Source organism: Vigna unguiculata, chromosome 5 (assembly GCF_004118075.2).
Source record: "Vigna unguiculata cultivar IT97K-499-35 chromosome 5, ASM411807v1, whole genome shotgun sequence".
Classification (NCBI taxonomy): domain Eukaryota; kingdom Viridiplantae; phylum Streptophyta; class Magnoliopsida; order Fabales; family Fabaceae; genus Vigna; species Vigna unguiculata.
Window position 1 is genome coordinate 5,392,268 of NC_040283.1, and position 288,358 is coordinate 5,680,625.

At 31.7% G+C, this 288,358-nt stretch overlaps 27 protein-coding genes, 2 long non-coding RNA genes and 1 other non-coding gene across 61 annotated transcripts; 14 read left to right on the forward strand and 16 right to left on the reverse strand.

The window, feature by feature from the left end:
* Positions 1-5,183: 5,183 nt before the first annotated feature.
* On the forward strand, positions 5,184-5,969 carry LOC114185278 (E3 ubiquitin-protein ligase RHA1B-like). Its single transcript, XM_028072915.1, has one exon. The coding sequence runs from the start codon at positions 5,296-5,298 to the stop codon at positions 5,809-5,811; it is 516 nt and encodes a 171-aa protein (XP_027928716.1). The 5' UTR covers positions 5,184-5,295; the 3' UTR covers positions 5,812-5,969.
* Positions 5,970-9,546: 3,577 nt separating this feature from the next.
* LOC114185279 lies at positions 9,547-11,297 on the reverse strand. The gene is made up of 2 exons (XR_003604778.1): positions 11,052-11,297; positions 9,547-10,425 (listed from the first exon to the last, which is right to left on the reverse strand). It is a non-coding gene; the product is annotated as an uncharacterized LOC114185279 (long non-coding RNA).
* A 783-nt stretch (positions 11,298-12,080) lies between these two features.
* LOC114185276 (sushi, nidogen and EGF-like domain-containing protein 1) lies at positions 12,081-13,953 on the forward strand. The gene is made up of 4 exons (XM_028072910.1): positions 12,081-12,316; positions 12,655-12,932; positions 13,290-13,354; positions 13,466-13,953. Exons 1-4 carry the CDS (start codon positions 12,132-12,134, stop codon positions 13,679-13,681), a joined length of 744 nt encoding a protein of 247 aa, XP_027928711.1. The 5' UTR covers positions 12,081-12,131; the 3' UTR covers positions 13,682-13,953.
* A 4,997-nt stretch (positions 13,954-18,950) lies between these two features.
* Positions 18,951-19,427, reverse strand: LOC114182981. The gene is made up of 2 exons (XM_028069791.1): positions 19,251-19,427; positions 18,951-19,172 (listed from the first exon to the last, which is right to left on the reverse strand). The coding sequence occupies exons 1-2, from the start codon at positions 19,425-19,427 to the stop codon at positions 18,951-18,953; spliced, it is 399 nt and encodes a 132-aa protein (XP_027925592.1).
* Positions 19,428-20,805: 1,378 nt separating this feature from the next.
* On the forward strand, positions 20,806-28,308 carry LOC114185274. 3 transcript variants are annotated; one of them, XM_028072905.1, is made up of 15 exons: positions 20,806-21,267; positions 22,080-22,138; positions 22,372-22,489; positions 23,148-23,221; positions 23,550-23,618; positions 23,913-24,485; positions 25,105-25,637; positions 25,865-25,929; positions 26,017-26,096; positions 26,216-26,320; positions 26,485-26,624; positions 26,720-26,848; positions 27,359-27,511; positions 27,709-27,866; positions 28,074-28,308. In XM_028072905.1, exons 1-14 carry the CDS (start codon positions 21,078-21,080, stop codon positions 27,845-27,847), a joined length of 2,427 nt encoding a protein of 808 aa, XP_027928706.1. In that variant the 5' UTR covers positions 20,806-21,077; the 3' UTR covers positions 27,848-27,866; positions 28,074-28,308. The 3 variants fall into 3 exon arrangements, with proteins under 3 accessions (XP_027928706.1, XP_027928705.1, XP_027928707.1); XM_028072904.1 differs by having other exon boundaries at positions 27,709-28,308; XM_028072906.1 differs by lacking the exon at positions 23,550-23,618 and having other exon boundaries at positions 27,709-28,308.
* A 4,484-nt stretch (positions 28,309-32,792) lies between these two features.
* Positions 32,793-36,696, forward strand: LOC114185277 (probable E3 ubiquitin-protein ligase RHB1A). 3 transcript variants are annotated; one of them, XM_028072911.1, is made up of 5 exons: positions 32,793-32,938; positions 33,830-34,008; positions 35,088-35,457; positions 35,598-35,707; positions 36,227-36,696. In XM_028072911.1, exons 2-5 carry the CDS (start codon positions 33,946-33,948, stop codon positions 36,239-36,241), a joined length of 558 nt encoding a protein of 185 aa, XP_027928712.1. In that variant the 5' UTR covers positions 32,793-32,938; positions 33,830-33,945; the 3' UTR covers positions 36,242-36,696. The 3 variants fall into 3 exon arrangements, with proteins under 3 accessions (XP_027928712.1, XP_027928714.1, XP_027928715.1); XM_028072913.1 differs by lacking the exon at positions 32,793-32,938 and adding an exon at positions 32,964-33,243; XM_028072914.1 differs by lacking the exon at positions 32,793-32,938 and adding an exon at positions 32,978-33,156.
* A 6,708-nt stretch (positions 36,697-43,404) lies between these two features.
* Positions 43,405-47,129, forward strand: LOC114185275 (protein DETOXIFICATION 34). Of its 2 annotated transcripts, none has more exons than XM_028072908.1 (8): positions 43,405-43,844; positions 44,246-44,871; positions 45,472-45,528; positions 45,634-45,872; positions 46,094-46,212; positions 46,584-46,670; positions 46,787-46,845; positions 46,960-47,129. In XM_028072908.1, the coding sequence occupies exons 1-8, from the start codon at positions 43,572-43,574 to the stop codon at positions 47,018-47,020; spliced, it is 1,521 nt and encodes a 506-aa protein (XP_027928709.1). In that variant the 5' UTR covers positions 43,405-43,571; the 3' UTR covers positions 47,021-47,129. The 2 variants fall into 2 exon arrangements, with proteins under 2 accessions (XP_027928709.1, XP_027928710.1); XM_028072909.1 differs by having other exon boundaries at positions 46,949-47,072.
* A 12,894-nt stretch (positions 47,130-60,023) lies between these two features.
* On the forward strand, positions 60,024-64,798 carry LOC114182925 (AT-rich interactive domain-containing protein 1). Of its 5 annotated transcripts, XM_028069731.1 has the most exons (4): positions 60,321-60,669; positions 60,882-61,605; positions 61,708-62,036; positions 63,490-64,798. In XM_028069731.1, exons 1-4 carry the CDS (start codon positions 60,664-60,666, stop codon positions 64,348-64,350), a joined length of 1,920 nt encoding a protein of 639 aa, XP_027925532.1. In that variant the 5' UTR covers positions 60,321-60,663; the 3' UTR covers positions 64,351-64,798. The 5 variants fall into 5 exon arrangements, with proteins under 5 accessions (XP_027925530.1, XP_027925532.1, XP_027925528.1 ...); XM_028069729.1 differs by lacking the exon at positions 60,321-60,669 and adding an exon at positions 60,024-60,247 and having other exon boundaries at positions 60,882-62,036; XM_028069727.1 differs by having other exon boundaries at positions 60,323-60,669; positions 60,882-62,036.
* Positions 64,799-83,826: 19,028 nt separating this feature from the next.
* LOC114186329 (ubiquitin-conjugating enzyme E2-23 kDa) lies at positions 83,827-86,549 on the forward strand. The gene is made up of 6 exons (XM_028074394.1): positions 83,827-84,001; positions 84,102-84,181; positions 84,699-84,813; positions 84,926-84,978; positions 85,091-85,219; positions 86,244-86,549. The coding sequence occupies exons 1-6, from the start codon at positions 83,958-83,960 to the stop codon at positions 86,372-86,374; spliced, it is 552 nt and encodes a 183-aa protein (XP_027930195.1). The 5' UTR covers positions 83,827-83,957; the 3' UTR covers positions 86,375-86,549.
* Positions 86,550-89,288: 2,739 nt separating this feature from the next.
* LOC114185192 (ATP-dependent helicase BRM) lies at positions 89,289-101,721 on the reverse strand. Of its 3 annotated transcripts, none has more exons than XM_028072770.1 (15): positions 101,379-101,721; positions 101,087-101,274; positions 97,597-98,889; positions 96,127-97,446; positions 95,813-95,925; positions 95,527-95,614; positions 95,352-95,438; positions 95,059-95,151; positions 94,888-94,971; positions 94,609-94,812; positions 93,245-93,487; positions 91,634-93,169; positions 91,002-91,538; positions 90,415-90,666; positions 89,595-90,206 (listed from the first exon to the last, which is right to left on the reverse strand). In XM_028072770.1, exons 2-15 carry the CDS (start codon positions 101,249-101,251, stop codon positions 89,595-89,597), a joined length of 6,627 nt encoding a protein of 2,208 aa, XP_027928571.1. In that variant the 5' UTR covers positions 101,252-101,274; positions 101,379-101,721. The 3 variants fall into 3 exon arrangements, with proteins under 3 accessions (XP_027928572.1, XP_027928571.1, XP_027928570.1); XM_028072769.1 differs by having other exon boundaries at positions 101,363-101,721; XM_028072771.1 differs by lacking the exon at positions 101,379-101,721 and having other exon boundaries at positions 89,289-90,206; positions 101,087-101,251.
* Positions 101,722-110,866: 9,145 nt separating this feature from the next.
* On the reverse strand, positions 110,867-114,865 carry LOC114186237 (bifunctional L-3-cyanoalanine synthase/cysteine synthase 1, mitochondrial). Of its 2 annotated transcripts, XM_028074281.1 has the most exons (11): positions 114,730-114,865; positions 114,199-114,421; positions 113,407-113,516; positions 113,220-113,277; positions 112,872-113,135; positions 112,557-112,694; positions 112,410-112,461; positions 112,061-112,140; positions 111,928-111,987; positions 111,697-111,777; positions 110,867-111,254 (listed from the first exon to the last, which is right to left on the reverse strand). In XM_028074281.1, exons 2-11 carry the CDS (start codon positions 114,382-114,384, stop codon positions 111,156-111,158), a joined length of 1,128 nt encoding a protein of 375 aa, XP_027930082.1. In that variant the 5' UTR covers positions 114,385-114,421; positions 114,730-114,865; the 3' UTR covers positions 110,867-111,155. The 2 variants fall into 2 exon arrangements, with proteins under 2 accessions (XP_027930082.1, XP_027930081.1); XM_028074280.1 differs by lacking the exon at positions 114,730-114,865 and having other exon boundaries at positions 114,199-114,487.
* Positions 114,866-131,224: 16,359 nt separating this feature from the next.
* LOC114182991 (probable disease resistance protein At5g47260) lies at positions 131,225-132,976 on the forward strand. The gene has a single exon (XM_028069805.1). It carries the CDS (start codon positions 131,225-131,227, stop codon positions 132,974-132,976), a length of 1,752 nt encoding a protein of 583 aa, XP_027925606.1.
* A 544-nt stretch (positions 132,977-133,520) lies between these two features.
* On the reverse strand, positions 133,521-138,709 carry LOC114185790 (translation factor GUF1 homolog, mitochondrial). 2 transcript variants are annotated; one of them, XM_028073705.1, is made up of 12 exons: positions 138,310-138,709; positions 137,029-137,782; positions 136,508-136,664; positions 136,346-136,400; positions 136,062-136,129; positions 135,886-135,990; positions 135,730-135,801; positions 135,383-135,496; positions 134,911-135,051; positions 134,768-134,827; positions 134,311-134,519; positions 133,521-133,790 (listed from the first exon to the last, which is right to left on the reverse strand). In XM_028073705.1, exons 1-11 carry the CDS (start codon positions 138,649-138,651, stop codon positions 134,354-134,356), a joined length of 2,034 nt encoding a protein of 677 aa, XP_027929506.1. In that variant the 5' UTR covers positions 138,652-138,709; the 3' UTR covers positions 133,521-133,790; positions 134,311-134,353. The 2 variants fall into 2 exon arrangements, with proteins under 2 accessions (XP_027929506.1, XP_027929507.1); XM_028073706.1 differs by having other exon boundaries at positions 137,029-137,797; positions 138,310-138,554.
* A 1,323-nt stretch (positions 138,710-140,032) lies between these two features.
* LOC114182995 (probable disease resistance protein At5g63020) lies at positions 140,033-142,723 on the reverse strand. Its single transcript, XM_028069811.1, has one exon. The coding sequence runs from the start codon at positions 142,721-142,723 to the stop codon at positions 140,033-140,035; it is 2,691 nt and encodes an 896-aa protein (XP_027925612.1).
* Positions 142,724-143,875: 1,152 nt separating this feature from the next.
* On the forward strand, positions 143,876-146,328 carry LOC114184032. Its single transcript, XM_028071265.1, has 3 exons — positions 143,876-144,303; positions 145,667-145,795; positions 145,974-146,328. Exons 1-3 carry the CDS (start codon positions 144,010-144,012, stop codon positions 146,151-146,153), a joined length of 603 nt encoding a protein of 200 aa, XP_027927066.1. The 5' UTR covers positions 143,876-144,009; the 3' UTR covers positions 146,154-146,328.
* Positions 146,329-147,817: 1,489 nt separating this feature from the next.
* On the reverse strand, positions 147,818-150,891 carry LOC114183719. Its single transcript, XM_028070835.1, has 9 exons — positions 150,651-150,891; positions 150,382-150,462; positions 149,456-149,545; positions 149,046-149,212; positions 148,848-148,917; positions 148,596-148,675; positions 148,411-148,473; positions 148,209-148,285; positions 147,818-148,094 (listed from the first exon to the last, which is right to left on the reverse strand). Exons 1-9 carry the CDS (start codon positions 150,726-150,728, stop codon positions 147,994-147,996), a joined length of 807 nt encoding a protein of 268 aa, XP_027926636.1. The 5' UTR covers positions 150,729-150,891; the 3' UTR covers positions 147,818-147,993.
* Positions 150,892-158,734: 7,843 nt separating this feature from the next.
* Positions 158,735-161,017, forward strand: LOC114183713 (ATG8-interacting protein 1). The gene is made up of 2 exons (XM_028070829.1): positions 158,735-159,571; positions 160,601-161,017. Exons 1-2 carry the CDS (start codon positions 158,735-158,737, stop codon positions 160,703-160,705), a joined length of 942 nt encoding a protein of 313 aa, XP_027926630.1. The 3' UTR covers positions 160,706-161,017.
* Positions 161,018-165,829: 4,812 nt separating this feature from the next.
* On the forward strand, positions 165,830-171,298 carry LOC114183101 (origin of replication complex subunit 5). 5 transcript variants are annotated; one of them, XM_028069969.1, is made up of 6 exons: positions 166,133-166,882; positions 168,095-168,252; positions 168,919-169,782; positions 169,868-170,293; positions 170,443-170,749; positions 170,860-171,298. In XM_028069969.1, exons 3-6 carry the CDS (start codon positions 168,947-168,949, stop codon positions 170,911-170,913), a joined length of 1,623 nt encoding a protein of 540 aa, XP_027925770.1. In that variant the 5' UTR covers positions 166,133-166,882; positions 168,095-168,252; positions 168,919-168,946; the 3' UTR covers positions 170,914-171,298. The 5 variants fall into 5 exon arrangements, with proteins under 5 accessions (XP_027925769.1, XP_027925770.1, XP_027925766.1 ...); XM_028069968.1 differs by lacking the exons at positions 166,133-166,882; positions 168,095-168,252 and adding an exon at positions 165,830-165,921; XM_028069965.1 differs by lacking the exon at positions 168,095-168,252 and having other exon boundaries at positions 166,134-166,882.
* Positions 171,299-172,011: 713 nt separating this feature from the next.
* Positions 172,012-178,039, reverse strand: LOC114183542 (ascorbate transporter, chloroplastic-like). The gene is made up of 11 exons (XM_028070597.1): positions 177,720-178,039; positions 176,280-176,839; positions 175,726-175,833; positions 175,356-175,511; positions 174,089-174,304; positions 173,791-174,000; positions 173,522-173,659; positions 173,198-173,299; positions 173,028-173,093; positions 172,703-172,787; positions 172,012-172,617 (listed from the first exon to the last, which is right to left on the reverse strand). Exons 1-11 carry the CDS (start codon positions 177,772-177,774, stop codon positions 172,520-172,522), a joined length of 1,794 nt encoding a protein of 597 aa, XP_027926398.1. The 5' UTR covers positions 177,775-178,039; the 3' UTR covers positions 172,012-172,519.
* A 15,146-nt stretch (positions 178,040-193,185) lies between these two features.
* LOC114185799 (SKP1-like protein 21) lies at positions 193,186-200,790 on the forward strand. Of its 6 annotated transcripts, none has more exons than XR_003604899.1 (11): positions 193,204-193,368; positions 194,484-194,777; positions 195,708-195,944; positions 196,075-196,266; positions 196,353-196,463; positions 196,657-196,735; positions 197,163-197,269; positions 197,364-197,521; positions 199,828-199,961; positions 200,278-200,345; positions 200,532-200,790. XR_003604899.1 is itself a non-coding variant. In XM_028073718.1 (10 exons), coding segments are annotated over exons 2-10 (1,056 nt in total). In that variant the 5' UTR covers positions 193,204-193,368; positions 194,484-194,741; the 3' UTR covers positions 200,534-200,790. The 6 variants fall into 6 exon arrangements, 1 of the variants encoding a protein (XP_027929519.1); XR_003604901.1 differs by having other exon boundaries at positions 193,213-193,368; positions 194,701-194,777; XR_003604900.1 differs by lacking the exon at positions 193,204-193,368 and adding an exon at positions 193,375-193,533.
* A 220-nt stretch (positions 200,791-201,010) lies between these two features.
* LOC114185798 (signal peptide peptidase-like 4) lies at positions 201,011-207,817 on the reverse strand. The gene is made up of 14 exons (XM_028073717.1): positions 207,518-207,817; positions 206,262-206,420; positions 206,015-206,126; positions 205,663-205,782; positions 205,375-205,526; positions 204,881-205,063; positions 203,767-203,801; positions 203,222-203,384; positions 202,715-202,768; positions 202,482-202,574; positions 202,221-202,363; positions 202,024-202,094; positions 201,824-201,907; positions 201,011-201,640 (listed from the first exon to the last, which is right to left on the reverse strand). Exons 1-14 carry the CDS (start codon positions 207,653-207,655, stop codon positions 201,528-201,530), a joined length of 1,620 nt encoding a protein of 539 aa, XP_027929518.1. The 5' UTR covers positions 207,656-207,817; the 3' UTR covers positions 201,011-201,527.
* A 16,068-nt stretch (positions 207,818-223,885) lies between these two features.
* LOC114184359 (U-box domain-containing protein 33) lies at positions 223,886-230,092 on the reverse strand. Of its 2 annotated transcripts, none has more exons than XM_028071672.1 (9): positions 229,079-230,092; positions 228,772-228,893; positions 228,576-228,697; positions 227,809-227,913; positions 226,724-227,168; positions 226,400-226,537; positions 225,421-225,948; positions 224,422-225,186; positions 223,886-224,294 (listed from the first exon to the last, which is right to left on the reverse strand). In XM_028071672.1, exons 1-9 carry the CDS (start codon positions 229,320-229,322, stop codon positions 224,112-224,114), a joined length of 2,652 nt encoding a protein of 883 aa, XP_027927473.1. In that variant the 5' UTR covers positions 229,323-230,092; the 3' UTR covers positions 223,886-224,111. The 2 variants fall into 2 exon arrangements, with proteins under 2 accessions (XP_027927473.1, XP_027927472.1); XM_028071671.1 differs by having other exon boundaries at positions 226,400-226,540.
* Positions 230,093-233,916: 3,824 nt separating this feature from the next.
* On the forward strand, positions 233,917-235,782 carry LOC114183370. The gene is made up of 3 exons (XR_003604348.1): positions 233,917-234,016; positions 234,124-234,195; positions 235,557-235,782. It is a non-coding gene; the product is annotated as an uncharacterized LOC114183370 (long non-coding RNA).
* Positions 235,783-249,199: 13,417 nt separating this feature from the next.
* LOC114185418 lies at positions 249,200-255,507 on the forward strand. Of its 2 annotated transcripts, XM_028073132.1 has the most exons (8): positions 249,200-250,288; positions 250,381-250,458; positions 250,538-250,839; positions 251,157-251,227; positions 251,417-253,049; positions 253,166-253,296; positions 253,432-253,612; positions 254,291-255,507. In XM_028073132.1, the coding sequence occupies exons 3-8, from the start codon at positions 250,689-250,691 to the stop codon at positions 254,887-254,889; spliced, it is 2,766 nt and encodes a 921-aa protein (XP_027928933.1). In that variant the 5' UTR covers positions 249,200-250,288; positions 250,381-250,458; positions 250,538-250,688; the 3' UTR covers positions 254,890-255,507. The 2 variants fall into 2 exon arrangements, with proteins under 2 accessions (XP_027928933.1, XP_027928932.1); XM_028073131.1 differs by lacking the exon at positions 250,381-250,458.
* A 415-nt stretch (positions 255,508-255,922) lies between these two features.
* LOC114184071 lies at positions 255,923-257,998 on the reverse strand. The gene is made up of 4 exons (XM_028071309.1): positions 257,677-257,998; positions 256,879-256,966; positions 256,519-256,598; positions 255,923-256,426 (listed from the first exon to the last, which is right to left on the reverse strand). The coding sequence occupies exons 2-4, from the start codon at positions 256,948-256,950 to the stop codon at positions 256,165-256,167; spliced, it is 414 nt and encodes a 137-aa protein (XP_027927110.1). The 5' UTR covers positions 256,951-256,966; positions 257,677-257,998; the 3' UTR covers positions 255,923-256,164.
* Positions 257,810-257,912, reverse strand: LOC114186419. Its single transcript, XR_003605076.1, has one exon. It is a non-coding gene; the product is annotated as a U6 spliceosomal RNA (small nuclear RNA).
* Positions 257,999-259,023: 1,025 nt separating the features above from the next.
* On the reverse strand, positions 259,024-262,157 carry LOC114184029 (rop guanine nucleotide exchange factor 3-like). 6 transcript variants are annotated; one of them, XM_028071261.1, is made up of 10 exons: positions 261,895-262,156; positions 261,739-261,810; positions 261,507-261,622; positions 261,287-261,406; positions 260,982-261,136; positions 260,826-260,900; positions 260,449-260,739; positions 260,009-260,164; positions 259,483-259,827; positions 259,024-259,245 (listed from the first exon to the last, which is right to left on the reverse strand). In XM_028071261.1, the coding sequence occupies exons 2-10, from the start codon at positions 261,750-261,752 to the stop codon at positions 259,123-259,125; spliced, it is 1,395 nt and encodes a 464-aa protein (XP_027927062.1). In that variant the 5' UTR covers positions 261,753-261,810; positions 261,895-262,156; the 3' UTR covers positions 259,024-259,122. The 6 variants fall into 6 exon arrangements, with proteins under 6 accessions (XP_027927062.1, XP_027927061.1, XP_027927059.1 ...); XM_028071260.1 differs by having other exon boundaries at positions 261,507-261,625; XM_028071258.1 differs by having other exon boundaries at positions 261,507-261,810; positions 261,895-262,157.
* Positions 262,158-270,020: 7,863 nt separating this feature from the next.
* Positions 270,021-271,761, reverse strand: LOC114183982 (gibberellin 20-oxidase-like protein). Of its 2 annotated transcripts, none has more exons than XM_028071204.1 (2): positions 271,364-271,761; positions 270,021-270,744 (listed from the first exon to the last, which is right to left on the reverse strand). In XM_028071204.1, the coding sequence occupies exons 1-2, from the start codon at positions 271,717-271,719 to the stop codon at positions 270,144-270,146; spliced, it is 957 nt and encodes a 318-aa protein (XP_027927005.1). In that variant the 5' UTR covers positions 271,720-271,761; the 3' UTR covers positions 270,021-270,143. The 2 variants fall into 2 exon arrangements, with proteins under 2 accessions (XP_027927005.1, XP_027927003.1); XM_028071202.1 differs by having other exon boundaries at positions 270,021-270,747.
* A 3,960-nt stretch (positions 271,762-275,721) lies between these two features.
* LOC114183934 (transcription initiation factor TFIID subunit 10-like) lies at positions 275,722-279,336 on the reverse strand. Of its 2 annotated transcripts, none has more exons than XM_028071131.1 (7): positions 279,209-279,336; positions 278,298-278,426; positions 278,152-278,216; positions 276,811-276,873; positions 276,376-276,433; positions 276,247-276,297; positions 275,722-276,087 (listed from the first exon to the last, which is right to left on the reverse strand). In XM_028071131.1, the coding sequence occupies exons 2-7, from the start codon at positions 278,388-278,390 to the stop codon at positions 276,007-276,009; spliced, it is 411 nt and encodes a 136-aa protein (XP_027926932.1). In that variant the 5' UTR covers positions 278,391-278,426; positions 279,209-279,336; the 3' UTR covers positions 275,722-276,006. The 2 variants fall into 2 exon arrangements, with proteins under 2 accessions (XP_027926932.1, XP_027926933.1); XM_028071132.1 differs by having other exon boundaries at positions 279,204-279,336.
* A 2,732-nt stretch (positions 279,337-282,068) lies between these two features.
* On the reverse strand, positions 282,069-282,527 carry LOC114183008 (S-protein homolog 20-like). The gene has a single exon (XM_028069835.1). It carries the CDS (start codon positions 282,525-282,527, stop codon positions 282,069-282,071), a length of 459 nt encoding a protein of 152 aa, XP_027925636.1.
* Positions 282,528-288,358: the final 5,831 nt, after the last annotated feature.

Sequence of the window (288,358 nt, forward strand, 5' to 3'; positions counted from 1 at the left end):
TTTTATGTGAATTTTACCTTCAATTTTCAATTTTATCACGTAAAATTAAAAATTAAATTTAGTTAGACAAAATTTACCATGAATTTCAATTCACAAATTTTATTGGTGAGATTTCAATTTCGCTGTATAATCAATAATATTGTCGTTCTTTGAATAGAGTAATGTTGTACCTTCACTGACCAAATTAGTATTTAAGTATAACTTATATATACATACTAAAATAATTTTTCTAAATTTATACATCAAATCATTCGACCTAAATATTATAATTAATTTTATTTTTTAATTTAAATTTAAAAATACCTATTTTAAACATATAATATTTTAAAATATTAAAAATACAAATATAAGGTGACACTTGTGAAATTTATTTAATAGTTTTTTTAAAGAAAAAAAAATACAAATTGTATTACAAAAATTTATAAAATAGTAACATAAATTATTAGGTGTATGAAACTTTTACATATAAAGAATAAATTTGTCGTATATTATATATAATGTTATAACCTAAAATAACTAAAATATTTATCTCAATTTATTTTTTAAATTTTCATTTACATTTATAAAAACATATTGTTACATTAATGTTTAGTGCAAAAAAATAACATTACTAATGATAATGATTCGTCGGTAATAGCAAAAATTTGTCACAGTTGTGCTTACTAATGAACCTGTATCTTCTGGTAAATTATGCATTTGTGGTGACCTCTACAAGGTCATTGTTAATAAATTTCACCATACTATGCACAAGGTTATTCTCTTTCCGTCTTAGGCAAAGGTAAAACTCATAAACTAGGATCTCACCATATACTCCATCCTCCTCTACATGAATCTAGATGATTATTAGTGTGTTAGGATAACCTCAATACTAAATCCTTACATTAATGCATACACTAATTAAAGAATACTTATTTAATCCACCTTGGATGTGAGCAAATCACCTTTGAACAATTTCATATACCAAGATAAAATAAAATAGTACATTTGACTATCATCAAAACCATCAAATAAACACATAATCTCATGAAATTGAAAAAAAAAAATACAATGAAACTTTACTAGTCTTGCTCAACGAAAGCCTCCAGTCACCCAACAAGTAGTACCTGAAGGCCCCCTCGCTCAACAACCAAAGGTCTTGCCCAACAACTCTACTACTTGAACAAATTTCAATAAATCGCCCAACGAGCCCAACACGCGCCCAACGAGAATACTACTGGAGCTCCTAGGAATTTATGTGCCAAAATTCTCCTAGCGAGAACTCATTCACCTAGCTACTAAAACTCTCTAAAATTTAATTTTATTTTCACCTAGTGGAGTACTTTTACTCATTCAGCGAGTTTAGTGGCCTAATACTACTTTTAGCAGTCTCGTCCATCGACCAAATCTCGTCCAATGACTAAAAGCCTAAGAAAAATGAATTATACAAATTCGTCCAACGAGCATACTTCTTACCCAATGAGTCTTTATAGTTTTAGGAAAACAAAATTTGCAATTCAAGACAATTTGACATCACAAAAAGCCCAATTCAAACTTTCATACAGGTATAAGTATGTCAAATAGGAATTGAAGATTAATTACAACATTAAACATAATTCATCATACCACAATTGTCATAGAACATTAAACCACCATATGTCATACATGTACTTGCAAGATAATCACTCTACATTTCACTTTGCAATTCAATATAGCTACAAATTCACATTTTTGCAAAAACTCTATGATCCAATACACCATAAATTAACTACACATTTCAACTCAAACAAGTTTAATTAGCTCCCCTTACCTCTGAAACAACTCAACTGATCTAGGGATGCCCAACCCATCTTCACAATCATAGGATGTTCTATTTATGCTTAGGAACAACACAAAAACGATCAAGTCATACCAAAAGAACAACCAATCAATAGAGACTCCTAAAAAATGCTTAAAGAACACATGCAAATAAAAAAGATAGTGCATGCAAGAGGAAGTCAGATATGACTATGAAAGAATAGAAGAACAACTTACTCCATTGAAGAAATCAATTGGTTGGATTAAAAGATTTCGCCGAGTGAATCATTCCAATTGTCTTTGATCGTCAAAGAGGTAAACACAGAGTGAGATAACTTAAACAAAAGTGAGAGAGCTATAAAAAAAATAGTTTCTAGAGATAATAGATGTTAAAGTAATAAAACTTGTTTATTATTTTTTTTATACATCAATGTTTTAATATTAAAATAACAAATTTTACTATTTTAAAAATAATATTGATTATAAAATATCATTTTCTAAGTCCTTACATTTTATTTATTATTTAAAGACAATTTTAAAAATTATATATATATATATATATATATATATATATATATATATATATATATATATATTCATTTCACCCTACAATTAATATGGTTTGATGTGGAAGTATAAATTATTCTATCACTTCTCGGATATTCAACTTCCATACTACGTTAAAAATTAAAGTTAGATAGGATTTTTAATAATATAACTAAGAAAGTTAAAATATTAAATAGGTTTTCTAAAATAAAATATAAATAATTTTTAAAGAAAATTTAAGATTTAAAATTTAGACGTTGCATCGTTACTTCTAATCAATTCAATATAAATATCTCCACTTTCATCTTTTAGTCATACCATCACATATTCACTTTTTTTTATCTAGTCACATCCTTAATAGATTGATATCTAAATGACATAAAAATAAAATATCCGTCATTTTGAATAAAACTCATAGAATTGAAATTAAAATTTTGATAGTGAAATTTATAAAAGTTTAAAAGTTCAATAACATAATTTTAAAGATAACACATGAAATATATAATGTAAAAGTTCTTCATATATTAATTATATAATTTTACTAATAATTTACCACCCAAATGAAGAAAGTAAAATATTTATAGTATTGAAATTTAGATCACAAAATCATGAAATTAGAAGTTCAATAATAAATTCCACAAAAGTAAAAGTTTAAAAGTAAAACTTCTAAATAAATAAAAATAAATATATTAGTTTCCTTCGGTGTGAAGCTATCTGGAGAAGAAAAAAAAGAAATCAATCAGAATCTTCTTGATTACATGAAGAGAGTGTCAATTTCCAATTCTGGGTGGTCCACCATCTTTCTTTAACAATTTTTCCATTGCCAAAAGCAGTGAAAGATTTTGGAACCATTACCCAAAATTTCTTCACTCATCAAGTAGAAAATTGCAAACTTCTAGAAGCAGAAAAAATGAAAAAATAAGATTAAAAAAAATAAGATCTCATTAGAAATAATTAATTAATTAATCACAGTGTTTGATAAAAATTATTAATCAATAATATTTTAACAATTCTAGGGTTAGTCTCGAACGTTTCTTAAAGTTTCAACCAACGTGTATTATTTTCTCTGCTTTCTGCCACCATTGGTCCAATGCTCTTAGTTTTTCTTTCCCTTCACTCATCTTTTGATTTGTTATTATCAACATTTTCAAGACATTTATAATGAGTTTCGTACTCAACCCCACCACCAATCAAGGTAGAAGAATTGACAAGTGGAAGACATAAAATAAAAGTTTCCATAATTAATAATAACAATATATTAATATTTTTACATCAAATAAATTATCACAATATTCGTACTCTAAAATCATCACTTTTTACGAACTCATGTATATATCAACCTCACCGAGTAAACTTGTTTGACCAAGTTTGAACGTTTGACGCGTAATTCATTTCACACTCTATACGCAAATTTCCTTTGAACACTTTTGACCTAGATTTCACCAAATCGGTGTTCAACTAAATAACCCACTAAATATTTTTTCTATTTAACTTATTTTATTTTATCTCATAAAAAAAAGGATCTCTACTAGCTAGTAGTTTATACGAAGCATTTTTATTTTTATTTTTAATTTAGGCTTACATATTTTAAGAAAGTGATGCGGGAATTATTAAATATATTTATATTTGAGACAAGACATGGATTGTTCATGTTCTTCACAATCATGTCATGGTTCGTGCTCTTTACACGTATGGTGTGATTCTATGACTGTTGAGAAGATATTATTTTTTTAATGTGAGAAGAAGAAGAAGACGATGATGATTCGTTGGCTTATAGTTCCACACTCTTTGGTTCACTATTGAAGCATGTGAGAGTTGTGCAATATTCTAGAAACGCACAGCTTCTACGAAACAAACCACTTTAATTTATTAAGATAAAACAAAAACTAACCTACCAAATTCCATTCTCATCCATACCTATAATCACGAAATTTGGAAACATATTAGTGTTATTTAAAATTGGATCTTCTTCTTAAATCATAACAAAACATAATTTTCTTACTCGGAAATATATCAATTCCAATAATTTTCTCTAATTATTAAAATTATTATATATACTTTTTTTAAAGTTGAAGGATTCTTAGTACAAAAATGTTTGGCTGGTGATTGTATGATATAAAATTTATTGGATAAAAACAGTACTATTGTCCAATTATTATTAAAACATTATTTGTGATAATAATAATAATAATAGTAGTAGTAATGTAAACGTGACAAAATTCTTCTCGTACCCACTTTGACACGTTATGAGATTATTATTATTATTATTATTATTAATTATGGTATGATCTGTTGTCTAGTTGAAATAATAATTTCTTTTAATTAAGCCAAAATTTTCGAAGTTTTTGTTGGAAAGTATGAACCTGACCAATTAAGAAAAGTAGATCGTTCTACATAACCGTCCAATTATTAATGATTCAAATATTAATTAAAATACAAAATAAGCTGAGTTGAAAAGGAGTTTACATTATATGCATTTAAAGGTTCTATCTGTCTTGTCATTATTTGTATGATTAATAATTTAAATTACTGTAATTATATATATTTATGTAAGTATATTTTAATATTGAAAATTTTAAATTTGAGTATCTTAGAAGTATGGTAATTGTTGAAGGTGAAATTGGTGAGAAAAAAATGTGTTATGATGAAGTTAAAATAATAATGGTTAAAGAAATAAAAAAGTGTATTAGAATAAGATTCATTTACCAAACAAGGAGCGTACTAGATTTCCCATATTCGCAAGTACGCATCATTCACCAACCAGCCTCTAACCTACGCCATCTCCCATTCGTCTTTCTCCTTTCTCTAGGTCACGGCCAGTGATTATATCACCTCTCATAACCCCCAATATATAAGCCCCCACCCCTCACTCACTTACTCGCATTTCCTCGACACCTTCCCACTTTCTCTCTCTAACCCTGACAAACTCATCCACTTTCTCTCTCTAGACGAGGAGCGCTTATCTCTCACGCGCCGATGGGATTTCCGGTAGGGTATCCGGAGGTGCTGGTTCCGAAGCTCTTCCTCCACGCGCTCTCGCTCCTCGCGTGGCTCCGCTCGCTCGTCGCAGCGCTCTTCCGCCTCCTCCATCTCTCCGACCTTCTCGACACCGACGCTTCCGCCCTCGCTTGGCCGCCGGAGTCCCAGCCGCCGCGCGCTCCGACTCTCTCCGCGCTCCTCATCCGCGAGTTTCTTCCCGTGACTGCGTTCCGTGACCTCGACGACGCCGGCGAGTCCCCTCCGTCGCCGACGGGATGCGCGGTGTGCCTGAGCGAGTTCTGCGCGGAGGAGGAGATCAGGTGCATGGCAAACTGCAAACACATGTTCCACCGCGCGTGCGTGGACCGATGGATCGATCACGATCAGAAGACGTGTCCTCTGTGTAGGACACCATTCGTGCCGGAGCACAAGGTGGAGGAGTATAACCAGCGACTATGGGCAGCTTCTGGTGTTTCGCAGTTTTATCAAGACGATTATACTCCTTCTCTCTGATTTCTTCCTTTCTCTTTACCTTTTTTCTTTTATTTATATATTTATCATCACATCTTTTTTCTCACTGGATATTATGAGGATTAATGTATTGAAATGTACATACCTAATTAAACACCAAGAACATGTATTAATAAAAATTTAGTAATTTTTGGACTCAATTTTGCATTTTTCCAACTCTTGAATATCCCATTGTTCTTTATCATTGTATTTCTATTGTCTTATATTTTTTACTTAGATTGAAATTTATTAAAATTATTAATTTTGTTGATATTCGAAAAATATTAAATTTAACTTAACAAAGTCAATAATAGAAACTGCCTCGGTACATGTTAACTAATTTTGTTGATATTCGAAAAATATCCCATTGCTTTCTTATATTAATTATAACACTTCTAATATTTATTATCTGGATATTCGAATTATAATTAATATATTATAGATGTTAAATTTTAGTCAAAATTAACATCGATTACTTGATAACAAAAAAGATAACGAAAAAAAGTTCATATTACTATATGTCTTAGATTAAAATTAAATCATTTTAGATTAATAATATATAAAGTAAATATAATATAAGTGATATAAGATTCTTATATTATAAAAAATTGTTGAATGGATCATGATTAATGTCATATGCTGACGTTATTTTGTTATTTATTTATTTCAATTTTATTTTCTATTTCATATTTTTAGTTACAAAAATTGGAGCGTACTTTCAATTTCACACAACACAAGAAAAAAATAGAAATAAAATGAAGTTCATTAATTTTTGCATTGAAAATTATTAATTGAAGACCCTAGTTACCTTGACTATGTTATTTGTTTGTTAGACAGTACGATCCACAAACCTAATTTTGCCCGTGTCTAAAAATAAATTCAAAAGGCTTTAATTTTTTAGACACCAAGATGTCATAACTTTTAAGATTTATTAATAAGATTAAATTATAATAAATGATTGTAAGGCTAATTTTATAATTTTCAAAGTGGTCTTTAAGGTGATTAATAAATATATTAGTGATTACATATTATAATTTATGGTTGAAGAATTAATTGTTCTTTGTTTTTTCAAAGGTTAAGATCCAGTATATTCAAAATTTTATTTGTGTCCAAACGTGACGTGACGCGGTGGATTTTACTGACAAAAGCTTCTACACCGTTGAAATAAATTTTACAACGGATCGGATTATTTTAGTATTTTCGTATTAGAAATTTAAATATTCTGTGTGTGAAAAGGAAAAGATTTGTAAATATTATTTTATGGTAAGTTGAAAAAAGAAAATGGTAGTTAATTGTTGACTTAATTGTCTTGTCAATTATGGTTGCAATGGTTTTGTTTATGAACATGGGAGCAAGCTGGTTCTGGGGGACCACATTTTCTTGTATTGTAGTTCAATATTAGATAATATGTGATTTTACAGTGATAATAAAAAAAACACATTAAAGTGTGTATATTAATCATTTTTCTATAACCATGTATTGTTAGCATAAAAATAATACAAGAACAAATTGTTTGTAAGGACGATAATGCATATATTTGCATCATTTATAGAAAAATAAATAAAATAAAGGAAAGAAGTAGAATATAAATAGTTATATAATTAACAATATCCTTGTTAACAACTTAAAATTTGTCGTATGCGGAGTTGTAAATTTATAATAGGAATGAATGAGTGGTGCCCCAAACAGAAACTAATGATTGGTCTTCCAAACACTGCTCCAACCACTAAAGCCATTTTTACTATTTACGCTAACTCATCATCACAATCCACAGTTAATACTTTTTCAGATTCACTTCCAACGTCTTAAATTAATTCCAAATCATAATAATTGAATTAATGCCCAATTAAAATTTATAAAGTTAGAAATTATTTTCAATGTTTTTTTTTTCATGATTAATATTAAAAATTATATTAAATGGAATTAATAAAAATATACATTTGTTTTAAAACTTTGTTGATGCAAAATTAAAAAGTATTTCATGTATTAAAGATTATCTTTAGGTATTATTATTATTTAGTTTATCATTTTTAGTATATTACAATATTAGTGCTAACATTATTTTTTATGATAAATAATTGAGACAAAATTATTATGCCATAATGGGCAGTAACTCAGAAATATAGGACTCAGTTAATCTTTTATTTTATTTTGTCCAAACATAAATTTCTTTATTTCATTGTATTTTATTGTGTATAAGGGTTACTTTGAACTTTAAAAAGTTTCCGTGGCTTGGTTGGGAGTGATAATGATTCGTTAATCAAGATCTAATCGGTTTTGTAAAGCAAGGGTACATTAAGGTTTGAAAAGTTTTATTGATACACAAAATTGGAAATATATTTATATATTTATTTAACATAAATATATTAGAAGAAAAGAAGGAGAAAGTACGAGAAATAAAAAATAACATGGTATAATTCATTTTACGGATTTATTTTAGGAACAGTGATTAACAAAGGTTTATAAAAATATATTTATATTGAAGTCTCATTCGTCTTGTTCAGCCACAGCACTAAAAAAGCAAACTCGCCACATATTCCCCCATCGCTATTTATACCTAACTTTATCTGAAAAAAATATCTATATTCCATGAAAAAACAAATGCATAACATCTGTGTAATGCTTGACAAAGAAATCTTAATGTACCAAAAAAGAAAACAGATCTTAAATTTGTACATTTATAGCTTATTCACATATATTAGTAATTTAACATATCGATACCAGATTTTTTTACTTGTAAAACATCTGATAAATCTATTAGAACAAGTCCATTAGCAGAGAATTTGAACCATATGTATGAGATTGAGGTTGCAGTATCTAATTTGTGTCCTCACTAAAAGTATTTGAAATAGAATTTATGACTTAGTGAAAGGAGTATGTCCTATTTCATTTTTCTTTCTGTGTGAACAAGATCTACAGAAGTTCAGTTAAGTAATCAAGTCTCAACAAAAACCACACAAAATGGAAACCCCAACACAAATATTGCAAAGAAATTTGCAAAAATATGAAAGAGGCACCATTATAGTAAGTAGTAGAACTGAGAGCAATTCACCAACAAACCAACTACCCTACTTAATTTGCTTCTTCACCATATGCCTAAAAAAACAAAAAGATCAATACCTTTCGTCAAAGTTTGTTGACTATGAAGACGTGCATCATCATCTTGAATCACCAACCGTTATTAGATCATAAGTTGCCCAATAAAAGTTAGGTCACCGAATAACTAGGGCACCCTATTGTCATGATTTCATATTTCAATTTTATTTGACGTTTCTTTTCTTTCGAGAGTCAATCTCCGGCCATTGTTGCATTAATTCTATATACCTCTCTTTATGATATTTACTATTGAACCTTTTCCTTTCCTTATATTTCAGTAATTCACACCTTCATTAAAGTGAATGTAGACCTCTAGGGATTTCAGGCATTATTTTGGTAGAGCCTTCAGCTAGTATGGTCTTTTTTCCAATTTTAATATATATCTAACAAACACTATTTTCCTCACAGATGTGTATGTATGAAACGTACAGTGCAACCCCCCAAATATACCAAATGATTAATATTTCAAGAACATAACCAGATCATCATATGTTTGGGTTTATTTTTAACTTAAATTTTTGTAAATATATTTTATTTTATTTTTTAGTATCATAAGACTTTTACTTTGTCTAGAAAAGATAATTATTCTAAATCTTAATTTAAAACTAATTTAATGGTAGAATCAAGGCAAACAAAACAAAATTACCAACCTTTTGATCCAGCTGCCACTGAAAGAACAACAACGTTTTATATATATACTATTATTTGCTCTTACCATTATACATGTCATAACCGTTGCTTTATGTCCTTAACACATTTATACACTCCAAGAAATAAAAAAAGATAATTAGGCACTAATTTATACATTCTAATTAGAAATGTACCTTGATAGTGAATGAGTTTAGCATGGTATCATCAACAACACAATAAATGTTAACATGGGAATTTCAACCATGAGATCTTCAAGTGCTGTGACTATCTTCAAAACCTTCCCAGAATTGGTTCAGACACGGTTTTGAGAAGAGCGTGGGGGCCTGAAACTATATTCTTTCAGACACAGTCATGGAGGATTTGGCAGATATGGAGTTAGAAACAATATTCTCACTCAAATAATTCAATAGTTGCTTTCCTTGATGCTTTCTAGAAGAGGTTGCATGTTAAAAAACAAAGCATATTTAGCTGTTAATGTAACACAATCAAAGATACAACAGTGAAAAGTCAACACAGAAGGAAACATTTGGAAAACATTGAATTTCCATTTGACTTTATTGAACAACACATAATGAAATTCAAGCAATAACGACATTTTCCTAATGATAGATTATTGAGGTAAGAAAGATTCCTAACATCACCTGATTGTAACACAATATTTCACTGGGTAGCACAACAAAACCAATTCACATAATAAATTCCAAATAACATAAAACTAAATATTTAAAAAAGGTATATATTTTTTGTGCTATGAACAATTTAGGCCACGTGGAGAATATAAATTTCTCATCCATGATTTTCACCTTATAGTTTGACCGAGAGACCAATATCAACGTTTATAGTAGATTCAGCAAGTGATATGTAACTAGACTGCCAAAAAATCATCGAATTCATTAGTTGGTCTGGAGAAGAAACAGAGACGGTAATTCAAATGAAGTTAGACACTTCAATCCAAAATAAAATATAATATGCATTTCCATTTAGGAATTGAGAAATGTTTATCCTATTTTATTAAGGACCTCATGTACTGGATCTCCATGTCTACAATGATTATGATTGCATTCAAGAACCTATCATAAATTGCAATCTTTTATGACCACGATAGGTCTCTGTCACTTTTAAATTGACATGTATGCATCTTTCTTCATCACCCGGGCAAAGTTCAAGAAACAGTGAAAACATGCCCGAAATCATGAAAAGGGTCGCAATAATTTGCACTACAAAAGATGAAATCTGAGAGACACCTACAAACAACGGTCGAGAGAGAAGGCAGGCAAGGACGCAAACTTATCATGAGAATGGACTCAAAAGGCAGAAAAGGCACATGCTCAATTGCAGACACAGAGTGAATAAAAGTTCAAGAGTGACATAGGCTTGTGGAAGAAAGATACTTCCACAGTAACAAAAATATTCTTGAGCACTTTTGGAGAAATTGGAAACGAAGAGAAAAATTAGGGTGGAAATGGAAACCCTAATCGAAAAAGGGAAACTCTTACCTGTATAGGAGCACCTTAGTTAAAACAAAGGCCTAGTAGCGTGGAAGCCGTGACCGGCGAACGGTGACCCAAAGGCTTAGAAATGGTGAAATAAAAGGCCTTTGACGGCGACGCGCGGTGGCCCGCGGTAGCCTGCGGTGGCCTGTGAGCAAGCACACGGTGGCTTCCGTCGCAGAACCCCGTGGCTTGCAAGTATGGAGAATGTTCAATCTTCTTGCAAACATGAATGTGACAGATTAGGGCGCATCTTTGTTAAAAGAGGAAAAAAAACAAAATATAATTACAACATAATTTAAGAAATAGTTAAATATTAGCAACAATATTTTTCCCCTTAGTTTTTTTTTATTAAACAAAACAATAATATTATAAGTAATTATAAAATTGGCCTCTATAATTGTATTTCTATTATTTAATAAAAATATTTTTGTTAGATAAAATGATTGCTAATATAGACAAATTAAAATTAAAATTTGTAGAGTGATATTTTTTCAAAAATACTAAAAAAAATTAATTACAACAGCAACCTTTTTTCAGTCAGTAATTATAAATTATAACAAAATTAAAATTTAAGAAACAAAAACATTTATCTCAGTCTCATGACAGATCTGACGACTGAATAATATTTTATAAACAATTTTAAAAATTCAATCACTCTATTTTAATCACTTAATCACTATATGCCATTCTTAAGTCATTTTTTCAGCAGTGAACATCATTTTTTTTCTACTATATGACATGATAAAGTTGACTAAAATGGTTCAATTGCTTCATCTGTACCTTTTTAAACTCTCACAGTTTCCAATGTCAAAAATGTCATTTTCAACCTCAAAAATTCCATGTTCTAACAAATAGTCTTCAAGAATTAAGAATTATGTTATGAAACCCAATATCGGTAACTAAACTTAAAATATCCTCTCTTTCGCAGCTTTAACTTAATTTTCAAGTTTGAGCTCATAAAAAACTTTCTAACCTTTGCTTGAATCTTAAGTAACTATCTCACTGATCTAAACCATTGTATCAACGAAAAAGATATATAAAGTGAAGGAAAAGCCTCACACACAAAACAAGTAAATATCCAAAATGTCAATCACGACAAGAATATATCAAGTAGTTGCTGTTTCATTTCTTTTGGAGTCACTGAATGTGTATTCCTTTGAATGTGAAGATGATCGCTGTAAAACTGGTTTCTGCAACAGCTCTGGTGCCTGCATTTGCAACCTTCCAGATCCTTCCACCATCTTAAACGGAAATAGAACTTTCCTCGGGTAAAAAACCACTTCAAATCTCAAAAAACTTGATTTCAACCACTCTTTTTTCAAATCACTCATACTAGGTTTTTATCAGTTTCTTGAAGCAGAACTGTTATTTCTCATCATTATCAGCATTAAAAGAATAAAGGGGTGGGGATAAGAAGTAAAAGGGTCTTGCTTTTTGAAAGAAAAGAATTCCTATATATTTCTTTCCATGATCATTTTTGAATCAAACTCTTAAATTATAGAACTTTGTTTTTCTTTTTTTAATATCATATTATGAATACTGATAGTCTTAATATTGCTTGTTAAAATTTCTGAATGAGATTATGTGCTGGGGGTTGAGGCTGCAGGGGTAAGTTTTGTGATGAAGAAATGAGTATGTGTGATGGGACAAACTCTTTCTGGTGTGAACATGGAGGAAGTTGTGAAGAAATTGTTCAAGGAGAGAAGTACTCATGCAATTGTCCCGATGGATTTGGTGGGGAACATTGTGAGCATTCTGGAGCACCCTGTGGTGAGAGTTTTTGTTTCCATAATGCAGAATGCTTGGCTGAAGCAGGTGATGTTTGCCAGTGTCCATCTGAATGGAGAGGCAGTGCTGATTGCTCTCTTCTAACCAAACCAACAGGTTCAAAACCTAATTTTGATGCTGTTGAAATGAAGACTTACACTGTGTATGATATATGCTTGTCTTGCCACAAACATGTTCAACCATTTGAAATAACTTGAATAATAACTTTGAAGCTAGAAGTTTTGTGCCTGCATAAACATGCTGTTCTTTTTTTGGATTCTGTGATTAACTTTGTTTATAGACTCATCCAAACATGCCAGAATTGTTCACTTATGCTTATGCCATTAAATAGAAATACCCTTGGTTTTGATCAATCTCAACATGGCACACTCAAATGCATTCTAAAGTGAATGAGTTACTAATGAGTTAGAATGCTTAATATATAAGACTTACCTAATGGATTTTCCACCACAGATTTTAACTCAAATTCAACTGAGACAAAATTGTCTAAGGTCAGCAGCAGCAGCAGTGACTCCAATGTGAGTGTGACAGAAAATCTTCTTAGATCAATTACTAATCATCATGATCATCATCATTTTATTATTATCTGATTTTACAATTGGATAACCATGTGTTATGTCCAAGTGCAGAAGACACTGGCTGTTTTGGCTTTATCTTCGGTGGGAGCAGCTGTTGCTGGTGCCATTTATGGAAAGAAAGTATTCAGCAAGAAAAAAAGAGAGGCAGTTAAGTTCCAACAATTATCTGAAATTCAGGCAAGTGGGATATTCGATGATGATGATGATGATGATGAAGATCAGCGTAGGGTACCCCAGAGGATTCATGCTGATATCTCACACATTTAGTGGGCACTTCCTTTCCCAGCATATATATATATAACAACATTTTGGGACTCTTAGCTAGTACTGTTTATATCTTTTAGTTCTCATAATTTGCAGTAGTGTTTTATTTTGTAATCTTGAGGACTAATATTTATATGATTCTGCTTAATAAAAAATGGTATAAAAATATATTACCCTTACCATGGATCTTCGACCTGAAAGTGAAGGGCTTATGTTGTTTTGTTTCTTTCTTTTGCAACTACAGAGGACCATGAGGGTTGAGTTGCAAAGGTGAAAGATTCATGGGTTTTTTTCAAGTACATAAATCAACTAGTTAACTATGTAAGATATTAGATGCTACCTCCAACACAATTTTATGAATCTTTCTTTTTATATATTATTTATCTCACCGATTTCAAGCTAATGTTTCTCAATTTCAATTCTTCACTAAAATAATAACAGAAAAAAGTTAAAAATTGACAATTAATCTGCTAGAGAGGTCCAACTGAATAATGGCTAAATATGTTCTCTTGTATCATTTAAATTATTTGATTCTTAGTTGATGAGATAGAAGACTCAAAGAGTTAAAAGAATAAATAATAGATATTATTATTTATAACCATGATAAAATAAAAAGGATTCAAATCAAATGTTCTTAAAATTGTCCAGAATTTTTTGTATAGATTGCACATAGGACATCATAATAAACATTTGTATAAGGTTAAAATACCTTTTTGATCTCAATTTTCGTCAACTTTTTTGAATTAGGTCCCAATTTTCGCGGGGTGCTCAAATAGGTCCTAAATTTGGTCAATTTGATTCAATTAGGTCCTAATTGGGTAACGCCGTTTAAATTGATAATGTTTCATTGTACAATTGGCTTTTCCTTGCTATGTGTCGAAATACTAATCCTACGTGTCAGTTTTTGCTTTATAATGAGATGGTTAATTAGGGGATTAATGACATTAAGTGTTTAATTAAGAGGAAAAAAAAAGAAAGTAAAATAAAACATAAATTGCAGCGCGATAAATGCAAGTAGAAGGGGTTAACCCATCTTAAGGTTTGCTGAGGGAATTGGCGGTTTAGGTTACTGCGCTGGAATTTGGGGAAAAGATTCAACAGGAATTTTAATCGCAATTGGTACGGGGTCATCGTGAATTCATCGCACATATCGGTACCAGGTTAGGTTTTCTATTGCGTTAGCGGTTTCGATTTTGTTTTTGGTTTTTGGTTTTTGGTGGTTTGCGATTTTGTTTTTGGTCGTTTTTGATTGGTTTGGTGTTGGTTTCGAAAGCGGTTTTGTTTGTTTTATTGTGCTATTGTGTTGTCATTGTCTGCTATTGTATGGCATTCTAATTTTCGTTGTAGTGTCCCACTCGTTTGTCCTGAACATGTTTGTCAGTGGATTGGGGTTGTGTGCGTGCTTTGTCGGTGTCGGTGCGGTTTGTTTGAAAGTTGTGGTCCCTTTTTTGTTCGTGGACCTTGTGTGTGTTGTTTCAAATGTTTTATGCGATATTAAATGTGTTTGTGGACCCTGCTTACAAATGTTTTTTATATCTGCCAGATATCACTTGTTTGAAAAAGTGGTTTGTAATGTGTGATGAGACTTTCGAAGTTGTGGTCCACCATGGTGGAATTTTTAAACAGTTTGGTCCTATTAATTACATAGGTGGGGAAACCACTGTTTGGGGTTGTGACCCAGACCCGTGGAGTTATTTTGAGGTGGTAGGAGAAATCAGGGAAATGGGGTATGTTAATATTAAGGAGTTATGGTATGCAATAGAGAATGCCATGTATAAGTTGGAGGATGACAAAAGTGCAATAAATATGATGCACATTGCGAAACACTATGGCCAGGTTCATATGTTTGTTGTCCATGGTATATTTGAAGCAGAAGTTGTGGAAAACGACTTAGAGGATGAACAGGGTTTGCTTTGTGGGGCTGAGTTAGAGAGTGGGGAGGGCAGTCACATAAATGCGGAGGTACATGAGGTTGAGAAGGAGGTACAGCAGGTTGAGGAGGAGGTCCAAAAGGAGGTTGAAAAGGAGGTTGAAAATGAGGTTGAGGAGGAGGTTAATGAGGAGGTTCATGAGGAGGTTCGTGAGGAGGTTCGTAAAGAGGTTCATCAGGAAGTTCATAAGAAGGTTAATATGGAGGTTGAGGAGGAGGTTCATGAGGTTCAGGTTGAAGTGCAGATGGGGGGTGATGGTTTAAGTGATTGTGAGGTGCAATCTCACATCAGGGGTGAGGAATGAGTTCAAGAAGAGGATGAGGGACTTGTTGATGTCCAGATCAGTTTGGACCATGGTGATCATAATTTGTATGAAGGGAGTGTGGAGGTGAATAATGAGCAAGAGTCTGACCAGGTGGAAGATATTGAAAAAGAGAATGAAAGTGAAGAAGAGGAATACAGTGACAGTGAGGAAGATGGTAGTTATGTAATTTCGGATAGAGAAACAACAGGAGATGAATGGCAATCAAATGACCTCCTTAGTCTTAATGAAAGTGATGATGAAGGATGTGCTGATGAAAGTTCAGGTGATGAAGGGGGGAGCTGTGGTCCTTTTGGCACATTTGTCATGCCAAATTCGATGGCTGACTATAGGTGGGATGTGGGAACAAATTTCATAGATAAGGAACATTTCCAACAAGCAATAATAACTTATACAGTTCATTCTGGTAGAAACATAAGATGGGTTAAAAATGATAAACAAAGAGTGAGGGTGAAATGTATGGGGGCACAAGGAAAATGTGAATGGTCCGCATATGCTGCATATATTCCATTACGCAAGACATGGCAACTAAGAAAAGTGGTTGATAGGCATAACTGTTCTAGGGAGTTTAAACTTAAGATTATGAGTGCAAAATGGCTGAGCAAGAAGGTAGAGAAGTCTTTGATTGAAAATCCGAAATTCAAGATTAAGGATGTGAGAGAAAAAGGGTTGAGGAAGTGGAATACAAGTATTTCAGTGGCCATGGCTCGTAGGGCAAAATCCTTAGCTTCAGACCAAGTGGAAGGGTCATTCAAAGAACAGTTTCGAAGAATACATGATTATGCTTATGAAATTCTGAGATGCAATCCAGGGAGCACAGTCAAAGTTAAAGTGGATGAAATGCAAGGTGAGTATGTTTTTGGTAGGTTTTACACATGTTTCAAAGCATGCAAAGATGCTTTTGTGCTTTGTCGCCCCTTTATTGGGTTGGATGGTTGCTTCCTCAAAGGGAAATATGGGGGCGAGTTGCTAACTGCAGTGGCCAGGGATGCTAACGACCAGATGCTTCCTCTAGCATACACAATTGTGGAGGTAGAGAACAAAGAGACTTGGAAATGGTTTTTGGAAATCCTAGTGGATGATCTAGGAGGACCTGAAGTCTGTGGGGCATGTACATTTATGTCATATCAACAAAAGGTTTGTATCTGTTCATGCAAATATTTTTATTCACATTATAGCCATGAACTGTATTAATTTTAATGCATATAATTGTTGTGAAACAGGGTCTGTTGCTTGCAATTCAGGAGTTATTACCTGGTGCAGAGCAACGATTTTGTATGAGGCATTTGTACTCTAATTTCAGAAAACGGTTTGGTGGCCAGAAGTTGAAAAACCTAATGTGGAAGGCAGCAACTGTGACACACCCTGTGGCCTGGGAAAGGGTAATCAGAGATATTAAAAAGGAGAATGAGGATGCTTTCAAGTACCTCATTGCTATACCACCTAGGTATGTGTTGAAATCTCATTTATTTTATAGTATTTAATATCAACACTGACTTATCATAATTAATGTTTGTTTCTACACAGGTTTTGGTCCAGATCAAGATTCACTAGGAATGCTGTCACTGACACAGTAGTAAATAACATGACAGAGGCATTTAACAGTGTGCTTGTTGATGCTAGATGCAAGCCTGTTATCTCAATGTTGGAAGACATACGAATATACATGATGAAGAGGTGGCAATCTAAAAGACAAAAGCTGGAAAAAATGGAAGGGCAAATCTGTCCTAAAATAAACAGCAGACTACAAGAAGAATCCAAAAAAAGTAGATACTGGATCCCAAGGTATGATTTATTTAAGTGTTGATCATGTATAACCTCATATGTGTTGATGATTTCTGCTGTAGAATCTGATATGTCTATATGAATTGTAATGTAGTTGTGCTGGGGGGAAAGTATTTGAAGTTGCACACCTATTAGTGCTAGGTGAAAAGTATGTTGTCAACCTAGACACCCAAGATTGCAGCTGCAGGAAGTGGATGATAACTGGCATCCCATGCTGCCATGCACTTGCTGCCATCAGGTTCTTGAACTTGAATGCAGCAGATTATATCCCCCTATGTTTCAGAAAATCAACTTTTGAAGAGATGTACAACTCCATTATCTACCCTATCAATGGACAAAACATTTGGCCCACCACTGATTTCCCATATGTCATGCCTCCACATAAAAGGATTATGCCTGGGCGACCCAAGAAAAAGAGAAGGCTGGAACAATGGGAGTTGAGGAAAGATGACACCCAATTACGAAAAGGTGGCCATAGAAAAAGATGCAGAGTTTGTCGTGAACTGGGACACAATAGAACAAATTGCCCACAACTGCCTACACAAGGACAGTCCTCACAGCCAACTGATGCTCCTCCACAACCAACCCAGTCATCTCAAGAGCCAATTTCTGCTACTCCACAACCAACCCAGCCATCTCAGGAGCCAATTTCTGCTACTCCACAACCAAACCAGCCATCTCAGGACCCAACTTCTGCTCCTCCACAACCAACCCTGCCAGTCTGATTCACTTGTTTAAGCGAACTTTTAATGTATATGTAATAAGGTCTTTAAGTTTGAATTTTGATGGCTGTTATTTTGTAAAATTCATTAGCCATTTTTGGATCAATTGGATCACAAATTTTTTCATTTTGTAAGTTGGTTAATTCAGGATTATGGTGGACAACAACTTGTTTAATCTCAATTATGAGGATTTTGGTTATTTATGAATTATAATTTTATTAGTACTGACATTCTTATACGACTTACAATGCAATTAATTGTATTCAGAACATTATTAAACAGGAAAAGTTTATCCAGTACACAATCTAATTAAACAATTTTTTTAAATTTTGGGACCTATTTGAACATCAGTTACAAAAGTAGGGACCTATTTGAACATCAATTACAAAAGTAGGGACCTATTTGAACAAAACTAACACAATTGAGGACCTGATTGAACATAAATAACTTAATTCATTCATAATTTTGGAAACTTCATACATCAGAACCTTCACAATTACAACCCTTTTTTGTCAATCTTTCAGCATCAACGCCAACATCACAACGTTTATCAACCCAACGATACTAACCACTACGGCTAATACATTAAAGCATTTTTTCAGATCCCTAACTACATTCTCGAGATCTTCTATCTTCATGTTTTGGTTCACAATAATAACTTCTTTTTCTTCATCAACATCTTCATACCACCATTTAAAAAAATTGCAGCAAACACCACCACCTTCACTCTGCCGCTGTTGATGAATAGAAAATACATAAAAGATTCATTAAATCAGACATACCCAGAACAATAGCAATTAAATCAATCTTACCTTGTAGTTAGCACAACCCCATAATTTTCTACCCACATTTCTCGGAGTTCTTGTTGTCCTCAGAACTGCAGCTTGCCCACAATCACAAATAGGTCTTAAAGCTTGGGTGCGAGAAGCGGGAACACTACGCTGCATGCAGTTATTACAGTATGAAGAAGATGATTGGGTCTGAGACATAGCTGCAACAAAGCTTCAACCATGAGCAAGGTCACACACGAGATGGCTTCTTCGACTTTTTATAAATCCTAACACTTTATTTTTTAATTTTCATTACTTGCATTTAATTAAAAACTTAATGTGCTTAACCCACTAATTAACCACCTCATTGTAAAGAAACACGGACACGTAGGATTAGTATTTCGACACGTAGCAAGGAAAAGCCAATTATACAGTGAAACGTTATCAATTTAAATGGCATTACTCAATTAGGACCTAATTGAATCAAATTGATCAAATTTAGGACCTATTTGAGCACCCCGCAAAAATTAGGACCTAATTCAAAAAAGTTGACGAAAATTGGGACCAAAAAGGTATTTTAACCTTTGTATAATTATAAAAAACAAAGCCAGCTTTATATTTTTATTTTAAATTTTTTAAATATATATATATATATAGAGAGAGAGAGGATGTTATAAATGTAATGTATTGTAATAATGTTAAAGCAATAATTTCAAATTGTTCAAACTAAAATTATTAAAAATAATTCTTAACTTATTTCATTAAGAAATATAAATTGGATATTAGTTGTCATTATTTATTTCAATGCTAATAGTATATATATATATATATATATATATATATATATATATATATATTAATGAAATATAAATTGGATATTAGTTGTCATTATTTATTTCAATGCTAATAGTATATATATATATATATATATATATATATATATATATATATATGTGTGTGTGTGTGTTTATATTAAATTCTAAAATCAAATAAAAAAGTTTGATTCAATCTAATAAAAAATTTAATTTTATTAATTTTAGTTTACTTGATTTTTTATTTATTCAATCTTACATTTTTTAAGTGATTTTTTTTTCAATTTTTGTTGATTAAATCTGTTCACAACACGTTAAATAGAAGGAACGGAAATGGAAAATTGAAATTAAAGCACCATTCTCTACGCGATTATTTAAAATAACGTGCCTTGGTTGCGAATTTGGTTACTTTCGCTGAAATAAGAATTAAGATACTCATTAATGATTTATCTATAATAATATATAATCATCGCTGTATGTTTTTGTCATTACTATATTTCAAATATTTACATATTTTCATAGATCAACAATTATATATATTATATTAAATATTCCTATACATTTTACATTAAAACTAATTTAGAAATATATTAAAAATAACAATGATACAAAAAACTATACATTACAAGCATAATGTAGAATTAAGTATTTTTTTAATAATTTTTTTTTTGAAAAAACAAAAAACAAAAAGTTAGCGTTAATTATATTCTCCCTGTCTTCTTTTTCTGTTATTTTTATATGTTCTGAACATTCTAAACATCACAGGTGGTAGAGTAATCGAGGTCTAACACCTTCAACTCAAGTCAACCCAACAAGACTTAACTAAGCAAAGAGCATCATCGTATCATAGATTTTGTGTCAATTATGTGATTATTTTTAGTACAGCATAGCCCCTGACTCATAATTCACACCCTCTAGTTGTCTTTACCACATTCCCACTGACAAAGATTTCTCATTATTATTTAATTAATCAACTAACACCCTTTTGCATCACTCACTTTCTGGCGACTCCATGATCTCATAATAGCCTCAAAATCACACCAACAGTGATAGAGAGATGGGTTTCAATTTGATTCTATGGTATCATCCCAATCTGGTTCTCGCTGTTCTGCTGCTCTTTTCCTGTTCCTTTGGCCTTTTCTCTGCAAATGATGAAGTGGGCACGGCTCAAGGTGAAACCTTTACTGTTTCGAGCTTCAGTTACCCTGAGACTAGGCTCAGGCCCTTTGATTTGCGCTACATCAGAGGTGTGTGAGCCCATTGGCACTGACCCTTTCTTCACACTGATAATTATGTGCTTTGTTCTTGTGTCTGGATGTTCATGAAGCACTATCTTGTGTAAATTTTAATGGGTTGCAATTGGATTTCAATGTAAAGGTGAATTTATTGGAGAACAACACTCTCTCTCTCCATGCTTTCCTTTGATCTTACTTCGGCTGCTTAATTTCTAAGAATTATACTGTTGGCATGATTTTGAATAGAAGAGGGCTAAGGTATGAATTAAGAATTAAGCCTAAGGAAATTTAGGAGCCTGGCAATAATGTAAACGATGTATATGTTATAAAGGAGTTGATTTTATTCAATTACGAGTCTCATGCTTTTCTGTTAGTCATTCTGATAGAAATTTCAGAGTATGGCAATATTCTGCTTTTCTATCAGAAAATGCATTTGTATATGGCAATATTTGATCACTGCAAACATATTACACAATCTTGTTTATTGGGCTGTTTGTCATTTGTTCTCTAATTTGTGATTCATTGAATTTGTAACATTTAAGTAGTACCAATAGAATACGTATATGAGCAAGAAATAGATAAGAATCAGCCTCGTGTCATTCACTTTCGTTATGCTTCGTATGAAAACAGAGGTGAGATAGGATTACTGATGAAGCTCATTTTTCCTTTGCTTATGTTTTGGTGATTCAGTTAGTTATATGGTTTGTGAATTCTTCATTTTTTTACAAACTATTAAATATTAAAAATAACTCATTTCTGATATATAAGGAATTGATGACTTATGGATGATCTTACTTGTCTCTTAATGTTTCCCATTGCTGCAGTTGACTTGCCGCCATGGTTTTCTGCACTGTCTATAGCATTGAAGTCAGATGTAGATATTGTAAGTATATTCATACCTCTTTGTACATAGGATCATTTTAGAATAATAGTGACAGAGGCTTTTAATAGTGCCACAGAAAAAGTCTGAGGAGTGTCCTGCATCTTTTTTTTTTTATCGACAATATTAGTTGTTAATATTTGGTAGTGTCCTTCTGCATTTGTCTTTCCTTTTAATTGTCTCTGGTTTATTTACTTCCTTCGTTTGTTCAGACTTCATATGCGCATTGTTTTCAGGATATCTCAAGAATTGAAAGGGTTCCCATACGCACATTGCCAATAATATGCTTTAGAGATGGAAGTCCTCCACTACCAGATGCCTTAAACACATCTCTGAAAGATTCAGCCACTTCTGGTAGGGGATCCACCTGACTACTTTCGACTAAAGTTAATATACTTTCTTTTTTCCTAATTGAAGTTCAAGAACATAATTTGTCTTAAATTTCTTTTCAAGAAATATTTTTGAGCTCATTTTGAAGGGCTTAGAAATTGCATTTTAGTATGCCTTATATATACATTCATATGATTAAAGTGTTCCAAGTTCCCACCATTCATTAAACTAGTGTCATAATTTCTAAACCAGCAGGCACATGTCTTGACTCGACAGTGCATGTTTACTTTTTCCACCTCTTTCATTAATTTACATTATCTACTATGATGATTTCTTTGGTAACGGATGGTGCTGAACTCATGAATGAGTAATGTTTCTTCGTTATCACTTGTGATTTGTTTTGAATCACTTTGACATTACTAATTCGAGATTCAAGTCTTTTATTTCCTCTCCTTTTCTGCCCCTTACTTCCCTTTGAATGTTGATGACTCATTAAAATGTCATTGTTCATTTGGAGGAACAGAAAAAGGGAGACAACAGATTTCAGTTCTCCCCTTTCACTTGCTCTTTGTCTCTCGTTGTCGATCTCCTTTTTTGACAACAAAAAAGAGACAATATCATTTTAGAACTTTCTAGTGCCATCTCCCTAATATAAATACTTTGTGTTCCCCATTTTCTTTAGGAATAAATGGTCTAGATGTGGAGCAGTGCTTTCCCATGCAGAAAAATATCACTATGAAACTGACAAACAATCAGGTATTGTTGTATAGGCCCTTTTAACTTGAAGTAAGTTTTTTGATTGCTCAGTGTCTCCCTTTGCTTTTATTAACATAGGTATATCTTCCTTAAAATTGTAATTCCTATTGTCAAGGAACATCTGTCTTAAAAGTTTAAGCTGTTTGTTAACATATATTGGCTTTATATGTTCAACATATCCCCTCTAATGCCCGCTAGGGCTTGAAATGTAGACTATGTACTTGTCCACTCTACCTTGCACCACACATGATTAATTTTATATCATTAGTGAACTTTGTTTTGTTGTTTTATAATATTTACAGAGTAAGCATAACAAATTCTTATTCAGATATCTCCAGGTGTTTGGTACATTGGTCTTTTCAATGGAATTGGACCTACAAGGACACAATCAAAGATGGTAAAGTTTATCATGATATGTAACTTCTATCCAAAAAGAAATTTTAAATTATGTTTCATTACTATGAAAAGTTTGTTATCCTTGACATGCAGTCTTTTAAATACATTTGCAGACTACAAAGGTTGATATAATGTTGGCAAAGTTACCAGCTTTTCACAATACTGCGCATGACTAACGAAAATTGTGCTTTTTGTTTTTTAATCACAATTTAGTTGACGTATCTATATCCCTTAACAAAGTTCTTGATGCATTGACCACATGTGGATGGATAAACAATTACTCCTCTTTCTGCAGATTATCCGCGGTCCATCATATTCCTTTATTGCCAATATAAGTGTGGAAGCATGCACAAATTCAATGATGAGGGGAGATTTCTGTAACAGTACAGTTTATCCACTTTCGTGCAAATCATCTGATCTCTCTAATGCTTTGGAAACTAAAGTGAACAAGTCATTGTTGGAAAATTTGGTGACCTGCAAAAGTAATTCTGAAGCATTTTGTGTTCATGAAGGTGTGCCAAACTTCTTCTCCCTGGACATAATGAATGTGGCAGAAGAAATTATCATTACGGCAACAAATATCAGATTCAATGTTACTTCATTGAATGATGTTAGTTTAATGTGTTTTGTCCGCCATGGTGCTATGCCTTCGGTGACTTCAAATGATTATTCCATTGATATAGCTAAAAGTCCCCTGGTTATTCATTCACCATTGATTGGCCGTTGGTATATTAGTATAGTGCCAGTCAATCTTACAAAAACTCAGGTTAGCAATGTAAGAGTTTGCTATTCGGTGGAATCGCAAGTGCTTCAATGTCCACTTGGAAAAGCTGGACCAAATTGTATAATGGATAGCTACTTGCTTCAGGTAGTAATCGAATTCTTTGCATGATGCTGTCACCTCTGGTTCTTCCTTTATATCAAGATCAAATTGTGTTTGTGGGATATTCCTTGGAACTGCAAACTGCATTTTAGGCCTAGAAATTTAATAGGTAGAATCAGGATATGATCAAATATAGCTATATCCTGTAATCCAGAAATTGAAAAGAACATTAAAGTATAAATATTAACTTTCTGTTAGCAAATTATACACTCTGGTAAGTAACATGTGATGTGTGAACTAATAGAGATGAATGTATCATGCAGAAATTGGAATGTCTTCTCACTATCACATTGAAAACATCAGTATACATGTTGTGCTTGTCAATTTGGAGTTCACTTATTGGCTTCTTTACTCAGATAAAAACTTCTGCTTTAGACTTTTAAGACTTAAACTATTCTATGCCTGTAGAAAGGGGTTTTAAACCTATAAATATTTTGGTCTGTTGGTCCTTTTCTTTAAGTTTCAACCAACAGGATACTGAAATGGTTTCTTTTCTTGGTTGGTTTACTACTATTACGTAAAGATGTGTACTATGTTGTGATATTTGAAAATACTATTATGCACTGGAATAAATTATTGACAAGAAGAGAATGGTTGTCTGCAGACATTTCTAAGGAGAGGTTCAACCCCTTTTGAATCCTATTATTTACCAGTTGGTGGAGCACCTTATGATTCTGCCAATTTCCCTCTTGAGCCACTTTTAAAAAACTCATCATACATTGGAGAATCTGATAGCATTTGGACTTACTTTCTTTTGGACATTCCTCGCGGTGCTGCTGGAGGAAATATTCACATACAGCTATCCTCAAATACAAAGATTGGTTATGAAGTGTATGCTAGATTTGGTGGATTACCATCTCTAGATAGCTGGGACTATTATTATGCTAACAAGACCAGGAGAAGTGACCCATCTATGTTTTTCACGCTGTATGACTCAAGTGATACCAAAGTTAACTTTTATATTATGTATGCTAGAGAAGGAACTTGGGGCTTTGGTCTAAGACATCTTAGTAGCAACAATGACTCCATAAAAGGGCTAAATATCATGTCCATTTCACTTGAGCGATGCCCAAAGCGATGTTCCTCTCATGGAGACTGTAAATTTTCGTTTGACGCTAGTGGACTAACATCTTACAGGTTTTTCTTAAGCCCTCTTAGCTTGTTAATTTATCAGTTGTGTTTACATTCCATTTGTTTTCCTAAGTTGCTAAAACAAGGACCATGAAAGTCCTTGGTAGTGACTGAGACACATGTAAAAAGAAAAAGTCAATGTCATATGGTGGAGTTTCCATATTTCATATTTGCATCTGATCACCAAACCATTAAGGAATTTACCTGTTTGAACATTTACTTGTTTGCATCAGCTTCTGCTCTTGTGATCGAAACCATGGAGGCTTTGACTGCAGCATTGAGATTGTAACACATCAAGGTGATTGCTCATTTTTTATACTCATAAAATTGGCTCATTAATATGGTGAACAGATTCCTTATTCCAGTTTTTTTTTTTAAATTGTAGGGCATGTACGACAATCAATTTTTCTCATTGTATCAAATGCTGCAGCCATACTTCCTGCCTATTGGGCCCTTCGGAAGAAGGTGGTTCTTTCCCTTCACTATTGCTACTACTGATAACTCTTTATATCACTATATAAATGTTTTTGCTTTTACATACCCTATTTAGTTTATGAAACCTGTAAATAATTTCTTTAATACAGGCATTAGCAGAATGGGTTTTATACACATCCAGTGGGATTTCAAGTGGACTATATCATGCGTGTGATGTTGGCACTTGGTGTGCATTGAGCTATAATGTCTTACAGGTTAGAGCTTCATCTCACTCTTTCTGAAAATATATAAAGCGAAAACAAGAAGAAGAAAATTAGATTTTGTATTATGACCGATGACCTTAAATACAATGTCATCCAAAAATGGCTATATTTATGTTTCTGAGAGTTTACTAAGGCTTTACATATCAATGTTTCAGTTCATGGACTTCTGGCTCTCATTCATGGCTGTGATTAGCACTTTTCTTTATCTAACTACCATTGATGAAGTATTTAAGAGGGCAATCCACACAGCTGTTGCTATCCTTACTGCCCTAATGGCTGCAACAAAAGCAACCAGGTACATGAACTAGTAGAAGGATAATTTAGACCCACCCTCTGAATCATTAAAGGTGTTAAGGTCCTTTTCATATTTTTCTATGCTGAATTGTGCAGGTCTTCCAATGTTATGCTTGTGATTGTGATTGGTGCTCTTGGTTTGTTTGTTGGATGGTTGATAGAAATCTCAACAAAGTATAGGTCCCTTTCCTTTCCAACTGGAATCTCATTCAACTTCTCTCACTGGTATGTTCTCTATACCAAGATATAAATATATTTCAATAATATATACAATATTAGATTGATATATTAGCAACAATTTTCATTGCATCTACTGTCTATTCATGGTTAGCTATTGTTGTGAACCCCCAGCCTCATTGTTGTGCTAATTGTAGCATAACCTGGCTATATGCTACTGTTCAGAGTGTGTTCCATAAATCACTAGTTAGTATCCAGCAAATATTTACAAAGACTGTGTGATTTAGTAAAGTCTGAGAGTGTCAAATTATATGAATATAGGATGATTCATTTGTGGAAATGATGGCAAACAAGGTAATTCATTTAGCAGATATTAATCAGATTTCATTGTTTTCCTTGGTGCTTTGCTAGTTTCCTTAGATAGCTCATTGTAGTGACTAAAGGTTGATTATGTAATTCATGTATATAAACATTCTACAGTATTTGATAGCAATGTAAACATAACACAATTATCTATTCTCTCAAATATTAAGTGATAGTGATGAACTTCCACTGCAGTTTCCAAACTATAAAGCGATGGCTCTATAATCTTGTCAAGACACTTTTGAGACGGTACCACTTGGCTTTTGCCTTTGCTGGTTTTACTGCATTGGCCATGGCAGCAATAAGCTGGACACTTGAAACCAGTGAATCCTACTGGTTTTGGCACAGGTACTACAGGGAGGACGGATTCAGTGACTTTTTTCCACTTTGCTCAATTTTTAACTGGTCATTCAACACATGAAAATTAAGCGAAGTTACAGGAAAAAGTCATTGAATCCGTCCCCATTACATAGTTACATTACATCTATCCTCTCTTTCACTCTTTCTTCCCTTCCTCATGTTACTCCCTTTTGAAATGTTTACAGCATTTGGCATATTACAATATACACTTCTTCTTTCTTCTTCCTTTGTTCAAAAGCAAATATTGAGGACAGTGAGACAACGCATCCTGCAGATGGAAACTATGAACTGACTCATCAGGATTCACTTCCAAGAAGTGGTTAGAATAAAGTCAGAGGAAAAGGTTAGTGTAGAAAGGGGAGAGAGGTTGATCAGAGATTAATATTTGAGCAAGGGTATATGGACACTTGCATAATGTATACACCCAATTGATAACTTTCATTTATCTCTATCTCTCTTCTGATATCTTTCTTTGGGTGTATATTGAGCTTAAGTGTCCATAAATCATTTTTGTTAACATATTTAGTGTTTGTGGTGAGTTTATGTGAAGGTGGCACAAGAATGTGTGGCTGCCAACAGTGGATTTTGATGCAACAAACAATGATCAAGCAAAGAAGTGTCTTGTAAATTCTTGTTAGCACAAGGTTTGTTTCTGCAATTCTTTATCAATTTTGGCATGATTGTGTCTAGGATAAAGAATCAAACTATGGCTACATTTTTGTCATAGGATAAAGGAGCTTTGTTTATGTTATTACTTATGATTTAGAACATAACTTGCGTTTGAACTGTATCATATTTAGAGACCTTTCTCGTAAAAAAAAAATAAAACAATCCAACATGACGAATCTAATTTACTGCAGCAATTTGTTGTAACTTGCTCCTGTTTTCTGATTTATGAAAATTAAAATGTGGAGAATCTTACAAGACGATTTGGATTTTTTTACTTAGATTTTAATATTGTACTTCTGATGAGTCTTTAAAATATACTGACGTTGATATATTAAAATATATATATATATATATATATATATATATATATATATATATATATATATTTTAACACATTAAAATAAGTGTATATCAATATATTTTTAAAACTAAACAAAGAAACAATACCAAAAAATACTAGTGGAGAAGTTTAACTTGTTGCATGACACCCATGTAATATAAGATTTACAATATTTAGAATAGTTGTGGCAATGACAAAGACTTCGACTACCAAAGTTAAAATTAAATTATTTTTATTACTAATGTCATATCTCTATTATCACTAATAAGTGTGATCATCATGGTAACAATATCATAGTAATTATAGTAACAATTCATTTCTCACTTAAATCATAATAAACGATTAAACTTAATTAAAATTATCCTTAAAATATGTGATGCTAGATTTTCTTTTAGAACAATATAATTATTAAAAAGTTAATATTTATGTCTATATGTGAGAATTAAGTTGTATGCATGAGTGTGTAACATGTGATAGTCAAAAGTAAAAGATAATTTTTTTACCTTTTCAATAATTATGATGTCAGTTATTTTCAATTTAACCTTAGACTTAATCATTTATCATCATTTCAATCACTAAAGGTACTTTCAAATTTCAATTAATTCCTACAATATACATAAATTATTAGTCAATATATTATTTTCTGCCATTTCATTTCTTATTTCTCATCTTTTATACCTTGAATGTTGATTTTTGTCTCATCAAATTTTATATAAGTTTACCATTACCGTACTTTGTTAAATTAAAATTCAAAATTTTAGCACATCTTAACTTGTATGTTCTTTATGGAATTAAAAGTTTTGCATGATATGTATTTTATCATAAAACTATTAAGTCATAATTTATGAACGATTATATTGGTAGTTATTTACTAAATAAAAAAAAAAAGATTACTAATTAGATTATGTGTAAGATTTCGTACCAAATCTTTTACCGAAAACAAATTATTCCCTTATATATTATTAATGTGCATAGACATCTTAGGTCCTACTTTTAAGTTCTTTTGACATTTAAAAACATACTTTAAAGCTTACGTATGACATTTATGAGTATTTATATTTAAAGGAAAATTTGGAGTGAAAATGGATGAGTTTAAATATAAAAAAAATCTGAAAAGAGAAATATTAAGAATTGATGTGGTAATAACAAAGATTTTAACTACCAAAGTTAAATTAAATTATTTTTATTACTAATTTCATCTCTATTATCATTAATAAGTATGATCATTATGGTATAACAATTCATTTCTCACTTAAATCATAATAAACTTAATTAAAATTATCCTTAAAACATGTGATATTATTATTATCATTGCTTTTAGAACAATATAATTATTGAAAAGTTAATATTTATGTCTATATGTTACATAGTTTATAATTTGAGTTTATATTGCTGTCTTTTCCTAATTTATTATTTCTTAAGTATGAAAGAAAGTCCAAAGGAATCTTGTACCCATCATTACCAAGTTGTTTTCTCATTTCTTTAATACCCTCGTAGTCTTAAAATATATGTGAATCCAATTTTGTTGTTATCCAAATGTGTTATTAGTTATATAAAATTCTTTCAATTCTACCAACAACATAAAAAATTTGTCCTTGTTAAAAATAATAATAAAATCAATAAACCATTATGCAAACAAACGGCTAAACCTAGATCAAATGTTCTTTTTGTTGATGAAGCAAGCCGGGTCTTTAAAATTTTTGGAAGTTTTATTTTCCAAGGGTTAAATATGATTTGGTACTTCAATTTTTAGTGAAAATTGTAATTAGTCTGTTTTGAAAATCTTTAACCAATTTAGTCTTTTATCTTTAGAAATACATGAGTCCTTTAAATCAAATTTGTTTAAGTTTATTTGAAGTTTAAAACGCGTTTTTAAGCTAATATCAAAACGAACATATGGTATAAACAAACTAAAATACTATAATGAAATGTATTTGAAATATCAAATAAACTTAATAAAATTTAGTTAAAAGGACTAAATTCACATATTTACATAGTTAAATGACTAAATTTGTTCAAAATTTCTAAAATGAAACTAATTTTAATTTTCACTTAAAGTTAATGGACAAAAACATAGTGCTATTTTTAGTTATAAAAAATAAGTTTTTCGCGTTAAGAAATAAAATAAAGGTATAAATTTGAGAACTTTTAAAATCTGAAAACCAAAGGCTTCTAATTCTTTTTATTATCCTTATAATTATTATGTCTTTTTTGGTAAAACTAAAATTATTATGTCCGAATTATTATATTTTATTTCACATCACCAAATTTTGATAATGTTGTTTGTGGACTCAAGTTCTACATTTCATGCAACACACCTTAAAGTGGTAGCCGATGAATTATTTTAAATAATTTATAATCCAGAAAGAATTAAGCTCAAGACAAAACTGTACTTGAATAATCAATTGCTATTATCTTATTATTAAGCTAATTAATGATGATTTCGTCACCTTCATTTGTTTTTTAATCTCGTGACTAATCAAGAAAATTCGTTACCGACATAGTCTCTTGTCTTTGTAGTTAGAAAATGAAACAACCGAAACCTAATACAACATGAGTTGATCAACTTATATTAACCCACAAACCTAATTATGTCACTGTATAAAATATTTTTAATAAATTATCATTCTAGTAAATTATGGAAACTAAAATCGTTAAATAAATAGTTAAGATATAATTCATAAATCACTTTAATAGAACATTCATAATTAATCACTTTGCACCTATGTTATTATAAAAAATATTGTTGACAAATTGTTAATAAAAATGGTATGGCATGATTTAAAAATAGAATTTGTCCTACGTTGACCATTGATAATTGATAATATATTTATTATTATAGGGTAATTTACTCGATTGAGTAATATGAATCGGTGGAAATATGGTTATCATTTTTCAATTTCAATTATTTCATTTTTCTGCATAATAATTCATGAAAATAAATGCTTATATAATACACAATGTTAGTTGTTTTTTTTTTATTTGACATCATTTTATACCATTTAACAACTCTTCATAGAGGTAAAATAATCTTAATAAAAGTAATATTTTGAATTTTTGAAAAAAAAAATAGCATCAAATGAGAATAGAAATGTTTTTAGTGTCAAAATACCATTATTTTTTTTAGCATAATAAAATCGTTGAAATTAAGAGTTATTCTATTTGTTTGAATTCAACATTCACTTATTAGTCTTTATCATGTTCAGCAGCCCTAACCCAAAGCCTAAGCTAGAAACAATTTGAGTTGACTTTTTCTAATATAAAAGTCATGATGGGATTGAAATCATAATAAACAAAATTAAAAATAATAAAAGATGATTACTATAATTAATGTACTTGGTAAATAGGAAAAAAATAGTCATCACAGAAGCCTAACTGGGCCAGGATACACTATTAAATATTTATTAATGATTTTTTAGGATCCTCTTATAATAATTTAACACATTGTATTGAACTAACTATATATACACTAAAACATTGCCTAATAAGAAAATGATTTTCAATATATATGGTTTATTTTTTTTCCAGAATATTCTCACAAACTAATAATATAAATTTTATCGTAATGAATTAATTCAAGCTAAAAAGAACAAAAACAATGCAAACTGTAAAAGTGAATATAGCATTGTATATAAATGAGTTCAACTATGCAAAAAACATTTGAATTTAACTAACGAGTTTATTTATGTGCTTTAGTGGAACAATTAAGTTAAAGTTTTGTTATCAACCTAATTATTTAAATAAGAACTTGGCATTAATAATTTTGTAAGTAACTGGTACAAGTGTGTATGGAATAAAGAGTTGTAATTTTATTTATAAATGTGCTTACATAATAAACTCTAATTTTTAAATCAAATATTTGAGTAAATAACCATTAACCTTCTTTACAAATTTACCATAAAAAAATTATTGTTTTAATTTTAAGTAATAAATATTACAAAATGATCGGTAGCTATATTTCTAGTTTATTTTTAGTAAGATGTTTGAGAAATTTTAATTAATAGTTTAAAAATAAATATCACAGGAAAATTAATAGAAAATTGAAATTATGAAGGAATTAATCAAACTAATTTAAATTTCGAAATTTAAAATAGGACAATTTCAAACTTTGAAATTAATTCAATTAACAAAAACAAATTAAATTTTAGCAACTACGAATTTTTTCCACAAATCAACAGTAAAGTCAAATTTTTAATTTTCAATGACACTGAAATTGTACGAAGTATTTTGTTAGAAATAATAGTCTCCATACAAATATTGTACTGTGTTCTGTCGACGAGGAAAAAACAAACCAAAATCAAACAAAGATACACAGAACCATAACCAAAGTCATACTCACCTTCCTGAAACAAACCCAATTCCTCAACAGTTTCTCACCCTTCTCTTCATCTACTCTTTCCGAAAAGGTAAGTTTTTTGCTTCTACCCTTCACTTTCTCAGCTCTTATGGAGTGTATTGGTCATCTACTTGAGTTTTATCCACCCTTTTTGCCTTCTAAATAGGGTTTCATGCTTTGAATTTGACTGTGACGCTTTTCATTTCCTTCCTTTTCTTGTTCTCTCAAAAGGGTTGCTGTTTTCGGCTGTTTTGGTTTTCTGGGTCAAGGCGTTTCCTCTGTTATGATGTGTGTGGTTGTGATTTTTTTTGGAGGGTGCCCCTCTTCTTCTCTCTATAGTATTGACTATTTGGATTTTTGATGGTTTTTCTTCTTGTAAGTGTTTTTTATTTTATTTTTTTAGGAAATTATATGCTAGCTCAAGTAATCTGTAACCGGGTTTTGGTGGTTTTGGTTAAAATATATTCATGATAGACAAGGAGATTGATGTTCTATGTCAAGATATTTGCGGTATACTCTATTGCAACCATTATAATCTAGGACACAGCTTAAAGGGAGTTCCTTTGTTGCTTTTGGTTTGGTGTTGTTTTCCAACAGAATTGGAATTTCACCCCCAATAATCTATGCTTCCTTTTAATGTTTTTTTATCATGGAGATTATTGAGGTAAAACCCTAATTCTAATTGGAGGTCAATTAAAAAATCATCTAAGAAACTCTGAGTTTTATCCTGTAATATATAGTTCTATGGCCTTATTATGTGCAATAATATCAATGGAAATCTAAAGAATTCTAGAATCGTTTCTCAAAATGTAGGCCTTTGCTTCCTATAACGTCTAATTTATCACTTTGTGTTTGCTTCAGTAATTTGAAGTTTCTATTGATGTAATTGTGGCTTTATGGAATTGGTTTTGTTTATTATGTGGATTAATCCTTGATATTTTTTGTTGGCTTGTGAAAGCAGAATAGATGCACAAAGTTTGGTGGCCTCTGATCTGATCCCAGCTTCATTTCAAACAACAGAAGAGAATGAAACTGTCAATGAGTGTTTTGATTAAATAACAAAATAATTAGTAGAAAATGGGAGGTTGCTGTTGTTCTGCCAGAAAACCTAATCTGCAAGGGGCACCAGTGTATTACTATGTTAGTAGTTTTCTATCCTTTCTTACCTAATTTGTAACTTAGGCCGTATGGTAGCCGATAAGAATTTTTCTATTAATCTCACTCCAGCATTTTTATTTACTACATCTCACCCGTGTAATCTTTTAATCATTAGCATTAGCAATGATGGGGCGAAGAACTATGTGAAGGAAAATTAAAACTATTTCATAATTATCCTGCTCTAAAAGCATCATAAGATACTATTTCTGCTTTATTTTGTTAACTAGATTGCAACTTTTTTGGATGAAATGTTCACTTAATTGAAAGATCAAACAGTGTCCTATGTAATAATTTAGCAACATGGGTTTACTGCTGCTTTTTGAACTTCAGCACAATGTTGTCACATAATATCAGATGTTTTGCAAAAAGGAGTGCTAGTGAATATTACTTTCACTGTTGAACCAAGTTAGGCATCTGCCAGCAATCACATTCATGACACTCAGTGATTTTGAATAGCTGCTAATTGAATGAGATGTTGGGGAAGATGTGTGATCAGATGCTAAATAATGGAATATTGTTAAAGTTAAAAAGGAATCATTTTTCTCTTCTTTTTTGTTAAAATGATTTTCTCTTAGATTATTTATTTTTGTTACCACTTAGTTTTGGTGGATAAATGATGAGGAAGTCAAATAAACACCTGTAATTACCTTCGCAATTAAATTGATATTTGCTATGCTTGGACGTGGCTTTTATATTACTAAAGAGAATGAGTGTATCATTATCATCTTAGAATTTCAATGTCATATTGCAATTTACAAAAATTTCTTAGGAGCTTGAACAAAATTGTTATGGATACTATGCAATATATTTCGCTCTTCGTAAAAGACCTATGGTTTTTGCTTTTTCTTTCTTTAAGATGAATGCATGATCCTCTAATGGAGGTCAAATGGGAATACTGCCTGAATTGTAGTGAAAAATGGATTGTTTTCATTGTTCTTCTTGATTTTGAGTACTTCCACAATAGTAATCTGATCTTGATATTAGTTTGTTGTTTTAGATTATGGTTTATAAGTTAAGAACTTATGATTCCAACCCCCAAAAAAAAAAAATCATGTTTGCAGTGCCCGCCGACTTTTGAAGAGCGCGAGTCTTTAACCTCTAATGATGGCACAAATGCTTCACTCAATGCTGGATTTCTGGTTGGTTTGAACCTGGAAGCATCTGTGCCTGATACTTTCCAGCCCCCTCCTGTGCCTCTTCCTTATGACACGGTTTTGGGAGGTTCTGCATCAACAACATATTCTGAATCTGGCAGGGAAACAGTTAGTAGTTTTGAAGCTTTAATTACACGTGAAGATGTTGAAGAATCAAATTGTAAAGCTCAAACCAACTCCAGTCCAACATCTCCAAGGAAGCAAGAACTATCAAAACCAAATGAAAGTAAAGTATTATTGGTAGAAGAAGAGGATGTCTGTCCAATTTGTCTTGAAGGTACAGTTGCTTGTGTAATTAAAAGTAAATGTCAGTTAGATTTTCCATGTTTCAGGCGTGCAAATCAAGAGGAATGAATCCTCTCTCACACACACAGATGACAAAAGTAATAATTTTATATCTTTCAATTTCTAATGCAGAATATGATGTTGAAAATCCTAGAGATTTGACAAAATGTGAACACCATTTTCACCTATCCTGCATTCTTGAGTGGATGGAAAGAAGTGACTCCTGTCCTATATGTGATCAGGTATGGCTTTTGCATTAATTCTCTGTTACATGAAAAACCTCATCTTAGACTTGTTTTCATAATCTTTGCTTGGAAATGCATAAGTTTGGAAAGATAATTGCTTATTTTGCATAGTTATCTCTGGAAACTGGTAAAAATAAATGATTGTTTCTTCAAAATGAGTTGATTCAAACATGCCCTAAGTGTCATAATAATATATTAGAGTTCTACATTGAGTAGAATGATGTTCTTGATCTGGTACTTATGCTTGAGGTTCTCTCACCTAATGAATTAGTCTTTCTAATTGGATTCTCTTGTGTTTAAGTCTAACAATTGATGCTCTAGTTGAAAGTTGTCCTCCTTTTAAAGGGGTCCCATGTTAGGACTCTCACACTAAGTAGAATGAACTACTTGATTGATGTTTATGATATTTTGGTTGTGATATTTTTACGTAGCAAATCAATTATGATATTTTGGTTATGGAGATGATGAATACTGTTTTTGGTTGTTGACAATACTGTTCTTCCTTTGGTGTTACAGGAGATGATATTTTGACCAGACAATGAATTAGTTCGTTTGTTTTAAAATCAATGCCTTTAAATGGATGGATGATAGATGAAGTTCATTGGATGATGCTTGGTTAGATGATGGTAGCTACAGATTCATTTTCAATTCATGGTGCAAAGACGAAGTCATTAATTTAGAAGGTTCAGCCATGGGGTATCTGTGAGAAGAAAAATGAGGTTTTGACAGAAAGATACACCATATATCATGTCTCTTCAAATGCAATTTCTTTGGTCAGATTTACCTATTTCTAGATCCCAGCATTCATGTTCACAGATCTTTTTCTTGTGTTGATTTACTGCTTTCCTTTTCTTGTAAAAATTTCTCACTATTTGTTTGTGTATATATATATCAGAGTGGATTCTGGGGTTCTGTATTTTTGCTGTATTTGCAACCAGTAACTATAAAGTATACAATAAGATCCTTTTTCTATTTAGTTTTCTTCACTTCTTTATTTTCCATTATTAGGGGTGTTTATTTGTTCTTGTTCAACATGATAATTCAAACTCAATCAGTTATATGCTACAATTATGTATTTGTCTTATAATTTTTGTTATTGTTTAGTTTAGAGAAAATAGTTTTAACGAATTATGTTGTTTACATTTTTAATTACAAAATTATGTTAAAGATTTGGATTTTTCTCCTTTTTTCTCAAAATAATGTTGATGACATAATAAGAGATCTAATTGACGTGAACGGAATCATCTCCTTTCTTATTAAGTTGGTTAGTTTTAAATTGTGCTGTTTTTTTTTTTTGTAGAAAATCCAGAAGTAATTAACAATATATAAAAATATATAAAGAGGATTACTTTTTTTTATGTTCACATCTTATAATATCAATTATATTCTTTATAATATAATTATTTTTTTCTATTCATTAATAATTATTTTCTTTATTCATTTCATTTTATTTTTAATAAAATTTTACCCGAAATCTTAACTAAAATTAAACGGTTATTTCTTCAAGCATCTATACAATTACTAACTGCATTCCAATAGTAGGAAAAAACTCTTCATCATTGCACCATATCATTATTGCCGTTGTCACTGCCTTTTCAGATTTTATATATATATTTTTTTCAAAATGCATTATGTTTCGGAAAAATTTGTTCTGAAAGTTATTATATACGTTTTGGACTTTTCGAAACAAGATTTCCATAACATTTTTTTAAACGATACTCTTAGAACGGAATTTTCAAAACATGATAAAATGGTGACTTTAAAGATTTGAAGTAGTGCACAAATAAGTTATGGGGTGCCAGGAGTAAAAGCCTAACTAATACTGTGAATACTGTTACCGAAGGCGCATGACTCATCACTCTCATATTGATGCATTTCTAACCTTTTACAAATCTGAATTGGCCATGCACCTCCATCCATAAATTTAACATTTTAACATGCACCTTTATAATTTTTTTTTATATTTTAAAAAAATGTAATTTGAAATAATTTTCTTTTATTTGAAATTTTACATTCAAAAATACAAAATAAAATTTTATTCAAAAATATTAACAACTGTATTTTAAATTATATATTTCGGAATAAAAAAAAGTTGAACTTCAAATTATATATTTTAAAATAAAGAAGTATTATAAATTATATATTTTAAAGTATGAAATTTACGTTCCAAATACATAATTTAAATGTAAAAAATTACTGAGATAAATTTTTTATGAAAGAATAAGAGACTGCCGTCTGAATTTGGGAAAGTACGATTTATATTCTTTTTGTCATGAGATTAACATGATATCATTTTACCTTTATTAAAGATTTAAATATGGTTTTAGCTTATACGAATATCATTTTGTCTACTTTAAATCCTTTAAAAACTATTTGCAAGTGTATAATAGTTCTTTCTTAATTATTATACTTAATTAGGATTATTTTAAGATTAAAAATAAAAATATTAATTAATACTAATGGAAACACATGTTTTACGCCTATGTGTATCTCTTTTTAATTGTAGATAATTCATTTGATATTTAAACCCTTATATGCCCTTAAAATAACTTAACTTTTATAACTAAATTTTTATATTTGTTATATTAAATTAATTATAATTAATAATAAGGAATACAAACACTACTGACCAAATGTAAAATATTTAAAAGTGGAAAAAAATTACAAAGACTAAATAATAACAAAAAATGTTGGGAAGATCTAAAACATAATTCTATTTTTTATTTTAATTTTAAATTATTTAAGGATAATAAGAAAATACTTATTATTTATTTATTTTTAATAACTTTTTTAATATAATTCTTTTTTTCAAAATAAAATTTCTGTTTATGATATAATAAAAACATTTTATAATGGTTTAATATTATAATATCAAAATTAATATATACAAAATAAGTTAAGTTTTAAGTAAAATAAAAATATTTAACTAAAAACATAATATCAAAAGTAAATTATCGAACGAAAAAGTACAAACAACATATGCAATTATGTTATTTATATTAATAGTAAATATAAAAATTTTAACTAAAAAATAATATCAAAAGTAAATTATTAAACGAAAAAGTACAAACAACATATGTTATTGAAATATTTTTGTATTAACTATACTTATTAATATTCTCCATTTTTAGTATTGAGGTAACTCTAATATGAAATAGTAGGGGTCATATAATTACAATATTAACTATCATCAGTGGCGGAGCTATTTGGAGGCAGGGAGGAGCCCTGGTCCCCCCAAGATTTTTATTTTTTATTTTTTTTACATATATATATATATATATATATATATATATATATATATAATTTAAAAATATATTTAAAATTTATTAATTTTTTTAAATTATAGATAATATATATTAAAAATTAATAAAAATTAAATTTTTTATTTTTTATTTCTTTTATTTAAACATAACATTTAATATAAAACATAAAAAAACATAAAATTAAATATAATAAAAAATAAAAATATTTAGGTTTAATTATTCTTTTGACCCCTGATTTTATTTAAAAATTAATAATAGGATTAGGTTAATTTTACCAACAAAGCAAATCATCCATATTAACCGTTTCAATTTTAATGGAAAGATCATTGATATGTTTCGAGAAATTTAACAAAATTTATCATACAAGACGATCAATTTCTCAAAAATTGGAACCAAATTGAGACTAAAAAAAAAATTGGAGGACCAACTTAACATTTTTAAAGGAAAGCATGAATCAAAAGAATAATTAAACCAAATATTTATTAACCTAATTTTTATTTTCCTTTTCATTGTCTTTTTAGTGTTTCACAAATTGTAATAATTTCCCACTCTCATGTGTCTTCTTTTTGTTTTTAAAGAAGAAAAAAGTTAGACATAAACCCATTATATTTCTCATTTGTCCTCTTCCTTTCATGTCTTTTTGTCTTATTTGATAATGAAAACATTATTTTTTTTATCTAATGAGCTTTTTGTATTTTTTTTTATGAATGTAGAAAAAATAATAGTGTATTATGTATTAAGAATAATGAATATGTTTTTCTTTTAATAATTACATATCTCAATTTTTTATTAGATTATGATTAATTATTTTTTAGTATTATTTTAAAAATAGTATGTTGATAAAGAATGAAAGAATAAATTAATCCTTTAAGAGTGACGAAAAGAAAATTATTAACTAAAACAATATAGATTCTACCTCTTCACATATTTTAAAGCATTATACTAATGATAAAAAATGTTCAGTTAGAGAAGTCATTTTTTGAAGCATTATACTAATGATTGAATTTAATAATCTCAAAATTATATTACTTTGGCCCCTCCGACACTTTTAGTCAAGATCCGCCACTGACTATCATGAGGAGAAACTTGTTATCGAATGTTATTCATATAAGTAAGTTGAAATATTTTCTTTATTTATCATCAAATCAGTTAAATCAAGCAAAATGTGTGTTATTCACCTTTGGTAGCATCTTACACAATGATCAATGGACAATCACGTGTGAAAGAATTGGAAATTATTGTCAAATGACTTTACATTGTCTCTTTTAAGAATAAAGTCACTAAATTATTCATCCAATAATTTTCTCTTTACAAATGCGGATTTAAATGAGATGCGAATTAAATGAGTGCAGACTCAGATGTTTACTGTACAGTTAATAAATAAGACTAACCGATGTTTTTGCAAAAATATTAAAAATAAACCAAGTCATATGCGTAGAATTTAAAACGTATTTAAATATTTATTAAATCATTTAATGCACTAATAAATTAAATATTTTAGTAAAAATAACGTATTGCTCTATTACTCTTTAGAAAATCATATAAACATTAAATTTTCCAATTAAAAAAACTTAATAATTTCTTAGAATCGTAATTTTAAAGATTTCAAAAGAATTATGATTTCCAGGCATGAAAAAAATATATGGTGAATGAAATTAATTTTTTTATCCAATATTGAGAGGGACTCGTCACAAAAAATAGTAATTACAATTAAGCATTACATATTCTTTTATTCCCAATTAAGAAAATAATAAACTGTTATTCAATTCGTCATTCTCAATAATATAAATTCAAATTTAAATGATAATGAAAAAAAACACAACCGAAATTCAATAAAGGAGAAGAAAGATGAAGTGAAAAAAAGAAGTAAAAGCTTTGAGTTAATTTAAGAATCATACTAAAGTTTCTCAAGTTAAGTTAAGGTTTCTCCACTTTTTGTGTTGAGTTTATAATGGATCAGGCTATTCCGATCAACGCCACAAATTGTTGAAAGGACTATCATTTTTTGACAAAGTATTCTTTGTCAAATTTTAACAAAATTCATGTGAGTGGTATGATTTAATGACTGCGATTCATTTAATGATTATGGTATTGCCACATTAACTTTGTTGACAAAATTTTTGTCAACAAAACATTTTCGTTATTGAAATCTTTTAAATTTTGGACATTTTTTGTTCATTTTTATATTTTCTTACCAATGAAATGACATTTAAAATTTTTATATATTTTGTAAAATATTTTGTAGGGTATATTAAAAAAATGTACATTACCCAATCAAGAAATATTTTAAAAAAATATTTTTCAAAAATTAATTATGAAAAGTATTGTAAATTGTATAATTTATAATTAATTGTCGGTAACATCCAAAAGAATATTTTCTGCATATCAATAAATATTTGCTTAAATCCGCATTTTCATCTTCAAAGTTTAATACAGACTGAATTGGGATGCTGACTTATGAAATTTTAAGAGTTATAATCATATTACAATATAGAAGATTAGAGGTCATATAATTACACTATGAAATATTATTAGCCTTAAGAATTTCGAAGGATTGTAAAAATATGACATGATATATGGTAGATATGAAAGATAGGTTACAAGATAAACTTGTTTCTCTCTCTCATATATATATATATATATATATATATATATATATATATATATATATATATATATATATATATATATAACAACAAAAAATTATTGATTCAAAAAATTTTCAAATAGACGAGATGCGAACTTAAATGAGTGTGGACTTAAACGAATGTTTATTGTATTTCTAAAATTATTTAAAATAAATTAGATATAGAGTAGATTCAACATAATAATAATTTATTTTCAGTACAATAGAAAGTAAAACATTAGCCTTAATACAAAAATAAATTTTAGTTTTATTAATTTTATTAATGATTAAGATAACAAAACAAATGTTTAGTATTTAGCAATGGGTAGAAAAAATAATACTACTATGCAATTAATTTTATAATTTTTCAAACTTGACTCATATTTTAGATTCACTTAAGAGTTTTCACTAAAATTTAATTGCATATTAATACAATTTTTTTTCTTTGTTTGATAAATGTGACAATTATAAACAATCATACTTAATTATTTCAACTATTAGTAAAATTAAAAAAAGAATTAACAAAAATATTTTTTAAACTAAAATTATTATTTTTATTATGCTAAAAATAAAATATATTATATTAAACGGACTATTTACCTAAATATATATCATAATATTTATTCAGAAATAAAACTTTTAAAATATTTAAGCAAGTCCTTTTTAAAGAGACTTTTGGCCAATTTCCTACTAAATTAACAAAACTTCAATTTTTTATGAGAAGATAGAGTCAATTTTCATAATCACATTATTCCTTTAATTTTCATCATCAATTTCATTTCAAAACTTTCAATAGATTTTTGGTAATTAGGAGACTAAATAAAAGACATAAACATTGTTTACTTTTAAGTCCACGGGTGTAAGTAAAAATAGACTGCCTAACCAACTTTATTTTTATATTTGATTGAGACAAGAAGTTTTATAATTTTCAAACTATTTTTAATTCTTTAATATTTTAAACAATTTATTTGATTTTTTTCGATTTTATTTTTAGTATAATATTTTAATTATCATTAAATATAAAAATATTATGTATAAAAATGATGACCTGTGAAGTACCGAATTAATCTCAAATTCATTAATAATATCAAAGTTGGTGATTTATTTTGATGACTAACTTAGATAGGAACAATCATATTCTATTATGATAAAATTCAACTGACATGTGTATATTGAAATGCGTACGTTTTGTTGGTTTTGCATTTAAACGGGGTTTATATGTTCAAATTAAGTAATACTAATTATTACATGCAAACTATGTATTATTTGATGCCTTTTCTTAAAATGAATGATTTGGGTTATTTATTGTTAATATAAATTATTTGACAAAAATATTACAATAAACTATTATTAATTCTTACATTTCCAGAAGGCGAACTTTTAAGCTAATATATTGATAATTAATTCCAATCAATAATAAATAAAGATGGTAGAGTTGCAACAAGATAATATTTTTTTCTTTTTTGTACCTGTTCTAACATTGTCTGGCATGAAATTAAATGCGAAACAGTAAAAATATAGTAACTTAAAGAATTAAGATAACCTAAACAATTTAAATAACTTAAGAAAAGAAAATATAACTGGCCAATGTTGAAAGAAGCTAAATCAAGAAAAGAAACAGTGATTGTGGTCTACATGATTTCAATTCAAGGCAAGCCTAAATTATAGCCAAAAAAATCTTGTGTTGTGTTCACACAAAGATAGCAAGAAAATAGAAAGAAACAAAAGCCATTGAGAAGACCACTTTTCTTCTTGTTTTCTCTGCACTTGTCTTGCATGAGTTAAGTTTCTGCATGCAACAATCACCTGAGAAACAAAAAGGGTTGAATAAAAATCTGACAAAATAGGTAAAGAAGACAAAAGGGAAAATGGAGGAGGGAGCAATAGCTCACCCTCCTCTCCTGAAAACTCTCCCAAGAAAACACCAAAGTCGTCAGGAGGAGAGACGCCATTGTTCAACACTGTGAATTCCATGGAGAACACAGAGCTCCACCATGCTCCTGATAGTTTAGTTGACACAAACGCTGACTACACTAAAATGAGTTCCTTTGCAGATATTAGAACTGTCTTCTGTGTGGAATCCATAAAGCTTTGGGCAATTGCTGGCCCTATTGCTTTCAGCATACTGTGCAATTATGGTGTCAATTCCTTCACAAGCATCTTCGTTGGCCATCTTGGAGATTTGGAACTCTCTGCAGTCTCGATCTCTCTTTCTGTCATTTCAAATTTCTCCTTTGGTTTCTTGGTTAGCTTCTAACGTTTATAATCTCTTGGATTCTTTATCCGTGTTATTTTTAAGGTTAAATATGTTTTTAAGATCGAACTTTGACGTCAAATAGAATTTGACGTCAAATAGAATTTCGTATCTGTTTTAAACTTTGATACATTTTAGTCTCTAAACTTAAAAAATGAATAAATATAACTTTTTTAACCCAACTTTAAACTTGTTTGACACTTTTCGGCTTCTGTGTCAATTAAGAATGTGGTCCCAAATTAATTAATGTGATTAGTTCAAAATAAGGATATTCGTTTATCTTTAAAGTTTAAAGATGAAAATGTGTAAGAAAGTTTCGATTTTGCGTCAAAGTTTTGAACAGTTACTGGCAACAAATTGTGTAGTTGTTTCTAACAAAATGCTACTTGCAGCTTGGTATGGCAAGTGCATTGGAGACTCTATGTGGACAAGCATTTGGTGCTGGACAAGTAGAAATGCTAGGGGTTTACATGCAACGTTCTTGGATAATCTTATTGGGTGGGTGCATATGCCTCTTGCCAATTTACATCTACGCTGAGCCAATTCTTATACTCCTTGGGCAAGAACGTGATATTGCAGAGTTAGCTGGAGTATTCACCATTCAATCCATCCCTCAGATGTTTTCTCTGGCAATCAATTTCCCTACCCAAAAGTTCTTGCAGGCACAGACCAAAGTGGGGTTCCTTGCATGGCTGGGTTTTGTAGCCCTTATTTTACATGTCTTCATTCTGATTCTTTTCATGAAGGTGCTTGCTTGGGGCACTGGTGGTGCTGCTGCAGCCTATTGCACTACAGCTTGGATCATTGCTTTGGCTCAAGCTGCATATGTTATTGGTTGGTGCAAGGATGGGTGGAGAGGCTTCTCTTGGTTAGCCTTCAAGGATCTTTGGGCCTTTATCAAATTGTCTGTTGCTTCAGCCATCATGCTTTGCCTTGAGGTTTGGTATTTTATGATCTTGATTGTGCTCACTGGACACCTTGACAATCCAATTATTGCTGTTGGTTCTCTTTCTATATGGTAAGTTATATCCAAGTTCGAGTCTAGATTCTTTACTGATTTTTTTTTATATTATTTTTTCGCTAAACATCAAGAATGCATTGATGTTAGGATATTAAAATTCTGGTTTTTTTCGAATATGTGCGACTCATGACCCAAAATTACAAAATAAGATTGGTTAAAGAAAAAATTATAGATCTGGGTCAAATTGTGTTGATCCAGACCGATTTCTAAATATAAGTCGTCACATATTTGAACAATTTTCATGCGAATTTTAAATAAGACAAAGTCGTTGTTGTATATCCCGACGACTTTTGTACGAAGATGAACATAAGTCGTTAGAGCTCATAATGACTTCCATTTAATAGTATTCATCAATGAATACAAAACAGAGAAACAACACAGACAAAATAAGCAGAGAATTCAAAAGATAAATTCAACGGAGAATCCAAATTTCATTTCTTCCACGATCCATAAATGATCCTTGAATTGAAACGTGTTATCTAAATAGAACAAACCCAGTCGTGGAACATATTGATAATGTTTTTTTTCTATAAGGTTGTTGTCTAAAATAGCCTTAGAGCTTGGTGTTTGATGCGTGTTCTGCTTTTCCTCTCTCAGCATGAATATAAATGGATGGGAAGGAATGTTGTTTATAGGGATCAATGCAGCAATTAGGTAAATTCTTCATCCATGGCTTTTTTCTTTTTTTTTCATGTTACTGTTAGGTGATTTTATACAACTTCAAATGAATGATTTCAATTTTCCTTTTCATTTTCTCAGTGTGAGGGTTTCAAATGAGCTCGGATTAGGGCGGCCAGTAGCAGCAAAATATTCAGTGATTGTAACAATTGTTGAGTCCCTCATCATTGGGTTGCTTTTCGCAGCCATTATTTTAATCACAAAAGACCATTTTGCTGTGATTTTCACTGCAAGTAAAGAAATGATTAAAGCAGTTTCTAAATTAGCAAACCTTCTTGGCATAACCATGATTCTGAACAGTGTTCAACCAGTTATATCAGGTAAGAGGATCCAAATAATTTGAATCGTATAACTTACTTTTAATTTATCAATTCGATCACTCTTAAATTATTATATCACATCATATCATTAAAAAAATTAAAATAAATAATTAAAAAATGATTGAAGTAATATATTAAAAAGTGAGTAAAAATAATAATTCAAAATATTATCATCTATACAGTATTAGGGAAATCATGAAATGCTTCTACTATTGTTTCAGGTGTTGCTGTTGGAGGGGGTTGGCAGTATTTGGTAGCCTACATCAACCTGTTTTGTTATTATATCCTGGGACTCCCTCTTGGCTTCTTTTTTGGCTACAAGTTGGGTTATAGAGTGGAGGTAAATTATACACCATTTTCACTCTCTTAGGTTTACAAGTGTATAACTGGAGGGAACAAACACTAATGAGATCTGAGTCCAACTAATATAAAATATTGACACTACTCTCAACCCAAAACCTGATTTTTCGTAACACACTCAGATAAAAAATCATCCAATTTCATCATCAAATGAGGCAAAACATAGCAATTTTCTTATGATCTCCCTTGATGACAACAAAAAGAAAATATCAATGAAACTCTCAAATTAGAATAATACAGATAACAACAACAGATCGTGTCGGACACAGATAGGGTTTATCTGCTATAACAGAAAATTCGGTTTGTTACCTCTTGTCGAACTAAATTGACATGGAAAGTGTTGTTTCGCAGGGTATTTGGATTGGGATGATCTGCGGGACAGCTTTGCAAACATTCATCTTGTTGGTCATTGTCTATAGAACCAACTGGAACAAGGAGGTTAGAATCAGTGTTTTCTGGGCAACTATGAAACTAAAATTCATAACTTAATCGATTGACTAAGATGAACAAACACATTTTTATGTTTTTCGTTGCTAATTAAGCTAAAATTTCAGGTTGAGCAAGCATCAGAACGAATGCGGCAATGGACCGGACAAGAAATGGATAATACAACGTAAAATCAAAAAAAATTCAAACCCTTTGTTTATACTTTTATTATGTGATGTGACTAAGATGTTTGCATATGTAATCATGTTTCTGTTGGGTTTTAAATCTAGGGCTTCTCCAGGCGCGGCGAAGAGTTAGTCTCTCTCAAATCCAGTACCGGCTACATAGAGATGAATGAATAGACTTTTCTTCTTTTCATGAAGATTTTATCAGTTACATAGTCACTGATCAACATGTCCAAGAAAAATGTAATCATTTGCAAATTTTGTTAAATATTTTTTATGTTCTTGTGTGATAAAGTACAGTTTTTGTATTTGTAAATATAGGTTTGTTTGATATCAGTTCTGTCATATCAATGATATAAATAAATAAATAAATGTCAAACCTTTAATTGTTTCTTTATTTGCTTTTCAGTTTAGAGTTTTATCTTTTTCCTGAATCACTATTTATTCATTTATAATATCTAAAGTAAATTATACTCATCACTGAGAAAAGTAAGTTTAAAGTTACTATACAATTTATAATTCATTTTACTTAATCCTGATAAAATAGATATATGTAAATTCTACCTTCTCTTCTAAGCCAAAATGTTAATTGTTTTTCATTTGGTTAACAAAGTTTTTGATTGACATCTTGAAAATGAAAACTCGTTTGAAAACTACTGTGAAGAGATTTTGACTTTGTGTTTAAGAATTGTGTAACTAAATCTCTGGAAATAGATTACAAGTAACTCATTACATTTTTTTCATTCTTATTTCAGAATTCAAGGACAAGTTTGATAATTCAAGTAATTTATTACAATTTTTTCGAAAAAACTTGAAGAAAATCGACAGTTTTTGGAACAATCGGTTAGAGGGTTTGATAATGAATGAAAATATTTATAATTTTAAACCCAGAGTGTATTATGAACATGTACAAAATTTATAATTTGTTATGGTTGATTTTCCTAATGATTGGTGTGTCATTGGCGATTTTAATGCAGTTCTTGACACTTCTGAATGCAGAGGACGTAATACGAACATATCTGAGGTTTAACATAAGCAGAAAAATGATTCCGTTTTCCTTATTCAACCTATTGAAAATAATATAAATCATAATCAAAATTTGGATCGAATATAAGCCGAAGATAATCAAAACTATATACAAATATCCTTTTCGACCGATATATTTTATTTAATTCATTACTAAAAAAAATGCAATTTAAATATCGATATTAGTCACTTAAATAATTTAGTCGCAAATTATTATTGAAATAGTCACTGATTCATCGTAGTCGCAAATAGCCACCGATTTAACAACTAAATAAATGTACAATAATATTCATTATTATAGCGACTGAAATAGCCACCGAAAACTTTTAGTCTCGAAATATTATGTTTTAGCCACCAATTTAGTGACCAAAATAAATCTTATTTTGCAAAATATATTTAATATGGTAATTAGTCACCGAATATTTTCGGTCGCTAAACATTATTTAATATGTAATGTTTTAGCCATCGATCTAACGACCGAAATAAATTTTATTTTGTAAAATATATTTAATATGGTAATTAGTCACCGAATATTTTCGGACGCTAAAATATTATTTAATATCTTATATTTTAGCTACCGATTTAGCTTCCAAAATAAATTTTATTTTTGTAAAATATATTTAACAGGATAATTAGCCATCGAATATTTTTGATCGCTAAAACAATATTTAATATGTAATATTTTAGTCATCGATTTAGCGATCGAAAGAAATATTATTTTATAAAATATGTTAAATATATTAGTTAATCACCGAATATTTTTCGCTCACTAAAACGTTATCCAATATCTAATACTTTAGGCACCAAATAAAATATTATATTATAAAATATATTTAATATATTAAGTAGTCACTTAATATTTTCAATAGCTAAAATATTATTTATTTAATATAAGTTATAATTAATTAAATTATGTATTTTTACATTTTGTGGACACTTAAAGAAAAATAATATCCTACTTTAAAAAATACTCCACTACCATTAGAACCACTATCACCACCAACATTAGCACCACCACCACCACTATCACTACCACCACGACCACCACCTTCACCACCACATCCACATTTCTTTACATTTGAAATATCTAAATTAATTTTATAAAAGTTGGCTACGATAAAGAATTATCATGTGGTCAACAAAATCTTCAATGTTATACATCCAACTACATTGTTATTAAATTTATGTTTATTATAGATGTTATTATTCTCCAATAATACTTTAGATTATTCTTATCATATTTATTTGTCATGAGAAAAATATATTGAAATAAAAAAATATAAATAAATAAAGATAATCAATACATAGAACTAGAAAATAATGAAAGATAAATATAAATAGTTCAATAAAAAATACTTATATATAATTGAAAATATTATAGATGTTATTATTCTCCAATAATACTTTAGATTATTCTTATCATATTTATTTGTCATAATAAAAATATATTGAAATAAAAAATATAAATAAATAAAGAGAATCAATACATAATTAGATAATAGAACCGGAAAATAATGAAAGATAAATATAAATAGTTCAATAAAAAATAGTTATATATAATTGAAAATAAATATAAATAATCAAATAAATAAGACAAATGTGTAATTGGTAGGGATGACAAGGTGTGCGAAAAGGACGAGTTTCGTTATCCTATACTAAAAAAAATCATCTCATCTTCTTACCTAAATACAATAGGGGTGAAATTTTTGTCACATCCTCGTCCCCACAGGATAACGATTATACATTGGTACTCATGCCCGTGTCTGTACCTGTATCCATATTTATATATGTTTCTTTAGTGTTTGAGTATCAATTAATTATTGTTCACAAAATAATAAAAGTTCTTGCAAAGAACCTATAATATTATCAAATATTTAATATCAAAATGATGTATTTTCGTTTCTTCAATATCAAATATTTAGAAATAAATTATAATGGTATATATTTTAGAGTACAAAATAAAATTTCATAAGACCAAAATATTTATTAAATTTGCAAATTTAATGAAACAAAGTTGATAAAATTAAAAAAAAAATAAAAATTAAAAAAGAAAACATAAAATCCAATTTAAAAATATTTTAAATGTCTCTTTATTCCCATACTTTAAATTCTAATGAAATATTGTTCTTACGAGGTCGATTTATATCCTGTAAAGTCTCATAAGCAACTCCAACGATCCGTAAACTCGTCTTCAAAGGGAACTCGTGAACTCGTCTCCTGGTCACGAACGAAAGAGGGAAAGGTGCCTGCAAAAGACACTTTGATGCCAAAGTCGGTTTGAGATATGCCTTTATACTAAGGTCATGGGCTTTACCTGGTTGGGCTTTGGTTTAGTTGACCTAATCACCTGTTAATCAGAATGAGTTTATTAACCTCAAATTTATCTTCTTTAAGTGGTGGTTATACTAATTTGGCTAATCGTCGTGGTCCAAGTACATGTCATCCCACAGGACCGACATGTGCCCCCAGTTGTGTATGCTAAAGGGTTTTCTAGTCGTATAGTCTCACTAGCCCCTCAGGTTGTGTCCCCTAGGGGGCATCCCGTCAGCACAAAAATTATTTTTATACACCAATACAAATTATAATATACCATTTGGATGAAATCACACAAAGAACAAAAATTAAACTAATAATAATTGAAATTTAGCATAAGTCTATCATTTTTTAAACTTCAATATATGTTAGATGATGATAAATAAGATTCATGACAATAACATTAAATTATTATATTATAGTAAATGAGTTTTTTTATACAATTGTAGTGATAGAATTACATTTATGATGATGAGTTACAAAATAAAAATAATTATATAAAAAAGTATTTTACATATGATAAAAATAAACAACAAATAAAAATGTTAAAAAGAAGTCAAATGTGTGTCTTAAAGTTAATTTGATACACCACTGAATGACATCGCGCAAAGAAAAACAAATGTATTATTAAGGATATGATAAAAATAAGGTCAAATTATATCTTTGGTCTCCATTTTCGTATCAAAATATCAATTTGGTCTCTCTATTTTTTTTATCTCAATTTGATCCCTGTTTTGGGAAATTTGATGCAATCAAGTCTTTTCCGTTAGTTAGTTGTGTAGTAACGGTGTTAAATTAGATGCCATGTGTCAGTTCCTAAATCTTTTTGAATTTTTTATTATTTTTAAAATAATAATAAAAATTTTGCCACGTGTCAAGCTGACATCGTGTCACGTGGCAGTGACAGTGCCACGTGTCACTTTTATGTCAAGTGTCATTTTCTCATTCTCAATTTGATCCCTGTATTTTAATTTTTATCTCAATTTAGTTCTAATTTTTGAAAAAATAGTGCAATTTCGTCCATCTCCAAATTAAAACAAAAATTAATTTTCATATAAATTTTATACAAATATTTATTTTAAATTTGACTTTTTTATTCAAATTGATTTTTTTATTATATATTTTCAACAAAACTAAGTTTATTTAAATTTGTTTCACATTCAATTTTACTTCAAATTATTTTCAAATTTTAAATTTATTTGTTTTTCATTGTTACATAAACTAGTTACTTTTTTTTAAAATTTATATAATTGTTATGTTTACACCAACTAAAACATTTGTATAGAAATTATTGAATTTTACACATTTTAAAAATATGCAATTATTTAAAATATAAATTCAAATAAAAACAATATTAGAGTATGATGTAATAAAAATATCAATATAATTTATGATTTTTTTTGTTATTAGCATTATTTTCTATCAACAACTTTAAAACAATTTTAAATAAAGTTCAATGTAAAATATAAATTTAAATAAACTTAATCTTGTTCAAAATATTTACTTCAAATATTAATTTTGATAGAAATATTTGTGTACATTTGTATGAAAATTAAATTTAGTTTCAATTTGGAAAATGGCAAAATTGCTCAATTTTTACAAAAATTGAGACTAAATTGAGATAAAAATTAAAATATTAGGACCAAATTGAGAATAGGAAAATGACACCTGACATAATAGTAGCATGTGGCACTGTCACTGCCACGTGGCATTATGTCAGATTAACATGTGGTAAATTTTTAATTTTTTTTAATTTAAAAAAAATAAAAAAAATCCAAGAACTAACACATGACATCCCATTTAACGTCGTTACTACATCATTAACAAAGGGACTTGATTGCATCAAATTTTTCAAAATAGGGACCAAGTTGAGATAAAAAAAATAGAGGGTCCAAATTGATATTTTGCTACGAAAATGGGGACCAAAGATATAATTTAACCTAAAGATAAAAAATACCTTAAAGATCTAAGAAAACTTTTCAAAAATCAAACTAATTGAACCACTTAGAGGTAATAAAAATTGTTTTACCAAAAACAAAAATAGATTTTCGAAAGAAAAAATTATTAAGAATAAGAGAACAAAGAAGATGAATATTTTATATTATCTAATAAATGAAGAGTTTATGTTATTGAAGACTTAAATTTTGAGAATTAAGCATTGTCATTTGAAATAAATAAAAATATTAAAAAGGAATAAAATATTCAAATATAAGATATAAAAACTATCTAATTTATATACATCATTCATTTGAACACGAATGCACAAAGGTTTTAATAAGAGAGAAAATATCTTACACATGTGAATTAATTTTAGGGTAAGCCAACCAATTAGAAAAGAGAAAAAATAGAAGTGAGGCTAAAAGAAAAATAAAGATTACAAAACTAACACCTAAGAATAACATATATATATATATATATATATATATATATATATATATATATATTAATATTAGATTATCCAATAAACTATGAATATTTTAGTAGTTTGAGATGGATACGTAAATGAGATGAGAGTAATGATGAATATTAGGGTGGGGACGGGATAGGATACGTAGATATCCACTATTAAAAAAACTTAATATTTCTTGTCAATTTTTTTTTTAATTTTTTAAAAATACTTATAAATTTTGTTATGAAAAAAATTGTAGGAAATTGCTGTCAATTCTTTTGCAAAATGTTTTGTATAATAAATTTTATAGGAAATACTGACGAATTTTATAATTTTGTAGGAAATAATTACTCACAGAGGAATTATCTGCCAATTAATTATCTGCCAATTAATACTCTTAGAAAAAATAGTAGAAAAAAAGTATTTTCTTGCAAATTTTTTTAACAAATTTACAAGAAAAATCTCATGTAATATGAAAAATTTTAGTAGTGATTCATCCTTATTCTCATATCTAATTGAAAAAATTGACTATTATTCATATACATACCTAATCAATACAAGATTTTTCGTTAAAACGGAACTAAGTTGGAACAATAGACAAATTTATTTACCATATATTAATAAATAGAATGAGGTTCAACACATGTCTCATTAAATTATTACAATTATAAAATAAAATAAAAAGGATAAATAATGTTTTTTCCATACCTTAATAAAGAGTTAACGAAGAAAAAATATATTCTAAATTTTTTTTCTCTTACTTCTTCACCATTATTTCTCTTTCTTCTTTTTCTTTTTCTTTTCCACTTTGGTCTATTTCTTTCTTTCCTCTTCCTCATCTCTTATTCTCTCTCTTCTTTCTCACCTTCTCGTAATTCTCCCACATGCGGTCATTAAATTTTTATTTAAATTTATTTTATTGTAAGCATTAATTGTTTGCTAACATATCTTTTAACCTATGATGCATAGATACGATACGTGTATTGGATACGACACGTATTACATAAGATGATACATTTATTTTGAAAATAATAAGATACGATATATGATAGATATATGAGATACATGATATATAAATATTGAAAAGTATACAATAATTCTTAAAAACTTATATAATTGTTAGTAGCTAATGTTAGTGAGCAATTTAGAAACCAATTATTTTGGTAGTCAAAACATTGATAGCTAATGTTAGTAACTAATTTAGAAACCAATTCATAATAAAAACTATTTTAATTAACAATTTAGAGATCAATTATAATTGTTTAGAACTATTTTAGTTGTCAATAATTTTTAGTTTTTAAATTGGTACCTCAATTGATCCCTATATAATGATTCAGTATTTGTTGTCACTAAACTTAGTCATTATTCAACAAATTTCTTTTAGTGTACGACGACTTTATAAATTAGATACTTCATTAATAAGTATCGATAAAGTATCGAATACGAATACGTGTCGGATACAGATACATAACCCAAGTGGAAGTATCAGTGCATCATAGCTTTTAACTAATGCTTATATGTTCGATATAGATACGTTACATTAAAAAAAAACTAATAATTTGATTTTAGTGAATTTTTTAATTAAAATTAGTCCATTTTTTAAAATTTTTATCTAATTTAGTTTTTCAACTTTAAAATTACATAGATTTAATCATTTTAACTAAATTTTGTTAAGTTTATTTAACATTTCAAACGTGATTTACGATAATATTTGAATTGTTTATATTGTTTGATACATTCTCGCTTCAATATTAATTGAGAAACGCGTATAAAACATAAAGTAAACTTAACAAAATTTAGTTAAAAAAAAATAAATTTAATAAATTCACGAATTTCTAAAGATGAGTGACTAAATTGGTCTAAAATTTTGAAAAAAAAAACTTATTTCAATTTTAATGAAAAATTAAAAGATCAAAAATATATTTAACCTTATAAATAAATAAATAAATATAATATTTAAATTAAGCAAAAATAATATATTATATTCAAAATATATTTTGTTATAAATTTTAAGACGTTACGTCATGAAAATAATTACCAAGTATACTAAAGTCACAAATAAAATAATTTCATCTAATTATAGTTTTCTTTCTACATCCTCGGGACATCTTTTTGTGTTCTCCTAATATATAAAATGACTAAAATGCGTATTTTGGTCCTTATTTTTAAGGTTTTGATTACTTTTTTCTTCTATATTCTTTTACTCTATTGACTTATTATATTTTAAAAATAGAGTCAATGGTGTATTTGTCGTTCAATTCGTGTTAATATTGTTTGGAATGTGATCACGTGTTAGTTCAAACTCTTTTTTCTCTAAAAAATAAATAAAAAATAATATTCTACATGATAAAAATAAACAACAAATAAAAATATTAAAAAAATTATCAAATGAGTATTTTAAAAACAATTATAGAAACTATCGAATGAAATCGCACAAAGAAAAATAAATATATAATTAAGGGTATGATAAAATGAAAAATACCTTAGAGATTTAAGAAAACTTTTCAAATATCAGCATAATCAATGGTTGAGAAATAACGATTTTTTTTTCGCAAAACAAAAGAGTTTTTCAAATGAAACAAAAATTATTAATAATAGAGTAAAAAAGATAAATTTTTTATATTACCTCGGAAATAAAAGTTTTATGTCATTAGAAAAGAATAAAAATATTCAAATGTGAGACATCAAAAATATTTAATTGATATACATCAATTGAACATAATTGCATAAATGTTATGATATGATGAATTTTTTTTGGAGATGCAAATGAATTTCATGAAAAAACAAATAATGAGAAGAAATTAAAAATAATATATATATATATATATATATATATATATATAAGGTTACTTGATTGATTATGAATATTTTAGTAATGTAATTAGGACAGAGATATGGCGGAAACGAGTATTATGACGGGAACGAATATGTACATCCCGATACCTAATGGAAAAAGCCGGTGAATCCTCATACCCATACCCAGGAGAATTCCTGTCAAAATGGAAACATATTCAAACAATATTTATATAAACGAGTTTATTTGTTATCCCTAACTTCATAATTCAGTTACACTTGAAAAGAACTCACATTTGATAAAAATAATTAAAGTGTAAGTAATCTTTAAGATTGTTACAATTTAAGCAAACAAACCACAAACACTCCATTTAAAAATATAGAGAAACAAATAAATCACACTTAAATATTAGGATCAAAATATTAAGTCTATTTCAATATATATATATATATATATATATATATATATATATATATATAATATAACATTTTAAAAATTATATAGAATGAATAAAAATTATATAATATTTGAAAAATATTATTTTAATCAGAATATATTTTAAATTATGTAATTTTGAATAGATATATTTTGAATTATATAATTTAGAGTTATGAAATTTTGTTCTGCATAATATAAAATATTGTTTTAAACTATCTAATTTAAAATTACATTTTAAACAAAATAATCATATTTTGAATTACATTATCTAGAATACATAATTTGGATATATTATTATAAGAACATCTTCATTACTTTACATATATGAAGATGAGAAAATAACTAAGATGAATAAGAAAAACTCTTATTCAATTAGGTATTGGATAACCAAATGATTTTGTAGGATATGGTTCTGTCCAATAATAAATATGGCATCACGAATATTTGAATCTATGACAAAAACATTTGTGTAAATCCTCATTGGAATTTTAAAATTTTATTTAATTTGGCAAAGGTATTTTGGCATAGATCGCATGTATTCTCTAATAGAAGCAAAACTTTAACCTTTTTTTAAATTTATTGACTTACCAATTACTAGAATGACAAATATAATTTCCTAAATGTATTTTTGTTTTAAATACATTATTTATAATGCATTTTGAATTCTTTCACTAATTGACGTTTTTTTTATAAATAAACAAGTATTGTTAAAATAATTAATGTTTTTAAAGTAAGATTTTTTTTTAAATAAGTCAAACTATCAAATTAATGAATAATTGGTAGTTTAAATGAATTTTCAATTATATCCATAATTAATGATTTTAAATTTTAAAATAAATAAAAGTACTGTTAAAATAATAAATGTTTGCTTTGAGTATAGAACAAGTGGCAAATACAAACTGAATAAAGTCACAAATAAATTATGTGTTTGAGTTCATTTTTAAAGAAAAAAAAAAGTATACGTTTACTATCAATTGTAAGTTTTAATTTTAAATTAAATATTTAATTTAATTATTAATTATAATTTAAGTCATGATAAATGTGGTCATTCTTAATTAAATTTTTATTAATTGTTTTTGGTTTATTGAGTAATAAGTATTAATTTTTTTATAAGTTTATATGATTGTTATTTTGTGTTGTTAGCTTATTTATTTGTTTTAATGTATTTAAAATGTTTAACTACTCTTTTGATATTTTTTTGTTCAAAAGTGTCAGATTGGTCCTCCACTATTTTTTAAGGCTCAATTTGTTTTTTATTTTTTTAAAATTGATGCAATGTGGTCGTTTTTGTTAAACTTATTGAAACGAAACAAAAATTTTTCATCAAGACTGAAGTGGTTAATAATAATGATTTACTTTATTGATGTAACTAACATAATCATAATGCCAATTTTGATAAAAAAAAATCATTGATTTGCTTGAGAAATTTGACAAAAAGGATCAAATTTGATTAATTTTTAAAAAATTATGACCAAAATTGAAACTTATAAAGATTAGAGGACTAATTTGACATTTTTGAACAAAAACAGAAACCAAAAGAGTAATTAAACCTATTAAAAATATGGAACTATGTTATTAATATAAAATTATATTATAAAACAAGTCACATTTGTTATTTTTGACAAAATTGATCTTATTAGAAAAATAAAATTATGAGATTACATTGTTCATAAAAACATTTAATTTGTTTTAATATTTTATCACATAAAATTCACAACAAAATATTCATTACAACAATAAGAAACAAATATTTTTTAGGTAAAAGTCCAATTACTTCATTCTCATGTCATCAACTATAAAAAACTTCAAGGAGATAAAAGACTTGCTTTAAGTCTATAAAAAGCACTTCAAATTTTTTTATACTAATATTTCTCTATTAAATTGATTATAAAATTATGTTTAAGAAAAAAAATTATACTGAGATATCTTTATTAAATTAATTATAAAATAATATTTAAAAAAAAGCCTAAAAAAGTTTTGTAGTACTAATATACGTCTGATAATTTAATTATTCTTTATGTTTAAGAATATAATTTAATTAAATTATCATAAATGTTTGTTAATTTTTATTGGTATTAATAATAATATTTAATGAGTTAAAACTTTTTTCAATAAATTATAATTTTGTTTTGGAAAAAGAATGATTATTTATCTTTATTCTCATATAATTAATTTATATTTTCTTCGTTTAACTTGTGACTTGTGACTTTTCATGTACTGATTTCTCTTTTTGCTTTCTTCTATTCGAAAGTTTTTATTTTTTATTTTATTTTTGAGGAGAGTATTTTTTTTTGGCAGATTCCATACCTTTTGAATATCATGATGTTTGTGTGTATCAATTTTTTTATCCTCATTTTTTATTATTGTTTTTTTATTTGTGTTGCTAATGTTTTTAGTTAATTTTTGAATTTATATTAGTATTAGAAATATATTTCTTTTGCTCAGTTTTATTTTTCAGTATTTTTTTATTTATGAGTTTTGAGAGTTTTTCTGCATCTATAATAATATATAAACAAAATATTTCCTCTTTTGTGTCCATATTTCATAATATCAATTTTACCTTTTACAATATAATAATTTATTCAATTTTTTAAAATTAACGGTTATTTTTACCTATTTTTTATAAAACTGTTTTTCTTTTTTTATTGTTGATCAACAATTAATTTCTTTATTTATTTCACTTTATTTTTAATAAATATAAATATATTTTATATATTAACTTAATAACATTACACTATTATCACTTATTAACATACCATACTATCATTCATATTTAAAAAATGTGTACACACAAGCGCTATACAGACACGATAGTGTCTGTGTGTACGCTAGTATATTTTATCGAGAAATTGAAATTTGTACTTAAATTGAATTACATAACTATTAACTAAGTTAAATTAAGCCTTTTGTGGATAATGAAAATGAAATTTCTAATGAAATAAGAACATGAATTGAAATTAAATAATAATATCAAAATTAAATAAAATTATATATAACAATTTTATACATAATTTTGTAAAAAGAACTTGAAAAAATAAATTTTAAATAAATGACCATAAAAATATATTTCTTAATTATATTAATTTTTTTCTCACACTAACTTACAAACTAATCAAATAAAATATTAACTAATTTATTGGTATTATAAAATATCCTATTAAAATTTTCAAGTAATCCATTAATTCTTATGATATGTATAGGAATCCATTAATTCTTATAATATGTATAGGAATGTTATGATATGATATTTAGAAAAAAACATTGTGATAAAATTGTATGGTTTGAATTTTTATGGGAATAATTTAAAACAACTATATATTTATAAGATTTCATTTTTTTATTAAATTTTAAAAACATTAAAAAAATACAACACTTAATGTAAAAACAAGAAATTAGGGCTTTGGATATAGAGGTAAACTTGATGCAAAATTTTTAACCCTTTAATATGGAATTGATTCTAACTTCTTGTTCTTCCTTGCTTGTAAGTTATAGATTAATATTTTCTTCATTATTACTATTGAATTTCAACAATAAGTTTGAAGTTATTATATTGGTTTAATTAAAAATTCATTATAATCAAATATTGATGAAAAAATCACTAAATATTATAAATGAATATCTATATCTCCTTCAAATGAAAAGAGTAGAGATAATATAGGATTACTTGATGAATTTACCATCTAGTATTTATATATTTCATTAAAAAGTAACTTGAAATTTATAAAAATCTTATTCAAAAAGTATTGTGTGGAATTTTGTATATTTTTAATGCCAAATTACCTTTTCATAAATTAAAAAAAAAATCTTGGTTAAATACTAACAAATTTTATTGTTTTCCTTAAAAAAATACCACAATTTATTTATATTAAATAAAATTGAGAAAGTAATAAATAATTAGTATTTATATTTTCTTAAAATAAAAGAAATCATAAATGTCATTAATAGTCACCAACTTTGAATAGCACCCAATTTGTGTAGATGATACACTTGATTATTTATTTATCCTTTTATCATTTATTTTTTTAATCTCTAAAAACCATCAACTATGCATCTATTTAAAATTCAACTCAACCTATCCTAAGTTAAATATTAACCATGGTTAATTAAACCACACCAAATAAAAATTATATAAAAAGATGGTTTTACATGATTCTTCTCTCTATAAAAAAAAAAACCCTCATTCTACCAAAAAGTAAAACTCTTCAAATTCTTCTCTCTTCTCCTTCTCTCTCCATATATCCTTCCTACAACAAATTTTCTTTTTGAAAGAAAAAAAGAGAGAGAGAGAGAAAGAGTGAAAAAGAGATTTAGAGAAAAGAAAAGAAAATGCTATAGCATTGGGATTTGGCAAATTAAGGGACAAGTTGGTGGTGCTAAACCACAAGTGAGGTCACATTAGGTTGGTTGTGGAAGCATTCTCTCAAGTTTTTCTTTATTCACACTGGTATGTCTGTCTTTCTTTCTTTTTCACTTTCAATGAAAACTCCTTATTTTTATCTATTTTTACTTCCCTTCAAAAAATTAAGAATCGTCCGTTTGACAAATAATTTTTGCCCCGAAATTTCTGAAAACCCTTTTGTTATTTTAATTTTTCCGAAGCTATTTTCATTTTCAGATTTTCATAAACCCTTCTGGATTTTGAAGAAGAGGGTCTGCATCTGTTCAAACTTGAACTTTGGCCCCTCCTTCATTCTTCCAAAATAACACTATCTGCAATTTAATTTATAGACTTTTAGCTTCATAAACAAAGCGCGGGACTCCGAAAATTTTTTGTCCCTTCCTCTCCCCCTTTTCTCTGACGATGTAGATAGAGAAAGCACATGGTTTCCTTCGGTACCCTTTTTCAGTTCTCAGCCTTGAATGCTTGTATATACCTAGGTTTCCTTCTTTATGTTTTTTTGGGTTGGCGGTGGGGGAATAAAAATGGAGCCTTTACATGATCATTTCTTTTGTTTTTATGACTTGAATGTGATAACCGTAGCAGGATGGTGTGGTTTGTTGATGGGGTTTTCTTTGATCTAGCTAAATCACCCTTAATTAGTTTGAAGTTGAAGCTGATAATGCAAATGTGTTTGTAGGTTTATCTGATAAGGGTGCATGCTGTTTTGATCAATTCCTTGGTGGGTTGTTTCGGAAACAGATCCGTGTCTACAATAATGGGTAACGGGGAGCCTTTGGATTTGTATAAACTTTTCATGGTGGTGAAGAAGAAAGGTGGTTATGAGACTGTATGTAAGAATAGGTTATGGGATTTGGTGGGGGAAGAATATGGGTTGGGTGTGAAGGTTGGTTCCGCTGTGGAACTTGTTTACAGCAAACACTTAAGTGCTCTAGAGAGATGTTTGAAGAATGTTGCTGGTGGCAAGTTTTCTGAATATGGTTTAGAGGGTGATAGAGTGAAGTTTCAGAAGCATTTGATGGAGGCACACACTGAATCCATGTTGGAGAATTCTGGTGAGGAGGTAGAAGATGAACTTGAGAGGAGGGAGTGTGGCCGTCCGGATGGGAGGAAGTTCAGTGGTGGTAATAGAGTCAAGTGTGTGAAACCAGAGTCCAATGGGGCTGAAAACGAGAATGCATATGAGTATATAAATGGGAGTAAATCATGTGGTAGTAATAGTGTGAAAGACAAAAATTCAGATTCTAATGGGAATGAATATGATAATGTATGTGACTATCTAGAGGGGAGGAAGTTGTGTGGTACAAATAGGGTGAACGGGGTGAATCCAGAGTTCAATGAGGCCAAGAAAGTGAGAAGGCCGGGACTTGTTGATTTGGACATGCTGGAGGACCACAACAAGGGTGAGCCTATTGTAGTAAAATTTTGCGGATTTAATACTGAAATGGATACACCAGAAGAGTTTGATGAGGGCAAATTATTAACTGTGGATGCATCCGATGCAGAAAGTGATATGGTTAGATTGTCAGATGGAAGAAAGAGCAACAATAAAAATGATGATGACGATAGTGATGAAGTCTTGATATTGGATCCATCTAGTGTTGACAAAAACAAATTTGGTCACAAGAGGAAGAGAGAGTCTGTGTCAGAAATGCTAATTTGGATTAACAGCATTGCTAAAAATCCTTGTGATCCTGCTCTTGGTTCGATTCCTGAAAAGTCTAAGTGGAAGTCTTGCAGTAGTCAGGAGATCTGGAAGCAGGCTTTGTTGTTTCGAAAAGCAGTCTTTCTAAAGAAAGATTTTGAGACAGCCAATGAACAACTTAGTTGGCAGGTAATATGACACTACCATGTTCTCTTTGTTTGTCATGCAAATCATTAATGAATTATGAAATATAGTACAGGGTTCTATGCCATTTTTGTGTTGAGACCATGCGTCATGGAAATAAATCTTTCTAGTTTTTTGATAAATTTATTTCCCCGATTATCTAGTTAAATAGATGCCTTTATGCGCCATTATAATTATTATATTTATATGTGGAAACCATTGATGCTGTCCTTCTACATTATTTTCCCAATAATTTACTGATGTATTTGTTTGTTCTTGTTCATAATTACTATATAGACACAACTCTAATATAGGCTTCAGAAACCCATATTTTGGGGTTTCTTTTGGGTAAAAATATACTTCAAAAGCTTATCTCTATTTGACATCTATTCCTTCACTCACTACAGGACTGTTTTTTTATCCTGTCTTCCATTCTTTCATTTTTTCTTTAGGCTTCCCCACCCATTGTTGTAGTTCACATTCTGCTATTTTTTTAATCTAATTTGTTGTGTTCTTTTTCTATTAATTTTACCATCATATTTTTTATTCAACTTCATTACTATCTTGATATTGCTTATAGATTGATGGTCGGTGTGTAAACTATGCCTTATTATTATCATGAATATTTATAGTTTTTGGTTTTTAAGTATTTATGTGTATTTTTTCAGTATAAATTATTTGGTTAGTATTATAATTTTTAAAATAGCGATCATCTTACTATCTGTGATTGAAACATGGACACCAAACATTGATATAGTCGCTACCTTCTGCTATCTGTGATTGATAACTATGATATAGAATAATTTAAATTCATATTGATATCATTTAGCGGACACTTATGCTTCATAAAAATTGATGTCTCATAATTTTCTTGCCCATACATTAAGAAGAATAAGTTATTTCAGAAAATTTAAAATTTCTATTTTTATCTTATTACAAATTTACTAGATTTGTCAATATCTTATTTATGGTGAAAACTCATTAGTATCTTACTACATAATTCTAATTCTTCAACTTTTAAATTTATCTCGAAATAATCCAATCTTTTGAATTCTTTTTAAATCTTTGTTATTGAAAGAACTTGTTATTTTTGATATCTTATTACTTAGTTCAAACTTTAATTTTTATATTTTAGTGTGAGAAATTATTTATTTTTAAGGTAAAAACTGTTTGCTGATATAATGTTAATTGTCTGCAAATCGTCATTTAAATTATTCTGTTTATTTCAATCAAGATTTTACAAATATTGATAATGAATTTAAATCTTTTGTTATGCTGCTTAAATTTAGTTTCATTTATGTTTCTTTCTCTCTTGTGTGTGGGTCTGTTTTGTGGTGTCCTATATTTTTGACATTAAATGGTTTAGTGTAGTGTTGTGTTTGGTGTCCATGTTTCTATTGAAAATTTAAAAAATAACTGTGGTGTCAAATTAAAACCAAAATGTTATGCCATTTTGTAGAGTCAGAAAATGCATCCTTCCATGTATGATGATCGCGTTGGGGCATTGTACAATTTTAGAAAGAGGTTGAAGTGTGATGAGAGGTCTTTATTCGGAAAATCTACATCTAATGGAGTCTCCTCTTCATCTAAAACAAAACGTGGAGATTTGAAGAGAACCCTTAGTTCTCGATCTGAAGATGTTGTCGATAAGAAGTTACATGACTCTTGTAGTCTTGATAAATATGCACGAGTGCACATCCCTGTGGGACCAAATCATCAAGCTGAAGTGCCAGAATGGACTGGCATGACTTGTGAGAGTGATTCTAAGTGGTTGGGGACCCAAATATGGCCTACAAAATCTGTAAATTCAAAATGGTGTCTTGTTGAAAGGGACCCTATTGGGAAAGGAAGACAGGATTCATGTGGCTGCCCAGTACAAGGCTCTGTTGAGTGTGTCCGGTTTCATGTTGGTGAGAAAAGGTCTAAAGTTAAGATGGAGCTGGGGGAGGCTTTTTTCCAATGGAGATTAGATATGGTAGGGGAAGAAGTTAGGAGTTCTTGGACAGATGAAGATGAGAAAAAGTTCAAAGATGTGGTGAAATCAAACCCTGCTTCACTTGATAAGTGTTTTTGGGATCATCTTTTTAAAACATTTCCTAAGAAGAGCAGAGAAGATTTGGTCTGCTACTATTTCAATGTCTTTCTTCTGCAGCAGAGAGCATATCAGAATAGGCATACTCCAGATAACATTGATAGTGATGATGATGAATCAGAGTTCACACCATTGAGGAAAGTGTTTGGACATCAAACACCAAAATCTCGCAACCTCACCTTGTTATCACCAAAAAAATCCACAGGCAAAAGGGCAAATAGCAAGTGAATGGTCAGTCACTTCTCGATCTTTATCGAGAATGTGAGTTGACAATTTTGTGCGTATTTTGCTGTCACAACTTTCAGAATCAATGGATCTTTCTCTCCTTAGAATTTTGAAGCTCCATTGATTTTGGAAGTGGAAAATGGAACCTAAAAGATTGGTTCTTTTTGTGTAGGATCAATTTAGGACATGAAAGATGTTTTTTGAAGCCTTGCCAACAACTATGAAAATCTGACAGTTGGAGTTGCTTTTAGTTTTACATGCCTCCATTTTTGAGACATGTCTTCTGTCTGTTGGCTGTAATATGTTGCAGCCACAGGTCTCTTCGCTCATTTTATTTTCACCGGTTTTTGACAAGGGTTACTTTAAAGTTCAAACAAAAACATCATGAATATATAGGGCAAATTTTATTGTAGAGTTTTATGAAGAAATACTAAGTGTTATTTGAATTTCAGCCTTTCATCCATGCAAATTTCTATCAAAATGTTTCTAGCAGTAAAATATATGTTGTTTTGGCAAGTATATGCAACTTTATTATGTTACATACTTTTACAAACAATCTATGTGCAGATTTTTTATGTTTTTAATATTACTTTTTAATTAAAATTGGAGATTGCCTTCAGTAATATACCAAATAAAAGTTTATATTAAATGTTTGGCTACATAACACTAATGGGAATAACAACATTTTTGGAATTTTATACATTTATCTGTTTTTCTTGTCAATTAGTCTTGTGTTCTATCCATGTTTGCCAAAATATAGTGTTTGTACAATTACTTACCAAGATCTTGTTGGTATTGTACACTATGTAATACAAATTTACATTTTGAATTGTACAATTCGTACAAATTTAAAAGATAATTCAAAATGCAAACTATGTTTCAGGTTATATCATTCATAATGTAAATTACATTTCAAATTGTATAATTTGCTATACTTTTAATATTGAAGAAGTGCTCATCATATGAAACATTACCAAAAGGGATAATGAAACAAATAATGTGAAAACAAAAGAATGAACTCTATATGAAATTGAAGGAATGAAGAGGTTACACATTGCTTGAATGAATTACACCCATGCTCTATTCAATGAAGGGGTTATAGGAAGAAGATAGGTGGAGGTGGAAGAAGAAGATGGGTGGAAGTGGAGGTAGGGGTTATAGGAAGAAGATGGGTGGAGGTGGAAGAAGATGGGTGGAAGTGGAGGTAGAGGTAGAGGTGAAGGTGGAAGAAGCTGAGGAAGAAGATAGGGTGCCATACTCTATTCAATGAAGGGATTGTAGGAAGAAGAAGATGGGTGGAGGTGAAGGTGGAAGAAGGAGTTAGGGTGGAGATGGAGGAAAGTATAGAGGTGTGATGATGGAGTAAGAGGGAAGAAGATGAGGGAAAATTTGTCTTTTTATTTTGCTTATGGGATTCAAGAAGAAAGTATAGAGGTGCAAGAAGAAATCTTGGATATGGAGCATTCCCTTCAACCTTATTGAGTTTATAATCTTTTAAACAATTTAAACACAAAAAGGGATTACATTGAATTTTTTAAATATATAAGAACCACATTAAAAAATAATTAAAAAGAAAATAACAAATCACTTCAACAACTAAAAGTACCATTAAATCTTAATTATCAATATAAATGTTGTTAGAGGATATATGGGAATAAGATAAGTTAAAGCCCGAAAAAATTTGTAATTAATTTTTTACAATTTTAAGTTATGTATTTTGAGAAAATGAGACAAAAAAAAAAAACTTTGAGTACACTATGTGACGTCCCATTTTAATAGATTAATCTACCAAATAAAGCGTCATAAAATTCTGATAACGAGAGCCAATCGACTAAACATGAAACGTACGGAAAGTGACTATTACAGTCATCCAAAGGAGTACTTAGAAGAAAACATGGACATACAACCATGCCATGGTTAAAAGAAAACTAACAGAATCCAACAGATTTGCAAAAGGAGTTGCCACTGGCAACTGATACAAAAGGCCTCCTGGCCCTGAAACTATTCCTAAGACCTCCAAACAGGGAAGTCTAGGCCGCACCGCTGCGTCTCCCAGATCCATCTCGAACCTCCCTCTCATCTGCTCCCACCAGAAGGTGATCATCGCAAGAGAGAAAACATAACGGAAAACAAACACAAACATGCAAGGGTAAGCTAGTGTAATATAAGACTTATCATGGTATAAAGGAATAAGTGCGTAAACATTCCCAGACATACAACACAGAGGCACATAATTCATGTTATGACAAGCAAGCAAACACTATGACTCGATTATCCGGATACATATATTAAGATCGGATTCACTGGATGCTTGCACTTGTGGTGGCCTCTACTGCTCTGCAGAGCCATTGCCAATGGGTTTCACCCTACCACTCACAAGGTTAGCCTTTAAGCGTCTAAGGCCATTATCCTGCCAAAGACTAGGGCCTCCCGCTACTCTCACCACTTGGGTCAGTTTGCTCTACTTGAGACTCACTGACCCTTTAGAGTTTCGGGATGCGATCCTTACTTGAATCCTTATCTTAATATATACACTACACGCCACCATAAAGTCTCCCCATGGGACTCATGGAATTACGCCTACCTCATCATCACAATCATGTTTCTCATACAATTCCCACCTCTTTTTGGTCATTCATCCAATTTTCATGTTAAAGCATCGCGAAACCACAACCCATGATAAATCCCATACCAAGCATGCAAATTTCGTTCATAAAATCTAAACACCCAAGTATATTCACTCATATCAGATTTAAGAGGAACAATCAAAACAATGCATGCAATAAATCATTTAACAGCCAAGAAAAACATAGCACCCACTCGTACACTCGCTCAGGCGAGACGCTAACCTTCCTGGTGCAGCGGATTCTCGCCCAGGCGAGATAAGCTAAAGGGGTCTCCACGAAATCTCGCTCAGGCGAGATGCTGTCCTCACAGAACACAGCGGATTCTCGCTCAGGCGAGACGCGCGACATGGGGGCCTCACGATATCTCGCTCAGGCGAGGCCTTCTCGCCTGAGCGAGACTATGCGTGGCAGTGAGCTCTCTGGTACTCTCGCCTAGGCGAGACGAGCTCGCTTGGGCGAAAATAGCAGAGGTCACCACTGTCCACCCACATGCAATGGCGAAAACCGCCCAGATCCACTCCCAAACACACATGCAAGGTAGAAAAACGACACAGAGCAACATACAAAATATAGCCAACCATTTATTTCACGATTTCAACATCATTCAAGCACCCACAACATAGAACAGAATATAAGCATGCCACAATAACTTTAAACTTGAAAACCTAGCTCCCCTTACCTTGTTAAACGCTAGCAGAAAAGAGTAGCAGCCCAAGAAAGGTAGTGGAGCACAGGAGCAGGGTACGGAGCTGAAAACAGATCCACACAGAGTTGAGAAAGGGGTGCTAGGGAGAACCCAAAACAAGACTACTAGCCTTTGAACTGGAGAAAGAGAAGGACAAGGTCAGAGTTCGACTTACCGGAAGGCACTAGATGAGTTTCGTTAGCTCGAAGGTGGATGAAGGTCGTGCCCTAGCAGAGGACTTCTGCTTTCGTAGAGAGGTTGAGGGAAAGGCTGTTTTTTCTGAAAACAGAAGTGAGGTGAAACTGTAAGGGGGCTGGTAGGGTAGGGAGTCCTTCAAGAGGGCTGCCCTTGGGCCTACGAAGGGCCAGGCCCAAAACTCTTATACACTGAAAAAGGGGCTTACACACTACAAGAAAATGTCTCATTAACAATCAATTTTAGTAACCAAAAGTTGTTAGTCATTATAGTGATTAATTTAGATACTAAGTTATAAAATAAAATAAAAAAATTGTTACTAAAATAGTCACTATTATGACTAATAACATCATAATCCGTCGTTAAATTAGTCTAATTAGTTAGAGATTAATTTAAAAATTAATTTTTTTGGTAGTAAAAACTTTGGTTGTTAATATTTAGTGACTGATTTATTTTTGTAGCTAAAATCACGGTAACTAAATTTTAGAAACCAATTTAGAGATTAAATATAATTTTTTAAACATAATAGTGATTATTTTAGTAATCAATAAATTTTTATTTTATAAATTGATATATAAAGTGTCACTACAGTGACTAACAATTTTTTATCACTAAAATTAGTTATTAATGAGACATTTTGTTGTAGTGGTAACTTATGTTTGATATGTTATTTTAGCATGTTAACTCAAGGGTAAGAATGTAAAATATTCGTTTTAGGTATAAAATAAGAAATGTTTCAATTTTTTTAATATTAATATTTTTTACTAAATTAATTATAAAATTAGAAAGAGAAAGGTTTTAATTGGTATTAAGAATATATTTAATGAGTTAAAATCCTTTTTTAATAAGTTATAATTTTACTGAGGAAAGTACATTCTGATTAGTTTTGTTTATTTTGTTATAATCAATTTTAATTTCTATTTTAGTTGAGAGTTTTGATTAGATATGTTAAAATGAATCAGGTGTATCGAAATGACCTGATAGTTTAAAAAAAAGTAGATCAGGTTGCAAATCTGAATAAAGAAAATTTGTAATAGATCTCTTATACTGTTAGTTTCTTAACGATAATTATTATGGTAACTATCTATTCCAATTATGTGTGTTTTTTTTTATAGTAATCTCGTCTATATTTATTATTCGATTCAAAACCATCACAATCATTCATTATTCATAGCAGTATTCTTTGTATTAAATAACTATAACTATTTTACAAGATTTTTTATTCAATACTTAGATCTTTTATCTATTTCCTATTGATGACAAATTGGTACACTTGTCATAAATTATCAAGTCAATTAATAAATTTATATATCTTTTATGAACCCCAAGCACATTAGAAAAATAATTTGTAATACGTGTCTCGAGATGGAAAGAACAATTGGTCATAATGATCAGAATACAAGAGTTTAAGTTTTATATGGACATCAAAATTTCATAAAAACAAAAATAATAAATAAATTTGAAGTTTGGTGTATGTAGGTGAACATCCACAATGAAAAAATATTGAAAAAATTAGATTTCTTGGAGAAAAAGTTATTGTAATTAGGAAAATAATGAACCGGAATGAAATAGAAAGACCGTCGATGATGAAAATGATAGGAAGATCGTTTTAATATTTACTTTAGAAAAGTATATCGACACCACATCCTGTAAAAATAAAAATGTGACTGATAAGACGTGAGATCTAGAAATTATGATATTAGAAAAACATACAAATATGGTTAAATATTTTAGGTAAAAGATATAATGGTTTATTATTATAAATTTTTTTAAATAAGATTTAGTAAATAATGTTTCAATTAAAAAAATATTAAATAAATTTTATAATAGATAATGAAATATTTTAATCATACATATGGTTAAAATGATATTCTACGGATAATATATATATATATATATATATATATATATATATATATAATACATTATGAGAACAAATATATATTATTAAGTTTCTAATAATTTATTTGGATGACATATAAGGTGAGAATTGTCACTAAAATATTAATCTAAATTATCATATTTTTTTTTTGTGCCTTAAATCTAGTAGGAGATAAAATTGGCTTCTTAAGTTAAATGTTACTCATAAATAAGTAAGATAAGTATTCAAATAATTTAGTATTCAGATCCAAAATTTTAAGTGGTTTAGAAGGTAAAATGTGAAAAGTTCTTTGAAGGAGGGACGTGAATAAATTGAAGATTTAAAAATGTTAGATTAAACTTTGGAGTATCCTGGTAAGAAGAGCTAAATGATCTTATTCTTTTTTATTGCTTGTGTTTGTGTTCTATTGTAAGGGAAACTAACTTATGTATATCTTTATTTGTTCATGTAACTAGTGTCATGCACTTGAGATAAAAACGATTTAACTTCATCGGTAAAAGAAAGTTTGGATTTTTTATGTGAGGTGAACTTAGTGTTCTAGTTGTTTTAATTGTTTTATTGTTGTACAACGCACAAAATTCTTTTAATAAATCTGAATTTAACTTATTTTAGTTTAATTTTTTTAATATGTTAGTATAAATTTATAATTATTTTTTTAAAACAATATAATTGTGTGTGGAATTATTTTTCATAATGTATAATAATTTCAATGGAAAGTATTATATTATTGTTGCTTTTGGTAATATAGAAGTGCCATTGTGAAAAAAGTTTTCAAAAAGAATGAGAAAATATTACAGGTGGGAAGGAACACAATTGAATGGTTTGAACAATAAAACGTTTGCAGTAATTTTATTTATAAATTCATTCTAAGTTGATAAATAATGTTTTAAATTTCATTTGAATCATTCTAATAGAAAATATAAGAATCAAATTGAAATTTTGATAAAAAATAAAGACCAATAAAATATTTTAACCTAATATTAACTTAAACGAAAACGTATCTAAGCTTTAAATATTATTCTTATTCTTTTCATATTAAAAAACTAAAAAATCAAAGAATCAATTAAAATAACCATTTAAAACATAATTATTTGTATATGATAAATAATTAAATATTTCATCTAAAATAATATAAAATAATAATTAAATAATGAATAAAATAAATAAGAATTGTATTGAAACATAATAAGATTATTTTCAAATTGTATTGAAACATAATATGAAGTGATAAGAACTAGAGATGACAAATAAACCCGTTTTTTTGGTATTGTCCGTACTCTTTTCCGTTTTGACGGAAAATTCCTGTATTGACTGGGTATGGGTATGAATATGGGTATGAAGAATCTTCGACTTTTTCAATTGGGTATGAAGATGAGTATGAGGATGTACATATCCCCGCCATAATATTGTCCCCATTTAAATTATTAAAATATTCACAATTAATTAAGTAATATATATATATATATATATATAATATTTCTATTTTCTATTTTTTATTTCTTCTAATTATTTGGTTTGTCATGAAACTCATTTGCATCTTACTATATTTTTAATCTTATCATAACTTTTACGTAATTATGTTAAAGTGATGTATGTCAATTAAAGAATTTTTATGTTTCACATTTGAATATTTCTATTATTTTTTAATATTTTTATTTATTGTATATTTTCCTTCTCACATCAAAATGTTTAATACTCTCAATTTAAGTGTTTAATAGCACAAACCTTTCATTTACTAAGTAATATAAAACAATTCTTTATTTATTATTATTAATTTTTGATTCATTTGAAAAACTCTTTTGTTTCGCTAAAATAATTTATTTATTTTTCAACCATTCAGTATATATGTTGATATTTGAAAAGTTTTTTTAGATCTCTAAGATATTTTTCATCTTATCATACCTTAATTACACATAATTATACATTTATTGTCCTTTGTGCGATTTATTTCAATAGTTTCTCAAATTGTTTATAAACATTTGTTAATTTTTTAATATTTTTATTAGTTGTTTATTTTCATTGTGTAGAATACTATTTCAATCTATTTTATCTAATTATTTTTTATTTTCTAACTCATTATCAATCATACTGTAATTTTTTCACTATAGTTGTATAAATAACTTTTATTTACTACAATATAGAAATTTAATGTAATTGTGATGAATATATTTTTTATCACCATAAAACATATTTTGGAGTTCAAAAGATACATGATTTAGTTAAATTTGTTCAATTTGGTCACCACCACCACCACCACCACCACCACCACCACCACCACCACCACCACCACCACCACCACCACCACCACCACCACCACCGCCGCCGCCGCCGCCGCCATTGCTGCCATTTAATTAAGAAGTAAATTAGATTTATTTCTTAAAATAAACAACAAAATCATTAATTTTTCAAATAAGCATGTAGAAAAAAAAATTTACATATTCTGTATAAAACAATAAATAAACATACACAAGTTCACTAATGTTATGACATAAAGTTTGGGGTTTTAAACCAGAGAACAAATAAAAAGTGAATAATCTGATTTAAATTTAACAATACTATGTCAAAAAAATTCGTCCTTAATATTGTGTTCCTTTCCATAGATGTCATATTACGAGAATGAGTCATATGTTCCTGAGTGAGTCATATGTTCCTTTGTGCAGATTTGAGGATGATTGAGAATGGATTTGGCAGGACTTAGAGTTAATAACATTAAGGACATTTGAGGGTGAGTAGTGTGAATGGGATGCACTTTTACAATATTACCATACACATGGGTATAATTTCAAGTGCCAAAGGTTGGTATTTTTCATGCTTCTCACAAGTATGAAAGCTTTTCCTATGCATGGTGATACATGTCAAAAATAAGTGAATTTTTCATATGAAATTGAAACTTATCATGTATTAGACGGTTCTATTTATATATACAACAAACCTCCTTAGCTTAAAATATAGAATGAAGTATGGAGAATCTAAGTTTCGTGAATTATACTAATAGTTGACTATTTTGCAGTAAAAATGGGAGAAAAGGTAAAAGTTGCAGGTGAGCCACAACTACTAAAGTTGAGCAACTACTAAAGGGAAGTAGAAACACTACTAGAAAAATGCAATTTAGTCACCTATATTAGCCACCAAAATAATTTAGTCGCAAATTGTGACCGAAATAGCCACCGATATTATGACTGAGCATAACAAATTTAGGCTAAGCACATTAAAAAAATCTCCTGCAGGGAAAGCTAGAGCACCAATGCATGAGGTTGAATAGCCAAGAAAACCCTTCAGAGAAGGAAACCTTAATGGTTGAGCATCGCCTAAAAATTTCTATAAATAAAGACCTCATGTCCTCATTTTAGACATCGAGTGGAGGATTAAATAAGTAATAGGATTAGGCTTGTGAGGCTAGAAAGACGTGCTCTTATTGTAAATTCTCTGTCTATATGTTGTTGGAGTTGTATTGCAATATTATACGAGTAATTGAACTCTCTCATGTCCAGGTTTGATAATAAATTATAATCCTATGTACTTCTATTTCTTGAATATTTATCTAGAAGGTGTGCTGGATGAAAGAGTCATGCACTTAAGGCAAGAAATTCATTAAGGAGTGGAGGAATCACACTAGTTATGAAATTCTTAGGTTCTAGTGTAATGACCCAAATTAGTACATAACTATACCAATTTAATTCATTACATAAGTAATAATCAACAACACATAAATGTAAATCTATATACTCCAAAATTATAAGTTGATTTTTCAAAAATAAAATATTTAATTTATATTACGTATATAGGTATATACACATATACTTGCGTCCATTCCTAATCACCAACTCACAGTCTCGTTATTGATCCTTAATACTACTTGTAAGACCCTATACTCACGCATATCAATATAAATATACGATCATCGTAGGTGGAAACCACATCCACAAATACGCAAGGGTAAGCTAGTGAAATTATAATTTATTATAACAAAACAAATAAAGCAAATAAAATTTCTTCACATAGTATTAACACAAATCATACTCAAATAATGTCACATACAAAATTCTATAAAGTAAATCATTTATAATTAATCTTTTGTAATTATTTTACCATAATTTATGTAAACTCAAATGTATTATATTTTGCGGTGGCTATTTAGGATAAATGAGCTAACAACTCATTTAAATCCCCAAGGTTTACACCTCCAACTATAATAAACGTATTATATTTATTATATTTTGTAGTGGTTAGTCAGGATAAATGAGTCTCAACATGGCCAACAAAGTAACCCAAGGATAAATGAGTCTCAACATGGCCAACAAAGTATCTCGAAGATAAATGAGTCTCAACATGGCCAACAAAGTATCCCAAGGATAAATGAGTCTCAACATGGCAAACAAAGTAACTCAATAACATCTCATGTTGAGTAATAATATCCACTCATTTAAATCTCCAAGGTCATACTTTCAACCACCATATCAAATCTTTATTTGTTATAAATTTTATTTTGATATTAAACCATATGATGTATAAATAAATAAATTGAATCTGTGCATAACAAAAGAATAAATATGATAAATAAAAAGGACCGGTACGTGATTGGAGATAAATACAAATAAATAAATGGGAGTAAATATAAATGTAATAAATAGGACTAGTGCACAGCTGAAGATGAATATAAAAAATAAACGAAAACATGAACTAAATATAAATTAGAATGAGTTTAGGGACACCTCACTTAACGTAAATATAAAAATAAAATATTTATGTACAGATAAAAAAATAATAATAAAGGTAAAGAGATAAAATGACAAATGTCTCTTCTCCTTACCTTAAAGATGATTGTCCTTAAAAATAAAAATAAAAGATTCTACAAAATATTTTGTTTTTTATCCAACAAGGATTAACCTCGCTCCTATGTATTTCCATTCAAAATAGAAAATCATGGACTACATAGTTTTAAATAAAAACAAAGTTATTTGAGTGGAAATAACTGAATATAAATATAAAGTAAATAAATAAAATTGATGTGTAAATATAGATAAAAAATAAATAAATAAGATCGGTGCGTAATTAAATTTAAATATAAATAAAATAAGAGGACCAGTGCAATAAATATAAATTGAATAATAAGTTTGCATGACTGGAGATAAATATAGATCAAAATAAAGTTAAGGATACTTCACTTGATATAAATATAAAAATACCATAAATATATAAATAAAAATAATTATAAATAGATAATAAATAATAAAAAAATAAAACGATATACACGCATGCTTCCTTTACCTCAACCATACGAGATAAATCGTAAACTTGCAGTATAGATTTCTATTTCTTCCTTTCTCCTTCTCTTTTATTACTTATTCTTCTTCTATCCATAAAAAGTAGGAATGTCAAAGCGGGTCAGGTCCACCGGGTCGGCCCGCTAGCCCGCCAAGAAAAGGGCTGGCCAGGTTGGAATTTCCAACCCGTCAACCTGCTGTAACCGGGCGTCTAGCCCGTCAGTTTAGCGGACCAAAACGGGTCAGTCCGCCTTGGCCTGCCAACCCTTTTTTTATTTTTTAAATTTTTTTATCTTTAAAATTAAAAATAATTAAAAATAATACTTTTTTATATTATATAAATAAATTTATATATATAATAGATTTATAAACAAAAATAAAAAAAAAGTTTAAAAAAAATTTAAAAAATTTAAAAAAATTAGAAAAAAGAGGCGGGTCAGCCCGCCGGCTAGCCAACCTGCCTAAGACGGGACGAGTTACAATATCCAATCCGTTTATTGATGGTGGGCCAGCTCAGCCTAACTCGTTTTTGCCGAGCCACAAGCGGGCTGAGCCAAAACGGGTCGGACTAGCCCGTTTTATTACCCCTAATAAAAAGTAATCCACTCTATATGTAAAAGTTATATCTTCCCTTTCCCCTTTATAGTGTTAGGTTTCTATAATCAAGTACAAATACATTAACTACATCTTATCTATTCATACGTGGAGATAAGATAAGATTGGTAATTATCTGTATTCTTTTATGGTACAATTATAACTTAAGTTTTTGCATATTTTTCTTTTGTCTTATTTTAATCTTTATTAATATATATATGTGTTATTTTGTGATGGTATTTAAAGTCTTATCTTATTCTTGCAATATTATATTTATTTTATTTTATTTAATGACAATGTAATTATAATATATTTATTTATAACTTATATATTTATAATACATATGTATTTTATAAATAAACGTCATATAATTTTGTAGTAACATTATTATATTATTATATTGTTATTAGTTAATTAGTTTTAATATTTATGTATATTTATGATTGTTGTATTTATATATTCATATTTTATTATAATAAATGTCTTATGTAGTGTTCTAAATATTTATATTAATTTGTTAAAATATTTACATTATTCTATTTTTTATTTAAATATTTGTTATCATTATTGCACTAGTACTTATTTATTATTAGTATTACTATTACTAACATAAACACAGGCGCTATCGCGTCTGTGTGTATGCATTTTTTAAATATGTGTGATATTATATCAGTAGGTGATAATATTGTAATGTTATTAAGTTAATATATAAATTAAAATTATATTTATTAAAAATAAAGTGAAATATATAAGAATAGATGACAGAATAATCATTGATAAATAAAGAAAAAAGAGAAGAAGGAGAGATAACCGATTTTATAAAAAACTTATAAAAGTAACGGTCAATTTTAAAAAAATTAATAAATTATTATATTTAAAGGGTAAAATTGGTATTTTGAAATGTGGACACAAAAGGGGAAATCTCCTTTATATATTGTTATAGATTAAGTTAATATATAAACTAAAATTATATTTATTATAAATAAAGTGAATTATATAAGAACAGATGACAGAATAATCATTGATAAATAAAGAAAAAAGAAAAGAATGAGAAATAACTGATTTTATAAAAAACTTGTAAAAGTAACGGTCAATTTTTAAAAATTTAATAAATTATTATATTTAAAGGGTAAAATTGGTATTTTGAAATGTGGACACAAAAAGGAGAATTCCCTTTATATATTGTTATAGATATTTACCATTTATAATTTATTTTTTTATTTATTATGGTCACTATTATTTCTAATAATAATAGTAGTTTTATATATTAAATAATAAAATATTTATAAATAATGTGACCGTGACATATTTTATATTAAAAATATTACATTTGTAAAAGTTTTGGATGTTACATCTAGTGCTTTAGGAAAGAACCTAGATCTACCTTTAAGAGTACTCCAAATACATTGAATGATTTGCTTATTAAATATAGACAAGATAGTAGTGGTCCAATAGAAGATGGGATGAAATCCAATCATAGCCTCCACTCCACTTAATCTATATAATATATACTACTATCTATACTTATATGTATTTTTTATCAAAAATCAAAAAATCCAAAAGCTAACTACCAATATACTTGCTAAATCTATCTGGATACGAAACTTATTGATACTACTACGTAGTCATACACTTGTTGAGATTGGCTGCTAAGAAAACATCATTACATGTCACTTGCAAAAGTAATGAGGCATGGTGATGAGACCGATTCTCTTAATTGACAATGATGGAGGAATTGATTAGAAGGAAACAAAGAACTTATCCTCACGTTTCAAAGTAAAAAATAATATATAATAAACCAAACTAAGATACATAAATATTAAATTAAAAAAACTAAATAAGCACCAAAAAAATTATTTTAAAATAATAATAATAAGAATAACAACAACAACAATAATGATTTATTTTATATTAATTTTATTTTGTAAAGGTAAAATTATAATATTACATCTTAATCTATTAATTTTTTTTATCTATCACATCAATCAAATCACTCATAAACTTTCACAAATTTCAATATCACATCTATCAACTTTCACCTTCAAATCTTTTGAAATAAACAAATAACACAAACTTTATTTCAAATCCACCAAAATTCATCCATTCACAATCTCCAAATTTATCTTTGGAGAGGAACATTCACCTTAAGCCTTGGAATTGTCTTCTTATTCGTATCCTCTAAGGTTTTACATCATATATCTCTAAGTTCCAAAAAAATAAAATAACTACTAAAAAATATAATAAAAACTATAAGATACCATATTTTCTAAATCATAAGAATCTATTAATAAAATAAATCTCCTAAGAGTCTTGGGCCAAATTCTTGGCCCAATAACTTTGTTGGATCTTCAAAACGACTCCTTCTTTCTACACCCCAAAAATTTCTTCCTGCAGCCCCGTTTTTTGAAATACCAAAAGTACCCCTACTAAAAAATAATACAAAATGATAGTGTGAGGAAGATTAGATTTTGGTTTTGCCGTTTGGGTGGTGATTGGGTGTGGAAAGAAAACTTCACAACCAGCAACAGAAAACTATGAGGAAAACTAATTATAGATGAAATGATATTTAACATTCAATGATTCTTTATAGTTAGAGAGTTTAAGAATAAAATAGTACTATACTTTCCTCAATTAATCATTTAGTTTTATCTTATTTCATGATGGAATAATAAATAAAATACGTATTAGGTGTACCAAACATTAATAAACCTCAAAATGAATGAAGCTATCAATATTGGACTTGCTCACGATCTTCAATCCTCTTTGCTTTTCTTAATTAGTTTAATTCTTGAATCTTAATTAGATGTTCAAAGTTGAAAATATACTATTCTTATCATCATCATCATCATCATCATCATCATAATTAATGAGAGTTACAAAGACAAAAAGAGAGGAAAAGAAACGTAGGCTTATGGAACAGTTAACGTATAAACATCAACATCACATCATAAATTCCTAACTTTTTTTTGCCATGAGTCAATAATTGAATCACAAGTTCATTGACATCAAACCTTACGGCAAAAACTTTATTAGAAAAAATAATACACATTTGAATGATTTGCACCTCCAATAAATTAATGTTTCCAAGGAAAAAAAATATTACGTGTAAGAAAAATACGACTAACCTAAGCATACCAATGAATTCGTGATCGTAGAAGTAATCAAAATAACCATAGAACACACTTAAATATAATCCACTAATTATTGAGTGGATTGTGGTATTTGATGTGAGAAGTTCCCATTGTATGTTCATAAATTTTAGAACATAAAGTACTTACGTGAAAATTACTAAAAACATAGGAAATTAAATATCTAGACTCAAGTTTTAGTCACCTCTTATGATTTTTTTTAATGACAAATTAAGATATGGGTTATGTTTTACATGAAAATAGAATTTACTCTTATTAATATATGATAGCTAATTTTCATTAGAATTTTAATTTTGTAAATGAATACAATGAATTCTAATTTTGATAAAAGAACAATAAAAAAAATCAACAAATCCTTTTTTTCCTTTTTTTTAATCACAATATTGAAACCCGAGCGACATATAATAGAAATGCAGATGAAAGATGGAGATAGAAATTGTAATTTTGGTAAGGATTATTCATCGTTCAAAGTAATGACAATTTTGTTATAAAATTATTTATAACGGAGGGTTATGACTAATATCATTAGGACTCTCTACGACCATAAAAATATGACTAATTTCTTTTTAACATAGTTTATTCCATAAACATGACGTCATCTATAAAAAAATAAATCAATAAATAATAACTATATATTACTTTTTATTCCGTGTAAATATGTAACTTACAACCTAATTCTATTTGTATTATAGAAAATCTTTTGTTGTTACAATTAAATAAAAACTATTTGCACTGATGAGTATATTTAAATTTGAAGACACAACGTTAAGTTGCTGCCTAACACTACTTAATACAACAATAAATAAAGGGTTAAATATGTTGCTGCTCCCTTAATTTTGGAATTAATCCATTTTAAAATTTTGGACCAATTTAGTCATTTATCTTTCGAAATGCGTGAATTTAGTCTTTTTAATTAAATTTTATTAAGTTTATTTGACATTTTAAGTACGTTTTATAATAGTATTTGACTTAACATTAAAGCAAAAATGTGTCAAACCATATAAACAACTCAAATACAATCATAAAATATGTACGAAACATCAAATAAACCTACCAAAATTTGATTAAAATGATTAAATCCACGTATTTCGAAAGATGAAAGACTAAATTGGGCAAAAATTTCAAGATGGATTAATTCCAAAATTCACTGAAAGTTAAGAGACCAAAAACAAATTTAACCCATAAATAAAAATTGTCCTTCTTTTCCACTTTCTTTCCGTTATTCAATATATACATGTATTTTGGTATTATTTGATTTAACATAAAAAAAAATCCACTTTCCTTCTATTCTTTATACTTTCAGCAAACTAGATTAAGGGAATTTATCGATCCAAACTTAGAAGATAAATCATAAAATTGTGCATTAAACAACACTTTGGTAAATACATTATCTAGTTGATCATGATTCCAAATATAACCACTTTGAATAATTTGATTTTTAATTTGCTAGGAGATGAAGTGACCATCAATTTTCATATATATTTCACTCATGAAATATTGTCACAAAAAGTGTCTTAAAAGGTTACCACTAATAAACCTATAATAACCAAATATTAGATTTTTCATCAAGAATATTTTCAATCCAATCATAACCATTATTACCATTTTATTTATGTGTGGTCATTCTTGGTTAGAAAAATCATTTGTTCAATAGAACCATGTCCAAATGAAAAGTTGTAGGGGCATTGCATAAATTTATTAACAAGACTAACATAAGTAATGCAAGATTAATTAATAATGAAATAAAAGAGTTTACTCACTAATTCTCGATAGTCATTAATAGTTTATAAATGTACATTTGTGGTGTCAAGTTTCAACTTACTATCCAATGGAGAGAATTTTCTTCTGGTGTCCAATTGAACATTTCATGTGAGAAATGGATTTTGGAATCGTAATGATAGCATTTGTATAATTTGTTGTTGATGATTGGGTTAAGAAAATACATTTAGCAGTCGTGAATCAAGTTTGTCACAAAAATAAGCACTTATATACATAGAATTTTATAGGTTTTGTCACTGCACTCCTACTAGAAGGACAATCTCTGATGAGGTATACCCCCTTGCCACAACCATGACATTTCTTCAGATTAGCAATCTGTGGGCAAGCACTCTTTAGATGTGGTCCTCCACATTGATAACATTGAGGTCTGGTTGAGACTGCTACTGGGATGAAAACCTTATAGCGAGAGATGCTCAATCATCAACTAAGTGTGTAAACAAGAGAAATGTCATATTTGTTCTCACTCCTCTAGAATTGGTATCATTTAAACAATAACTATTGCTTAAACGATAACGTTTTTCTCTATTTAAAGAAACAAGGTTACTCATGTGATATGAGTTCACTCAAGTGACATATACTTGATGATGAGATGGTGTTGATGATGAGCTTGTGTGTGTCAAATGAAGATATCACTGGATTATTTTGAAAACCTCCTTTAGGACTACAGTTATAAAGATATAGATTTTTAGGTTTTCAAAACCAAGGAAAACCCAAAGAAAAGGTGGATATGTTCTTAAATAATGGTACTTATTAGGATTTGTTATGTGTCAAATGAGTGGCTTAAAAGAAACATTGGTCGAGAGACAATCCAATGGTAAGTTCATTTCTCTTATACTTCTATTTTGATCTTTCATTCTTTCGTTCTTGCATTCTAAAATTTTATTGAATTTTTTGTTAATAAGTAAAAACAAAAACAATACAAAAATAAAAAAAGTGCATTTTTTATTTATAGGTCAAGGAGCTTATCTAGCAAAGTCGATTAATTAGGATGGTGGAGAAGTTGTTTTGGAGACCTAATTTGCAAAAGGGAAGGATGCAAGAAAAAAGGACATGTTCAAGGCATTGTAGAAAAAGAAAAGTTTGAGACTTCGAATGATGATTCATACTCAACTTAAACGAAAAGAGTTATCGATAAGTATCTAAGTATAGTTGTCCAAACAATAATATTTTGTACTCGAGACTAAAGTCTCTCTCAACACATTTTTTTTTTTGCAAAATTTCAAGATAAACAAAAATCCATTTTAATCTTAATAACTATATCAAGTTTAGAACACAATTTTAGACTCATTTTGACCTTTTCAAGCCATTATCTTGTTCAAAATCAATATAAATTTTCAAACACAAATTTTCCACTTCTATCCAAGCAACTAAATCTAAATTTTGTTCAAGCTTCAAACCTTGAATTTGGAAGGATGCTCTACTATAATATACACAAATATTAGGTAAATCCAAACTAATATCTATAACTCAATTAACTCATAGAAACTTATTATTTTAATTTGAATTAAAACCTACACAAACATCTCACAAATATAAACATTTATATCATATTTTCTGAGTGATCATAAATTTTTATATGGATTAAGGATAATTTTCCCTAGATGAAGTTACTTGCTCCAAATGGCTAAGGGAGTTGGAAAATGTACCAAAATTTTAGAGACTTAAAACAACATATTCAAATAATTCCAAATTTCAATCAAGACCTAAACTAGTTGAGAAAAATCATTTTTCTTGATTAACTTAATTAATATTAAGCTCAAACATTAATAGAAAAGTGGAAGTGAGAATTTTTTAGAGCAAAACAAAACTCACCCTAACTTAAGATAAATTTGAATAAAAATAATCTTATACTCGTCAAATACTCTAATGATTTAATTTTGAAGAAGATGATAATTGAGATCATAAATGGAAAGAGAAGGGTGAGATGTGAACTTATGAGAAAAAAACAAGGGAGAAATAAAAGAAAAAATAAATAAAAAAGAAGAAGAATGAAACTAAGAAAAAGAAATATTAAACTTTAAGACTCAAATATTTATAAAAGTTGTAATTACACTTATAAGAGCAACAATAATCATTATAATGTACAAAAAGAAGAGAGATGATAATATGATAACGATAATATTGACTACCATAATAACATTAATAAGAGTAATAATAATAATATTAACTACCATAATAAAATTAATAAAAATAATAGTAAAAGTAATAATAATTATTACAATACGACCGTGACGACAATTAGATTAAATTTACTTGACATTTTAATTTAAATAAAATAATAGTTTTCAAAATAAAATGATATTCTAATTAAAAATTTATTTATTTATATAAATATTTTAGAAATATCTTTTTATTATATTTTTCACTTTAAAATATATCCGTAAATAAGATAGAAAAATAATTAAACTTATTCGAATATTTTTATATAATTAAATACAAATAAAAATTAAGATTATCATTCATTAATACTAAGAAAATATAAAATATTTTAAAAAATAAATACTCCAAAAATTATCACACATTATAATAAAAATAAAATACAATAAATTATATACTCACTTAACCTAAGAGAACTTCGAACCTGGCATAACCGGAAATATATATATATATATATATATATATATATATATATATATATATATATATATATATATATATACTAGAATACTGTATCTTTGTTACTTCCCCTAATTAATTTTTTTTCATTTATAATTTAATCTAGTTTCTAAAAGAATATTTCTATTTTTAGTTTAATATTTTTCCATTTTTCATTCTTAACAATTAGTATGTATAAGATAAAACGACTGAAAAGTATAAAATCATCAATATGAATGTGATATTAGGAAAGTACAATAAAACATCACATTAATTTTCTGTTATATATTATTAATTGATAATAAGATAAAAGAATAAAATAAAATTACTCTGTTAACATACTGCAAAAGATCAAATCTTTAAACTAAAATTAATATTTTTTTTTTTTAAATAACGAGAAATATCCTCCGCATCATTATCATTGTCTTTATAATTTTAAGTACACTCTAAAACCTTCTGACACTAAAATAATAAAATTTCTTATTTAATATAAAATAATTATAAAAATTCCTATTTAAATTTGTGAATTTATACATAACCAAAAAATTGTATACTGATTTCTTTACTTCTATTTCCTTAATAAAAAAATATGCAATTAAATAATGAGAAAAATAATTAATAGAGGTTTTATAATTAATATATTATTATTATATAATAATAACTTATTTATTTAATAATATTATTATTATTATCATTATTATCTGCTAGTTGTGCTGATTGCTGTCTGAACCAAATTTTACTTGTTTTCAGCTTGCGCAAGAGTCTCCAATCTTAACCTCTCTCTCCACTTGCCAAAGGAAAGGCTAAAGAGGAGAAGGAAAAAGGCAAAGCAACACAGCCATGTCTTCCCCAAGCAAGCGCAGAGAGATGGACTTGATGAAACTGTTAATCCTTTCTTTCATCAATTCCATCAAAGTTTTAATCTTTTTTCTAATCCCCTTCTCTTTCTGATTCTGGGTCTTCTCCATCTTTTCTTTTTCCTAGGATGATGAGTGATTACAAGGTGGAGATGATCAACGATGGAATGCAAGAATTTTATGTGCAATTCCATGGACCCAATGAGAGTCAGTTCCCTTTCTTCCCTCTTCTTTCTTTCTTGCTTTCCTGCTTCTCATCAAGTTAGATGCTTTGCTTTTCTCGGTCTTTTCCCTTTTTTCTTGAAGTTTTATTTGTGGAGATAGCTGTTTGACCTCAGTAGCTTTAGATTTGTGTAGCTACAAGATGATATCGGTACCTTTTTATGCCCCTTGTGTTTGTTGTGTTAATTGCTGTGTTTTTTCTGTGGATTCTGTTCATAGATTTTTGGACAACAATATTTTTTTTGTTCATGCTTTAATTTTGTAAATGATTTTTGTACTTATTGATTTTCCTTTTGCTTGTTGGGGAGTTGTTAGTATGAACATGGAGCTGATGTCTAGCCAGAAAGGGACTGGTGTGAGCTAAATTTTGTTGGTTTTTACCTGTATCAGCTTTTGCACCTTGATTGTTGGTTTGGCCTGGTTTGAGATCCTTATCAATATTTCTGTATCATGTAGCTTCCTTTTTCTATAGTCGTATTATCTGTTTGATGGCTTTTGGCAGGTCCTTATCATGGTGGTGTGTGGAAAGTGAGAGTTGAGTTGCCTGATGCTTATCCTTATAAATCTCCTTCCATTGGCTTTGTCAACAAGATCTATCACCCAAATGTTGATGAGATGTAAGCAAATAGTAGTAATGTTCTGACATTTGGGTGACTTATCATGTGTTTGATGTAAAAAAAACTGTGTCAGCGTATCTGATCTGATAATCTTCGATGACAATAATCTCAGGTCGGGATCAGTGTGTCTGGATGTTATCAATCAAACCTGGAGTCCCATGTTTGGTAATGAAATTCAGTAAACTTTCTGAGAAAATGTGTGGACTGTTCAAAATTTAATATTTGACTATTTTGATTTGTTCTTGTATGTCAAACAAAACTACTTTCTTCCCTCCAGATCTTGTTAATGTGTTTGAGGTGTTTCTACCACAACTTCTGCTGTATCCTAATCCATCAGACCCCTTGAATGGAGAAGCTGCAGCTTTAATGATGCGTGATCGATCTGCTTATGAGATAAGGGTTAAAGGTATTCATTCTTTCTGCTCATTTTCTAAAAAGAAATTTCTTGCATTAGTTTATATACACTCATTTCTCTGTATGTGTCACAGACTTGCAATGTTTCTTTGCAGTTTTTTGGTTACATTTTTCTAATGGCAGCCACTGTCAAGATTTTAGACCTTTGTGTAGAGCTACCATCACTACGCAGTGAATTGGATGTGCATATGTTTGAATGTACACTCAGAAACAATTGGAACTTCATTTTTTAATAATCTTGACCTCATTCAGTTATCTTATTAATATTATTAAAACAAATGGCTGCTCCTTTATTAACTGCATTATAAATTTTTTACATTTCAAGTTCTGATCCTTTAACAGAACTGATTTTGTTGACAGCTGCCACCATTACCATCAAATCCTTAACCTCAAAGTGAGGCATAAAAACAAGAAAGGATTGAGAGTTGGATAACCATCTAATGGAATTACTTATGTTATAGAAACTCGAGGAAACTTGGTTTATTAACAATTTTATTGGTGTTGCAAAAGATGTTAAAAGCATGGAATGGTGAAAATTTTGATCTCTGGCAAAGTATTTGTAAATGAAGGGCAGTACTATGCCCAGATTACAGCTTCAGTAAATTTGAAATTATAAAACAAAACAGGCTTTAATGGAATGTTTGTATGCCCTAGTGTGCAGACTACACTATCGTTTTGGCTATGTTTGGATGTAAAGAAAAGGATAAGATAAGGTGTAATGAATTGGAATTATACTATGTTTTTGCTTGAATTGTTTTAAATAAGGATGAAATGGAATCAAACCTAGGGAAATGCATTCCATTTCATGATTTCAAGTAGTAACTTTATTACATTTCATTTTATTCTGCATACCATTTGACATCCAAAATGCAAAAGTATAGCTGTATCAGTTCCTAGACAATTAATCTAGCTTTGAAACCTTATGAATCTCTGATTTTTATATTTAGAAGCAATGAAGTTTTTCTTTTTTATTCAATTCATACATGATAGTGATGTGTTTCTGGGTTGAATGTCAGAGTACTGTGAGAAGTATGCTAAGGCTGAAGACATAGGGGAAGTGACTGAAGAGAAATCCAGTGATGAGGAGATGAGTGAAGATGAATCTGATTCTAGTGATGAACAGGTTGTTGGTAAAGCAGACCCCTAGCTTTGCATGCATGTCCTGTTCTTAACATTGTATTTTATCTGTAAATGATGTTGTATTTGTGTTAATTTACCTCACCACATGTGAACCTGTTATGGATAAGGGGGAAAAGTCTCCTTCCTTCTATTCTACTTTCCTCTGTCACTGTAAATAAAGTACCATTGATTTCCTGATGCAATTTTATTTCATGTTTAGCCATCATAATTTACTTACATGGATTTTACTAATAATTGATCAGAAGACAGTGTTTAAGAAGTTAATAAATACAATTTCATTAATGATTATTTAAACAATCAAATTTAATTGTTCCTTCTTATTTTTCACGGGAGGAATTATAACTTTATTGAAACATGTCTTTATAGTTTCGTTTCAGTAATAAATGAAATATTTAACTATAAATACACCTAAATTTTGTGAAATTTTAAACCAGGCATTATTTTACTTTTTTTAAGTTCAAAAAACAAAATCTTATAAGAATCACAATAAAAATTTACTTATTTAATTGAGGTTAAAAATAGTACTTTCTAATTTTAGACTATTCATTTTTTTATATCAAACTACAATTAAAAATTTTACTTTGTAGAGATAAAACATATTTAATTATGTAAAATTATCATTTCTTGATCTACTTTGAAAGGTTAAACCATCTTAAAGATCAAATCCACAATTTTTATTTCTTATAACTCTTCTAACTAAATTTGGTTCACTTCCCAAAAGCAGTAACCAAATAGAAATAAAATAAAAAACTGTGAGTCCATTGACTAATTAGTTTTGACAAACGTGTTAAAGTTAAAAGCTAAACATAATATTCTCATTAACCTTCACAATCAAGCATGGTCTGCTTTGGATAGACGTGCAATACACATAAATCTTATAAGAAAATATAAAAAAAAAATCATAAACAAATATTGCTTGTGATCAAATGGCAACGATTCATGCTCTTTTATGTCTAAATTATTCATTATCTGGTGAATTAAATTTTTTGCATAACCTTTTGAATATTTTGTCCTCAATTCCTCACTTTTTCATAAATCTTTGTCTTTTACTAACCAAGTTATTTCTTATGTATTGTTCTTTCTTTTATTTATTTTTAATACCGTATGCATTTAAACATATTCCATCTCACGTTTTATTTCAAATGTTATGCTAATAATCTAAAAAAAAAATGGCTTGTAGTCGTAGGTGTGATCCCAAAAATTTTAATAATTAGAAAGTACAAATGTCGTTAAATATTTGAAGTAAAAGATAAAATTTTTAAATGTAATTTAAAAGATGAATTTTATTTTAACATAAGATTTGGTGAATAATTATTTGGTTAGAAAAAATATATCTTGACATGTTAGATATAATTTGATATTATTGTTAGAGAATAATAATAATAAGTTGTGATGATTAATCATATATGTGATGATTTGTTTTATTTGTTAGATGTTATTCTTATTAGTGCATGATTTAAGTTGAGGGATTATATCAAATTTTGTAAGTGGAGAGCAATGGTAAATGGAAAGGTTATTCGTAAGCTTTGTGCGAAAGTTGCAAATTAGTTCTTGACACTAAAAACATTAGTGTTTATGATGATATGTTTGAACTGTTATTTGAGACAAGAGACTTTGTGAATGATTGACAATTAATGAAATTAAATAGTATTTTGAGACATTAGAGTTAAAAAATGTTTGGGTGAGTGTTATAGTATGACTGATGTACACTATTGTATGATGTTTGGATGTTTGTATACTCACCCTTGCTTTAGTGATTTCCACCTGCAATGGTTGTATTTACAGAGAATTATAATCGTACATGTGTTGAGGAATAGGCACAACACTAGAAAGAATGATTAATATCGAAAGACGTCTTTAGTCTTAAATTTTTTCTTTTTAATAAAATCAGTTTACAATTGAAATTTTCAATAAAATAAGAATGAAATATAATTTTAAATTATGTAATTTGTGTTAATTATAGATTTTAGTAAATGAATGATTTGGGTGCTATAGTAGGTTTGTAGTTTTCGGAAAAGAATAGAGTTATCTAAGTGAAAGAAGTTGAAATGATTTGAAAATAATTTTAACTTGCTTTTATAAATGAAAATTATGGTTTACAATGTACTTTTACATTATCATTTAATTGCAATAAGTTTGTTGACTTTTAAAGTAAATAATTTTCATATTCATAATTCTTTTAAGTTTTAAGAAAATATTTCATCCTTTTATATTCAAATTTCTATTTATATATTATTATTTGACATTATCTCTCCTCGGTAAAAATTCTTTAATACACCTCCTCACTTTAAGTATTAGATTTCTCCAACATTAAGGGATAAATGAAATGAGATGCAACACCTTTTTAGAATATACTATAATTTCGATATCATCTTAATATAGAGTAGAACGTAAATTTAATTCAATCCAAGCAAAAAAGTGTACCACAACTCATTTGAAAACAAAAACTAACAAATATACTACCTCATCTGCATGCAAAATCTAAAAAGAAGGAAGAATCAAAATTCAGGTGGAAAAAAATGGAAAAACTTTATCTACAAAACTCTCCTTAGCCAATCTAGGTTAACTCCTCATAGAATCTTGACTCAGAAAAATATGTAGGAAAAAAAAAAGAGAGGAAGATATTAGAATAAATCCTCTCAAACTTGAATTTCATACATAGAAATGGCCTTATTAGTTGGGTAAAATATCAATTTGTATAAGTTTTTGACTTCAAAGGATAAATCCTCTCTAACTTGAATCACATCAGATTTCATGACATAATAACGATCCTATACATACTTTATTTCTCAACTAAGATACATGAAACACATGGGTCTAAATTTACTAGAGGTGATGGTAAAGCCAACTTATAAATATAAAGTTCATAGTTTACGCATTTGATATAGATATAATCATTCGGAAGAGTAACTGTAGCATGTAGAGATTAATTCTTGTATGGCATACTATGAACCAAGAAGTTACTATACAAGACATTCATCAGCTATCTAAAGAAGAAGCATCACCTGCAAGATGCAGATATCCAAAGAAAAAAATTGTTGACCATTTTAATTTAACCCATTGATTGAGGTAGCTATTGAATACAATTGAAGAACTAACTCTATATTAACAGAGAGTATGGGCTAAAGCCTATGAAAGGCAAGGGCAACTAAAGCTCTTCCTGAAAAACTAGTACCAATAACAAATATTTCAGTTATATACCTACCATCTTTTCTCTCCTTCAAAATCTACATATGGCTTGGTCTCCTCTTCCCAGAATCTGTTCTCAAACGCTTCACAGGGTTTGCCCAACCAACTGACCCACCACCAGACCCATTTGATGGTTGAGATGGTTGACCACCCCATCTAGTATCCTTTGGGGTTGAACCTGACCCTGGACTTCTTATAGCACCATGTGGAGAAACAGGACATGCTGATCCACTCCTTCCCTTCCCCAATGACTTTTCTCTGTCATTTCTTTTCTTTTTGCACACAACCAACTGACCCGGATGTGTGAGCATTGAAGGATTATCCTGCTGAGGTTGCTCACGCGCACTGCTGCTGCCACTGCCAGTTTTGGACTCCTTCAAATGACCTTTGAACCTGGTGCTTTCGCCGTTAGAAGCAGCTCCACTTTGTGGCAGCTTCTGTGAAGGGATTGGATCGGTTTCCACATCATTGGTTGCCCTCTGCCTTTTGCTGGTGCCAACTGTTACTTGCCTTGGGGATGAGGTGGTACCACCAGGAATTTGGCTAGAGAATGAAAGTGCACTTCTTGCTTCTCCAAAATCTGTATCCGGGAATGCAATTTTCAGGATATCAAAGAATAGATCATGAACCTTCCTTGCTTCAGATCTCACCTGCAAATAATGATCATTCAGAACTTTTAACAGTTACCAAAATGGATGGAGATCATATGAACAATCCTGGTCTCTATTAATTTCAGGTCCTTAGAATTGTGAACAGAAATCTGCCAAATTGTCTTTGGACACATAAATTTTCCAAATAATATTTAGTCAGATTTTGTTTCCTTCACTTTGTACAATTAACACGGATAAGAAATCTCACCTCATATGAATATCCGTAGAAATGCATTGAACCCCTCAACATGAACTGTACATCAAACACCAGCTCCATTTCTCCGGTATAATCCATTCTATCAATCCGCTGGTCAATCTTCCGTAAATCCAACAGACTGCTCCCAGATCCACCCGCATACCCAGAATTCTCAATCCTCTTCCACAAATCTGTTAGCAAAGGTACTATCTGATGGCCTTCCTTGTCTATTTTCCTTTGGAGCTTGCTAATTACATTCTTGCACTGCATGTGAACAAGTTGTGTGGGGTCATATATTTTACATTAGAAATCTACAAGAGACATCTCCAACATGGTTTATTTAACGAGTTGAGATTAAGTTCACATAGCAAAAAGAAAGTTAAAGCAAAAAACAGAACAAAGTAATATGTTAAGAATAGCAGCAAGTGTTAAACCTTCAAGATTCTGGTATATTATGTTATATTAATATTAATATTTTATCATAATTAAGCTTGAGATTAATAATGGTTCCTGCTTGCAGTCCATGTAACATGCAGTGAGGTATGAAAAGCAAACAACCATGGCAGGAAATAAGACATTAGGCACAAGATGACACATACTCCTCTTTGGATTATTTCAGTCGTCTTGGTGCCATGAACTGAAGATCCATTTGAATTGAGAGGCTTCCCCTCCCTACTTTCTCTAGGGTGTTCACCATCATCAGAAGGACCAGATGTGCAATTCAAACGATTAGACTGAGGTGACCCATGTAATTTGGACGTATTAGCTACTTTTCTTGAAGGTAATTTTTGCTTGTTTTTTAATGATGTTGCATTCTTATCATGCTTGCCGGCATTCTTGTCCACAAATGATTTTGATTCCGTATCCATCCTCGTTTGCATCTGATATTTATAGTCTGCCAAAAGAGATGATTCTCCCCGTTGAATAGATTTCATCTCACTGCCAGACTTGTCGTCGGGCCTTTCCACAGCATGGCGGGGACGAACACGAAGACTACGCTTACGCTTAATCTTGGGTTTCTGCAAAACTTGTTCACCTTCCCCCTCATCTCGATCATGAATCCAACTTCCTGATTGTTGATGATCCATGTGAGAATCACCTGATCCTGCAATTTCCCCTTCTTCCAAGTCGTCTCCCTTGCAAAAGTTATTTAATAAAAATGAAACATGGAACAAAGAAGCCCCAAAGAAAATGATAAAAATAATCAAAATATAAAATAAAGTCCATGTACCATAATTTTTGAAATGGAGCTTGGCCTGGCATCCAATGCAGAGAGGGAACCAAATTTCTGAGCAGAAACTGAAGGTGAAACTGTTTGCACCAATCTTTGATTGTCAGAGGATGATCCTGAGGAACCAGCCTCTTCAGCCACATGATTATGTCTAGCATTTTCTGAAGAACGAGCAATTTCATATCCAGCATCAGAAGTTAAACCATCCTCTTCCAATTGATGTCCATCAGCCCCGCTATAAACATCGTCTTCAAACTCTCCAATTTCCCCTTCTTCCTGTGCAGAATACTCATTTCTGTCTTCAGAGCTTGCTTCAGAATATTCTCCATTTTCATCTTCCAACTCTTTATAATTAGGATGTTTTTTTCCCTTGGGCCGTCCCCTTCTCCTTTCAGAACCCACCTCACTGTCCATGCCAACACTACCACTCAATAAAATGTTCTTTGATGGTCTTTTAGATAAAGATGCAATAGCAGCATTCACTTCTCTTGAATTGGCTCGAAGCCACTGAGGCACCTCATCATGTTGCATCATCTCCTCAGGCCAATCTAGTTCTTCATCCATTTGATCAAACAACTCCAATTCCTCTTCACTCCTAGCAATCATGCGATTTACCTCCTGAAGAGAAGGAACATTGTGGACATTTTCTTGATACCTTTCTTCATCATGTAACAATGTCTCTAAAGTCAAACGCCTCTCTTCATGTGTTGTCCTTTGATCAAAACGTCCAGCATTGATAACCTCATCGGCCATATCTATCTTATATTGTTGAATATTGTTCCTTATGAGGCTCTCAACTGATCCTATATAGCGGTCCTTACCCACAAATTCATCCTCTATATCGACAGTGCCTCCACTTCTCAGTTCATCCTCCTTCTGATGGCTAGAGATTTTGTCAACAACAGCCTCCATGTAGATAACTCTGACTTCTCTTTTCTGTCCAATACGATGAGCTCTGGCCACAGCCTGCTCCTCATTTTTCGGGTTAGGATCAGGATCATAAATAACAACTGTGTCAGCAGACTGAAGGTTAAGGCCTCTCCCAGCAGCTCGAATGCTAAGCAAGAAGATGAAACAGTCTGAATCAGGGCTATTGAAGTCCATTATAGCTGATTCACGGTCATCCAAATTAGTAGTCCCATCAATTCTTCTGTACACAAACCTTCGCAGATTCAAGTAATCTTCCAATATATCTAGAAGTTTTGTCATGGTACTGAACAGCAAAACTCGATGACCAGTTCTTTGAAGCTTTATAAGGATCCTATCCAGGATCCACAATTTCCCACAAGATTTTACAATTAAATTTGTAGATAATTCATTAAATAATGGGTAATTAAGACATGGATGATTACAAGTTTTCCGCAACTCCATGCATCTGTTATTTAAAGTCTTGTACTCTTTTGCCTGGTAGAGCGGATTCTTTTGAATCTTAGATTCCTCACCTTCGGGATCAAGTCGAAGGGTACCCGTTGATTTGACCCAGTCATATATGGCACTCTGCACAGCTGACATCTTACATCGTAAAACTATAGAGACCTGCAATGCAGCACAGATATTAGGATTGTAACACCACATAAAGAGTAAAAGGTCAAGGAGGAGTCCAAATCAAACCTTTGGTGGTAGTGAGCCCTCAACTTCTTCAACACGACGCCTGAGCATGAAAGGCTCAAGAATTTGGTGAAGTCGATGGATAATGATAACCTTTTTTTCAGTCTCAAGCCAATCATCTTCTGTATTTTGAGTGGAACCTTCCTTTTGAAATGGCTTTGAGAACCAATCATTAAAGGCTTTCTTGTTGTCAAAAACCTCTGGAAGAAGTAAATTTAAAAGCGACCACAGTTCTTTCAAATCATTCTGCAGAGAAATTTACATAATTAATTTTTTTATCAAGATTTGTAATGCAGCATGTATCTAAATGATTTATCAATAGATGATCATTAAAGACATCTAAATGAAGTTAACATAAAGAACATGAGTCAAAATAACAACAGGTATTTACTGAAGCAAGACATGAATTCTTAGCAAGAGGACTTTGACTATCTTCCAGCAACAACAAAATGAACACGGCTAGAATAATGACATATACTTGACCAAAGGTTTTGGATACAACACAAGGCACCCAAGTCAGGATTTTGAGCTGTAACCAAATTAACAACATTCAAGCTTTGATAAAAAAAAAGTCTTAATAGTAGTTTATGATAGTAAAGGAAATTATCTATAGATAAGGCACTACTAGACCCAAACCCCAGCTTAGTATCAGCCATCAGGAAGGCATGACAAGACAAGGATCTGTCATCAGTTAGATCTGAATCTAGCCTCATTATATTAGGTAACTTGGCTCCTCTTGAAAAGGATTGTACCAATTAAAGCCATTCATATAAGAATATAACAGAAAACGTATCCCAAAATTGTCTAAACAAAGGTTAAGAGCTGTAAAAAACTCTTAATTCATGGCTGAGCCAAGTTAAATGGCTCACAGTATTCACCAAGCAACAGCTTATAAGTGCCTTTGCCATCATAAATATTTTAAATTGTTAAAAGAACGTATAAAATTCTGCTACTGTCAAACACTACTCCTAAAAGTTTAAACAGATAGGTAAAAGCATATGAATACTTTTATCACCTTATAACACTCCCCCTTACAAAAGACCTTAGGAATAAAGCATAGACAATGTAAATGTCAACTCTAACTTGTGCTGAAATTTTTTTTAGAAGAATGGAGTTGCCGAAGACTGAACTTATGACCAATTGACCATAAAGGATATAATACGTGTTCCAAGGAAAGAGATTTCATAAAGCTAAAGCTATTAGTTGAAGGCACATGAATGTTTTTAACATCCAGGGCATAACAAGCTTGTGCAACAAATGTGCAAACTTCAAGAATCGTGGAGTTTGCTTGAATTGGGTCATAAAAGACATTATCAGTACACAGGAAAACTACAGCCACTAAACATTTGTATCATAGCAAAGTAGACCTGTAAAGGTGTTCCTGTCAGAAGCAGGCGTCTTTGACAGCGATATCTATCGAGATCACGAGCTAGAACTGATTCCCTATCCTTCATTCTCTGTGCTTCATCGATTATTATATACTTCCAGTCAATTTTTGAAAGCCTCGACCGATCATACATGATGAACTCATAAGTAGTCACCAGGACATTAAATTTCATAGCCATAATCTCCTGCAAATATAACAAAAGGAAATTTAGCATTGAACATTAAATTACTCATAAATTAATGAGCTCTGGCACACTTACCTGTGAATATAATTTTGTCCGGTAATCCTTCCCTCCAGCATAAAAAATGCATGACACAGATGGTAACCAAGTATGCAACTCACTCTACATAGTGGACAAAAGTTTTCTGATTAGAAGCGACACTTGATAACAAAAAAAAATATCACTGAAATGAAAGAATTGAAAGATCACCTTCCAGTTAACCATAACAGCATTTGGGACTATTATAAGATGTGGACCATAGTTTCCTTTAAACTCCATCAAATAGGCAATTAATGCCATAACCTGGACAGAGAAAAATTACTTCATTTCAAGAGGTTCATAAAACCATCACAGCAAATATCATGGAAATAAAGAAGTAATATTTTTACATCAACTTCACATGATGCAACAAACTTGAATATGAATTGTAAAATCCCTCATCTCAAAAGAATATCATAGATTTTGTTCAGGTTTTAAATGCCACAGGAAATCATAATACTAACCTGCACAGTTTTTCCAAGACCCATCTCATCTGCCAAAATTCCATTTAATTTGTTGTTATACAAGGAAAGCATCCATTGCAAACCAACCTTCCAAAATAACATGTCAAATACTTAAAAGCTTGCTCCAAAAGAACATAAGCAATTATAGACAATTTCAACAGACTCAGCAACCTACCAGCTGATAGTCTCTAAGTGTTCCAGCCCGCAACATTGATGGTTGACGTACAACCTTCTCGCTCACTGCATGAGCAAGGCTGTAATACCTGGTATGTGGCAAATGGTAAGCACCAGGAATCAGTTGTATTATTATACAAAAACAACAAATGTACAAAAATCATAACTTCGATAAACAATGTCAAAGAGCTACAATTACAATAAATGCTACAATTAGGCAGTTGGCACATTTTGAGACAACATCAAGTTTCATTATGCCAAAAGCGCAAAACTCAAAGTACACTCACTTGCTGACAGAGGAACTGTCCTTAGGGGCATTCATCTCCATAAAACGATTTCTAATCATCACTTCTTCTCCAGCACAAGCTGCTGCCGCTCTGACTTCTTCTTCAGAAAGACCCTTTAGCCATAAAATTTATAATGTGATGAATGATTAATAGATGACTTCAAACAATATAAAAGTACATTAGAATACATGAAAAAATAAATACCACAAATTAATTGTACAAACTAAAGAAACACAGGCACACAAAAATAAAGGATTTTCTCCCAGGCCACTGGGTTTTATTTATTTTAATGAGAGGAGATTGATGAACCATGCCTGCAATCGTGCAGCAGCTGCAGCAGCTTTGGCAGCCTCCTCCACTTCCTGTTGATTCTTAGCAGTTGTTATCTTACTTCCTAATTTGTGGAGATACTCTTCAGTCTGGGTTAAGAAAGTTGAGAGGACAGCATATCTCTCCGCAGCATCACCTTGGATGCTAGTCTGCTGCTCCAGCAACATCTCCCTATATCTGTCAACATCATTGTTTTTCAAGGCTTCCATCCTTTTATTTCTGTCATCATCCTTACGTTTTGAGAACTCTCTCAACATCCTTTCATGATATTTAGCCACTCCCCTGTTGCGAGCAGTACGGGCATCACGAATGGCCCAATGTGTTTCAAGAAGCTTCTTGCGCCATTGAAATATAGATTTCAGTTGCTTCTCCCTTAAAGCTCTCTGAGATGCCTGAACTTGTCTAGCAAGTTCCATACGCTGACGTTCACACAGTCTAACAAACTTCCGATATGGCCTATCCGGCATTGCCATTATCTCTTGTTGCTGTTGATCAATCTCGTCTCTTAAACGTGCCTGAAGATCTAAAAGGCGAAGCTTTTTTCCTTCAATTTGCAACTTTAACACAAGATCTGGCCTAATTCTTTTCCTCTCTAAGTTTACTGCAAGCAAACCTTCAATCTTCCTTAAATTCTCTGTCTTTCTCTTGCTAAGGACCTCCGTGCCTTCCTCAAACAGAAGTTCTTTCACATCATATGCCAATGACAAATTGTTGTTGTTGTTGAGCATCATTGATGACCCAAATGAATCATGTTTCCTGGTGAAGAAAGGAAAATCAAATAGGGGTCCATGGTATTTTCTGGTGGAAGTCGTATCCTTTGGCTGGGCAACAGTGCTCGCCTCAGAAGGTTTATTAAGTTGCACTGTATCAGTTACGGAAGACTGGGGAGCAGCAACAGCCTTTCCCTTATCTAATACTAACTCATTTCTAACAGACGTTCTGTTAATTCCATGTTCATTTTCCTGATCAGACTTAGCCGAGCATACAACAGACAGCTGCTCTTCCCTTCCAGCAGATTCCTTTATCACAGGAGATGTAATCTGCAAATGAACTGCTGTTACAGCATTGCTCTCATCTCTGATAAAGGCTTCCTTCTTTGAAGAGTTCTTTCCGCTAATGGATGGGATATGCTGTGAATCTTTGGCATTGGCCTCATTCTGCCTTGGCTGTTCAGCCACAATATTTCCAGCAGATCTCTCTTGACTTTGTGCTCCTCCAGAATGAATTGGCTGCTGCACTAGCAAATCAAGAGGTGGTGGATTGATGGACCGAAGAAGTTCTTGGGGAAGTGCACCTTCTCCTTTCTGTAAACAACAGGAAATAAAAAAATCAGTGAGCACAATCTACATTAAATATTATGCAGTACATTTTCATTTCACAAGGTGTACATAAATAGCACAAAAACACATAAACCAAGCAGCAGACAGAATGAAGAAGGAAAGAAGATATTAAACCTTCAGACGCCGAAATGCTAGTATTTGTGCCTTAAGAACATGAAGCTGTTGTTTAGTGAAACCATTTCTTTGCTGAGGAGTTTGAGATGGCCCTGCTTGAGTTTTGGGGTAATTTCCTGATCCACCTTCATTTGTCAGACCTCCATCCTGAGAAGCAGATGGGTTTAATTGCCTGATGTACTGCATTTTTGCAGGTTCTGGACAAGATGATGATGCTTTCGCATTCAGAGGATGATCTGCACCCACATTCATGTTTGCAGAGGTCTGCTGTGGATGCATTCCATTTCCAGTTAGAACTGAATGCTTCAAAGATCCTTGAGTGTCTCTGCTATGAAGACTGAATTGCTGCACAGCCATGTCACTAGAGGTACTGGCTATACCAGCACTAATTGGTGGGCTCAAATGGTTGGGTGGAGCCATCTGCCTGGCTTTCACAGAACCCAACTGTGCAGACACATCACCAGATGAATTAGCACGTGCTGAACTCTCACTTGCCACTGCTGGAGAAGTAACCTGCTGGTTTGAAATGGGGACAGGTGATGACTGTGCACCTGAGTTAGTATCATTTGCCTTCGGTTGTTGAACCATCCTTGATTGCATCAATGGAATAAGCTGAGCCATTAACTGAGCATTTGCAGGATGTGACATATCAATATTTTGTTCATGTGCCCATGCCTGCATAGCCCGCAATTGAGCAGACATTGCAATCTGGTTGTTCATAGTGTTTGAGATGTTCTGCTGATTTGCCAGAGCTTGCCCAGGTCTTATAATGTTTCCAGGTACTATATTTCCAACAGCTGGCACCTGACTTGAAGGATTTCCTTCACTCTTTCTAGCAGGTGCTAGCTGCTGTCCTTGCTCTACCCGCTTTTCCCCATGATTAAAATGGTCAGATGAATTTCTAGACGATGATGCTTGGGCTTGATTTACTGCCTGCATGGACATGAGATCCTGCATTTTCAAATTTCCCATTCGCATGTCCTGATCCTTTACAGATGAAGAGCCCAGCATTCCCATTTTAGGTTGCTGCATTGCCAAAGCAGACTTTTGTTGTGAAGCCTGCAGGGCATATTGAAAGTATGCTGCTTGTGCAGGATTTAGCATTTGCTGCTCAACACCTTGACCCTGGTTGGATCCATGCTGAGCTAGATCAACAAATTTTCGAGGCTGTTGAGGCAGTTGCATGGAACTAGATGGGAAGTTGTTACTCCCAAATACTCCTTGAAGACCTGCTTGATATGCCAAAAATGCTTCACTCCCTTCAGGTTTTCTTAGCAGCTGCTGTTGAAATGACTGTATATGTACAAGGTTGAGTAAGGGCATTTTTCCATAAGACAAATGATAAGTTTAAAGGTTACCCAAAAAAGGCATAATTGCCATAATAACAATAATACTTGTTGTAAGATCACAATCCGAATTTCATTGATGTCAAGACACACATGCAGGTATACACACTTTTCACAGTATAGCATATGATGAGTTAGTTCCCAAGACCCCACTTTTGACTTCATATCTAAAAAGGTATGATGGAAATTTCATGGAGATTTATGCAGGCTGCTATTAACATGAATTACAGCAGAAACATCTTTGACCTCTATAACGAAGTAACAACCATGAAATAAAAAATGAGACCATACTTGTAAGTTATGACATATTCTGAAGTACCATTACCAAAAATCATAAAGAAAATCAGTCATCTATTAACGATCATGCCATTTTGAGAAAGATGATACATCGATGATTTTTCAATTAAGACTGCATTTCATAGAAAATTATAACTCGACAAGATGCAGACGATACCAATCATTGAGCCTTCCTCTTTTGATAATAAAAACTTAACTACCAGAACAGAGAGACAGTAAGAACAGTTAATACAAATTGAAAATAAGCAGAAGTTGTGGAAATAACACTATTACAAGTTGAACTATAGGTTATGTAGTTAAAATACGCAATTAATCATTTCTTTACACTCATAGCATTTACTCAACAGTTAAAGAGACTGGGAGAATTCATAATCCAGTACGTAGAAGATGACGAAAAAACACCTTTTAGCAAGTTGACTGTAGGTTATTTATTTACAATCCATAATTAATCTGTCTTAAAACTTATATCATTTACTCAACACATAAAGAAAGACTACAGGGATAACTCGTAATCCATATTAAAACAACATGCATAAATTTCAACAGTAGCACCTGAAGATAATTAGAAAGACAAAAGGAGTTCATTGGCCAGAAGAAAAACCCCAAATTTTATTGATGCTTCATTATCAATCATCATCAACACCTTTTACCAAGTTGCCACTGTAGCTTGTATAGTTAAAATTCATTATTAATCAGTCATGTACAATGACAGAAGTAACAGAACAGAGAGGCAGCAAAAACAGTTAATACAAACTGACAATACACAGAAGTTGACGATCCACAATTAATACAAACTGACAATACACAGAAGTTAATATAAAACCTTTTAGCAAGTTTCAACTGCAGCTTGTTTGGTTACAATCCACAATTAATCAATGTCTTAATACTCAAACCATTTACTCAACACATGAAAGACCCAGGGTTGAATTCATAATCCAAAGGAGTAATTCATCGTTCATAAATTTCAATAATAGCACCTGAAGAGAGTTAGAAAGTCAAAAATGGTGTTCATCAGACCAGAACATAAACCCTGAGTTCTATTATCTTTATGCTTCAATATCAATCATCACAAACACCTTTTAGAAAGGTGTAACTGTAGCTTGTGTAGTTAAAATCCATAAGTAATATTTGTCACGTACAATTTACTCAAGGAACAGAACAAGGGGAAAATTCATAATCCAGAGTAGTAAATAGTGAATATGAATTTCAACAACGGCACCTGAAAAGAGAGCTGGAAAGGCAAAAGAGGGGGTCCATAGAACAATAATATAAACCCCAAATTTTATTACCCTGATGATTGATTATCAATCACCATCAACCTCGAAAAGGAAATGCCGTAGAAAAGTGCAGAAAAAAAAATGCAGAATAGTCAATGTTTCCTATAATTCAACATCACACACCCAAAAAAAAAAAAACATAACAAAAAATAAAGGCAAAGACCAATTAGCAAAAAAATTAAAAGTCAACAGACTAGCGCATGCTGGCATAGGATGAAAAGGAAGCTAGATTGGAGTAGACAAACATCAACAGCAAAAAACTGCACCAATCATTTCTCCAGATTCAATAATTCCATCAGTTTCCATATGATGCTCCTTGAATGCCTTGAAAATGAATTGGGGAAAAAAGGAAAAAAAAAAAACAAACAAACAAACTCAACCGACTAACTAAATCCCAACACCAAGTGCATTAAATGCAAATTCCACCACAACCCATTTTTTCACACTCCCATGTGTTCCAACATTCGTATTAGCAGCACAAGCAGGTAGTAGACTTCCCATCACTAGTAAAAAACAAACAATTCAACCAAATTTTCAGAGAAATTTAGCTAAACCTATCAGAATCCGCACCTGCCTAGAACCTATCTGCTGTTGTTGTTGCTGCTGCTGCAATGACTCCAAGTGTGACGCCGCCGATGACGAAGAAGACGGCGAAGCAGCCGCTGACGACGTCGATGCCGCCCGTCCCGCCGGATTCCGGCCCGGCCCACCACCGGGGCCGCCGCCAGATTGCATGCAACCACCCCAGAATTCACCACCTACAGAAATCACCAAAATTCAGATCACACCAACTGATCAAGCAACAAAAATAATAAAAGCTTCAAACTTTGTACAGAACAAAGATACCCAGAAATGGCAGAACCTCAGAATCCCTCCAAATGTGAAGAAACCCACATTTTTTCCCTCCGATCCCAACGTTCAAAAAAATCTATTATTCTCTCTCTAGCTGCTGCTACTGACACCCACTTTCTCTCTCTAGAATCCGCAACTTTCGGGCAATTGGGGACAGATCTTTCCCTGCAGAGGACCGAACTTGACGGATTCGGTGATTCCACTATTTGGGCCACACGCGATGTCGCAATTCACAGTCAAACCCTAAAGAAAAAAATTATTTTTTTTCCAACTTTCATTTTTCTTTTCCATTTTATAAAAAAAAAATGGTGTTTATGTTAATTTCCTTTTTCCTCAGGTGGGTGACAAACCTTTCTCTTTCTGCCTCTCTGCCTTCTCACTCTCTCCAATTTATATGTCCCAACCCCTACGGTTACAGATTTACGGAAACTTGCAATTCACGTTGCCCTCCCTTTTCCTCACAATTACATCCAAACCTACACTCTTCAGTAACGCTCTCATTTTTTTTTGTTTTAAATTGTTTTAGAAAATTTGTAAACGTATGCCAGCAAATTATTCTGTCTGCTTCTTTCAACTTTATTTAGAAAATCAATAATAATAAAAATTTCAATAAAAATTATTTCATAAATATTTTAAGTATATATATATTATTCAACTAGACATAAATTTTATATTCATGTAGCATGATAAATGACTTTTTTGTGTAAATAAAAATAAATGTAAATAGTGAAACTCCTACTTATCTTCCTAAATTGGCTTCTTTATTTTTAATTAACATATATTTCTTTGTAAAACACGTATAAGTGTGTACTTTTATAAGATACACTTAAAATTAAATCGCTCTTTAATAATCGTTTGATTTTAGCACAACAACCGGACACATTACAGTTGCTCTATATAACACAGGATGCAAATTTTTTTAAAAATTCAAGATTTTACATTAAAAACTTAATTACAAATAATACTAATAGATATTTTATCCAAGAAAAAACTAATGAAAAGTATGATATAAAATATATATTTTTTAAGTATGTTTTTACTTTTGAAATATGTTTACATTTTGCTTCGATTCTTAGAAAAAAAAATACCTTTTGTTCTCAAAAATCATTTTATTCCATCTCTAAAAAAGGTTCTTCGTTCAAAAGCTTCTATGATAGTAGAAAATTACTATACTTTGTAACATGTAATTTTCATAAAGTTACAAATATAGGATTTGGATTCAAGATTTAAATTAGAAAACAAAATAAAAATCAGTCAATTCACGTTTTGATTACATTTACTAGAAGATGTATGTGTATTAATATCGTATATAATTTTGAAATATGTTATTTTAAAAAGAAAGTGCACATTGAGAGAAATATATAATTCTATTAAAACTATTCACTATAAACAAATTTAGATTATTAAGAAAGTAAAGTATATGAACATTATTAGTTTAATACATAATTGGAAAAAAATATATAATTATTAACTATATGGTGGAGCATTCAAGTTGAGGAAATTGTCACTTTTAATAAAGAAGATTGAAATTTAAAAAAAATAAAAGAAGAATCATATTTTCTTATAACTTCTTCCGATAAAACCATTATTGTTTTAAGAAACATCAAATTGAGTTTTTGTTTCGTTACCTACAAGTAAATTAAAATTTATTGCCATAAAATTTCCAGATATAATATATTTTTGATCATCTATTCCTTAATTGACAATTTTATTTAAAACATTGTGGAATGTTAAATGTAAGTACTTCTTTTAATAGAGATTTTAACATGTTCACATATTTATTAAAAGTAATGTATAATGTATTTATGGAATGTTTGTTTGTACTTCACATGTTCATTTATGATTACATTAAAATTTATATGATTTTGAAAGAAATTATTCTTTATTTACCTACAAAATTAATTATTAGCCTTTCATTTGAACATTTACTACTTTGGATTTTACTTTTTAAGGGGATTTACCTCCATTTCTTTAAATTATTAACTCCACTAAAATCGAAGATTTTTTTTTTTTTTGTATATTTTTAGAGTTAAACAATTTCATTTGATCTTCAAATCAAATTCACAAGTGTTAAAAATTAATCTTAAATATATTTTAAGTTGACAAAAATAATTCTTTTTGATTTTTTTTCCTTTTCATAGTATTTTATCATTAAATATAAATAATTTAGGGCTATAAATAATATAATTAAGATAATTAGGGTAGAAAATAATATTTTACATTAAACTAATCAAATAATTATAATTTACTTTAAAATGTAAATACGTTATCAACCGTGACTTTTATTTTTAAAACTAATCTTATTTCTTTCTTCAATAATTTACTTTTAATCATTACTTTTTAAAAAAATTATAAATTATAATTTACGTTTACTATATCGTTTTTCATGTTATAATTATAATTTGGAAGTTGGAATAATTATAAAGTGTTCTTTTTGGAATATTTTGTTATTAAACTATAAGATTATAAAAACCTAGTTTAATTGAGTTTTATTTTATAGAAATCATAATCTTTCTCAAATTATTATCTTTTTCTTTGTTTTTTCTCTTAATTTTTAATCACTTTGTTCGTCCTTTTGAATATCATATATTGTCATATATATATATATATCTTGATCTATAATAAAGCAATCATAGTACATTATAATGTTCTTTTTGAATAAGTTTATCTTGATCTCTTTTTTCAATCTTTTTTTTTAAGCTTTGCATGCATGTGACTCAAAAGAATTCAAGATGACTTTTTGTTTATCTAAGATTGTTAGGATATGTTCAAATTATTGATATGAGTTTTTTATGTACAAGTATTATATTCTATGAGAACTAGAAATTTTGGAATTTAGTTGAGTCAAAAACTTAGTCTAAGTAAAGAAAGTTATCTTATTTTCTATTATTGTTATAAGTTAAATTATATTTGGCTAGTTAGATGTTGCAGTCACTACGCTTTATATGTATTTTAAGGCCTAGTGGTTATCGAATGTTGTTGGGAAATGATGATTTGAGATAATTGATGTTGTTTAAACTTTTGTTGATATGATGCGTGCTACATTGTACTAATTGTGTGAATTTTTTTAACAATGGTTTAAAACATTTTGGGTTTGGTTTAAAATCATTTCGTACAAATTATATCTTTTTAGAACGGAGGAAGAAGTAGAACATGATTAATATGACTACATGATTGATCTAAGATTTCTATAAAATTATGCAGACTTGTTTAGTAAGCCACGTGAATAAGGCTCCCAAAGTTTTGGCTAGTTAGACGAGTAAATCAATCACTAAGCAAAAATTATATAAAACTTCAAAGAGCTTGAGATGGTTGGGTCATTATGCGAGTTTTGTCTCACTAAGCGAATTAAATTAATAAAAAACTCACAATACTTTCTTATCAGGCTAGTCAATCATCTTGATGCATAAAATATTTTTAATTGAAATCCAAAGAGCTCAATGATTATTGGTCATTAAGCAAGTCAAATGTTCACCAGGTGAATATACCTCCAAAGGTGTATCGTTGGACAAGTGGGACGATAGTTAAGCGAGTTTTAATATTTGAAAATTCTCATAGTTGTCTTGTTGCGAGTTTAAGTGGTTGTTGAGTGAGAGGGAAATATTTGATATGTAAAAACCAATGTTTTTAGATTTTGAAATGAAAATATATGGGTGTGTGGTCGAGTAGAGATAAGATTTAACGATAATATACTATTTTGTGTATGTATTTAGCTGAGTAAAGTTAGGGTGTTAACCATAATCTACTATTGATATGTATATGAAATCAAGTAAAATAAGGACATGCGTTTATTTTTGTGTATATTTGGTCGAGTAGAGCAAGAACATGTGTCTATTTTGTGTGTGTATTTGGACTAGTAGAATAATGACATGAGTTTTGTGTGTATTTGGCCAAATAGAACAAGAACATATGTTTATTTGTTTTGTTGTGTATTACTTTTAGATATTTAATAATAATTTTAACAAAATCATTATTTACACACTTTCAAATACATATATATTTACAATTAATGATTAGTATATATATATAATATTAATATTAATAATTAAAAAAATTAAAAGAAGTTACGTGTAACATATGAATTTTAAAAAGGAATCATTTACTTGTATATTTAACAACATGCATAAATCTTTATTCGCATTGAATATTTTCATTTGATAAATTTATTTTTAGAAGTATGTAATATTATGAAACTTATTTAATGTAATATTGATTTAATCATTTCATGTTATATTGTAGTTATAAATTAAATTAAATTAAACCGATCTTTTAAATGTATGGTTCTAAAGACACGTAAAAGATTTTATATTTTTTTAAGAGAAATTATGTTTAACTGTTCAAATATAAATGAATGGCTTAACTTTGTATCTTTAACCACAAACATGAACTATTAAATTTATTTACTTGATATTTTTTTAATTAATTTGATAATGTATATTAGCTGGAATTTAAATTCATTTAAATATATCACTTAACTTTATGACTTTAAAGACATGCATAAATTTTAACTTTTATGAAGAGAAGTTACATCTAACCGTCCAAATTTAAGTGAACCACTTAACTTTATAACTTTAACAACGCACATAAATTTTTATTTTCATAAAACTATTTTTTTATATATAAAAAAATTCCATTGATGCATTTACTTTTATATGTATCTAATATTATTACATCTATTTAACCTAATATTGATTTAATCAATTTGATAATTTATTTTAACTAGAATTTAAATTCATTTAAACATATCACTTAACTTTATGACTTTAAAAACATGCGTAAATCTTGATTTTGATGAAGTTACATCTAATCTTTAACCACACATATAAATCTTTATTAATTTTGTTAAACAATTTCACTTTTCTAATATTACATTAATTACTTTTTAATAAACATGAGAGATAATTAGTACTTATTAAATGTATGTTCAATTATATTAATCATTAATAGAATATAAATAAAATTAAAATTATTTTATTAGAATGTTGGAAGTTCTACATTGGTTAGAGATAAGGTGATTTAAGAGTATATAAGTGGTATAAACCTCAACTTATATGCTGGTTTTGTGGGAGCTAATTTCTCATCCTTTACTTTTTTATGTAGCTTAGCGTGGACTATTGATTAATGTACCATTATTTTTTTATTTTTTAAAAAATCAATAATCCACCCTAAGTCAGGTCAATAAATAAAAAATAAGAGTTAAAAATAAGAGTCATAGTATAATATATATATATATATATATATATATATATATATATATATATATATATATATATATATATATATATATATATATATATATATATGGAAAAATTTGTTGAAAGTTGTAACCTAGAAGGTGGCACAAGAGGAGTGGCATAGAGAAAGGTATGTAATAGGATGAAAGCATAAAAAGGACAACAGCTTAAAAATTGGCAAACAATGAGTGCTGCTTGGAATGGAAGTGGGGTATGAAGCAACACAAGGTCCCTCATAAGGACTCTCTCTCTTTTAATGCCTTAATAATGTAGGCCACAACTGCACCTGCTGCACTCTATTCCAACAACATAAAAAATAAAAATAAAAAATTAGATTTTACTAAACATTCTTCACCTTTAATAAGGTTCTTCGCAAGAATGTACCATCTTGTATTCAAATTCAGCAGATGGTATATTACAAACTGTGCAGAACAATGAGGAAATAATTTCTCAAATTCAATTCATAACAATAAGAGGCAGTTTTACATCTTCATGATCGTTATGAAGGAAAATATTAGACATCTCTTATTAAATATAACAAAACTATAAGTATAGAAAATAACATTTTATTAAATATCTACTTAATATAAAAAACGTGTTAAAAATATCATATCATTTAAAATATATGAATGATTATATAAATGAGTATGTAGGATAAAGTTAGTTGTTAGAGGTACAATGCAACAAAACAATGATTGATTTTGAAGCAAAACGTTAAGTAAGAAATGGAAAAAGTGGAGTTTAGATAGATTTTTAGTGGCATGTACATCACACCATATTATTCATATAAAAAACAGAGAAGTACATGGTACAATGCCACTCATAATTTATAAACTCTTATATTATAATCAAAGAGCAACATGCTTTAACATGTTAAAGTTTTAGGGCAAACTGATATATCATATTGAAAATAAAGAATTGGTTTGATGAGTATGTATTTTATGAATGTTCAAAGTACAAGTTATTGTGGCAAAAATTGTAGTAAAAAAACAGAAGCAGAGTTGTTTTACAAGAGAAAATCAGTTAAGAATTTCCAATAAGTTTGTTAGTGAGTTTGAAAAAAAACCAGTTAAGTATCAGACAGAATGAGACAAAATTTGGAAGTGAATCGAAAAAAAAACATAAAAAACCTGAGTTTGAGGTTGGACTTTATCACATATATGACATCTACGATACCAACAAGAATTTGGTAATAGTACTAGGGTGTCTTAACTGTATAAGCAACAGTACAAAAGGAAAATCTTATTAACAAGTGTATTTTAATACGATGGCTAAGAAATTATAAGAAGATTTTTTTTTCTTAAAAATCATAGAAAAGCAATGTTATATTTTTAGCTGTCTAAACAAAAAAACAATTTTTTTTGGGTTAAATATGTTTTTGGTCCTTCAACTTTTAGTGAAAATTGGAATTAGTCCTTCTTGAAAATTTTGAACCAATTTAGTCTCTCGTCTATAAAAATGTGTGAATTTAGTCTTTTAAACCAATTATTTTTAAATTTATTTGACGTTTCAAAGGCATTTTTCAACTAACACCGAAGCGAACATATGTCAAAGGATGTAAACAAGCTAAAACACTATAGTAAAATGTGTTTAAAATGTCGACTAAACTTAACAAAATTTGATTAAAATGACTAAATTCATGCATTTACATAGTTGAGGGATTAAATTGGTTCAAAGTTTTCAAAAGATATTAATTCCAATTTTCACTAAAAGTCGAAGGACAAAAAAATATTTAACCCTTTTCATTTTTAAATCAATATTCTATAGGTTTAAAAAAAGGTTGCATTCATATTTCATTAGTTTCTAAGTCTCTCCAAGTTGAAAGAGAAGTCTCTTAAAAGCATTTACCTTTTTCTTTTGATTAGAATTTTGACTAAATTACATCCAAGCAAGTGTGATACATAAATATAACATATTTAACTTACATTCATAAAAATCATCCTCACTTTTACATTGTTTAAATAACTCAGAGAAGTTGATTTTACATAAATCAAATTAATAATGAAAATGAATGTTGAAAAAGGTGACAAAGTTGGTTTGGATTGTTTAGTTGATTTGTTAATAGCTCATCTTAACTTGTCTGTTTCATTCGTCAAATTGACGTATTAGAGATAAAGTGAGACAAGATGGTCCACCGATTTTTTTTTTTTTCAAAAATACTTTAAATTAAACTAATTAATAATTTAAAAACATTAAATACTTTTGTATTATACTACCTGAAGATGAAAGTATTAAATAACATAATAACTTAAACTATTAACACTTTCAGGTTCTAATTATTATAATTATAACAAAATAATTTAATATATAAAGATAATAATTATTTTAATTTATTAAATTAGAAACATCAATCAATCAATTAAAACTTAAAAAAAATACTTATCATATCCTTTTAATATATACATATACATAAAAAAAATTAATTTTTAAAACAAAATTTAAAAAAATAAGAAAAAAGAAAAAACGACAATCCACCCCACCTTAATTTTGACATGTTAACGATATTATAAGTAAAATCGCACAAACTAACTTGTTTTTTCATCTTAAAAAATAATGATAATAATAATAGTAGTAGTAATAAAATTAAATTTTTTTAAAGGAAATATATTTTTTATTAAACAACTGAGAAATAAATATTTCTTTATTTAAATAATCTTTTTAGAATTAAAATAATAATAAGCATTTAATAAAAAAATTCGCCTCCAAGATTTGCTTAAATAAGAAAAATAAATTGGATACTCTTTCTTTCTTTTAAAATCTCATTAGGTTTAGGAGTTAATTATAAAGGGTGAAGAGTTAATCCCACCACCACACCCTTAAGTTCCAAAACAATTTTTTGATAACTTATAAAGTTGTTTATTTCATACCCTTTACAAACAAGCAAGAATAAGAAGGGATTATTTTTTAAATAAGATGAACTAATAAAACAATAACATGATGAACATTTACAGATTATGAAGCTATCACAAATTCAAGCGTCTTGAATTATGAAATTATTAAGACTTCAACAGTTTAAATATGTTGTATTTTTTTTAAGTATTATTTATTACCAATAGAAACATATTTGACCGTGCAAAATTTATGATATTAAAAATCTTCACATCATGCATGGGTTTCATCAGTGAAGAGTATTCATTGAGTTGGTTCAACGAGTGCAAAAATTCTTATGGATATTTGAAGTAGGGTTCATGGGTTTGTGGACATTTTATTTGGGTTGGACTCATGCTTAAGCCTAGGAAAGGATACTTGGGGCTGACATTATTTTTTTATAATTAAACTTAAGAATTGGAGTAAACATAGTAATATCAATTATTGAGGAAAATAGTATATAAAGAGATTTTTTTTTTCTATATTTTAAAATACCAATTTTACCCTTTAAAATATAGTTATTTATTAAATTTTTGAAAATTGACCGTTATTTTTACAAACTTTTTTATAAAATCGTCTATATCTGCTCTTTTTTTATTTATTTATCAACAATTATTCTCTTATTTTTTCTGATATATTTCACTTTGTTTTTAATAAATATAATTTTATTTTATATATTAACTTAATAACATTATATTATCGTCGCCTACTAATATAATATCACGTATATCTAAAAAATGCGTACACACAGGCGCGACAGCGTGTTGCGCCTGTGTGTATGCTAGTCATAATAATAGTAATAGTTAATATTACAAGATATCCATAGTTTGTTATTTCTTATCTTTCTTGAGTCACAAAGTCTTTAATTAGAGATGAAAATATGCTTGAAATAACATGTTTCCCCATTTCATGCACTACTAACAATTTTATGCATTTCTCTACTATTTATTTTAGTTAACTAAGTGTTATCTCAGTGCTAAAATTGAATGGAAATAATTTTATCCCCCATATCCCTTTATATATCATTGTCCACAAAAAAATGTTCTAGTCTATTTAAAATTTGAACCATAACCACAAGCTTAGAATATGTTTATTTATGTAATTCCTAAGTTAAATAAACTTTATGTGTTATATATGGATTTTTTTTGTTTCATTTATTTAAAAATGAAGTAAAACTCTATGCTAGGGTTTTGAAACAATAGTTGGATCAAAATATTTTAGAACTAAGAAAAAGAGAGGAAGAATGATTTAGACGATAGTGAGAATATTTCTAAGTTAGGATTTTGCACCTAATTTTACTTTTTGCAAAGATAGAAATTTGGTAATGCCACCATCTTTGGTTGGTCTTGCCTTAAAAAGAAACTTAACAACAATCACATGCCAAAAGAAGACACAGTTTACCAATAACAGGATTTGATTCCTTGAATTATTCAGTCACACTTCGATTACTTTATACTTTTTTTTCCAACTAAAAATGAAAGTAAAAAAATACAAAACATTAAGATAACATTATTTTAAGCTGCATCAAAACCTTTTCCCAATCAGCACAGGTTTGGCTGACAAATTCTGCAGTGGCAGAAAGTTAACAATTTTTGCTACAACAGGATTGTAACAAAACAACAACTAGGTTGATCCATGCAATGTGACTCCTCATCAAAGCTTTGGATCAGTGGTTATGCATGGCATTAATCAACTGCTACTGGCTGCATGTTTTCAGCTTCTTGACGAAGTTCTTGGAACAGAACAGATGACAGGTATCGTTCGCCAAAGCTGGGATGAACAGTCTGAGATTCAAGCCATCAATGGTTATCACAGAATCAGCATCATAGACACACAAGTTTGCTGACTAAAATTTTAGTGCAAAGCAATTTTTCTAGAATCATAGGTGACAAGAAAAACTGTGCAAATCATTGCATAGTGTGTCTGTCTGTTGTGAATTTAGATAATCAGGCTGTAATTGTCTCCAAATTTTTGCTTTAGACCTTAGAAAGAAATGTCTCCAAATTTTTTTAGTACCGATATATCTCTATTAAATTAATTGTAAAACTATGTTTGAGAGTAAAATTTAATTAAATTATTATGAGTGACTATTAATATCGGCAATAAATTATTTTATCAATAAAAAGACCTTATTCTTAAGTTTGTTTTAGGTTTTCCAAACCCTTAAACTGTCTTTGATCAGGTTGAGTTTTGAGATTAGTGTTGTGTTAAGGAAACTGTTCTTACCACAATAAGTTTGCCTTTGTTTTCAGGCAGCTGAGCCAATCTGAGTGCTGCAACTGTGTTAGCCCCAGATGATATCCCTACCTGAAAAATTTACAAAGAAAAACATAGTTGCAAATTCAGAATTCCATTATCAATTTATAGATACTATTCGTCAATGACTAAAGAATCATCTAAGAGTGGTTAAATGAATGAAGCTTAAAATCTATCAATAAATTGTCTTGTGAAGATTACCATGAGTCCTTCCTTTAAGGCCAACACCCTAGCCATGTTAACTGCATCTTCACTGCTAACCTGATGAGAGAAAAATAAAAGTGTAAAACTTTTCTGCTAAATCTCCGTAGAAGGAAGTAAAATTCTCACTTACTTCAAGAACTTTTTCCATTACATCCATGTCCAATATGTCTGGTTTGAATCCAACCCCATTACCAGTTATATGATGAGGACCTACACAAAAAATTACAACACCAGAGTTTTCAATCTGTAAATAGAACAACGGTCTTCCAAATATCGCACAAAGACCATAGTGATTACTTTTGCTACTTTAGATCATAATTTTAAGCTTCTTTAACACTTCACCAATGCCAGAAATTACTGTCAAATTTAAACATTTTGAAGGCTGAAACATAACATTCAAGAATGAACAAGGTACAAAATTATCATACAAAAAGTAGAATTTTCAAATTCAAAGGAAGAAAAAAAGGCCTGATCCTTACCAGGTTTACCACCATTCAGAACATTGCTTTCACTTGGCTCCACTCCATATATCTAATAATCAAATGAAGTTCAAGGGGTTTAACAAGTGTGCATCTAATAACACACTGTTTATCTGTAATTTGAATTGGTGATCTGAAGAACATTACCTTAACATTAGGATTTTTGGACTTAAGATACTGTCCAACCCCAGAGACAGTGCCTCCACTACCTATTCCCATAACAAATATGTCAACTTGTCCATTTGTATCCTCCCATATTTCAGGGCCTGTTGTTTCAAAATGCACCTGCATCCCATTTGAAGTCAATATATAATTCAATCCACCACTGCAAGTGCCAAGAATTTCAGAACTACATAGTATTACACTTCAGCAAACAAAACCTTAAAAAACATAGTTCTTCAGATTTTCTTTTCCTAGTAAATGGTTTCAAACAGAAACAGTAATTTAGGTTGCTCAAGTAACCTGGGTATTGGCAGGGTTTGAAAATTGTTGCAGCATGAAAGCATTTGGTGTGTTTTCCAGAAGTTCATAAGCCTTCTTAACTGTTCCTCCCATTCCTTTGGTTGGATCAGTGAGGATCAATTCAGCTCCAAATGCTCTCATGGTTACCCTTCTTTCTAAGCTTGTGTAAGAGGGCATGGTCAGAACCATCTTGTATCCCTTCAGGGCAGCCATAAAAGCCATGCTGATACCCATGTTTCCTGATGTAGGTTCAATCAAAGTTGTCTGCAACATCAATTAAGGTTACTATCAGCGTCTGCAACATCAAATAACTCAGCAAAATTGCTGTCATATATCATATCAGCTAACCTTTCCAGGACTTATCAGATTCTTTTTCTCAGCATCTGTGATCATTGCAAATGCTGGTCTGCAGAATCAAAAGAAAATTACAGTAGTTCTGTATTAATTTGAATTTTGATTACCATTAAGAATAACATGCAATCTGATCAAATTCAAAGTAGAAAAAAAGAAGATAAATATATAGAAAGGAATTGACCTGTCTTTGATGCTGGCAGTAGGTTGCATCATCTCTTGCTTGACAGCAACATATCCTCCACATCCTTCAGTGACTTTGTTAAGATAAACCAGTGGAGTCCTCCCAATCAGCTAAAAAAAATGAAAACTTCTAATTCAGGAATCCACCAATGAACAAAATAGGAAGAAAACAAAACAAATTTATAAATCTCTGTTATTCTGCAAAATGGTTTATTCTTTAATAGAAAATTTTAGTGAAAACTCATAGTTTTGATTTCAACATTTACTTTTGTATGTGCCTGTGAGAAATCAAATCCTCCCCTAAACTTAAACCCTAAAAGTATCTACAATTCTATTAGTATTAATTATCATATACTAACTTCATAATAAAATGGTTTCAACAAAACTCAAAACAGAAGAGATGAGTTTCATGACAAAAATCACAATTTTGCAGCTGTAATTATCCCAAGATCCATACCAAGAAGTCCAGAAAGCTTTCCAACCCAATCCCAATGAAAAAAAAACTTAAAAATCAGATTCAAAAATTCTTTTCACTCTTGGCATGTATGAAATGAATTTAAACTGGATAAGACGGGAAAATCAAACACTGTGACACACGTGGCATGATATTAGTGAACAGAAAAAACACAACCAGAACAAAGCAAGTACAAGTACAACCATTGGGGGCAGAGCTACAGTGACTGTGTTAGCCACCAAACAATTTCAGGTTCACAGGTTGTCTTGTCTCATTATTCATACAAGCTTGCAAAGAAAACTGAGACAGAAACAGAGAAAGAGAGAGTGTGAATAGTACCTGAGACACATGCTTCTTGATGTTGGTTCCAGGGAGGTCCTTCGGCAATTCTCTGATTCTCTGAGCAAGAGAAGGAGAATCAGCTACGGTTGCTGTTGTGGAGAAGAACCTCCGCATGATGGGGTGGTAGCATGCAGCAACACCAGCATGTGAAAAAGACCTTTGCTTGAGGATGAAAGAAGCCATTTTTTTAGTTGAGTTGAGGTTGAAGATCCTCAACACTCTGCACAATTTATAAATAAATGGTCTCAAACTCCTGAGACTCCTAATAGTTCCGACACTGTAATTTAAGGTTATCTTATACATACATACAAATAATAACTAATTAATTTCCCAATACAAGTTTACAAAACCAGCATAGCATGTGACCCTTTTAAAAAAAAATCAATTTTTATGTAAAAATATCAATTTTTATGAAAAAAAATTTCAACTTTGACGGCAACAGTAATTAACATGAACAGAAACTGGAAAAGAAATAACATTTCACTAAAAATGAGTGCATAAATCAACTTTAGAAAAAAAATATAAAACCTAAAACTGCAGTATTCTTGAGAGGAAGGAAAAGAGAATTTTCATGGGCATGGTTAGGTGCAAGAGTTCAATTTTGGTTTGACTACCATATTTGACTGGTGTGAGGGAATGAATGATGGCTAAGTTCAGTACATGCACTGTGGTGTGCTGCTAATGATTAATTAATATAAATATTGTATGAAAGGTATCTTTTATGATTCTGTTTCAGCTTTTCGAACTCAGAAAAAATCAAAACATCTTTCAAATAACTTTTACATTAATTTTGTGATATTTACGTTTTACATGCTGGTGTTTTTTCCCCTCGTTTTGGCTACATAAAAAGTATTCTCTAAAATAATTTTTAAAATAAAAAAATATAATCAAATACGTTCTTAATGTGGGCCCTCTGATTTTCATCTCTGGTTTCAATTTCAAACGGTCATGTTCCAAGAATGCCGTATATATAAGAAATTTGATTAAAACAATTGCTAGCAATTATTGTTTCCTAGGTATGTTATTTTTCTTTTATGGTTAAAACAAATATAAGAGACAAATTTTCCAATATTTATATCTCTGGAAAATAAAAAAATTCCATTCCACCGAATATTATAATTTTTAATAATTATACCGAAACCCCTTTTCATGTATGCTTACGTATGTTTTAGATTTTAAATAACTGCTGACCTTAATGAATGTGTTTTACTATATTTAATGAGAATTCTTGTGAATTAAAATCAATGATTAGATTAAGTCTTATTAAAACGATTTTAGTGTTATAAAAAAATTAATTTTAATTTTGTATTATTCATTTTCTCGATCTTTTCGGTTCAAATTTTAGATTTTGTCTTTTCAACATTATTTTTTAGCTTTTATCTTTTTTAATCTTGTCTTACGGTTTTTCTTTCTCGGTCTTGTCTTTTGGTCTTGTTTTTTTCTTTTGTCTTCTCGACTTTACTTTTAGGTCTTTCTTAACCTTACCTTTTGGTCTTGTCTTCTTGGTCTTGTCTTTCATCCTTCCCTTCTTGGTTTTGTCTTTTAGTTTTGTTTTCTTAGTCCAACTTCTCAGCCTAACTTCTCAACCTAACTTCTCGGTCTTGCCTTTTTGGTTCAGCTTCTTAGTCTTACCTTTCGGTTTTACCTTCTCGGCCTTGTCCTCTCGACCTTGTTTTCTTTCGAATTATAGACCTTGCCTTCTTCTTGGTCTAACTTTTCAGTCTTGCCTACTCGATCAAGAAACCAACCAAAACTTAACATAACTAAATGGCGATTAGACACAAAGTAAAGTCTAAAATATTGTAAGTTTTAATTGGGCCCTCCGTAATCACCTGAAGGGCAAAAGACCAATAAAAAATGTTATAAATAGATAAACACTTAAGGTAAAGGAGGTTTTTTTTTGAATTGTATTTGTTCGTCTAAGAATAAACTATGGATACAATACTAATTTTATCGTTAGAGTATTTTTACATATACTTTCACTACCCGCATCTTATTAGTTTTGTGAGGTCCATCCGATCTGGTATGTTAATTTTACATACTAAAAAAATGAAGAAAATACACTTATAATATTTATATGAGTTTTGTAAGCTACTTTCCTATTTCTATTATATTGTTCCTTTTTTTCCAACCCTTATTATTTCTCTAAAAAATTTCCTATCTTTGAAAATAATATAGTTTGAAAAGTTTGTAGAATATGTGTGGTTTTGTGAAGAGTGGTATAATCGTATTTGTGTAGATGCTTCAACTTCAACTTAAAATAGTATTTTCAACAAAAAAAAAAAGGTTATAATTTTTGCAGTAAGTTATCATAGTTTTATACGGCATTGACTGAAAAACCATTCGAACATAAGAATGGAAAAAAAAATTACACGAATGTTTTTGACATTTTCTTTTAAATCTCTATTTATGAGTCTCTCATCTAAGTCCCTTTAATGCATCAAAGGCTAACCAACTTTACATTTTGTTAAAAGTTATTAAGAGAAAATACGTTAACAATCATAAATTTTGATGCTTTAAATCTTATTTAATGACTTATTATTATTTTTGTAGTTTTTAATAAATGTTAACTAATATATAGTGTAGGTTAGAAATAATATATTGAAAAATGTGTTGCTAAGAATATTTTTTTGGCATTTATTACTACTTCATTCTAAAATATTGTAGTTTAAGATTTTTCCTTACATGAATTAGCAATTTTACTAAAGCTATTTTACTTTCTTAATAATGCTATTTTTATCTGTCACAAATTAAAAAATTGATATATATTTTTGAATCAAATATTTAGAGAGAAATTGATAAAAAACAATTATTCACAACATTTTCTTATATATTATTTTCTAACGCTTGTATTAATTATTTTTAACATTTACATCAACCTAAATGTTAATGTGAAGCATAAAAATGTCTGTAATTTTTAAACAATTAAATCATAAAAGTATTAGAGCCATTTATTTCATTAGAAGTAAATGTAATTAAATATTATATATAATCACATTCTTATATTCTATGATACATTAAGAAAATATGAAGTAGAAAATAAAATAGAACAAAGACAAGTGCATATTTATATTTTTTCATAAATTTTTTTTCTACTCCAAAGAAAATTGTGGCTAATATTATATAGCTTTTGTGGTTGAATGCATGTGACCATTGGATTGGAGGAAGAGTCAAATTAAAAAATATGACCTAATATTTGACATCATCATCTCTGTATTGGTGTTTTCATTCATGAACTCACTTTCTTCACTTGTTTTTTGTTTTTTTTTGGGATCATGTGCACAGTGCAGTGTGTGGTCCTCAATCTTCAACAGTTTAGAAATTATTATAGTATGTTTTATGCAGATGATCCAGCACCTTTTACAAAGTTTGTGACCCTTTTTTCTCTAATCTTAACTTTTTTTTATATTCAGGTCTAAAAAGTTCAAGCAGCACTATATCAAATCAAATTTTTAAACAATTTAAGATAGGATATTTTAAATTTAACTTTTAATAAAAAAAATTGTAATTACAAATTATAATTTTTTAAACAAAAGTAAAAACACTTTTTAAAAAACAATTGGTTAAGGTTGAGTTGTAACATTTAAAATTTTGTATCCAGCTTTGACAATTATAACTACCATGAATTCAAAATTTTAATATGATATATTAGATAGCTAAGTAAAATTCAAATTTTACCAGATTAGAAAAGATTAATGTACAAGAAGTGTCAATACTGTACTTTAGATAATTAAGATATTTTAGTGAAAAAAAAAAGTTGGAAAAATTTAGTTGCATTGAGATAAATGAGCATGTGCATTTCATGATTCAATGTATATATACCTTCTTCTCAAATAAAAAACGAAACAAATCACTAAAAGAACAATATTGTAAGCTGTATGAAGAACATGGTACATCTATAGTTGAAAATTTCTGCTAAACTCAGAATGAAGAAACAAAACTTTGTGGTGCAGTTTCTTGAGAATCAAGAAAAGAACGAAGCATGAATAAACAAACTTTGTTTTTGGAATCACTAAACTCAGAATGACGTGAAACTTTTATGGTGCAGTTCCTTCCTTCAAATCACAGTAAAACTGGAGATTGATGCCATGATATAGCTTCCCTCGATATCAAGTATACTTTCCTTCAAAACTATCTTTAATTATTTTAGGTTATATTTGAGTTGTTTAAAGTATCTAAACAATTTGAGATTGTTCTATGCGAAAATTGGATCTTCTCTTCAAAGTATCTAAACTAGTGTTTGGTGAAATGTACCTCAACTTCTCTTTTTGTTGTTTTTTCATAATGATTGATTATTATAATTATCGATTGCACTATTTTTAAAGCTAGGATTTTTTTGATGTCAGTGACAGGATGTAACACAAAAGTGTTGGACGAGACGAGGTTATCTGGACTGAATAGATTCCTACATCGAGCATTTCCCTGGTTTCAATTATTTCAAAGGTTCAACTTCATTTTGTTAATTAGATATAATAGTTTTATGTAATGCTTATAGATATTATTATATCATTTGTTAATGGGATCCCATATATCACCTATTTTCTGATTCTTATAGAATTTAAACTTTCTGCTGTATCGCATATCCTTTGAATTAAATAATCTTGAGCGTATAATTTATATTGTTTTATTTGTAGAAATATTTCACTTAAAAAAATATTTCATTAACAACCAATTTTAATAATAAAAAATGGGTTAATTATGTTTTTCGTCCCTCAAGTATTGTACGATTTTGTTTTTAGTACTCTAACTAACGTTTGCTCCAATCTGGTCTCTCATGTTTTGAAACGATTGGAAATGTTTCTTATTTTTGGACGAAGTTAGTTGTATTTGACACTTGACAAACGAATTACCACGTCTGGATCCCATTTTAAACTGTGTAATAAACTTTATGTTTTGTGCACGTGTTAATTAAAGATAAAGAAAATAAAATAAAAGAGGAATCAGGAGAAGTTTGAAACCCTAAAATTTAAAAGCATACGGATTAGAGAGTTGCACACGAGTTTTTCCACCTCGAAACCGAGCTTTACAACCATGGCATGAGTTTGCATTCCTACAGCAACCACACTCAGTTTGGCCGAAGCTGGAATTACAGTAGAAACAGTATAATAGTTAGGCCTATATCCCTCAACTTGCATCTGACAAAACAATTCCCACACCTGATCATTAAACCCATTAAATGAATAACCTGCGAGCAAGGAATTCCAAGACACTACATTCCTCTCACCCATTTCATCAAAAACCCTCCTCCATCTCTAACATTTTCAGTTTTCAAGTACATATCAACAATAGAGTTTCCTACGCTAACATGGTGCACAAATTCACATTTCACACACTGACAATGCACCTGTTCACCGACACTCCCATCAGAGTGTTGGGAATAGTCCAAGTGTGAGTCAAAAAGTCCCACATTGGATAGAAAAGACAAAGTTAAACACTATATAAGAATAAAGACCCATAACAACATTGCCTTAAGGTTTTGGTGTAAAAGTGGTGTCTAAGGTCTTATATGTGTAAGACTAATGTTATATAACCATATAGAACCACAATCTCTCAATGACCATAACTATGCCATGACCATGACTATAAACCATATATGAAAAAATATAACCTATCAGTGGTATCAGAGCCGATGGTTCGGAGTGACTGACCGCATAACCACCACCATAAACAAAAGGGGTCACCGATGTGACTGACCGCATAACCATAACCAAAGGGGTCACTCATACACCTGAAGGGAAAATATACCATATGAAAAAGGAAAAAAAAACAACAAGGGACTCACCCTTGAGGGGAGATGTTGGGAATAGTCCAAGTGTGAGTCAAAAAGTCCCACATTGGATAGAAAAGACAAAGTTAAACACCATATAAGAATAAAGACCCATAACAACATTGCCTTAAGGTTTTGGTGTAAAAGTGGTGTCTAAGGTCTTATATGTGTAAGACTAATGTTATATAACCATATAGAACCACAATCTCTCAATGACCATAACTATGCCATAACCATAACCTATATGAAATATATATAACCTATCAGGGGATAAACCGGAACACACGGCAAATAGAGACAAGGTGGTGGAGGGCTTGCACGGCAAATAGAGACAAAGTGGTGGAGGGCTTCTTGGGATTGTTCATTGCTAAAGGAACCAAAGAGCAACCAGTGAATTGTGTTTGGACACTTCATCGCCACCACGAACCCAAATCCTGAAATTTAAATTTTAGGGTTTCAAACTTCTCCCAACCCTTCTTTTATTTCATTCAATTCATTTTTAATTAACAATTCATTTTTAATTAACACGTGCACAAAACATAAAATTTATTACACAGCTTAAAATGGGATCCAAATGTGGCAGTCCGTTTGCCAAGTATCAAACACAACTAACACCGTCCAAAAATGAGGACCATTTCCAATCATTTCAAAACATTAGAGACCAAATTGGAGCAAACGTTAGTTGGAGGACTAAAAACAAAATCGCACAATACTTTAGGGACGAAAAACATAACTAACCCATAAAAAATTTATATATCAATTTGTAGTGACAAATTTATATATCAATTTACAAAATAAAAAATTATTAGTTATTAAAATAGCTACTATAATGAATAAAAAATTATAATTGATCTTTAAATCAGTAATTAATTAATTAGAGACTAATTTAGAAATTAATTTCTTTGTTAGCATAATTAATTAGAGACTAGTTTAGAAACTAATTCTTTCATTAGCAAGTGGTAGTTAATACTTAATAACCAATTTTCTTTGATAGCGAAATTTTAGAAACTAATTTAGATATCAATTATAATTTTTTAGTCATGATAATGACTATTTTAGTAACCAATAATTTTTTATTTTGTAAATTGGTTACTACAGTGACTGTGACTGACAATTTTTGATTACTAAAATTAGTTGTTAATAAAATATTTTCTTGTACCGGTTTGATTTGAATTTTTGTTAACGTATTTATAATATGATTCACAATATTAACCAAGCAATGTATTGTATTTACTAATGATTGATTATTCATTCTTGATGACAGTCCTTATATGCTTGATCTTATACAGCTTACCAAATAACTAAACTTTTTCTTAGTTGCCCAATGAAAACTATAGTTGGTTCATGCATGATGTACCATCTACCATCACGTTTTTTGCTTATGCACACTTCTTCTTTTGTTGACATCATTCTAAAGAGTCTACCATCATTTCCATAACATTTTTACTGTTGCAATTTTTATTTTCTATTTCTTGTTTTCATTCCTGTCTTTGCATCTAAAGGTAGGTGTGAGTGTATACAGAATGTTAGCGTAATATTAGCTTAATATTATGATGGCATAATAGATAGAATATTATCATATCTCCTTAGTTTAATTATAAGAGATATTGCTGTATTTTCTCCAGAATTAAGTATTGGACTACTGTATATAAGTGATACATATATCACTGAATAATATACAATAATAAACATAATATTTCTTTCTATATGTTTCGCATCTTCTTTCACATGGTATACAGAGCCTAGTTTTAGGGGTTTTTTTTTTAAGAGCCCATGGTGGCTCTTCTCTGTTTCGCTTCCTAGCTTCTCCGTAAGGTGCTCATTGCCCACCTTTCTTCTTCCCGTCATCCACATCAGCGACCTTGTTTGCTTCAGCCTCCTCAGCTTCAACAACTCTTTTTGGAGCGTCCTCTGCATTGCTGTTCGGAGCAACAAACTGCTGCGACGTCGCCGTTTGGTGGTAGTACTTGTGGCCACCACGGGTCACCAAACGCAAAGTCGGTCACCATCGAAAACCCTGTAGTCGTCGACTTCGTTACGTCTCTTCGCTGTTTCTCCGCAGCGGCATTTTCGATTGCGCGTTGTCACCAATTCTCTTATCGATTTCTGTCATGGAGAAATCTGATGTTTCGAAACCCATTGCAACTATCTTGAGTGGATCCAACTACAACCTTTGGGTTCAAGGAATGAAAAACTTTCTTATAGGGCGTAAACTATGGCGTATTGTCACCAGAGATATCACTCAACCAATCATAGCAGCAGATGAACCTGAAGACAAATTTGCAGACCGTCTTGAAGATTGGGATAGTAAAAACCATCAAATCATCACTTGGTTCCGCAATACTTCTGTCCCAGCCATCCATGTTCAATTTGCTGATTACGATTCTGCAAAAGAAATTTGGGATTTCTTGGCTAATAGATATCGGACCACTGGACTTGCTCACTATTATCAGTTGTGGACTATGCTTCTCAATCTGAAGCAAGAATCTGGTCAATTTGTCAATGATTTTCTTGCTCAAGTCCACCCACTTTGGAACCAAATATCTCAGGCCAAAATTAGTGAAGATCATCTTCATCTCATTCAAGTCCTTATGGCTCTTCGCCCAGAATATGAAGTTGTTCGTGCCTCTCTATTGCATCGACACCCACTGCCATCATTGGAAGCTGCCATTCAGGAGATTATTTTTGAAGAAACTCGCCTCAATCTGGATAAAAGACCCCAATTTGATATCGCTCTTGCCACTACTCAATCCTCACAACAGAAATTTGTCACCCAAGTATGTAAGAATTGCAATCACAGTGGTCATACCTTTTCTAATTGTCCAATTGTAGAATGCAAATATTGCCATAACCTAGGCCATATTCTTGAGCACTGTCCAACACGACCTCCAAGACCAAAGGGTGGATTCTCCAAATCTAAGTCTACCTCGAGGACTAGATCCTCCTCCATCACTGCTGCAGCCACTAAGGGTTCTAAGGCCCTCACCAAGGGTGATCTTGAGGCACTATTCAAACAGGTTATCTCTTCCAATACCTCTATTGCGATGTCTACTACCTCGGGTACTTCTTCTTGGTTTTTTGACTCTGCTTGTTGTAATCATATGACCAATACAATTAAATCTTTGTCTTTTGCTACACCTATTTCTTCCCTACCATCAATCCACACGGTAAATGGCACTCACATGCATATCACTCACACTGGTCATGTGTCAACCTCCAACCTAAGTCTTCTAGACACTTACTATATTCCACACTTAACCCTCAATCTTATCTCTGTTGGTCAGTTGTGTGAGTAAGGGCTAAATGTTATTTTATCTTCCTTTGGTGTTCAGGTACAAGATCCACAAACGAGACAAATTCTTGGGACGGGTCGCAGGGTGGGGCGGTTATTTGAGCTACAATCTCTTCATCTTCCTTCCAAATATGTGTCTGCTGCTACCATCCACTCTTCCACTCACCAATGGCATCTTCGGCTTGGTCATGCCTCCGCTAGCAAAATTCAGCCTTTAATTTCTCGTGGATTGTTAGGAACTACCAAATTTGAGTCATTTGATTGTTTGAATTGTAAACTTGCAAAACAACCAGCTCTTTCTTTTACCAATAGTGATTCTATTTCCGAAAATCCTTTTAGTTTAATTCATTCTGACACTTGGGGTCCTTCCCCTATTCCTTCAATAAATGGTTTTCGTTATTTTGTCTTATTTGTTGATGATTACTCTCGATTTACATGGATCTATTTTCTGAAGCGTCGATCTGAGTTATCTCAAATCTATATTACCTTTGCAAATATGATTAAAACTCAATTTTCTTGTCATATTAAAACTCTTCGCACAGATAATGCAATGGAATATAAAGATTCCTCCTTACTTCAATTTCTTAGTCAGCAAAGCACTGTTGTTCAACGCTTTTGTCCTCACACCTCTCAACAGAATGGTCGAGCAGAGCGTAAACATCGTCATATTCTTGATTCTGTCCGTGCTCTTTTGATCTGCCTCGTGTCCAGAAAAATTCTGGGGGGAAGCTGCTCTTAATGCTGTCTACAATATTAATAGACTTCCCACCTTGGTTCTTCAAAATCTCTCTCCTTCTGAAAGACTATTTGGTAAGTCTCCTAATTATTCACTTCTTCGGGCTTTTGGTTGTGCTTGTTTTGTTCTTTTAAATCCTTCTGAGCATACAAAATTAGAACCTCGTGCTCGTCTATGTTGTTTTCTTGGTTATGGCATTGAACATAAAGGCTATCGGTGTTGGGGTCCCGTTTCCAACAAAATGCGCATCTCTCGTCATGTCACTTTTTGGGAAAATACCACGTTCTCTTCTCTCTCCAAGTTTCATAACTTTGTCACCTCTGAGTCTTTATTTTTCACTGATTCCTCCATTGAGTTGTTTCCAAGTTTTGATACAGGTACTTCTGATGTACTCAATACTGATCCCCCCACACTCGTTCCTGTTGAACCTGTCTCACCTGTTGATTCTGCACCAACACCTGCTGATACACCTCGTCGTTCCACCCGGGTAAGAGAACTTCCTCATTATCTTACTGATTATCATTGTTATTCTACTATTGCAACAATCCATGAGCCTTCCTCTTATCGTGAGGCAAGTACTGACCCCCTTTGGCAACAAGCTATGAACGAAGAAATTCATGCTTTAGAGAAAACACATACTTGGGATTTAGTCGATCTTCCTCCTAACAAGACTCCTGTTGGTTGCAAGTGGGTTTATAAGATCAAAACCCGTTCTGATGGTACTATTGAGCGTTATAAAGCTCGCTTAGTAGCAAAGGGGTATACTCAAGAATATGGAATAGACTATGAAGAGACGTTTGCCCCAGTAGCCCGTGTCACCTCTGTTCGTAGTCTCTTAGCTATTGCTGCAGTTCAAAAATGGAAACTTTATCAAATGGATGTCAAAAATGCCTTCCTTCATGGAGATTTAATGGAAGAAATCTATATGCATCCTCCTCCTGGTTTTCATTCACCTCACAAGGTTTGTAAGCTTCGACGACCCTATATGGTTTAAAACAGGCCCCACGGGCTTGGTATGCCAAATTTAGTTCCACTCTTATAAAATTTGGCTTTCTTTCTAGTCCCCATGACTCTGCATTCTTTATTCGAAGAACTGGCAAAGGTGTTGTAATTCTTTTGCTTTATGTTGATGATATGATAATAACTGGAGACGATGACTCTGGCATTTCCGCATTACAAAGTTATCTCCGTCAACATTTTGAAATGAAAGATCTTGGTCTTCTTAGCTATTTTTTGGGTCTTGAAGTATCTCACAATTCTGAAGGCTATTACCTCTCCCAAGCCAAGTATGCTTCTGACTTACTTTCTCGAGCCAATATCACTGATAGCAAAACTGAATCTACCCCTTTGGAAGTAAATTGTAAGCTTACTCCACTTGATGGAACTCCCCTTGATGACCCCACTTTGTATCGGCAAATCGTTGGCAGCCTTGTTTACCTTACTGTTACTCGACCTGACATTGCATATGTTGTCCATGTTGTCAGTCAATTTATGTCTGCACCTCGATCATCTCACTTTTCTGCAGTTCTTCGGATTCTTCGTTACATTAAGGGAACTATGTTTCATGGTTTACATTTCGCTGCTAATTCATCTTTGGTCTTATCTGGATACTCTGATGCCGATTGGGCAGGCGATCCCACAAATCGTCGCTCTACCACAGGTTATTGTTTTTTCTTGGGAACTTCTCTTATCTCTTGACGTCGCAAAAAGCAGACTGTTGTTGCCCGCTCTAGCACTGAATCTGAATATCGTGCTCTTGCTGATGCCAGTTCTGAATTACGCTGGTTACGATGGTTGTTAAGTGATATGGGTGTTGTTAGATGATATAATATTGTGTTTAATAGTTGGACTCAGCCCATTATGTATTTCTGGGATTTGGCCCATTATCAATATAAATAAACTGTCCTTTGTGTAGGGTTTACACAAGGGAGATTAATCCCAAAACTCTATTTCATCTTATTTTACATGGTATCTAGAGCTTAGGTTAGTTTACTACAGCCACCGTCCCGCCGCCGCTCATTGCCGCCGCTTCTGTCATCGTCACCGTCGCCTCCGCCGCCGTCGCCGTCGCCGGAGCTGCAGTTTCGACCGACGACCAGACGGTTTTGTTCGTCTCGGCCAGGCGACTCCAACGCCGCAGAGATCGCCGCCATCGGAGCTCTCACGCGCCTCCACGCGCCGCCGCAAGCTTCGGCAGCCGCCACCTCTCCGCCGCGCATGACGGCGCTTCGCCGGTCGTTTTCTGCGCCGATCAACTTCGCCTGAATCGCCTTCTTGAGCTCTTTCTGAATCTGTGGTTATTGTTTCAATCGGAGCACCTTGAATTTTTAGGGTTTCTCCCTCTATGGCTTCTTCCGCTGCCAATTCGAGTGTGTCATCTTCAAGCACTCCGCTGTCTGAACCCTCTGTTTATACCAACTACGTCAATGTGCATTTATCCATTGACAAGTTGGATGGCACAAATTACGCGACATGGGCATCCGATATCAAACTTTGGCTCAAGAGTCAAGGATATGAAGATCATCTCACCCAGAGTGTAACTACAGTTGCTGCAGATGAAGTTTCCCGCTGGACGAAAATTGATGCCCAATTATGCATCGTCATTAAGTCCACCATTAACTCTTCGCTGAAACAAATGTTTCGTTCATATGAAACATGTTTAGACGTTTGGGCACAGGCCAAGTTGTTATACACCAATGACACTCAACGTCTTTATGGTGTTTGTCAGGATCTTTTCAAAGTTGTTGCTCCGCAGAGTCCTGGACCCATGGCTGAATATTTGGGCAAAATTCATGCCATTCTGCATGAGTTTAATGAGTTATTGCCTCCGGCCTCCACTCCAGCTGAAGAACTTGAGCAACAGTCAAAGTTCTTTATGTTATTGGCATTACATGGTCTTTCTGATGAATATTCCCATGTTCGCGACCAGATTTTGGGGTCTCCTGTTGTGCCCAACTTCACTGCTACTAGTTCTGCCCTTTTACGTGTGCCAAGAAAACAAATCATTGATACATCTACTTGTGCTGATGATTCCTCAGTCTTGGTCTCTCAGCGGGATGATCGCAATCGTTCTCGCAAGCCGGGAAAGGGACGACCCAAGTGTGACCATTGTGGCAAATTAGGCCACAAGATTGACAAATGTTATGCTCTACATGGATGTCCTCCTCGGTTTGCTGCAGTAGTTCACTCTGATCCTCCTCCCCGATCAGCGACTGTGGATCCTGCTTCATCTGATACCGCAGGACACCCTGCCATTTTCAACGACTTTCTCAAATGGTATGAGGAACGTCAAAGTTCTAGTTCCACTACATCTGCCTCTGTTGCACGCACAAGTACATCATTCGTTGGCCTGACTCACTCTGATTCTCTTGGTCCTTGGGTTCTTGACTCAGGCGCCACAGACCATATTACTGGTAACAAATCTTTGTTTTCTTCTTTGTCTTGTCCGGATCATTTACCCTCAGTTACAATGGCTGATGGGTCTAGAGTCTCATCTCATGGTGTTGGTACTGTTAATATTTTTCCATCCATATCCATTGATCATGTTCTTTATGTTCCTGGGTCTCCATTCAATTTATTATCTGTCAGTCGACTAACTCGTTCTCTTGATTGTATTATTTCCTTTACCAAAGATTCTGTTTGTTTACAGGACCGGAGTTCGAGACACATGATTGGCACCGGATGTGAGTCTCATGGTCTGTATCATCTTCGTCCTCCTTCACATGTTGGCGCGGCTATGGAATCACCATCCCTTCTTCATGCACAATTTGGTCATCCCAGCCTTGCCAAACTGCAACAACTTGTCCCCAGCTTGTCCAAGTTATCTAGTTTGTCGTGTGAGTCTTGTCAATTAGGAAAGCATAGTCGTAGTTCGTTTCCTTGTAGTGTCTCACAACGAGCTTTGTCCCCTTTTGCATTAGTTCATTCGGACATTTGGGGACCTAGTCGTGTTAAGTCTACTTTAGGTTTTCAGTATTTTGTTACTTTTATTGATGATTATTCAAGATGTACTTGGTTATATTTAATGAAAAATCGTTCTGAGTTGTTCTCTATTTTTCAATCATTCTTTCATGAAATTAAAACACAGTTTGGGGTTTCTATTCGAAATTTGCGGAGTGATAATGGTCGTGAATATCTCTCTCAATCCTTCAAACATTTTATGGCTTCTCAGGGCATTCTTCATCAAACATCATGCGCTTATACACCCCAACAAAATGGAGTGGCTGAGCGCAAGAATAGGCACCTTATTGAAACAACTCGCACTCTTTTAATTCATGGTGCAGTTCCTTCACATTTTTGGGGTGATGCGGTTCTTACTGCTTGTTATCTTATTAATCGCATGCCTTCTTCAGTCTTGCATAACCAAGTTCCTCATTCTATTTTATTTCCTCACGACCCTCTTCACCCTTTACCTCTTAAAGTCTTTGGGTCCACATGTTTTGTTCATGATTTTAGTCCTGGCTTGGATAAGTTGTCTCCGAGAGCCCACAAATGTGTCTTCTTAGGATTCCCCCGCTCACAAAAAGGGTATAAGTGTTTCTCTCCTTCCCTCAATCGTCATTTTATCTCCGCTGATGTCACCTTTGACGAGTCTTCTTTTTACTTCACACACCCCTCTTCTCGTTGTGAGCCACCATCTACTACTATAGATATCCCTGTTGTGTGTGATCCTCCTAGTGTGCCCACTTCCAGTGCCACCTCGGATTCTCCTCAGCCACCTCCGAGTGTACCTATTGCGGATAGACCACCTCTTCAGGTTTATAGTAGAAGACATCGTTGCCAACCACCAACTCATGACTCACATCAAGTGCCGAGTTATTTGTCTCCTCCGGTTCCAACAACTGAGTCTGATCTTCCCATTGCCCTTCGTAAAGGTATGCGTTCTACCCGTAATCATTCTCCTCATTATGCTGCTTTGAGTTATCATAGAATCTCTCCATCTTTCTATACATGCCTTTCGTCTATTTCCTCTTTGTCAATTCCAAAATCTTTAGGTGATGCATTAGCCCACCCTGGTTGGCGTCAGGCCATGCTTGATGAATTGAGTGCTCTCAGGCATAGTGGAACATGGGATCTTGTTCAATTACCATCCGGGAAATCTGTTGTTGGTTGCAGGTGGGTCTATGCTATCAAAGTTGGCCCTGATGGCACTGTTGACCGTCTCAAAGCTCGCCTTGTTGCCAAAGGTTACACACAGATCTTTGGTTTGGATTATGGTGATACTTTTTCTCCAGTGGCCAAGATGGCATCTGTTCGCTTATTCATTGCCATGGCTGCTCTTCGCCAATGGCCTCTTCACCAACTTGATGTCAAAAATGCATTCCTCAATGGCGATTTGAATGAAGAAATTTATATGGAGCAACCTCCGGGTTTTGTTGCTCAGGGGGAGTCTTCTGGATTGGTTTGTCGTCTTCACAAATCTTTATATGGCCTAAAGCAGTCTCCTCGGGCCTGGTTTGGAAAATTCAGTAGTGTTGTTCAACAATTTGGCATGTCTCGCAGTGAAGTGGATCATTCAGTTTTTTATCGTCACTCCAGTGCTGGATGTATCTACTTAATAGTGTATGTTGATGACATTGTTCTCACAGGAAGCGACAACCTTGGCATCTCCCTCTTAAAGCAACATCTTTGTCGTCATTTTCAGACCAAAGATCTTGGAAAACTCAGGTATTTCTTGGGTATTGAGGTAGCACAATCCAATAGTGGTATTGTCATATCTCAGAGGAAATATGCATTGGATATTCTGGAGGAAACTGGATTAATGAATTCTAAAGCAGTAGAAACACCCATGGATCCTAATATTAAACTTCTACCTAAACAAGGGGAGCCTTTCTCAAATCCTGAACAGTACAGACAGTTAGTTGGAAAGTTGAATTATCTTACTGTTACTCGTCCTGATATTTCCTTTGCTGTTAGCGTGGTGAGTCAATTCCTTAATTCCCCATGTGAAGAACATTGGAATGCAGTTATTCGCATATTAAAGTATATCAAAAGCTCTCCTGGAAAAGGTTTACTATATGATTCCAACTCTGATACAAAAGTTGTATGTTATTCAGATGCTGACTGGGCAGGATCTCCTTCCGACAGAAGATCTACTTCCGGATATTGTGTCTCAATTGGTGGTAATTTGATCTCTTGGAAGAGCAAGAAACAAAGTGTTGTGGCAAGATCTAGTGCAAAAGCAGAATATAGAGCTATGGCTTTACCCACATGTGAACTTGTTTGGCTTAAGCAATTGCTTCAAGAATTGCAATTTGGAGATGTCACTCAAATGACACTCATATGTGACAATCAGGCTGCTCTTCATATTAGCTCTAATCCTGTCTTTCATGAGAGGACCAAACACATTGAAATTAACTGTCACTTCATTCGAGAAAAAATCCTATCCGGGGACATCAAGACCAAGTTTGTCAATTCAAGTGATCAATTAGCAGATATTTTCACTAAGTCTCTTCGAGGACCTAGAATTGATTATCTTTGTAACAAGCTTGGTACATACGATTTGTATGCACCAGCTTGAGGGGGAGTGTTAGATGATATAATATTGTGTTTAATAGTTGGACTCAGCCCATTATGTATTTCTGGGATTTGGCCCATTATCAATATAAATAAACTGTCCTTTGTGTAGGGTTTACACAAGGGAGATTAATCCCAAAACTCTATTTCATCTTATTTTACAGGTGTCACATATTCTTCGGCTACTCTACTTTATTGTGACAATAGAAGTGCTATACACATTTCTCATAATGATGTTTTCCATGAGCGCACAAAGCACATTGAAATTAATTGTCACCTTGTTCGTCATCATGTTGTTAATGGCACTGTTCTATTGACTTCAGTCTCCTCTACTGATCAAACTGCTAATATCTTTACCAAACCGCATCCTCCAAAACGCTTCCAGGATCTCTTAAGCAAACTCAAGTTGACATCTACTATACCAACTAGAGTTTGAGGGGAGGTGTTAGCGTAATATTAGCATAATATTATGATGGCATAATAGATAGAATATTATCAGATCTCCTTAGCTTAATTATAGGAGATATTGCTGTATTTTCTCCAGAATTAAGTATTGGACTACTGTATATAAGTGATACATATATCACTGAATAATATACAATAATAAACATAATATTTCTTTCTATATGTTTCGCATCTTCTTTCACATAAATAAAACTTGCAGTATTAAAAATTTGGGTGACTTTATATGTATTTGTTAGTTTGCAGTAAAATGTCGATTCGAACAAACAAGATGAAAGCAATACCTGTGTTGTTGAAGCAGTTGATGATAGCAAGGAGGAAATTCCATGAAAGGGGAAGAGATGAATCATTTGATAGGAAGTTGGAGAAGTTGAGGTCGGATCTGAAGAAGATAGAGGATGTGTTTGTGAGAGTGAAGAAGAAGGAAGAAGTGCTTCTTGACACATTAGCAGAGGTGTATGACCATCTTCGTAAGTTAGACCGCGGGAAGCTGGATGAAGACATGGATGGCATTTGCCAGAGAATCAGAGATTCTGCTCACAATTTGCTCCCAATTCTTGCTTTTGATGACTCATCTAAGGACGAGGATCACATTGGTGGCCAAATATTTCACCCATCAGAAGAGTTATGGCAGGCCCACGAGAGGATTCGCAATCTGGAAAATCTTTATTACTCGCCAGACAATCCATCAACACTTTGCCTGAGTTCTCTCTTCATTTTCCCTGAGAACGCTGTGATAAGGAAAAGAAATGCAATTAATTTGTGGATTGGAGAGGGTTTGATTGGAAATACAGAGAACAAAAGAGCAGAGGAAGAGGGCGAGGATGTGATTGATGATCTTTTGAAATGTGGTGTGATTGTACGCTGTGGCAATGGAAAGGATCCCTCTGTCAATAGATTTCAAATTTTTATTAACGTCCGTCATCAAATGGAGTTATATTTATCAAAGGAAAATGGAAAGCATCAAGGACAATATTTTATACCAACCACTTATCCGCAAATTAGAGTAGAGAGGTTAGAGCTTGAACGAAAAAAAGCTACACTAGGTGGAGATGACTGGTATTTTGGGGACCGTACTATAGGTACTATTTTTAATATTGGTGCAAGTTATCTCAATTTTAGACCTAAATGGGTAACTGAATTGAAGAATTTACTGGTGCTTCAACTGGGGCGTTGGCAAGATTCAGCTTTGCATCACATTGAAGTTGGGAGTCAAGAATTCTTGAAAGAGTTGAGAAATCTAAAGCAGTTGAGATATCTTAGTCTCCGTGGGATATCAAGAATATTCGAGCTTCCATCCTCCATCGTTGAACTTGAGAGCCTACTAGTTCTTGATCTGAAAGCTTGCCATAATTTGGAAACACTACCTGATGATATTTCAACAATGAAAAGTCTGACACATCTAATTTTGTCCGAGTGTTGCTTTGTGGAGGGCATGCCAAAGGGGATTGAGAAGCTCACTAATCTGCAAGTACTCAAGGGATTTTTAATAAGCCGTCCTGGAAAGACTCCTTGCAGAATATCAGAGCTTGTAAAATTGAGAAAACTAAGGGGACTCAGCATACATATTGGAAGTGAGGCCGTGATCAGGAATGGGGAGTTTGAACGTTTGGAAGATTTTTTCAAACTTGAGCAGCTGAAGATATCTTGGAATGTGTCTGACCCAAAGTATGCTAACATTAATATCATTGTGCCACCACATTTAAAAAAGTTACATCTTGAATGTTTTCCTGGAAAGAGTTTTGTAGAATGTTTTATGCCAAGCAAATGGGAACGTGCTGGGTTGGAGTCGACATTAGAGCTAAATATAACAGGAGGAAAATTGGAAAGTATAAAAACACATTTAACATTGAGGACCTTGAAAATACTGCGTCTCAAGTACCTTAAGCAATTGAATGTCGACATAGACGATTTGAAAGCATTGTTTCCGCGGCTGAAATATGTTGAAATTAAACAAATCTCAAACCATTCATACATTGAGCATGAATGGGGCATCATCTAATATGAACCGAATACTGAATGAAAAGAGAGGTAGAGTTAGGTTCATGTCAAAATGTTCTGTATGTTCATTTTGTTTTCTGGATTGTTGTGTTATTTACACCATGCTAATCCCAAATGTCTCTCTTCTCTGTATATAGTGTGGATGTATGAAAGAACAAAATTGAAAGACAAGAAAAAAATAAATATGATTTATCTCTGTTATTAATTTTTTTTTATCTCATGATGAAGTGCTAGTGCTACGTATGATGTGTTCTAGATTGCCTCATTTGTCAAAATAACGGTAAATCAGTAACAAATATTGACAAGTTGAAAATTAAAATTGTTTGGATAGGTTGAATATTCAAATTTTAAAGACTTTCGAAATGTTTGGATAGGTATGAGGCCAACCTGAGTCAAAAATGTTGGATTATCATTATTATAGTATGTTGAGCAAACAATATGTTTTTCTGTTTTTTCTAAATTTATGCCAGATGGGAGATCTGAGCATGTGCATTTCCATGATTCAATGTATATACCTTCTCAAATGAAAAATAAAAACAAATCACTAAAAGGACACATATCGTAAGCTGTATCAAGAACATGGTACATCCTATAGTTGAAAATTTCTGCTACAAAAGTGATTATACGGTTTATTTTATTAGATTAATTTTATGCGGCAAGACTGTGCGTGTTGATCCATGAAACAAAGAATTCAAGGAGTCCCTGGCAATCATTAATCAACCAGCAGTGGCTGAGTTCTTTTCAGCCTCTTTCTGAAGCAAATTTGAACAGCTTGTTATATGGCAGGTGTAGTTTTCAAAACTCCGTTGAAAAATCTGAGATTCAGAGAGCAATAATCCAGATCATCAATATCAGAAGATTTTGGAATATAAAATTATAAATCTAAGAATTTTGTATAGATATAGGAAACTGAGCACACAATGGCATGCTTTAGTGCATGATACGAATGAGGTAAGGTGAAACTCATTATTTATTGGTAGAGTTCCCTACATAAAGTTCACAATAAAACTACTAAGCATGAGGGCCAATGATACCAAATCTTGCATGCAACTGTCATCCAAATAGGTGTGTAATAATTTCCCAATTTAATGCACAACCACAAAAGAGGACACAAATTAAATATACTTTTTGGGGGATTAGACTGAAAGTTCCACCTATAATTTAAGTAATTCAACTGTTTTCTTCTTCTTTATTACCACAACAGGTATGTTTTATAGTCAAATAAGAGGTTAGACTTCAGAACAATCTATGGATGGATATGTTAGTTGATGTGTTCTTTATACCGTTAGATGCACCTTAATATTATTGAAAAGAAAAAGGGAAACAAGTCATTACCATTGTGTCATACTCATACACAGATATCTTCAAAAGTAGTCTTCTAAGAAACTTTCAGTAGTTGGTGAAATGCCTCTTGTGGTATATCAACAGAACCAACACGCTTCATTCTCTTTTTTCCTTCTTTTTGCTTCTCCAATAGCTTCCTTTTTCGAGTAACATCACCACCATAACACTTGGCAAGAACATTTTTCCTCATTGCAGAAATCCTACAATCAATAGGGAGAGTTTAAGCTTGGCAACAGATGATCAGGTCATGTGAACAGATTACTTAATTTATTGCCCTTTGTTTCTCTCAAGAGGGTCTAAAATCCACCTATAAAAAGCTATTCGAAGATACTGGAAATAAAATGACAGATATTTACAAATACTAATCAAGATTATTATCTTCATATCGGAAGCTTAAGGTTTTATTTAAGTCAACCATCCCAAAATGATAATTTAAAAAGAAGCTTACGTCTCCCTTGCTATGATTTTTGACCCAATGGCAGCTTGTATGGTTATCTCGAACATTTGCCTGATAAAAATGAAGAGCTCTTTTGGGGTGATTTCAAACTGAAGAAGCAGCATGAAAAGAAACAACTAATAAAGAAAAAAGACCTGTCTATGACAGTTTTCAATTTCTCTGTCAGTTCACGCCCAACGCGGTATGCTTTCGTGTTATGAACTATGGTTGCCATTGCATCAACTGGTTGTCCATTCAAGAGAATATCAAGTTTTACCAGATCAGCTTGTTGATAACTGTAATTACAACCATTGAATGCATTACAAGGTAGGAAGTAAGCCACTCCAAACATAAGAAGTTATTTCCCTATCCAACTTGATGACATGACAGCCAATAAGTATAAAATAAACCACACAAATTATTTATCAAACAAAATTCTATGAGTATGCACATAGTACAGTATATCCATCAGGTATCACAACATTTTTGTGCAAATCTACATTTTACATGTACCACATGATTATTCCAAACACTACATGGCATCAATGCATCAAGGAAAAAAAGTGGGTGCACAACAATAATCACGCAGAAAATTATAGGGTGAGAAAGCAGGAGCAGGGTACATACTCTGAGTCCTCGTAATCAAATGAAGCATAGCCTGATGTTATACTCTTCAACTCATTATAAAAGTCAACAACAATTTCTCTCAAAGGCAGGCGGTACTTCATGAATACCCGTTGACTGCAGGATAGAAACTTAAAGATTTATTACTTCAACCAGGGATAAATTGATGAAGCACCACAAAAATGTAGAAAAAGTTGTCATTTTTTTGTGGATGATCATCCATAATGAGCATGATATCCCAAAAAATCAAGATACTTTTCATGATATGCACACACACACACACACATACATATATTCATAGATGGATAATTGAATATAGTAATGGAATGGAAACTCTCCCAAAATTTTACCTGTCAATGAATGAATACTCCAACTGCTGACCCCTACGCTCAGAGACAAGGGTAATAACAGGTCCCACATACCTTAAATCACCAATAAATTAAGATAGCAAAGCATGAGGCTCTGGCACAGTAAAAAAATTATACCCAGGGTTGTAAAGAGCTTACTCACTAGGAATGATTATAGTAGCTATAACTGTAGGTTCCCAACAGGCTGTCACTTTTTGCTTGGGATTAGAGGGTAATGAAGCAGGATTCTGAACTTCTAACTTGCTGAAAAGCACAACTAGAGTCTTAGCAAACCATAGTGGAACTAGTCTGACAAATGCAAGTTTGTTAGCTACCTTCCGTCAGAAAACTCAAATGTGTAAGGCACAGTAGGAATAGTTGAGATAACATGAGCTCCGTATTCCTGTTTACAGAAACATAATATCGATCACCAACATACCATGCTTGAAGATGGGAAAGAAACTTAAGTTCTGTCCATTCCGTGAAAAAATCACATTAACTTCACAATGCCTCTGAAGCATGCATATGAGTAAAAAATTTGAAGGCATCCCACTTTCCAAAATATATCTTCACCGAGAGTTTAAAGTAATCATCTGGTTATCATACAGTGATGTGTTACCTGTTCAAGTCTTTGATGAAAAACATCCATGTGCAGAAGGCCTAAAAACCCACACCTGAGCAAAACATAATTGGAAACAAAAGTTATTACAGATGGAGCCAAATGTTTCGACTTTTCCAGAACCAAATTCTCATTTCTTTCTTTTAGTAATAGGTACCAGACCTGAACCCCAGACCTAGAGCAGTACTAGTTTCTTTAGTAACAGAGACACTGGCATCATTGCATGTCAACCTCTCTATTGCGTGATTTAGAGCTTCAAAATCAGATCCATCTGCTGGATAAAGACCAGAGAACACCATATGTTTTGCTGGCTTGAACCCTACAGTTTAAATTATCAAATAACTCAAAAACTATACACTTAGGACCAATAAATGCGCCCATATATACTAAAATAAAACAATAATATTGTCATACACATGGAGAAAGGAAGAAAAAAAATATATAATACCACATAATATTGATCATTTAGGTATTATTTTTTACAGGAAAAATAATAACGGTCAAGCAATGAAATGGACTCATTTTATTTTCAGTAAGTCCATTAAGCCTTTAAGGGCAGCATAGGTTTTTTTTTTCTTAATCAGCAATTGTGAATGCAGCAGCATACATGAATTAAAAGATTCTATGCAGCAAAGAGCAGAATGAATAATCAACATGCATGGATCTAAGTTGTCTGACTATACCTGGAAGAGGCTCTACTACAGAAGTCCGAGTATGGTAAATTGTATCACCAACACGGGCCTCTTTAGTTGTTCGCATGCCACTTACAACATAACCAACTTGTCCGGTAAGTAAGATACCAGTAGGTGTAAGTTCAGGATGCATGATGCCAACATCTAAAGCTTCATACGACTGACCAGTAGCTGCAGAGGAAATCTTATCCCCCTTGCTCAGGACACCATCAACAACAGCAACATGACAAATTACCCCTTTGTATTCATCATAATATGAATCAAGTAAAAGCATGCGAAGAGGAGATTCCCTCCTACCAGGAGGTGCAGGTATACGCTGTATAACTGCCGGAAGGATTTGCTCAAGACCCTCTCCAGTTTTAGCAGATGTTAGCAGTGCATCATTTGGATCAAGATCAAACATTGATTTTAATTGGGCTTTAACACGATCAGGATCAGCAGTTGGCTGATCAATCTTGTTTATAACCGGCACAATTGTTAGGTTAGACTCAAAGGCAAGGTAAAAGTTAGCAACAGTTTGAGCTTGGACTCCCTGAGCAGCATCAACAACCAAAAGCACACCTTGACAAGCTGCCAATGATCTTGACACTTCATAACTAAAATCAACATGTCCAGGAGTATCAATAAGATTCAGCAAAAAATTAGGTGACTCCTTTCCATCACTGAAATCATCACCATTTACACTGTGCTTATAGAACATCGTTGCTGTCTGGGCTTTAACTGTGATTCCCCTTTCTCTCTCCACCTAAGACATGTTAAACTTCACTAACAAAACAAAATAAGAAATACAACACATCCCACAAAAAATTTAATTTCTATAAATTGTTTAGTACAAAACGTTTTACATTATCAACCAATCAGATATCACCAAATGTACAAGTTTAGAGGAAATTATTACAAAAGTCAACCATTTTTCCATACTCAGAAATCAACCATGTAATGAAGCCGTAAAACATTTTATTTACAACATCAGTGTATTCAAATTAAATTATATTTTCGTTCAATAAACAAGCACAGTCATTATAAATTTTATACTTTCACCAGGAAGGCCGTGACTTTCTAAGGTGGTTATTCATAGTTTGTAAGTGATGAAAGTTTACACTGACATTGAATATATTATTTTTTCCATCTATTCAACCAACCCATTGTCTCATTATACTTCATGTGGTTAACCCAACAAATTTTAAATTTTGGACGATACCCATTCTACCTAACAGCACGACAAAGAATACCCAGATGAAAAAATTGAAAATTTCCAGCAAAAAAGAGCACCTGCAATTTATCAAGATACTGGGGCTGGCCATGGCCTTTCTTAATGGTTCCAGTGAGTTCTAGAAGTCGATCAGCGAGGGTGGACTTGCCATGATCTACATGCGCAATGATTGAGAAGTTTCTAACGAGCTCCGGAGGGTATTGGCTCAAATCTATGGTGCTTTTCTCTCTCGTGGTGGTGCTGTATTGGCGTGACTGTGAACAGAACAGTTCACGCCTCACAGAAAAGCGTTCATGGGTTATTCTGTTGGTTAATGGGTTGAAATTGAGATTGAAACTGCATAACAACGATAAGTAATTCGATTGCCTTAGGGTTTTGGAAGCTCTGCTCAGATAACCCATTTCAGGGTCTTGTGGGAAGTGCGCTGTGCAGAAGAACGTTGGAGAAGTGAAAACCGTGAGATGTGCTGCGTTTGGTTGAAACGGCGTCGTTTTGGGTCCAAAGATATTGGGCCGGACTCCCATGAGAAAATGGTCCAGGGAGATTGTTTATATTTTTAAAATAAGTAATTATTTTTTATTTTTTATAGCTTTATTTAATTTTTTATTACAGAATTTTTATATTTATTTTGATAGAAATATATATCTTAAATAATTTTTTAAAAAATTAATTTTTTCAATAACACCTTTTAAATTTGATCAAAGTTGCTACTAAAAATTTGTAATTTCAAAAATGCTTATTTTAAAATTAATTGTTTATATTTCTTCCTCTAATTCCTCTAATTCCTCTAATTGACACTACTATTCTTGCTAAGGTAGTTTTTATATTCAAATGTTACTTTTTTACTTAGTTTAATTACTTATATTGAAAATAATTGTTTTTCAAATAAACATTTTCTAATATAATCAATTGAATTCTTATTTTGAGAGAGTTTCCTTCCATCACTTTTTTATTTCCGGGATATAAAATTATTCTTACGGATATTTTTATATGGATAATTTTCTCTTACAATTTGATATTGCATATTTTAAGTGACTTCTTATTTTTTCAATTTTCTTATTTTTCTATATTTTAAAATTATTTAGAATATGACACATCAAATTGTAAAAAAATAATTGTCAAAATTTAGTTGTAAAAATATCATTGTCCTACTTATATCTTAATACATGTGCCATATGAAATTATTTCTTGTGGATATTTTATTTTTATCTTAATACATGCACTTTAATTCTATTTTTGTTTATGAAATTAAACATGTGAAATACTACTATTAAATAAAAAATTTAAATATCCCTAAACTAAATTATAAAATATTTATTTCTTTGGACATTAGGAAAGTAACGTAGAATATCCTATCTAACAAACAACATATAGTGTTTTATGGGTCTTTCAAAGAGGAAAATTAGACATAATAAAGAATTGAGAACACCTTTCATCTTTAATTTTATAAATAATGAGTTTATGAATCTCATCTCTCCTTTTAAACTAATAGATTCTTCCTTTTTATTGTATATATTTATATCAACTAACTTTGTTCCAGAGCTTTTCAAACAAAACAGATGAGAGGTGTCATTTTCAAAACTTTGACGAAAAGATTGAGATTTAGAACATTAGTGAAAGAAGATGTATAAAAATTGAACAATAATTTATCCCCAAAATATCTCTCTCACAAACACAACCAAGTACAATCATAGCAAAGTTCAAGAATACTGCATAATCAAATTCGAGATACATAACGAGATACCAGGCCTTATTCAGTTGGTGATCAATTGCACACATGATTCAACGTATTCGGTGAATTTTACGCAAAGGTACATATTTTGAAGCAAAGTGATCCCTTGTGGCTTCATCTTCCCACTGCAATTTACGCCACCAACTTTTCTGTCCATTAATGTGCTTCAAACTGTTCCTTGCACTATTGGAATCAAACGGGAGCTTTATCAGCTTTGGACAATCTGCTACACATATCTCCTTAAGACAAGGAAATTGCAAAACCTGTGAGCACATGCTCCTTAACTTTGGTAAAGAATCCAGGTCAACAATTTCAAGACTTGAGAAAACAGTTTCTGCATGGCCAAGTTCTTCTTCACCTATGACTTCTTCCAAGGAGGGACAATTGTATATTCTAAGGAGTTGAAGGCTTGGAGCACGAGTGAGCCAATTCAAGTTCAACATGCCACACCCTTCAAGGGATAACTCACGGAGGCCAACAATGTAACCATGCTCAGTAATCTTTGAACTCATGGGAATGCACTCTGTCATAGAAACCTGTGATGGAGACCCCTTTTTTCTGACATGGTCTAAACTTGAAGGAGAAGAAACTGACATGGATAATACCTCTAGATGTTGCATTTTTGTCAAGAGTGAGAACAATATAACATGTGGCGTTGAATTGAAAGGAGAAAGTACTCTCAAATGTCTGATGCATCTTTGCAACTTGGAAGAGTTCAGTAACACTTGCATAGAAGAAAAGCAAAAGAGAGCAATGCTTATGTCTTGAAGGCATTCCAAGCATTCCAGTTCTTTCAACAACACAGTTTCCTCAGGTTCCCCTAAATCAGGAAGAATAAACTGATCTTCCCATGGTAATTTGCTAAACACTTGCAATGACACCAAACTTGATATCAACTTCCTTGGGAAAACAAGCCTGTTGCAAATGTAATTCAGCAGCAGGCACCTCAATTTTTTCAAGTTCTGAAGCTCCCTTGGCAATTTTTGTATATCAGTACCTGATAGATCCAAATGCTGCAATTGAACTAACTCTCCAATGCTGGAAGGTAATTCTCTTACTCTTTTGTTACCTGATAGGTCCAACACTCTGAGATGATTTGCAGTCAGAAAGATCTCATCTGGGAAATTTGTTATCTCGGTATTTCTAACGAGCATAGTCAAGAGATTTGAGCAATCTTGTTTTCCTGAGAGTTTCTGAATGCTATGCCGCCACATTGATAGTTTCTCTACTTCTTTCCACTTTGCCTGATTATATGTTTCAACTGAACCACTGCTTGCACCATCTCTCACCAAGAACCTGGTGTTTGATCCATGATCGCAAGCTAGCCACAGAGCCATGTCTCTGATCACATCATGCATCTTAATCCTGTTTTCTTTCTCACTGTCCTCCAACAAACAAGCAAACTTCAAGCTTGCAATGATTTCTTCTCCTTGGATTCGTGCTTCATAGACATCATCACCAAATTCAGCTAAAAGGCCTTCCCCAATCCAAAGTTGAATCAGTTCATCTTTTCTAATATCATAGTCCTCAGGGAAGATGGAACAGTACAAGAAACAAGACTTGTGTGAGGCACTTGGTAAACTGTCATAGCTAAACTCAAGCAAACAATAAACATAGTCAACCATACCTGAAAATCTTGATGGATAGATCTTCAAAGTTCGTGCGGCCCGTTTCCATTCAGGGAGAGTTTTTCGAGCCATGGATCTTCCAACAGTGATGAGAGCTAATGGAAGTCCCTCACACTCCTTGGCCACAATTTGAGCCAGAAGAAATATTTCAGGATGAGAGTTGAGAGTTTCTTCACCCACTTTCTCTCTGAACAGTGCAAATGCTTCATTTGGTGCTAAACATTCTACTTTGATGCATCTGTTGGCTTCCATGTTCCTGCAAACCTCCATGGACCTTGTTGTGAATATCACTTTAGATCCGTTTTCAGTATCAGGGAGTGGAATCCCCAACTTCAGAAGATCTATACGCTCCCATAAATCATCTAGCAGCAACACAAACTTCTTCCTCTTCAAAAAGTTGTACAAAACAATAGCTCTGTCATCAATGCTCTTACCACCCCATTTACCAACAGGAACATTTAATTTGTTTCCTATGCTTTGTTGAACACTCCCTACATCTGCTTCTTTAGACACCACAACCCAAATCACTACATCATAAAATTTTGTGGGAAGAAACTCATTGTTGAACTTTTTTAGCAGGGTTGTCTTTCCTACACCCCCCATGCCAAACAAGCCAATAATTCCCACATTATTATCATCAAAACATTCACCAAGTTCTTCAAAGGTTGATTCTAGACCTATTGTGACCTCTAGAGGGATTTCATCTACCACAGCATATGGCATTTCCTGAGCCACTACATCAAAGTGCCCTTTATCAATAAGTTCACGAATCTCACCAATTTTTTTACTTACAATCCTTCCCATCCTGCAGCTTGTGGGAAAATTTGTCGAACATCTGCTACGTGTTTCTTGAGCATGAGCAACTCTCTGTTGAATAGCTTGAACTTCTCTTTGCATAGCTTCAACTTTAACCAACCAATCATTCACTTCATTCAAACGCCTCAAATGTTGTGCCTCAGCCAGTTGAACCTTCACACTCACATCAACCCAAAGGCCTAGAAGATCAGATGCCACGTCCCTCAAACAAGAAATGTTCTCTTCATAATCACGGACGTAGGCACAACAGTCCCACAAGCGAATTATGATGTCCAACACAGGACCTACGAAGTCCATCATGAATAGATCGAACTCAATAAAAGAACAGTGACAAAGAACAGAAAAAGAGTATTACTTGTGAAACCACAACAAGTGGAACAAGAAATTCAGGTTGCTCCTGTTTGGTCTCTATACTATATATGCAATCCCAAAGGAAAAATATGCTGCTAGCAACAACCCTGTGGCGTGTTAGAAACCGTACAGACATAACATTGGCTCTACGAGGAAGAATAACACTATGTCATTGTAGTATGCTCCATCGTTGTGGTCTAGGATTTCTTGGAATCCTGGTCATGTTTTTCATAGGTTCAAAAAGGTGGTGAACCTAACTTGACGATCTCTCCTATGAGCCTATGTGATACATTGCTTGATTTTTGTCATACTTGGTACGATTCAACAGTACGTGAAGCTTGTCATTACCTCGTTGAATTCTAGTTCACTTCTACCAAATTCTAGTGCTTGTTATTATCACTGAGAATAGCATCAGAGGTAAAAAAAACTCTTGATATGGCCACCTCATTCTCATAGTTTCTCCCACCTATTATGTCAATGTCATGATACTAAGAGAATCATAGCACAGATTTGCAACTAGTTTTTTTAAGTGTGAGGAGTGAGACATAAAACATCTATTTGAATTGAAATAGGTGGTAACCAAGTTTAGAGTAAGGCAGATTAATGATAAGACACACCCATGGATATTTTATTTTGGTTTTATATCATTAACTTCAAATTAATCAAAATTGTCATCTAAATAAAAAGAGTTTAAGTTTCATTTTATGTAATTTATACTTTTAAGCAATTGAAAATTATTCTAAAATATGACTTTAAATTAGTTATTATAAAAAGCAATAGTCTTTCTATAATAATTCATAGTTAAATAGCAATATATACTTTTGTACTATAAATACACTTTAAAAATCTCTGGTGACCATTATTGGTAGCTCATCTAGTTCACACTTTTTGATGGGAGATAACCTTTAAAAACACTTTCTCTTTCAAGAGAAATATTCACTTAACATAGTTATTCTAATTTAAAGAGAGATTATTGAAATCCAATTTCTTTTGAAATATATACTAAAATATATAAAAGGTTAAAAAATACAATGAGAGAATATTGAGTACCAAATTTAATTTATATTAGTATTGATATATGGCGATTAGCATGCAAAGAGAAAGCAACAAAATCACCAACCCAAATGCTAACACATTTCATTCACAACACTTCACACAAAACTCACTCACACCACACTCTTCTCCAATAAGCTTCTTTCCAATTCTTTCACATTCATTTCATCATCTTCCTAATGACATTCAAACCCCTTCACACTCTCCTTCTCTTTCTCCTCCTTGCGTCCTCAATTTCCCATTTTGCCCTCGCCGGAAAGCGCAAGGTCCACATCACCGACGACTTGGACGACGTGTTCGACGACGAGGAGGACGATGCGTGGAAGGAATGGGGCAAGAAACCCGGACCCTCTTTCCCCCCCTCTGATATCTCCAAGATGGATCCTTCGCAGATTCAGGAGGAGATGAAGAAGCGCCATGCTGGACCCGTCATCGGATTCGTCAAGCTCCGGTTTGGGGTTCGCCGGACTCCGGTGAGCACGTTGTTGGCGTTTTTTTCTGTGTTGATTAGCGTGTGCCCATTTGATATTGTGGCTGTGTGTTTTCGAATTTTGGTTAAATTTGTGATCTTTTGTGATTTTGCTGATACCCTTATTGTGGCATAATGGGGTTGAGTTGAAGTGATGATTTTTTTTTTCTCATGCCCAGTTCGTCTTTTTTAAAGGTCTCACTGACCTTTTAGTTTCTACGGGTTAAAAAATCTTCCGCTTTAGGCCCCCATAGTTGTGTATCCATTTACTTAAAAACACACTTTTTAATTCCTACTCAAAAAAAAATTAAAATGACATATTTAGGGAATGAAAGAGAATAAAAACGATACGAGTATGGAATTAAAGAAAATGATTTTTATGTATAAAGACTAAAATTGGAAGTTTCTGCAACCAATACTTTTAGTAATTAAACTCTTCTAAACAAGTTAATAAATAAAGATGAGCTCGAGTTTGAATTGAAGTGGTGGGTTTTGGTTGCGATGAATATCAATATGGTGGTTAATGGGTTTTTGGTGAGAGTTTATTTATTCAATTGAGCTAGAATTTAATTTCACTTATAGTATCATATAGCCGAATTGAACTGCTCAAAGTTGAACTTTCAAAATCCCAATCACGGATCACCCACAACAGACTATGTGTGATTATATCTCTTAGAATTTGGCCTTTAACTAAATCCAATGATGTGTTACTATTCGTGTAGTTATTGATTTAGGATAAGGCTTTTGTTGTTGTTTTGTATTTCAACTAAAATGTGGCTTGCTCTGTGCTTGTTGGATTTTGCATTGTTGCGTTGGATTGGGGTTTACTTTCCTTGTGAAAAGTTGATTGAACTTTGGAATATTACTTGGAAACTACTCTGAAGTTTAGGCTGGCGTTGCACATTTATAGAGTTTGAGAATGGGGATAAATTGGACTTTTCGGATATAGTTTCTACTTGTTGTCCATGGTTTATTTGTCGGAATTTAATTTATGTATACTATCAGAGTAAAATAGTTTACACAGACATCCAATAGGAATTTATGTTATCAACACATCATATTCATGAACAGTTTGGGCATGATAAAGTGGTCAAACAAAACTTGATTAATGTTTCCGGAAAAATGTTTTACATTGACAATGTGTATAAACGGAACTTTGTTTGTTTTATGATATGCTGTTAATTTGTCAACATGGCTCTTTAAGTACTGCTCGATCAATATAATTGAAGATTAAGAGTAGTCTAAGAGGGTCTTGAGATTTTGATCTGTACTTGATGCTCAATATTTTGTTTGATGATGCATTGAGGTTTCTACTTGGAACTTTTGTGTGAATACTGATTAACATAACCATTTTTCATGATTTTTAGGACATGGTAGCTGAATTTGCCATGAAATGGACACATATTCTGAGAACTGGAGCTGTTGGAGTAAGGTTTATGGGTGTTGACCTGAATACACTCATGTTCAACTTGGAAAGCATCAAAGACTTGGAGGAGGTATTGCTCTTTACTTTTCTGTTTTAATTTCGTTTAAATATAAAGAATGAAAAAAAGAAGAATCAACCTGGCCGTTTAATTTTAGCAACCCACAATCTACTGTTATATGTTTAACCTCCCTGTTCAATTTATAATAAATTATTCTGAATTTTAACCAACACTCGTATCATGTTGTCAGTTGAAGGAATTTGTCTTGGACCAATCAGAGGCTTATGAGATTAAGATGGGGGATGAATTTTTCAGAAGACCTGGAGATCCACCTCTAGATGAAATTATTGAGAAGCTCAACAGTGAGAAAACCAAAGCAGATGATGCTGATACAGAGGAAATTGATCAAAATGATAAAACAGAGTTGTAACAATCGGTACAGACATAATTCTCTAGAAGTTGAGATAAAGCAATTGTGTCACTCATTTTCAATGATTTACGAGTCTTCTTAAATTTTTAGTCCTCCTTCTCTTTTAATTACTGTGATAAACTGCTTCTCAATGATAGTGAAGTAATAATCAGCTTTCCTGCATTTAGCAAGACTATTAGAACCACTTTTTAATGGTAGAAATGTTGGATAAAGAGACTGAAATATAACTCGATCAAAGTCCAAACAGGATTGAATTCTATGACACCAACTATCATAGGAATCAGGACACGTGCCAATCTACCAATTTTTTTTCTCTAATTTCTATTTATCCATTAACAATGTTAGTGTTATTATCTTTATATTTTAAACAGATAGATTATTCTTTATAACCGGTTCAAGATTTTTTTTCGTATGAACCAAGTAGTAGTCAATTTGTATGAAGTTAGAAATGTTTTAATGTGTACGTGGTGCTTAGTTGCTTGTTATAAAATGAGGCATTTGATGTCATCTGGTATAAAGACAAAAAGATATAACTATTGAAACGTGCTATGGTTATGTGGCTTGCGTTGGCTTCTAAGTTGGACATGGTTCAACTCTTACATCGGATCTTTTGCATGTTCAGTGAAAGTTGATTTCTAAATAAGGCAAAATATTGGTTATGTTAATTGCCTAAAAGAAAAACCATTAGATTCGAAGATGCATTTGTTGACATTTGAATAAGTTTCAAATGAACATATGGAACACTGTAAGGGATATTTTTTTTATATCAGTAATGCTCAAGCTGTTGCATAACACAAAACAACGCATTTCGTAATCTGCAAAAAAGCATATTTGCAAACTACAAGAGGGAACAAATTTGTGGGTAAGGAAAAGCCCCACTCCTGGATGGAATATGCAACATGCAATGCTAGAAATATCTCACTAATTTATCCACGTATTATTGCATTAAACTATCGTAAACTCACTCCTCTTTATCTGTCATACTTAAAGTAGAACACATAAATTAAAAAATACAATTACTATTCTTTTTATTCAGTAACACCAAAAAATAACAATAAAAACAGCCTTATATATGCGCTGATTGGTACAGTTAAAAATCAAACTTCCAGTTATACCCTCTATTCTAGTTGGTTTGGTCCATCAATTTGGGTTTGAGGAGAACAAAACCATTAAGAACTATGAAATTTTTTCCTACCGACTTTTAACATTTTCTAGAATCAAACTTTGAATAAAACCTCTTGCACTAGATTAACGAGTTATATATTTAACTTTTATCTCTCCTCAATAGTGTGATATGAGCATTATTGCTCGAGATTTACTAGGTGATTTAAAGATTGGTAAAATCAAGGTTATCTTGGACTTCTAAATGGACATTAAATAATTTCTTTTTTTCCTCATAGATAAATAAAAGGGAACATATGTATTTAGTTTCAAAATTTTCAGCTTGAGAGAATGAGAAGAAGAATACAGTACTCAGATTATACATACAGTTTATTTAGCAGATATACTTGTACTAATGCTAAAGGAAGATTTTGACTACGAACATGATGAACACTTTCCAATAATTTGTCTAACACTTTCCAATAATTTCTGTCAAAGAAATAGTTAAATTCTTAATTTATATCTTTCTTACAGATTTTTCTATAATTTCGCTACTTATTTGATGATTTACTTGTTTTAAGTTGAAATGTAATATAATACAAATTAATATCTGATAAGATATGAGCGTTTATAACTCTTCTCGATGATTCTGTTCAGCAGAAATTTGTTATTGCTTATAAATGAGTAGGAAGAAAATATTTGGTTCAATTATTGACAGTTGATAATTCAATGAAAACCCCTATTTTAACTTCTTGCTGAAGTCAGAGAGCTCAAGAACATGAATTCTGGGGATAGCTGCGGCTTCCTCTCTTTCTTGTTGGGTGTTGTAACCCCAATTCCCTGATCCAAACAATGAAGTTTATCAAGTACACTAAACATTTGCAATAGTGCACATCATGCGAACTTAGACATGATGAGGGAGGGTAAAAATCATAAACAGGTAGAGAGAACTACCTAGATATAAGTTCCAGTGGTCTAACTCAGGCTCTTTGATGACATTTTTTAATGTAGCTAGCCGGTCTTCAACAAAGCTGGTTGTTCAGATTAATTGGAGTTAGTTTCTTTTGAACCATCTTTAGAAGTAAGACAAAGTTTTATACATAATAATAGCCATAACCAAAATGCCAATATTTGCAGCGAAAGTACAATATCTTACTGTAGTGTCAGTCCTTGGTGCTCTGGCTTTTTTTGAAGCTGCTTCAGAACCTCTACCTTAGGACTGAAGGTGATGTCAAAGATAATCCAGTAAAAAAAAATATCTCATCAAAATATAACAAGAAAAAAAGAGAAACAGGTTAAATATAAATGTTTTACAGCATTACTTTGGTAAAATATACTAACCCGGTTCCTAGGCCAAATATTCTTTCTGGTGGTATGGTCACTCCGGCAAGCTCTCGGAGTAAGGCATCAGCAAAACGGCTCTAAAATTAGAGAAATAAGTGTAGAACTTAACATGATGCGGTTTCATGGGATTGGGACAATGGCCCGTTATCTTTGTCCCCTCTTATTTTTCTTAATGTTGAAAGTAAAATAGTCTATTGTTGTTGTTAGGATTATTGTTCCCTTGCTTGGTCAAAGGGAAAAAATAGTTACCTGTTTCGTGGTGACAATGTACACTCTCGAGCTTGCAAATTTTAAGGCATCAGAAACACCAGGATATATTCTAAAGACACAGCATTGCCAATTAATAATAGGAAATACCATTCATTACTGCATTAGTTTTCTACCATGCATCTGGTATAATCGTAAGTATGAAAAGTTAATCCCCTATCAGGAGTATGATTTGGCTACCTGTTTGCACCAATCCAACCAGCAAAATCCTGCTCCAACCATTCATCTCTGACCTTTCCAAAAAGATCTATCAGAGCATCCCTATTCTCACCCCACTCTTCCATAATAATAGGCTTCAATTTGGACCATTTCTCCAGTATAACCTCAACCGTGAGCCCCTCTGAAACCTTGCACAAGAACTATGACATCAGTCAACAGATCCAGAGTTCATTTGAAAGCAAATGCAGATTCAAGCCCAGTGGCATCAACATAAACTATGAACCTAGTTCCAATGACATGGCTTTTCTTTATATCACGTCATTGGTACGGAATATCCATTGACCGGTCAATGACTAATCACAGTGACATGGTTTTCAATTGCTAAGAAATAACTGATGAGAAAAACCAAAGCAGTAAGCATTTTTACTCACCGAAGATTTCCTGATAGAAGGTGTTCTGCTCTCAAGCAACAGTCTCACAAGTAAAAGATTTTCATATCCAGTTTCAACAACTGGTCGCACCTAACACAAAAAACTATGGAAGTTCATCTTTAAACTGAAAACAAGTCCAACATGATTTCATACGGAAATAGTCTTAAATTGAAAACACTCATAAAAGTTACATAAAAAGTTATTCATGACATCAAATAGTTTAATGATCTGCAATGGAAATTGATGATTGAAGCAATCAAGCAAATATAATCTAGCACTCAAAAAAGATAGTTAAATTAGGAAACAATAGCAATCAGTTCATAAAAAGAAAACACGAAAATGGTTTTCCCTCTTATTCTTTGTATGTATGTTAGAAATACAAGTATAAGTTGAAAGTCTGAAATGAGAAAGTTGAGTGATATATAAAAAAAAATATATATATCTATAAGCATTGAACCTTAAGATTTTTGTCAAGTTGTCCTCCTTTGTGCGCATTTTAAGATGGGATCTTAATTTATCCCAGCTATGTTTGTTAAGTCTATCTTGTTACTTGGTAAGTCTACTTTCTAAGATATACATAGCCTAATTTTATATATGAGAGAAGTTTATTTCTTTTAGCTTCTTATTTTCATCTTCATAAGTTTAACCAACAAAGTCTAATTGCCTAATTAGAACATGGCAGATATTTGACACTTCATTCAAAAACAAAAACCTCTGAAGTACAAATCCAAAATGAAACACCCCCTAGAATTCATCAACTAAAGTCAAACTACACGAAAATTCAAGACTCTTTTGCTACCATCCAGTCATGTCTGATCATTATTACTCTTTCCAACCAATAAAATTACAAACCAACATAGCCAAAGCAGAGAAGAGTCGCATGAAATCCATAAGAACTGAAACTAAGTCAAATGAACTTATTATACTGTGTGCATCTGGTCAATAATCCAATCTTCTGTGACCGAATCCACCCCGTCAAACAAACCAGGCCATCTCACTTTGGCAGCCTGAAAATATCCAAACAGAGAATAAACAATGATGAGTATCCAAACAGAGAATAGACAATGATGAGTTGAAGTAGCATTATCATGAATTCACAGAGGAAAAAGCAATTGAAAAAAAAATGTTGAAAATTAAAAAGATTTTGAAATAAAAAACAAAAATTGTTTTGGGTGAAATGAAGAGAAGAACCAACCTTGACAGCAGAGACAGAGCTTTCGCCGCAGCTATCACAGATGACTCCATCGAAGTCCAACGCGTAAAGTTCTCCCATTTCTCTCTTCTTCCCCTTTTCAGTTTCACTGCAAAAATGCTGCGTGTATTTCGTTTCCAACCAAACACTTCCTTATTCGTCGGAAATCCAAACACGTGTCCACGTAGATAGGGCATGGCCTGGTTCAATAAACCGAACCGAACCGTTTTTATGTTTTTATATTAAATATGTTCGGTTTATTGGATGGAATTCATGATATCAGTTTTGGGTTTGAGGATGGAAAACTAATATGGAATTCGTGATTGGAGAGAGAGTTTTCGATTTGTTTTCATGGTGTTTTTTAAAATTGAAGGAGAATAAGTTAAAAATATTTTTTAGGATTTGTTTTCTTAAGTAGAAGAAAAAATTGCTCTAAATTTTTTTGTTGGAAATTTGCGTCTGTTTATGAAGTTGATTTAGTATTTTTGTATTGATGTTTTTGTTTCTTTGGAACTTGAACAATGTTACCTCCTCGCACACGTAGATAAAAACTCATCATTATGTCTCCTTTCTATATTGCAATTCAATGACTCTGCACATGGTTGTGACACTTTTTTTTTTCCGGGTGTGATAGTTTTCTTATTTATTATATTGATATTAAATCATACTTATTTGGCATTAAATTGATGGAAAAATAAAGTGACTCTATACTGTGATTCTTTATTTGACACACCATGAAGTGGCATGCACAAGAGGTGGATTTTATTTTTTAAATTAAAATTAATTTTATTAAAGCATTTTACTTCAGACGTGGCTTTTTTATTTTTTATTAAAATTTATTTTGTAGAAAGACGTTTTGGAGAGTGGGTGTGGGCGTGAAAATTGAAAGGGTGAAAAAATATATTTTCTCTGGTGAGTGGGTGTGCGCAGAGCAAGCAAAATTGAAAGGGTGATAAGGTAGGTTTTCTTTGGAGAGTGGGTGTGCGCAGAGCAAGCAAAAACGAAGAAAGGGAAAAGAAAGAAAAAAAGGGAAAAGGAAGAAAGGAGAAAAAGGGAAGGGAAAAGAAAGAAAGAAAGGGAAAAGGAAGAAAGGAGGAAGGAAGAAAGGAGAAAAAGGGAGAAGACGTGTGTTGTAGTGCAATCGAAGAAGAAGAAGGGAGAAGACGATCCTCGCAGAGTTAGGGTTTTTGTTGCTTTCCATTGTTCGATTCAACATCGTGGTTCGTAGGTCTGTTTTTTTTTTTTTTTTGCGTTTCTCCAATACGCCAACAGTTTTGTGTTTTTTTGTTCGAAATCGTCGTTGAGGGTTTTTTGGTTAAGGAACTGAGATATTTTTTTTGTTTTTGGTGGCATAGTCGACTGAGTTATTCTTTAAAGGCAAATTGAACATCTATCTTGTACAGGTGAATGACCACAACACTGTAATTGAAGAAGAAAAAGGGAAAAGACAAACCTTGCGAAGTTAGGGTTTTTGGTGCTTTCAGTTGCTTGATTCAGGCGGTGGTTGGTAAGTTTGGGTTATTTTTTCGTTTCTGTGATTTTGGTGCTTTGATAGGTGCATGAATACTAGTTTCCTGACTATGTTGATTAAATCTGTCTTATTTTGTTGTGATGACCTGTTTGCTCACAAGTGATGACCTGTGCTGCATTTTGTGCAATAACGTGGTTTGACTCAATTTTTTGAACTCATACTATAGCAGTCAATAGTTGATTATGGGGTGATTCACTTTGGATAATATGTGTTGATTTGTAATAATTTCTTTCATGTGGTTCATACCCAAGTGGGTTAAACATGTCTGATTTGTTGGTGATGACTTGTGTGCATCCAAGTGATGACCTATGTTGCATTTTTTGCAATCATGTTGTTTAACTCAATTTTTTGAACTTCCATATTATATTAGTCAATAATTGATTATTGGGTGATTCACTTTGGATAATCTGAGTTAATTTGTAATTATCTCTTTGATGTGGTTTCATAGCTAAGTTGATTACACTTGTATGATGTATAAGTGATGACCTGTTTGCTCACAAATGATGATCTGTGTTGAATTTTTTGGAAGCATGTGGTATGACTCAATTTTTTTGATCTTTCATGTCGTACCAGTCAATAGTTGATTATAGGTTGATTAAGTATGGGTAATATGCGTTGATTTGTAGTTATTTATTTCATGTGGTTTCATACCCAAGTGGATTAAACTTGTACGAAATTATGTCTCTTTATTGTTTTTCCTCTTCATGTATAGTTACTCATAAAACTTTATGAATTTTGATTCAATAGGTTGTTATATTATGGCCTTTTGGGTACCTCAACATCACACTTAGGAACATTGTCAAGGCAAATAACTAATCTTGAAACAAATATATGTCTTTTTTAATTCATACCATGTCTTCAAGTCACACAATATAATCATTCATGACATTTGTAGGTTTTCAAGTATGACATAACTCATCCAACTGAAGAAGAAGTTAAAACTTCTATGCCTGTTGTGCGACTTAACTATGTTGTCAAACAAAACGTGGAAGCCAATGCCCAGACTAGTATAAATTCCAATCCGAACGCAAATGACAACACAAATATGGGACCCAATTTGTAGCCCAACATGCAGCCTACTAACACTGCTAATGTGGAGGATATACTGCAGAGGATGGTTCCTCCATCCACCAATATTCCATGTGTTGAGGTTGGGGAGAGCTCCAAAGTTCAATCTTCTGTTCTGGATAATATATCACTTACGTAACTCATGACTGTTTAATGTCTTCAATTTTTAGGCTATTTATTTTTAACTTTAGTGTTTCTGTTGTTAATTTTAATTTTCATGACATTGTTGGAAAGATCTACTACATCTATGATATTAAACTTATTTTATCACTTTGATATCCATGTAAATTCACTGTCAGTTAAACTTATTATATGATTATCTATGTACTATTAATTGTTGATCACCGACAAAGATTTTGCACACCTTCAAAAATTTTAATCTATGAAAAAGGTTTTAGTATGAAACTCACTTACAATCAATCACATAAATAGAGTAAAATATAATGTAGGATACTGCCTATGATGAATCTGTGGGAAAATTGTGGTACAAGTGGAACATAACATACATGCCAACATTGACAATAATAAATGGTTATCAATCAAGTATTAAGTGCTGACCTACAATAAACATTTTGCACACCTTCCAAATTCGTGGTCTCTGCTAACATAAATCCAACGAAAATAAACCTTACCAAAGTAGGTGTGTGATAATTGATAAAAGAGGAAAAACATCATAACTATGATAATTTTAAATAATGACCATTTCACTATTAAGTGTTGATCTACGCTTCACATTTTGTACACGCACATAATCTAAGGTATTTGGGTAAGGGTGTCAATAACTACTCCATACTTAATGAAATATAACACCTTTATTGCGTATATGAAACATATTGAACAACAACAAACTACGAGTGGGATAATTCATCAACAACTCCAACATGATATTCTTCTTATCTGTATTCAAATTATATGATGACTCGAGAACTATTAAGTAGTGACCTAGTCCAAAAATTTGCACATGTACAAAAAATCTGGTATGAAATTAGAGTAAACTTTTTTGAAGAACATTAATTTTGGTATGGGTTATTTAGTTCGCAAGTTCTACATCACATATTATATATTAATCAGGTGTGTTATAATTGGTAAAACATTCAAGACATGATAACTCTCACATTTTTAAATGTAGATCATTCATATATTAAGTGTTGACCTGTGAACAACATCTTGCACATAATTACTTATTTGTGATCTGTGTGGTAACCAATATTACTAAATTTCTGACCACATACGTATTCATTATTCACCTACTATAAAATTTATTTGCACTCAATGAAAATTAGGATGAACAACTAGAGATGGCAAATAAACCCGTCCCCGTGGGTATTGCCCGAACTCGTCCCCGTTTTGACGGGGAATCCCCGCATTGACTGGGTATGGGTATGGGTATGGGTATGGGAAATCCCCGATTTTTTCAATTGGGTATGGGGATGGGGATGGGGATGAATATATCCCCGCCATAATACCCGTCCCCGCCATATTTCCATCTTCGTTTAAATTATTAAAATATTCACAATTAATTAAGTAACCCTATATATTCTTTTTATTTTTTATTTCTTCTAAATATTTGGTTTGTCATGAAACTCATTCGCATCTCCAATATATTTTTTATCTTATCATAATCTTTATGTAATTATGTTAAAATGATGTATGTCAATTAAAAAAAAATTATGTCTAACATTTGAATATTTATATTATTTTTTAATATTTATATTTATTATATATTTTTCTTTCACATGAGAATGTTTAATACTCTTAATTTAAGTGTTTAATAGCATAAACATTTCATTTACTTGGTAATATAAAAAAAAATCTTTACTTATTATTATTAATTTTTATTTCATTTCAAGAACTCTTTTATTTCGCTAAAACAATTTTTGTTATTTCTCAACCATTGAGTATATATGTTGATATTTGAAAAGTTTTCTTAGATCTCTAAGATATTTTTCGTCTTATCATACCCTTAATTATACATTTGTTTTTCTTTGTGCAATTCTTTCCAATAGTCTCCAAATTGTTTATAAGATACACATTTGTTAATTTTTTAATATTTTTATTTTTGTTTATTTTCATCATGTAGAATACTATTTCGATAATTTTTATCTAATTATTTTTTATTTTCTAACTCATTACAATCATACTTTAATTTTTTCACTATAATTGTATAAATAATTTTTATTTACTACAATATAAAAATTTAATGTAATTGTCATGAATATTTTTTTATCACCATCCAACATATATTGGAGTTTAAAAAATACAATATCTATGATAAAATTTTATTATGTTTATTATTTGTTCTTTGCGTCGTTGTTTTTATCAACCATTGAGTATATATGTTGATATTTGAAAAGTTTTCTTAGATCTTTAAGATATTTTTCATTTTATCATACCCTTAATTATATATGTGTTTTCTTTTGTGTGATTCCTTCCAATAGTCTCCAAATTGTTTATAAGACACACATTTGTTAATTTTTTAATATTTTTTTTGTTTATTTTCATCATATAGAATACTATTTCGATAAATTTTATCTAATTATTTTTTATTTTCTAACTCATTACAATCATGCTTTAAGTTTTTCACTATAATTGTATAAATAATTTTTATTTACTACAATATAAAAATTTAATGTAATTGTCATGAATATTTTTTTATCACCATCCAACATATATTGGAGTTTAAAAGATACAAGATCTATGATAACATTTTATTATGTTTATTATTTGTTCTTTGCGTCATTTCTTTATCAACCATTGAGTATATATGTTGATATTTGAAAAGTTTTCTTAGATCTCTAAGATATTTTTCATCTTATCATACCCTTAATTATATATTTGTTTCTTTTTGTGTGATTCCTTCCAATAGTCTCCAAATTGTTTATAAGACACACATGTGATAATTTCTTAATATTTTTATTTTTTGTTTATTTTCATCATGTAGAATACTATATAAATTTTATCTAATTATTTTTTATTTTTTAACTCATTACAATCTTACTTTAATTTTTTCAATATAATTGTATAAATAATTTTTATTTACTATAATATAAAAATTTAATATAATTGTCATGAATATTTTTTTACCACCATCCAACATATATTGTGGTTCAAAAGATACAAGATCTATGTTAAAATTTTATTATTATGTTTATTATTTGTTCTTTGCGTCATTTTGATCAAGTGATGTATTATAACTTTTATTAGTGTATAAAATATAAATTCATTATAATTTTAAAAATTGAAGTAAACAAACATTTAAAATATATTTTAATTTAAATATTTTTTTCCTTTTATATTTTTTTAAAAATATTTTTTCCTTTTATAATTTTTAAAAAAATATTTTTAAAGTTTATCAACTAGGTTTCATTAATGTTTGCAAATTTAATAAATGTTTTGGTTCTCATTAAATTTTATTTGGTATTCTAATCTAAAATGTAAACAATTATAATTTATTTCAAAGTATTTGATAACAAAGAAACAACCATACTCCTAATATTGAATATTTGATAATATTATGTTTCCTTTACCGTAATTTATATTATTTTATAAAAATTAGTTAAAATTAATATTAAAGTAGTAAGTAAATGGGTACGAGTATGGGTACGAGATTATACCCGTTACCCGGTGGGGATGGGGATGGGACAAAAGTTTGATACCCGTTGGGTTTGGGTATGGGGATGGGGATGAATTTTTTTTACGGGGATGGGTATGGGATAGTGAAACCCGTCCCCGCCCCGCCCCGTTGCCATCCCTATGAACAACATCCAGCTAGAACTTCATATAAACCACTCAGAATTTCATAAATCAATGACTAAGCCAAACAAGAAAATTGTCATAAATCACTTCCACAATGTCTAAACATAAAAAATACCAAATTTAGCAATATAAATCCTAACTACAACAAACATAAAATTTCTAAATCAACTACTTATGGCGCTTCCTCCCACTAAATGTTGCAAAAGGAGTTCTTATTGCCATACTCTTGACACGCATCCGAGGACCATCCCTTTGTCGCACATACATGTTGCTCTGTTCGGATTCTTGTGCTTCCTTTTTTGGAAAATGAACTTCTTCCACATGACCCCTCTCACCAGAATTGCCAAATTCAATACAGCCCTTGGGGTGGTTGGAATTAGGTGTTTGCGAATGACCAACACTTGGTTCACCCAACTCAGAAAACTTCATTTTGCCCTGCTGATGTTGGCGTTGGTTCTTCCTCTCAATCATCATTGCATTCAAGTCTACAAGTTCTTTTTGCAATTTCCCTAGCACACTTTCTTGATGTTCAACAGATTTAATTAAGTCAACTATTTTAGTACCCTTATTTCAACGTCCATATACCTCAAAACCTTCTTTAACGAAGGAATTGGTCAGCTCTTCTGCAGAGGCAGCAACATATGCAACAACCTGAAACAATTCACAACAACCTTCAATCAGTATAGATGACACATTTAAGAAAAAAATCGAACAACAAAATACTCACATGATTGCAAAAAATGCAGCATAGGTCATCACTTGGATGCACACAAGTCATCACCAACAAATCAAACATGTTTAACCCACTTGGATATGAAACCACATGAAAGAAATAACTACAAATCAACGCATATTACCCATACTTAATTACCCTATAATCAACTATTGACTGCTATAGTATGAGTTCAAAAAATTGAGTCAAACCACATTATTGCACAAAATGCAGCACAGGTCATCACTTATGATCACACAGGTCATCACAAAAAAATAAGACAGATTTCATCAACCTAGTTAGAAAACTAGTATTCATGCACCTATCAAAGCACCAAAATCACAGAAACGAAAAAATAACACAAACTTACCAATCACCGCCTAAATCGAACAATTGAAAGCACCAAAAATCCTAACTTCGCAAGCTTTGTCTTTTCCCTTTTTCTTCTTCGATTACAGTGTTGTGGTCATTCACCTGTACAAGATAGATGTTAAATTTGCCTTTAAAGAATAACTCACTCGACTATGCCACCAAAAACAAAAAAAGAAAATCTCAGTTCTTTAACCAAAAAATCCACAACGATGATTTCAAAAAAAAAAAAACCACAAACCTGTTGGCGTAGTGGAGAAACGCACAGAAAAAAAAAATAGACCTACGAACCACGATGCTGAATCGAACAATGGAGAGCAACAAAAGCCCTAACTCTGGGAAGATCGTCTTCTCCCTTCGTCTTCTCCCTTCGTCTTCTTCGATTTCACTACAACACACGTCTTCTCTCTTTTTCTCCTTTCTTCCTTTTCCCTTTCTTTCTTTCTTTTCCCTTTCTTCGTTTTTGCTTACTCTGCGCACACCCACTCTCCAAAGAAAACCTAGCCACGTCTGAAGTAAAATGGTTTAATAAAATTAATTTTAATTTAAAAAATAAAATCCACCTATGCATGCCACCTCGTGGAGTCAAAAAATAAGTGTACTTTAAGTTGAATTAGAATTTGATTTCCATTCTTCTGATGAAGACGAAAGATGGCAGACAATGAAGATGGAGGGGACAAGACTTCTCGTGGGAATGAATGGGAGGTTGTATCTCTCACGGCATCGACATATGCAGCTGCTCCTGGTCCTGATGATGTTGAGATGAAGGATGAGGGGAGAGAAAGTTCATTTGTACCGGATGAAGCAGAAACGTCACGTGCTTTATTCATGTCTGGTCACTTTGTCTTTCCACCCAGTCAGCATGAAAACTTGCCTGTGGAACCCGATTATAGTGAGATTCATGATGATTCTGGAGACAAAGATGTTAACTCTGATGAGACTGTTGGAGAAGTGATAAGACCAAGTGGAAAAGATGAAGAAAACTTGACATTACCAGGATTGGAGGTTTCAGAAGAGTTTGAGGGAATGCGTTATTTTGATCAGAAAATCAATAGATTATCTGTTCGAGGTAAAGAGTTTGAGGAAGGTACAACTCTTCCAGATTTTGGTTTGACTGAAAAGGGGGAGATTATGTATGATCCTGCAAAATACACTTCTTTCCAAGGTGAAACAACAATTGGTGGTGTAACAGCATATGGTGAAAGCATAGTTGAGCCTGAAACAACTGAATCCGAAGGTTCAAACGTGTCTCCTGATTTATCACTGTCAAAGAACTCTTCCAAAGATGATGAATACAACACTTCAGATCTTCCCTGTGGAGCTTGGTGGAAGCGAAGAGCTGCCTCCTTATATGCTCATGCCAAAGAGACAAACGCATTCTGGTCTGTTTTCGTTGCTGCTGCTGTGATGGGTCTAGTAATGCTCGGCCAACATTGGCAGCAGGAAAGAGCTTTACAACTTAAATGGCAAATCAGTATAAATGAGGAGGTATATCCATTATCATCATGCGTTCTTAGAAACATTTTATGTTAGCATATTTGATTTCATAAATGATCAGAAAATATATGTATATGATAAATGGTGTAAGGTTGTCCAAAGTCGTACATTATTCACAAGCTAGTCGCTGCTCTAATGTGTTATAGACAATATGCTTCATTGATTATATGACTCTAGTAATGCACAATGGACTCATCATTAACCAGTATGTCACTATATAACACTATTATGTCATTGACACTGGACAAAATCTGATATTGGTAATGCAGTGATGAATAATAATGAAGATATTTTTTAATAGGCTAAAGTTTATTGATTGAAGTTTGGAATTGGGGAAAAGATTTACTCAAAACCAAAGTACAGGAACAAAGCATCAGAATCATGAGTCATTGACCCTCCACCCCGATACATTGCAATGTCCCAATCTTTTCAAAGTATCTTGGTTGCCCAGTATTTATGTATTTAATATACTTACCAAAGCAACTTTCATCTTTCTTATTCAGCAACATGTTTTGAGCTGTACCTTCTATCCAAAAGAATAAATTTTTAATTCCACACCGCTGCAATGGTTGTGTATCATCTTCACCTGTCCATCTAATTAGTCTAGCTGTTGAAAATCATGTGACGTCCTTTGTATCTTTATGGGTCGTTAACAATGTCTTAAGGCCTAACGACCATGTGTGCTGATTTTTATACCAGAATGAACTTAATTCCACTGTAATTTGAGAATGTCATACTTAATTTTATGAGCAATGTAATGTAATTATTTATTGTCCTTATCTGAAACATTAGCAGTGGTAGAAGAACTTCTGAAAAAAAATTTATCTTTGACTTTCCCTATCCTTTAGAGAAGCATAAATCTTACTACATATTCAAGGTATTTTTTGTCAACTTGAGGCTCTACTTCATCGGCAGAAAGAGTGCCACGAACTCTTTTTTTGCAATTCTCTCTAGCTGCTCGGTTTGATTTCTCGTATTACTTCAAAAATACTAACATTCTCCATCTTAATGCTCCCACAGGTGAGGAGCAGGGTGCTTGCTCCCATTATTCGATTCAAAGATGTGATTGTTGGTGGCCACCGTCGTGGCTCCTTGGTCAGGGGAAGCTCCTCTAGTGAAAGTTAAAGTACTTGAGGAAAAGGTGGCTAAGTGCACGTGCATCCTATCCCTGTGGTAAGTGAAGATGATGACGAAAAATTATATGAGAGAGGTTGAGAATGAAAAGTGCTACATTTGTGAAATCCAGGTTCGGTAGCAGGATTGGTTGACCTTTCCCAGTTATGAATGTCAGTGACCAAACATTATATGCTGTGGATTTTCTTCATCTTTATTCAACTTGGTAAGTTATGTATTTTGATAATGTGAAATTGGCAGTTTAAACACGAAAGATGTAAATGAAGTGATTGCTTGAATGGTGAGTATTTAGTTTTTCTTTGACTCTGACGGCTTCGGGATCTCGCAAACGAGAGTGAAACCTCAGTTTCTAAACTATAATAGACTGCATGCTGTGGTTACATGGTTATGAATTGATAGATATCGTTGAATAAGGATGCACACATGAGAACAACTACACTCGTGGTGAAGTGTTGCTCGGTTCCAACGACATGTTTTAAGTGGACTTGTGATTAAGGGTACATTGATTTTCCTGTAAAACATCTGATTGAACTGGTTCATATGATTCACCAGTCAGTTCATAAAGGCTTTTGTGAATAAATTCTCTGTTTTATCACTAAAGTATTGTTATTTTTCAGTTTAATAGATTTTTTTTTTGTTTTCAATATTTGTAAAATTTATCTCGATTTTTTACAATTTGGTTTTTATTTTAACTAAAAAATGTTAATGTGGTTTATTTTGTTAATATTGCTTCAATGACTAACAAAAGAGTGGAACCTGACACAGATATGGAATTTTCAACTTAGATGGATGCATGGTCTTTTTAATTATTTACTGATGTGAAAAATATATTGTGAAAATTGAACACAATTAGTTTCTTATTACTATTATGAAAATAATTATATTCTTTTTAACTAAAATGGAATTGAATTGAAAATTTGAGAAAATAAATATGAAAAATATTAGAAAAAATAACCTTATTAAACATTTTTTTTCTCTCCTAAATGGTAAAACTATGTAGTTTTCAGAGTATAAAAACTCATAATACTTACCCTTGAAGTATTGAAATTTTCATTAAACTGGTCATTAAATTGAAAATTCACAAACACATTATTGCACGTAGATTTAGCGAACGGACCTACTTTAACACACAATCTGACGAATCACAATTTCATTTTGGGATTCGAATGTATTTAAAGACTAAGATGCAACTTTATTTATACTGTTATATAAAAAAAAATTGATTGAAAGCTTTACTCTTTAATAAAATAAAATAATATTTTTATTCATATAATATGCAATAGAATTTCTTTTACTAAAAGATAATCATATAATTTTTTCACTGGAAAGTACCAATCTGAGGAAGCTTAAGTATTTTTCCTAGTTATGATCATAAATTTTAAATTTGAATTATTTTAGTAACTTGATGGGTGTGGACTATTGGATCTAATGTATTGCAATTCCCATATTTGTGGACTGGAAAAGCATGGTGGTCATGGAGAATCTCTTTTTCTTGATAGCATTTTATGTTATTTCGTGTGAAATTAATACCATACAGGTATAAATTTTGTAGATACACCTATAAAGAAAATAGAAGCTGATTTTCTTTCTCTTATTCGCCAAATTAATTTCAATTTCTTAATAAACATTCCACCACCTTTCACTAAATGAAGAGTTCTTACTTTTAAAAACTTCTATAAGGATAAATGATGAAGATAGTCTTTATATATGTATTTTAAATGTCCTTTTATTTGAAGGGACATTTAAGAAGAGAAAATAAACTAAAGGGTACGATCGAAGTCAATAAACATTGCAACTGAAGTTAAAATTGAAACTAATTTGTGTTTAGGTTTACTACTTTCTGATAATTTAACTTTGGATTAATCAGATACAATAAAAAAAATGACAATATTAGAATTGGCGACTTCAATATTAGTGGATGGAGGGGAAGTCAGTGACGGATCTTGACCAAAAGCGTTGGAGGGATCAAAGTAATATAATTTTGAGATCATTAGATTCAATCATTAGTATAATACTTAAAAATGACTTCTTTAACTGAACAGTTTTTATCATTAGTATAATGCTTCAAAATATGTGAAGATGTATAATCTATCTTGTTTTAGTCAATAATTTATTTTTCATCACTTTTAAACAACTAATTTATTCTTTCATTCTTTATCAATATACTTTTTTTGTAAATAATACTAAAAAATAATTAATCATAATCTAATAAAAAATTGAGACATGTAATTATTAAAAGAAAAATATATTCATTATTATTAATACATAATACACTATTATTTTTTTCTATATTCATAAAAAAAATAATATACAAAAAGCTCATGAAATAAAAAAAAATATTTTCATTATCAAGTAAGACAAGAGACGGGAAAGGAAGATGATAAATGATAATTATAATGAGTTTATGTATAACTTTAAAAAACAAAAACAAAAAAAGACATATGAGAGTGAGAGATTATTACAATTTGTGAAAAATAAAAAGACAATGAAAAGGAAAATAAAAATTATGTTAATAAATATTTGGTTTAATTACTCTTTTCATTCATATTTTCGTTTAAAAATGTTAAGTTGGTCCTCCAATTTTTTTAGTTTCAATTTGATCCCGATTTTTGAAAAAAACTGATGTAATTCAGTATTTTACGATTAATTTCGTTAAATTCCTCCAAACAAATGAATGATCTTTTCATTAAAATTGAGACTCTTAATATGGATGATTTTCTTTGTTGGTGTAATTAACCTAATCTTAGTGTCAATTTTTAAATAAAAATAGGGACCAAAAGAAAAATTAAATCTAAATATTTTTATTTTTTATTATATTTAATTTTATTTTTTATTATGTATTTACATTAAATGTTATGTTTAAATAAAAGAAATAAAAAATTTAATTTTTATTAATTTCTAATATCTATTACATACAATTTAAAAAATTTTAAAAACTTTAAAAATTTTAAATATCTTTTTATATTTTATATATATATATATATATATAAAATAAAAAATTTGGGGGGGCTAGGGAGGTGGAAGTGCAAATGAGGTATTTAGGAAACACTACAAGAAAGAGTTTGGCAACAATTTATATTCTATTAAGTATATAAATGGAGCTCAAAAATTAGGAGTAAGAACATTTGAAAAAGTTTGGTACAAATGACTAAATATATATAATATTATTAATGTTAAAACGAGAGGTAGTTGAATTTTGTTAACTTTAAATATATGATGTTTATAATAGATAAATGTTTTATAATACAGAAATACAATAAAAAATTATGTAATTTTTTATATTAATTTATATATATATATATATATATATATATATATATATAATTTTTTGCTGATTAAAAAAAACGTCAAAATGAGAATTTATCATTAACATCATGGTGTATAGGGACATGCATGAATGAAATGTAACAGAACAAGAAAGTATTGAGAAAACGTTGCAAGACAATGACTCATTTAATGTTATAACAAGAAAGTATTAAGAAAGTTCTTGAAGCAATGTAATTACAATATAAGGTGCATACTTGTGTTTGGTTGAGATAAAGCATTATGACTACTTTAATTTTGTAAACAGGGTTCATAGACTTCATTAGCAATTGACAAGTAAATGTCATGTCTGCCATTAATAAATTGTTTTTATTATATGATGATAGATGAGTGAGTTAATCTAATTTTTTTTTATTGTAATACAATAAATATATTAATTAGTTTGAGAAAGAAAAAAAAAAGACATGTTTAAATGAGCTAATTCACCAAAATCACTGATTTCTAATGAGTTAATCAAGTTACCAAATTTTTATTTCACTATAAAATAAAAAATATTAAATTATCTTATTTTTAAGTCTTCATTTTCTATTTTTATATCATTTAGATATTATTAATACCCTTTTCCACTATTATAATTTTTTTTATTATAGAATAAAATAATGATATGATTGAAATTGAAAAAAAAAAAGCAAAGATATTTATTTATCTTATATTTTTTTTATATAAAATTAAGTTAGATAACTCTATCTTTTAAAAGTAAATCTTAAAATGCAACTGATCATGATAATGCTTATATAGGATATTTGTTTGTTTCATTTCAAGATTGAACATGAATGAACTTTTGATAAGTTTAACTTTAAAAATCATATCTAATATATTTTGAATATAAGTTAAACAATTATGACCTGATCTAGTTAAAATATTCATTAAATATTTATATTTATATATTAGTTATTTATTAGTAAAATTGTTTCTGAAATTTAGTGTTTGACCATGGTAATTAATAGTTATCATGTGATCCACTTAATCACCTCAGCTTGACCATGGTTATATTTGTATATTACAAAATTATTTGTTAAGCATTCTTATTTTTTAAAAGCATAAATTAAATAGAATTGTAACGGATATAATATTTAAGATGGTAGTTTACCAATGTCATGTGTTAATTAACAACTAATTACCATGTCAATGCTATCTTAATTTAGATGAATTAGGATCCACGGTTGAGAAAAATTTAAAAGAATCCAAATAGATGTGTAATAGATGTGTAATAAGCTGTTTTTTTAATACCACTTATATACACAAATTCAAATTACTACTTTTGTTTCGTATAGTCTTTGTTCTATATCTAAACTAAATCGTGACAAATGAGTTAAAAAAAGTAACTTTTTGGTTTTTATTCTTGCTCACAATGATATCAACATGTAATAAACTTATTATGTTCAAGCTTTCTACCGATCTCAAATTATAAAATAAAAATAAAAATTAGTATATTCAAAAGTTAATAAAATAATCAAGTTTATTCTTTGTAATACAAATGATAACATGTAAGTAAATTAAAGAACAATGTATTAATTATATCATGTACTTAATATAATAACATATATAATTTTCAATAAAATCGTATATCTATTATATACATATATTAAAATAATTAATAAAATATAATATAATATATAAAATAAAAATTAATTATATAAATACATTAATATTTTGAAATACTCGTATATAAGACATTTTGCGTATTATTTCGTTTTAAAACCATAATATCATTGCCAACACTAATATAGGAGCAAAGAAAATATAGGAGCCGACCCAAAAAACTTAGGTCACTTTTTTTTACGTGTCGATTGGTTTTGGCGCCATCACTGTTGAGTTTGCAACCCAAACCCACAATTAAATACTTTGCCCTCTCCCATCTCTTCATTCATTTCACCAATAAGGTAACTTCTCTCTCTCCCCCTCTCTCTGTTCTACACAGTTTTCGTCCTCTAACGTACAGATTCTACTGCATGTCCAAGATTCTCAAATGTTGCTATGTTTTTCAAGTTGGGCAATTTCTGTTCTGTTTATTTTCTCCATTGGGATGTGAAATATCTACTATTTTTCTTTTTTTTTTTCTTTTTTTTTTTTTTTTGTTGTGGGAGGGATCAACAATGAAAAGTTCAGTTTTTTGAGAGTGGGTCTGAAAAATTAGGAATTGGAGTGTGACTCCAATCTTTGTGCTTGAAAGTACACTTCAATGGGATGATGCCCAATTTATCAAGTGAGAAATATTGTCGGAAAATTATTTTCTTGGACAAAGATGGATTATTATTACTTGGCATTAATTGCTCTGAGTTGGGTCGGATTAGAGATTGATTTTCTTGGCTACGTTGCTTCTACTTTGACCCCAATCTTTGTGCTTGAAAGTTAACTTCAACGGGATGATGCCCAATTTATCAAGTGTGAAATTTTGTTGGAAAATTACGTTTTGTATAAAGATGGATTATTATTACTTGGGATTAATTGCTCTGAGTTGGGTCGGATAAAAGATTGATTTTCTTGGCCACATTGCTTCTACTTTGTTTTCTGGGTTTTCCTTTCTAAAGTTTATTGTTGTGCTGTTACACAGCGCTTTCATTATTTTTATTATCTGTTTGAGTCGATTAGTGAATAATGTTTGAGAGTGATGAAAAGCAAAAACATAGGAGGGAATAATTACTTTTTACATCCTATCAAATTTCTTGTAGTACTCCATTATTCTGAATTTTATTTTCCCAAACACATTAAAACAAATCAGGATATTTTTTTTTTGTAAGACAATCACCCCTCTCTTCCATTCTATCTATCCATTTCTGTCCATCCCACAACCGCCAATTCCCTCCATTTCAAAGCAAACCCCTTTCTTATCTCTCTTCTCAGGTACTCAATCCCCTCTTCCTCCACCTCTTCGTCTTCTTCTTCCTCCCTCGCTCTTTCTTGCTCTCTCTCTCTAACACATGGATTGCCTAGCTCTATTTGAATGCAAGAAAACTTTTCCCATTTTATCTTTGCCACATCTTAGTGCCTTTCGGACATTAGCACGTGGTAAATAATCATAATCGTGGGTCATCTTCAAAATGTGTTTTTTTTTTTTTGTGACCCCACGTAACCTGTATATGTTTGCTGTTTTTGCTGTTGTTGTTGTTGGGTTATTTTTTGTTTTGCTAGCTGGGGATGATGTTGTAACAAAAGATGGTGTTAGTGATTTTGTTTTGCAATGGTAAAGTTTAGGTTATTGTTTTTTTTTTCAGTCTTTAATGATTTCTACTGGAGAGGGGTGATTGTAGTGTTGTGGGAATGGGAATTCTTGATTAGATGGGGAAGTGCTTTTGGTTTACTGCTTGAGTGGTTGTTTTTATATGAGAATTAATGTAATATAATTGGAGGATGCTGGGTGATAATGAAAATTTGGTGCTTGTGAGGTTTTATGTGCTTTAAGTTCTTTCAAGAAGGTAAAAGGAAGTTCTAACTTGTGATTGTAAGTTTATGTAGAATTTTTAAAGAAGAACAAAGTTTTGGTTAGATGAATTTAAGGGTAGCTTGCTAGGGTATTCTGCAATTCTTACATACGAGGTTTTTTTTTTTTTTTTTTTTTGAGAATTGGTGCAAGAGGGTGCATTAGGTGTTATTAATTTCTGGAAATGAATATCTGAAGAGGTTGTTTGACATGTGAAAGTACTATTAACTATTTTTAGCTATAAAACTAAGAAATTTACAAGGATATCTTATACACAAATATCACACAGCTTATAATGCAATGTTTGATCACTATTCAAAAAACCTATATGAAAATAGGACTGTTGTTTGATAAAATCATTATAAGTATTTGCATGTACATATTCGTGCAGCAAAAGCTGTGGGTTTAAACTCTTTATGTAGATACATATTTGAATAGCAATAAATTCATTTTTAAAGAATTTAACATTTTGGCACTTTGTTACTGTCAACATATGTATGGTTGAATTTTAAGTAGTATATGTTTGCTTACATTTCATTAATGGTATTTTCTGCTCGTAGTGACTTCTTGTTCTGGTTCTTTACAGTTGTCGCTCAAAACTTGCTAAATTATTCTCCATTCTTCACTTTCTCAAGTTTACATCTGTTTTGCAAATACTTTTACGGACCACGCATATGAGTGATGTTGCTGGAGCTTCTTAATCCTTATTGCTAAATAACTATGACAACTGGATGATGCATTATCTGACTGTCTGGATTTGAAGTTTACATTAGTGAATAATGTTTGGGAGTGAGTGAGTGAGTTCGTCTTTAGATTCTTCACCCACACTATGACAGCGTTCTTTTAAGATCTTCACATATTTTGATTTTTTGGAAATTTTCTCATTATTTTCCATGTAAAAAGATGTGAATCCTTAAGTGGAGAGTTATGTGATCCAGTTGTTGTCAGATCAAGTTAATGTCATTTACACGCTGTATTTTCATTTTTGTTTTAGATTGATATCACTGAAATCATTAATATTTAGATTTGTTCTTGAAAGGAAACTTCCATTTCATACTAAATTTTTTTTACTGTCTGACATTAATCAATGCTTTATATGAATGTGAATCTGTGTAGTGGTTTTTTAATGCTTACCTGAGTATTCATTGGATTGGATAATGTACTCATGTTGATCGAGGCCACTTAAATGGTGGATTGAGGACCCAAAGGTTGCATATAGAAGAAAAGGGGGAGGCGCAGGGGTTGTGAATTTTTGATGTATGAAGTGCTATTAAATGATAATATAATATGGTCTTTTCATACTTGTGCCTGGTTGAACTTTTTTATTATGATATTGGGCTGGGTTTTGGGTTACCATTGTGTTGTTGGTATAATATGTCTGGCAACCAACAATTTGGCATTCATACTTGTTGGTGTATCCTCTTCATTGATTTCTAATTGATGGTTTCATCATTGTCAGAAATTAAGGATCGTTAGCGGTTGAGACAATGGATAAAGAGAAAGTCTCACAAACCCCAAAAAGAATGACAAGGTCTTCGGCTTCATCTCCGACTTCCACTTCAAATAATGCAATTGCAGCAAAAGTAAATAGCCTTGAACCTCTGACAATCAACGACCTTTTAGTTGGAGGAGATCCAATCAGTCTAGATGACATAATTTCCAACTTTCCTGGTAGAAGAAATCAGATTCTTGAGATTGTGCGTCTTTTGGGACCTTTGAATTCACCAATGCTTCCTTTGTTTGTATATGGAGGCCCTTGTACCGGAAAAACCAGTATCATTCTTCGATTGTTCAGGCATCTCAAAAGGCCTCTTGTTTATTCTAGTTGTAGGACATGTTATAACCAGGGTATCTTGTTTGAATCTATTCTAAATCAGTTATTTCTCCATAGAAAAAATTCTGCCAATGGTTATGCAAATGCAAAACGCTGTGACAGACCGTCTGATTTTGTCAACTTTCTTCGGGAAGCATTGACCAATGTTATAAACAATCTCAAAGAGAAGTCAGAGAAGTTGGTCTCAAATAAGATGACACAAGAGAAAACTGGAAACATGATCTACTTGGTGTTTGACAATTTTCATCTTGTTAAGGAATGGGATAAGAATTCTACTATATTGCCCCTGCTGTTTAATCTCTATGATATGCTAAAGATGCATGAGGTGGGTCTGATTTTTATCAGTAGTACTTCCGCAGACACATTTTACTCCAACATGGGATATGTAGAGCCTATCCCCGTTTACTTTCCTGATTACACAGAAGGTGATATTCGTCAAATATTATTGAGAAACCAAGCGAACCAGAAGCTTTATTCCTCATTTCTCGAGTAACATACTTTATCCCCATATCTCTTTCCATTGTCTGCTTTACATGTTTTCATATAGTGAAGACTTTTATGTCTTTTCCTGCAGTGTAGTTCTGAAGTCTTTTTATGGAATTACAAAGCAAGTTGGTGATTTGTCTGCCGCCTTAAAGCCACTATATGAAAAATATTGTGAACCTTTAAGTGATAAGGGAAAAGGAGTTGCTCCTGATCAACAGATGAGGCGAAGGCTACTTGCTCATATCAACCCTCATATTGGCCCCTCTTTGAATGAGATATTTAAGGTTTCATCCCTTTCTTCTACTGAAGTGGAGACCCAGAAAGAGGAAAAGCGGAAGGGAAATCCCAGGAGATTGGAGAAATCTGAAGAACTTGGCAGTCTTGATTTTCATATGTCTACTAGTTCAAAGTATCTTCTGATTTCAGCATTCCTTGCCTCCAGAAACCCAGCTACTCTTGATGCTTCACTTTTTGATTCCAAAGGTGGTTCTGATAATCGAAAGCGGAAGAGAAAGTAAGTATGATGATTTGATAATACGAAATATGTCTTGTTATGACCACAAAGTGGCATGATTTAACACTCTTCATCATTGTGAATGTGAAACCTTTTTCTGGCCTTTCCCATGTACTCAATTTTCTGAGTTGTGCTTTTTTCATGTGTAGGCCCTCTGAGAAAGCGATGGAACGGAAGGAAACTTTGGAAGAGGAGCTACTAATGAAAGGGCCTGGAACTTTTCCATTGGAGAGGTTATTAGCCATCTTTCAGTGCCTTGTATCAGTCGGAGAAGATGATGAAGAACCAAACAATGATGGATTTGGAGTTGAGGGTGGCAGTGGTGGACTAATGTCTGATGTTCTTTTGCAGCTGTCTAGTCTCTGCAATGCCAATCTTATATTCAAAGGTAGAAGCTGTCCAATTGAGGGCTCAACTCGTTATCGATCAACCATTTCCGAAGATCTGGCTTTGAAGGTGACATCTATGTCCCCCCCTAACCCTCCCCTCAATTCTTTGGTATTATTGTTTATGTAAAGAGATTAAATATACTACTAACAAAAAGTAATGCTTTCAATTTTCTTAAGCAGGTTGCAAGGAGCCTTAAGTTCCCATTATCAAAGTATTTGTATAGAAGTTAGTAATATTTGACATCAACGTTTCACAAAGCTGGGATATCAACTTTTTCTGCCTAGTGCTTACAACCTCTACTGTCATCAATATGAAACAGATGGAATCTCCTTAGAATGCTTGAAGTGAAACCAATAGTGTAGAGTGGTTGTTGAATGTGTTGTGGGCGCGGGAATTCTTTGTGACATATTTTTCTGGTTTTATGTTTACTTGTAGATCTGCATTTACATTTTTATTTGAAGTTGTTTACATCTTAACTTGTAAGAAACATTGTAGATGTACCTTAATTTTTGAAACAATCTTTAATGTTGGGATTAGTATTGTAAGATTTGGCAGGAAAATTCTTGTGTTTGTTTCTATGAATTACAATGAAAGATGTACGTGTTTATTGGGAAACCAATTAGTGTGTTATCAGTTTGACCATTAACTGAACGTTCTATCGAAAGCAGTCAAATCGCGACTCAATTGAACCGATTCAAATCAACCAAGCACCCAAAAATTGGTAAACAGGTTTTCATACGCTAGTTCCCTGCTGAGTAGAACATTTTTATCACTATTAGCCATGGTTGACAACGATAATGTTGTCAATTTAATTTATATTCCTGTCTTAATTATTTTATTAGTATGAATTTCAGGGCAGTATGTGTCTAACTATTGTGAAATGAACTCATGGATGTTATGTACACAGATGCATACTATGTTATATGGTTTGTTAATTTGAATTTATCATATTTTGTCATTTTATAAATTATATGCACGTTGATACTTAAAAATACTAATTCTAACACATTTTTTTGTTAGTAACGAAAAGTTTCTAAAAATTACAGAATTATAACAGATATTCATTAAATAAGTTGTAAGACTGTCAAGACTCAGAAAATTTTCAATCAATTGGAAAGACTTATTCAAAATAGAATGTTCCTAGCATTTCTCTATACTTAATCATCACCAACCCAATTTCATCACAAACTCAATTAAATTAGATCAATAAATCGTGCATTAGTGTTTTTATTACTTTAATGGCCAGTTATTTTTTAAAACATCGATAAAATTAAAAAGATAAAGATACAAATGTCCTTGTTAGAGAGATAAAAGAGTAAATAGCTGAATAATCTAATGAACGTGTATATATTGAGCTTGTGTATGCTTAGATGAGGTTTGACATGAGGAAACGCCCATTGACTTTCTATACAGAAAGCACTTGAGTTCATGGAACAAAGGCATGGGCAAAAGGGAAAAGGCCCAGTAAAGTGTGTTTATTACTGAGTTTGGCTATAAAGTAAGCAAGTAAAAATGTATGTGTATCTAATATTGACTTAATTTAAAGTGTATTCTAAGCTTATCTTACTACAATATAAACCTTTACTTACTCATTTTAGAAACAAACTCACTGTAGAGGAGTGTTGAGGAAAAGGAGCAAAGTTAATCCAAGATTTCTTGGAGACACTTTTTTATCAAAGGCCATGGTTTATGGTGAAAACTTCCATGGTGTCTCTTTCTTTTCTACTTTTTGAGGGTGTTTAATCTCCCAAGACACCTTTGGTAATCTGATTAGTGTTCCATCCGTTTCTATATTTCAATGGCTAAAAAGGCTACACTTTCCTTGACTAGTAATCTTCAGTCAAGAACTTTCTCTCCGGTAGAAAAGATATTCCACACCAATGTGCCTATTATGTACAAAGCAACAGCAACCTTAAAAACATCATTCCAAGAACCTGCAATAAAAGATCACATGATTGGAAACCAAGAAAAAAATTGCAAAAAAAGGTAAACTTCAAAATCAAGAGGGAACTCTCAGACCTCGCTGGAGTATTAATCCAGTTGCAGCTGTACCAAATACACCAGCAAGCACTCCTGCTGTGTTTGATAGTCCAAGCAATACACCCTGAAATTGAATCTCGTGAATAATATGATAGATGCATATTTAGATGTATCATTGAGTTGATGCATGACTATCAAGAACAATATTGAAGTGAAGTGTATTGTAGTCTTCAATCTTTTGTAAAATTGTTGCAGTGATCTGCCATATTCTTTTTACTAATAGTATTAGTACTAAACACTTTTTTAAGCTCACATTTGACAGTTTATTGATTGCTGTAATGTAATTAGCAAAGCAAATACTCACAGCATAGCGGGGTCCAATGTCTTGGTGATTGGAATAGAGACCAGATTGTGAGAATGCATCAGATCCCTGTCAAGAAAATAACATATTATGGTTAAATTAAGGTGATTCTGCATATATTTAGAACATATTGTAGAGATTCTAATGCTTCAAAAAGTAGAGGAAGCTCAAACCTGACTACACGCCATGCATAGTACAGCCATGGCAGGTGTTCTGACATGGCTCAGCTGAGAAAGAAAAAAGGCAGGACCCAGAAACCCTATTGATTGCATGATCTGCAAACTCAAAAGCATTAAAAGAAGGAAAATTTTGAAGAGTGAAATCAATGCAAAATATTTCCTTCTATTTAGCACCGAAATGAATGGATGCCTGAGCACTATTATTTAAGAAAAAAGGCATTCCACTAAGAACATCATATATATATATATATATATATATATATATAGCAGTTGGCCATGCATGACACAATTATGCTACAAGAGCAATGATTTTCTTGCCTTTCGAACAGTTGTTATGGAGAGGCCTTTTCTCACAAGTGTGTCAGCAATCCACCCACCAATATTTGCAAAAGCAGCCATGGTTAACCATGGAAGAACACATAAGAGCCCAGATTCAGTGAGGTTGAACTTCAGAACCTGAGAAAATTATTAGTCTATTCATTCAGAAGCCTAAAAGCAGAAATGTAATGTAATGTACTTAACACTGAGTTCATTTTATAGATACATACAACTAAAGAAAGTAGTTAAATTTATTAAAAAGTTAGTACCTGATTATAATAAGTAGGCATCCAGGTCAGAAGAATAAAAGTCCCCCAATTGTGACAGAAGTGAGAGATTATAAGAGCCCAAACCGGTGCTTTTGATAAAATCAATTTCCAAGGAATGGAAGAAACAGGTGCATTTGATACATTGCCTTCTAGTATGAGCCTTTTCTCCTCTACGCCAACATCTGGGTCATCTTTTGGGGAGCTATATGCCTGGTAGAGCCCAAGAGAGAGGAAAGGAAATGAGTCAACAGGCTAAGCAGGAAACTAAGAAGTGTCCCACAAAGTGAAATTGACTTACCTTTCTTAACCACAAGGTAAACCAGATACTTCCAAGGGATCCGAAAGAGTAAAAAACTGATGGCCACCCAAATTTTTGGATTAGTAATGGTGAGAATGCCAAGCCAACCACTGAACCAAGGTACATGCCACTATATACTAGGGCAAGTGATCTGCTTCTCTCTGAAACTGGAATCCACTTGGAAAGCATATTATTCATAGCAGGCATGGCAACACCCTGAAAATAAAGGATTAGCAAGGTGGGTTTCTAAATCTTAAGACTAAGATTCATGTCTACATGCATAGACTTTCAACATGAGATCATTCATATGGTAAAATATAGTCCATTTGTTTGTATTATTTTACACATGGATATCTTGGTTTTTGAGGGTAGGAATCATAAACTATGAAGCTATGTTTGTCCATCTTGGTTGCATTGTGCATCCCTTGCCCTGTCTGTTTTAAAGGAGAATAAAGTTCATGCTTTGAGGCTAGTTTTCTAACTTTTTCTTCATGCTTACATGATACAAAGTTGCAAGCAATCTTATCGACCAAAAGTCCATAATAAAGCTTGTCAGAGCCTAAACAGTTTACACTCCAAATTTTGAGGAGCATAAAAAGCTTTAAGATTCAGATGAAATTTTACAGAACGCTGATCTGTTTATCACGTGTGTGAAGTCCTCAAGTATTGCTATAAAGTGTATGATAGATCAAATCTAACATATGTACATCCTATTCTAGTATTTTTGCCAAGATGAATCATACGATATCCTAAGAGTCTTTGGAGATTATTAAGACGATTCAGAACTCCTCTTACCTGTTCAGCGCTTTAGAAACTTATAAGTGGGAAGGGAATATATATGTATATATATATATAACTTTATTCTGATTCTCATGTTAATTATTTACAGCATATAAATAGAAAAGGAATAAAAACAGCCTATTTCTATTTCTATAATATCAACATATCAGGAAATGATTTGGTCCAGACTAATCTTCCCCTCAACTATACAGATTTTATTTCCTATCATAATCTGAGTTTAACACCAGAATTTCAACCTTCCTAATTTACTGACGAAACTCATATTTTGTCTTTATAAAGATATTTGAAGAAGGAAGAAAAGTTCAATCTAACTCCACTTTTGTAATTTTCTTTTCATTTATCCTTTTTTAAAGCTGATAATTGGTTTTGCATTAGAATAGATGGCTGGATAAGGGACCATACGAACTTGTTTTCTTAACCAAGTTGATGAAACCATGGAAGTAGTACAGATATATGATAGACCAACCTCACCGATCCCCATAAATGCACGCATAATAAGCAAACAAGGGAGCCCAATTCTTGCAGCAATAGGTGTTAAAATTGTTGCCATTGACCACCAGACAACTCCGAAACCTAGCACTAGTTTCCCACCAAGTTTGTCTGCCCATATGCCACCAAGGATCTAAACCAGAAAAACAAAACAACATTGCATAAACGCATGTCAGTACGCAACTATGAAAAGACAATTAAAGAACTGTATTTCTATTAAGAAACATACAAAATTTGGGCCAAGCTCAACTAGCAGAGGTACTCTATTGCGTACAAGAAGTTAAATGTATCAGATCAATATGTTGTTTAAAGTACTATGTTTAGAATGGAGGGTATAGCGATCACACCTGGGTAAGAAGGTAGCCCCAGAAAAAAGATGACTGAATGAGGCCAACTGTTGCACTGTTCCACTTAAATTCTTGCGACATTGGAAGTATTGCTATGCTCATATTCACCTGTATAATATAATGGACAAGTAAAGAACGAGAAGAAACATCAGTTGTTCATATTAAAAACACAAATATCAAGAATAGGGAAATTCAAAAACACAACTACATCAGTAGTTCATATTGAAAAGATTTGGACACACTCATGTTACTAACATCACAATGTGATATAAGAGATTGAATTGAGACACAAAAAGTTATAACAGGGCCAACCATTATTTATGCCGGATCTATTAAATTTTCTTTTTATCTTTCTCACAACATCACATTGTCTTGTTAGTATGTAATAAGAAAGGATCCAAATTCTAGTTCAAGGAAAAAATCATAATATCAACTTCTGCATAAAATGTAGCACAATATTGGAGATTGTAGAGACTTTACAATGCCAACCCAATGAAAACATTAACATATTGGAATTTAAATTGTGTGAATAAATACCACATGAAAACACTCACACGGTCCATGTTGCACAGCAGAAATGCTGAAAAACATAGCAATACAATAACCCAACGCTTAGGAAACTTCTGCCACCAAGAAGATACTTGTGGAACATTCCCTTCGAAGAGAATGGCTTCACCTGTTCCTTCAGCTGATGCAAGAGGATTCACCTCTGATTCTGTAATATCATAATCCTCAGACTTGTAATGAACACAAGCCGGATTAGCCTTACCAAGTTTGTTAAAACTTAGTCCATATACTGCTCTTTGTTGAATAAGGCTACAGCTACAGAGATCTGAAGACAGGTAGCATTGACATCTTCTGCTGGCGTTTAGTTTCATGTTCATGCAGTGAATAGGTCTCTGTGATATTGAAGAACAACGCTGCACTTCATCTTCAAATGTTGGTATTAGTTTTGAAACTTTCTCATTCAAAGACTCTCTAGCATGAAAACGCATCCCAAGCCAGCATCTTGAGAAATGATCCTTTGCAATCTGGCCACCATAACGTGCAACAAATGCACAAGAAATGTCCCTTCTTTGAGGTGATAGATCCTTTCCCAAATGATATAAATTTCCTGCCCATATCAAACAGTTGCTAAAACTTGTTCATAGTCTGCTCTAGTGATCTACATAAAGCAAGCTTAGAGGGTTTCCAGAGGATCAAGATCAAACCTAATTGATACACAATCTCAAAATTACCATAATTTCCATGCATTGCTGACCAATATGTGATTCTCTTATGAAAATAAACTACCGAAAAAGTTATCATCCTTTTCTCCATCCCTAATTTTATCAGATCATCTACATCCCCATAGATATGTATGTATAAATTCTGGCAACTATGGTGCGTCAAATACCATAAAGAAAATCTTGGTTTCCGAAAGTGGAATGTCAAATGTTTTTTTCCGTTGGAGAACTAATTGGATTGTATAGAGTCAAATGAGTGAAGCGTACATTGTAAGAGGTTACTTGCAACCAAGCTAAACCATTCAGAAAAACATAATAACCCTGAATACTAAAAAATTTCACAACTAAAGCATTTTAAGAAATTGCTAGAATTTTACCAAAAGCCACTCTAAGCAATTGTTGGCACAGAACAGAAAAAGGTCATCATCATTCCACAACTTCCCCCTCCTTCCTGCTATAAAAAGACTGGGAAAATGTGTTTTGTACAATAAAATCTTTACCTAACTCCAACGTTTGGCTTTACTATCTAAACCTCTACGAAGTATAACCCTGAAGAGTAGACTGATTCTATACCAAACAACTTTCACCAGCTCCAAAAATAATAACAATAATGAGAAGAAAAAGGGAAAGAAATCTCTAGCAATAGTAAGCTTGAAAGAAAAAAGAACAAAGCAAGTGATAATTTAATCCATAAGAATAACCGAGTAAAATAACATAAGAAAAAAAAATTAGCAGAGTGAAAAGTAAGGATGGTTGAGGAAGAAAAACCTGGTCCAATGAAAGAAGTGAAGTTTGTGTTGGAAACCAAACCACCCAGAGCCATTGGTAATGCAAGTGAGGAGCTATGAAATTGAGAGCTGAAAAGTGAGAAGAAGGGTCTTACACCATTTCACAGCACACAAAAAAAAAATTCAAATTCAGCAAAATGATGTCATGTCATCCATGGATAATGGAAATCTCTCCCTCCATGCTATGCTAAGGTATTGGATAAGCAAAACGTCCAGTAGAACTTGTTTTGAAAAAACATTAAAAACTGAAAAAAAGTTTTTTTTTCACAACCTTTTGTTCATGTAATCATAATAACAATTTTTCATGATAATTACATAATTTTTTTGAATAGAATATGAAATTCTAGTTGCCTTTTTAGCGAGAAAAATGGGGGCGGAGACCGTGACACGTGGCACGTCATCCTTGCAAATAATAGGCCAACTGTACAAAAATAATGAAATTATTGATATACCCCTCTGGATCAGTGTACTTTTGGTACTGGTAACATTATAAGTGGAAGTGAACTGAGGGTTACTGTGGAAATATAAAAAATTGAAAACTAAGTCTTGGCAGCTTGTCCCTGCAGAAAAGTGCAGAATAATATATTGATATTGTTTATTATATATTTAATTATTTTCTTCAATTTTTTGTTTCGGTATTTCCAAGATACTAAGTGATGCTATTTTCTGAGGTTCACGCGTGGAATATTTTGCTTTAGACACGTGGCTGCTTCACCAACGTTAAAAGTGTTGTGGTTTTGTATGGGAACATGTGTTTCTCAAAGAGAGGAGTTCCATAAAATTGCAAAATTATTAATTTGAAGCTTCACAGAACTCATTTCCCACTAATGAAGTGTGTTAATCATTGAGTGTGATTACGATTTGTAGAATTTTTTATTTTAATTCAGATCTAAAAATTATTGTAGGGTAACAATCAAGATTAACTAAACGGTGCAGTGGATCAAAATATGATTCATTAAGTTCACTATTATGATAACGGCAGATCCAATCGGATCAATCATATTATTACTATGCTAATTAGAGGTGTCAATTTGGTTTAGTCTACAGAGTTTGATTCTGCCCATTTGGATTAGGACAAAACAAGTTCATATTGGAAAAAGATATTGTAAAACTCTTTTTAATTAATTTTTGTTTTAAGAGGGAGTTTGGGCCTGACTTATTTGAGGGTCCAGAATCAGCTCAATTTGAAAATCTCCAAGACCCCCATTTCCAGTCTTAATGCCCTCACTTGTCTCAATTTTGAAAAGGAGTTTCTCCCCCTCCCTTGTAGCACTTGAGAGCTCTGCTAGGACACAAAAACCTTCCATTTTCGAGCTAGCTAAGTCTATTCTACCTTCAAGTAAATGAACCTTAGGACTTTCTTGTCCTTTCTTCTCCTTTTCCTGTTCGAGTACGTAGGTTTGGGTTAGGGTTCATCCTCATGCCCTTGTTTTGTTTTGTTTTATACACGTTTCAGCTCACTGTTTGATTTCTGGAACTGCGGTGTTTCTCGGTTAAGTGTTTGCCTTCGTTTTCTAGTGTTTTCCAGGTAAGGGAAGCTATGGTTTTTGTTTATAAAGTTAGTCTACCGATTTTTGGCTTGTTTGTGTGGTTGTGATGGTTGAATGAGGTTGTGGGTCGAATAAAAATGTATGGTGCGTGTGTATGTTTGGTTGAATGAGAAGTTGCATGTGCGAACAGGTGAGAACCTGTTGATCTCACCCAAGCGGGTGACCCTCGCCTAAGCAAGAGTAGCAGGAACTCACCCCTGGTTCTAGCTCGAGTTGTTGCCTAGGCGACTCACTTTCTTTTTTAGCGAGAGGCAGTCTCGCTTAGGCGAGACGCTTTCACTTGAGAGAGAAATCGTTGGAACCTTGCAATACCCATTGTCGAGCTCTCACTTAGGCGAGGAAGGCTCACCTGAGCGAGGGAACTTCTCTCGCCTGAGCGAGGGAACTTCTCTCGCCTGAGCGAGGAAGGCTCACCTGAGCGAGGGAACTTCTCTCGCTTGAGCGAGGACCTCTAGCTTGGACGAAACTCGGGCAGGAGGCGCTGTGTTGGCCAATGTTTGTTCCAGAATTGTGTTCTACTTTTCCTTGCCCAATATATGTGATCATGTTTGATGTGTATGCATGAATGATGAGACTAAAATGAGTGTGTCGTTGTGTAATGGGATTGGACAATGGTATGCAATTATAATGTATGAGATTAAATGAGATTCTTGTTATATTGAGTATGAAATGGGGAACATGACTGGTTTGGTTGGTGGTGGATTGACATGAGAATTGAATGATTGAGATGGCATGTGGAATGTGTTGGTAAAAGAGTTTCATGAGAAACTTTTGGTGATGTGTGTGGTTTATATAGGAGATGTCTAGATAAAGGAATGTATCTTGAACTCTAATAATTGTTTACGCTCACATAGAGTAGAATAATTGATGTGGTGAGAGTGGCAGGAGGTCCTAGTCTTGGGACATATTGGGCCCAAGACATTAGAGGATTAACCTTGTGTGTGGTTGTGCGATAACCCCTTGCGTCTAGACTCTGCAGAGTTTAGAAACCAACACAGGTGCATACTTCCTTTAGAATTCTATATCAAGAGTATGATCTGGATATTGAGTCAAAGTGTCCTACATTTGTTTGTTTCACATGATTTGGGTGCCTACTGCTTTATTTGTTGATAATTTGCTTTATCTTTTGCTTGCTCTATAACATGTTAAAAATATTTTTCTCTAGCTTATCCTTTCTTTTGGTGTATGTTTCTTTGCTTGGTTTTTCCTTTTTGCAATGATCACCAATTTATTGGTGTGAGCAGATGTGGAAACCCCTAGAGGTACTCAGGGCGGTGGAGATGTTGTGTAGAGTGGTCCCCATGATCTGGGTTATGGGTCACTGTTGAGCCCCTTTTGAAGAACTCTTAGTTTATTATAAATTCCTTGCTCTATGAGCAATCTTTTGCAAAACAATAGTACTTTTGTCTTATGTCTTATGGCATCGTGGTGTGCCTAAGATTTTATTCCAGGTATATTATGGATAACTGTAATAGTTAGTACATGTATGCTTCATGTCATGTGCTCGTTTATATTATAACTATGTGATGCTTAATTTTAGTAGATATAGTCTATATAAATAGGATGTCACAGTTTTATGGTATCAGAGCCTTGGTTCCTTAGAGTTTGTGGGCTTGTGTGCTTACTTAGCCTTCGTTGTATCTTCTTGGTATTTTGCTAGCTAAGTTCCTAGTCTGACAAGTTAACTGATGGTTCCTTTTATGTATCCAGTGATATGGCACCCTCACGTGTGACTCCTCCTCCACCTCCTCAAGGCGATGGGCAAGACCTCACAAGAGCAATTGAGGTTATGGCTGCAACCTTGACACAACAAAGCAATGCTATGATGCAACAACATGAGGCGTCGATGTAGTGCCTGGAGGCCTCTTTGGAACAACAACAGATGGTGATGCAGCAGATGGAGGCTACGAGGCTAGCTTCTGAAGCTGCTAAGAGGCAACATATGGAGGCCCTCCGGTAGTTGGAGGAAAACATGGTCGGTGCTCCTGTGTATGGTCTTCACCCCCAACCTCCACCCCCTGAATGGAGTTTGGAATATTTCTTGAAGCACTAAACTTCCATGTTTAATGGCAAGACCAATCCCGACCAGACGGACCAATGGATGAAAGACATGGAGCACATCTTTGATGCCAAGAGGTGCCCGGATGAGAGCAAACTTTCTTTCACTGTCTACATGCTCACATGAGAGGCTGAGCATTGATAGGCCAGCATGAGGTTGGTCATGGAAGAGAAGCATGAACAGATTACTTGGGAGGCTTTCAAGAGGAAGTTCCTCTCTGAGTACTTCTCTGATAGCGTAAGATATGCTAAGGAGGTAGAATGTAACATCCCGGTCGGATATTACTAATTTAAGTAATAAAAATTAAGAAATATGATGAAAACCTCATTTATTATACTTCACTTCCCAAAAACGTGGGAAATTTTAAAACATTAATCGGATGTTATCCAAAAATCCATAATTTATGAAACTCCAATACAGTATCCAAATTCACAAATCAGTAAAACACTATTTACAAATTTCATAAAAACAATAATGATAAAACTCCAGTAAAAGTTTTTCCCAGTTAACCCTCTCTCCGATGCTATGCCTCATCAGCACCACTTGCAACATCATCTGCTCCCCTGTAACGCATTACACGATCATCGCCAAACACAAGTAGATAGGGTGAGCTCATAAACAATTAACATATAAGTTAATAAAAAAGTCAATATACACCCATCTATTTTTTTCTAGTTAATTCTTGGCCCAAACCTTAATCCCCAAGGCTTTTCAACCCTTAAAACACACAAATAGTTAGCCTCGGATTCAGGGTTTATGATGCTCACACGAACCTGCCTGCTCGTGGTCATGCCTCTACGAACCTCCCCGCTCGTAGTCCTGCCCTACGGACCTACCCGTCCGTAGTCCAACACATGTGATCCACCAGCTATGTACCTCCCCGCACGTAGCATCTCTCAAGTGTGAGCACGGAACATACGAACCTACCTCACTCGTATCCCCACACGAGAGTAACATGATATGAACCTCCCCGCTCATATCATCACGTGTTCACCACCATCCATGAACCTATCCGCTCATGGCACAACATCCCCTGATCCAAGTTTCACATCACAACATGATAACGAAAACAAGCAAAGCACACTACCCTACACAAGGTACATACTCAAGCTGGTCTTAGGGATTCTAATGCTTCCACGAACCTGCCCGCTCGTGGTCCAACTCTACGAACCTCTCCGCTCGTAGTCCAACACACGTGATCCACCAACTACATACCTCCCTGCACGCAGCATCTCTCAAGTGTGAGCACGGAACATACGAACCTACCTCGTTCGCATCCCCACACGAGAGTAATAGGATATGAACCTCCCCACTCATATCATCACGTGTTCATCACTAGTCATGAACCTACCCGCTCATGACAACATCAAGCATATCCCAGATCAGGACCCACACAACAAACCATGCAAAACATATCACAATGCACTCTGCCACTACACCATCGCCTAGCGTAGCCTAAGCGCCGCTAAACGAAATGGTAGTACAGACCGCCTGGCGATTCCACATCACCGTCGGGCGCCACAACTTATAAGACATTCTTGTTTCATACTATCGTCTGGCGGTTCAGTCTACACCACTAGGCGCTACACTAGTAATGTGACACTACTGGTTTTAGGTACTCTAATTCATTTCCTAGAATTCAACCATTTAATTATCAAACATCTAAAAATCAACATACACATTCATATATTCCAAATTACAACATCACAACACATGCATCTTTCAAGTATAAGTACACATTCCTCTTTTTTATAATTCATATATACTTACCTTTTAAGTCAATTCCAACACATACTTTATTTCCCCTTCTCATTTTTCCAACCCTTTGCATGCTTACAATTCACATACTCCACATAAGACACAATCAAAGCTATATACTTATTCTGCATGCCCTCGCAATTCTATTACATTTAAAGTATGATTATCATGTTTCCATACTTTCCCAAAACTCGTCATGATCATTCAACACTCGGTCATAGTGGTATCATCAATAGTGGTCTTATTCACACACTTATAACATCATACATTCGAGCTAACATATATAGGTTCATATATTCAACATGCCTCAGCAAGCACTACCAAAAACATACTCATCAATCACACATTTATATATTTATATATATACATTCACCAATCAAGGCCATACCAGCACTTGAGAACACTTAATCATCCATTAGTAATCATACTATTAGGGAATTCAAACAACCAATCATGCGTCACGTATATCTCTAGCTACTGTCCTCCAAATCAAATCTCCACCGTTCATAGTGAAGAACTACATGTTATGGACTACCTGTCAAAATTTCACCTAAATCGGACGGTTAACGAAGCGGGTAATGCAGTTTTACGAAAACTACGTAGACCAGAAAAATCGATGGCGCCTAGCGGCATGAAACTAGCGTCGGGCGGTTCCTGTTCCACGAAAAGTATGAAAAACAGCGGTTTTCATGAATCAGAGCACCACCACGCCTCACTGGTATGGCGCCTGGCGATAACCAACGTGCCGCTAGGCGGTTCCTGCTGTTTCAGGAACCCCAACATTTTTCTTTGCACCTGCGAACCTCAACCCTTTGACAACAACTCTGAGTTCAACCAATTTATGACTCTATAGGATACGATTCCATCTTTTAGGATTACAATTCATTCTCTAACACTTCCCATACCCGAATTCATTCACCCTTTCCATTTAGATTAGTGTCGTTTTCGAAATCCCCAATTCATCAACCCTAAGATAACCTTCATGCAATCTTCTTCTCAATTAAACCCCAATTCCACGAATTTCCAATGAAATACGATGTTTAATCATTCATAAATATTAGAACGCGATTTCTCCTTGATTAGAAACCTCCCAGAACCTGTGAAACATCAAAATCGAGCCAAAAGTGGCTCGCATCGCCTAGCGGGTATTCGTCACCGCTAGGCCCTTCATAAAACCCAGAAAATTGGGTACTCTAACATGCACCGTCTGGCGGTTAAACCCGTGCCACCAGGCGGTTCCGTCTCTAGAACCCCCAATTACCCAGAAACAAGATGAGTCGCCTGGTGGTGATTCATCACCCGCTAGGCGATTTCTGGAAAATTGTAGAAAATACGAAAATACATGAAATAGCAGAGTACATGCATTTAAATTCTCATACATTTCATACAAATAAAAACAAGAAATAAAAGATTCGGTTCCAGCTCCCCTAACCTGGATTCCTCGCTTTAAAAAAATTATTCTAGAGTTCTTCCTTGATCACCAATTTCTTCCCTTGGCTCTAACCCAATTCAGCTCCTTTTCTTACTCTCTAATCACTTTGTTTCCTCTGAATTCGTGTTCCTTACAACACTCCAATTTTCCAGTCTAAAAAATCCTTCCAATTGGTTTAGTTTGCCTTTTTATTATGGTCCTTAATTGTGGTTAATGGCCAAAAACGAAAATGGCATTAAAATGAATGTAATTGCCATTCAAATTCCATTATGATTTGTTTTTCAGTCACTCTTGGCTGCTCTTTGGCTAGCTAGTGTTCCTATGCCCCTTCACCTTCATGCCACAAGAAATTTTGGCAAAAAGGAAGCTATATATGGTTCTACCAAGGTTTGAACCCATGACCATGCCAATGCCAACTCAATACACAACCATTTAACCAAATCATGTTTCATGATGATTAATATAATTCTATGATTATATTATCACTCGACATGATCAAGCACATATTTAAAATAATAATAAATGGCATACATAAGACTCAAACCCAAGTCCTTTCACACAATCCAAGTACTCTCAACCACTTAAGCTAGTACTCTTCCACGTCATAGCAATCCGCATTAAATGCCTTAAAGACTCCTACTACCCGCATATATTAAATAATTATTTAATTAATTATTTAAATTTCTCGGGTCTTACAAAGAATTCCTTCAATTGACCCAAAGAGACAAGTCGATGGCTGAGTACGCCGAAAGGTTCAAGCACTTGGAGCACTTTTATACCATGCCACTAGATGAGGAATGGCGATGCAGGAAGTTTGAGAATGGACTTCAGAGAGATATAAGACTGATGGTGGCACCACTATCTATCAAGGACTTTGCAGCTTTGGTGGAGAGAGTTTGAGTTATGGAGAGGATGAAGGCTGAGGTGGAGGCTCAGCAAGGTCAGCAGCAGAAGAAGGTCAACGGATCATCTGGGTCCAAACCTAAAGTAGAGGAGAGGAAGAAACCCTATGCTAGGCTGTAACCTCAGGTGGCTAGGGGTTTCACATGTCAGCAGTCTCCAGTGCTTAGGTGTTATCAGTGCAATGGGCCACATTTGAGGAGTGCATGCCTGCAATTGGCTGGCACATGAGGTATCATAGGGTTGGGATGATAAGGCATCTCATCAAGGATTGCCCTTCCTCTAGGGGGTCAACGACGAGGCCTCGGCTTAGACTCCAGTTCAAACTCGACAGGGTAGAGGAGGCTGTCGGCCTCAAGCGACAGGTAGAGTATACGCTATGATAGGGTCAGAGGCAACCGGTTCAGGTAATCTTGTTGTTGGAAGTTGTTTGATTGCGGGAAAACCCTGATGTGTGATATGATTATGGAGCGATAGAGTCTTGTGTGCAAGAGTTGGGTCTATCGGTTAGTGAGCTACAATTTGATCTTGTGGTGTCTACGCCGACATCTGGGTTAGTCAGGACATCGTCAGTGTGTGCTAGGTGTCCAATGGAGGTAGAGGGAAACATGTTTAAATTCAATCTAATATGCCTAACTCTATAAGTCTTGAACGTGATCATGTGAATGTATTGGCTCTCTGCTAATCGCGTTCTCATTGACTATCGGGAGAAGAAGTTGTTGTTCTCTGACTCAGATGAGCCTGATTTGTTGTCTTCTCAGGGTGTCTTGAAGGAGATATGGGATGGATCCATATATATATATATATATATTAGGTAAAAATATTTTAATTAAATAGGTGTGTGTAAAAAAAAATATATATGAAGAATTTTCTAAAAGAGATAAAAAAAATAATAATAATAATATAGAAAAAAGAAAAGAAAAAAAAGAAGAAGAAGAAGAAGAGATAAGAAGAAAAGGTAAGAAGAAAAGATAAGAAGAAAAGAAAAAAAAAAGAAGAAGAAGAAAATAAGATTATGAGAAAAGATAAGAAGGAAAAGAAAAAAAAAAGATAAGCATTATCTTTTACATTAATGAAAGTCATGATGACACATGACTTGACTTGCTTATATATATATATATATATATATATATATATATATATATATATATATATATATATATATATATATATAGATAGATGAAGGGGAAGTTACGGTGGTGAGAAAGTGAGAAAGAGAGAAAGAAAGAAAGAAAGAAAGAAGAGAGAGAAAGAAAGAAGAAAGGAGAGAGAGAAAGAGAAAGAGAAATAAGAGAGATAAAGAGAAAACAGGGAAAGAAAGTTTAGAGCAAAGATTCAAAGAGATCCTAGTCTTCTACAACTATTATTAGTGTGCTCTTCAATCAATAAGGTAAGGGGGAGTGAGGTTAAGCTTTTATATATTATTCTTGATAAGCTCATGGATTTTATATTAATCCTTTATTTATTTTGACTCATATATTATTCTATTTACTTTCATTTAACTTATTTTCATTTATTATCCTATTATATTTATTTTATTTCATCTCCAATTATATACTGATCCTGTTTATTTATTTATTTTATTTTATCTCCAAATATGTATTGATCCTGTTTATTTATTTTATTTAATCTTTAGTTACGCACTGATCCTATTTATTTATTTTATTTTATTTATCTCCAGTTACGCACTGGTCCTATTTATTTATTTTATTTTATTTATCTTCAGTTACGCACTGGTCCTATTTATTTATTTTATTTTATTTTATTTATCTCCAGTTACGCACTGGTCCTATTTATTTATTTATTTTATTTTATTTATCTCCAGTTACGCACTGGTCCTATTTATTTATTTTATTTTATCTCCAATTATGCATTGATCCTATTTATTTTATTTTATTTTATTTTATTTTATTTATCTCCAGTTACGCACTGGTCCTATTTATTTATTTTATTTTATTTTTATCTCCAGTTATGCACTGGTCCTATTTAATTATTATATTTATTTATAACGTTCTAATCCTTGTCTAATTATTTATTTAAAGTTCTTGCTTTGATTCTTATTTTATTCTTATTTTATAATTAAAAATAAATAAATGTGAAGTGAAAGTAAATATTATTTTATTCGGTGAGCTTGGATAGAAGAAAATTGCATGTACATTTTATCGTTGTTTTATATTCTTTATGTATAGTTTATACAATGACATGAATTGATAGTCATCACATTTTATGAACTTCGAAAATATCCAAGAGTATGTCAGTTAAGTAAGAGTTAAGTCTGGTTTCAATAAGTTGAGATTAAACCAGTGTCAGAGTGGTTGTATTTGGGAAGTTACAGTTTGGTACACTGCGGGATGAAAGGCAGGGACCATGGTGGGGTCTAAGGAAGTTTTACCAAGTAGGTGAATATCTGGATAGTTCAGAATAGCGCACTGGACTAGGATATTCATAGGCCAAACTTGGGACTATCCGATACCTGCTCGGCATCGCCAAGGTTAGGTAGTGAGTATATATCTCTTTTGTGAGCCGATGAATGACTAATATTCTCGAGAAAGAAATAATTATGATTGTACCAATATTTTATGAGAAATACTCAACTACCTAATCACTTCCCAAAGTAACTTTTGATGTTCATATTGGATCATCGGAAGTGGAATATGGATTCATATGTCTGGTAAAACAAGATCAAGTTTGGTGGTTATAGGTCCAAATCTAGGCCCCCGGTGTCTGCATTATTTGTTGAGTTTATTAAGATTGATATTTAAGGCTTATAAAGACCTCACTCCTTTCATATTTTTCTTTCATATGTACCTGTTGCATGAAGAGAAGATGAACCTGCTCAGTGAGAGTTATTCGGGATATTGTTGGTGGATCTTCTGAAGATTGACTCATGGATAATTTCTATTAATATCTTTAGGAGATGTTAAAAATATAGAAAATCTTCTATTCTGATGTAGGACTCTTAATATTTAACAAATATATATTTTTGTAATATTTCATGAACAATTACATATATGCAAACTACATATATGAATATGAAGTTATGTTATCATTAATGTTCTCTCAAGGATAATCTCTAAAAAAAAATTGATTCCATATCTTTTTATCAAATAATAATTATTTAGTATAGTAGTTGGGGCGTCACAGAGTTCTCCATTGATCTGGTACCGGGATCGGGTCCAGTGTCGATAGCTCCCTACCGATGGCTCCAACGGAGTTGGTGGACTTGAAGAAACAAATATAAGAGTTGTTAGAGAAATAGTTTATACGGCCTAATGCTTCATCATGGAGAACTCCCATGTTGTTGGTCAAGAAGAAAGATGGTGGTTCAAGACTATGTGTGGACTACCATCAGTTGAACAAGTTGACCATCAAGAAAAAGTACCCATTGTCGATAATCGATGATCTGATGGATCAGCTGCATGGGGCGTCAGTGTTCTCCAAGATTGATCTATAGTCGGGTATCACCAATTCTTAGTGAAGGCGGAGGATGTCCAGAAAACGGCCTTTAGATCCAAATACGGGCATTATGAGTATGTGGTTATGCCTTTCGGGGTAGTCAATGCTCCAACCTTGTTCATAGACTACATGAACAAGATCTTCAGGTCGTTTTTGGATAAGTTTGTTGTGGTCTTCATAGACGACATACTCATCTATTCCAAGACTCATGAGGAGCATGCCGAACATGTGAGGATAGTGCTTGGGATTTTGAGGGAGAAATAGTCATATGCCAAGCTGCGAAATGTGATTTCTGGATGAAGGAAGTACAATTTCTGGAGCATGTGATATCGGCTCAGGGCATAGCAATGGATCCATCTAAGGTGAAAGCTGTGATAGAATGGGAATGTCCTAAGTCAGTGATGGAGGTCAGAAGATTCGTGGGTTTGGCTGGCTACTATAGGAGATTCATAGAGGGATTCTCCAAGATAGTGGCGCCTCTAACCCAACTTGCCAAGAAGGATCAACCTTTCGCTTGGACTGACAGGTGTGAGGAAAGCTTTTAAGAGCTTAAGCGGAGGTTGACTAATGCCCCAGTTTTGGTCATTTTCGATGTTAGTAAGTCTCTCACAAAGGCTTGAGTTGTGTGTTCATGCAAGAGAGGAAGGTAGTAGCATATGCTTCAAGACAACTGAAAGTCCATGAGAAGAACTACCTCTCCCATGATGTAAAGCTGTCAGCAGTGGTGTTTACTTAAAAATCTGGAGGCATTATCTATGGTGCACAGTTATGTGTGTTCAATGACCATAAGAGCTTCAAGTATTTTTTTTACCAAAAGAAGCTGAAGATGAGACAAAGGAGATGGATTGACTTCTTGAAGGACTATGATTTCGAGCTTCTATACCACCCGAGAAAAGTAAATGTGGTAGCAGACTTTGAGTAGGAAGACAGTCCATGTGGCTCATCTTATGATTAAAGAATTGAATTTGATTGAAAGTTTCAGGGATATGAAGCTTCAAGTTGAGTTGGAACCAAAGTTCATTAGATGTAGTACCTTAATTATATCTAGTGACTTCCTGATCTTGATTAAGGAGAGGCAAGCAGAAGATGATAGTTTGTAGAAGGTGAAAGAGCTGCTTGGATCGGATCAGGCTAAGGAGTTTGCCTTGGGTGATGATGGCGTGTTGAGGTTCAAAGGCATAATTTGTGTGCCTAGTGATGCTGAGGTAAGAAGGTTGATTCTTAAGGAATGGCACAAAAGTCGTCTTAGTCTATATCCTGACATGACTAAGATGTACCAAGACCTCAAGAAATCCTTCTGGTGGCAAGGTATAAAGAAGGATGTTGCACAGTTCGTGTCCGCATGCTTGACTCTCCAAAAGGCGAAGGTAGAGCATCAGAGACCCGATGGAACGTTCCAACCGTTGGATATACCGGTATGGAAATGAGATAGCATAGCTATGAATTGTGTTACCCATTTACCATGAATCGAGATGGGTTGTGGTAGGCTGGTTGACCAAGAGTGCTCACTTCTTAGCAGTAAATCTAAGGTTGTCTATGGTCAAGTTGGCTCAGTTGTACGTCAAGGAGATTGTAAGGTTGCATGGAGTGTCTAGTAGCATATTGTTTGACAAAGACCCACGGTTTACTTCTAGGTTCTGGCAAATGCTACAAGAGGCTTTAGGGAGCAGGTTGAGGATGAATTATGCCTATCATCCTCAAACAGATGGGCAGTCAGAGCGAGTGATCCAGTCCTTGGAGGACTTGTTGAGAACGTGCATCTTGGATCATCTCGGCAGTTGGGATGAAGTGTTACCGCTAGTGGAGTTCACCTACAATAACAACTACCAGGCGAGTATAGGGATGACGCCTTATGAGGCTTTGTATGAAAGGAGATGTAGAACTCTCTTGTGTGGGTACTAGGATGGTGAGTCGATTTTAGTTGGGCCAGAATTGTTGAAACAAACCACAGAGAAAGTCTAGATGGTAAGGGATAGGATGCAGGCATCGCAGAGTAGGCAAAAAGCATATGCAGACCGAAGAAGGAGGCCCTTGGAGTGTGCGGCTGGGGATCATGTATTCTTGAGAGTGACCCGAACCACTAGTGTAGGAAGGGCTATCCGCCCAAGGAAGCTTTCTTCTAAGTTTTTGGGTCCGTATAAGATCTTGAGAAGGATAGGGCCTATGGCTTACGAGATTGTTTTACCTCCGTAGTTGGCTAATCTTCATCAAGTGTTTCACGTTTCCTAGTTGCGGAAGTACGTGTTTGACCCATCTGACATATTGGAGGCTCAAAATGTGCAAGTTAGGGAGGATCTAACAATGGAGGTTCAACTAGTTGGCTTGGAGGATCGCCGAGTCGAGGAACATAGGGAAAAGACCATCAGTCTTGTCAAAGTCACTTGGGATAAGAGGATGGGTGACTCTACGTGGGAGTTAGAGGAGGATATGAGGAAGGCATATCCGCATCTATTTTCTGGTAAGTCCTAATTTTCGTGGTTGAAATTTTTTGTTGTTGGGGAGATTGTGAGACCCTTTTAATTAATTTCTATTTTAAGAGGGGGTTTGGGCCTGGTCTATTCGAGGGCCCAGAGTCAGCCCACTTTGGAGACCCCCAAGACCCCCATTTCCAGTCCTAATGCCTTCACTTGTCTCATTTTCAAAAAAGTAGTTTCTCCCCCTCCTTTGTAGCATTTGAGAGCTTTGCTAGGGCACATAAAACCTTCCATTTTCGAGCTAGCTAAGTCCGTTCTTCCTCAAAGTAAGTGAACCTTAGGACTTTCTTGTCCTTTCTTCTCCTTTTCATGTTCGGGTACATAGGTTTGGGTTAGGGTTCATCCTCATGCCCTTTTTTTTTTTTTGTATACACGTTTCAACTCATTGTTTGATTTCTGGAGTTGCGGTGTTCCTCGATTAAGTGTTTACCTTCGTTTTCTAGCGTTTTCTAGGTAAGGGAAGCTAGGGTTTATGTTTTTAATGTTAGTTTGCCGATTTTTGGTCTGTTTGTGTGGCTGTGATGGTTGAATGAAGTTGTGGGTCGAATAAAAATGTATGGTGTGTGTGTGTATGTTTGGTTGAATGAGAAGTTGCATGTGCGAACATGTGAGAACCTGTTGATCTTGCCCAAGCGGGTGACCCTCACCTAAGTAACAGTAGCAAGAACTCATGTCATGTGCTCGTTTATATTATAACTATGTGATGCTTAATTTTAGTAGATTTAGTTTATATAAATGGGATGTCACAAGTCTCCCATCAAATAAGCCTACAACACAAAAAACTCCGAAAAATCTTCTGGATCAGGCCTAGCCTATGAGTTTTTTTCTTAAACATGAAAAATATATTACTTTTTAAAATATATTATTAAAGTTTTCGTCCTCGACTTAGCACCGACACGTCTAGGAAGCTTACCTTTAGTTGGGACTGACTTGTGTCACCCTCCCCTGGGATCGCCTTTGTCGAGGTCAACTTAGACCGACCTTCAAGACTGACTCAACTCGACCTTTGATTGAAATCAACTTGAGTCAATTTTTGATCGAGACTAATTGAAATCAACTTGAGTTTGCCTTAGGCCAAGACTAACTTTGGGTAAGGGCCAACCTCTGATTGGACCCAACGGGCTGGTACAACTTAAAAATAGCTTTTGAGATATACAACTTAAAAAATAAATTATTAAGAAAAGTTATAGATTACTAAATAATTTTTAAAGTACGTAATTTAAGAGTTATTATTTTTTAATTCTTTTCGATTTAAAAAAAATATTTTTAACTTTCAAATTACATAATTAAAGAAAAATAATTTTTGTTTTCATAATGTACAATTCTAAGACTATTTTTTAAAAAAAATATTTTTTATTAACTTTCGAATGGAACAACTCAAAAGATAAAACAAATAGTATTTTATACAGTGATGAAAAGCAAAAACATAGGAGGGAATTACTTTTTACACCCTATCAAATTTCTTGTAGTACTCCATTATTCTGAATTTTATTTTCCCAAACATATTAAAACAAATCAGGATATTTTTTTTTGGTAAGACAATCAACTCTCTCCTATTACGGAAACAAAATTTCAGAAACTTTTGATGGGGTGGAGTGAGAAATTTGATAAGGTGCAGAAGCTTTTGCCGACTTATGAATTATGAAGGTGCAAAAAGAAGTGGTCAGCCATAATCTTTAGGTTAAAAACTACAAGGCCCACAACCCACTTCGAAACGAGGCGAAAAGGTTCTCAGCTTCAATACGGCGTCGTTCACTACTCTTTTTCATTCCACGATTTTTCTATCTTGACAATAACAATAAAATAAAAATAAAAACTCTTCATTTCCAATTACCCATGTCAAACCAAAATTTCTTTCTTATTTTTATTCATCCAAATCAAAATCTCTTTCTCTCTCTTGTTTCTCTCTCTTCCATTCTATCTATCCATTTCTGTCCATCGCCGACAACCGCCAATTCCCTCCATTTCAAAGCAAACCCCTTTCTTATCTCTCTTCTCAGGTACTCAATCCCCTCTTCCTCCACCTCTTCGTCTTCTTCTTCCTCCCTCGCTCTTTCTTGCTCTCTCTCTCTAACACATGGATTGCCTAGCTCTATTTGAATGCAAGAAAACTTTTCCCATTTTATCTTTGTCACATCTTAGTGCCTTTTCGACATTAGCACGTGGTAAATAATCGTGGGTCATCTTCAAAATGTGTTTTTTTTTTGTGACCCCACGTAACCTGTATATGTTTGCTGTTTTTGCTGTTGTTGTTGTTGGGTTATTTTTTGTTTTGCTAGCTGGGGATGATGTTGTAACAAAAGATGGTGTTAGTGATTTTGTTTTGCAATGGTAAAGTTTAGGTTATTGTTTTTTTTTTTCAGTCTTTAATGACTTCTACTGGAGAGGGGTGATTGTAGTGTTGTGGGAATGGGAATTCTTGATGAGATGGGGAAGTGCTTTTGGTTTACTGCTTGAGTGGTTGTTTTTATATGAGAATTAATGTAATATAATTGGTGCTTGTGAGGTTTTATGTGCTTTAAGTTCTTTCAAGGAAGTTCTAACTTGTGACTGTAAGTTTATGTAGAATTTTTAAAGAAGAACAAAATTTTGGTTAGATGAATTTAAGGGTAGCTTGCTAGGGTATTCTGCAATTCTTACATACGAGGTTTTTTTTTTTTTTTTTTTGAGAATTGGTGCAAGAAGGTACATTAGGTGTTATTAATTTCTGGAAATGAATATCTGAAGAGGTTGTTTGACATGTGAAAGTACTATTAACTATTTTTAGCTATAAAACTAAGAAATTTACAAGGATATCTTATACACAAATATCACACAGCTTATAATGCAATGTTTGATCACTATTCAAAAAACCTATATGAAAATAGGACTGTTGTTTGATAAAATCATTATAAGTATTTGCATGTACATATTCGTGCAGCAAAAGCTATGGGTTTAAACTCTTTATGTAGATACATATTTGAATAGCAATAAATTCATTTTTAAAGAATTTAACATTTTGGCACTTTGTTACTGTCAACATATGTATGGTTGAATTTTAAGTAGTATATATTTGCTTACATTTCATTAATGGTATTTTCTGCTCGTAGTGACTTCTTGTTCTGGTTCTTTACAGTTGTAGCTCAAACTCTTGCTAAATTATTCTCCATTCTTCACTTTCTCAAGTTTACATCTGTTTTGCAAATACTTTTACGGACCACGCATATGAGTGATGTTGCTGGAGCTTCTTAATCCTTATTGCTGAATAACTATGACAACTGGATGATGCATTATCTGACTGTCTGGATTTGAAGTTTACATTTGTGATTCAGCTAATATTGTTTGCATCACAGAAACTTTCACCAATAGATTTTACTTTTCAAATTGGTTTAATATGTCAGAAATTGACATGACGGTTATTAAACCAGAGGTATGCTACGTTTCAATTTTTATTTAAAGTTGTATCACTTTGAGTTTTTTATCTTGTTTGTCTCATTTAGATTTGGTAGTCATGCATGCTGATTTTTTCTTTTAATCTTTATTCATAAAGAGTACATTCCGTTGTATACGTTTCAAAACCTTATTAGTATTAATCTTTTCCACTCTTAGAAATTGGAGTTTAACCTAATTCAAGTACACAAAATTGGCTTGAAATATAATGTTTGCACCAATATATGTATTATAATTTGGTTATATATCTAATTGATGTGGAATTTTTAACACACTCTCTCATATTGATGATTAAACCTCTTGAGTGTGGGAATGGATGAGGCCCAATTGTACGTGGCATAATAGGTCCAACAACTCTCAATAAGATAGATTTTTAGTGAATGTGAGCTCTCTAACTGTTACTATATTTTAAATTCTTAGTTTAAAAATATTTAGATAAGTTAAATCTTGTTGTGAGTCTTATCATCCTCTTACAATGTTTATTGTTTTTCCTCTCTGGAGTTGTTGAGATTTTAGAAACTGTAGATATTTAAGTGGTGTTACATGGGCTGAGGTTTTAGACAGGAATATGAATTATCTTTAGTTTTGGCTCTTAAATGGATGGGTTTAGAGAAATTGCTATTACTCTGGATTAGTTTTCCTGTATGTTAATCAGTCCTAGTATGGTTTAAAGTTCGCTTGTTAATTATTATAAAAAAAATTAAGTATCATTAAAATTAATGATTAATGAGTTGGTACTCCACTAGATTAGTTTCAGTTTGCTATAATTTATCAGCCATAACAAACTAAAAACATACAGATGATAAAATGAGTTATTCACTCTCTCGAGTATTTGGTTCTGCCAGAGAAGCAAAAAGCTTGTCTTTTTTTTTTTTCAGTCCCAGTTCCTGATAAATCCTTAGTTTCACAGAAAAAATTTCAGATGATGAAGCCTTATATCTGGCTTGAGACATCAGATGGTTCAATCCAGCAAGTGGAACAAGAAATTGCAATGTATTGCCCTTTGATTTGTAAAGAAATAATACAAAAAGGGATGGGATCTTCCAAGAATTGTGCAATATGTCTTCCTCAACGAGTCAGTCCTGCAACATTGAGCTTAATACTTGATTATTGTCGTTTTCATCAAGTACCAGGTCGCTCAAACAAGGTTCTAGTACCTGCTCTACCTCTCTCTTTAATGCTTGTATGTACATTGTTATTATCTTTGTAAAAAGATAATGTAGTGCTGAAGAACTATATGTGAAGATGATCTTACCTGGGGGTTGTTCTTTGTATAGGAAAGGAAGTCTTATGATGAAAAGTTTGTTAGGATGGACACAAAGCGGCTGTGTGAGTTGACATCTGCTGCAGACAGCCTTCAGTTGAAGCCATTGGTTGATCTTACAAGTCGTGCACTTGCCCGGATAATTGAAGGAAAATCTCCAGAGGAGATACGTGAAATATTTCATCTGCCTGATGATCTAACTGAGGTGTCTGGTGCTTGTGAGAACTCTGTATGCCAATTATGTCTTCTTTCATCTTTAATTCTCTCTTTTCACACGTGCTTTTGATCCAGGAAGAGAAGTTGGAGCCCTTGAAGAACACAACTGATGACCCAAGGATCAGGCTTTTGAACAGATTGTATGCGAAGAAGAGGAAAGAACTAAAAGAGCGTGAGAGGTTGAAGGTACACGTGTTGTTTCTTTATTTATCAAATTACCTACAGTATATGTTACATTGTATGATGTAGTCCTTATTCCTTAATTAGATTTTCCCAATTAAATTGAACTTTGCTGCAAAGATATGTTGTCTTGTATCTCTTCTCTATCCTAAATTTTAAATTGTTGAATTTAATGAGAATAATCTTTTGCATGTTTCAGAGTGTTGAAGTTGAAGAAGAGCATATAGATAAACGTTCCGTTGATGATCTCTTGTCTTTTATTAATGGAAATGATGAAGGTAAAACATTTTGTATCCCTGTTTTTTTCTTGCGTTTACTTCCTGTTCATCCCTAATTGAATTCTTTCTATTTTATATTATATTTGGGCCTCATGAAATTATTTTTGTGAAACCTTCATGATGGACATAGTGATTGGTGTGATGATTGAAATAAGAGGGAAGATATTAATGACAATGACCAATGAGAACTGTATAATGACTGTTGGTCCTACCATGACAATTGTATGGGATCGCTGAACCTACTATGCAATTATGTCTATATGTAGCATGGTTTTTGTTACTCATGTCTCTTGTCTTTTACTTGTTTTTATTTAGAATAGTTTCATAACTCTTTGGGTGGAATGTTCTGAGAGCTGTATCTTTTTTAATTTATTTTCTGGTTTAATTCCTTTGAAAGCCTAATTAATGATGAAGAATTTCGTCACAGATCCAAAGGGCATTAAAACTTCTAAGAATAAAAAGAAAAATAGAAGGAAAAAAGAGCAACATCAGAAGAACTCTTGTCTGAAGGAAGCTTCTGGAGTGAATAAGAAGGTTGTTACAAATATTCTGTTCTATTTTTTTTAATGAAAAAATTCAACTATTTATCATGTAAATTTAAGTGCTGCCTTCTTTTATCTCATGATAGGAAGTAAATGGTCAAAACATCAGACATACAAATTCTGAAGCTGATATAATTGCCGAGACTTCAATTTCACATACAGAAGATGTTTTCGCTCATAAGGAGTTTGATGATGGAGATATAGATGATGGGATTGATCCTGCACTTAAGGAAAAAATTGACAGGTGGGGCTACATTCGTAGTGCATGTTTGGAAATGCTTTTTTGGGAGAAATAATTTTTTTAAAGCTCTCCCAGGAAGTTGTGATTAGAAAAGAACAATTATTTCTTCAAATAGGCATGAACCAAATACACACTAATTATAATGTTTGCACTAAGTTGTTTCTAAAGTCTTTAGCATAGTTGCAGTAGCAGATCACAAGCTTTTCTCCTCATTAGTGATCTATAGCATTTCGGATTTTTTTTTTTTTGTGGAGTATAGCATATGCAGAGGACAAGGCATCAGAATGATTGAACTCTATCCATCATTCTACAAATTGTACTTTTTGAGTCATCTATTACTGGTTGAATATGGCATGAAGTGTTTGTGTTTATCAGAGGAAGATATGGCAATGCCAATTTGTTGGACTTTACAACTTTTTATTTATTTATTTCATCTTTTTTGTTGTTTTCTGTAGGAGAATGATAAATTTAGAAATATTTTGTATCCTATATCAACTAGCCTTTAATTTTTCATGACCATGAATATTGTAAAGCTATTAGATGGCTAATGCCATTGGATGTGCTAACTTGCTTAGGATGGCAAGTAATATTTCCCCCTTTTCTTAGCTAGTCTTTGGCAATATTATGATGATAGTTGAATGGCCACTTCAGTTCTGCTTCTACTGTTTCCTAAGTTTATTGCAAATTTTCTTATTGGTTTACAAGGAATCAAGCCTGTGGCTTCTGAATATCTTACTCTTACGAACTTCAGCTAACACTTAGTGCAGTGTTTCACATTTATTAATTTTTAGAAGAGAGAGAATTTCAGCGATGAATGCAAAGTTTTATAAAGTCTGAGAAGAGGGAAACAAGCACACCGAAAGACTCTTGGAATGAATATTGAGTATTCTGGCATTTGGTTGAACAATGGTGTATAAGGAAGCAAAGTAAACTGATGCAATGGGGAGGTTTATTGAGGAAGAAAACTGAGACAATAAATGCCTGATCCCATAATTTTAAGGGCAAAGAGGCATGAATGAAGGGGAAGACCCAATTTGACAATGTTCTTTCGTTTATTTATACTACACCATTTTGGTATTGTGTACAAGGGAAGAAGATAAGCCTATTTATAATGCCTGAGTCATTCAAAAGCTTGGTGAGTGGGCAAAACTCCTCTCGCCAATTAGTTTGAAGAGGTTTAGTTTGCAGTTAAATAATTTTTCAGCTATGAAATTAAATTGTTGAAAAGTGATGAAGCTTTCTGACTTGCTTTGAGTAGAAAGGAAGCATCTACAAAAGTAATGCAGTACAGAACATTGTTGGAGGATATTAGAGGAGCAGGTTGTAGAAAGGAAGGTAGTCGATGTCTTTTTTCAACATAGCAGGCTGAACAAAATTTGAGTGCTTTTATTGATGAGTGGAGTATTCCATTGCGGTTGTATAGGTATAGTTCTCATGACGTTGAGATTGGGACACCCAAATGTTACATTCCACATATAAAGAGAATGGATAGTTATAGCATAGTCAGCATTATTATTTACAACAAGAACAGAAATAGTTTTCGAAACTGTAATGGGAGGAACAGAAACTGAGGAGAGAAATTCTCGGAGAAGAGTGTGAAGTTTTATTTCAAAATGTGCTGATTATTGCTGAAGTGAATTCAGTTTCAGATATATATATATATATATATATATATATATATATAAATATATATACTGGTGACAACATCTTGAATTAGTTACAACTGGATTACTACCTTCACGAACTATAACTAACATTCATAGTCACACACAGCTGTTAAAATCTGCCTGCTCTTGTAAAATTAGTGAACATGTATAGGGTAGAACCCAATGGCTACCATTCTTGCGTTAGTTGTCTTCTATTGTTGTTTTAGGTATAAAAGGTAACATTTTGATGTAAAGAATGTTTATAAATGTGCTTTTAAGACAATGTCGTGCAAATCTTATGTGTTTGGTAACCATATATATATATATATATGTGTATATATATATATATATATATATATATACATATACATATATATATATATACTGGTGACAACATCTTGAATTAGTTACAAGTGGATTACTACCTTCACGAACTATAACTAACATTCATAGTCACACACAGCTGTTAAAATCTGCCTGCTCTTATAAAATTAGTGAACATGTATAGGGTAGAACCCAATGGCTACCATTCTTGCGTTAGTTGTCTTCTATTGTTGTTTTAGGTATAAAAGGTAACATTTTGATGTAAAGAATGTTATATAAACGTGCTTTTAAGACCATGTCGTGCAAATCTTATGTGTTTGGTAACCATTTTGAACACAGGGAAGTGGAAGATTTCGCCCGACGATTGAATTCTGACTGGCCAGAGAGGATGCAAGAACTTTTATCATCTGGACAAGAAAGGAAGACGATGCTTTTTAGTCCCAATGGAAATAGTTTTCTACGGCGAAATGCTTGTATGTTTTTTCACTGTTTATAAGTGATTGTACCTATCCATTCATTCTATGCTTGGTTGCTGATGTTAATTTTTTTCTAAAATGTTTCTCTCACTGAAAAACCTTATTTGTATACTAAATTTTCCTGCATTCATTCTCTTTTAAAATTAGCTTCTACAGTTTATCTGCTAAAGTTGCTTACATGTATTTGGTGTTCTACTTTTATTGTTTATACACATTTGTTTCTTTTTTGTTACGTATTTTATATAAGTTATCTGTTAGAATGCCTATTATGCAAAGTAAAAATTACATCTTACCATGTCCTATCAACTTGTAGAACCATGGTGCCCTATCATTGCCAAAGAAACTTCTAACCTTACAACAGAACTTGGCCAGATTAACTTGGTAATCTTTCAGTCTGTTGTTATCTTTGAGTAGTGTTGAATTTATTAAGTACGCAATATTAGTAATCAAGCACTTTCTTCACTTCGGTATTTTTGGTACTGCCTGTTCAAAATGACAATTTTCCATTTCATTTCACTCACTTTCACTGTTCAAAATGCAACTCAATAAAAATATTTCTATATACAGGATTGCGACTTGGATGCGTTGGAAATGAGTGCGTAAAAGATTGCAAGCCCACCCAGATGACTAATGGCTTTAACAATTTTGAGAGATACTGACACATGCTAGAAAATTGTTGCATGTCAGTTATTTTTATTTTACTGTTTAAATTGATTCTTTGTTGTTCATTATTGGTGTTCAGCTCTGGTGCTATTAGCTGCTGGGGGCGTTCTCTTGTAAACTTATAGGAAAGAAATAAAAAAAGGTTGAGGTTGTGTGGATTATATTCGCCGTGTTCATTTGGTTTTCGTCGGTTTCTTTTATCTAGTTCTTAATTAATGGCTCCTTTCTACCTTATGAATTTTTTAGTTTTAGCTGGAACAGAACATTTGTTACTTGTATCCCTCGATCTTGCATTAACAAGCCATTCAATAGTTTTCCTTTTGAACATGTTATCATAATCCTCTTCGGATGATGTATCAGTTGCTGGTGAAAACTGAGACTGATTCAGCACAGCAAGCATATTTTGATACATTATTAATTTCATACATGAAATAACAGAAACTAAGTTGTATTCTTCACAGTTCATAAGTTCCAAATTCATCATTTTCCAATCTTCTCTCCATTGGCTGAAGGTTGTCCATGCCTGTCATTTGGCTTGCCACTTAAATACATAATTTTAGCCAGATCCTAGTGGAAGTATAAATATAAAAAGGTCTACCAAAAAAAAAAGGACCCTAAGGAGGGCCAGAATCAGGAAACGAATCTCTTGAATCTCCTCATCCCAGTCCATCTTCTATTTCAGAAAAAGATCTATTCTTACAGTAGACAGTTTTGCACGGGGTCCTCCATCATCTAACAGTTGTGCAGGTATCTCCAGTCTCGAGGGCTGATTTTAAGTACATGCTATAATATATCATTGGCTGAAATTTGGTTATGACAAAGTTACAGATGTTACAGTCTTCTAAGATTTGCTATAAGTCTCCTGTAATCTAACACCTAGGATGCTAACTGTGCTGGCGATTACTGGTTTGTTGATTGATCCTCTTGGATGTGAGGGCAAGGTATTTTTGGTTCCCCCCTTGTCCATAAAACCTTGAGTTCACCTCTCTTCTTTCCTAAGGACAAAAAGGTTCCTGCAAATAAAGAAAAGGTTTCAAAAACTGATGTTAGTGTTCATGGATAAATCTCTATGGACAACATTTTGTGTAACTTGAGTATTTCAACAGCCAGTGGAATAGGTCCAGAAATTACTGTTTGCACAATAATCAGTGTTTTTAATTCAATGTCACTTTAGTTTGTCTAATAATTTTACTAACCAAGTGTAAACGGGACTATATAAAGCAAAGCAGGTTGACCATGTCCATCCATCAAGTTCAGAGCCATGTATGTGATAAGGAGACCTGCAGATACAAATTCAACGAAAATGGTGTGAAGACCAAACATATACTTGCATATTTTCAGTCCAAGAATTGTTCTATCTAATGAAAAAGTACCCCCAGATCAAACATGGCAATACCTAAACCATAAGCAGTCATTGCCCACAAGAAGTATCCATCTCGAAGGTTCTTCTTTGCTAACCAATCATACCTGTATACTCGATCATTAGAAAAATTAGGTTCATGAAGTAGGCACAAAACATTCTCTTCCTCCTTCCAAAACGGCTGTAAGGAACAAGATGAACAGAATTATTTAATGAATGAGTTCTTATTCAACCTTAGAGAAAATGCAACTAGAAGCCCTGGTAAGATGATATCCCCAAAACCAATGATGCTGTAGCCACCCCAAGGATCAAACAAACGTGGTATCTTGAGCAGCATGGGGATACCATCTTCTCCACTCTTATCACCTCGAGCTACCTGCAGAGAGGAGAAAACGTTGCATTAATTTAATGAGAAGAAAAGCATCATGTTTAATGAGATAAAGAAAAGCTTTATGGAGAAAGGTCCAAAGAAGATCTTGCATGAAAACACTCACCACTATCATGACACTCTCATGGAACCACCATTTAGAGACAAACACCCAGAAGATGTCATACAGGAAGGCGCAACTGAGAAGAACAGTTCCAACCTTACAAAGAAAAATGAATACATTAGTGTCTGAAATGGAGGCCCTTTTATCCATCCCCAAGCTTAATTTTCAAGATTTTAGAAAAGCAACCCAAGTAGGAGATTGTGCAAAACACAAGTGGAACGGAAGTAAATAATCACCTTGAGATTTGGTATCCGCACAATCTGAAGAACTGTAATAATCAATGTGATACCCTGAAAATTTAATGGAAGTTTGCAAGCTAGCCACTCAGAAAACTAAGTTCAGATTATTATAAACATAAATGGAAAAACTTGAACTGGAGCAAGAGAGAAATTGAAAGAGCGTGTACCCTACCCGAAAAAGAAAAATAATAGGAAAAATCTTTACAATAACAATTGGCCAAGAACAATATACAATCATTTGGCACTAACAATTGACATCCTAGTTTCTTGCATAGAAAGCAAAGGTTATGAATCTGATAATTTTATTTTTTTTGTTTTTCAGTTACCCAACACCGAATAATTTTCCCGAGAACTTTACTGATTAATAACTTAAGTCCAATGATGTTACATCGCACATTTCTATATTGGTCAAAACTACAAGTAGGAAAAATAATGAGCAGAAAAAAAGTATAAAAGAAGATTCCACCAAAAAGAACACATTAAAGGTATCAGAACTATTCTTACAAGAATATCTTGACCAATCCAAGCAAATGGTTCATGGCGATAAACACCCCAAAGCACAGCAAACACTATGCAGAAGGGAGTAACAGCAACTGTCAGATATGACACAGCACCAAAGAAGGGTACTTTCACAAATGTTTGTGCAGCATGTTGGAACCATCTGAAACTGTACACAATGTGATGTCAAATCGATATAATTACAGGGGAATCTAGTAGAATAAACAATCTAACTAACAGTATGAATATTGATTCCTGTAAAGCTGACAGTAAGGAGAAAAACCTTGACCATGCTGAAGTAATGTAAAATTTATTTTTCAGCAATATAACAGTCAGTTGCCAAATTTGGTGCATAGAGAATTCAGAGTTCAATGCTATATATATGACAGGCTTGCCACTGGCCACTTAGTCAAATATTCAACCCCCTAATTTGCTAACCTCCGACGATTTACAATAACAATCAAATTAGTTAATCATTCTTTAACTCATAAAATGTTAACCAATGAACACCAAAAATTCAAACAATAAGGAAACAAGGAAGAAACACATACCATGATAACAGAGCCACCAAGCAAGTTTGTAGTCCCTGAAAGCACAGAATAAAGATTCATTCAGCTGCTATATATCAACAACAACATCACGTTGCAAATTGCAATCCTATGACCTAGGAAGACAGATTATGATGCAAGATTCGAATATGATAAAATATGCACATGTGAATCCAGCAATTGAAAAATCGAAGAGCCAACATGGCTATAATATAATATAATATAATGTATAAACTTAATCTTAAGTGACCACTAAAATTTAATCATGAGAAAATCCATCTCTAAGAGTGAGCACAAGTAATTATAAACATGATCAAGTATAAAAAATTGTCTAAATATTGTGGTATACTGACCAATACTGGCATATAAGTTAATGAGTACAAAAATTATAAAAATGCAATTAAAAGTATTCAAAGTGTCCGCATAAAATTATAGAAGATAATCTTGAGATTGTGCCTTTGGATGTTGCATATTTTAGGAAGCTTTCAGATTTTTTTTCAGTTTGAACTAGTAAAACTTATTCTGTTTCATTAGCTGGTAGTGGATTAGCTATTTCCTATTGTTTAGCTAAGCTATCAGTGCAGTCACCAGAATCATGAAACGCAATCTTATGTTATATCTGAATGCATTTAAATTAAGTTGCATTAAGATAATAAAATACTGAAGTTAGCATTCTACGTTCCACTTTATTCTTTTATTAAGTTTTGCATCTTCTCTGTTTTCTTCTGTATTAGGTACTGCCTTTTCCCCTTAAAATCAACAGATAACAATCTCTGGATTAATGGAAAGGGATGAAATGGGGCAGAAGCAGAACAGAATTGAATGGGGTGTAGGAGACGGAACCATCTTCTTTTCTTTTTTCCCATATCCAACATTGGCATATCAACTTCTCTTCAAGTCAATAAAGAAACATCTTTAAAGAGGATAGGAGCAGAATACCACACAGAAGACTTTAAAATATGGACAAGGAATTGGGTTAGATGTGAAGGAAGCAAAATGTTGCTAAGTACACACAGGTGAAGATAACCACCCAAGATATGGCGCGAATCATACAGAAGATGAGAAAAATCAAGAGTCATAACCAATAAGAATTGAACTTTGAAAAATGATAACTGACCTCAACCCCACCAATGCAAAACAGAACCACCAGAACTTCAACAAACCATGATGCCATGAATTTGTAAAGCATAACCAAGAAACAAGAAGCAATCACAACAAATGATATTGCTGCTGCAGTACTGATTTCCACATAAGCACTATAACCAGCACTCTCTGTACTTATATATTCATCTGAAGCATCCTGCAATTTAAACATACTATATATATGTTAGTAATTGATTTAATGAATCTTTGTTTTACTTTGAGAAGGCTTCCTTTACAAAAAAATAAGTTAGTTTATTTTAAAAAGAGAATAAACTTTTGTTAAGGAAACCTCCATGCCAAGTCTGCAAGGAGCACAAGCGCTTCTTTGTTTTAATGAGCTAGTTTCCTTTCAGAACTTCGTTTGTGTGTCTTTGTTAATTTTTGTATTCCTTCTTTGGAACACCAAAATAATATTATCCTTGTATAAGGAAAAGTGAATAAAATTGGCATGAAAAGAAACTAGGTAACCTTTAGTAGCTTCTCCTGCTCAATGGCAGACTCTCTCGCAGTCCAGGCAGACCAGTAAGAAGCACAGAGAATACTACCAACAGCCATAAGCCACAAAAACACTTCTGCAACATCAACCATTGGACGATATGGAGAGTACAACTGCACAGACACTAAAGAATGGAGAATTGCAAAGACTAATCAGATCAAGAATCATACTATAAAGTAGTTAATTAAAACTTTTGTCTGGTAAAGGAAGACTATAACTCATTACAAAAGAATAGGCACATAAAAAAAATAGAAACATACCCACTGAGTTGTTTAGTAAGTGATTTTCCAAGTTTTCCCCAGCATCTTGTGGAAGCATGACAGTAGGTATTCCAATATCCACATCAGTTTCATTTGCTTCGCAAACCATCTTGAAAAGTTCTGCACAATAAGGACATAAATAGTTGCTTACAAAAGCAAGAGACACAGCATTGCAAAATGGTTGTTTATTCTAATAAGTAAAGACAAATAAACAAATAAGAAACAAAATTTTAGTATCGTCTGTGAAACTACGAACCACATGATCACATCACTTTTAATTGTAAATTAGGCATGAAGAAGAGAGAAGTGAAACAAACTATAAGTTCCAAACAGAAAAATTGCATGCAAACACCTGTACGGTAATTTATAATCAGCATGGCTGAAGCACCAGCCTGTTCAGCTATATTTGCCTTGGTTGTGAAACTACACTGTCCTCGGTGCACCAAAATGATCTCGCCAGTGAGCTAACAAATAGCAAGACACTTCGGATTACTAACTTACAAATATCTAAAAAAGTTAAAGCTTTATTATGTGAACATCTATGCTTCACAAGCATAGGAGTTGCATTTGGTTAGTTATAAAGCACGAAGTTAGAATACCTTATTCTTAGGTAGGCTACAACAATCAGGAGGGTCAGCAATTGCAATTCTAGTATGGTTAGCACGTTTTTCTTTTGATTCCAGTGTAGGGCCAAACCTTGCACCAACGCCAACATACTCACAGCTTTCCACACCATCGATCCAAGTTGGAACTTTAACCTAAGAAAAGAGCAATGGGTCAAAATTTTTATAGAAAATACTCATTCATACTTTGTGCCTACCTATCTTTGTAAGAAAATTGCAACATGCCACATGGTAGTTTGCTGAAACACAGAAAGACACAGGCCAAAGGTTTACAATTTTGCTTATGAGATTTTACAAAAGTCTTTATCATGGCTCTGGTCACCATCATCTTGCTCAAATTCCAATTTAGAAAGCATTCAGGAACTTGGCATTTCCTTCTTTTCACTAAAAAACAACCCCTCAATGGAAGAAGGCAGATCAAGGAGAAAAGAGATTCACGACTACAAAATTTCACGAGACAGATGTTTGTTACAAACTTCTGAAGAAGAATTGAACAAGAATTACTAGTCTTTTAGTGGTGTCCAGAACACAAGTTGAGCTGAGTCAACCTCAAGTGAGAAAGTTGAGAGAATTGGCACGATTGTTCACTTAGAAAGGGAAAAAATTGATGAAATCAAATATATAATATCAACTATGGCAAATAAAAATACCAAACTTCAATCAGAGAACAGATCTCTGCATTGCAATTGCCAGAAAAACATCACTGCAAATTAAATAAGGCAATTCTTTTTTTTTAAAACTAATGTAAATTAAACCGGTGACTAATGCATAGAACAAAAAAGAGAAAAAAGTATACTTTTACTTCCAGAACTTGATGCCACAAACAATCTAAAACATGATTAAACATCTTAAGTTTAATTTAAGAACAGAAGAAGAGAGTACTTTAACTGAGTATGCTCCACAGAGTGATTCACGTGGAGGAGAGGGGGAGGTGAAAGTATAAAAGAGAATGAAAAAATCTCATCTTTCCAGAATTAAGAAACTAAAATTTCAATTTTAATCAAATCCAACTCCCCCAATTTTGTTGTAAATGACTTAAGAAAACTAGAAAGAAGAGAATAATAACAATGTTCCTCTCCTTGTTCCACCACCTCTCCAGCACCCTAACAAACAGCAAAGCCAATTTTTCTTCAAAAAAAGAAAGACTGGCATTTTTACAATCAAATATGCATCAAATTCACATCAGACATAAACAAAAAAACTTCAAAATTTGTATTCATTATTTCAGCTACCAGGACAAAGTTGTTCTCACAGCCAGGTCTCTTGGGAGCAATATTATCATGGTGCACTATGTCCCCAGCAAAACTGAAAGTGACAAACATCATGAACACAGAACAACACAGAGCACGTGAAGCTCCAAGTGAAGCCATGGTGGTGTGAAGTACTGAGAAGCCAGATTCCAGATGCAAATTTGAGGGAAGAAATCAAAAGGGGTTTGGGTGTGAAGGGTAAAGATTTTATCTTTGGAAAGAAAGAAAGAAAGAGGAAGAAGGTACAATGGGAATTGGGGGTGGAGGCAGAGAGAGAAGAAAGACACAATTTTTTAACTTTTTTATTTATTTAATTTGATTAATTTAATTCATTAAGTTAAATTTTATTTAGTTATTGGGTGTTTGTGTCTGTCGAATGCAAGATGGGACATGAGGAAAACACCGCGTGGTAACCGTTGAACTAGAATTTCCACTACTTTACGTTTGTTGTTAGGTGGGTTGGCCACGAGCTTCTTCTGTGCGTGATGTGCACGCTGCATTCAGCTTTTTTATCATTTTTATTTTAAAATAAAACTCTTATTTAAAGAAAATAGAGAATGAATGAAAAAAAATCAGTTATTATTTAATAAAAGGTAAAATTATGTAAATTTTAGAATTTTATTAATTTTTTGTTATACTGAAAAGGATATCGTACATAATTTGACGAAAAGGGACAAACATTATTAATCAAAGTAAACTCTGTCTATATTATAAAAGTAAAGGAAAAATAATGTGAGGTTATCTATATCTTAAAGTCAATTATATGTGTTATTGTCAGCATTAAAAATTGATCATACGTACATGTTGGTACAAATGAGTAAACTACATTATCTGTTTATATATTTTTTATTATATTATCCTTAAATTTAAAAACTCTTTTAGAATATAATTTTTCGGATACATCATTCTTCAAAGTGAAAAAAAAAAATCAAGTTTTTAAAAGATTTTATTTCCTTTTATTTGGATGAAAGCATATTTATTTTATGTATAAAATAAGATGTTATTCCATAGTTATGTAAAAAGTGAAAGAAAAAAATGTTACTTTTATAATTGTTTCAGGGAGAGGGTTGAACCTTGATTTAAATAATTTTCAAGTCTTTTAAGTTTATTGTTTATGTTTCTTGTTGGTGTTCTTATCTGGCAATCGATCAATGAATACTTGTTAAAGGTGTTCCGATGTTAAAATCAGCTTATATCGGTGAAAGCAATAAAAGTTGTAATTAATGCGAGATAAAAGTCTCAACAACTATATTTTTTTATTTGTATTTATAGTTTTGTTATGAGCCTTTGATTAAGGTTGATCTAATCACGATTCAATCATCTTTAATCTGGATTATTGACCTATTTGTGCTTAATTGGGAGATCAATTGACTTCTAGGTAGATTGATCGGTTGAGCATAACCGATCAAACCAAGTTGCACTTATTTAGGTGAACGATACAAAGAGGATTAACATGTCTTCTACGTCAAGGACGTGTCTGTTCGATGGAGTCGAGCGGTCCAAATTGTAATTCTAAATCAAGCTAACAATGACTGAGAAACTGAATAAGGTGCAAATGGGCACATAATTTCCCATAATCAATTTGATGTCCTAGAACCAACAAGTTGATAACATCTATAGAAACCTTTTTCAAAGTATTCTCCTCCATCAGTTCTTGGTGACTTGGCCGATCGGCCATGGGCAATAGAGACTGATCATGTAACGATCGAGCCATACAATATAATAATTAATATGGTATTAAATTTGTGAGAGGGGAAAGTCGGCTAATACAAAGTTGTTTATATAGACTTCTATTAAGGATTTTGATTTTATATGTGCTCAACATTGTGGAACACAATACTAACATGGATGCTTCATAATTTGACTGGATCCTATCGCTCATCATATTTTTAACATAAAATTTTGAGTTATCAATCTTTTTGTGTTTTGATTTTCTTTAATAAGTGAAATACTACAATTATAAAAAATTTTAAGTACAAAAATTTTCTAAGAATATGTTTTAGGAAAATTTCTCTTAGCTAAGTGTTAGTTGTAAAGATATAGAAAATAGTATTTTAAAAATTATAGTGGATTAAAAATAATGAGACTTAATTATTTTAATATTAAAAGTTTTAGTATAAATAGTTTTGCTATAAATTTGTTTCTTTATTTTAAAACATATTATCTCTAGAAATCATTTTTTAGAGTTCTTCGACTTTTCTCTGGGTTATCTCTGTCTGTTCACTTGATAGAAAATCTGAGACCGCTATAGTGATCCTTGCGATGAGCTTTTCAAGTTGGATCAATTAGTTTCTTTGTTCACGTAAATTAGTTTTTTGTCCCTTTCTTCTTAGTCCAATATGTTTTGTTATTGCATTTAGTCCTTCTTTTGGTTGCATGTGTCGTGTAAGTAATCAATGAGTCTTTGTTGATCAGTGATCATAACGGTATGTTCTAATCATTCTTGTGATCTTTCTTTCTATGTGTAGATAGAATATCATTAGAGCCGTTTTGGTTTTTAGAGTTGTTTATGTTGATAACAGGTAAGGAAAGCTAATTACAATACTTTAAGTTATAGACATGTTGGAATTACTAATTGTATGATTGTACTATAGTTTGCCCGAATGATTGAACTGTGTGATGAGTTTTACTTGTTGAATTGGGGGTAAATCCTCAAATTGCATGATTTGGGTTGTATGATAAAATTTGGGAATATTGTATGTATGGTATTACAAATGTGATTATTTAAGCCTATGAGTGTGGTGTGATTTGTATCTGTATGTGGTATTGGCTGAAGTGGCAAAGTTGGAATAGCATAAATCTGCAAAATTATATTCTGCATAATTATGCAAACTTGTTAAACAAGGAATTGTGTCGGTGGGCGAGGCTAACGCTAGAGAGCCACTGACTTGGTAGTTATTGGACGAGGATATTCTCATTAAGCGACTACAAATTCAGAGAGTTCACTAACTTGGTTATTACTGGGTGCGACAACTCTTCATTGCCCAAATTATGAGTGATTTAATCTTTGTGAGTTCTAGTGCTTGTGCTGCTAAGTGAGAATCTAGTCATTGGACGAGTGGACTTTCAGACACTACTCACTATTTTGTATGTTTAATGTGATCTTATAAGTTGTTAAGAAAATTATTTATATATGTGATTTGTATGAAGATGGATTTGGTTTTATTAGTGTACGCATTGATGTGGGAGTCTAGATGTTGGAGGTTATTTGATGCTCTAATAACCATTATGGTTTAGGTAGAGTAAAATGAGGTATGTGATAAGAGGTGTAGGAAGTCATAGTCTATAAGTTTTACCTTCGCCAAAGATATTAATGGATTAATCTTGTATGTGGTAGGGTGAAACTCATTAGTAATGACTTTGCAAATTAGTAGAGGCCAACACAAGTGAAAGACTCCCCAAGATTCAACAAAAGACTCCCCAAGATTCAACATCAATGCTTGTATTTGGATAATCAAGTCTTGTTTAAGTCCTTATTTGTGATATGATTAATTGCACGAACGACTCGTATGAATTGTTAACTATATTACTGTTACATGAAGATCTCTTTTGCATATTAGCTTACCCTCTCTGGTGTTTGTGTTTTTTTTTTATGTTTATTTTCTTCTTTTGCAGTGACCACCTGACTGATGTGAGCAAATAAAGATACAAATATAGAAACACATCTACAATGTGAGAAGCCAACTATTATAGTTTTGGGATGATTTGGGAGCATAAGGGGTTAGATTTTGGTACAGGGTTTTGTTGGTTTAATATGGTTGTATAAATGTTATGATTTTCCAATTCTATCTTTTGGAGGAATGTATCAATATATTTTATATATTGAATTATCTATTTTGAATATTATTATAAAATGTCTTATTTTATTACTTTTAAGCTAATGTTATATTTATGAAAAATTTGAGCTCACAATCTCTTTTATCTTCTTTTAAAATTTACCATTAAGTCAACTTCACAATTTTTTTTTCAATATTGAAAATAACAATGAGATATTAATTATGTAAATTTCTTTAGTTAATATAAGAATATACCATTTTATCACACGTAAAAAAAATCTAAAAATGATACAATTGTCTAATATATTTGAGAATTTCAAAATAGTATGGCTTTTTTATGTAAAAAGATAACTGAAAACTTCATAATATTTTATTTAGATTGAAGGGTTATGATAAAATAAAAGGATAAAGAAAATAAGAAATAAAATTATTTAGATTGAAAGAAATACATTGAATATAAAAGAAATGGATGAAAAGTTTTCAGATAACTTTATTAATATAATTTATTAACATTTTGAATCTTAATATATTTATAAAAAAATGAAAATAATTTGATTTAAAAGTTAATTTTAAATAAATTAGAATTAAAATAAATTTTAAATTAAAATAATTCATTGCTATAAAATTTTACAAATAAAAAATATATTTCAAAATAAAAATATATTAATTATCGTACTGTATATATTAAAAAAATATAAGTAATTATTATCTTTACTATATTCTATTATATACAAAGAATTGATAATATTTTTAATGAGTAGGAACATATCATAAAACTACAACTTAACCATACTCCAAGGAAATATATTTTTAAGTATATTATCATGTGATATTAGCTCACACTATAAAATTTATAGCTCAGCTTCTTAATTAAATGTTAACTTGTTAATGAAATCAATAATTGTATAACTGAAGCCCTTAATTTTATGATAGTTTAAACTTACTTATAAATTAATTCAGCTTTATGGAATAAAGTAGCACTTATTTTTTTTAACTTTCACAAAACAAATATGTTATCCAGGATAAAAAAATATTTTTTTTTTAACTTGCACCTAATTATGTAATTATGATGTTTATGTTATTGTATACATATTTTTCTATCTTTAGTTCGCTCTTCAACCTTTTCTTTCTTAAACAAGATGCATTGTTAATTTGGTAAAAATATTATAATTTATTTAGTAGGAAGAGTAAAAAACATATATGATAAAAATAAGTTGGCACAGTAGAAATAAATGATTAATAAATATAGTAACAATTAAAGGTATTTAATTGAATAGAAAAAAAAAATTAAAAGTAAAATAGGTGTGGTGGGTGATGCGCGTGTACCAAAGTTGTAAGCAAAGTACATATGTTACCGGCTACCTTCTAAACAGGTTCCTTTGTTTCCGTATGAACCGTACAGATAAGAGTGTTGTACGATCCATGAAGTTTGTGACTATATCCACTGCATAATCTACCATCTTTACCCTTACTCCTGTCTCTCTCTCATTAGTCATAACTTTTATTTATTTGGATACAATAAAAATAAAACAAAAGAGAGAGACAAATTCATTTCTAAAAGAAAATTTAAATTTTATTCCTTCCATTTTGTATTCAGATTAAATTTCAATTTTGTTTATTTTTTCATTATTCTACTTCTATCCAAACAAACAGCAATGTATTGTGTATTTGAAAATATAGTTGTATAATTAGGTATAATTGTATATTTATTTTGTCTTCAGAATGTTTTAATATTTTCTCCAATATCATCTTGAAATCTGGAATAATAAGTTCTTATTAGTTAATGTTTCCTCAACATGTTTAGTCATAATAGATAAAAATGTTGAAAAATAAGTTATCACTTTTTGCTGTTTAAAAATATATGTTAATGATATTTTATATTTTAAAAATAGATGTTGAAAAATAAGCTAAGCACTATGGTCAATTTTGTGCATTTTGCATTTGCAATAAGTATAAAATTATTTTTTTTCCTGGTTAGCACTTTTGGTTTGGTTGAAAAGTGTTGTATTTTAGCTTTCAATATGTTGTTATGTGTCGTTGGTTACGTATATATTGTTTGAGAAAAACTTTCCCATTCAATATTTAAGTTAGAAATTTGAATGAAAGAAATGACTATTTCTTTCTCTTTTTGATGTTTTTTTTAAGTGGTGTGTTGAGTTGAATTAGAATCCTAGAGCAATTGAAGTTTTTAATTTTTTTAGTAAAACGTTTTCAAAATGAGTAAAATATTGTAACTTGAGCAATGAGATTTGGGTAACATATCTTACAACTCCTTATGTATTTGTTTAAGGATGAATCTTTACTTAAGCTATGTTCTTTTTAAATTCTAAATCATGTTTAGTTTAAAATTTAATGTAAAAGATCCGTGTGCTTTGAATTGTATTATTATGGAAATATGATATTATATATAAAAAACAACAATAAATAAAGTTGATTAATGTAATAATTATTGAAATATTGTTATAAGCTTCAACAAATAAAGTTGATTATTATATAAATAAATAAATATTGAAATCCTTATTTTATTATATTTAAGAAACTATTGTAACACACAAAAATTGTAAAACTTCAAATTAGCAAGATCACATTCCTGATCAATGTATTACATAAGCAACAATTACATAAATGTATATTTACAATCTTGATGAAACTTTTTAATAAAAATTTGTGAATATATAAAACTCGAAGGGAAGGATCTATACAATATAAAGACTATAATATACCTATGTAACAACTATTCGCTAACAAATTATGAACTTTCACATCCTCTGAACTATATCATCCTCTATTCACGTATAGTATATGATTATCATAAACGAATAAACAATCACCAAACACAAAAAATAAGATAAATTAGTGTAATTATAATAGATTTTACGTCAACCTTAAGCAAAATCAATAAAGAATATAATCTAGGTGTCTAGTTATATTTTCGCTTGAGAAAAATATAAAGAATCTACCCCCTTACAACAACATCAACCCAATCCCAAATTCCAACACCAATTCAAAATTTCATATTCATCAACACATTAATTTAAAATGCAAAACCAACTAATTAATATCCAAATACTCTTATTTAAAAACTCAAAATATCATAAATAATAGTCATCTCAAACATAACAAATAATTTATTAGAGTTTTTTCCACTTCAACTTATATTATTATACACACCAAAAAATATTTAAATATATTTTATTAACATAAATATGTGCATAAATATTTTGTGTAAATTTATACATGAAATACAGTAAAATATTAATTATTTTAGTTTTGAAAAAATGACCATTCTTATACTTATATTATAGGGAAAAACATAAAAAAAATGTAATTAAAATTAATTGTTTTTTAAGAAATTCGGCTGGTAGATTTACTCAGAAAAAGAATACTCACATATATACAAAATGGTGGATGAAAAAGAGACATATATAAAGGATTTAGACGTGAGCACAGGCTAAAATTTGAAGGTTCCCTTCGGCATAAGACACCACCCCAACAATGTAGGGTCCTCACATGACCTTACCTCATGTTATGCCAAACCATGTCCATTCACACATCTCACACGTATCAAACTTATTCATCGTACTCGTCACACGTGTGCACATTCACACCTGTGGGACCCATTCTGCATTTTGGCCCAATTAAGCATCACTCATGACTCACCAGAGATAGATACCAGCCCATTTACTTTCTGCTTTTAAAAAAAAAAAATGAAAATGAAAACATTCACAGTTGTTTTTCATTTTACTAATTTCATTTAATTTATAAAATTGTTAAACTGTGTTAATTAGTTACTTGTATATGTAATCTCTATAAAGACCTCTTTCATAAATCATTTACTTTCATACTATTCTCAAGATACAACTAACATGAAAAACTATGATTTAATGAATGTATTCCATAGGAAAATTTAATTAGTCAGTTTTTTTCGTAAAATTTTATTTTTTTATTATTTTTTTGGTAAACATATAGTTTTTAATAAAAAAATTGAGTTTCATATCATTCATACGAACTACTTTCGGTAGATACTTTAATTATAAAATTTGAAACTTTATAAATTTTTTTGTTTATCTTTTGAAGTTCTAAAGTTGTTTTTTTTTTCAACAGAAAGGTCTAAAGTTGATAATGGAATTTAAAATTAACTATCAAATATGCCAACCACTATAGAGACTCATTCATATCAAAATTGACTATACTTAATCATGGTACCTCCACAATTAATTATAAGTGTATTTTATTATTACAACAGTTAATTAAAAAATAAAATATGAAAAATGAAAATGTTAATAACTAGTATTTGTTATTCATTTCTTTTATTTTTCCTTCTATACCAACCGAATGATAAACATATATGCTAAAGGTAAAAGACAATTTAAGATTCACTAACATAGATCGCTCAATATTAAAAAATATTCATATTTTATGCTTTTTTTGTTTTGAAATATTTTTGTAAAAAATATTTACAAATTTTATTGTGAAAAAAGTTTGTAAGAAATTGTTACTATTTTTTTTTTTATAAAATACTTTGTATAAAACATTTTTCGTAATAAATTTTATAAAAAATACTTGTAAATTTTATAATTTTGTAGAAAATAATTATTTACGAAAAAATTACCTGTCAATTAAAATTCTTAGAGAAATAATAAAAAAAAGTTTTTTTTGCAAATTTTTTAACAAATTTAAAAAATAAATAATGTAATATAAAAAATTTTAGTACCGACTCTCTCACGTGGTTGTAAAATATGAATAAAATATTTAATTATAATTCTTACGATTTTTTTGTGGAAATATTAAACTTTTACAGTGGAAACTGATTTTAAGTTATTTGCATATTATCAGGAGACAAGGTTTATCGTAAAGTGGATTCTGCAACATAACTACTGGTTCCCTTCTTCAGTGTTGGATGTCATCATTGTACATTGTACATTGTTCTTTTCTCTTATTTTTTCACTTGATCAATAATATTCAATTCCTATCAATAACACAAAATATATATGTAATTACATTTTTAATTTACTTCTAAAATTCAAACTTTAAATCCACCACATTAAGCTGTCATTATCACTATCTGCATAATTCGATATATATATTCACTCCAATCATTCTTCTATCAACAAAAACATAATTGCATGATTCAAGTTGGGGAGATATTTTCTTAATCATTAAGTTCAAAAAGATAAAATTATCAACACAAGAATATGCCACTCTTTCTTAACTATTTATCACTGTTTTTGTCTCTAGTGTTTTTAATGAGTTTTCATAATATTGTGGAATCCTTGAATTTCTCCAAAGATAAAAACTTTACAGTATTATTTTATAGATTTTCTGTCTGAAACCCACTGATTAAATTAATGCAGACTGGAGCCTATAATGGGTATTAAAAGTGTTTTGTGTGGGAACACTTTTATTGATTAAATTTTATTTTGTATCATTTCATTTGTACTTTAGGTGTAAAGTCTATTTTTAAGGATTTCCTAATGCTTGAATAAATTATGTTTAGTGGAACTGAAAGATTAAATTAAGGTAGGTAAGTAAGCAAATTAAGCACCATCCATAAAAAAAAAAATAGAATAAGTAGTTCATGTGTAACACTCCTCCGCAACTATATAACTAAAATATGAATACAAGTATACATTATTAGGAGAGACAATACATATCATTTTAAAACTTCTAATATTATAAACATTATATATTCTCAAAAATATTTTCTCAAAGTAACTAAGAACTTAATAAATGTTTTCTCAAAATTCTTCCAATATGTACATGAATTACTCTATTATCAAATTCGTCGATGAACTTATTCTTAAGCTTATATCAAGAAATATATCATAGCAAATTTACTATTTCAATCAATCCTCATATGATTTTTATTCCATTCAATTTCATGTATTCCATACAACCAAACAACCATTACATTGATTGTAGAAAGAATAATAATAATAATACTACACACTTAAATTGAAGCTTGTGTCTATCCAATATTTCCTTGAAAATCACTTCCAACAATCCAAATAAGTTTTAGAAACTCAACCTCATATAACGTCTTCTCTTAGTCCATTATCTTATAATAAAAGAAGAAAAGAATTTAAAAGTATCCACAAAGTTGAATTTATCAAAACTACAATCTAAAATAATCTACACTTCACTGACTTTTTAAAACTTTAACATGATAAATATTTGATGGTCAAATATTAAAAAAAAAATACAAAAGGAGAAATGTTTTCTAGATCTACATCTAATTTCATTTTCTTTTCATTTCAAAATTTATTATTGAAATATTCCAAGCCTTTTATCATATGTATTGAGGATATAAAAGTTTTTATATTAGGGTTAATTTTTTTATAGTATTAATATATCACAATTGTCATTAATTATCTTAAAAAATATGTTGTTTTCATCTTTAGTAGGGATGGCAACGAGGTCATCTCTAATAAGCGACGGGACATGTTTTGATATCTCATACCCATCTTTAGATAAAAAATATATTCTTATATTCAAATTTAACGGGTATCAAATTTTTGTTTCATCCTCATCCTCATTAGGTAACGGGCACATACCCATACCCGTAATAACTTTCTTATTGTTTCAATCTCAATTAATTGATTTTTATAAAATAATAAAAAATTATGGTAAGAAAAGCATGATATTTTAAAATATTCAATATTAAAATGAGGGTTGTTTCTTTAATATCAAATATTTTAAAAAAATTATAATTGTATACATTTCAAATTAGAATACCCAATAAAATTTCATGAAAACCAAAACATTTATTAACGTTTGCAAATTTAATATAAAAGAAAAACAAATATTCAAATTAAAATTTATTTTAAATGTTAGTTTATTTCAATTTTTTAAATTCTAATGAAATATAATTTTTTTACACTAATAATTATAATTATAATGCATCACTTGATCAAAATCACACAAAGAACAAAGATTAAACAAATAATAATAGAATTTTAACATAGATATGCCGAATAGAACCAAATTTAAAATGGGGTCAACTCATCTGAACACAGCCAAATTTCTTCTGGGAATGAATTGGACGAATACGATCAAATTTCGTTCATGACTGACTCGGCCGAATATGACCAAATTTGGGTTAGGGACGACTCGGCCGAAATACAACCAATTTTGGACTAGGGTCGACTCAGCCAAATTTAGGTAGGGATTGACTCGACTGAATTCCATCGAATTTAGGCGGGACCAACTCAACCAAATACAGCCAAATTTCATCGGAAGCTGACTCTACCAAATTTAGGCCGACTCATCTCAACCTTCAGTTTGGACTAGTCCATCCCGTCCTTCAGTCCAACCTAACTAAAAAAATTAGAATGAAAATTGGGATTAAATATTTTGGATTTTCCATATTTGAAATTCTAGATTCAAATAATGAATATTGAATCCAAAAAATATATAAAATGTAGATCATATTGAATCTAGATTGGAAAAAAAAGATTTTAAATGGATTTGATATTTTTTAAAATGGATTTTAAATTGATTAAATTGGAGCAAAAGTGGATCGGGTCAAGAATATTGGATTTTTGCCCACCCTTCAAATGTTTGTCTTAGAAATCATTTGAGATACCACTAAATAAAATTGCACAAAAGAAAACAAATGTATAATTAATGGTATGAAAATAAATGCAAAATTAATTGTACAATAAGTGAAAAATATCTTAGAGATCTGAGAAAATTTTCAAATATCAACTGAGTTCATGGTTGAGAAATAACAAAAATTGTTTGAGTGAAATAAAATAGCGTTTCAAATGAAACAATAATAGAATAAAGAAGATAAATCTTTTATATTGCCTAGTAAATAAATTTTTGTTATTGAACACTTAAATTGATAGTGTTAAACATTCTTAACTAAAAAAAGTATATAATAAATAAAAATATTAAAAAAATATTACAAATATTTAAATTGAGACAAAAAATATTTAATTGAGATACATAATTTAAACATGTTGCATAATAATTTAAATGGGGACGAGGATATAATGAAAATGAGTATTATGGTGGGTATAAGGATGAAGATGGACGAATGTGTACATCTTCATCCCCATAACCAATTAAAAAATAGGTTATTTTTCATACCCATATTCAATCAATGCTTGAATTCCTCCTCAAAACAAGGACGAATTTGAAAAATATCCATAAATTTGATATCCCTAAATCTCTAATTAATTAACAGCGTAGTATATTGATAACATATAAAAATTAAACTAAAAATATTGTACGGTTGAAATTGTGAAAGTGACGTACATATATAAAACTGGAAACATAATTTACATGACTTAGATATGACAAAATTACTATAAAGTATATAAAAGAAAACATTTAAGCTTATTTATATATTATATTATGGTTTCAGTTTATATATATATATATATATATATATATATATATATATATATATATATAGTGGCGGCGGAACTTGAATAAAAAAATGTAGGGATTTAAATTAGATTTGTTATATATAATTTTTTTTGGAAGAAAAATTTTTCATTTTTTCTCTTCATTTTCTCTCCTTAAAACAAACACACATAATAGTATAATTCAAAAAAATATTACTATCATTCGCTATTATATCATGCTATTATATCATGATACCAAACTATGAATACCATTTTAGATAAGTTATTCGTATCTCATCAATTTGATTTGGTGGTATTGTCAAATTGATGTCGTTTTTTCCAGATCACATTCTAATGAATTTTTAAATTCATTATATGTAACCCTGAGAACTTTAGAGATTTTTTTTTATTATCTTAAATTTTTGGTTCTTATTAAATTTCTCAAGTTTAGTTAACGTAAATGCATTTTTTTTCATCTTTATCACAAACCTTCCTCTTTGAAAAAAATTAATCAATTTTTTTACTTTTTATCATAATCTTTCTAATATAAGTTTATCACCTCTCGCCTATTTAGAAAAAATAAAATTTATATTCACAAATCACAATTATCGCAATGCAAAACATAACAAAACTCATACTACTTTAATTAAATAAGCAATACTGTATAAATTTAAAACTTAAAAAAAAAAAAACAATTACCATAGGTAGCAAAAAACACAAAATCCCTAAATTTCATAATTAAGGGTTATAATAATTTAGAAAAAATTATAATTAGAGTTCATACCAATTTCATAAAAGAATCCCTAAAATCATAATTAAGATTTATATTAATTTGGGATAAACTTAATTTGGAAGAAACATCCTAAAAAGAATAATAAACTAACATACATAAATCATAATAAGATACTAACCTTGATTTGTAAGAGATCATGCAAGAATGGATACATCAATCTCAATCTATGTGTTTCCAACCTCTATTTCCCAATCTATCTCTTTGTATTCATCTCTCTTCACACACTTTCATGATAATTTACATGGTGGAAAGATAGTAAAAGAAAACCCTAATCTCTTTTATAAATTAATGTCTCCATTGAAATTTTTTATTTTATCTTTTATTATAATTTTCCATAATATAAATTTAATATAAATAATATATAATATAATTTTTAAAAATATAAAAATCTATATAAAAAAAATTCAAAAAAAATGGTGGAACCGTGACTCGCCTGTCATCACCTAGTTTCACCCTTTTATATATACATACATACATATATATATATATATATATATATATATATATATATATATATATATATTAATTTTTAAAATTTTTTGAGGTGGCTTAAGAAGCTCATAAACGTCAATCTATCTGTTCTTAAGGAGTTGATGATATGATAATGTTACAAATGGTGGAGGTCAATAGTTATCAAAATTTTTGCTTTCTAACTATTTAATGGGAAAGAGACACTTGGGATGAGGGTATTACTTTAACTCTTCCTAAAATATTTTTGAAATAATTTCACCCGCATAACGTTAATTTATTACCTAGTCATTAAATTTCTATCATTCAAGTTTTGTTCACAATTTATCATTATACTTTTTAATTTCTATGTTTCGCGAAATAATTAATTGTTTAATTACATGCTGGTGTGTTAGAACAAATAAACTATAACAAAGAGAAGTTCATTTTTAATTTTTCAAAATCCGTAATACATCATTAGACACTTAATATAAAATGCGCAAAATTTGAATAAGATAATAGAACTGTACATGATATTTTTATTTACCTCATTATCACACTATATATTAATAAATTTGGACAACATGAAAAAATGTTAATTTTTTATTGAATGTTGCTTTTACTTATATATACGATTTATATGTTAAACATATAAATAATATTTTGATGATATTTATGTATATTAAGTTTTACAAAGCTATAAACACATTTTTTTTTTTTCTGAAGAAGAGATGCAGCTTTTTAGGGATATTCTGTTTGAATTCTTCACGACTGTATTAGAATGTTTGAATCCAACAACATATATAATTATTTTGTTGAAAAGAAGATTCAATGAACTAATATTTTAATCCCCACTATGAATATTATATTATATATATTGAAAACTCGGGTGGTTGATATAACTACCATACCTTTATTCAGCTGTGTGATCCCAACGAACTATTGGAACCATAACTTATGTGTCAATTTATAAAGGTTTTCCCAAATAGAAAATTGGAATCCGGAATATAAAGTTGAAAAAAAAAATAGTGACTTAGTGGGGGGTTTTCTTTTTCTACTGTTTTTTTCTAATTCAATTTATAACTTAAAAGAAAAAAAAAATCCAAAGAAAAAATATTTGATAGAAATGAAAAATAAGCCTCCATTTTCCCCTTCAAAATTCAGAACCTATATGTTAGCCTTATTCTTCCATCTTTATTGTGTTTTGTGCAAAATCATTGGTTGTTCTTTTTATAAAGTCACAAACTTTAACAACAATAACGAGAATCAAGTTGAATTTATCCATATACATCCTTATATGTTTTTCTTCACTTTAGTAAGAACTAGTATGCATGATCATGCCTTTTCAAGTTACAATGAATGAGAAAGAAACAAAAAAAAAAAGTGTAATTGGTTGAATAAAATCTTTTGTTGAAATTCCAACTTTTGGTCTCTTTTGGAATGCATTAAAAAAGGACACAGTGTGTTAATAGTCAATGCATGAATCCCATATGCTTGAAAAGTGAACCCACGCCTCTAACTAGTTACATAACTTCATCTCATGGATATAATAATTGTCTTATAATAATACTTCATAATAATTTTAAAGTGAAAACCCTAAATTCAAGCAACTATGCATAAATCATATATTAATTATGGCGGTTAGATGTGTTTACAAATGTATTAAAAAAAATGCTGTTTTGGTCAATAGTTTATATTTGAGGATGTTGATAAATATATTGAAAGTGTTGACTAGAATTTCTAGTAAGTGATTAAAGTCAAATAATTGGTTGGCCCATGGCCAATCATTTCAAATCCAACCCTAGCCCATTTTGACCGAAATATGCACATTTCACAAACTTGTGCCAAAACCTAAAACATGATTGATTTTGAGTGCTACCACGTATATCAATTAATTACATGGAAAAATAATTATTATCAATGTTAGCTAAAAGAAATTATTTTGTAGACTTTGACAAAATAATATCAACCCAATAACATTAACCATTGCTAGATGTTTAATATCAAAATAATGTTATTTAGTAGTAATTGAAATATCCTATTTAAACAAAAAATAAATAAATTCAGATTACTTTATTTTAAAAAATAATTTAAAAGATGAAAACATTTAAAAAATTCAGTGCATTTAATTTTTTTGAAAATGATGAAAATTCCTAACCATTCAATTGACAGTGAGACTGGAGACCAAACGTATCTCTCTGGAAAAAAATCTTGTTGGACTGATATGGTAGGACCAGTGTTGGTATCTCTCGTTTAACGCAACCAAAGACACACAACTCAAATATGAGACCACTACGTACGATAAAACAACTTGAAACAATATATTCATATGCTCGATTGTTTTCAAAAGTCCGATTAAGTGCACAACTAATGCAGAAAAAGAGAAAAACAGACATTTAAAATGGTTTTATGCGTAGCAGTCAAGTGTAAACTTTTACATAAAATTGTGTCCCTTTAACATGTAGTTAAATGTTTGATTTTCAATAATAACATTTTGTATAGAAAAGTCAATCTCTTGAAATAAATTACAGTATATGATGCCCGTTTGAAATTGGTTCTGCACATGATTATTGTAAGTTGATATGTTATTCTCAAGGATCAAGTGTCTGTCTTTCTACAAGAGTTTAACTATAGTTCACCTTGAAACTAAAGTTAAAACGAACTTTTAGTAAGGTTATGAACTAATTTAATAACATAAATCAGATCCATTTAAGTTCCTTTTTCAAACATTTCCTTTACAACCTTTTTAATCTCTTTTCACTGTGTTATTATTTGCATCCACACATGAAGGGATAACCAACCACATCATGACCATTTGAGATTCTCATTTAAGTTATAGCTTTGTTGCTGCTATTATGTTTGGACATCATGACCATTTGAGATTCTCATTTAAGTTATCACTCTGTTGCTGGTATTAAGTTTGGACAAATCTGTACATGGATCAAAATTTCCTTATATAAAACTAACCAAAAAATAAAAATAATCACACAAAGAACAGTTCTGATATATATCTTATATAATGTCTACTTTACAACTATCGTAAGATAACCAAGTTGTTATCTAACCTATACAAGAGGATAGGTATGAAGTGTGATTGAAGAACCTGATGCAAGCTAACAAAATGAAATGGTAACTTTCTTTCTAGATATGTCTATAAACAGTAGATATACAGTTCAATTAAAATGGGAGAAAAATAATGCACTTGATCAGTGGTTTTGAAGCCAGTCATGGATTGCAGAGCGAAGAGCACGATTGGGAACAAGATTGTGATGTGCAAGCTTACCATTAGTCATTGGTGAGTTGTCATTACCACCATCAAGCCATCCTCGTATAGCCTCAGCTTCATAAGTAAAACCATCTGCAGCTACATGTGGATCTCGCATTACTTCCTGCAAAGTAGGAACACATACAGAGAAGTTTTTCTTAGATAGCACTTTTATATTCAAAGATGCATCACTCTACCGATTGGAAACTATATTGTAAGAGAAGAAAACAAAGGTAAAAAGAGCAAGTTACCTGGAAGATTGGGCAGATAAAATATGATGGAGGTTGTGAAAGACCTTCAGAACTTAGTCCAAAGGAGTTTGTGCCTCCAGAAGAAACCCTCATTGCATCAAGTATCCTCCAGACATCAGAATAAAGATCTGGACGGCTCTTTCGGTTCATATCACAACATCTCAAAGCCAAGCGAGCCAATTGTTCAGCCTGCACAAATGGCCAGTCTCCAGCCAAAGGATCCAAAAGGGATTTCAACTTTCCAGTATCTAATCCATATTTCACTTCCTTTGTTATTCCCAAGGCTGGTCTCCCTGTCAACAATCTCAACAATATGATTCCAAATGAATAAACATCTGACTTCGGAGTAAGTTCCCCTGAGGCAAGAAATTCAGGATCCATGTAGACAAATGTTCCCTTTGGGTCAGTTTTCCAAAACTGTGTAGAATTGCTACTGGAACTCTCACAGTTCGATAGTATACGACATATTCCAAAGTCACTAAGCTTGCTAATGAGGTTTGCATCAAGGAGAATGTTGGATGGTTTCAAGTCACCATGCACTACGCTGTGAGGTTTACTGGAATGGAGAAAGATGAGGGCAGAGCATAGTTCAGAAGCAACACGGATTCGAGTTTGCCACGATAATGGAGGGGTATTATCCTTGCAGGCAAGGCGGTCTTCAAGGCTTCCATTGGGTAAATACTCATAGACAAGAGCCCATGCATCTGGGCAGGCTCCAATGAGTGTGATAAGATTGGGATGCCTTAGCTTGCTCAACACATCAACCTGATACAAAACAGAAAGTGAGGTTAAAGAAATATTCATTTTACAAAAATCTAGCTTATAAACCCTTCATTCATACCCTTGGAGACAAGATTGATAATATATTATTATACCAAGAACCAATAAACAGAAGTTCCAAAAATATGCAAAACATGGGAGTTTGGATTTTAGGAGAAACAAGAAAATCTGTTACTTTTTTGCTGCTAACTCCTCACAGTTTTTTTCAAACCACCTCACCTCCTGTTGAAACTCCAAGGGTCCTTGCATGCTGTCAGAGTGCAATCTTTTTATAGCCACCTCAGTGTAACTCAAGACACCTTTAAATATACTTCCATATCCACCTTCACCTATTTTTAAGGTTGGATTGAAGTTATTTGTTGCTTCTTTAATCTCTGAAAAAGAGAATTCTGAGAACAATTGAGGGACATGGGAGCTTGAGGCCTCTCCTTGCTTTTTCCTCAATTCTTCAGCCTCTCTTAATGCATTATCACGCTGAATCTGCAATTCCTCTCGTTCATTCTTGTAGCTCTGTAACAGATCAACAGCAGATACAATCTTCTGCTCCAGCTCCTTTATAATAAGTTCAGATGATGCAATCTGACTCTCCAGAGATGCCTTCTGATCAAGGGCGAGGCGGAGTTCTTCCTTAACTTTGTCTCTCAGTCTCTTGGCATTCTCAAGTTCTTCTTTTTCTTTCCTAAGTTCTTCCTCTGCCAATTTCCTCAGCTTCAACTCCTCCGTATATAAGCTTTCAGAAGCTTTAGCCTGTCAATTGGGCAGTGCAAACGTTGATAAGGATTAGAGGTGGTATCAACATTGGCCTCTCACTAGATAATACAACTTAAAATGTTTCCTATTGTTAGGAACCCAGATTAAAAAATTGAAGAAAAGGGAGATTGTATTTTTTGATCACATAGCATATGGGAACAGGGGGGATAACTCTCCTCCAAGGCTTTCCCCTTTCACAAACAAGAGAAGCTCAATTTACAGATGAAACAAATTTGAATGAATATCCTCCCCCTTCAGTTTTATTTATTGTTCAGTCACTACTTCAACTAACACTCTTTTGCCCAATGTCCCAGCACCTATTCATTCAAATGATCATTAGATTAAAGTTGCTTTATACGTGTTCCTTTCTTGTTTAACTAGTGACTCATAAACATGATCATCTGCGTATTGAAGAAGTAAAATAAGAACTCAACAACCAAATAAATACCTTGCGTATAGCTTCAAAGGCTTCTTTTTCAGCATTCCTACGCCTTACAGTTTCTTTATACGCAGTTAGGGAAGCATCCTCAGCTTCGGTCATAGCTTGTTGAAGCTGGTCGTAGATAGTATCATCTATTCCACCATCCTGCTAGTGTTCAATCAATTTTTTCAAAACTATCAGCAAAAAGCTTGGGAATTAAAACTCTTTTCCTCATTTACAATTTAGAAGGTAAAAATGCATCACCAATTGCAAACTTTACAATACAAAATATATGCACATGCTCTGTAATAGGCAGTTATTGCTGAAGTAGAAAATAACATTTGTTTATACCAGTGTACTAGGGGGAGATGAATGATGAAGATCCTCTATAACCAGCTGACTCAAAGTCAACTCTAATGCATTCTCACTGCTTTCAGTAATCAATCCTGGGTTCAAAGCTATATCAACTGCACTGTCAGAGCATGTTGACAAGCCAGAAGGACTCATCCTTGACAGCCTCTCTGATTCATCAGAACTTACTTCTGTACCCGTCCTGTCACGTGGAGTTGAAAACCCTACAGTTTCTTCTGGAGAAGAAACAGCCGGAAAGCTTGCTACATGTCCATCACCGGCAGACCTCACTCTGCGTAGAAGCTCTAGCGCATGATTGGTTAGATTTCCTCGACGATCTTGCCCCAGTGTAGCAGACTGTGATCTGAAAGTTCTCACAGAGTTTGGCACTTGCTGCACCAAAGGAGATGCAACCTCTACAGTACCTTCATTCAAACTGTGATCCCTGTGTTGATATGTTACATCAGTAAATCAGTACCAGAAATGATCTATCCCAAGTGTAATGACACTATTGCAGGGATAATTTTAGCACAATAATACCATACAAGTATACAAGTTAGTTAAATGAAGAGTGGAAGAAAGAATTAGAACTTAACAACTCAAAAGAATAAGCCGGTGACAGTGACAATGGCGGCAATGAGTTCCGATGGCAATTAAAGTGTTGGATCTAAGTCCTGAATGCAATGAAGGACTGAATAGACGAATAAAGTCAGCTGCAATGGTGACCTATAGGGTTTGAATGTGGAAGCAGGGTCCCTAGGATACAAAGCTCTTATACCATCTTGAAAAAGGAGATTAAGAACTGGATATTATTTATTATCTTCTGATAATGAGTACAAGTACAAATCCGTATATGAAGATTCATGCTAACATTTACAGGCTACATGATTACCGTTAAAAATAAAAGAAATTAAACTAGGAAATAAATACAAAATAGAAACTGAAATAATGAAATGAGAAAAAAAAATGTGCATAAACATAGTATTCCCAGGACTACAGACCTTCCTTCTTAATTACTATTATCTTTCATAAGACACTACATACATGAATATCAAACACATTAATCTTTTTTGGATTTTGCATACCTTGTGTGTATAAGGTGCCCTTTGCAGATAAACTGTATGTGACAAGAAGCTGGAGCTTGTTTACACACATAGATGGCTTTCTTAGATCTAAGGTCCATCATTCTCCTGCAATGTCATGCGAATAAACTCATCAAAACATAATATTTATTTCATAAAAACAAATTGATATAAAAATTGGGAAATTATCAAAAAGATATAATTAGTTGATTGTCAGAACAAACAAAACAGAGCATAGTGTCTGCAAAATTACACGTGCATTTGAATTGGTAATAAAGCCACTGAACTAGACAATTAAAGTGGAGAGGTATAGATCCAACTAAAAAGCCATTGAACTAGACAAAATAAAATTGGACATACATACTTCTCCATAAGCATTTCTAGCAAAAAAAAAAAGAAATGAATAAGCTTCTCCATAAGCTAATTTGTAGAAGCTCTCATGTATATATTCTCTAAATTCTTATTTCAAACTTGTGCATAAGTTAATTTTAGTTTATGAAGAAGTTCATTTCATTTTTTTCTTTTGATTTTTCACTTCTAAAAGTGCTTCTGGAGAAGCTTATCCAAACAATCATGATTCACTCAAAAAATCCAACCCAGAAAGTATGGCTGTTTGCATGCTGTCCACAAGTATAGCAATGTATTTATCCTATATTTACAAAAATAACCAGCATACCATCTTCAATACTTTTTACATTATCATCATCAAATTTTGGGTAAAAATGAACAGAACATTAATGTGGTTGGGGAGGGGGTTATTGGTTTCTTACCTATTATAGTACTTATCTGATGCTGCTCCCATTACAAGCTTTCGGATGCCATGCTGAGATACAAGCTCTATGATTCCTTTTTCAATGCTATCCATTTCAATATGCAGTTTTTCTGCTCGCACCTGTATCAGGAAAGTTATCAGTGCATATTAAATAACTTTCAAACTACACATGCTTATAGAATTACAATAGTTACCCCCATCCGTCGACAGATTTGAAGATATTCATCCAGAGTCTTATGCATGCCCTGCTTTTGTTCTTCCCAGTATGCTTGAACCTGCTCCTCTTTTAGTGCACTTGTGGGAAATTTACCTCCCACTGTAATCAAGAACATGGATGTCTTAGACCACGATCATGTATGAATGAAAATATATCAGGACAGAGAGAATTTACAACAGTTACCATACATTAAACCCAAAATTGTTTCCTGATAATAACTACTCCAATATAAACCAATACAACAAATTCAAGGAATCAAAGAACAAAAACAAACATATACATACGTAGGGGGATCATTGTTGCAGGAACATGAACATAAAGAATGCAAATCCTCTTTCCTCCGGAGTGTTGAATTGCCCATATCAGATTTGATCTGCTCTCCTTCACTTCTTTTGCTACGGCAACATAGATTGGCTGATCAACAACACCTGGATTAGGCTCCTCCAAAATTTCCCCACTAGCATCAGAAGGTGACCTCACAGAACCCATCCTTTGTGATGTTGCAGGCACAGGACTCACCACAGCCATCCTAGGAGATGCAGTACTACAGTTGAACCACTAAAAAATAAATAAAGAACTCAACTTTCTGTCTCTTTCTCCCAAAATATCTCTCTGTCAACAATTCGTTATTGTCTCTGAATAATTCACAAATGCCCCCACCCCAACTACCAAACCCAAAAATTAATCATCAACAACTCTCTCTCTCTCTCTCTCTCTCTCTCTCTCTCTCTCTCTCTCTCTCTCTCTCTCTCTCTCTCTCTCTCCCCCAAGAAAAAGTTCAACTTCCTCCCAACAATTGGTAATTATCTCTATATTTCTCACCACCACTAACAAACCCAAAAATCAATCATAAGAATCTCTTGAACCCAGGAACATATCGAAATTTTCTCAGTGCAATTTGCAAATAGGATGCTCAGGAAAACTTTCACCCTAATAACAAAGAGACAGAAAACAAAAACACAACAAAACAAAAATTAACCGTAACCCCGTGTCTCTATCCCCAACACAATTCACAGATTCTCACAGAAACTCATTGTTGTGGGAAAAGCAAGCCGCGAAAATGATATAAAGGAGAAGGCTTTGATGGTGTTGTTGAGAATTTGCAATAATATGACAGGAGGGTCTCTCTCACTCCTCACCTTGAGAACGTATGAGTAGCATGAAAAGAGTAACCTTGAGTTACCCTTCTCAAAATCATTGTGGTATAGGGTACAAACTCAATAAGCTCTCCAAGTTAATAAAGAAAGTTCTCAACCACAGATGGAAAGAGAATGTGCAGTGTTGACTTTGAATTGTGAAGTAAAGAAATTATAAGAAAATGCCACACATACCACCAATTTATTAGGTGCAACTGTAGGAAACTGAAAATTGAAAAGAAAATAAGAGAGAGAGATAGAAAAATCTAGATGTTATATAATCTTTCATAGAAAGCTAAATTAGATGAATTTCACGCAACACACAAGTATGAGATCAATATAATAATATGATTAAAAGATAGGAATGTGTTATAATGAGTTTGAATAACAATGCATATTTATACTATGAGATATTGTTTGAGTTCGTACTAATTTTATAGAGAATGTATGAATTCACCAACAATCATATTTATATATGTTATTGTTTTAATAGTTTATCTTCATTTTATAATATATTATACTTTTTGTTTAATATTATTATAATATTTTGTAATTATAGTTTCTTGTTTTTTAGTTGGTATTAAATAAAACAAAATATATATTTTCAATATTAAAGTCTATTGAACCTGTACAATTATAAGTTTGTAAATAAAAAATGAGATAAAATATATAGTTAAATTTTTCTATGTTAAATTTTATTGTTGGGATGTAATAATGAATTTAAGAAGACGAGTCAATTTGTAGTCTCAATTTTTGGATTGGAAATACTCTCAATGAGTTGGATTTAAGTTTTATTGATGTTGTATCTGTGTATTGAATTCTCTCTTTCATAGATTCATAAGTGGTATTAGTCATTGGCTAATTTGTACAAGGGTTAGGGTTAGGAATGTAAAAAAATTCGTACCACAAATATCTATGGAAAAAACCCCTAATAAATAGAAAATGAATATTGTAAATAGATACCCGCGGATAATAGGTACATGTATTTTTTATACATCCATGTTAACGGGATGGTACGGGTATCATAGTATCCATACATGTGGATACTCGTACCCGCTATACTATACTTTAAATAAATAAAAAAAGATTAAAATATTAACACATTCATTTTGAATGAGTTATTTTTTATCAACTGGTTTTAAAAATATATTCATTTTTTTGTAAAATTGTCCTTCAACATTATTTAAAAGGATTATTTGAACTTTGTTTGAAATTTATTAATGTTATGTACTATATTTTATTTGAATTTATGGTTAAAATATGTTGTTAAATATTTTATTTTATTTTATTGTAAATACCTACGGATATCCGTGGATATTAAAAAATATGCAGGTACCGCATAACAGGTATAGACAAATATTTATCTAGTGGATAGGCGAGTTGGGCACAGTCCACTCTTCCTCTGAATCACTATGTCCACTGGAAAGATAATAAGCAGAGGAGGATGACATACCTGGAGTAGTGCAGACGGGATACACTCGGCTGAAGGTTGGCTCACTTCTTAGGTGGATCCTTTGCTCCAACACCAAGACCCCACCCCTATTTATAATGGACCACCTGTATAGGGGCGAGCATCCTTTACACCATAGGATTCAGCTCCATCTAACGGTTGTCGGTACACTTCCTTTAAATCCCCCACCCACTACATCCCATCATTATGACAATCAGCCTCGAATGACGAGCTGACAATGCTTTTGCCTTCCCCACACACAACCATTAAGGCAAATCGCACAAGTGGTTGAGAATACCTCAACCTAATTTCCCAAGATGACGCATCATAGCCTCTTGTGAAACTTCATTCACTACGAGCCTAGGGGGGCTAGTGTAGGTGTAGGCCAGTGACATCTCGGCCCAACCACGAAGCACAGATGGTCGGGATCATCCCAGCCCAGGCAGGGTCCGGTCACATCTCGGGCCAATCGCTTGGGTGTCCGCTTTTCAGGTTTAACAAAACACAAAGCACCAAAGGGACATGGGCAAGGCAAGAAGGCCGGGTATATCTCAGACCATTTGGTCGTGTATATCCCGGCCCAATAATGTGATTAATGGAAAATTGGACTGTTTTGTAGAGGTGCAGAGGAGCAGCGCGTAATTCATCAAATAAGGAAAGAACTAATCCTTGACAAGGTACAGACCGAACAAATCTCAGCCAAAAAGGAAATAGTTGATCCTTGACAAGGTACAGACGAACAAATTTCAACCATAAAGGAAAGAGTTGATCCTTGACAAGGTACAGACGAACAATCTCAGTCAAAAAAGAAAGAGTTGATCCTTGACAAGACATAGACGAATAATCTCAGTCAATAAGGAATGATTCGACGCGTACAATCTTAGTCAGAAAGGAAAGAGTTGGTTCTCGAGGACCCACAAATAATAACATGTCTGCTAAGAGATTAATATAAATAATGGTCTAGTGACTACAAATATGTATGCTTTTCTCACTTGACTGCATATGCCTCATACCGAATCACTATTTGACTTGAACGTCATAGTGCTTGCAGGTACCCCCATCCTCGGAATTCACACAACAAGCAGATTCAGGAGGAGTCCAGAAAGTAGCAGAGGAAGGATCGACATAGAGGATTCTTGAGATCGTCTAATTCTGTACTAAAACAGTATCGATCAAGGTACGGTATATGTGGTAAATTGAAGGCAAAACTCACTTAATCCAATTTAAAGTAGGTTAAAAGTAGGGTATTGAATACCATGTTTTGGATTGCAAAATTAGTACAGAGGAGGTTAATATTTTTATTTTAAAATTATATTAAAAAACATTTACCATAACACATTATACAGTTTTAGAGCATGATAAACATTTTTTTTGAATTATTTTTTTCTAAAAGTGATTTGAAAAGAAGGATAGCACTAGAAAATAAGGTGATTCAAAATAGCCTCGTGTTGAAGCCCAGTAAGTAGCCCGCCAAAGTCTTTTCTTTGCTAAGTGGGCCATTGTATACTCTAACAATAAAATAAAGACTCTTGCTATTTTATAAATGCACCCATTTTTTCTTTTTCTTTTATTTAAAATGACATGTTTATCTTTCTTTTCTCTTTTTTCTTGTTTAATTTCCCACAAAAGTTAAAGAAATAAAATATATTTCGAAAAGTATATTGAAGATAAAGGACATTTTATAATTTAGTTTTAAGAACATACTATTGTTTTCTTAAGAAAGTATTTTTTTTAAATGAAAAAAAAACGTTTTGAGGACTATTTCTTACAATATGAAAAAAAAAAACGTATCCAAAGTATTTCATTAAAAACTATTATCTCTTTTATGTCTGAAATGTATTGTATAAAGCATATTTTATTCATATTATGAAAAATACTTTCTAAAATACATTTTATTTTCTTAATATTCTAAATATTTCTGTAACATGAAACGATGTTACAAGAAAGTAAAAATAATTATAAGCAGGCTATTATTTTAAATAAAAGAAACTATTGTGGGGGTGCATATAGCGAAATGAGAGGTGTAAACAGTAAGAACCTAAATTAAATATCATACAGGGCCTGTACAAATCAAACGTGCCAATGAATAATGATCCATGTTTGGTGGAAAATGTCGGTAAATGAAACACTTGAATTGTAAAACACGTTTCAAAATAAATTGGCAGAAAATTTTAAATTGAAATTTTAGTCTTCATTTGTTTCTTTCGCGATTTAAGTTAGCATGTTTTAAAAGTCATAACTTTGGTCAAATTCACGATTTTACACAGACTTTAAAAATAATGTGTGAGTTTATAATTTTTCAAATTTTTGATAACTTTATCTTTTTTGTAATTTTAAAATCTATATAATTAAATTATCTTTTTAAGTCATAAAAATTATAAAAAATGTAAATGTTATGCTATAACACTTAACCTGGAAGGCCCCCTTTTATTTTCTGCCCCAGAGTTGGTGGGCTGCCCTTGTAAGTGGGCCTAAGGATTGGCCCAGCATATAAGATCTTGCTATGTTGCCCTAATCTCACCTCACTTTCACTCTTTCAGAGACCAGCCGTCATCCCTCACTACCTCACTGAACGCTCTGCTAGGGTTTGCCCTAAGGTCCACCTCGTTCAAGCTCAAACCCAGTTTCGGCTCCACGTAAGTGTCCTTTTTCCAGATCTTATGGCTTCCATCGTTTTCCCTCCACTCTTTCCACGGTTAACGTTTAGTAATAATGCGCCCTTGTTCCTACCTTCTGTTTTCAGCTCGTTAGTTCACTCGTAGAGCTGCAGTATCCATCGTCGTGCCATCAAGGCTTCTGTTGACCCTCTTTCCAGGTACAGGAAGTTAGGGTTTCAGTCTTTTGGTGTTGTCTTGGCTGTTCTTGAGTGAATTACTGATTGCATGGATAAATCCTTCGTTTTGGTGTGATTAACTGCTTTGTATGCTTGGTTGGTTCGATTTACATGGCTGTTGCAGTGAAGAACAGTGGCGAGACCTGTTAATCTCGCCCAAGCGAGTCAATCTCGCCTAGGCGAGATGAAACAGGGAGCTCGCCTAGGACTATTGCACGAAAGGTCGCCCAGGCGACCTGCTCGAACTTTGAGCGAGGGAACACCTCGCCCAGGCGAGAGGGGTCTCGCCTAAGCGAGATCCCGTGATGTTCCCTGAGTGCTCCATCGAACCCTCGCCTAGGCGAAGGGGGGGGGGCTCGCCTGAGCGAGCACGTCTCGCCTGAGCGAAACCCTTCAGCCTGAGCGAGGGGTTGGGCGAGGCAGTACGCTGTTTGGGTGCTTGTTTATTTTTGGATGATTGATTTTGATTTGGGTGTGAATTGTATGATGAGGAACATGTATATAATGGAGTATTATGCGTGCTTGGCATGAATCACGAATTGTGTATGACAGGTTGGGTATGTTATTGGCATGTGAAATGTATGAGAGGTTTGGAACTAAAGGAAAACGTTATTGATATGAGATGAGGCCCTAGATTCATGGGGTGGTGATGATCAGATGTATGGATCCAAAATGTGATGTGTATGAGGAATAAATCTCAGGGAAGGGTATGGAATTGCAAACATGATCTTTGATGCTCTCCTACTGCTGTTTTATGAATGTTGGTCCGTGTCAGCGTGTAATTCCTTGGGGTCTCTAGGCGAGACCTCCGGGGTTACGCTTCAGTGGTCGGGACGTAATCCCATGGCCCCTGTTAGTGGGTGTCCATGGTGGTGCCCCATCTGTATAACCAAGTAAGGATTCAAGGTAAGGACTATATCCTGACACTCTAAGGGGCTAGTTAGTCTCACTTAGAGCGGACTGATTCTTGTGGTGAGAGTAGCAGGAGGCCCGAAATTCATTAAGGGCTAACCTTGTGGTGAGGAAGATTTGATTCATCGTAACATTTGTAACACATAGCTCAGGGATGAGCAGCTCAGGTTCGAGCAGAGGTATCCACCACAAGTGCAAGCATCCGCTGAATCCGACTAAGTTATACGTATCTGAATGAGTCGAGTCGAGTCGTAGTGTATTGAATGAAGAGTCATAACATGTTTGGTTGTTATATGGATATGAGATGATGAAAATATATTTAACTGTATGATGAATATGTGTTGGCTCTAGCTTACCCGTTTTGTTGCATGGTTGTGTTGTATGTGGCTGTTCTTCCTTGCGATGATCATCAACTTGGTTGATGGGAGCAGATGGGCGAGGTTCTCGTGGTCAACAAGGGAACGGCGATTCCGCTACCTAGCCATCTGGGCTGTACCTTATACTTCTTTCTGTCATGTTTCTTTAGGGCTATGGCCCTTGTACTCGTGGTTATTAGATTGTAAACTTCTAGTTGAACAGTTTTCTGCTTTTGTTGGCATCGTGGTGTGCCTAGTTTTGTAGGGGTGATGTTGGAAACCCCAGGACTGCGTGGTTATACTATCTTATGTGTGGCATTTCCTTTAATTGCGTTTATAAATTAAATGGGACGTTACATAACCATTTATTTAATGAAAATGATAAACGAATATAAAATTAAATTTAACTGTTTAATAGGGAAGATAGATAAATAATCTACAAAAAAAAAGTTAATTTATATTTGAATGGTATAAGGAGAATTCTTCAAAGTCTTATTAAGCATCACTGTAAATTTTGTTATTTCAGAACTGACACCCGAAATACATAAATCATCTTATTATCTAAGAAATTTATTTCATGTTGTTAGAAGTCCCACATCGACTAGAGATAAGACCAATTCACAATATATAAGTGGATCTAATTTTCATCTTACAAGTCATTTTTGTGGGATTGAGTTAGACTTAAAGCATATTTCCAATACATGTTAAATCATTCAAATTGAGTATTGTTTTAAAATTTTATATATATGTGTGTGTGTGTGCATATGCATGTTATTTTACATATCTTCACAATATCATAATAGTTGGTCACAAACAAAATATTTGTTCACATGTGATAACATTCATGATGGTCTATGAAACAAACCAATAGCAGCAAGAATTTTTGAGCAAATGATTCACAACTTTGGACTCGATCATCTTAATGATATAAGTTTATACGAAGGAAGAGGGATTGTATTAAAGAATACAAAATGATATACTTTTTTCCCTTTCCTAAGTTTTTATTCCTAAGGATTTTTCCTAATCGTTCATTGATTTGATAAGAGTTACTCATATGATTAATATTTATATGATTCATTACTTTTTATGTAAATATTTATTTTGTATTAACTATTTTTGATTTGTGTTCTTTTGTATTATTTATGAATTACATGTTGTGTCTGTACATAAAACTCTTCCTATCAAAATAACACACACAAAAAATTGTTCATCATTCTCTAATTCTCTAATTTTCCTTTTCTTCTTCTCTTTAATTCCTAAATTAAATACAATGTTTATAATCACCTTTACGTAACGACAGTGAACACTTATTTTCTCAATTCAAAAAATTGAAATTTACCTTTCATTTCGATTCCGATCAGAATTTGAAGTCACACGAAATTCAAAGTTTTTGCTTATCCAATCAAAACCAACAATTGCATATAATTGGTTCATGAAGCAAAACCATACCATGCGTGCCAGGAACGTGATGCTTTTCCAAGTTCAAAGCATTCAAAACTTGGAAAACTTTTCGATCTAATGTAAACATAAAATGCGGCTTTCCTATTCATGTTAATCAAAGTTTTCGATTCAACTTCAATGCACACCGGAAAAAGAAAAATTTGGAATTGAACCTCCAAAAACACATATTTAATCCGATTAATAAAACATAAAAGGAAAAATTAATATTTATACACAAATCATACAACGCAAACTTTTATGGTGCATCAAAAGAGTAACTCATGCACCCAATTTGATAAAAATTAATTAAAAATTAAAATCCTTAAATTTCATAATTAAGTTTCTATAATTGAGAAATACATAATTATATTATTAAAAGAGTTTAAAATGTATTTTGATATATTGTAAAGTTCTATTAATAAATGTTTTTATTTCTTTTTTTACTTCCTTTAATAACGTTCTTGATGATATAAAATTATCTGATGCAGAGTTTTTTCATGTCAAAATCACTTATCTTTCATCATAACATCACTCTTTTTTCATTGTTTTACGGAAACAATATAAAGTGTGAAAAGTGAGAGAATTAATTTAATAAATTTAAAATAATTTTCAAACTTTAACACAATTATATTCTAATAATCATCACATTAAAATCTTTATATTAAAATTATATTTTAAATTACATGAACCAAATACTAAATTGATATAATTTAACATCCTCCTAATTTATTCATGTAATTATTTGAAAATCCAATACTAAACTTGACTTGTGTGAATATGCATCTCCACAATCAATCATTAAAAGTATTATCTCTTTTATGTTTGAATGTATTGTCTAAAGCATATTTTATTAATATTATGAAAAATACTTCCTAAAATATATTTTATTTTCTTAGTATTATAAAAATTTCTGCAACATGAAACGGAAAGTAAAGAAAAGGATAAGCATGTTACTTTAAATATAAGATGTAAAAGTGGGGTGCATTTAGCGAAAAGAGATGTGTAAACAGCAAGAACCTAAAACAGTAAACGCGCTAATGAATAATGATCCATGTTTGGAGGAAAATGTTGGTTAAAGAAACTCTTGAACAGGTAAAAAATGTTTGAAAAAATTGGCAGAATATGTTAAATTAAAATTTTAGTCTTCATTTATCTCTTCTCGCGATTTAAGTTATCATGTTTTAAAAAATCCACAACTTTGGTCAAATTCACGATTTTACATAGACTTTATTTTTATTTTTCATCCAAATTAACTCTAGACATAACATATTTATTTAAGATGTCATAAAGAAATACTTTAATTAAAAATACACATATAAAAATAATGATTAAACAAAAATTGTGAATTCCTTAAAATAAACAAATTAAAAAATCAAAAAAAAAAAAAAAGAAGAAGCCGAAATCACGTATCAAGTCAAGAATTAAAAGGAACAAGTGTAATTTAGCTAAAAAAATGTATTAGGAACCGAAAAATTAACCATTATAATTCCCTTTCAACCTTCCACCACAATTGATAAGTTTTGAGGATATTTGGTAGAAAGTGAAGAGAGAGTAACATATAATGCACATTTGTTGTTGATGTAATTTATTAATTCTTAGGAAAAAATGGGTTTGGTTTGATGAGTTGCATGTGATGCATGTCACCTAATTAAGATTGCTCCTTATAAATGATGTGATAATAATAATTTTCACTTTTTATGTACTTAGTTGTTATTAATTGATATATTAAATTGGTTTGGTTAAAGACTTTTATCAAAATGCATATATTATTATTATTATTATTATTATTATTATAAAGTCCCTTTTCTTGTTGTTAATATAAGATGAAATTCTGAAATGAATGAGATGCTATGTGTCGGCAAAGAAATTCTGAAATGAACATATAACACTAATACGTTTTGTTCTTGTTAAGGTCTAATCATTATTATCTTAGAAACTAATAATAATAATTGAAGAGGAAATGATAAATAATTATGAAAAAAGGGTATAGTTATGAGCACTAGGTGACATTAGGAAAATTGTAATTAAAGTCCCTTTTGAATTTCTTAATCAAATGGTGAACATCAAAGTGATGTTTTGTACACGAAATTTCAAAAGCAAATTGACCAACTCCGATAATAGGATAACATAAACCAAGAAGGAATCCACACATTTTATACTCGTCCAAATTCTATTGAATGATTAGTCCTTGTAACGTTGTTTATTGCACAATGCTCTTTAACACTGCTTTATTTATAAAGCTATTTTGTCCTGTTGTGTAATTATATATAATATGGTTGATTCTATCCTATCAAATATGAGGTGGGGCAGATAGCAATATGTAATATAGTAATATTAACATACATGATTATGTGTCTTTGTAGTCTTTGAGAAATAAAATTATTCTTTAATGGCCATAGCCTTAGGTGTTTTTAATTTGTAGAGACTCTGGTGGCATATCTAACCTAGGAGTATTATAGTTTATATTTTTTAAGGATTTTTTTATATGAACATATAGATGTTATATCATAAAAGTGTTAAATTTAATATTTTAATTTTTTTAAAGATTCTGAATATTGAAAATGAGTTTGAGATACATTTGATACGAGTAATATTCTCATCAGTGCAATAAGCCGATTATTTTCATTATTCTGACTCAGTTTTATAACTGAGACGTATTTGGTTGAGGTCAAAAGAGGGTGTCTTTTGGTCTCGGTTATTACCCGAGATCATAGAAACACTTTTTTATCTCGGTTGTAGAGAGACCGGAACTATAGAAACATTTTTCTGCCTTTGAAAACTGAAGCCATAGGTAAAAAACATTTTTAATTAATTAAAAAATTTTGCAGAGGCTTTGACTTCGATTATGGTAAGTGCTATTTTTTTTATAAGATGTATAATTGATCTCTTTCATATTTCTATTTGTGTATACATTAATCTTGTTATAAGATTTGTTACTTATTTTGGAATCTCCAAAAAAAAAAAATTGACAATGAGAATATTTTAATTCATTAATTAAAGTTCTTTTTTATTTTGTTATTGAAGTATAGGTCCAAATTAATGTCTAACTTTTCGTAGAGATGTACAACTCTCAAGTTATATACTTCAAGTTTTGTTAATTAGAGGCGATTTTATAATTTTTCAAGTTTTGTTAACTTTATCTTTTGGTAATTATGAAATCTGTATAATTAAGTTAACTTTTTGAGCCATAAAAATTATAAAAAATGAAAATATTATAACACTTAACTATTTCTTTAACTGAATATGTTATTCATTTTTATTTTATCATTTATCATTTTTTATTTATTTTCCTTTTCACATATCTTTCATATTATATTTTATTTTTATACCCAAAAAGTTAAAATTCGCAATTAAAATGAAACACAAAAAAAAGCATGAGACTATTCGAATTTTATATCTTCATATTTGGAGCAATATCATGTGAATAGGTATCAGATATCTCTCTCATATTTGTATTTACACAAAAATTATATTTACAGTATCACAAGTTATCTACCTTTAAAAAGATGAATACACTTCTATAGATATATTACTTTTATATAAATTTTCCAAAATAACAACAAATCTTTCAATATCATCATTTGGCTTGTTTTACTTATACTTTGTAGCTTCTGATGTTTTCACAAACAAATCAACTTTGCTCTTTCATAACGTATCTTCCTCTTTCATAAATTTTGTTGTTGTTTTGTAAAACAAAATGTAATTCATATGAATAATTCGTAAGCAAACAAAAACACAAATATTAAAATTATATATATATATATATATATATATATATATATTAATCCAAAATTTTAAAACGTATATACGACTTTCTTATATTAATATTTTATTTAATATAAAATTTTAAAATTATTTAAAATTCTTATAACTTAATTTTCTTAATTTATTATTAAGTAGACATAGAATCAATTTATAGAATATAAATGAAAACAATTTTTAACCTAAATTAATTTTGTGAAAATTACTTAAATTTAGGTTTATTTAGTAATTTGCTTCTTATATTTAGACCTTTGGTTTTGGGTTCTTATATTTACTTTTTACTCATTTAAGATCTTAATTTTATAAAATAAGTCAATATGCTTACATTTAAATCATTTAAATCTTATATTTAATGTTGGTCTTTAAATTGACACTAATTAATGTAACACCCCTCTTATCAAGAGGGTCATGTCAGGTCTACAGCCCAATACACCTCAACCCCTCGTCCCAAGTGTTCCTCCACTTCGCAAGGCAGGTTGTTGTTAGTGGGTATCGAACCCCCAACCTGACCTTTAACACCCTCTCAACAAGAGAGATGTCACCAGGTTGGGAGTTCGATACTCACTGACAACAACCTGCCATGCGAAGTGGGGGGACACTTGGGGCGAGGGGTTGGGATGTATTGGGCTGCAGACCTGACATGGCCCTCTTGCTAAGAGGGGTGTTACATCTCTCTTGTTGAGAGGGTGTTAAAGGTCAGGTTGGGGGTTCGATACCCACTGACAACAACCTGCCTTGCGAAGTGGGGGGACACTTGGGGCGAGGGATTGGGGTGTATTGGGCTGCAGACCTGACATTACCCTCTTGATAAGAGGGGTGTTACAATTAACATCGTTTGAAAGTGTTAAATGTTCAAATTTAGGTTTTTCATATGTTAAAATACAGGTCATTTTTTATCTTAGAATCTTCCTGATTTTGACTTATGAAAGTAAAAGATGATCTAAATTTTTACACGTGACAAACTCAAATTTTGAAACGTCACACCTCTAATCGATTTCAAATAACGTTACCATCGTAAATAAATTAGTAGTTTTCATGCAATAACAATTCATTAGAGAAAACTACTTTAGGATCTTAAGATTTATGATTCTCACACATTCACATACATAAATCATAATAAGATATATTAATCTTGATTCATGAGAGATCCAATAAAAATGCATTTCTTTGTCTTTGTTTCTCCTTTGACACTCTCTCTCTTGATGACTTATTGTGAGAGAACCTTATCGGTTATAGAGAGAACCCTAACTACTATTTTATAAGCCAACGTCAATCAAGTTTGGCTAAACTTTATTTTATTTTATTACAACATCCCATAATAACTAATCAGTTATTATATTTTATTAAATCACAATAGGACCTATCATAATATTTCAGATGAGTCATAAAATATAATTAATTAGTCAATTAATTATAACAAACACAAATTTAAAAGAATGAGTTGAAGTTTTTTTTTTCTACAAAACAAGAAACTCAATTTAAAAAAAAAAACTCAATTGATTAAACCCTATTCATAATATTATTCTTTATAATATTGTTGTTTTGTTTCATTGTAGGAAGTGATTTTGCATCAGCTGAATAACTTGTTTAGCAACATTTCTTATTCATGAAACTGAGTACGACAAGAAACCATTACAAAAGTGTTCTAAAGAGGTTTCTCATCTTCCCAAACTTCATATCTAAATCTTATTTTATTAGAGATGCCATGAATTGGTCCCCTCTCTCAGAATAGTGTCTGAAACTTTTCTTTTACTTTTTTTATTTTTGCAGATAGCATATGGTTTGAGAACCCTTTTAAAGACATAGCAGGTAGAAAAGGGGCATCCAATGCCTAAAAGGAAGTGGTTGCAATTAGGTCACCCACTATTTTATTAATAAATAAACTTTCTTCTACTATTTGTTAAACAATGTGAAGTTAACTCAATAACAAGTTTCACTCAACTGATAATTTTTTTTTATTCATATTTAGAGTAGAACAATGTAAGACTAAAATGATTATTAAACATGGTTGCATAACATTTTTATATCGTATTTAAAAAGTTAAATTATACCTATGTTTTTATAATGTTTTTATGTCTCCATGTTTATATTCTTTACGTGGCACTTTGTACTGATGTTATAATACTTTGTTAATAACACGTGTTGACATTATTATTTTTAATTATAAATAATGAAAAATTGCATAACAAGATTTTAGCCTTTTTTTAATACGAAATAAGATTATAACTTTCTAATTGTAACACCATATCTTATATGATATCTGTTTACATTATTAACAGCCCCATCTTATTAATAGAATATATAACTAAAAAAATAATTACACACTTAATCACCACTTTTAATGCTTAATTCATTCATCTATTAAAAATTATAATTATATTAATGTAATATATATATATATATATATATATATATATATATATATATTATTTATTAATTGTATATTTTTATTATATCTAAATTTCAACTAATTGGAATAACACATTTTTTATAGACCCACCAATCCAAAAAACAATTAAAAAAGCACATTTGGAAAAGTGGACATTTTAAACCAAGATATGAATCAGAGAGATGATATAATTCTTGCAAAAATGATTTTTTGATAAATATTTTGTTTGGCTTAATAGAGTAATCTTTTATTTTTTTTATGAAAGTTTCAAAAATAAAACAATAAAATTTTAGGATTTTTTTTATCAAAAATAATTATTTTTATCAAAGTTTATCAAATAAAATTTTGTTAAACTATCATTTTATATTAGAATAATATTTTGATATTCTCTGCATCATGAGAGTGAGTGAATAAGTTAGAGTAAGAAAAAGGACTAGAGTGTAGTTTTGAAGGTATCTCACATCTCTTTCTTACTTCATAATATATAATAAGTTGCACCTAATTAGGTTTAGTAATGATGTATTAGATGTAGCATTAGATTCCATGCTTGTGGTCCCAAAGATTTGACCCTCACACCTTTTCTCATAACCCAAAGCACAAAAACTATTCATGCTTCCAAATGATTCCATAACTCTCATACAACATCTACATGTAAAAACAAAATTTTAAGTCACATATTGTTTTATTGTTTCTTAACACTATAAATATTCAATCAGCTTTTTGTTTTTGACTAACTTTCAACCATGAATGCATCCCATAAAATACAATTACAAAGGAATCAAAATTGTACAACCTTTTTTTTTTATGCAAATATTATTTAATTATGAATTATTGTATATATTTTTTTTCTTAACACATTTTTCCATCTAAGTTAACTAGAGATTAATTTTTTACGTTTGAGTAAAAATTAAAAGAAAACAAAAATCTTAAAAATGATGTGGAGGAAAATAAATCCACACAACTTAAATTAAAAAGATGACAAAATGACTTTATATTCATTAATTATGAAAAGCATGGTTAACATTAATTGAAGTGTGCATGCTATTTTGTCTTGTGGAGGCATGAATGGGACAATAAATCACCGTTGAAGTTTGTAGGGGAAAAAGGAGATGTGGGCCCAACTGGGTATTTGTAGGCCCAATTTCTCCTCACATGTTGCATACACCCAAAATTAACCTTCATGCCTCACACCCATAAAAACCACGTTAAGAGATGCTTCTCCTGGAGAAGCATATAAGTTTGTGGTAGTTGTGAGTTTAGTTTGGTGTTGGAGTGATTTTAGTGTGGTGGTGGTTGTAGTGTTGGTAGTGGTGGTGGTGGTAGTGGTAGTAGTGATTGTAGGATGTTAATGGTGGTTTTAATTTGGTGGAGGTGGTGATGGTAATGGTAATGGTGGTGAATGTTTATAAAATTAGAATGTGAGACTAAATTGAACAAATTTAACTAAAATAGAAAATAAATTAACAAATTTAATTAAAATATGAATTTATTTGAACAATATATAATTAGTAATAATATGAACAATATGTTGTGAAACAGAGGATATTTCAAAAGGGAAAAAGTGTCTAGAAACACGATCTTTGCATTTATCACAACAGTTTTGAACCAGTCAATGATGTGTTGTAAGTCTATTTTAGAGACCATGTTTTGATTCCTAATACCATCTAGGTTAATCCGTAATTGTGTTGCAAGCCTTGGTGCTTCAGTTTTGACTATTTCACAATCAGTTTTGATTTAGTCTTTAATTCACCATTTGCAAGCTCCTTTCCCATCTATAAATAGATGTCATTTGCCTCCTCCAAGACATACCACTTGAGCTTTCATTCTCTTCTCCTATATATTTTGTTCTCTTAGTTCTTCCTTCCTCTTATTATTTTGGGTCTAATTACTTACTTGTTTTAGAGTATCTTGCTAGTTCTGAGATTCTCGGAAGATCCGATAAGTTCCTGTTGTATCTTGGGAGACTTGCGGAACACACTGTGAATAAGTCTTTAAGGGTAATGATTTTACACGCTTCAGAAAGTACCCTTTTGGTTCGTGATGTATCAGATATTTACAACACAGTGTTACGTCATGTGAACAATGTCAAGCTGTACATTATGCCGTTATCGTTATCAATTTAAATAACGTTAACAAAAAAAGATAAAATTAAACATAATTTAATAAATCAAGGACCAAATTGAACGTGAAAACAAAAGATCAAATAGACTAAATTATATCAAAATAGAGACTAAATAGTATCTAAACCTAAGTTTTTATTAACAAAAACCTTAAATTCCACGTCAGTTTATTATGAGTATGAGGAAAATGTATATGTGAAAGATATTTAAGTTTTTATAAGCGAAAGATAAACAAGCAAACATAATTATTTAAGGTAAAATAAGATTTAGCACCGAAAGAAGATGTTCGAATTGCATACGTAGAAAGAAGCATAGTATTAGAATGGATGTTTTTGTTTGACATTAGCTTCAACACAAAATGATGTTTGGTTGTGAATTTCAACGAGACGCATAACTCGAGATGATGAATGAGGACAAAACAAGAAATGCAAAAAATAATTTGTGGTGACAAAGTTAAGGTAAAACGGTAATGAATAAAGTAAAAATAATTAAAATAAGTATCTTTTTGTATAATAATTGAGAACTAAAATGAAGACTTTATAAAGTTAAAATGTTAACGTGGCCCACATTAATAATATTAAGAAACAGTTTATTTTATAATTAGTGTTGTAGAGGAGTTAGTGGTTAGGTGTACTAAATGTTTCTATCTTAATCTAATTTCAATTTTGTTATTCTGCCACTTACCTATCAATTTTCCTTTCTTTTTATGTTAAAAATTTCAAAGATTAAATGTAAGATATTTATATCATAAGCTTTCTTTTAAAGTACACGTTTTTGTTTTTGTTTTTTCTTAGTTTTGAGAAAATGTAAAGCTGAAATGAATGGTCAATGATTGATTTGTGGGAAAATTTGTCTTTAATTATATTAAACTGAACTAAATTAATAATGGCATTTGACGGCTTAAGCACGCCATAATCACGAGTTAGAGTCAGAACTGGATTTAATTATACATATTTGAGCTTACTTCCAATCCATTATTATATTTATTACAGTTTTTTAAATGTAGTACATCGAATTAAAAAATAATCATATATTCAAAATAATATTCTATGTGTTTATTTATTCTAGTTCTAATTTTGAACCAATGTTTTCTCTTACTTCTAAAACCATCAACTTGAATACTTTATAGTTTGAAAATTTTTAATATATAACTGTGTTTGGTTTCAAATAAGTAGGTGACACACCTCATCAAATTTTGAATATATATTTTTTTCTTTCTCTTTTCATCATTTTTTAAATCAAGCACGGAAATTAAATAAGATAATAATATTTTAATTTATTTATTTTTATTCACTTTTTGACTCATCATTTTAATTATCATTTAATTATTTATTTTGATTTTTTTAGTAAATTGATATAAAAGTGATTGGAATAATAAGTTTAAAATAAAAAAAAAAAGGATCCCAAAACGGCAATTATACTTTCTGCCAATCTCATAGCGTTAAGTTTAAAAAAGCAAAAATAATATTTTTAATTCAACGGAAAATTAAATGAGATCACAACTAAAATGTAAGAGATCAATGGGTACAGAAAATTAAAGAATAAAATTGTTGATAAATAAAATCAGAATACAAAAATTGCAAGAAAAAATAATCAAAACTACAGATTTTGTAAAATCTAGAAATCGAAATTATGTTCAATATATATATATATATATATATATAATTTTAATTTGCTATTAACGCTATGTAAATGTGTTCATGTGTTCTATTTGGTATTTACGTGTCTATTTTAATGTTTGAATTAATTTTTTTATTACCATGATTATACTAATATTATGTAAAAATAAAAGTCACAAACATTCTGAAAATACCAATTGTCACGCAAACATTTGATGATCTTTTTACAATAAATTAAATTATCTGAATGTCACATCTTATTCTCTCTCTATTTATTGATGTCATGATATCTTATATTGTTACTTCTTTATATAAGTTGACTTTGCTTGATGTTTCCAAATTTGTCATTATTTTTTAATATTTTTTTATATTGTAACATTTTTTCCGTCTAAAATAAAGAAAAATAATTATATGATGCCGGGATAAATGTAATGTTTTATTAGGTGTTTAATTTCTCAACAAGTAAAATTAGAATCGGTCTCTGAGTATTTATTTTTATATAATATTTAAAGTTTTTTATTTTTACTTGATATGAAATTTAGATTATGGATTTTTAACAAAAATAAATACGAAGTTTGTATAAAATAATAAAATAAATATATGTAATACTATATTACTTAAAATAAATATTATTTTTTCCTTATTTTTTAGATCTTTTATTTATATTTATAAAAGTTAGTCATTGCAATAATAATAATTAATAGGTAAACAACGTCCATTTATTAAAACTATATAACAATTTAGTAACGAATAAGAATGTAATAAAATAATGAACATAAGAGATTTTGTTTCCACCGAAAGAGTTAAATTTTGCCACTTATTTATATATGAGCATAGAAGTATTTATTTTCTTTCAATTTATTCCATAATATTTTTTTTATAAGGTACCCTTGAATTTAAAATGGGTTATAATATTGTTATCATTACTATTATTATTTACAAATTGTACGTACAGTGATGTATGATTGGTTGTTCGTTCTAATTGTCTTTGGTGTGGCATTATTTCATGGCTTCGCTTTTAAACAAAATCATTTAACTTTAGAAACAAATAAATAAATAACACTTTTTTATACTCTTATTTGTTGTTTGATTTCATGATCTTGTCTTATGTAATCAATCACAGGCCTACCTCTAACAATTTCGGTTAAAAGTGACCTAAAATTCAATCTACTTCACTTTAATTATTACGCATTAATTATGAGTGTAAAATATCCTCATTAAATAACAACTCATGCTTAGTATAAAAAATATATTATTTTTATGAAATTAAAAGCTATAAATTTAAAAACAGCACATACTTTTCTAAAAATACAAATACAATAATAACTAAATAAACTGAAACATATTTTCTCGTTATTTTTAAAATAAAAGAGAAAAACTACCATTTGTATTTAGAGAGGTGTTACACTTTATTTTACACATGAAAGCTAAAACTAATTTGGAAGACATAATTTGTTTTTAATGTTTTTTTTTCTTAAAAATATATTTATTGGGTATTCCTTTTTCATTAATTTGTTTTTAATATTTTGTTCGTTGGTACATCACCATTCTGATACCTTCACTTTACTTCCTTTTTTGGACTAAGCAACACTATTAAAATCACAAACAATCAATTGATCTCTAACAAATTATCATCAATACAGAAATATTATTATTATTTTTACTTTATAATAAAACTAAGACATAAGAATCTAACTATTAAGCAATCTTAATATCTTCCTTTCTTCTCGTGAAAAATCAATAAGCGTAAACAATAGTTTATAATGAAAAAAAAAATGGTTATTCAACTTAATATATTACTTATTATATATTAATCTAAAAAAAAAGTCTAAAAACGCCATATACGTAACTATAAAAAATGGGTTTCCTGTAAAATAAAAATCTTATCTTATATATTAATTTACAATTAAACAATAATATAAGAAAATCATATTGGCAGTATATCTTGCTTAACTTATTTATATACTTATTACATCGCAAAATAAAATAATTTGACATAAATATAATTTTAGTAAAAGTCAACAAAACAAAATTATACTTTCTCCTTATGATGAAAGAGATTAATTGCAATCTAAAATTTAACAAGTATAAAGGTTGAATGTACTAATAAAAATAAAATAATTATTAAACATGAAATTTTGTAATCTAAAAATAATATAATTTTTGTACAGAAAAAAATGATATAATTTTAAGACATATTATAGTGTATTATTTTTATGTTTATTTTGAAATGAGTAGAGACAAAAAAAAGAAAAGAAAGAAAAGTGTGAACAGAAGAGTAGTTATGAAGCCAAATATGGATGTGAATGTGTGAGCAAGGCATCATCATCTGCAATGATGACTTTGATAGATGCTGAAATTGAAAACAGAACAGAAAAATGGTGACACCTCAAAAAGACTAACATTTTCTTCCGTAGAAATTTACAACACAAACACAAAAGCTCTGCGTATGGGCCCACACACCTCTACCATATACTGTCGCAACTCTCACGTATTCTTCTTCCTCTTCTGCCAAACAAGGACATCGACACCACCAACAACAACGTTGTAAAAGTTCTCCCTTTCACTTTCCCAAAATCGCATAATAACCCTCTCTCTCTTCTTTCTGTCACTTTTTCTCAGTCTTTAATGGCTGCCCGCATAAAAATTCCGCGTTAAACAATCGTGGGTCGGTGGAAGTTAGCATTTTTCTTATCTTTTTGGTTGTCAAAAAGATACCCACTGAGAAAAGTCTTGTTTTTTTTTTCTTCTTTGGGGTAAAACTTGCTAGCAGTTTCAACCCCAACCATTGTTCTGTTGTGAGATTAGATTGTATCTTACCAAGTCATTCTTTTTTCTTTCTTTATTTTTAACTGGGGCTGAGGGAGAGTTTTGGTGATGGAGATTGGGTTCTGTTTTGGTGTGGAGTTTCAGTGAAAATGCTGTGCAAGAGTTTGCAGAATAGTGGAAGTTTTGGGGGGACAACTCCATGGTGACGTGTTTTTGTTGTTAACTGTGGCTTGGATGCTTCTGCACTGTGGTGGTTCAGTGGCGGAAGAAGATAAATGCACTGTTGATTTTATTCATGATTCTCTTATGCAGCAATTATGGAGCTCTGCTTGAATCAGTGATTGTGGGATATGGATTTGACAGTTCTGGGGCCAAGATTTTGTGTGTTTGAAGCTTTTATATATTATCAAACTTTTTCAATACGTTTAATCATTCAACTTTCTTTTTCCTCTGTTGGAAGAAAGGGAGGATTCACTGAATAAGGGTGGCTAGGTGTCTCCATTCCCCCTCCCTTTTTTTTTTCCTTTACGGGAAGAGTGGACTGGAATTTTCAGCTTTTTTTGTAGAACCTGTTCTTCACTATGGTCCATGCATGAAGAAAGAAGGCATTGATACCTTTCCCTCCAAAGAAATCTTATATTGCTTCTGTGAGATTCACTCAGTTGAGAAACTTGTAGGAGTGAGAGTCTAAAAGAACCTGAATAATAGGTACTTATTTTCCTATAATTTTTTAAGTTTTTCTTACACGCCTTGAGCATTAAATCAAGTTGCATATTCTTCTGTTTCCACTGAAAACCCAGCTTTCTGTGCTGTAAGAGGAGTTCATGATTCAGATGATCAATCCTGTGACTCCGTTTCTTTTTCTTTGGCGAAACTGTGTGAGTGAGTTTAATCATGGTGAATAACATCCCTGAGAATTTGCTTTTAACTTAGCCGACACTGTTTTTCTCTTGTTAGGGAGTTGTGCTAGAGCCATCAATCAAGTCACGCAAGATTATAACTATGAGGAGTTTTGTATGAACATAGGCAACATAAGATCAATATTGCGTTATTAGCATCCTGAGAAAAGGAAAAAGAGGAAAGAAGGAAGTCAACTGTGGCAATCGTTATGGCTAAGAGGTCACAAAGATTCCCTGTGAATTATGAGAAAGACCAGTCAGGATGTATGTGGGGTTTTATTAGTATATTTGATTTTCGTCATGCTCGATTTACTCGGAAGTTGATAGCAGATAAGAGGCATGCAAGCAAGCATGCTTTTGGTAAGAAATTTTTTAACATCTAAATTTTTACTTCCAAAATTGATTTCTTTCCATTGTTTGTGTTTTATATATTCGTGGGGAGAGTTTCTAAATTCTATGTGCTAAATGTATAACAAAATGTACTTATGCTGAATAATTTGGAGGGTAAAAAATTGAATATCCTTCTGTGCAATTTTATATGTCTTTTCTACAGTTATGTTTGTTAACAAATCTTTCATCATAGTATGTTCTTTGTGTATAATTATCTTATCTTTCAGCTGTTCTGATTAGTGGAAAAAAATCATAATAGTACTTGGATTTCATTCTGTTTTCTGCAGGTGCGGCTGCACTTACCAAGAACAAGTTTGAAGTGCTGAGCAATTTGGATGAAAACTATGAAGGCAATTTTGTAAGTCTGTCTATCCACATGCATTTTCTCAAATCTTGTGTTTTTTTATTCTCTTGTTTTCAGCCTAAAAGTTGAAGTTTGATTACTTTAAAATTTGCAAAATTCTGAAGTAACACTAGGTTATCTGCAATTTGCTAACAGTATGTAACAGTATGTCTTGTGGTGGTATTGCTATATCATATGTTTCAGGACAGGGGAGAGAGTAAGAGACTAACACTGACAACTGATGCTGAAAAGCTTAGTGTGAAGAAACTTATAGAAGAAGAAATGATCACTGACCAAGATGAAATAAAGGATCAAGGTAACGCGGAAATGGAATCAAAGCAATCCAGATTAGGGTGTAACGACCCCCAGAAGAAAGATTCCAAAAGAAAGAAGAAATCTCGCAAGAAAAGCCATGATTTGAATTCAGATGCAACCTTGAAATCAGAGTTTTCACATAAGCAGCATTCAAGGGAGCAGTCAAAAGATACTATAGATTTGGAAAAAATAATGGATGATTTTTGTCATGTTGAAGCTGCTTGTTCCATGATGTTTGACAATGATGGCAAAATTGAAGCGCAGTCAAACCAAAAGAATGTTATGTCTGAAAACCTTGCTAATGCAATCCATGAATTTATGAACCAGATGAAATTGAATGGGAAAGATCTGCATGAAGATGGACAATTCCTCAGCTCACGTGAACTCATGGAAGCACTTCAGGTTATAAGTTCAGATAAGCAATTGTTCCTTAAACTTTTACAAGATCCAAATTCGCACTTGCTGAAGTACATTCAGGAGTTGGAAAATGCTCCAGGGAGAGATGGCAAAGAATGCAGTTCACTTACTGCCTCCAACCGCTCTGAACTAGAACTTGTTAGTCTAAAACAAACTAGGGAGAATACCAACCGAAAGCATCTTAACTTTTTCAGGAAAAGGGGGAAGTCTCAATCAAAAGATCTGACAAATGAAAATGGGAAAACTGAGTTTTCAAATAGAATTGTCATTCTGAAACCTGCACTAACAGGCATGCAAATTTCTGAAAGTGAAAACAACCTTGCCTCATTGCTAGATTCTCGTGATGTTGCCCCTTACAAAGGTCCTTCTGTGAGAGTTGGTTCTCATTTTTCTCTTACAGAGATAAAAAGGAAACTGAAACATGCCATGGGCAAGGAGAGGCATGGAAACCCTGAAGTAGTCCCACGAAAGCTCCCTGTTGAACGTCAAAATAAGTTGCAAAGAGGCAAATGCAAAGATAATGCTGGAATGAGATCTCCTAATAAAGATCATTTCTTCATTGAAAAGGTTGCAAGACCAATGTTTGATGTTATGAAGGGAAACAGGACTGATACATTGAAAGACTCTGAAGTGAACGCAGAACAAGAAAGTGGTATTCCCAAGTTAAGTGCTTCTAACTTATATGTTGAGGCAAGGAAACATTTATGTGAGATGCTAGATAATGGTGATGAAAACACAAACATTTCAAGCAGGCAGATTCCCAAAACCCTTGGGAGAATACTTTCCCTTCCTGAGTACAACTTTTCACCTGTAGAAAGTCCTGGAAGGGATTTGGAGCATCATTCTGTGACTGCACAGGCAGTATCTTCTCCCTCAGGAAAAACTAGGGAAGTTAGTGAGGATATTTGCTCCCCAGAACCAGCAATCACAGTTGGTTTTCCAGCTCAGGAAACTAACAATTCAGAAGATAAGTCATGCGTTTGTGATGAAATCTCTAATAATAAAGTACAAGAAATTAAGCCAGTGTCAAATTTCTCCAATGGGGTTGGTCCTGTTGATACATCTGAAGTCTGTTGTCCTATTAGAGATGAGACAGTCACCGAAGGTACAATGTTTAACTTCAAAAGCTGTAGATGCTGTGATAAAATTTCAGTTTGTATGCATGATTATGCATGCTTATCTACATTTTTTTTCACTTATCATTTCTGAACTTTGATGCAGATAATGTTGAATCTGCAGAAGAGAAATATGTATTGGAATCAGATCCAAATGGCTTCATCTTAGGAAAGGACCAGAAAATTGATATCTCAGAAACTCCTGATGGTGCAAGATGTTCTGGATGTTTGCATCAGGTAATGTCACTTCCTACATTATACTTTTACGTAAGCAATAGAAATGTAGTCAAAGTTTTATAATGTTTCCTAAAGTTTTCTTCCACGGCCCCTACATTTATTGAAAGTCTAAACTATCATTTGGTTCTTTTACAGGATGAGGATTTAACAGAAGAGAACCAACTATCATCTCTACCGTCGTCTCCTCACTCTTCTATTTCTAAGAAAAATGAAGAGCTAGAATGCAGGATAGAGTTATCTGGGAGACCGAGTCCTGTATCTGTTCTTGATACATCATTTTCAGATGATGACTCTGCACACTCCACATGTCAACCTGGTAAGCATTCCTGCTCTACAGCCTCACAGGGCATCTATGGCTATGTTCTTAGTAGTTAAAGCTATATCTTAAAAACAAGACCTAGAAACTTTTTGTTACAGTTGTTCTATGTATCCAAACTCTAAACTAGAAGTAGGAATGGAAACAGGATTCTGGTTGCCAGGGTTCCAGAAATGTACTCTTCCTCTATATAATAAAATGTTACCAGTAAAATAGAAATTTTCATATCAATTAATTAAATTTTATCCTTATATAATGTTATCAATGTCATTTCTTGTTTATTTAGAATATGGTAAAGTGATTAAAATATTACAAAAAGTTGAATTTCTTCTTATCTAATACTAGTTCTTTTATCTTATTATAAATTACAACAACAAAATTAATAACTTAAAATGTTTCTTTATCCTTCGAGTATTTTTATTTCATTTCTGAAGTAAAATAATCTTTACGCTGATATTACATCTTTTTTAGTTTGCTTAAAAGTATTAATAAAATATGAAAGTTATTCACATATTGGATGAGAAAAAATGCTAGTTGATCTAGAAATAGTCAGTCTCAGATATTTGTATGGTTTCACATTCTTGTCCCTTTTATTCCCTACATATGAACAAAGTTGGAACTGTTTTAGATTGATCCACTAACCCTTTTGTTTGTCATATTAATTTTACTTATTTTCAGTTAACTTGCCAGTACAACCTCTACATATTCAATTTGAAGAACACGAGTCTTCTTCACCTGCAGAACAATTTGACACAGGAAAATATAGTTTTGGAGAAAATGAATTGATATATGACTACATCAAAGTTGTCTTGCATGCCTCTGGTTTGACAAGAGATCAGTTGTTGGTGAAATGCCTTACCTCTGACAAAATACTAGATCCTTCCCTCTTTGATCAGATAGAGTTCTTCTCCAACCTTCTTTGCCATGATCAGAAGCTCCTATTTGACTCTATCAATGAGGTTCTGATGGAGGTTTGTCAACATTATTTTGGGGTCTCACCTTGTGTTTCATTAGTAAATCCTTGCATGATGCCAGCTCCAAGTATGAAAAGGCTTACTTTCAAGGTCTGGGAAGGAGTGTGCTGGCATGTCCTTCCCTTGCCCCCACCACGCACTTTAGAGCAAATTGTTAAGAAAGACATGGCAAGAAAGGGATCTTGGATGGACCTTGAACTAGATGCTGAAACAATTGGTTTTGAAATGGGGGAGGCCATTCTTACTGAACTGATGGAAGACACAATTTTGAGCCTTGTGAGTGAAAGTTCTGTGAGTTTTTAATTTCAGTTGAAGGACAATTACAGCAACTTCCACATGGAAAAGACTACTCACTGTCTTCTGATCATACAAAGTTTAAAGGAATTCCTATGTGTGAGGTGGAATAGGAATTGATTAACAAGAACACTGGAGAGTTTTAGAGTTCTTCAAAGCATACTTGGGACTTTGGTACTGTTTCTTTTCATCCTACTAGACTAATTTGATATTTCGTAATATATTGTGAATGAGGATAGTCAAATAAGGTTCATGATATATTGTGAATGAGTATACTCAAATAAGGAACAAGAAGTAAATGGGGAGCCATTGGCAGTTGCTTCTTGCAAAAGTGAAAAATCTAGGCTTGTTTACTATGACAGACAAAGCAACAGGTGTGACTCATATCACCCATGGAAGGGTCAAAGGTGTTTGATTGTAGATTTTGTAAAGTTTGATTTGCTGATCCCATTAGAAGGTGTGTTATAATTTTGTTTGTATCATCTTTTGTATATTTGCTTTTTGGTTAACCTATTGATTTCACGAAGTTATAAAATAATGTACACTCAGCTTTTTGTGGTTTGCAAGGGAACTGAGCAGAAATATGAACGACATGCGACAACAAAAAAAATTAGGAAGCTGTCTGAATTATTTTTGTTCTTGCTTTTGCATATTTTCTTTCCTTACTTCAGTCGATAGATTTAGCTTTAATATTTCATTAATATCAACCGAATTCACGCTTTAGACATATTAGACAAAAACTTAAATCTGTATCTCAACATGGCAAGTATAGTTCTATCAATTAATTAAAGTACATTGGGTATGAATACTGATACTTCCTTGGTCTTTCGCATATATTAGTGGTTTATGGGTTCCAAAATGTTTTGCAAATTGAGGGTTTTAATTACGAGGTACCAAAAAAAGTTCACACACACAGAAGACATAAATTCTTCACTGAAAGTAGTGTCAAATTACACGTAAAAGTATATGTGCTCAACTGTCAAAAGGTTAATCAAGAAAAAATATGTATTAAGCCAAAATTCACACCAATGAACACAGTAGATTTTGTGCACCAAGCAAGAACATTATGGACAATAAATTGAGGATACACTAATGTGTCTCCCCCAACAAAAGACATCAATTCTTCACTGAAAGTAGTAGTATCAGATTACACGTAAAAGTATATATGCTCAACTGTGAAAAGGTTAATAAAGAAAAATATGTATGAAGCCAAAATTCCAACAAGGCAAATGCAAAATGTGACACTTTACAGCTTTGCAGCAAAAAAGAACTCATCAGTGAATGTCACTTCTGCTTCTTATTTCGCAACATAGATGAGGTCAAAGGTGCCGTTGCCTTCCTCTTAGCAAACGCATTAGTTCTGCTATCTAAGTCCTCGCTGTTTTCATCGTCATCTAAATCATCTCTCGCAGTAGTGGCAGACTCCTTAGCAATATTGGCTGCTTTTCTTTTTTCAGCAGTTAATTTGGCATACAACTTCTTTTCAACAGGGTCATCGGAAGGAACAAATTTTGTTTGGCGTGAAACTTTTGCACCTAGACCAAGCCTATAAAGTCGTGTAATGATATAACATAAGCAATATCTGTCATGACAAACAAACAAGTGCATCATAACAGAAGCGATAGATTTGCTACTGACCCGGAAGGTCTACTCTCTAAATCCGCATTTGTTCTATGATCATCAGCATCTTTGCTCATATTATTTACCCATAACTCGGCCTGCCAATCAGAATGGTTGAAGTTTAAGTACAAGCACCAAACTAACAATATTCTGATATAAAACAAGAGGAGCAAATCGTTCAGAAAGATGAAATCACTAGTACATATAATAAGTTCCAGTCTTTAACCAAGCTACTTTACTAACTAGTCACACACACGTCTAAAAAATGTTCATTGTTGTCATTGTAAGGTAATAATCTGCATGAATGAACATTAATACTGCATAAAACGATTTGACAACCACAAATTACAAATCGCAAGAGGCGTAAAAATTGCTTACCAATTTCAATGCCTTGTCCAACTTAACAATTTGGGGAACACCAGTTTTCTTGGATGTTTCTGTGACACTCATTTCAAGCTCTTGTCCCCTGTTTAATCGAAAAGAACGAATTAAGATACACTCATACTACCATATTTTAAATATTTGAAAACATGATATTTTTCTTAAAAAATTCTTATAAACATATGCTTTCTATTCTGACACTGATATTTGAGCCACTTACTTCCAATCCAACTGTTGATTCCCAACAACCCCGCATCTATTCAATACACTCATCCTAAGCTAGAATTGAAATTTATATAGCAGCAGCCACATGCATGCCTGTTTGTGTTCTATATTATCACTTATATCATACATAGTTACAACTATGCTACTTCAAATATAGAGTAGCAGAAGCAGATCCTGGTTTAATTTAAACTTGTAACATATATCACAGATTAAATACTAAAAACCGCCAATATTAACCTTAGGATTACCACAAGGTCTAAAACCATGAATGGCTCAAACAACCAGTACAAGAGCAAAGTGAAAACATGCCAAATTAAAACTATTCAGAATGTTTAACCCAATGTGTTAGAACCTTCTACACATTCTGTGCCTCGGCTCCAGCTCGAATCCCCAAAAGCTACAACCCACATCCCGTGTACCAGTCACCGCTCCAAGCCCTAATAGCTACAACTCACATCCTATGCCCCAACCCCTGGTATGAATCCTACAACCACCAAACCCCAACAGCTACATACTAGGTTAAATTGCTGGAATTGTTTGTTTGTAGGTGAGGAATTCTGCAGAACTCACCTGGGTAATAATTCCGTGGTTCAACGATTCCAATTTTCTTGCAAGTTTTTCTGCGTTTTGGGTGTTAATGTTGCCTGGTGTGTTCGCAACTATATTGAAAAAAAAAAAAAACTTTTCGACATAAGAAAAAAAAAAAAATTTGGACCATTTCTCGATTTGTGCGTGTCATCCTTGCGCAGGGGCCATGCTAATCTTCTCTGTATCGTTCCAATTTTATCGGATGTCCCCGAAGGGACAACAGCAGCGAGTAGGCGTGCGTTTTTAAACATGGAAGTTGTGACATGTTTGGACGATGTGGGACTTAAATGACAAAGGAAACACTTGAGGCAATGTTGGGCAGAAAGGCCCGAAGCAAAAACAAGAAGAATCTCTCAGTACAAAAATCAACGAAAGATCCGAATATTTAACTCATTTTTTCATTCAAGAATCGATTGTGAAGGTATAACTCATTAGCTTCGTAGTCTATGATGACTCTCTACTCGCTACACTGCACGCCTAACACTACTGATTTGAAATAGCACTTGGAGGAAAACTTGATAAGATAGTAAAGTACCACTTAGAAATCTAGTTATGAGTTTAAGTTTTAAGTTGTATAAAATTGAGAAAGTAGAATATTTTATAAAATAAATTTATTATCTTAAAATTTTGGAAGTTTAAGGTAATGTCAATCCTTTATTTACAGATTTCATTAATGTTGTATTTTCTTAGTGAATCTTCTCTGTCTTAGATTTAACAAGTATGGGTTGAGTTCAATTAATAGTAAAATAATTGCGGAGGAAAAGATTGTTGCGAATTACACGATTGTCCCGTGATAAAAATCAGATGAGCCAAGTCATGACTAATGACCATAGTTTTTGGTCTAGTGATAATCGCTCTTATCACTAACCTTAAGGAATACACTTGATTATATATATTTAATTAAAAATGAAATACCTAGTCTTTATTAAAGAATTATTTTAGCCCGTGATTTGATTTGTTGAGAAAAAGAATAGGCGAAAAAAAAAAGATCAGAAAAATAATAAAATCCTTTTGTTATTTCTGTATAGTAATCTATTCTCTCAAGTAACAAAACATTGAAGAAAAGAAACGGTAAAATGTCAAGTAGAGTGCAGATTTACAAATGGATAGATATTCATTCTTTTGTCCACAAAAATGATATATTAAAAGAGAGAAAATGCATCTTTCTTCTTGTTTGTTCATGAGAATTGTGGATATTTTCTCCATACGAGCATTGATCAGCATTTTTTTTGTCTGTATATTGTTCACTCAAGCTAAATGCTTAAAGGGTGTGAAAAATGTCTTCTCTCTGTTGCATCTAACAAAGATACACATATACAACTTAATATATTTTTTTTCATTTAGCGTCTTTCTTCATCCTAAGTAAACATATGATATGGTTTACAGAAGATAATTGGATGGAAAAAACAACAAACATCTCTATAGTTTCTAAACCTCTCGATTCCTCATTGATTTATCTACATAAAGAACATCCTCAATCCAAGCAACAACGTTGAATGCTAGGCTCTCCAAAACTCTAGAATAACTCTCTAGTACTGCTTTCCCTACATCCTGCAAAACATAATCACCATTCTTAGTCCATGATCCCAAAGTAAAAATATTTAGTACTGCTTCATGATCTTTCTCATTTTTTTAACAATTCCAATATAATGAATGACAATTTTCACCCAAAGTGAGTTAAATTTTGAAACTTATTTTCAGGAAAAAAAAAATGATTCTGTCATGGCCTTCTGCTATCTCTGAATGCTGCATAAATGTATTGGATCTTGCATAGTTTGCTTAACTTACTCGATTGTATTGGATCTTGCATGTGTCCAAAGAAGTTTGTGAAAGTTCAGGATATCTTTGCTTCAGGCAAAGCAACAGAGACTCAGCTCTCTCAGCTAAGGTGTAGTTTTTGTCCTTAGAATCTGTCTCTTCAATCAGATCCTTCACTTTGCTCCATGATGACTTTGAATGGCTCAGACAAGCCTTGCGTCTCCACGTGTACATTGATGACTCAACCCTGTCTGCTAACTCAAGTGCTTCACGTTCAGAACTTATTTTGAGACAGTCAAGAAGTTGTTCTGGTGAGAATTTCTCTGCACTGTTCATGTAGTGGTAAATCGATTCCCCTAGACTTGATCTTCCACTCTGAACACATTGAAAAGAGTGAAAGAAGAAAGATTAGAGTATACTCTCATTTTGGTAAAAGTGATGTGAATGCAACATGCAAACTATGCTTCTCCTGCATTAACTTAATCAGTTATGGAATCTTAATGATTGGTTTGAAGGAGATTAATAAAACTAATTCTGATTTGATTGCTATTAGTACCTTAATTGAAACTATATCATCCCGTTTTCTACATGTCTCGGCTGCTATTATTGGCTTCCATAAAAGGCTTATGAAATTTGACGATAAATTCCAAGACATTTGCTTTATGGGGTCACATTTAATTGAATCCTCAATCACTTGGCAATAGAATTTCAGCTGGAAAAAAACAGATGCAGACTTGTTAGAGATGTAGTTGTTTAGAGTTTACTTACTTACTTACTACTTGGTTGGAGATTAATTACTATTTGGTTAATTAGTTTCTACTTGGTTAATTAATCTAAATGGATTGATGTAGGTTTAGGTTTAGTGTAATCACCTTTTACTCATTCAATTTATCTTATATCTCTTCTAAACTTTCTTTCATAAGGAGACTCATTCTGAGATCTGAACTTTCAGAAACAGAAAAATATCATCTTTAACAATTACCAATGAGGACTAACCTTGGGAAGATTATCTATATAATTTTCCGGGATATCTATTTCTGCAAGAACATTGCTGTTTATTGCCATGGCAGCTTTATGGATTTGATTAGCACAATCCCTTTTCTCTATCAGATGTTTTTTTGACGTGTCAGAGAGGCCACCAGGAAGAACACAAGGAACTGGCAACCACCATTTCTCATCTTTCCTTGGAACAGTTCTTCGATTTGATGCCCCACGTGATCGATTTGAATTCCCTGGTATGTTCTCTGCATACCAAAATTCACTGTCCTGGAAACTGTCTAATATTTCCTGCAAAACAATGTTGTGTTCAAATTCAAGTCACAACGACAAAAACTGAGATGTTCTATGCAACAAGCAATTGAGGTTTGTCTTACTATGAGCATTGCATCAAGCTTCTGCAGTGCAGGGAGGTTGATGTAGATGTCTGACCTTGGCCTGCTTTTCATCATCTGAAAGAAAACGTTATATAGATTCAGAGATGATGCCAAAAAAGTTCCATTGAAGTTATGGTTATCATGTACCAAACCCACCTCAACAATTGTGCCATCTTCTAAATATTGTGCAGTTGGAGCAAATTCTTGTATGTACTCACACACTGATAAGAGAACCTTCATTTCCCTTTTCCACATAGCCTTCTTCTCTGGCTTTAATGGTTCCAACTTCAAACTTTGTCCGAATACAGTTGCTGCAGAATTCCCAGATCAAAACACATTCAAGGCCAATGAATTTCACAAACATATATGAGAAATGCTGCCAACTTTTAAACTCACAGGCTGGAACATTCTTTTCAATAAGCTTTAATACTATTGAGAAATGATACAGTAACAAAAATTACCATAGAGATTTGTAATGGCGTTTGAGATTGTAACTGCAGTGCAAACACCTTTCCCACTACCAGACATGTCTTCTCCCAGCAAAAGCTTTGCGAATCTTTCCTTCATCAGTTCAAGCTCGGCTAAATCGGACAAAAATTACGTCAATCACTTGTAGTATACTCATTCAAAGTGTCTAAAACATCACAAAAAGTTACAGAAGCAATGCAAATTGAAACCTACCTGAATCTAAGAGATCAGTGTCACCAAGTTTATCATCAATTGAATGCTTTCGCAGCTTCATTGAAAGAACATCTTTCTTAGTCTTCCACCGAGAAGGTGAAGGTTCACTGGCATAACTACTGTCATCTACAATCTCAGACTCTGAACTTGTCCAAGTTTGACAATATGCAAACGAATCTCGACTCATAGGGGAAAAAACAGTAGTATTGGAAGGTGAAGGGTGATAACCCACCTCAGAATTTTCATCGAAGTTTGATGCTTTATCCATCTTTGTTCAAAAATACGTGATGAACTTCTTCAACACCTACACATAAAGGTGAAGCCACACTATGAGATTAGCTTCTTCAACACCTGCACGTACTATATAGGATGTAAAAGCATCACATACAACTTAGCTTAAGGTATACAATTTCCATTGAAATCAAACTAAAGGTACAAAAGAGGGAAAAAGGGTGATCAAAAGAAAAAGCAGATTAATTTGAATGTTCTTGTCTTGTCCTGTTGAGACTCAAAATGGTTCACTGAAGAACGCAGCCAAAGGGTTGTGAGGAAAAATTAAAAAAGCAATGTTGGAGAACTTTCCGAGGGTGAAACTAACTGAAATTCAAAACTTCAAAGATAACGGTTGGCCATAAAGGAAGGGGGTCCCCAGCATTGTTTTCTGTGTAAGCTTTTAATGCGTTAGATTTGAATTTGAAGTTTAAACTATAACCAGTTAAACCAGGTTTTGAAACTGTTCCCTCCTTAGCGTTTGCACCTTTTTTCTTCTTCCATGAACAGTTTCCATGCAAAAAGAACAATTATTGGTGTTCTTCTGCTGTAATAATAAATTAATGATTGAATTGTCCAACTAAAAAGGACAGAACAAGTTGCAGAAATTGCCGAATTATTGCGTAGATTCAGAGGACAAATGCAAGGCTTTTACTATTTGAAAATCAAGCTAAGATCATATTCAGACATTTTGCTGCAGAGTTTTGTGCACAAAATTAAAAATTATAAAAATTGAAAGTTGCATCCAGATAATTGTGTGTGTATTTATTTTTTATAATTATATTTAAATAAAGCCAGATTGAAGTAGGAAAGGAATAATAAAAGGTTATTAATAATGTCAAAATATTTGACATTGGAGAGCCGTCTACATATATAATTTATAATTTCCTTTTAATAAGCAAAGTAAGAAGGCACAATATAAAATTATACAAAATTCTAAAATATTAGAAAATGGAAAGTCGTCTGCATATACTATTGTATGCATTTAAATAACCTTAATGAAGTGAGAAAGAAATAATCTAAAGTTATACAAAGTATCAAAATATTAAAGAAAACGGAAAGTTCGTTTGCATATACTTTTGTTTTTTGAGTTTGAAAACATTAGAAAAAGGAATGTCCTTTGGATCAACCAAGGTAGTCATAGGTTAAATAAATTACATAACCACTATTTCAGTTCAAAATTAATAAGAAATTACTGTGCTATTTGATTAGTTTTTTTGTTATATATTTCTAACAATACACTAAATTACTTAATTCAATTTATGAAAATAATAAAAAGTATTTTAATTTCTACTAAATGATAAGCATTTTATTTCTTGACATAACTCTCACTAAATAATACTCGCATGTTATTAAATTCATAATGTTATAAATCAGAATGTAAGTTTTAGAAAGAAAATTAATGAGTGTTTACTAATTTCAAAACGTGTTAAGAAATATATATAATATCATGATAAAATATAAACTTTAAATTTAATTTAATATTTTAAAATTAACTTATAAAATGAAATTTGTATATATTTATTGAATTTCTATTCATACTTTCAATCAAATAAAAGATTTAATAATTTTTTAATGACATTTCTATTAAACAACTAACCTAAAAAATTTGCTTGAATTAAGATTTCAGAAAAAAGTTTATCAATTATTAATTAAAATGTATAGTTGAATGTGAAGGACAAGAACCAAAAACAAGTTACAGCATTTAGACATTCAATTCTTTCGTGCATAGTGTGATTTTAACATGTACTTCTTGTTATCCTCAAATATATAATAATTACCATTATCTCTTCTAGCTGTGTGTATTAATAATATTGTTGCCAATTTTCTTTCTTGAAAAAATTTAGTAGAACTAAAGGGTATGAATAATAAATTTAAGACTATTAAAATTATTTAATCTTAAGGGCAGCTATAGTATGTTATAGTTTTTGGAGAAAATTAAAAATAATTTTGTTGAAGGCACCAAAACGTGCATCCCATTTCTCAGTGTCAGTTATGATTTTATACATGACTGCTGCTTCTTCATCAGCATCACCATTAATATATGTTTTCTTGCTCAATGTTAGAGTTCATAACAATCTTAAATACATTACATGCATTTTAAGGATCCATTTCTGTTATATTACTATATCAATGGTGGTCTTATTTGATATATTGAGTTGGTCTCTTTAATAATTTGTTCAATCCAAAATTAAATAATTATTTTCAACATTTCATATATATATATATATATATATATATATATATTTGTTTTATTGAGATAAATTAATAAATCAATTATAATTTTTTATACATAATTATTTTAGTAAGCAATATTTTTAGTTTATAAATTAACATTTAAATTGGTCATTATAGTGATTAATTATTTTTATTATTAAAATTAATATTTAAAATATAATTGTAATGACTAATTATTTTTATTATTAAAATTAATTTTAATCGGATATTTTAATAATTTATTCATAAAATGATACTAAAGTTTCTATCTTTATATTTTTACTATTTCATGATAAAATCTGTTGATAAACTATGTCAATAAATAATGTCAAAAACTGTCTGTAAAAAAGAAAAGAAAAAAAAAAGAAGCAAAAGTAAATTGCAATAACCACTGGTAAATTTTACTAGTTGACAATTTCGTTTTTTCTTATGTGAATAACACATGTCTTTTAAATTGAAGACAAGAATTACATGCGCCTTTGCTATTTCTACTCCATTTTCATAATTTGTTGTTCGTATTTAATTGAAGCATTTTTTATTTTCGTTATTATTACACCCATTTTCACCTTTCGAGCCCCTCCTCTACTGCGATCCACTATCACTACTTTCAAACAACTTTCATTTTTTAGTTTTGTTTTATATATTGTCATTGTTTTATATTTTGTATGTAAATTACTTGCATTACAAATAAAAGAGTCTAAATTTTAGAATGATTTGATTAGGAAAAAATACAACAAAAAATTTGGTGCAACTTAAAACTTCATAATTTCGTAACTTTTTTATTCAAAACTCAAAAACACTATTTTCATATATCTTTTACAATAAAAAAAATCACATGGAATCAATTCAATAGTGGATTCGAGACATTTAAAAGTAAAAAAAAAATCCCACTTTACATAAGTTTTTTATTTAATATTTCACGTGATTTAATGACACATTTATGAAAATTATCATCCCTACACTCTGATTATTTTATCATACGTTTTTAGAATTGATTTATAATTATACAAGCGAGATTTTAAATCAAATTGTTATTATTATTAAAATTATTTTATACATAGCATCATAATTAATGTAAAAAGTATCTCTTTGTGATGTATTTAAGTCAACCTAAAATATACAACATGGGTTTAAAAAAAAACTAACTCGATATGTCCTCTTTTAGCATTAATTGGTTTAGAATGTAAGATTTCTCTCACTTTGAACATAGACTGCATCTACATTAATTGTACTGCTGATTCATAATATTCAAAATATATGATAGAAAAAAGGTCGTTTTTTTTTTTAAGTATTGAATGCTCCAACTAACATAAACAAATTTAAATACTCCAAAAGACAAAAACAAGTTTAACTGCTCCAACGGGCACAACTAAATTTAATGTCTTGTGTAATGTAATACATTTAACAATTTTTTCAAAAAGTTGAGTATCCATTCTTCTTTTCATTTCATTTCTAGGGTAATGCTTTTAATATTTTAAAAAAATGATGTAGAATGAGGGAAAATGGACCCATTGAGAAAACTTATATTTTACTTAAATATATACTAGCGTCGCATCTGTAGGTACATATTTTTTAAATATGTATAAAATTATTTAGTAGGTGATGATAATGTAATGTTATTGAGTTAATATATAAAATAAAATTATTTATTAAAAATAAAGTAAAATATATAAGAAAATATGAGAGAATAACGATTGATAAATAAAGAAAAAGAGAAGAAGCAAAAATAGACCGATTTATAGAAAAACTTATAAAAGTAATGGTTAATTTTCAAAAATTAAATAAATAATTATATTTCAAAGGATAAAATTGGTATTTTGAAATGTGGACACAAAAGAAGAAATCCTCCTTATATATATATATATATATATATATATATATTAATTATTGTTTGAAAAAAGTTATTTTAGATAATATACATTTAATAAAGGTTGTAATATAAAAAAAAAAAAATACTATGACTCCCCTCCCATTTTTTAACTCTAAGGGTGGACAAAAAATCCAATTTTTATGATCTAATCTATTTTTTTTATGATCCATCCATTTAATATTCATTCTATTAAAAATCCAATCCATTTAAAATTTATTTTATTGGATCTGGATATCAATCTAATATACATTTTATATATTTTATGGATTGGATATCCATTCTCGAAATCTATATTTTCAAAATGGATAATCCAAAATATCCAATCCAAATTTTTACTTTATATTTTTTGTTAGGTTAGGCTAAAGGTTGAGACGGACTAGCCTATATTTAGTCGTATTTGATTGAGTTGGCGTGACCCTATACAAAATTTGGTCGAATTAGGCCAAATTCTGTCAAGTCGGTCCCGATCGAGATTTGACCCAGTTGGTCATAGACAAAATTTGGAAGTATTCGGCCAAATTTGTCAAATTCTTTGGTGTGAGCCCTATGGGTGCAAATTTGGATCCACATCCATTATTTGGATCCAAAATGGATGTGGATTAGATTTTCGATAGAGCTGACACCATAGAATTTAGTAGATTTTTTGTCGAGGCTAACGAGGCCAAATTTCAGCATGGGATGAACTTGGATGACTTTCGAATGAATTTCGATCGGGGACGACGTGACCAAATTTGGGCTAAGGTCGACTCGACAAAATTTCAGGCAAGATCGACTTGACTGGATTCGACTAAATTTTGGCCAGGGTCAATTTTTCCTAATACGACAAAATTTTGGCGTATGACGTGAGACGTGAGACGTAGGACGTAGGACGTGGGACGTGAGGCGTGTGACGTAGGACATGAGACGTGAGACGTGAGACGTGGGATGTGGGACATGGGACGTGGGATGTGAGACGTGAGACGTGAGACGTGACAGATGTGAGAAACGTGACACGTGAGACGTGAGACATGAGAGACGTGAGACGTGAGAGACGTGCTACGTGCGATGTGAGACTTGAGACGTGAGACGAGAGACGTGACACGTGACACGTGAGTGACACGTGGGATGTGAAACGCGAGAGACGTGGGACGTGTAACGTGATATGTGAGACGTGAGACGTGAAATGTGGGACGTGGACGTGAGACGAGAGACGAGAGACGTGAGAAGTGAGAGACGTGCGACGTGAGACGTGGGACGTGGGACGTGCGACGAGAGACGTGAGACGTGAGATGTGAGACGTGATACGTGGGACGTGAGACGTGAGACGTGAGTGACACGTGAAACGTGAAACGTGAGAGACGTGGAACGTGGGACTTGCAACATGATATGTGAGACGTGAGACGTGGGACGTGAGACGTGGGACGTAGGACGTGGAACGTGGGACGTGGGACGTGGGATGTGGGACGTGGGACGTGGGATGTGGGACGTGGGACGTGATATGTGAGATGTGAGACGTGGGACGTGAGACGTGAGACATGGGACGTGGGACGTGGGACGTGGGACGTGGAACGTAGGACGTGGGATGTGGAACGTGGGACGTGGGACGTGAGATGTGAGACGTGAAACGTGACGTGAGACGTGGGATGTGGGACGTGAGACGTGATACATGGGACGTGAAATGTGACAGATGTGAGAAACGTGGGACGTGGGACGTGAGACGAAAGACGTGAGACGTGAGACGTGAGATGAGAGACATAAGACGAGAGATTTGAGACGTGAGACGTGAAACCTAAATCCCGAGACGTGAGATGTAAGACGTGAGACGTCCGTAAACACTAAACCTTGAAATTTTTATTCATAAACTTTAAACTTACAATTTAATTAAAAATTTTAGAAGTTTAATAAAAGAATTGTTAATGTATCCATAAATTTGTAGTAACAAATTTAAATTATACTCTTGTACAAAAATGTGTTAATAGAAAGAGATTAAATATATATAAAAGTGAAAGAATAAAAATATGAGGGTAAAAATAATAATTAATGTTTATTTAACACATAAAAATAAAAATTATGAGGATAACAACAATAATTTATATTTATTAAACTCTTAAATGAGCGGATGGAAGCAGAGGATGATCTGAAAAGTTAAACTACGGATGGACAAAAAATCTAATTTTCATGATCCAATCTATTTTTGCTATGATCAATATATTGGATATGGATATCAATTTGATCTACATTTTATATATTTTATGGATTGTATATCCATACTCTAAATCTAGATTTTCAAAATGGATAATCTAAAATATCCAATCTAAATTTTCAGTTTATATTTTTGGTTAGGTTAGGCTAAAGGTTGAGAAGGACTAGCCCAAATTTAGTCGTATTTGATTGAGTTTGTGTGACCCTATACAAAATTTGACTGAATTAGGCCAAATTCTGTCAAGTCGGTCCTGATCAAAATTTGGCCCAACTTGTCCTGGACGAATTTTGGAAGTATTCGGTTGAGTTCACCCCGACCCAAATTTGACTACATTGGGCTGAGTCGACCTAGACAAAATTTTACCGTATTCGGTCGAACAACCGCGACCAAAATTTGGTCGTATTTAGCCTAGTTGGCTCCAGTCAAAATTCGGTCGAATTCAATCGAGTTGGCCCCGATTGAGATTTGGCCGAGTCGGCCCTGGCCCAAATTTGGTCGTATTCGGCTGAGACGGTTAAGGATGAAATTTGGCCATATTCAAATGAGTAGGTCACGATCAAAATTTGGCCGTATTCAACTGAGTCGGCCACGACCGAAATTCGGCCGAATTTAGTCGAGTCGGCTTCGGTAAAAATTCGGTCATGTTGGCCTCAACCAAAATTTGACTGAGTTGGTCCTGGCTTGAATTTGGTCGTATTCGGCAAAGTCGATCGCGACCAAAATTTGGTCATATTTAGGCGAGTCGATCCTGACCTAAATTTGGCCAAATTCAATCAAGTTGGTCATGACCAAAATTTGGTCGAGTCGACACTAGCCCAAATTTAGCCGTATTCGGTCGAGTAAATCCGAACGAAATTTGACTATATTCAACTTAGTCGGCTGTGATCGAAAATTGGCCATATTCAGTGAAGTCGGTCCTGACTAACGAATTTAGTGGAGTCAACCCTGACCGAAATTTGACTGATCAGACCCTGGCCCAAATGTGACCATATTTGGCCAAGTCGGCTCTGACCAAAATTTGGTCGTATTAGGCAAAATCGGCCCTGGCCGAAATTCATCGAATCCAGTCAAGTCGATCTTGACTGAAATTTTGTCAAGTCGACCTTGGCCCAAATTTGGTCACGTCGTCCCCGACCGAAATTCGTTTGAAAGTCATCCAAGTTCATCCCATGCTGAAATTTGGCCTCGTTGGTCATGACAAAAAATCTGCCAAATTCTATGGTGTCAGTCATATGGACACAAGTTTTAAAAAATTTAATTTGAATTTATTTTATGAAAAATGAATTTTGGATTTTGAATTTGATCCAAATATTTAGATCTGGATTTAAACTTGATCTAAATATTTGGATCTGGATTTTTAAAAAATCCAATATACTTTTTTTGAAAAAATGGATTTTGATCGAAAATCAAATCCAATTATTTGGATCCAAAATGGATATGGATTGGATGATTAAAAATTCAATCCATGATCACCCCTATTTAACTCCTACCTTTTACTCTGTTTGACGTAAATTACGATAGACCATTAATTCTTTCAAAGAAAAAAATAATAATACATTCGTACTAAATCATGTCACATCAGAAAATAAATAAAGGATGAGAGTCAAAGAATATGATAGGAGTCATAGTATTATTAAAAAAACAAAAACTTATTTGTATCCGTTATCAATTGCTTTTGTTGTATATATTAAGGGAACGGTTTATTTTTGTATGGAACATAGACAAAACTAAGAGCACACAGGTTTCCAGATTATCCAAGAATGAATAAGGCGAAGCACACAGATTTTTTGGTGTGGAAAGTGGAAAACACACATAAAATAATGGTAGCATTAAGTAGGGTTCGTTAATTACTATTTGACAGCAGTTTTCAAGTACATGGTGGGGATTTAACTATCTTTCCAACTTCAACCATACACTACCCAGTTGAAGTTTAAAGTAATTTATTAGTATCCTCATGATTCACAAAGATGAGGGAGAATCACTAAAATTGTCATATATTATAACAGAATATTTGCACTAACAATTTAGTTTCCATTAACCAAAACATTACACAAATGGAACATTTTTTTTTTCTGAGCATATATTAACTTAAGCTACATTATTGAGCCTTGATCCCAGCAAAGTCTCTGACTGTGAAACCCACCTTATCAAATCTTCCCTTTTCATTGTTCTCTCTAAATTTCAAATAATCCAAACACACAAACGGTTTATACATCCTCTTGTTTCCTTCTCCAACAACTTCATCTGGTGCCAAAATGAGCTTGTCATTTTCAAAGCACCAGAAGAACGCAAGAGAAAACCTGTTCAAATGATTCTTCAAAACAACTCTGTGTTCTGAAGACCTTAGTTTGTCATTGCTCCATGCCTGCAACATGTCCCCTATGTTCAACACTAGGGTTCCCTCTGAAGGGCTTATACCAATCCACTCTCCCTCCTTTGATCTCACTTCAAGCCCTCCAATCTCATCTTGATATAACATTGTAATACAACTCATGTCAGTGTGCATTCCAAGCCCTTCAACTTCCTCCTCCATAACATCTGCGGCTGAGTAATTGTTTATCCTCAAGTAACCGTGGCACTTCTTGAACTCACAATCATAAAACTTCTTCTCAATGCCCTCCCCTAAGCTCATCAGCACAATCTTTAGAATTCTCTTTGACAAATCTTCCATCTTACTACAGTATTCCTCAATCATCACACTGCTTACAACACAAGTCTATGTTCAGATAAATTTGTCTGTAATTATATATGTGTGCAGAACTGGTCTTATGTGTATGTCAGACTAGAAATTAGTGGATGATTTAATAATGGACGAAACAATAAACTGAATAAACAAACAAACTTTGCTAAGATAAACATAAAGTCATGTTAAAAAGTGAACTTAAATTTAATTCAACTTTACAAAACTGACTTGTAAAATAAAGTTTGCACTCATTTATATATAAATTGATCTTATCTTTAAACTACGGAGAACTTCCATGAGACAAAGAAAGTGATATAGCATAAACAGAACTAGTCTTATATCTATGTGGAACTAAAAATTAATGGATGATGTAGAAACAATAGATATAATAAACAAATAATCTTAGTTAGGATAGGCTTAACACCGTAACTTTGATCATGTTAAAAGTTGAACTTTAAGTTTAATTCAACGTTACAAAATCAACTTATAAAGTGAAATTTGTACTCATTTATATACTATAAATTGATCTTATCTTTATAGATTTTGTAGAACTTCGAAAAGACAAAGAAAGAGACACCAGAATAGTTTAAAGTGGGAAGCTTAATTGGAATAATGCACACTTATATATTGATTACCTGAATTTGGAGTCGTTTTTGTCAAAGAGAATTTCAGCAGAAGAGTTAGCAGAAACATAAAAGTTAGGTCCAGTAACTCGGAGGCTCTCAAAGAATGGAGAGGCAATGAAATGAGGGGTGTAAGATTTCAAAGATGAGAAAGGACCAAGTCTGAGTTTAGTATCAGAAGGAAGGTTGAAGAGGTGTTTGGAGAGTGATTGGATATGGCTGAAAAGATCTTTGGAGATTCCATGGTTGATTATGTAGAAAACCCCCCAATCTTTGCTTGCTTTATAGAGAGAGAATAGAGAAGATGGCTGCAATGGCTGAGAAAGATCCAAAATGGGAATGCCATCATGAGATTTAGGGTTAGACATAATAATAATAATGCCTAGGATGTGAATAGATATGCATAGAATAGCATGTTGCCATCTAAATTTTGAGTCACTCAATATATATAGAAGATATATAGAAGGACAATGATAAGTTAATCAAATTTTGACAATTTTATCTTATAACCTGAGGTATCATCTTTTAATTGGTTTAGAAATATTCAAAAATGAAAAAATGAAAGATGAGAATCCACTTAAAAAAATGACACGTCTAATTGTAAGAAAAAATTAGCAAAATTTAGTTGTTAAATAATTATTTTCCATATAGAAAGTAGGTACAAGAAGCACACAACATGTTTTGGACATGAAAATGATGAAGTCACACGAAAAAGAAAAGAATTAAAATAGTATTTGGATGGAAAAGAAAAAACCAGTGATTTTGAAGAATTTACAGTAAAACTCAATCTGTTATTTTTTTCACTTTCTTTTTTCTAATTTTCTCAATCTGATTAACTTATTTCATTCTATTATTATTTTAGTTTTGTGTGAGAGAAATGATTAGTGTTGAAGAATGGAATGTGAAGATAATGTGGAAAGAACAGGTAAATATTATTTTTTGTGAAGTAATGGAAGTGTCACCAAAACATAAAAACTATGGTTGGTGGTTTTGAAAGTGTTGAGTGATTGATTATGGGAAATGATGAGGGTTTATGACCTTAATCAGCATTAGAGGCTACCATTTTGAGAAGGCCATTGATGATACTTTCCACTTCAACTTTCATCTGTTGCAAATGATACACTCGAAAAATTGTTTTGTATTGATAAAAGTGGGAATCAAATGAGACAAAATGATATGAGGGTTGACCTATGAATTCAACAAGATTGACTCAAAAGTAGGGTCCTGTACCCATTTTCTTAAACTGTGCATTTTACCATTTTCTATTTTATATTGTGTCTTCTATGAATCTCCATATGTGTGTATTTCTTTGGTAGTTATTGTTATATAAGTTGTAAAATTTGAAAAAAATCTGCTGCGTGTTGAAACCTAATTGTGATGTTTTATTTTTTATTGAATTTTTGTTGTTTATATAATAATGGTGTTTTATTATCTAACATGGTTTTTTTATTAAAATAATAAAAATTAATCCTTTTACAACATTTTATATTAATATATTTGAATTTATGAAGTATTTAAAAATTAATTAATCCTTTCTTTTAAATCATACCAATAATACAAAGAATATCCACTTACCAATAACACAAAGAATATTTCGTGTTAGTTTATAAATATCTTTGAAACTGTGCAACCTGAAAGATTTTTGGATTAGTAAAAATTCAATTTACTTACTTGAATTGCATCATCTTTAATTACTCATTGTTTTGTCTTGAAACTATAAAATGTTAGCACATAAAATAAACGATTAATCATGTTAATAGCATTAAAGACTTAGAGACTAATTTAAACATTAATGTATTGATCGTTAAAATTTTACTATTTGATGTTAGAGATTAATTTATACTTTAATTTATAAATAATTATAATTTTTATTTATAATAGAGACTTTTTATTTTATAAATTAATATTTAAATTAATCATTATAATAATTAATTATTATTTTATTATAATTTTATCTCTAAATATCTATTTGGAAGTATAGGAGCAAGTGAAATAAAAAGTAACAAAACAAAAATTGGAGAGAGTGAAATAAAAGAAGGCTAAGGATGTATCAAACTAGAAAATTGACCTATATAAATAGAGTTTGGAATGTGAAAAGATTTGTTGTGAAATAAATGATACTACTCATTAAAGAAACTAAAGAAATTGAGGTACCACCAATTTGAAAATAGTTTTAATGTACCAAGGTACAAAACATATATTTAATGATCTGACCAACACAAAAAAAAATTGTATAGATGCCTTCTTGTTGTACTCCGACAAAGTTTTTAAAATGCAACAATTATCGTGTGATTACAGTTTGACATTTCGTTCAAGTTGATTCGACTCAACTTTTAGTCTGGGCTTATCTGGTTCAATTTTCGGTTCAGGTCAATTCGATTTAGTCTTTAAGTTGGACCGACACGACTTGACTTTTGGTTTGTCCAACCCGACTAGATATTTGATTTGGATTGGTTCGGCTTGACCTTCCACTTCAATTGATCTGTATCAACTTTCAATTCGAACTGACCTGACATAACCTTCAACCTGACCTGACTCATCTTGACTTTCAACTTGACCCAACTCGGTTTAACCTTTGGTCTTGGCTGACTTGCATCATCCTTCGACCCGACATTTGTCCAGAGCCAACTCTGCTTGACCTTTCGACATACGTCAAATTGATTCGACTTGTGCCGAATTTTCTCGACCTAAGACTTATTGATTTATCTCAACTTTTGGCCTAGACCGACTCGACTTGTTCTTCTACTCAGGTCAATTCTTCTCGAACTTCTGCCTAAGTCAAATCGACTTGACTTTTGATTTGGGCCAACTAAATTGACCCTTCAAATTAAGCTAACTCGACTCGACCTTCAACTTGATTGGACTTGACTCGATCTTTGTGAATGAAGTGAGAGGAGAGTAACAAAGAGTGAAATTTCAATTTTCTTATATTTTTTAGGATATTTAAAATTCTTCTATTTTATTCATTTGAAATACCTCTCAAAATTCTTCAAATTTAAATTTCTTTCTAATTTATTTATCCAAACAAAATATTTTAATATAAAAAAAATTAAAATTAATAAATTACTCTTCTAAATTACCTCACCAAACATAACATTTAGAAAAAAAGAAAGCGAATAATTTTATCATGCTTCTAATGATCCTTTATGAGAACTCACAAATTCTTTTATCTTTTTTCTTATACATAATAAGAAAAAAAATATTATTATTGAATACCACTTTCAAAAACTCTATAAAAAAAGGAAGTCAAAATAATTATTGACAATACCCTCACATAGTTAGTATAATAGCGTATTACGATTATGAATGTCTAATTATAAATTAAAATGAACAACTCGTGAATATTCATAACAACAATTTAATTAATTAAAAAATTAGAATATCCAAAAAAGTATGCAAGTGATAAAAAGATGTCATAATTAGAAATGGTGAATATTTTAACACAGATTCATGACTTTAAAATAGCAATTTAAATATAAGAACAAAATTTTCATCCAAACCCAAGGAAAATTTCTCTTACAAAGTAAAATAAAAAAACAAATAAACTTTATTCACTAATGAATCAAAACTTAATAGTCAATAAATGACTGCTTATTTTATTGACATGTGACTAAAACTTATCTATATAATTAGAGTCATCTAATAAACTATATAATAAGTCTAATAATAGCAATTAACATTTTAAAAGATTTTTTAATCACAAAAATATAGAAACAAATAAAAAGGTTAAACAAAGATACAGTACAAAATTACACAATTCCTAATTTAAATTTATAGTTTCAATCTCCTTAATTCTTCATCATACACCTTCAAAAAATAGTTATTTGCAACACGTTGCATAAAACCATACAATAACATTATATCACTAATTTAAATGTGATAACTCTCCAAACCAGATAACAAAGTTTACAAATTTTAGTCGAAGAACAAGTCTCTATTTCGATTTGTTAACAAAAATAAGTGTTTTCAAAGCAATTGCATATTAATTCTTCTTCTAGTTCATACAATTTTTCAATTCAAGTCATAAATGCCAACTCCCAAGTATATATAAAAAAATATAAATACCAGAGGCTTATCTGTATCATTTCTTATTTTAAGCTCAATTTTGAGTGATATATTGTTTTTCATACCTACTGTCATTTTTCTTCTCAAAAATCCACAAACATTTCATTAAACAATATCCTCATAGTTGTCATGTCACCAAATTTGAATGCATCCAAAAGATAGAGTTGTCTTAGTTAAATTCCTATTCCATTATCAAAATCTAAACAGTTGGAAAAGGAAACATTGGTGTTTTAGAATTATGTAAATGTGTATAATGAGAAAAAACCTCATTGTCTATTATAAGAGAAAAAAATAATAATGATCCATAAAATTCGCAACACAATAAAATTGCCAAATAATAAGTGTTCAAGCTGTAACGATATATTACCATTGAAACCTTATTGTTACCAGATAACAGGGTCGTAAAAGCAGAGAAGCAATAACTTATAATTTTAATACTATGTATTTTATTTATAACTCAATCACTCCTTTCAGCATACTGAACGTAAAACTAGAGAAGTAGCAAAAGATGAATAAATAAATAGAATATACAATTTAGCATTGGTATAAAGCAATACTTACTACACATGAAACTCTAATAAAGATAAGACTCATTCTTCTCGAGTGGCAGGATCCGTTCCAGTAGAAGGGCTATCGGCAAAATATTCTTGATGCCTTAAATTCACGCCATACTGTTCATAAAGGATAATAAGTGGATTCAATGTAAAGGAATATAACATAGCAACAACACAACTAGAAAAAATAAATTATATATGTTATCTTCTAATCAGATGTCTCAATAAAAACCATAACATTGATCTAAATACAAGCTTAAAAACATAACACAATACCTCACGCAATGCTTTTGATAAGTCTTCCATTGTCAAAACTAAACGTTTATCCTGTTATATATAATGAAATGTAAGTGCTACACATACAGAATGAATGTACAGTCAAAATCAGTTAAAAGCTGTCAAAACCTTCTGCTGCTTGTCCCTTTTGTCTTTTGGAATTGTTGCTTGTCTTGCTTTGCAGTGCCTACAATTAACATTTAGTACAACTCATCATCCTGTATGAACAGGTTTAGGGTTTAGGGTAACCTCAATTTCGACTCTAATTCTCTTCCTTTTTTCATTTTCTGATCTATCACTTTCTTTCACACCATCTAAATGAGGGAAGAGGTGTTTCTCAGACACTCCTCGACTCATCTCACATGCATAAAAAAACTTTCGCAAAAAGTTCAATAAATTTTAGGAAACCACAAATCAAGTTCAACAGAAGAATATTTCTAAAATTAACTAACACATGAGTAGTTAGCTCTGATGCAGTAATTCAAGGTTAAAAATAAATAAAATAAAATAAAACAAAAGGTAGATGGTAAAGATTCAACAAAAGGACAGGTAAAATGAACATACTGAAGTGCATCTCCTGCAACTTCAGCAACAAACTTCTGAGTGGCAACAGCTACCAATCTAGTCCTGAAAAAAATGATGAGCATTTCTAGTCAAGCTCACAATATATGAAAAAAGAAATGCAAGGGCTAAAAATCCAATAGAGAGCACTCAACAACAGTCAACCAAAATGCCAGAAGAGTTGAACATCTATAAATTTCACAATGGCACTTGTTAACTATATTAGAGGTCCAAAACAACAACGCACAGAAAGAAATCCAAAATTAACCGAGTAGGAGTGAAAAGAGATAAAATAGCTAGCAAATCAGATCAACTCAATTAGCATATTTCATCACTTTCCATCTAAAAGTGATTAACAGTCAGTACTCCTTTCCAATATACTGACTGACTGTGCCATATTAAAGAATCCCAAAGGATGAGTAAGACACAACATACAAATATATAAGAGTTGTATTTTTCTCAGAAACCATAAAAGAAATATAAACTAGTAATCTTATATCTTTATTTGTTAGTCCACTTATCTCTCAACAGCTTCAAAACTCTCAAATTGACAAACTTTAAGGCCAAAGTGACACAACTGAGATATGTCCATGTGATAGTGGGGTTCATAGAATGATGATTTTTTTATTTCCGTGAAGAAAGCTGTTCTACGTTTGATTTTTACACTGAAAAAATCAACGAGCTACCATAATATCAAATCACTCAAGCACTCATCATTTTGCAAATGCTTGAACTTTTGATTTATATCATATCTTCCGGCATGACAACAAAAACAGCAAAAAGATCAACTCAGGTAAAGGATTACTATCCAAAACCGCAGGATCAAAAAGAAAGGAACACAAGAAGCATTAAGAAATTGAACACGATAAAATACAGGAGAAAGGAATGGAAAATGTGAGTTTGATCCAATGTAAACTGGCAAATGAAGTTAAAATAAATACAAGATGTCTCAATCAAACGGCACAAGGGTAAATTAGACATCCATTAACCAACAGTCCAAACTCTAGCGAGATGAAATGTAATTAACAATCTTTTCGATCTAAAGGTGTTAATTACACCGTTAGCCCCTTTTTCTTATTCATGTTAAAATAAGGACAGAGAAAGATGGGAAAGAAATTCTATAGTAAACATCAACTGAACAATTGAACCCAAAAGAGCATGCATGACCCGAATGAATTTAGGACGAGATAACCACAGGGCAGGAGAAACCCATCAGAAAACAGGGTACTCAATAACTTGTTTCCTTACAAAAATAACCTTGCCTAAATTGAATCCATGGACCCTTGTTTTTTGAAGCAGAATATATAGAAAAATTAATAGTAAATAAAAGATAAGAGAACCCACAATCGAACGTCTGGACACTGAAAACCGCTCTTGGCCAAGTAATGTTCCACCAATTCATCGGGTATCTAAACAAAGGAGAGACTGATTAAATTGGGTAAAATGGAAAATTAGAAGAAAAGCAAAATAACAAAGAAAAAGAAATTTACAGTGGGAGTGTAATCCATTAAGGAAGCAAGGAAATCAGAGAGAGCAGTATCATCGTCAGGTCTTCCTTCACTTGATTGCGGGTTCTGATTCATCCTTCTTTCGTGCCAATCTATCACTACTCAGAAAAGCTTCATACATACATAAACACATACTACCGTTATTGAATTCTCCACATATATACATATATACATATATACACCAAGAACAGAAATTGCAAGAAAGGACAAAGAACACTGAAAATATGGTAATATTGTATTATTGGATAAAAAGACAAAAGGGGGAATACAGGAAGTAGTATTCCTGTCCATAGACCAAAGCTCCTCCAGAGAGCTGTTGCTCTCCATTCATAACCAACTCTGAAAATAAGACCTGGTCCCTCTTCTCACACACCCCAAAATAACAGAAAATATATATTCAAACTGACATTAGCAAGTTTTTTCCATAAAGACACCTTATCTCACTAGATGAGATGGATTGCATATCATTGGGCTTGGTTAAAAACCAATTTCTCAAGAACATTAATCATCATGAAATTGCTTCCGTTAATTTCTTCTAACATCCTTAAATCAATAGGTTAAAACCAATTTCCTAGCATTCCTCCACCCCCACACGTGTTAAACTTTATAGAAACAGAGGAAACGGAAGGCCGTGATGAAGAAGTAATAGAACCACAACAATAGATAATAAAATGAAGTAAAATGTCACAGTCAAACTTTCTACCTAACACAATCTAAAGCTCAAGCAAGATCTCTAGGTTCAAAAGCAGCAATTTTCTCTAACAACTTTTCAACTTCAAACTGTTCTTCCAATAAATATGAAATCAACAGAGAAACAACATATGGAATGTACAAAGGGAACAGAGAAGGACTCGAGAGCAAACAAACAAAGAGCGGCGCAACGCGAACCTAACCTAAAGAAGATGGCTCGCCGCTCACGGCGGAGTTGCGACAAGCCGTCACGCAACGCGGCAGATGTTGGGGATTTGGAATCTCTACTTGGGACTTCCAAGTTCTGTATCTCCTTTTTTCGGTTGTTATTTTTTTTTAATGGAATAAGCTTTCTATAATATATATAACTTTTGGGTTAAATATATTTTCTTTTTAAATTATTAGTAAAAATTCTATTTTGTTTTTAAATTAAATTATAATATATTTCATCATGGATTTTATAGAGTATATAATTTAAAAATAAAATGCAATTTTTTACAATTATTTAAGGACGAAAACTAAATTCATTTCATAACTATAGCGTATACACGGGTGTCGTGTATGTCTGGACATATTTTGTAAATATACCTGGTGGGTAACAAATATGTATTTATATCTATAGATTATAGATATAGAAAAATTCTTTTAAAACAAATAAAAAATAGTAAAAAGGAAAATTTATTGAAGTAAATATTCTATACTGATACACTAAATATACTATATAGTATTTTTAGTGCAGGGTTAAATATGTTTTTAGTCCTTAATTTTAAATGAATTTTATAATTAATTTATTTTGAAATTTTGAACCAAGTTTGTCATTCATCTTTTGAAATACGTGGATTTAATTCTTTTAATCAAATTTTGTTAGGTTTATTTGATGTTTCGTATGCATTTCAAGATTGTATTTGAGTTATATATAATGTTTGATACATTTTTGTTTTAATGTTAAGTTAAATATTATTACGAAATGCGCTTGAAATGTCAAATAAATTTAACAAAAATTGGATTAAAAAAAGTAAATCCATGTATTTTGAAGAATGAAAGATTAAATTAATTTAAAGTTTCAAAATAAACTAATTCCAAAATTTACTGAGACTTAAGGGACAAAAATATATTTAACCCTTTAATGTATTAATGTAAATACAGTTAAGTAAATGGAAATGAATTTTTATATATATATATATATATATATATATATATATATATATATATATATATATATATATATATTAATAGCCACTTTCTTTGTTAGATTGGGCCCGCGGATGTAAAAGAAAATCCAAAAGTAGTTAAGGTAGGGGAAGTTTAAAAGTATCAATATATTATAACCATGCAGTTAAAATAAATCAAAACTTAACGTTTTATCCAAAAAAATAGCAATTATATTCAAATAAATAAGATATTATTTCTCTTTGTACAAGTTTAATTGTTTTAAATATTAGATTTATTTTTTTTAATTATAATATTGGTAAAAATTACTCATATAGAAGTAAGAAATTGTGATTTTAACATGGGTACAATACGTTTTATGCCTTTATAAAAATATTAAAAATCACATTTACAAGTGAATTTATTTTTATAGAAAATTTAAAATTTTTTATGGTAAAATATATTGTTTTTGAATAAAAAAATGAAATTCCAAATATTTATGTGAACATTATTTCAAATTTTACTTTAAAAAAATAAGAATTTTACTATTTTAAAATTCATATATTGGCTGATTGAAATTGAATTCGACCATCAATTTCATTTCCCAACTTTCAAAACACAAATTCTTACCATTTTAGTTAAAACCAATATTCCTATCAAAAGTTTTCAATGGAACATTAGTCCAAATACCAAATATAAAACTTTCTAGGTCAATATCTCTATCATTCAACATAAAATACTAATAATCACTCATTTTGTTTTATACCAAAACAATGCTAGCACAATACAATTATATAACACATAAGAAATTACTTTTATAACCCAAAAAAGAGTCATTTTCAAGTTGCTAAGGCATATTTCTATAAGTTCACACGTTTTATAAAGACCAGTAACAATTATTTCAAATTTTATAGGGATAAAAACCACAGAAAAACTTTATAACAGTAACCCTAGAAAAGAGAGTTAAAGTTCAGTTGAAATCTGAGTAAATGAATACATTTGGAATTATGCAGTGCAGTGAAGGAAAGAGTAACCAAGAGGAATAAAATCATAATAAATTGTCGGTTTGAATTTGAAGAAAACAGTTTTATGAAATTAAGTGCACTTTATTCTTAGCCAATATTATGTTATATTTAGATATTTCTTTTGGCCTAAAACCTCTCATCTGCATGCTTATGTTCCAACACAGGTTTTAACCCTTTTCAACCTTCACATAACAACGCAGGTAGAAGAAAGTTTAACAAAAGAGGTGCAATGTCTGTGTTTGTAAGAAGTGTTTTCTTAGTTTTGTGGTTGAGGTTACTATCAAGCACCAATGGCTTTGAAATAAGAAGTCATAAAAGTCATGTAAGTGTGACAAATTCTTTAGAAGAAGGATTGATCCTAACCCTTCATTGCAAATCTGCAGATGATGATCTTGGACTGCAAATTCTTTCACCCAATTCTTCTTTTGTGTGGAGTTTTGCGGTTAACTTCTTTTCTTCAACGTTGTTTCATTGTTCCTTTCAATGGAAAAAAGATGTTATTCATAAGTTTGCTATATACGAAGCAAATAGGGATGAGTTTAGATGCATGAGATGTAATTGGACTATTAAACAAGATGGACCATGTTTGTTTCTCTACAACCACTTCAACTCTTGTTATCCTTGGAAGGATTAATCACAAAAAACATCTCCGATCCTAATTTATATGTACACGTGAGGATTCAGATTAATAAAAATCTAACCAATAAAATTGAAAAAAAAAAATATTATTCATGGCTTTTTTATATTTATTTCTATCTTCTCTGTTATTTAGAATATTCAAGGAGATTGAGCATAGTACAATTCAGCTAAACCACTGATTAAGAGACAGAAATGGCAGAACTTTATTTGAATGATAATACATAGTTTGAAGGAAGAAAGAAGATGAAATCTAAGTTTTCCAGCGAAAGCAAAGAGAGGATCCATCAGGTGCAACCCTACATGGTCCATCTGGTTTTATAAACCACGAAAGGTTGGAAGCCTTATCCCTAGATTTTACGAACATATCAAATGAGTGATAGCCGGAGCTTTGTGCACCAAACCACTGAAAGAAACATATGAATTCCTTATCAAAGAAATAGTTCCATTGATGAGAAGTTCCAGGGATGAGAGTAATGGGTGGACCTTCATCAACCGTGCATTCAATGTCTAAGTTCACATTTTCTCCCAAAGAATTCGTAGCCCTAACCACAACTTTCTCTCCCATACCATTCTTCACCATTGATAATATCAACATAACCACCCACACCACTGACACACTTCTACCAGATGAACTCATTTTCTTCCACCTTCTACCACTTCTTCTCTTTACACCCTCTCTATATATAAACATCTCATCACAACCATTCATTGCTCTTTAAATTTCATTTTCCGTTTTTCCAACATTCAATTTTTAAACTTTCTTCTCTTATCTTTTTTAAAGGATTTAATAAATTTTTAATGCCTTCAAGTTTTTCCATTACTGTTATTTAGTCTCAATGGACAGATTTCATCTCAAATTTGTGTCTTTTTGAATCATATTGACAATTTTTTCAGCACATGAATTTCAAAAAATATTATTTTCTCTCTTAGTATCGACAAGGTTGCCTTTTTTTATACCTTAACATATTGACAAGTGTACTATAAAAAATTTACTTTCAATTTTTTTTTTCTTGTTTTTTTGAGATGCTTAAGTTTGGCAACAAAAGAGATCATCGTCATTTATACGTATTGAATGCATATATTTAATAATTCTGTTAATATAAGGAAATATTAACAACATAAAAAACATTTATATGCATTAATAAAAGGATTTGCCTCATCGTTATCCTGTAGAAGACGTGGAAAATGATAATATATTACTATGTTTAAAAATTATTTATACGTATATTAGTTAAGAAAAGTTATTCAAAAACATTACTTACACATTTTCACATAGAAACAAAAAAATCACGGTAAAATAATGACGTTAATTTTCCCAATGTATGGATGCTGTGCATGTAAAACTAAAATTAACTTGGTTGCAAAATGGTCATTCTTTTGGTTTTGGCCTAATGTGCTCAAGGTATTCATTCTATTTCTAACTCATCATATATGTGAATTATACTTACTTTTGTTTTGTCTAAAAATAAAATATAAAATTTCACTGCAAATAGTCCCATTAAGGTGTGTTCATTTCAACTAGGGATGACAATGGGACGAGACGAGTTTCGTTATCATTTACACATTTGCATGGAAAAAATCATCTTCATCTCCATACTAAATCCAATTGTATCAAACTTTTCTTTTATCTCCATCCCACCGAGTATATAATTGTACTCATACCCGTACTTGCTTACCATTCAATATTAATTAATTAATTTTTATAAAATAATAAAAAATTACGGTTAAGGAAAGATAACAATATCAAATATTCAAGATTAAAAGAATGATTGTTTCTACGGTATCAAATATTTAAAAAGAAATTATAGTTGTATAAATTTCAAATTTGAATACCAAATAAAATTTTATGAGAACCAAATATTTATTAAATTTGCAAACATTAATGAAACTTAGTTAATAAAATTTAAAAATATTTTTAAAAAATATAAAAGGAAAACAAATATTCAAATTAAAATATATTTTAAATATCTCTTTACTTCAATTTTTAAATTCTAATGAATATCTTTTTTATACATTGATAAAAGTTATAATATATATATCACTTTATCAAAATCATGCAGAGAACAAAAATTAAACCAATAATAATAAATTTTTAACATAGATATTGTATCTTTTGAAGTTTAATATATGCCATTAAAATTCAATGTATCTTGTATCAATTAAGTATGAACTTTTACAAAATTGAATGTTCATTAATTATATCTTAGGCAGTAGTACCCTTAAGCGACATTGGTTAACAGGACTTTTTCAAAAGATATTATTTTCTCTTTGGAAAATGTTAATTAGGATTCTAAAGATATACTTAATAAACATAAAATTCATAGTTAATTTTTCTATTAAATAAATTCTAACTCAAATAATCATTGAATCAAGAAATGCAAAGTTTCTTGTAAATTAATTGATTAGTGGGAATGATTTAATTCAAAATTTAAATAATCATAACAAAGTTCATCCCTCTAAATCAAATGATAGAGTAACAAAACAAAAAATCGTGTAAGTTGTAACATTTATTTTGGTATATTGCGACGTTTTCTGTAACGTCCCATTTAAATAAATAAACTTATTTCAATGACACGTCACGCAAAATGATAATAAGAGTAAAGATGCGGAGTAGGAACTCACTCCTTAAAGATATCCAAGAGTTATGAAAAAGGAAACCTTCGGGCACACCACGATGCCGAACAAGATAAAATACGAGGTCTAAAGTAACCAAGAAACACAGTACAAATTAAATAATACATGGGCCATTGCCCTAGCAAAAGACATAAAGGAAAAGTCCAAGACCAGTTGACTAAGCCGCGGAACCATCATCTCCCTGTTGACCCCGGGTGTTCCTCGCATCTGCTCACATCAACAAGTTAATGATTATCGCAAAAGAGAGAACCACACAACATAACACACAACAAAACAGAAGGGTAAGCTAGAATCCAAAATATGTTTATCATGCAATCAGATATACCTTCACAATCCAATACACATATATCATCCAATCATGTTATGACTTTTCAAAACAATACACTAAGACTCGACTCGACTCATCGGGATACATATAACCTGGTCGGATTCAGCGAATGCTTGCACTTATGGTGGATACCTCTGCTCAACCCCGAGCTATGTGTTACAAGTGTTACAATGAATCAATTTTCCTCACACATAAGGTTAGTCCTTAATGGATTTCAGGCCTCCTGCTACTCTTACCACAGGAGTCAGTCCGCTCTAAGTGAGACTAACTGACTCCTTAGAATGTTAGGATACAATCCTTACCTTGAATCCTTACCAAGTTATATAGATGGGGAACCACCATGAACACCCACTATCAGGGGCCATGAAATTACGTCCCGACCACTGAAGCACGACCCTGAAGTCTCACCTAGAAACTCCAAGGAATTATGCACTGACTCATACTAGATACATTCATACAATCAAGTAACAATAATCATGCATTCGAACCTCGTGTGCACATTTGTGACCAATTTCCCATTCATATTCCATGTTGCACAATACTACCTCATTCACCAATCTCATGAGTATAGAGTCTCATCTTATACCAATACAACTGCCATTTCCACAACATATATCCCATTCACTTTACATGCTAAGACCACATCAATATATCAATTCATTCCATACCACATATATTCCATGCTATTTCTCATACTGCATACTTAAAACACACCAATCAATCAACCAAACATTATATATAGCATTCAAGCGAAGAAACAGCAAGACCCACAACGCATCTCGCTCAAGCCAGAAGCCCTCGCTCAGGCGAGAGGAGTTCCCTCGCTTAAGCGACAGGCTCTCGCTTAGGCGAGATCACGTCAGCGGAAGTAGGAGGTTTCTCGCGCACTCGCTTAGGCAAATCCTCTCTCGCTTGAGCGAGCCCACTCCTCGCCCAAAGGTGAGGTCCCTCGCCTAGGCTGCACTACAGCGACACACCTCGAACTCCCATGCGTTCTGGCTTAGGCGAGCATCTATCGCCTGAGCGAGATGGTACTTCACTCAAACTAAGACCCTCCGCCTGAGCGAGAGCTCGAGCGCGAGCTGGGGTTTGTCCTCTACAAGTCTCGCCTAGGCGAGATAGGGTCGCTTGGGCGAGAATAACAAGTCTCGCTCACTGTTCATTCTGCAACAACTATATTTTTCATACCCAAACAATAAATCCAACCAGCACATACATCCACAGTAACATGCAAGCTCAGACAAACACAGAATAAGGAAAAACGAACACTAATCACACCAAATAGAAGGTTTCTAGCTTCTCTTACCTGGAAGGGTTTAGCAGAAGACTCCTAGACCAAACTTAATTAGCATAACAGCTCCGATGCTAGCTCAGGGACGACTTAAGGAGCTGGAAAAAGGAAAGGCAGTAGAGACATGAGCTACCCAGAGTAACAGTAACAGAAATTGCAAGCACGGTTGAGGGAAATACTTAAGTGAAGAGGGAAACACTGGTTCGAACTCACTTGACCAAGGTGACACCAAACCCTAACGGAGCGGGAGACGACTGCGGCTATAAGGTTTTTCTGAGAACGAGCAAGAAAAGTGAGTTAGGGTAGACTTGAGGTTCGGTTATATCACTTGGGCCAGTCCTAGGCCCAATTACAAGGGGCAACCCTTTACTTTAGGGCAGAAAATAATAAAACATTTTTAATGGGCCTTACATTTTCAAACGACGCTATTTAGGTGTAGTGTTTTTCGAAAACGCCATAGATCTTTTCACTACAAAGTATAATATTGCATTTTAAAGCAAGACGTCGAAACAAACGCCACATTATATAAAGTGACGTTTTAAAAAGATAAATATTGATAGTTAAAGATAACGTTATTTTTTTACTGAAAAACAAATCCAATAAAAACAGCTACCCTTATAAATGTCATAATTCACATTATATTATGACATTTATAAATGTCACTATTATAAATAATTATTAACTAAAATATTTTATTATTTATTATTATTCACATATATTTATAATTTTAATAATTCAATATAATACTTTTTCAATAACAACAATTTAAATTATATAAAAAAATTATAAATCTAAAACCCTATATGGAAGTATAAAAAAAAAAGTGCCCAAGAGTTCAAATATCCAAACACAAAAAAAAAAACAATATTAAAAATCATTGTCAAATCATAATACAATTCTATATTTAAACTTATTCATAAACTATTTTGCTTCTACCACTATTGTGCTACATTATTTGAAGATGGTTCACCACTTTAAACATCTTGTGTATATAATCAATAAAGAATATAAATAATTCAATAATTTTTAAATAGCAATACAATAAATTTAATAATTTTCTTATGTAAATTATATCTCGTTAGTATATAAATGTACTAAATCAGCAACAATTGCATCGAGAGATAAACCCTAAAATATTAGTTAAAAAATATTCTCAATGAAATACAAGTTATATAATCACCTAAAAAATCTGTTGAATGAGAGTAGATATTAAATGAAATGAAAGAGATTAGTTCCATTTATAGCATTTGGGAATGAATGCGTTGTTAGTTGGTTCATCCCTACATGGTCCATCTTTCTTAATAAACCATTGGCAATCTGTGCATACATCCCTACACGAGTCTAAAAGAGTTTGGTTTATAATATGACATGTTGCGTGCTTGTGTTATATAATTTGAATTTGGAGATTTATATACATATGGACTATTTTATAATGCATCTATATCATTTTATAAAGCTAGCTTACCTTGTCTGTTCCTTTGTTTGTCTCGTACTATTCTCTTTTCTTTTGCTATGATCACCAATGTGGTGTAAGCATGGAATGATGCAAGCCTTGATGCATCAGTGGATGTGGATAAGTCTTCAGCTTGAGGCTTGATGTTGGCTGAATAGGATATGTGCAAAGTTTTGATAGAAACCCTTAATGGTTTAATCTTTAGATTTCTTCTTATGTTTGTATAGTTAAGTCATGTTTGGATGATGGTATAAATATATTATATAAGTGTTGGATTTATTTGTTTTGTGTTATTAATTATGAATTTCTTTATTTAATAGTTTTATTATTAAACTAGTAGACTGACACGTGTGTACGCACATGTTGTATTTTTTATTATTTTGTATATTAAAATAATAAAATAGTGAAAATATTATATAATGAAATATCATAAAAATTAGGTTATATTGTTGTAAATGTTGTTATTAAAATAATGAAATAGTAAATGTAAGAGATGCAATAATAATTTCAATTCTAAATATAATAAATAGAATTAATATCACAATATAGTACAATTAATTGATTTTACGAAATAATTATAATAGCATGCGACACACATTTTTTTATTTCAAATCTTTTTAGAATAATAATATAATTGTTATTATATTTATTTAACCATTAAAAATAATAATAATAATAATAATATTAATATAAATAGTAATAATAATAAAGAAAATAATGATACCAATAATAAAAAACTAATGATAATAATAATAATGTTTATGCTATAAATATTAAAGTCAATGTTAATCTTAACGATAATAATCTATAATTATATATAAAGATATACATCAA

Excerpts from the sequence above, each read along its gene's own strand:
- LOC114185274 (XM_028072904.1), top strand. The coding sequence starts at position 21,078 with ATGGGTTTCAATTTGATTCTATGGTATCATCCCAATCTGGTTCTCGCT. Across the intron at positions 23,222-23,549 it reads TGAAACTGACAAACAATCAG|ATATCTCCAGGTGTTTGGTA; the intron begins GTATTGTTGTAT and ends ATTCTTATTCAG. Across the intron at positions 23,619-23,912 it reads CAAGGACACAATCAAAGATG|ATTATCCGCGGTCCATCATA; the intron begins GTAAAGTTTATC and ends CTCTTTCTGCAG.
- LOC114185276 (XM_028072910.1), top strand. The coding sequence starts at position 12,132 with ATGTCAATCACGACAAGAATATATCAAGTAGTTGCTGTTTCATTTCTT. Across the intron at positions 12,317-12,654 it reads GGAAATAGAACTTTCCTCGG|GGGTAAGTTTTGTGATGAAG; the intron begins GTAAAAAACCAC and ends TTGAGGCTGCAG. Across the intron at positions 12,933-13,289 it reads TCTTCTAACCAAACCAACAG|ATTTTAACTCAAATTCAACT; the intron begins GTTCAAAACCTA and ends TTTCCACCACAG.
- LOC114182991 (XM_028069805.1), top strand. The coding sequence starts at position 131,225 with ATGTCGATTCGAACAAACAAGATGAAAGCAATACCTGTGTTGTTGAAG.
- LOC114185275 (XM_028072908.1), top strand. The coding sequence starts at position 43,572 with ATGGAGAACACAGAGCTCCACCATGCTCCTGATAGTTTAGTTGACACA. Across the intron at positions 45,529-45,633 it reads GGGATCAATGCAGCAATTAG|TGTGAGGGTTTCAAATGAGC; the intron begins GTAAATTCTTCA and ends TCATTTTCTCAG. Across the intron at positions 45,873-46,093 it reads TGTTCAACCAGTTATATCAG|GTGTTGCTGTTGGAGGGGGT; the intron begins GTAAGAGGATCC and ends CTATTGTTTCAG.
- LOC114186329 (XM_028074394.1), top strand. The coding sequence starts at position 83,958 with ATGTCTTCCCCAAGCAAGCGCAGAGAGATGGACTTGATGAAACT. Across the intron at positions 84,002-84,101 it reads GAGATGGACTTGATGAAACT|GATGATGAGTGATTACAAGG; the intron begins GTTAATCCTTTC and ends TCTTTTTCCTAG. Across the intron at positions 84,814-84,925 it reads CACCCAAATGTTGATGAGAT|GTCGGGATCAGTGTGTCTGG; the intron begins GTAAGCAAATAG and ends CAATAATCTCAG.
- LOC114185418 (XM_028073132.1), top strand. The coding sequence starts at position 250,689 with ATGGCTAAGAGGTCACAAAGATTCCCTGTGAATTATGAGAAAGACCAG. Across the intron at positions 251,228-251,416 it reads AAAACTATGAAGGCAATTTT|GACAGGGGAGAGAGTAAGAG; the intron begins GTAAGTCTGTCT and ends CATATGTTTCAG. Across the intron at positions 253,050-253,165 it reads AGATGAGACAGTCACCGAAG|ATAATGTTGAATCTGCAGAA; the intron begins GTACAATGTTTA and ends ACTTTGATGCAG.
- LOC114183542 (XM_028070597.1), bottom strand. The coding sequence starts at position 177,774 with ATGGCTCTGGGTGGTTTGGTTTCCAACACAAACTTCACTTCTTTCATT. Across the intron at positions 174,305-175,355 it reads CATTTATGGGGATCGGTGAG|GGTGTTGCCATGCCTGCTAT; the intron begins GTTGGTCTATCA and ends CTTTATTTTCAG. Across the intron at positions 172,618-172,702 it reads TGGATTAATACTCCAGCGAG|GTTCTTGGAATGATGTTTTT; the intron begins GTCTGAGAGTTC and ends CTTTTATTGCAG.
- LOC114184029 (XM_028071258.1), bottom strand. The coding sequence starts at position 261,774 with ATGGATAAAGCATCAAACTTCGATGAAAATTCTGAGGTGGGTTATCAC. Across the intron at positions 261,407-261,506 it reads CACTGATCTCTTAGATTCAG|CCGAGCTTGAACTGATGAAG; the intron begins GTAGGTTTCAAT and ends TGTCCGATTTAG. Across the intron at positions 259,246-259,482 it reads GCAAGATCCAATACAATCGA|GATGTAGGGAAAGCAGTACT; the intron begins GTAAGTTAAGCA and ends TATGTTTTGCAG.
- LOC114185277 (XM_028072911.1), top strand. The coding sequence starts at position 33,946 with ATGGGAGGTTGCTGTTGTTCTGCCAGAAAACCTAATCTGCAAGGGGCA. Across the intron at positions 34,009-35,087 it reads GGGCACCAGTGTATTACTAT|TGCCCGCCGACTTTTGAAGA; the intron begins GTTAGTAGTTTT and ends TCATGTTTGCAG. Across the intron at positions 35,458-35,597 it reads CTGTCCAATTTGTCTTGAAG|AATATGATGTTGAAAATCCT; the intron begins GTACAGTTGCTT and ends TTTCTAATGCAG.
- LOC114182925 (XM_028069727.1), top strand. Across the intron at positions 62,037-63,489 it reads ATGAACAACTTAGTTGGCAG|AGTCAGAAAATGCATCCTTC; the intron begins GTAATATGACAC and ends GCCATTTTGTAG.
- LOC114183982 (XM_028071202.1), bottom strand. The coding sequence starts at position 271,719 with ATGTCTAACCCTAAATCTCATGATGGCATTCCCATTTTGGATCTTTCT. Across the intron at positions 270,748-271,363 it reads AAAAACGACTCCAAATTCAG|CAGTGTGATGATTGAGGAAT; the intron begins GTAATCAATATA and ends TTGTGTTGTAAG.
- LOC114185798 (XM_028073717.1), bottom strand. The coding sequence starts at position 207,655 with ATGGCTTCACTTGGAGCTTCACGTGCTCTGTGTTGTTCTGTGTTCATG. Across the intron at positions 206,421-207,517 it reads GTGAGAACAACTTTGTCCTG|GTTAAAGTTCCAACTTGGAT; the intron begins GTAGCTGAAATA and ends CTCTTTTCTTAG. Across the intron at positions 203,802-204,880 it reads TTTGCATTGGTGGGGTTGAG|GGACTACAAACTTGCTTGGT; the intron begins GTCAGTTATCAT and ends CTGTGCTTTCAG.
- LOC114183719 (XM_028070835.1), bottom strand. The coding sequence starts at position 150,728 with ATGGGAGAACTTTACGCGTTGGACTTCGATGGAGTCATCTGTGATAGC. Across the intron at positions 149,546-150,381 it reads TTATTGACCAGATGCACACA|GTGCGACCAGTTGTTGAAAC; the intron begins GTATAATAAGTT and ends TTTTTGTGTTAG. Across the intron at positions 148,286-148,410 it reads CACCAAGGACTGACACTACA|CTTTGTTGAAGACCGGCTAG; the intron begins GTAAGATATTGT and ends CTGAACAACCAG.
- LOC114183008 (XM_028069835.1), bottom strand. The coding sequence starts at position 282,527 with ATGAATGGTTGTGATGAGATGTTTATATATAGAGAGGGTGTAAAGAGA.
- LOC114186237 (XM_028074281.1), bottom strand. The coding sequence starts at position 114,384 with ATGGCTTCTTTCATCCTCAAGCAAAGGTCTTTTTCACATGCTGGTGTT. Across the intron at positions 111,988-112,060 it reads TAATGGAAAAAGTTCTTGAA|GTTAGCAGTGAAGATGCAGT; the intron begins GTAAGTGAGAAT and ends TTCTCTCATCAG. Across the intron at positions 111,778-111,927 it reads CCTTAAAGGAAGGACTCATG|GTAGGGATATCATCTGGGGC; the intron begins GTAATCTTCACA and ends TAAATTTTTCAG.
- LOC114184071 (XM_028071309.1), bottom strand. The coding sequence starts at position 256,950 with ATGAGTGTCACAGAAACATCCAAGAAAACTGGTGTTCCCCAAATTGTT. Across the intron at positions 256,599-256,878 it reads TGGACAAGGCATTGAAATTG|GCCGAGTTATGGGTAAATAA; the intron begins GTAAGCAATTTT and ends TCTGATTGGCAG. Across the intron at positions 256,427-256,518 it reads TTAGAGAGTAGACCTTCCGG|GCTTGGTCTAGGTGCAAAAG; the intron begins GTCAGTAGCAAA and ends ACGACTTTATAG.
- LOC114185278 (XM_028072915.1), top strand. The coding sequence starts at position 5,296 with ATGGGATTTCCGGTAGGGTATCCGGAGGTGCTGGTTCCGAAGCTCTTC.
- LOC114184032 (XM_028071265.1), top strand. The coding sequence starts at position 144,010 with ATGACATTCAAACCCCTTCACACTCTCCTTCTCTTTCTCCTCCTTGCG. Across the intron at positions 144,304-145,666 it reads TTGGGGTTCGCCGGACTCCG|GACATGGTAGCTGAATTTGC; the intron begins GTGAGCACGTTG and ends CATGATTTTTAG. Across the intron at positions 145,796-145,973 it reads GCATCAAAGACTTGGAGGAG|TTGAAGGAATTTGTCTTGGA; the intron begins GTATTGCTCTTT and ends TCATGTTGTCAG.
- LOC114183713 (XM_028070829.1), top strand. The coding sequence starts at position 158,735 with ATGGCAGACAATGAAGATGGAGGGGACAAGACTTCTCGTGGGAATGAA. Across the intron at positions 159,572-160,600 it reads AAATCAGTATAAATGAGGAG|GTGAGGAGCAGGGTGCTTGC; the intron begins GTATATCCATTA and ends ATGCTCCCACAG.
- LOC114182981 (XM_028069791.1), bottom strand. The coding sequence starts at position 19,427 with ATGTCTCAGACCCAATCATCTTCTTCATACTGTAATAACTGCATGCAG. Across the intron at positions 19,173-19,250 it reads GGGGTTGTGCTAACTACAAG|CGGCAGAGTGAAGGTGGTGG; the intron begins GTAAGATTGATT and ends ATTCATCAACAG.
- LOC114184359 (XM_028071671.1), bottom strand. The coding sequence starts at position 229,322 with ATGGCTGTGGTGAGTCCTGTGCCTGCAACATCACAAAGGATGGGTTCT. Across the intron at positions 225,949-226,399 it reads CCTTTGAAGCTATACGCAAG|GCTAAAGCTTCTGAAAGCTT; the intron begins GTATTTATTTGG and ends CCCAATTGACAG. Across the intron at positions 225,187-225,420 it reads CCTTGGAGTTTCAACAGGAG|GTTGATGTGTTGAGCAAGCT; the intron begins GTGAGGTGGTTT and ends GTTTTGTATCAG.
- LOC114183934 (XM_028071131.1), bottom strand. The coding sequence starts at position 278,390 with ATGAATCAGAACCCGCAATCAAGTGAAGGAAGACCTGACGATGATACT. Across the intron at positions 276,434-276,810 it reads GTTGCAGGAGATGCACTTCA|GCACTGCAAAGCAAGACAAG; the intron begins GTATGTTCATTT and ends TGTTAATTGTAG. Across the intron at positions 276,088-276,246 it reads TATCAAAAGCATTGCGTGAG|TATGGCGTGAATTTAAGGCA; the intron begins GTATTGTGTTAT and ends CTTTATGAACAG.
- LOC114185799 (XM_028073718.1), top strand. The coding sequence starts at position 194,742 with ATGTCAGAAATTGACATGACGGTTATTAAACCAGAG. Across the intron at positions 196,736-197,162 it reads TATTAATGGAAATGATGAAG|ATCCAAAGGGCATTAAAACT; the intron begins GTAAAACATTTT and ends ATTTCGTCACAG. Across the intron at positions 197,522-199,827 it reads CTTAAGGAAAAAATTGACAG|GGAAGTGGAAGATTTCGCCC; the intron begins GTGGGGCTACAT and ends TTTTGAACACAG.
- LOC114182995 (XM_028069811.1), bottom strand. The coding sequence starts at position 142,723 with ATGGACTTCGTAGGTCCTGTGTTGGACATCATAATTCGCTTGTGGGAC.
- LOC114185790 (XM_028073705.1), bottom strand. The coding sequence starts at position 138,651 with ATGGGTTATCTGAGCAGAGCTTCCAAAACCCTAAGGCAATCGAATTAC. Across the intron at positions 137,783-138,309 it reads AGTATCTTGATAAATTGCAG|GTGGAGAGAGAAAGGGGAAT; the intron begins GTGCTCTTTTTT and ends AACATGTCTTAG. Across the intron at positions 135,991-136,061 it reads TTTGAGTTTTCTGACGGAAG|CAAGTTAGAAGTTCAGAATC; the intron begins GTAGCTAACAAA and ends TGTGCTTTTCAG.
- LOC114185192 (XM_028072771.1), bottom strand. The coding sequence starts at position 101,251 with ATGCAATCTGGCGGCGGCCCCGGTGGTGGGCCGGGCCGGAATCCGGCG. Across the intron at positions 97,447-97,596 it reads TAGCATTTCGGCGTCTGAAG|AAAGGAGAAGGTGCACTTCC; the intron begins GTTTAATATCTT and ends TGTTGTTTACAG. Across the intron at positions 91,539-91,633 it reads GCTCCATTTCAAAAATTATG|GGAGACGACTTGGAAGAAGG; the intron begins GTACATGGACTT and ends AACTTTTGCAAG.
- LOC114183101 (XM_028069968.1), top strand. The coding sequence starts at position 168,947 with ATGGATAAAGAGAAAGTCTCACAAACCCCAAAAAGAATGACAAGGTCT. Across the intron at positions 170,294-170,442 it reads AATCGAAAGCGGAAGAGAAA|GCCCTCTGAGAAAGCGATGG; the intron begins GTAAGTATGATG and ends TTTCATGTGTAG. Across the intron at positions 170,750-170,859 it reads CCGAAGATCTGGCTTTGAAG|CAGGTTGCAAGGAGCCTTAA; the intron begins GTGACATCTATG and ends AATTTTCTTAAG.